Source organism: Sarcophilus harrisii, chromosome 4 (assembly GCF_902635505.1).
Source record: "Sarcophilus harrisii chromosome 4, mSarHar1.11, whole genome shotgun sequence".
In the NCBI taxonomy this organism is placed as follows: Eukaryota; Metazoa; Chordata; class Mammalia; order Dasyuromorphia; family Dasyuridae; genus Sarcophilus; species Sarcophilus harrisii.
This window is the reverse complement of record NC_045429.1, coordinates 235,292,124-235,580,481: the sequence shown is the minus strand read 5'-3', so window position 1 is coordinate 235,580,481 and position 288,358 is coordinate 235,292,124. Positions and strand designations below refer to the sequence as shown.

Sequence of the window (288,358 nt, the reverse complement as noted above, 5' to 3'; positions counted from 1 at the left end):
CAAGAAATTTTTATGCAACCCGGGGTATATAGGTAACTAAAAACATGTATACAAATCAAACATTTCCTGATAATCATAAAAAGATTTATTTTAAAACAGTTCTTTGGTATATACATAATTTTACCATTTATTAAAGATGAAAGCAAATTTGCATACTAATAAGATGTTTGTTTATTTTTACATGAAGAATTAAATCTTGAATAATTGATGCCTTTTACTGTTGTCAAATTTCTTGTGATCCTTACCATCATTATGTGACCCCATATGGAATTATGATCCACAATTTAAAAATCTTTACTCTTATAATATGTTCAAAGGAGTTTTCTTTAAGTTTTTCTTCACACTGGTACAAAAGCACAAATAAAATATTAATAGGATATTGAGTGGGAAATTCATATTGGCTTGTTTGTGCATTGTGAATATCCTCACTTCGAAAAATGATTATGTTTGAAAAGCTATAATATTTCTTATATAATATTATTCTGTTGTTGTATTGTCTTCTAGAAAAAATATGTAGTTATATGTATGTATGTGTGGGTTTGTATAAATACAAATGTGAAATTTGTTGGCTTGGCTAGTTATGTTTAAAAAATTAATTGAGCAATTAATTATTAATGAAGTTGCTATGGACAAGACCATCTTATTTCCTCAGGATACACACACACACACATACACATATACAAACATATATGTACATATATGTATAGATACACAAATACAATATATGTGTGCATGTATATATACATCTATTTAATATTTAAATATTTTACAATGAAACTATTAAATCATATTGTTCTTTTTAAAAATACTATTTGAAATTTTATATATAATTATTGTAATAACAGTACTTAAGTAAAAGTAAAAATTTTGTATCGTTAATAACTAAAATAAAATATTTAAATTATCTTTTTATTTCATCTTTATCTCTTTTAAAATTCATATTCTTCTATAGATGTGGTAATATACTTTTCAAATTGATAAGAGGAAACAATCAATCAATCAACATTTATTAAATGCCTACTATGTGCCAAACATTGTGCTGAAGACTGAACTTGAAGCAGGTTGTGGTGCCTTTAAGAAACTGTATTTACTTTTGATCTATGATCCCTTTTAGATTCTCAGCTCCTCTTGGGGAAGGCATATCCTCACTAGAGAAGTTATCTTTCCAGGATGCCAGGGCCTTTGATTCAATTAGAAATCCTAGTCAAAAAGCACCCCTTCGAAGTGTTATTAATTCCAATAGGAGATCTGGGCTGTCCCAGCCCCCTACCTGGTCTGACCCTAGTCAGCATGATCTTCTTGAGCTGTCCCAGCCCTCCACCAAGATACCCAATATAACACCTTCCATCAACTAAGGTCTTTGCAGATAGACCTAGGTAGCTCACTCAGCTGTCAGAACCTTTTGTCCACTGAGAAAGCATTCTCACTGCAAAACTCCATTTTCCAATAGATCTGCCATTATAGAAGTCAGTGTCTTGGTAAACTGATTTCTATCCAAACAATAAACTTTCATTTTGCAACTAATAATTCTGGAATGAGGAATTTGTTCACTCATAAAACCTGTGGCCCATTTATTTTTTTATTTTTTTAAATTTTTATTTAATAGCCTTTTATTTACAGGTTATATGTATGGGTAACTTTACAGCATTAACAATTGCCAAATCTCTTGTTCCAATTTTTCACCTCTTACCCCCCACCCCCTCCCCCAGATGGCAGGATGACCAGTAGATGTTAAATATATTAAAATATAAATTAGATACACAATAAGTATACATGACCAAACTGTTATTTTGCTACAAAAAGAATCAGACTCTGAAATATTGTACAATTAGCTTGTGAAGGAAATCAAAAATGCAGGTGGGCATAAATGTAGGGATTGGGAATTCAATGTAATGGTTTTTAGTCATCACCCAGAGTTCTTTCTCTGGGCATAGCTGGTTCAGTTCATTAATGCTCCATTGGAAATTATTTGGTTGATCTCATTGCTGAGGATGGCCAGGTCCATCAGAACTGGTCATCATATAGTATTGTTGTTGAAGTATATAATGATCTCCTGGTCCTGCTCATTTCACTCAGCATCAGTTCGTGTAAGTCTCTCCAGGCCTTTCTGAAATCATCCTGTTGGTCATTTCTTACAGAACAAGAATATTCCATAATATTCATATACCACAATTTATTCAGCCATTCTCCAACTGATGGGCATCCACTCAGTTTCCAGTTTCTAGCCACTACAAAGAGGGCTGACCTGTGGCCCATTTAAAGGGCATTCTTAACAACTCTCTTATTGCCATTAACCTTATTGCCAAGACCACCAGGAACTGAGACCACTCAGACCACATCAAATTCTCTTTATGAATTCTTCCTCATAGTTTAAAGATTTTTTTTCTTTTTTGTTTGTGCAGGATTTTTATGATTTGTGATTCTCTTTAAAGGTGTTATTAGTAATCTGAAAATTTGTATTTTTGTTTTATGTTTTTGTCCAATTTGATTCCCTCTCCCTCTTCCTTGGTTTCTGTTCTTTCTTTCTCTCTTTCCTTTCCTTTTTCTTTTTTTCCCTCCTCTTCTTCCTCCTTTTCTTTCTTTTCCCCATTGTATTTCCCATAACACTGAACTTCTCTTCTTGGAAATGTTTGTATATGTGTGTGTATCCTTTCAAATGGAGGAATTCGGTGAAGAAGGGGCAGAAAATTGCTTTTACATAAAGAAAAGAATAAAAACCAAAGGATAAAGACTGTGAGTTATTAACTTTTTATTGGGTGAACAAACACTTTGGTTCTTAAGACTAGTTGAAAAACAACTTTTTCTTTTCAGTAAAAATTAATGAATTACTTCTGCCCTGCTGTTCTTCCCTCTGATTGGAGGAGACTTCCTCCTTATACTTTGATTAAAGGAGGGCATCCAGATCAGCCACTTCTTCATTTCATTTTCTGCATCCTTTTGCATACTTTCTTCTACATTTGAATGTAAGCTCCTTGGGGGCAGGGACTATCTTTTTGCTTGTATTTGTATCCAGTTAAGCACAGTGCCAGGGACATAATAAATGCTTAATTGACTAGTAGACTGACTAGAAACTGAGTGAAGAAACACAAATTTTAGATTAAGCTGTGAGTAGTTTGAATTGCAAAGACAAAAAAGATCTGTATCATCAGCAGAAAGGTTTAACTTATCTCTAGTAAAGGATTGAGGCTAATGTCTCTTTTGTATATGACTAGTTTGGTTTTAGGCTCAGAGGGATTTTATAAATTATTATTATAGCCTTTTATTTACAAGATATATGCATGAGTAATTTTTCAGCATTGACCCTTGCAAAACCTTCTGTTCCAACTTTTCCCCTTCTTCCCCCCACCCCCTCCCCTAGATGGCAGGTAGACCAATACATGTTAAATATGTTAAAGTACATGTTAAATACAATATATGTATATATATCCATACAGTTATTTTGCTGCACAAGAAAAATTGGACCTAGAAATAAGGTAAAAATAATCTGAGAAGAAAATAAAAAATTCAAGTGGACAAAAACAGAGGGAGTGGAAATGCCTTGTTGTGGTTCACACTCATTTCCCAGAGTTCTTTCACTGGGTGTAGCTGGTTCTCTTCATTATTGAACAAATGGGACTGATGTGGTTCATCTCATTGTTGAAAAGAACAATGTCCATCAGAATTGATCATCATAGAGTATTGTTGTTGAAGTATATGATCTCCTGGTCCTGCTCATTTCACTCAGCATCAGTTCATGTAAGTCTCTCCAGGCCTTTCTGAAATCATCCTGCTGGTCATTTCTTACAGAGCAATAATATTCCATAACATTCATATACCACAACTTATTCAGCCATTCTCCAATTGTTGGGCATCCATTCAATTTCCAGTTTCTAGCCACTACAAAAAGGGCTACCACAAACATTTTTGCACATGCAGGTCCCTTTCCCTTTTTAAATATCTCTTTGGGATTTAAGCTCAATAGTAACACTGCTGGATCAAAGGGTATGTATGTACAATTTGATAACTTTTTTGAGCATAGTTCCAAATTGCTCTCCAGAATGGTTGGATGCATTCACAATTCCACCAACAATGTATCAGTGTCCTAGTTTTCCCACATCCTCTCCAACATTCAGCATTATCTTTTCCTGTCATCCTAGCCAATCTGAGAGGTGTGTAGTGGTATCTCAGAGTTATCTTAATTTGTATTTCCCTGATTAATAATTATTTGAAGCATCTTTTCATATGGCTGGAAATAGTTTCAATTTCTTTGTCTGAAAACTGTTCATATCCTTTGACCATTTATCAACTGGAGAATGGCTTGATTTCTTATAAATTAGAGTCAATTCTCTATATATTTTGGAAACGAGGCCTTTATCAGAAGCTTTGACTGTAAAAATGCTTTCCCAGTTTATTGCTTCCCTTCTAATCTTGTCTGTCTAATCTAATCTAAAACTTGTCTTAAGTTTTGTTTGTACAAAAGTTTTTTAATTTGATATAATCAAAATTTTCTATTTTGTGATTAATAATGATCTCTAGTTCTTCGTTGATCACAAATTCCTTCCTCCTCTATAGGTCTGAGAGGTAAACTATCCTAAGTTCTTCTAATTTATTTATAATTATTAGGTTGAATTTTGTTTATTACTATTATGGTTGTTTTGGAAGTTGTTTGAGGTCTATAATTATATGCCTAGATCATGAAATCATTTTGACTTTATCGTGGTGTACGTGTAAGTGTGGGTCAATGCTTAGTTTCTACCATACTAATTCCCAATTTTCCCAGCAGTTTTTGTCAAACACTGAATTCTTAGCCAAAAAGCTGGGGTCTTTGGGTTTTTCAAACACTAGATTATTAAAGATGACTATATTATCCTGTGAACCCAACCTATTACCAATGATTAACTAGTCTATTTCTTAGCCAATACCAAGTGTTTTTGGTGACTGCTTTATAGTTTTAGATCTGGTACAGCTAGGCCACATTCATCTGAATTTTTTTTTTTCATTAGTTCCCTTGAAAGTCTTGACCTTTTGTTCTTCCAGATGAATTTTACTGTTAATTTTTCTAGTTCATTAAAATAGTATTTTGGGAGTCTGATTGGTATAGCACTAAATATATAGATTAGTTTAGGTAGTATTGTCATCTTTATTATATTCGCTTGACCTATCCAAGAGCACTTAAAATTTTTCCAGTTGGTTAGATCTGACTTAATTTGTATGAAAAGTGTTTTGTAGTTTTGTTCATATAGTTCCTGACTTTCCCTTGGCAGATAGATTCCCCAGTATTTTATACTATCGGGAGTTACTTTAAATGGAATTTCTTTTTATATCTCTAACTGTTGGATTTTGTTAGTGATATATGATTGCTGATGATTTGTGTGGGTTTATTTTGTATCCTGCAACTTTGCTAAAGTTGTGGATTATTTCTAATAGGTTTTTAGTAGAATCTCTGGGGTTCTCTAAGTATACCATTGTATCATCTGCAAAGAGTGATAATTTGATTTTCTCATTACCTACTCTAATTCCTTTAATCTCTTTCTCAACTCTTATTGACAAAGCTAGCATTTCCAAAACAATATTGAATAGTAATGGTGAAAGTAGGCAACCTTGTTTTACTCCTGATCTTATTTGGAATGGGTTCCAGTTTATCCCCATTACATATGATGCACACTGATGGTTTTAAATAGATGCTACTAACTATTTTAAGGAAAAGTCCATTTATTCCTATACTCTCAAGTGTTTTATTAGGAATGGATGTTGGATTTTATCAAATGTTTTTTTTTTTCATCTATTGAGACGATCATATAATTTTTGTTAATTTTGTTATTAATATAGTCAATTATGCTAATAATTTTCCTAATATTTAACCAGCCCTGCATTCCTAGTATAAATCCTACTTGGTCATGGTGTATTATCCTGAGGATGATTTTCTGTAATCTTTTTGCTAATATTTTATTTAAGATTTTTGCATCAATATTCATCAGGGAGACTGGTCTATAATTTTCTTTCTCTGTTTTCAACCTACCTGGTTTAGGTATCAGTACCATGTCTGTGTCATAAAAGGAATTTGGTAGGAGTCCTTCATTCCCTATTTTTTCAAATAGTTTAATATAACATTGGAGTTAATTGTTCTTTAAATGTTTGGTAGAATTCACATACTAAATCCATCTGGTCCTAGGGATTTTTTCTTAGGGAGTTGATTAATAGCTTGTTCTATTTCTTTTTCTAAAATGGGGCTATTTAAGCAATTTACTTCCTCCTCTGTTAATATAGGCAGCCTATATTTTTGAAGGGAGTCATCTATTTCACTTAGGTTATCAAAAGTTGGGCAAAGTAAGTCCTAATTATTGCTCTAATTTCCTCTTCAGTGGTGGAAATTTCTCCTTTTTCATTTTTAAGATTAACAATTTGATTTTCCTCTTTCTTTTTTCTAATCAAATTTACCAAAGTTTTATCTATTTTGTTGGTTTTTTCATAAAACCAACTATTAGTTTTATTTATTAGTTCAGTAGTTTTTTTTAACTTTCAATTTTATTAATTTCTCTTTTTAATTTTAGAATTTCAAGTTTAGTGTTTGATGGGGGCGGTTCTAATTTGCTCTTTTTTCTAGATTTTTAATTTGCAAGCCCAATTCATTCATCTTCTCTTTCTCTATTTTGTTCAAGAAAGCCTCTAGAGATATAAAATTTCTTCTTATTACCGCTTTGGCTGCATCCCACAAATTTTGGTATGATGTCTTGTTGTCATTCTCTTGGGTGAAATTATTAATTGTGTCTATGATTTGCTGTTTCACCCATTCATTCTTTAGGATGAGATTATTTAATTTCCAATTACTTTTTGGTCTATCTACCCCTAGCTTTTTGTTGAATGTAGTTTTTATTGCATTGTGATCTGAAAAGAATGCATTTACTATTTCTTCCTTACTGCATTTGAGTTTGAAGTTTTTATGTCCTAATATATGGTCAATTTTTGTATAGGTTCCATAAACTGCTGAGAAGAAAGTGTACTTCTTTCTATCTCCATTCATTTTTCTCCAAAGATCTATCATACCTAACTTTTCTAATATTCTATTTACCTCTTTAACTTCTTTCTTATTTGTTTTGTGGTTTGATTTATCTAATTATGAGAGTGCAAGGTTGAGATCTCCCACTATTATAGTTTTGCTGTCTATTTCTTCTTGCAACTCTATTAACTTATCCTTTAGGAAGTTAGATGCTATACCACTTGGTGCATATATGTTTAGTATTGATATTGCTTCGTTGTCTATGCTACCCTTTAGCAAGATATAGTGCCGTTCCTTATCTTTTTTAATTAGATCACTTTTTGCTTTTGTTTGATCTGAAATAAGGATGGCTACCTCGGTCTTTTTTTATTTCACCTGAAGCATAATAGATTCTGCTCCATCATTTTACTTTTACTCTGTATGTATCACCCTGCTTTAAAAGTGTTTCCTGTAAACAACATTGTAGGATTCTGGCTTTTGATCCAGTCTGCTATCTACCTCTGCTTTGTGGGAGAGTTCATCCCATTCACATTTACAGTTAAAACTACTAATTCTGTATTTCCTGCCATCTTATTATCCCCAGATTATATTTTTCTTTTTCTTTCTCCCCTTATCCCTCTCTCCAGTATTGAACTTATGGGCACAACTTGCCTCACATAGCTCTCCCTCTTTAGAATCCCTCCCATCCCACTTTGAGTTCCTTCCCCTTTCTTATACTTTTCCCTTATTTTTCTGTATTTCCTTCTATTTAGCCTACTCTTTTCCTCTCCCATTTTTTAATGAGGTGAGAGAAGTTTCTCTGTAAACCAAATATGTCTAATATGTTCTCTTTGAGCCAAATCTGATGAGAGTAAGATTTACACATTGTTTCTCCCCCTCCCTTAATTCCTTCAGATATAGTAGGTTTCCTTTGCCTCTTTGTGGCATATAATTTCCCTCTTTTTCTCTCCCCCTTTCTCTTTTTCTGATACAATCCCCTTTCCACTTCTACTTCCCCCTTTTTAAAATATTATAACAGTAAAATCAAATTATACATATGCTCTTTATGTATGCCCATAACAGAAACACAGTTCTCAAGAGTTCTTTTTATCTTTTATGCTTCTTTTGAGTCCAATATTTGGAGGTCAAATTTTTTTGGTTAGCTCTGGCTTTTTCATTAGGAATAAATGGAATTCACCTGTTTCATTGAATATCCATTTTCTTTCCTGGAAGAAAATGCTCAGCTTAGCTGGATAGTTTATTCTTGGTTGCATTCCAAGTTCTTTTGCCTTTTGGAATATCAGATTCCAGGTCCTTTGATCCTTTAATGTGGAAGCTGCTAGATCCTGAGTGATCCTTATTTTGGTTTCTCGTTATTTGAATTGTTTTTTTCTGGCTGCTTGTAATATTTTTTTTCTTAGTCTGATAGTTCTGAAATTTAGCCACAATATTCCTTGGAGTTTTTATTTTGGGGTCTCTTTCAAAAGGTGTTCTATGAATGCCTATTTTACCTTCTGATTCTGTTACTTCTGGGGAGTTCTCTTTATTTCCTGTAAAATAGTGTCTAGGCTCTTTTTTTCCATCATAATTTTCAGGAAGTCCAATAATCCTCAGATTTTCTCTCCTAGATCTATTTTCCAGGTCCTGTTGTTTTTCCAAGTAGATATTTAACATTTTTTTCTATTTTTTCCATTTTTGGGGGTTTTGCAATGATTGATTCTTGATGTCTCAACAAATCATTCATTTTTGTTTGTTCAGTTCTGATCTTTAATGACTTATTTTCTTCATTAACTTTTTAAAACTTCTTTTTGAATATGCCCAATTGAGTTTTTAAATGAGTTGTTTTGCTCTATGGAATTTTTTTTTTCCATTTCACTATTTTTAAAAATGTTATTTTCTTTTTCCAATTCACAAATCCTATGTTCCTGGGAGTTCTTTATCTTTTCCTGTTCACACATTCTGTTTCCCTGGGAGTTCTTTGCCTTTTCCAATTCACATTTCAGGAAGTTGTTTTCTTTTTCCACTTTATCTAATCTTTCTTTTAATGAGTTATATGCCTTTTCCATACTTTCTTGCAGAACTCTTTCCTTTCCCCATTTTTCTTCTAGCTCTCTTTTAATATCTTTTATAATTTCTTCTAGGAAAGCCTTGAGTGATGGGGACTAGATTATATTCCCCTTTTGGATTTTGTCTGTAGACTGTCTACTATTAGTGTCCTCAGGGTTGGAAATCTGCTCTTTTTTTGTATAGAAGTTATCTATAATTAGACCTCTCTTTGCCTTTTTACTTATTTTTTAAAAAGCCCTTGGAGTTTGCCTTCAGGGCAAAGAGGTTCTCAGCTTCCTCTACAGAACAGGGACAGATGGATTGTAGTTGTCCTGTGAACTGTGTGGCACGAAGTTCCACACTGTGGAAGTGTGACTGCTTTGGGCAGAGCCCTGCTGTGTGGAACAGGAACAGCAGCTGCTCTGGGACAGTGGCCAAGCCTGCCTTGGGAAGAGTGGTTGAGCAGTGGAAGTGTGACTGCCCTGGGTACTCCTCCCACCCATTGTGGAATGCCAGCTTCGTAGCTACACTGTAATTATGCTGAGTCATTCCCAGGGCTGGGTGGGTGTGGCCAGGTCCTGTTAAACTCTGGCATTTTGGGGTACACTCTGTCTTTCACCTTTTTGTAACTTCTCTGCTAATCTACTGTTTTGCAACCAAAGCAGAGCATCCCACCCGTGGTAGAGTCCTTTCTGCAAGATCTCCACCTGTGGAGACTGCCCCCGCCTCAGGTCCACTCAGTGTGTTAGCCTCTGCCTTCTACCTCCCTGCCTATGCTGGCCTGTTCCTACTGATCAGGACAAATTTTTTCTGATGATCTTCCAGATTATCTTCCACTGGTAATTTGTTGTACTCCCAATATTTGTGGATTCTGCCAGTCAAGCACTATTTCAGAGGCTAAATTTGATAATTAGTAGTTAGGGTAGAAGGGAACTCAGAATGAAGCGTGTGTCTTCTCTGCCATCTTGGTTCTGCTCCCACTCAGAGGGATTTTTAAAGGAATTAGTTAAAAGCTGAAACTATCATAATAAAAAGAAACAAGCTGAGGCACAGATTTAATGTGGATGTTGTTAAGATTGAAATGATTATTGAATTTATGGGGCATTGTAATCTCTCAGTTTATTTTCTGGATTAAAAGGAGAAAATATATTATAAAATATTGTTGATTTTATAGGGGAGATTTGGTGAGTCACTGATTGTCAGGAGGCTCTGATTTAAGTGGCTATAGAAGAACTTTACAAGCGAAGATGGAAGAAACAACTCTAGAAGGTGGAAGAAACAACTCTTGGTAAAATGGCCATGTCTATTGGAGGTGAGTGAAGAAAACAGGATACTTAACAGACAAAAGCCTTAAGATGTAAGATTCCTAATTGGACAGACTCAATTTCATTGGTCAAGGAACTCCCTGTCAATTATCCTTCAGTACCACTCATGGTTCAAGAAAGATAAAGCATCTTCAGCAATCCAAAATCCTTTCTGTAGCCATATTCTTAGAGAGGGAAAAACAAGGGATATACAGGCATTGTTGTTTTTTTCCTGAGAGTTCTTGTTTGCTACAATATGATGAACTAAAATACTATCTTGCTAAGTGAAGAACTGGGTAGGCTTGTTTGCTTTGCCCAGAGAGTCAATGTGCTATTTTGCTGAGAGCTCTGTTTGCTACAATCTGACTGCTCAATCTGAGTTTGGCTCCATTGCCTAGAGAGAAAAGCTTTTCTTGTTGAATTTTGTAGTTCTCAACTTCAGAAATGTGTAGGTAAATTTAGAACATAAAATTTTCTTAATGTCTTTTAAAGAATAATTATAACTTGAAAAGTCTTTTTAGATGCTTCAAAAGAAGAGTGGATGTTTTTTTCCTGTTGGATCATGGTGAGATTCAAAAGGAAAGTAGTTATCAGAGTACTTTTTAAATTTGTTGTTCTTCCTAAATGGACCAATGTGAATTAACCTAAAAAAATATGGGTTTTCTTTACTTATGTTTTCTTTCAGGTTTCTAAGTGTGTGCCTATTCCACATCATAGATACTGAGTTGGAAGATTAGTATGAATCAAATTTATGTAGGATTTGTTTTAATATATAAGTATTTGTGATTTTAGGATTTTTCACCTTGTCAAACAAATGGTTATATTAAAGATATAATATATCATCATTGTGGGTTGCTGGATTTATGTAAATAGAAGCACACTTGGAGTTGACTTGAGAGTTTGGTGAACTTGGAGAATAATAAGATTCTAAGAGAATTGAATATAGCCTCATGGTAGTGATTCTGCAGATTGTAGTGAGAGAACAGGTCAAAGAGAGAGTACATGTTTATATGTCCCTGTGAAAGGTATGCAGCATTATGATAGTGAATAGTCATACTACCCATGCATTAAATAGGGAAGCAAGTTAGGCAACTTGTTTAGAACAGGGAGTGCATAAATGGAAGTCATAAAATTTATATTCACTATAGAAGCAAAAAAAAAGTTCATGTCAATTTTATGATAGGAATTTTGAATTGTAAAAGATTAAAAATGGTTATTAATTTTGATGCTTCAAATGTAGACTTTTAAAAACAAGTGTATTTTTATGCTAAAATATGTTTTTAAAAAGTTAAAATTACAGAATGTTTGAGCTAACAATTTAAAAAGCCTCTAACCCTCTCATTTTATAGTTAAGAAAACAAAAGTATTGAGTTATTAAATAACTTGCTCAGTCACATGGTCAATTAGTGATGACGGTGTCAGGACTAAGATCATTTGTTGTGATCTGGATTTGAATACAAGTTTGGACATTTATTATGTATGTGATCATGGGCAAATCTCTTAATAAGGCATAATGGAAAGAGTCATAGCTCTAAAGTCAGAAGATATGGGATAAACTCTTGCCTCTAACACATCAATTTCTGTGGTTTCTGTTATCACCTCTATGCAGATGATTCTCATTAATCCAGTCCTATTCTATCTCTTGACCTCTAGTCTCATATTACCAATTGCCTAATGGACATCTCATATTGGATGTTCCATGTATATTTTAAGCTCAACATGTCCAACATTATCTTTCTCCTTAAACCCTTCTCTCTTCCAAAATTCCCCATTACTATTGAAGGATTCAATATTACCCCTTCCAAACAAGTTCACAACCTTGCTGTCATCCTTTCCTCCTCATTTACATGTACCCAATTTATCCCTAAATTTAAAATATCTACCATATATGTCTCTTTTCCCCCACAATATATGTATCACTTTGGTGACACCCTGATGGATCCTCCAATCCAATTCAATTCAATAAATTACAAAAGCATCCTGGTTGCTATTGTAACCTCCGTCCCTCATATTTCTTCCTAATTCCAGTTTATTCTCTACTCAGCTGTCAGAGTGATTTTTCGAAAGAAAAGGTCTGATTGTCATTCCCTTTTCAATAAATTCCAGTGACTCTCTATTACCTCAATACCATTTGGAATTTCAAACCCTTCACTACCCTTCATAACTTTCTGGTATTGTTACACTTTATTTCTGCTCTGTATACTTCATGATTGTCATTGGACCTTCTTGCTAAACCCTGGCACAAAAAACTACATCTCTCATCTCTGTACCAGGGCACTATCTCCCATGACTAGAATGTTTTCCTTCCTTACCTCCATCTTTGAGTTTCCTTGGATCCTTTTAAGACTTAGCTCAAATCTTATCTTCTTCAAGTGATCTTTGAATAGCAGGTCAGGAAAGCAAGGGGCTCATTGTGAGAGGTAGTACATGAAACAACAATTTCTTTTGCTTACTTCCAGTGAAAGCAAAGAACCAAGCAAAACAAGACAAAAAACAACACCTCCCCAACAAAAAACCAAAAACTAAACACAACTCACTATGGAAAATGTCAGTGTAAGATGGCAAGAAGCTTATAGACAGAATCTTAGAATCATAGATCTAAAAGAAATAGGACTCTCAAAGACCATCTAGTTAGACACTCAGATGATTAAATTGAACTTGGAATCACAGAAGGAATCACCCTTCAAATCCAAGGACCAAAGAATATGAATAAGTCTTCAAACCGTCACTGATCTCTGTATCCTACATGGCACTTCATTTTTCATCTTCATACTCTTGTGTTAACTGTCCACTATGGTTGAATGTATTATTTCTTATCTTCTCTTCTTCCTTTCTCACTTCCTTTATGACATTGATCAAGTACCACCTTTTCTATGAAATTTTTCCTGATCCTGAGAACTGTTCATATCTTCCCCCCTCGACTACACTGTGTTTATTTTTTTTGTGTGTATATATATAAATATATATATGTGTGTGTGTGTGTGTGCGTGTGTGTGTGTGTGTGTGTGTTTTCTCCCTCAATGGAAAGAAATGTCTTGACAAAATTATTTCATGTATTTGTCTTTGAAGTCTCACTGCTCAGCACAGTATCTGACACACAATAAGCATTTAAAATGCTTATGGAATGCAAGATATTTCATTAATCTAAATCAGTTGCCATAATAAGTTGATCTGGAGTCTGAAAAATGTCACATCAGCAAACACTTGACTTACTTGCCAAATGGAGAGATAAGGCAATACCTATTTGGAATAGTCACTTAATAGTAAAATCTTATTGAGAAAGGTGATAGATTATGAGCAAAATCACTTTTTTTATTAAAACATTTTATTTTCAAAACATATGCATATAATTCAGGGGTCCTCAAACTTTTTAAATAGGGGCCAGTTCACTGTCCCTCAGTCTGTTGGAGAGCCGGCCTATAGTGAAAACAAAAACTTTGTTTTGTGGGTCTTTAAATAAAGAAACTTCATAACCTTGGGTGAGAAGGATAATCATCCTCAGCTGCTGCATCTGGCCCGCGGGCCGTAATTTGAGGTCCCCTGGATAGATAATTTTTTGTGTTTCAGATTTTCTCCTCCTTCCCACCACCTGTTTCCCAGATGACAAGCAATCCAATATATGTTATGCATGTTAAAATACACATTAAATCCAATATATGTAAACATTTATATAATTGCTGCACAAGAAAAATTAGTTCAAAAAGGAGAGAAAATGAGTAAAAAAACAAAATGCAAGTGAATGGCAACAAAAAAGAGTGAGAATGTTATGTTGTGATCCACATTTGGTTCCCACAATCCTCTCTCTGGGTGTAGATGGCTCTCTTCATCAAAAGATCATTGGAACTGGCATCAATCATCTCATTGTTGAAAAGAGTCACATTCATCAGAATTGATTGTCGTATAATATTGATGTTGCCATGTACAATAATCTCCTGGTTCTGCTCATTTCACTTCTCATCAGTTCATGTGTCTCTCTAGGCCTCTCTTAAATCATCCTCCTGATTGTCAAAATCACTTCTTAAGTAAATGAAGTAATGGAGGGAAAAATCAGTTTAAACAAACCATGACAAAAAACTCAATAAGAAAGTCATTCCAAGGGAATTTAAGGATGAAAGAAAACTGATAAGAAATAGGAAAGATCTATAGATTTTTCTAACAAATTCTTTTCACCATCAAGGATAATGGAACCAATACATTTGGACTCTGCATCAAAGTTCTGGATAAAACCATATCTAGCATAGACCAACTATATACAAAGACTATGTTGGAGGCAACAAAAATTCGAGTCTCTTAAGTATTGATTTCCAAAATATCTGACAGACCAAAAGCTATCTATTATTAGTTTTGTTGGGTAAATAATTTCTGAGATTTTCCTTTATTTCTTCTCAATTGTTTTGAATTTTTATTTATTTACATACAAATTACTTAGCTTTTCCCTTTTTTTTTTAAAACACAAATTAGCTTTTGTTAATGCTAAAACTAATTTTATTCATCAATTTTTTTCTTTTAAAAAAAACCTCTGATTATCAGAATTTCTAATATGTTGTGCAGTTGAAGCTTTTAATTTGTTGCTTTTGAAGTTTCATTTGAATTCATTAACCTATTATCTCTCCCCTTTTTTGGATGAAATCTACATCCTTCTTCCCACCCTCAGGACTTTTTAAAAGCTATTTGCTATATTATCTTATTGTCATTTCTTTGATTTAATTTTCTATTGCTTCCAGATTTTTTTATTGGACTCATCAGTTTTTTCTTTCTTTCTTTTTTTTTTTTTTGATTGTTATTTAGTCTTCTACTAAGTGGTATTGTAAAAAGTAAGGATGTTTTTAGGCTTTCTGCTTTTGATTACAGGACAACAACTAGTGAGCAGAAGTTATAAGCAGGCATTTATTGTACAGAAATAGAAAGGGTAGTCTCATGCAATATTGAATGCCCTATCTCTGAAAGTGCTCAAGGCTGACTGTTCCACTATCAAAAATATCATGGAGAGTTTTCCTGCCTGGAATAGATACCCTCTGTAATTCCTTCCAATTTTACAATCTAATATTTTTAGAATTATTGTATGTAGCAAACTTCGCTAATGCATTTAAAATAGAATCAAATTGATCAAAGTATTGATTTATATACAAAGTTTCAGGAACATATCTATCATATAAATTAAAGTGCCCTTTTCCTGGGGTTAAGTATAAGAATGAATTTTATATTAAAGAATTTTTAAAATGTTAGAGACATGTAGCAAATAGAACATCCTCTTTGTGCTTTTAAATAAAGGCATCTTACCCTTTTCTTCCAATCTTTTTGTTTTTACTACTGTTTTGTTTTTATACAAAGCAAAATATCTGTCCACTTTCCACAGACATTGTTATATCTTGGATATGTGATTTCTGGAACAGCTATCAAATGCTGATTGCCTTCTACATTGTAAACTTGAGGGCAGGAATACTTGTTTTTTCCACTTTGTATAGTTGACTTCTAGCACATTAAACTCTCAAATGTTTGTTGAATTGAATTGTTCTCCTTTGATTTATCATTGGAAGGTGTTTAAAAACTTGTGGCATTTAAAATTTTAGAGAGGCATAATTTCTGGTTAATTAAATCATTTTTATTAAAAAAAAACAGCAATGTTTAGTAATAAAAGGATAGAGGTTTGAGTGTTTCACTTAGACTGAAGACCCCTCACTGTGGTAGACTCAGAGTTTATATGCCATTAGAAGAGCATGTTCCTGAGGTGGGTTAACAATTAAAATCCTTAATCCTTAAATCCTTAAATTAATCATCTGTAACATGATTGGTTTATGTATTTGGATAATTAATAATAATATCCATAATATATATATAGCACTTTGCAACTATTTTCTCATTTTATATTCATAACATCCTTGGGTGTGTATATGTGTCTGTGATTATTTTTCAGATGAGGAAAATGAGATATATAGAGATTGAACAACTTGCTTGGAGCTCTGAGACTGCATTTGAAATCAATTCCAATTTTCTACTTTTGGTGTCATCCAACTGCTTCTAATTATTATGGTGATAAGGAAAGAAACATAATAGAAGATGCCCCAAAAGCTACGACAGGTCAGAAAAATGCATGAAATGCAGTAGATTATCTTAGAAACCGAAAATGTACATGTTGACCTGATTGTGAAATTCTGGAAACTTTGTCAGACTTTTCACTCACCTGCCATACCAGACATTCCATGAGCACTCAAAGAATCATCATCTGGATTTTCCTCCAGGCTTGGAACATTTGGAGGCATATTTGGTGACTTTAAAGGACAAATTTTTCTCTCTATTTGAAATGAGCATATTTAGCAATGTAGAATATTAAATATTCCTGCAGACAGAAGCCAATAATAGCTTAGAAATTGTTTGGTCTGCCTTTTAAAGATTTGCTTGGTTCGGTGGGAATGACATATGTAAATAAGTAGGTAGACACAAATGTATGTGTGTGTGTGTATATATATATATATATATATATATATATACATCTACATATACACATGCATATATATATGCATGTGTATATGTAGATGTGTAAAGATGTGTAAAATCCTTAATTAAACAATCCAACTTTAAAATAAGATAAGAAAGATAGCTAGTATACTGGAAGAGAGTTTCCTAAAAGATTTTGTCAGACTTGAATGTTGGGTCAAATTTATTATGATAAAATTTATTAGGAATAAATGTAAAATTTTACACTGGGGTTTAAAATATTGTCTTTACAAATACAAGATGGATGAGTTGTGTCTAGACAGCACTTTATCTGAGAAAGAGCAGCTTTTTTGGCAACTAGATGGTACAGAGAATAGAGTTCTAGAATAAGAATCAGGAAGATTTGAGTTCAAAACAATACTTTGATACACATTAGCTATGTGATCTTGGAAAAGTCATGTAACTTCTCTCAGCCTCAATTTCCTCTTCTGTAGGATGGGAGAATGATAACATCAACTATCCAAGATTGTAGTGAAGATAAAATGAGATAATACTTGTAAAATGCTTTATACATTTAAATATTTTAAATTTAAAGTTTAATTAAATTAATTAAGATTTGATTAATTAAAGATAAAATAAATTTAATTGTAATGTTGCTTCATTCATATATTACTCCTTTTGATCGTATTTGGAATTTTCTTGGCAAGAATACTGGAGGGGTTTGCTATTTCATCCTCTAGCTCATTTTACAAATGAAGAATTTTGAGGCAAACAGGGTTAAGTAAGTTGCCCAGAGTCATACTGTTAGTATCTGAGACTGGATTTGAAGATGTCTTTCTGACTTCAGACTCAGCACTCTAACCATGTGCCATTTTTGCTATAAAATGCTATATAAATACTACGATTGTTTTGATGACTAGTAAGCACAATATGAATCAACAGTGTGATATGGTAGTCAAAGAACCTAATGCAATCTTAGGCAGCATTATTCAGGTATAGTGAGGGCCCAGACATTAAGGAAGAAAAATTCCAAGGAGAAGAAAGAATTTTCTTAGTAGCTTAGTCTTAATAGACTTCTAATTTTATTTCATGGCTCTTAATGCTACATTATCAGTCTCTGAAGAAGGAAAAATGAGGATCACCCAAAACACAACGAAGAGGCATGTTATGGGCATGAGAAAGTTGTCATTCATTAAGAATGAAGAATTGTATTGCACATATAAATGATGTCATCAGTGTAATGGTTGACTGGAAAAAAATAGACTAATCAGTTAGTGAGTAGGAGTAATAATAGTTGGGCAGCCTATGTGAGTCTTGGTATTTATATTTATGCCATGAAATTCAGAATATGGCTATGAGCATGTTGATTGTATCTCTTGAGGTGGATATTTTGATCTAACAGGCCATAATTGGATAGCAGGTGTAGACATGGATAGACTACAATATGCAAGATTGGATGGAGTACTTGGATTGATGAGACCACCAATTCATCAAAGGATTTTCAGTACTAAGGAAGTGATAATACTTTCTATTCTAGTCTGTTCAGATTACATCTGAAAAATTATTGTTTTCATAATTGAGTGCCACATTTTATTTATTTTTAGTTGACATTCTTCTTTTCCTTTCTCTTCAACTGAGAAAACAAGAAAGGCAAAACCATTACAAACATGTATAGTCAAACAAAATAAATTCTCATATTGTTTGTTCCACTTCCTCCCCAAATCCTCAATCTGCATTCTGAATCCATTGTCTTTATTGTTATGAGCCAGAACATGAGACAAGGTGATAACTCAATGGAGTTGATAGAAACAATGCTTAAGTTAATACCTTTGAGAGTTCACACATTAGCTCACACATTAGTTCACACATTTGGGAGATTTCAGGGTTCAGTATGAGATATCCAAAGTCACACCTTTCACAATCCCACTCCCAGAGGAGGAGTCAACCTTTGAGTTTACACCTCTAAAAGAGCATAAAAACAGCTGAGCTCAGTCAGGAGAGTTCAGTTGAAAAGATTGAGAGGGGAAAGTCAGTTGGAGATTGAGAAGCCGCGAATCGGAGTTGAGCTAGAGGCAGAAGCTGAAAGAGCTAAAAGACAAGCTGCAAGAGCTCTTGAAACCAAGGAGGGAGATAGGCTTCTAAGAAAACTAACCGGGCTATTTTGCAAGAGATAATAAAAGACTGTACCTTAATCCCTGGCTGTATTTGAGGTGATTATTACACGGAACTGAAACTAAAGCTGCCTCCAGAGAATCTCCCCAAGAAACCTGCTCACAGAGAACCATCATATATTTTAGAAAAAGAAGAGAACACCACACTTTATCTTTAAGTGGGTATCATGTTTCACCATGAGACTTTTCAAATTGTATTTGGCCATTGTAACACCTCATTTTAAGGAAGAATAGTTAAAAGTGGGATCTTCCAAGAAGGGGAACTGTGATGGTAAAAGGGAAAGAAAACAAGATGGGTGCAGTAGGCTTGACTGAGAATCTTGTCCTTTATCACCTTCTTTCAAAAATCAGAATTCACCCTGGTCTAATTTACATGAAAATAACTGGTAGGTTCTCCCCTTCCAAATTATCATTCTATTTCCTTTCCTTACAACTCCCTTATTTTCTCCTTCTGTCTCAATATACCAAAATTCATACTTTATATAATTCATAAAATAAGCAATGTTTTAATAAATTTGCATCTAACTATATTTTCTTTCATATTTATCATGTTGTAAAGTCATGTTGTAAAAGAAAACAGACTAAAACAAAAGAAAAAAGAAAAAAAAATAAGATGAAAAATAATATGCTTTACTCTGCTTTTAGATTCCATCACTTCTTTCTCTGGAGGTGGATAGCATTTTTCACCATAAGTCCTTTGGAATTTTCTTGGATCACTGTATTGCTGAGAACCTAGGAGTTCTTCAGAATTGATTATCAAACAATGTTTCTGTTATGGTATACAGGGTTCTTCTGGTTCTGCTCACTTCACTTTGTATCAGTTTGTATAAGTCCAGATTTCTGAAATCATCTTGCTCATCATTTCTTATGGCACAATAGTATTTCATCACAATCACATAGCTATTCCTCAATTGATAGTCATCTCCTTCAATTTCCAATTTTGTCACACAAAAAGAGCTACTATAAATAATTGAATTTTATTTTTACATAAGATGCATATTTAAGTCTTTAAAAATTAAATTTAACATTGATGTTAAAATGTCTGGCAAAGAAACATACCTTTGAACTGTAGAACTCTAAATAATATGGGTAATAATGCTAATTACTAAAGTTTTCAAAGTACTTTACATATATCATTTCATTTTGTCCTTATAATAATCCTGTAAGTTAATGGTGTAGATATTAACTTTCCCACCCTCCTTTTTTTTTTTTTAAATAGGAAAGCTAAGAATAGAAAAGAATAAGCCCAGCAAGTGAATGTCTTCAGTGTGATTTAATTTCAAGGTCTATCCAACTTTGCTATTTTTTGAAGCCAAAGGATGAGTTAAAACTCACATGCTTCTTTATCCTCTGTGCATGATCAAATTTGCAAGAAAACTGGGGTACTTCCCTGGGAGTTTCAAACATTGGAGTTTAATAAATCTTCTGGTTTTGCCCAGATCCGTTGTTGAAACAACATCTAATTGGAGAAATTGTTAAGAAAATTTGCTTTCTTGAAACAGCAAGCTATAGACAGATCATGGAAATATTTTTACTCATACTTTCAATAGTTGAAATATGAAAAATAAATTTAGACCAGCTTTATATAAAATGCAACTGGCCTAAATTTAGATTAATGTTTTAATGTTCCCTTTGTAGGGTGGGGAGAGTGAGGGTGAGGGTTCTCAGTGTTGACTTCAGAGTGCTTATGTTCTGTACTTCAGTTTCATATTATCTCTGAAACACATAACTACAGGAAGGCTCCCATCTGTTGCATAAAAATGCCGAGAAATTTAATGACTAGTCATAAAAATCTGAAGATACAGAGATGTTGCTCTTTAATTTTTTTTTAAACAACTGTGGAGTTTTCAATTTAGATTCCTTCCTTACCCCCTATTCTTAATGTGTTTTTTTTTCCAAGAATGTCTAGGCTACATTCTTGTTTGCAGTAAGAGATTGCCATATAGGTTGTCTTGATTACTTCCATGCACATATAAAAGGATGAAAATGTAAAAAATGTTCTTGGCTTGACAACAAATCACATTTATTTACACATCCAGGAAATCAGGCCTCATCTTGAATTCTTTCATTTGTTCTTCCTCTTTCTGAAAATGTTTTATGGTTTTTTTGGGAGGCACTGTGGCAGAGTAGATAAAGGGTGGGGTCTTGGAGTCAGAAAGAACTGGAATCAAATCTTGCCTATGACACATGTGGACTATGTGTTCAAAAGCAAAGCATTTAATCTCTTGGGGTCCCTGGGGAACTCTCTGAGATTGTAAACCAGAATGGAGATAGATTGATTGACATTCATTGATAAAAGTAGTTTCCACACAGGAAGCTTCTTACACGATAAAATCATAGATCTGCTACAACTTTCTTCCTTATCAAAAATGAGATCTTGAAAAACTACCTTTAGCTTTCTTATCTTTACTTAAGTGATCATAAGGCTTTACCTAGTGATCTGCTTTACATCTTTCCCTTGTAAATCAGGTTACCTTTGAAATTTCAAAAAATAAGCACCAAAACAATTTATTGGAAAACATATGAGTCTGATAGAAGAGTCAATTGGGCTGAAATAAAGGGCATCTTAAAAGTATTGGGGTAGATTATTACACTAAGACTCTTGGGGCACTATTAATTTCATTTGTGAAACAGAAAATTAGTATATGAAAATAGTAGAATGGCAGATGAGTTTATGAATTTGGAAGTAGACTTAGGTTATATGTATACTTCATTCACTAAGAATTTCTGTGAATATCTTTAAGTTTAGGACTTATGAAATAGCAATGATCATTTTTGCCATGGGAATAGTAGTAATAATTGAGAGAACAGTCAGTTCTTTATGAAGTGTGCATGTGTATTTATATAATTTCACCTATATCTGCTTTAAGTTCCTAGTACCCCACTTTTTTTCTCTTGATGACCAGTATTCCTAGGGTCATAGAATTGTAAGGCACTGTCCCTTTCTTATGTGGATATTTTAATTTACTGAAAAGGGAAAAAAGAGACATTTGTATAATATCTTTAGAGAATATGAACCCTCAAAAAAACTTCTAGAAGAGATCAGATTGAGAAGACTTGAATGAAAGTTGCTCAGGGGCAAAAGTATTGAGTCATAGATTAGAGATGGTTTGAGTAAATTGTTTGCTAGCAGCTAATTTAAATATATTTGTATTTTGGACTTTGGAATTTATTGCTAGAAAACTTTGGAATCAAGGAACTGATTGGGAACTATGGAAAATTATATATAAACTATTTGTGTCATATATATTAAAAATGTGGGTTCTGATTTACTCATCTTAAGGTAGAGGTGAATCACCACACATGAAGAGGCTCTGATGTTAGGCAGAAGAATTGTATCAGGAGAATAAGAAGGCATAGCTTGAGAAACCAATGGAGAAAGTTGTTTCTAGAAAGAACACAAAACGTGATGAAACTGGAAAGGCTGAGAAACCAACAGCTGAACACAGTTGACAGGAAGGTCCTAAAGATGATTTGACTGGAGGAAAACTATGATTTGGGGAACCAATTGAAGAAAGCAGCATTTTTGCTGTGTGAAGGATTGACTGAGGAGAGGTGAATTTTCTCTTTAAATTCATGTAAAGAGATAAGAAAGCCTTTTATTGCATTACTTTTAGTGGCTTAAAACCCTAGAAGGGCTTTTCTTATTTTGGAATTATAAGAAACTGATTTTGCCAAAAGAATTTCACTTAAGTTACTGTCTGACCATGAGCAAATCACCTAATCTCTTGATAGGGAAACTAGTTAGTTATTCTAAGAAGCTCTCTGAGAATTGAGCAGTTTGTGGACCTGGGACATTAGAGCATATGAGGGAAACTTGTAATCAACTCCTTAGGTAAAAGCAATTAAGGTAGACAGGGAAGCCTCTTGGTGTTCTAGAAAGCTTGATAAAACTATAAATTGAAGATTGGAATCAAAGGCAATTTTCCTGATCTACAGTTTGAAGAATACATTGTCTTATTTTTTTCTTTACATATATGTATATGTAATATTTTCCCTCTAAGTACATGTCAAAACAATTAAATTTTTTTTAAAGGTTTCGGTTTTAAAATACTGGGTAAACATTTACTATATCTCATATAATTCTCCATAATTTTTTCCAAAGATCACTGAAAAATGGCTAAGGAGTCACAGTTACTAATCTTTCAGTAATTTAGGAGTTCTTTGGAGTCTGGTGATATGAACAAATTAAAGGCAGCCAGGTGCTCACACTCTCCTAATTCTCTCCTTGATTTCAAAATTTTCTTTTTTATTTAAAATTCACAGCAAAAACCTTCATTTCAGTATATTAAGATGACCAAGAAAACTGTATAAGAAAACTTGAGCTTCTGTCACATCAAATTTTGTATTCTCTTAGCATCTTTCCTGAGAAATATGAGATTTCTGGGGAATCTCATATTCCCTGTTTGTTTTATTTTTCAAAGTCATCACATTTTCTTTAGTGATGTTACCACCATATGCTGCTTTCTGACAAGGTTTGGAAGTTTAAGGTAGAAAAGCAAAGCAAAAGGCTTGCATTTGTCCTTTTCCCTGCCATTTACTTTAGGAGTGTAGATAGGTAATTCTTTCCAGATTACACTATTGGTCTATGTCTCTGTCTCCTCTCACTTTGGACTATAGGGACCTTACTGAGATGCCTCACACTTTATCCCATCAGAATTTTGATCACTCATAATTTCATAGAGTTAAGGTTCTTCAATCACAGGTTTGTTTTTCTCTACTATTTAGAAGCTTTTAAGCTTTAATGGGGACAACTAGTTGGTTTAGTGGATAGAGTGCCAGGCTGAAGACCTGAGTGCAAATTTGAACTCAGATACTGTGTGACGATAGTCATACCACTTTAACCTCTATCTGTCTTTAACAGTAAAATGAGAATAATAATAGCACCTATCTTCTAGGGTTGTTGTATAGATCAAATGAGATTATATTTGTAAAGTGCTTAGCACAGTGTTTGGCACATAATAAGTATTATTATTAGCTGGTATTATTTAGTGTTAAGATCAAAATTTTTCTCATCAGGTTTAGTTACTAGTTAGGGGAATCTTAACATTTTGGAATGAATCCCTTCAGTGAACTATTTCTGTACATGCTTAATTAAACAGACATGAGTCTTGGAATTTTATATAAGACAAAACCAGGAATTAGAAACTACTGAAAGAAATAGATAAACTAAGAACATGCCAGCTTATCATAGACACAGGGGCAAGATAAAGTCAATTTTTTTTGGCTGATCTCAGGAGTGATAGCACCTAATAGCTTTAGTCTCTTTTAGCCCTCACCACTTTCAAGTTTAAATAGTCTGAGCATAGAGCAGGAGAGAGAGCTTGAGGTATAGCCATATTCTTTTTTCCATCTTGCCACTTCTGTTAGTTTCCATTCACAAAAGAAGTATTTACTGTGCCCCCCTGTAATTTTGAACCTATTTCATCTTTACCTGGTACTCTGTTGCCTCTGTATTTGTCTCCAGAAACCATTTTTAGTGTGATGGATTTTCTGTTTCAAAATTTCTAGAGAAGTTTGTGCGTCCAACTCACCCGCCCATAGCAGAGTCCAGTTCACAACTTGCTACCCTTTCATTCCAAAGAAAAGGAGCTCTCTTTGCCTACAAATCCTATAATTACATGCAGTCATGTTCTGGAGCCTTGCTAAAAAAGAGAACAGAAAAACAGGAAGACCTGAATAGTTCTATCTTCCCTCCACCATAATTTAAAATCCCACCCACCTTAAGCAGATATACTATCTTTTTTCCCCCTGCATGTCCTTAACTTTACAAACAAAATCTCACTGAAAAGATATAAAAAATTTTCTATTGTCCTAATTCCTCCAGCCTTAGTTATTTCTTCAGATAATAATATTGGATACTATTTTGAGAGGCATTTTTCTATTGAGTTCAGGTCTTTTTGTAACAAAATCCTGAAAGTATAAAAATTCCTTGGATGTCCATTTTCTTTCATGACTCAATCCTATTTCTTTTGTTCTTTGATATATATTGCGTTCCAAGATCTGCTGTTTTTAAATGTAATTTCTGCTAGAGCTTATGTGGTTCTAATTGTGACTCCATTGTATTTGGATTGCTTTTTTCTTGTTGCTTATAATATTTTCTCCTTGACCTGGGGTTTTCAGAATTTAGTTATGGTATTCCTGTAGGATTTTCTCATAAGATCTCTTTCAGTTGGTGATTGGTGGATTTTTTTTTTTTCTATTTTTACTTTATGCTCTAGTTCTAACACTCTGGAATAATTTTCTGTAATTATTTTTATATTAATATATTGAGATTACTTTCTTTTTTTTTTTGGTCATAGCTTTCAAGTAGTACAACTATTCTTTTTTTTTTTTTAAATGTGTTCTCCAGATCTGTTGTTTTCCTTATGAGATGTATCACATTATCTTATATTTTTTCATTCCTTATATTTCAGTTTATTATTTCTTGTTCTCTTAATAAATTCACTTGCATTCCCTGACCCAATTCTAGTTTTCAGGGAGTCATTTTCTTCCTTAATATTCTGCATCGCTTTCTAGTTGATTGATAGCATTAAACTTAAAAGGATTATTGTTTGATATACAATCATAGATCGAGGTCTGGAAGGAACCTCACAAGCTATCTAGTTTAATTCCTTGATTTTACAGATAAGAAAACTGAAGCTCAGGAGGGGAGAAGACAATCCTTAATCTTGTTTTTCTTGGATTGTTCTTTTATTTTTATTTTTCCTTTGATCTCTCTCATTTCATTTAAAAATCTTTTAAAAGTTCTTCTATGAACTCTTTTGGGCAGGTGACCATTTGATGTTATTTGCTGTGGATAAGAGAGGCTTTAAAAAAAAAGTTAGTATCCTCCTATGAAGATGAATCCTGGTGTTCTATATTCCCATAGTAATTTTCTATGGTTGAACTTGTTCTCCTTTTGTTTGCTCTTTTTTGTTAGTGTAATCACTTCTAGTCTTCAAATATGGGAGATGCTACTTCTGACCTTGGGTTTTCCTTCCCTTCTCTTTGGTCTGGAACCCCAAACCAAGAATTCCACCTTCTTGTAAATGCCTATAGTGTTCCTGCCCCAGTGTTCTGGTCTGGTTCTCTCTCACCCAGCGCTACATCTCAGCAGAACAGCTAAGCCTAGCCTTTCTTAACAGCAGAAATTCCCTCAATCTTCCTGGACTCAGATGCCTGACTCTCCACAATGTCTGGGAAGTGACAATTCCTGTGTCTGGGGACAAGTTTATCTTTCAACTAAAAGCAACCTGTCTGTTGTTTCGGAGGAACTAGCCTAGGATGATTTCACTTGGGCCAAACCTAGGTCTTAGTATCTTTCTTCTGATTTTCTTTTATTATTAATATTATTATTATGATCTTCTTACTCTCTTATTACTTCTTTTATATTGGAGAACCATTTCCCCCCCCCCCCACTGTTTTACATTCATTCTGAGGAGAAATTTTGTCTTGTTTGTGAGGAAAATCTGGAGAGCTTGGAATTTTCTGGCCTACTCTTTCATCTCCCCAGAATCCTCTCTTTACAGTCATTATCTATAAGTAGGGATGGCAGTCTTAGGTAGTTAGCATAAACCTATTTAATATCCTGCATTTCTTAGGGATAATTCTGATACTAAGAAAAAGATAGCCACCAGACCAAGGTTATAATGCTTGCTTTGTTAATAACCTGTGATTTGCTATATCCCTTCCCTGGGTCTCAGTTTTCTTATATAAAATCAAGGAATTGGACTAAATGACTTCTGAGATCCCTTCCAGCCCTAAATCTATAGTTGTGTATCAAACAACATCCCATTTAGCTTTAATGTTTTCAAACAAGTACTAAGATAAATATGGCATGATATATGCTAGGATTTGGCAGGTACACATGAAGAATATAAAATATGATTAATTTACTTTATGTTTTATTGAAAGATTAAGTCAGGGATTAAAAAATTGGGTGGGCCATTCCGTTTAAGGATTTAGGGCAGGTAAAGGGCAGCATGAAATCATCGTGTACTTAGTAGGTGGCAGGGCAGAAGTAGTAAGATTTTGGAGTCATGGATTTAGAACTGCAAAAGACTTTAGGTTCAGGGAGTCTAATAACCTCATTTAATAGGTGAAGAAATGGAGAAATAGATAGGTTTAGTGACTTGCCGAGAGTTACAGAAGAAATTCCTGAGTCTGGATTTAAATTTTACATCTTGACTTCAGATCTAATAATGTCTCCACTACATTATGGCAAGATATGAGAGAGCACATGAAAGGAAAAGCAGGAAAGAATTGTAGATATAATGCAGAACACGTTTGCACAATATTGAAGCAAGTTGTGGTATATCTCTATGGAGGGGTAGTTCTATTCAACTCTACTCTTAGTTATACTCAACTTAGTATTCATTATTTTTTCTCTTTTCCCCATGTAAACCATAGCCAACATTAAATAAACCTCAACTAGTTGATCTTCTCTTATGTTTATAGGATTTAAGTAAGGTATATTTTATGTCAGTTCACAAAGAACTTTCTGTAGCTTTAGGAGCTTCTAATAAACTGTATAAATATTGCTTGTTCTATCAAAATATAAGAATTTGCTTATTGTTTAGCTACCATATCTTTAGGCTTGATCCTCTTGGCCTTTCTAAGACTTAAAGGTTTTTTAAAAAAGAAATAATTATATCAACCAATGGTTTTGCTGTTGTTCAGTTATTTTCGGTTACTCTTTGTGACTTTGTGATTTGTATTTTCTTGGCAAAGATTCTGGAATGATTTATTATTTCCTTCTTCAGCTCATTTTTTAGATGAAGAAACTGAAGCACACAGTGAAGTAAGTTGCCCAAGGTCATACAGCTAGTAAATGTTTGAGGTTAGATTTGAACTCAGGTAGATGAGTCTTCCTGATTTCAACCTGGCACTCTATTCACTCTACCAACTAGCGGCCCATCCAATGGTGATCTAGCATAAATTGCCTACCAGTTGAATTCGCATGATAGTTGGGTGAGTGGGAGACATTAATTCTTACGTTCATATTTACATGTTCTACAAAGTAAACTAGATTTTTACTTACCTAGGCTATTTTGACTAAAGTTTAGGTTGTAAGTATGGATTTCTACGGAATCTGTAGTTGAGCTTCTGAGCCTAAACCACAAAACTTCTAGTCATGTGGCAGCTCAGTACTTGGAGTTAAACTTTTCTTAACTATGTGATCTTGGGGAAATCAATTTATCTTTGTCGGCTTCAGTTTCCTGCTCTACAAACTGGGGATAATGGGCAATATTAATAATTAATTACTATAAAATAATTAATAACCATCATATTATATAATTATAAATTATATTAAACATAGTTATAAATTATATATGAATATAGTTATAAATTATACATATAAAATATTTAAATTATATAATTACAAAATAATTAATAATAGACAATAGTCTATTTCATATAGTTATGAGACTCAAATGAGAAAAGCCATGTAATGCTCCTCGCAGATGTTAAAGTGTAATGAATGTTGGATATGATTATTATTGTTGCTATTAAAGTTAAACATTTTATAAGTCAGACATTTTGTTGGGAATACAAGTAAAAATCTTTCCCTAAGAAGGGAATAAACTTAAGGAGAAGGGATACTTTCGATAAAGGGAATTCAGAAGTTGAGCAACTACTGATGCAAGGATAAACTGGGAAATGGTGAGAAAATATGTAGTAAAATTCATGTCATAATTACTAGAAGTGGTGGGTCCATCTGTATCTCAGAAAGTCTTTGCAAAAGGAAAATGTGATTTTCATTATATGTGTGTTCTGAGCAATAAGGATGTTACAGGAAATAAGCCTACTCTTAGTGGAAAATTGGCCTGGTTGACCTAAAGACTGTTTCCATATCTATTTTTTTCTGATTAAGTCAAGGTTCAGTAATAGCAGAGGAATGTGAAGAGAGGAAAAAGCTAAACAAGAAAAGTTTTAGAAATAGAGGGGCCCTTGGAGATCATCTAGTTCAACAGATTTAAAATTTTAAATATGGGGAAACAGATCTAGAAAGTAGTGGGGTGGTGATTTGAAACTAATGGCACTGAATCCTGATCCCATCTCCCTGCCCAGTAAACCACACTGCTTCTGGAAGAAAGATGAAAACACTGATCAAAATATTTTCTTTTAGTGTCTATTTACTAAGACTCATATTTATGCAAAAGCTCTCTAGCCCTCACTGACTAGAAGGCTAGGTAGGTTGGATTTCACTCTTTCCTCAGGGATTTCTAATAACCTTAAGAGGGTTGGGAATATCTAGGCTGAGAGAAAAACTCTTCCAATGATGCCTTCAATGCATGAAGCCATTCATAGGATGCTGCCTTCAAAGTATCCCTTTCTATACAAGGTATGCTAAAATTCTCTAGGAGTCTGCCAACATTGGACACACAGCTAAAAAGTGTCTGAGGTCAGGTTCAAATTCAGGAAGATGGATCTTCCTGATTTCATGTCCAGCACTTTACCCATTGTGCCATCTATCTGCTGAAATATATTATTGATATTGATAGTTTATTTTTGTCTAAGTTAATATGCCATTGTCAGGGATCCAGTTTCTGTATGAATTTAACATTACTGCCTTTACAGAATTAGGGATTTCGGCATTTCTACTTCCTGTCTTTGTCCTTCCTGCTGTCTTCCTCTCCCTCAATGCCTTCTTGCCATATCTTTATTTATCCAGGATTGACTCCCTCAAGATCTACTTCGTTTCTCATTTTTCCCCATAAACTTGTCATGATCTTTCCCTTCTCTGAGCTCCTATCTATTTTGGTACTCACCACAAAATTTATGTATGGTATTATGTTGTTGTTACCTTTCTCATTCATGTAGGTTTTGACTAAAAGCTCTTTTAGAAAAGGATTATATCTGAAATTTCATCTATATTCCTCTATGGTGCCCATCATGATACTAGCACATAGAATGTGCTCGGTATATAATTGTTGTATTAGAAAAAGTATAGGATGGAGTCATAACTTATTTGCAGGTTGACTTTCCTCTTTGGAAAACAAGGTTGATAATATTTGTACTGAGACCCCCTTGATGAGGTCATAAAGATTGATGTTTTATATCAGTGAAGGGAATTAAAGCACTAAAAATTCTTAAATTGATGAAAATACACATCTAGAACAAATGTATGCATACTCATATTTACACTATATACTTCATAGAGTAATTGAGTCAAATGATATAATGTAGATGAAACACTGAACTTTGAAATCAGAGTACTGTATGGAAAAGAAAGGAACCAAGAATTTATTAAGTACCTTAATATGCCAAGCACTGGGCTAAGTGCTTTTTAATTTTTATAAAAACACTAATTAAATACTGTATCGAATAAATTCAATACTAAACAAAATGCATTCAAATGCTTTTATAAAAAAAAATAGTCCATTTGAAAAATCTTTCCTATTCAGTCTACTGACTAACTCAATAAAGGTAGATATGCTAGTTTAACATAATTGGCTGATTTTATATACTACTTATATCTTTAGGTCCACAAGTATATTATTAAATGATAGAGAACATCTAATACATCCATTTTTATAGAACTAGGAAATACATTTCTAATAAAAGAAGATTTTACAGACACCATATCTTTTACACCTAACCTCAGTAGTCTTAATTTTAAAGGAGAAATCCAGTAGCTCTTTCCCCATAAGAGCTCACAACTAAAGTCCCTTTTCTATTAAAAAATCTGAAATTCTGACCAGTTTTGAGTATTAAGACAAAATTCAGTATTCCCGAAGAAAGAAGCACAATGCATGTTGTGAATAGCCTATTCAGTAACAATGAGTACTGCATTCAAAACTGTCTCATTCCAGAGATTAAATAAAATCATCCACATTCATTGGCATCTCAACTGTAATATTGTAGAAAGTCTCAATGTCACAAAGAATCCTCTTGTTTTCTTCAGTCCCAAAGTTTATAAGGGCTAAGTGCTTTTAGAAATATTATTTCACACGACTCTCATGATAGCTCTAGAAGGTAGATGCTGTTACTATTTTCTTTTTATAGTTGAGGAACATGAGAAAAACAAAAGGGAAGAAACTTAGTAGGATCACACAGCTAGCTAATGTCTGAGGTTGGTTTTAAATTCAAGTTTTTATTTGACTCCAGGTCTGATGCTCTGTCCACTGTCCTACATATCTGCCCTTAAGCAGACCCTTTAAATTCTTATTATGTCTGTAATAATACTGATAAAATAATAACAATAGCTAATATTTATATAGTGTTAACTACATCCCAAGCACAGTGATAGTGTTGTAAATCTCATTCCATTTTTACAACAACCCTGGGAAGTGAATGCTTTTATCATCCCCATTTTACAGATGAGGAAACTGAGGCACATAGGAGTTAAGTGAGGGTCCAGAATTACATAGTTTATAAATGTCTAAGGGTGGATTTGAAATTAAGTTTTCTTGACTCTAGGTCTGATCCTCTATGCATTGCACCATCTAGATACTTCTATATATTTTTATTTTATATGTTATATATGTACATATGTATGAACAAATATACTATATGCATGCATATACACACAAGCACAAACAAACACATATGTATTCTGTGTATATAAACAATAAAAATGTATACACATATATACATATATATATATATATAATATTGGTATATATGTATATTTATCAATGTGTGTGTATGAATGTATATATTTCAGAGCTGTGATTTTGTAAGCATAGGAACTCCTGGTATGGAAACTCCTTTCCATGATCTGAACCAGAAATTGTTCATAGTTTATAATCCCACAGCACCATCCTAAGCACTGAGAGATCACATGTGCCTATGGTCTGAGAAAGGACTTGATTTAGTGCAAGATAGCATGCAAATACTGAAATGGAACTGTGATTTCATGGTAGACACAGTGGATAGAGTGGTCTTGTAGTCAGGAATTCCTAGTTCATATCTGACTCCATGATACCAGTCCCTTTAGGAGAGAAAAGTTGGCATTAGTTCTTTATTATCAATGAGTTCACTTGTCCTTGTGCAAGATACTTATTAGCTATTTGATCTTAGGCAAGTCATAAAGTGTTTCCTTACCTGTAAAAAGGGGGATAATCTCTTAGGGTTGTTGTGAGGATTAAATAAAATAATATTTGTAAAGTGCTTAGCACATACCTGGTTCATGGTAAGTACTTAATAAATATTAGCTATTATCTTAGGAATATTGATTTAGAGTTAAAATGGACTTTTAAAGTTATGAAGTTTAATATTTTATAAATGAGGAAACTGAGACCAGAAGAGGTTAATTCACTTGCCTAGAGTCATACAGTTAGTTTCTGAGTTGGGATTTGAACTCAGGTCTTCTTGACTCCAATACCAGTTCCCTATTCATTATACTGGATTACAGCTCAACCATGATTGCCCATTATGTTACTTTTGCTTATGTCCATTCATAAAAGCCCTTCCTTGCTTTCTTTGAATCTCGGGGATGCAAACAAGAAATTTCCTAGAGTAAAAGAAGTTATGAAATTAATATATGAACAAAAAAGGTAGACTAGACATATGACATGTAAATATGCCATAGAAAGTAAGCTCTCTTTTCAGACAATCTTCCTGCTTATAATTTTGAATAAAACTAGGAAAGTGATTTTGTTCCTAAGTCTAAACTTATGAAATTGCTACTTTCTAAAACTACTTATGCCAAGGTATGGTTAAAAATAAAGCCCTTTGTATCATTTTACATTTTATTATTAAATAAAACATGTGTAGTTTAATGGAATGTTTTTCTTGTTATTAATTAATGAGAAAAATTGATTAAAAAATTGCAGTTTTCAGGTGGCAATCATTTCCCCACAAACATATGACCACCAGGTGGCAGTCAATGCTATGGAAAAAATAAAAAGAACCTGAATTATCATTAGGGAGGTTTTCAGGATTGGTATATTTCCATTGCACTGTCTTCAGTCACAGACATTGCCAATAACTCCTTAATTTCTATAAAATTCCTAAGCTTCAGTTTTCCAGAGGTTTTAAAAGCAATTGCAACACATTCCATGAAATATACTGGCCAGATATTTTTCCACTACCACATCTAACCCTAGACTGACCTTTTATTTTTTCCCCCTCCCCCCATCCAATTATCATAAACTATAAACCATACTCTGATCTAAAAGGGAAAGGAAATAAATTCAATTAATAAAAACACATTGTTCAGAGAAAGAGGGAGGTAACATAAATTCTTATTTATAGGAAGCACATGTAGTTTAATTTTAAATTTGTTCAAGAATTATTTAAAAAAACTATTAGAGCAAAATCCAATTCTTCCTAGGAGTATTTGAAGGGCTCCATGACACCAGTCCTTCTGGGAGAGAAAAGTTGGCACTAGTTCTTTTTTGTCAATGAATTCACTTGACCTGTACTATGGAAGTTACCTAATTACCTAAGTCCATTGTAGAAAACCCTCACCTCCAAGATCTATGAGAAACATGTTAAAATTGATTATCCCATTTTGTCAGATGATACTGTGGCTTCTTAATTTGCCAATTATTTCTTCTTCTTTTTCTTCTTTTTTTCTTTCTTTCTTTTTTCTTCTTCTTCTTCTTCTTGTTCTTCTTGTTCTTGTTCTTGTTTTTCTTGTTCTTTTTCTTCCTCCTCCTCCTTCTCCTTTTCCTTCTCCCCTCCCTTCTATTCTTGTTTTTGTTCTTCTTCTTGTTCTTCTTGCTCTTGTTCTTGTACCTCTCATTCTTCTTCTTTTTTGTCCTCCTCTATAAGTATGACATTTTCCCATATATGATCTATTTGTTGGTGATCCTTTTGCAATTTAGAGGAAAAAAAATTCTGCTGATATAACTCCCAATTAAGCAAAATGAGTAAAATCAAATGAAGTATGCTAGAGTTTAGTCTACTGATGATCATAGTTACACATTAACATCATGGGTATAAACAACAGCAGGAAGAAAAAGCTGAAAGAATCAAATTTTGCCCCTTTAAAGGATGGTGAGTTGCATGTATTTAGACCTTGAGTACCTTAGAATTTACTTGTAGTTGTGAAAATTTTTTTCTAGTTTCTTATTAAGGAATTACAGACTTTATTAGGCATTATCTGTTAATATCAGTTTCCATCAGTAGTGGTTTAGTTAAAATGGAATGTGTATCTCACAATAGGAATACATTATGTCCTTTAGAAAGGGTTTCCATTTGAGAAATGACTAAGAAAATTAGGCTCTTTGGGTTGAAGAATTAGAAAGAAACATGGGAGATAATTAATTTTATACTTTCAGTTTACAGATAAAGAAACTGTGAAGACCGAGTTAGCAACCTGGATGCCTTAGAATCAGCCAGAGTCAGGATAAGCAAAAGTCCTTGGTCTTTATTCTTGGTCTTTAGGGGTAGAAGTGAACAGGACAGACACAGGATCTCCACAACCTTCCTTCTCTTTGTCTACTGCCAAAATGACTCTGGTTTGTCTTACTCTACTCCACCCTCTAATCCTTCCCACAATTCTCAAGATTGAACCAGCACAAAATAGTGGGAAAGGCCATTTTCCAAGCTTATGTTAATAGAGTATTGTCCAATCAATAGTTAGCCTTAAGTGCTCCATTGTCCAACCTCAGTGCATCAACTCAGAGTTTCAGCCTTTTACAAGAACCAAGTCAGGAAAAGATAAAGTGTTTCTTCTCCAGGGTCACTGTGTAACAAGGAACTAAGTCAGGAATTGGATCTAGGTATTGATGCAGTATAAGACACACTGGATTTGGAGTTATTTCAAATTTCAGTTTTATTGTTAATTATTTCTATAGTTAAGATAAGATTCCAATAAGAGGTTCTGATTCAGTGACTTTTGAAGTCCCTTCTCACTGTAAATCTATGGTTTTAAGTGCAAATCCAGTGCTCTTAGTACTATTCCTTATTATCTCAATCTTTTCTCTCCAGACAATAAAGTAATGAGGAAAAAAAAACCTGATAGCTTTTCAGGAGACTCAGACTCAAGTCTAGAATTTGTTCTTAATTAGCCTTCTTACACTGTCATCTAATTTTTATTTGTTTTAATTTCTTCTTCTGTAAAAATAGTGGATTGGAGTGTAGACTAATGATTCTTAGCCTGTGGTGCATGAAATTGTTTAAACTTTTTTTGATAACTCTACTTTAGTATGATTGATTTTCTTTGTAATCTTATGTATTTCATTAAAAATGGTTCTAAGAAGGCATTTGTAGGTTTCACCAGAAGGTCAAAGAAACAAATAATATTAATAAATCCTGGACAAGAGATCTTCAAGGTTTCTTCTATTTGGGATATTTTGGACCAGATATATTCCAAATTTAATGGGGAAAGAAATAATATACACATGCTTCTCAAACTTTTCTCTTTTAAGATAACTTCTTGACAGAACCTGGAACAATAACTGAGATGTGAAATGTCTGTTAAAAGTTGGTGTTTGCCAAAGGACAGCACCTAAATCTTATGGGAACAAACCACCAAGCATTTTTAATGAGTTTAAAAGAATAGGAAAGAAAAAAAGATTGAATTGAAGGTATCTGGTATTTTCTTAAAAAAAAACCCAAACTCTGGGTATTAGTTGAAAACATTTTATAAAATGTAAATATTAATTTATATAATTTCAGTATTATGTTGGTAAGCACTCAATAAATGTCCATTGGATGGAATGGATTAAAATTGGGAAAAAAATCAGACTTTGATATATGAAATGAGTTAGTACTACTCTAATTGCATTTGTATTCAAGTTCATGGAAGACTGAAAAAAGATAAAAGTCAAAAGTGGAATTGCAGAAGATAATTCTAACAAGAACAGATGGTTATCAGTGACCCTAACTAAAGAAGAGGGGAAGAAAAAATGAACAAAATGAGAGTAGCATATTAATTAAAAGAGCATCATTGGAAGAAATAAAATACTGTGAAGTCTGGTGGCCCCTGTCTGTAGTCCATATTAGTGGGAAGACTTGAGGCTGATGGACTGCTTGTGTTTGTGAGCTCTAAACAGCAATGAGGTTACTATACTATCTGATTGCAAGGAATTAGGAACACAAGAATCCTAAGTTGGAGTGGAATCAGGTTTGTATTTATATATAACCTGAACTTTCAGTGTGGATGAAATAGGGGAATTCAGAAAAAAAAAAGAAAATAAGGAAGAAAAAAAAGAAGGAAGAAGGAAAGAGAATAGAAGAATAAGTATAACCCTTAGACATTTTTTAATAACAAATCTTTGTCCATCTCGTTTTATTTAATCAGAGATAAACTTTACTTTCAGTAAAGATTTTTTTTTCCAAAATGACTACCACTACTGTAAATCACTTCTATACAACCATTTAGAGGAATTTATTAAGCACCTACTATGGTCTAGGCAACATGCTTAATTCTGCTTAGTGATCTTCCTTACTCTAAATATGAAACAGGATATTAGTCACCAAAATGAGTTTTTTTTCTTTTAAATATTCGCTTATTTGCCTCATTATTTTGAATTTAACTGATATTTTGGTTTCTTCCTTAAGATTTTGAATCTCTTTTTCCATTTTGTTCATTTCATTTTTATAATTTTCTTGGATTGCTTTGATTTTTTTTTCAACTTTTCTTCAATCTTTTTATTTGATTTTCCTATTCCTCAGGTTATATTCCTCTTTCAAATTTCACTATCTTCCTCTGAATATAAAGCCTAAATCTTTAATACCAAAGTAGCTATCAATGATGGCATTCTTTTTTCTTTATTTATTCTATTTTTAGTGGCTTTTATTAATCAATTTTTAATTCTGAATTGTGGATAATGTTGAACTAAACTTCAAGTCCTCCTTTACTGTTATTTTCTGAATTCTATTTGGAGGCTCAACCTTCAAGGACTCTTTTCTAATTCACATTTAGGGCCTCATCCAAGCTGTCCAGAAAATGTTCTTACTTCCTATGGTATTGCATTCACCAGGTGTGTGCTCACTCCTGCTTGCCTATAGCCACAATCCAGGGTCATGTCTGGTCAGCACCAGTAGACCTGGAATCCAGAAACAGTAGAGGATCTTTTATTCTTCTCCTATTAGCCATCTGCTGTTCCTTAGATAAAAGTTTGTTAAGTAAAAGTTCCTAAGGTGAAATTTCTTGAGACTTAGTCTGCTTCCTGACAAAGCTGGTTCAGGATCTACTGTTTGTAGATTCAGGCCTGGAGGTATCTATACTTCACATAAGCCAAACCTTAGACTCTGGATGTCTTGTCTTTTCTAAGATACTTTCAAGTGATCTTAGGAGGATAACAGCTTTATCTCTTTATTTTTGCTGCTTTATGTTAAAACATTTGGTAGCCATTTTTTGCCCCTTTATTGAGGAAATCTAGAGAGTCTGAGAATTTCTGACCTATTCCACCATCTTCCCCAAATTCCTCCTTTTGGCTCTAAAAACAGGATTCTTTTCAAAGAATATTTTATTATTATTTTTGAATGAGAAATTATGTGGTGTGATGGATAGAGTGTTGTGCTTAAAGTTGGGAAGAACTAAGTTCAGATTCTGCCTATGACACTCACTAGCTAGCTATATGACTTTGGACAAGTTACCTTACCTGTATATGCTTTAGGCAACTTCTTAGAATTTATGTACTCAAATTCTAGATATGTTGTGAGCTGCTTTGATGGAAACTGCACTGATGTAATCACTAATTCTTCTTAAACTCATATTTAATCACTTTAACAATTACTTTTTAACTTGACTGATAGCTCGATTGGAGAAAGACCTACATTTCCTTTGGCTTAACACTTTAAGTAACTTTCAACTTGACTTTGAATTTAATAACAAAGTTTAATGGGAAGAATGGTCAAGAATGGACCAGTTTCTTAAAGCTTGCTGAGATGTGCTTTTCCTGGTGGGTCATATAGAACATAGACAATAGTCCTTGCCTTTTATAATCCAACTCCTTGAGGCTTGGTAAGCCTATTTTCAATCACAAATTACGGAGGGATTGGTACTCTGGCATGCTGAAGAATCTTCTAATTGATTGTGGAGCTCAAAGCACTGATGATTTAAGAGGTGATGGACTGGAATTGAATTCATGTACAAAAAAGATACTTGCTAATCCCTTTGCACTTCTTCTCTTTTTAAAAATTTTCTTTTATGAAATTAAGGGAGGTAGAATTACTGTGAGCTGGCAAGCTAGATTTTTCTACCGAACCATTCTATGTTATGGCATATATTGCCCGTTTTCTTTTGAATTTCTCTTAGCTTTGTCTTGATAGTGGTGGGAAGACAATTCCCTAAAGAAGGCATCTTCTTCAGAGATTATAACCTCTCGTGACAGAGAGAGATGCTTGTATGGGCAAAACCCAGCAGACAGTTATATCTGAGGGGAACTTCAGAAGAACTTTATGAAGGGGAAAAATCTTCTGGGGCCAGGAGTTCAGAGATATCTTTTCACCACACATATTCTCTAAATGTGCCTAATTTGCTTTATGCTTTAAATTTGAGTTTACTCTCTACAGGGACCTTTTCTGTATGAGGAGAAAGATCCCCCTAGGGGGATTGTATTTGTAACAATGCTCTTTTCTAAAAGTTAATGGAGTTCCACTGGTTGATTGATATAAGGGGACATACCAAGTAGGAGCTTATTATCACTACCATTACTATATTAAATACTACTAAAATTTTTACTCTCTCAGGGTTACCCTTAGAATCTGAAAAGAGTTGTAATTAGCTATATTCTGGGAACTTGCCCTACTGCTATGAATGGGAATTGGGAGAGTGAACCCAGAAGGATGCTATATTAATTTTAGGAAGAAACTGCTAATTCTCTTTTGGCAAAGAGAAATATTATGAGAGAATATTACTTTATTGAGTAAAACTATCCATGAAGGGAATGAGGAATATGCATTCAGAATTTGGATACTTCAGAATTTTTCTGCATGAAAAGGAAGATAGAGAATTCTTTTTTTTTTTTTTTTTTTTTTTTTACTGGAGGAAGCTAGATAGCAAAGTAGATAGTGTCCTGGGGCTGGAGTCAGGAAGACCAAGTTTAAATTTGTCTTTAGATACTTAACTAGTTATATGAACCTGAGCAAGTAATTTAACCTCTATTTTCCTCAGTTTTCTCATCTGTAAAATTCCTCACAGGGAATTTTCTATACTGATGAAATCATAGGTCTAGCACTATTTATTTTACTATCTTAAATTTTTTTTACTGTTTAGAAAAAGAGAGTAATGAAATAGTACTTGAATAGTAAAGTGAGAAACATTTAGGATTTAAAGGTGGTTTTGACTTTTATCTCTGTTGATTATACTAATTCTAATTACCTGTGAGACCCTGGACAATTAGTTAATATTGTTAGCCAGTTTCTTCATTTGTGAAATTATGTGGTTGGACTAGATTTAAAATGGACTTAACTGTAAAATAATTGTCTTCTGAATTCTTTTCCAGCTCTAAAGATTTTTTTAAAGAAAATGAGGGATGTGGACCAAATGACCTCTAAAAATCCTATCAGCTCTAAATCTTTATCCCCTTTGACTATGTGGTAGGTCATTTTGTAGAAGTGATTGCTATTCATGTACTGGCAGGGTTAAATAACCCCCAGATTCTTTTCAACTCTGGGTCTCTGTGATAATTCAATTATTCATCTGTTGTAGGTTAGATATCTTAGTTTTTTTTAATATGGATTCTTTGGCATGGAATAAAAATAAAAAACTGAGATACAGGGAACAGTTGCTCATTTTCAATTACTGAGCACTTTGATAAGAGGAAATGCATTAAAATAATAAGCAGTGGAACCCCACCTTCCCCAGCAAGTTTCCATGTGCCCATTATAGCAACATTTCTACTGCCAGGAGATTTGGCAGAAAAGAAGGAGTGAAGTGTAAAGAGACAGATTACAATCTCTGAACTAGAGAATAAATTAGAATTCTTCTATCCTTCCTGTAGTAGACTGCCAGGAAAAAAACCCCACCATTCCCCTCCTCCCCCCCCAAAAAACTTAAACACTCATACACTCACTCACTCATACAGAAAACCTCTTAGCAGAATTCCAAGTGGGTTCCATCCAGCACAATGCTCTTTAAAGATGGAGCATAAAAACAGCACAGTTAATGAGAAAGTACTTATTCAACATGTGTTGTAACTTGTGAGCACTGATTCCAGCCACATTTGCCTTTCATTTATAAGGCATCCTTTGGTCTGTGGGTCTGCCTCACAGGTGTCCAGGGTTCCAGAGAACAGACATCAAAAGGAATTGTGTGAAGTTGCCAATGGAGAATTGACAAATGCTCAGCACCAGTTAAGAACTGTACCTCCAGTTTGGTTTGGCTATTTATAGAGGAAGGGGAACCTTCTTAAAGGAAGATGGTCTCTTTAGACAAATACTTCATTTTAAGGGCTTCAAACTAGATTTACTTTTAAATAATTTATGCTCTTCAGATGCTTCTCTTTCATAATTGCTTCAGAGTATATGGTTTATAATAAACCCAGGGAAGATTCAGTGTTTCTCTTTGACAAGAACATGAAATTGGCTTCTGCTGCATATGTGTGTGTATATACATGTATATTTATAAATATATAAAAATATATGCACTCATACATACATATATATGTAAAGTCTGTATATGCACACATGCACATACACACATATAAACACACACACACATAAAATTTTATAGGGCTTTAACAGGATTCAGCTTTAGACAAATTTCAGCAGTCAGTACAGAATCAACTAGACCAAGCATAAGTACCTACCCAGGGTATATATATATAAGGGTGGATGCAGTAATCTTGAAGGGGAAGGAGAAACAGGAATCTTATAGACCCTATTTATGGGATCTTGCAACATAAAGTCTGGGACATATAGAATTTTTGGCTTCTAAAGTAGTTATTACATCTGGAAACCAAGTTGTCCTTCATCCAACCACTAATGTTGGGCTTCGTGTGAGAAGTCATCTGGGATCTTACTTTCTTGACATGAATACTCTAGGTTCATACCAAAGCCAAACATGTGTTGCTAACATTTGAATCATTTTTAAAGGCTTGGCATTACACTTGGGAATTACGAAAACTTTAGCATGTTCTAAAAATACTTTATTATTACTATATGAAAATTTGTCTGGATGATATTGCTCAGATGGTACACTTCAGCCACCAGACATACTGTCAATATGCCACTGGCAATATGTCATCTCTGACACATCTGTGTTGCTTAAAGCCTTTAATACCAACTGCATGTAATTTCCCTGATTCTGGACTTCTGAAGTCTTCTTGCAGAGTATTTTCTATCCACTTTCTCTACATTTTGTTAACTACTTAGCTGTGTATATTGTCTCTTTCATTAGAATGGCAGCTCTTGAGGGCAAGAACTGTCTTTAGCCTTTATCTCTCTAGCACTTACTACAGTGTCCAACACACAGTAAATGCTTAATAAATGCTTATTGACTTGCCAAGTTCCAGACTCTGGTGGCCAGTACCCGGATAGAACACCACAATGTAGTCTCTTTGCATTTCTTCTCAGATTTATTGCCATTTTGTAATTTTAGCTTCACAAGAGTCTTTGATGCTTATTATCCAAATCATTTTGGGAAAGTCCCTTAAACCTCCCCAAGCTTTAGTTTCCCCAACTGTGAAAAAAAGGGTGGAATCATATTCTTAATCTTATCTCTTCCTGCTTCCTCAAGATTTTAGTATTGTATCTCTTTTTTATGCTGCATATCTCTTTTCATACTTACTGAATTTCTTTATTAGGACCTTATCCTCAACTTATAAACATGATCAATCTTGCCTTATCCTAAACAAGGCAAACAACAACAAAAACTTTCTTAGATTTGGCTCTACCTAGAAAGCTAGCCTACTCTGTCTCCTAATTCCATTTTTCAATCCAACCATCTCTCTTTTCATTTCTTATGGTAAAATGATATTCTATCACATTTATATGCCATAATTGATCCAACTTTTCCAACTGCTGGAAATGCTCTTCATCTCTTATTTTTTACACCACAAAATAGAGCTGATGTACATATTTTTATAACATGTCTTTATCCTCTTTCTGTTATTTTTGGGAGTATAAAACCAATTCCAAATTCAATTGTTTTTCCACCACAGTGCCCTATTTTATCTAGAGGGATTTTCCTGAAGCAGTGATTTCCTGGGGTAAGAAGGTATCAAAGCTAGAAAGAATTGAAGGGATCCTAACCTTTGACAGATGAGAAAATTGAAAGCCAGAATATATAATGGGTTAGTGGCAAAATCAGAGCTAAGACTCAGGTCTCTGGACCCCTACCCCAAGCCTTGGGTCACTTTCCCTTGAGCCATGACTGCAGAATCAGTCTTGTTTTGTGATTGAATGGAAATACAAAATGGCTTGTTAATGATGACAACGACTACCAAGATTTGACTTTATCATTCCTTTATGGGTTCCTAGTTATAATATAGAGCTAAAAAGATATGCAAACAGTATTTTCAATCAACACCCTTTTAAATTTGCTTGTATTTTTATTATTTGTGTATTTAACAATGCATTTAGTTATTTTTATGAATAATCAGTAATTAGATGAGGGAGATTCCTTTAGATTTAGAAATTTTGTATTTTTCTTTTTGGTAAGTTACTAAGCTAAAGACAAGATATTTTGTTTTGTTTATTTTATTTTTCAGTTTAGGACCTGAGATTTTATTGGAATAAGGAATTTTAAATATGAAAACTCCTTCACTAATGCAACTCAGTAGTTAATCTCTGTATTAGTTTTAGAGATTCTTTTGGCTTTTTTTCTTTTCTGTCTTTGGTACCTAGAAGTTTTAAGCATATAGCTGGCATTTGATAAATGATTATTGAATGAATGAACTGCAGTCATTGAAATAAAGGTTAAGAGATGTATTCTAACCTCACAGCTAGACTGTTTCAGTCAAAGACTTGAATTTGGGTCTTCCTGATTCCAAAGCTTTCATGTATGCATGAATGAATGAAGTATTTATTAAGCATTAACTATGTACAAAATACTGTGCTAAACTGGGGTACAAATAGAAAAGTAATATAATATAGTCCCTGATCTCCAAGAGTTCATATTCTAATAGAAGGGACAACACGTATGGAAGGTTTCAGCTCTCAGATGGAAAGGTGTGATAGTACTTAGAGTAGAGCAGCAAATTTTAAATGCTTCTTTAAAGTTATTTCCACTAATAAAATGATATCAGTTCTGATAACAAGTCATTTGAAAGTTCCAAGGACTTTGGTAGCAAGATCTTTTCTTTCTGGATCCTCAGTAACTATGACTGTACCCCTGTCGGAGCAGTTGCTGGACTAGATCTCGGAAGAGATTGCTTCCCAAAGTGATGGCTGAAGGAACTGGACTGGAAGCATTGCTATTTGAAAGACTCTTGAGTCTAGTGTGCTGGGCTTTCTCCATCAGGGTCTAAGTGGATTTGGATGGTGGTCAAGATGGTAATGATACTTTGATTTACCTGGCACATACTGCATCCAGTTTTTTCCTCAGGGTGTCTTGCTGCTTCAGCTAGGCTGGCTTGCCTGCTCTGTGTGTGGCAGTTGGTTGGTAACTGGCATCCTATGCAATGATGCCTCTCTGGAGGCATCATAAATGTGTTTTAATGGCTTGGACAAATTTTCCTCGTGGTGAAGGAAAATGTTCTCACATGCTAAGAAAATGTTCCTTTTCTGTTTTTGTCTTGTTAATGTGTGCCTTTAATTATGCTTTGTATAGTCCTCCAAGAGATGGACTCTGGCTGAGTCAAAGCCATTTAGGAAGTGACTGTGAACCATTCCTTTGTGTCTCATGGAGAGTTAGAGACACAGGTATGAAGTAATTTTAAAGGAGAGAAGAAATAGGCACAAGGCCATTGTATAACAATATTAACTTAAATGGCAACTATTTCTCTCTTCTAATGGCTAAATAGAAGACACATCTATTCTTTTTTCCATGTGGTACATTTAGATGACGACTTTAGTTTTGGATCTATTTTCTTTCGTACTCTTTGAATCTTTTATTTTCAATTCTTCCCTGTCCCTCACTCCTTATAGGCCATCAGTTATCCAGAGTAGCTGACTGCCTCCCTAGCTTTTCTCATATTCCATCCCCTTCTCTCCATTCACAATGCAACTACTATTTTCTGCTTCCCCCTTTTTACATTCCTCCCCTCATGCAGCTACATAAATAATCTTCCTCAAGCAAAGATTTCACTTCTCTGTTCAAAATTTTTCAGTAATTTCCTATGATGTCTAGTATGAAGTACAAACTCCTCAATTTAGCATGTAAGACCCTTTATAATAAGGCTCTTGTTTACATCTTCCTGTTTATTTTCACAATATTCCCTTTCACATCTTATTTTCTAAACAAGTTATCCTATTTGCTCTTCTTTGAACTTTGCAGTCCTCCTCCCATCTACATACCTTTGAATAAAGTGTCCCTCATGCATAGAATATTTGTTTGGTTCTTTTGATTAGTATTTTATTTTTTCCAATTGCATGTAAAGATAATTTTTAACATTCAGTTTTTGATAAAATTTTGGGTTCCAAATGTTTTTCTTCCTTTCTTTTTCCCTTTCTCCTCAAGACAGTAAGCAATTTGATGTAGGTTGTACATATACAATGATGTAAAACATATGTCTATATTAGTTATTTGTGAAAGAAGAAACAGAACAAAAAAGAAAAAAATGAAAAAAAAAGAATGAAAATAGTATGCTTTGATCTGCATTCAGACTCCATAAATTCTTTTTCTGAATGTAAACAGAATTTTCTATCATGAGTCTTTTGGAATTGATTTAGATCATTGCTAAGTCAATTATAGCTGATCATAGTATAATGTTGTTATTACTGTATACAATGTTCTTTGCATCAGTTCATGTAATTCTTTCCAGGTTTTTCTGAAATTGACCTGCTTGTTATTTCTGATAGGACAATAGTATTCCATTGCATTCATAACACAACTTATTCAGCTGTTCTTCAGCATTTTGCCACTTAAAAAGAACTGCTATAAATATTTTTGTATATGTAAGTCCTTTTCCCTATTTTATGATCTCTGGGATGCAGACCTAGTAGTGGTATTGCTAAATCAATGGGTAATGACTGAATGCAATATTTGTAAAAACACTTAGCACTGTGCCAAGCACACAGCAAGTGCTACATAAATGTTAGTTATTGTTGCTATTATTATTGAAGCTTCTTGATTCTAGACCCTAACTTCCTTATATTATTATTATCACCTACAGCCCTTCAGAAGCATAAAAACTGAGCTTAACACTTAAAAATTATCAATTTTTTTTTGCTGGTTATACATGTATATTAATTTTTAAAACACTCATTTCTTTATGAATTATATTGGGAGAGAAAAATCAGAACAAAAAGGGAAAAACCATGACAGAGAAAAAAACAAAGAAAAAAGAAGTGAACAGAACATGTGTTGATTTACAGTCAATCTCCATAGTTCTCTTGCTGAATGCAGAGAGCACTTTTTATCCAAAGTTTATTGAGATTGTGTTGGATCACTAAACTACAGAGAAAAACCAAGTCTTTCATAGTTGATCATCACACATTATTGCTGTTACTACATACAATGCATTCCTGGTTCTTCTAATTTTGCTTGGCATCAGTTCATATAAATCCTCCCAGGCCTTTCTAACATCAGCTTTTTCATCATTTTTTAAAGAACAATAATAATCCATTATCTTCATATACTACAACTTATTCAGCCATCTCCCAATTAATGGAATCTACTCATCTTCTAATTTTTTGGCTACCACAAAAAAGCTGCTACAAACGTTTTTGCACATGTGGGTCCTTTTTCCTCCTTTATGATTCCTTTGGGATATAGACCACCAGTATTGGCACAGCTGAGTTAAAAGTTATGCACAATTTTATACATCTTTGGGCATAGTTCCAAATTTGAGCTTAAAACCTTTTAGCAAGATTAGTTTAAAAATGAGTTAGCAGATTCTCTGACTGCTCCCCAATTCCAAAGACCAGGTAAATTCAGAACAGTTTCATTCCCCATTTTCTACCCCTATAGCTTTGTGATCTCCATAGAACATTGTCTTTCCTCAAAAGAATTTAACTTGAAAATTTTATTTGACTTTTGTGATTGGAGTATTATTTCCTAAGATCCATGCCACATATGCTAAGATTCCTTCCCCTCTCCCCTCTCCCCAAAGGCAATGAAATTATCTTTTGGAATTTTTTGAACTAAGGAACTGAGGCTCAAACTGGTGATATGACGTTCTTGGTCACTCTTAAAGAAGCTCAGACCACAAAGACTTAGGGACACCTCAAGTTTGGCATGTGTTTCTGGTCAAGGGTAGCATTGTGACAAATATAGAAGCAGGAAATTCTATCCAACTCTATCATATTGTATCCTTTTTGAAAATCTTTTTCATGCTATTGTTAATTAAACTTCTTTTTTGTTCAATGTTAATTGGTCTCAATTCATATTCAAATAATTCAAAAAATTCAAACCAAGATATCAGGAATCTTCACAGAGGAGAGATTATTTCTTCCTTTTAAAATTTGCATATAGCATGTAGAAGATATCTGGGACACTCCTGGATTGCTTCAGTCTGTTAGAGATATTACAGGATTTAATTGGACTCAAGGAGTGGATGTGGGGGTCTTTCAATCTCAGTGCAAAATTTCTAGCAAAATGATTCTATGGCACAGTGATAATTTCCATTTATAGTGTGACTTAATAAGTAACACTTAACAAACATTATTTCCTTACAACAAGTCATAGAAATATTTGTTTTGCCTCAGTTTCCTCAATTGTAAAATTGATATAACAATTACTATAAAATAGGGCTGTTGTAAAAGAAAATAGGATAATATTTGTAAAGTTCTTAGCACACCGCCTGGCACATAGTAGGCACCATATAAATCCTAACTACAATGCTGCTGCTATTGCTGCACACTTTGTACATTTTAACTGGCTATCCTCCATGCCTCAAATTCTTTATGATTTCCTCATATCTACCTCCAAGCTTCCCTGATTTTGTTTGTCTCAATTAAAATCCCACTCTTGTAAGAAATCTTTCCCAGTCTTCCTAAATTAATATTCTCTGAGAATATTTCCAATTTATCTTGTATATATTTTGTTTATACATGGTCATTTCAATATTGTCTCCTTCTTTAGAATGTGGGCTCCTAGCAGTGGGCCCAATACATAGGAGGTGTTTAATAAATACTTCTTGACTTTATGAAACATTTTATCTTGATATAGTCATCAATTCAACAAATTTACTTTTGATTTTAAGGTACATTATTTTCAGTAACTTTTTCTTTTAAACAATTTCCTAAGAGAATCAAAAATAAAAGATTTATAAAATATTTTTATAGACATTAAAAAAGAAATAGGTATGGTAATCCCAAGAAATTTTCTGTCAGAAGACCAGACATTCAAAGTATATATCGTCATCTTCATTCTTTAACCCACTGAATTTTATTTAGGAAAATGGGGCAGGTGGCTCTAAAGTCTATAAGCTCTAGCTTCACTTTTTTTTCTTTTTGTATGTTTTTATATGGGTTGAGCTAAAGTGGTTTTACATTTTTAAATAAAGTTTTATTTTTTTAAAAACATTACTTTATTTTTCCAAATATATGCAAAGATAGTTTTCAACATTGTTTCAATGTTGCAAAGCCCTGTGTTCCAATTTTTTTCTTCCTCTCTTTCCCCACCACATCCCTTCCCAAGACAGCATGCAATTTGATATAGGTTAAACATGTGCAATTTTTCTAAACATATTTCTATATTTGTCATCCTGGATGAGAAAAATCAGATCAAAAGGGAAAAAAAACACAAGAAGGAAAAAAAACTAAGCAAGCAAACAACAACAATGGTGAAAATACTATGCTTTAATCCATATTCAATTTCCACAGTTTTCTCTCTGGAAGTGCATGGCATTTCTATGATAAGTGTATTGGAATTGCCTTGAATCACTTTAATGTTGAAAAGAGCCAAGTTCATCACAGTTGATTATTACATAAGCTTATTGTTATATACTCTATTCTCTTGATTCTGCTAACTTCTTTTTAACATCAGTTCATGTTAAGTCTTTCCAGGCTTTTCTGAAATCCGACTGCTCATCATTTCTTACAGAACAATAATATTCCATTACATTCATCTACCATAACTTAGTCAACCATTCTCCAAGTGATGGGCCAATCGGATTTTTCAATCCAATTGAAGAAAATGGATTCAATTTCCAGTTTCTTGTCTGGAAGAAAAAAAGGCTCTATAAACACATTTTTTTTTTGCATATGTAGGTCCTTTTATCTTTTTAATGATCTTTTTGGGATATAGACCCAGCAGAGACAACTGGATCAGAGAGTATGCACAATTTAATAGCCCTTTGGACATAGTTCCAAATTGCTTTCCACAGACATTTTATAATTCCACTAACAATGCATTAGTATTCTAGTTTTCCCACATTTCCTCCAACATTTATTCTTATTTTTTCTTGTCATTTTAGCCAATCTGAGAGGTGTGATGTGGTAACTTGGAGCTGTCTTAATTTGCATTTCTCTAATTAATAGCGATTTGGAATATTTTTTCATATGACTAGAAATGGTTTTAATTTCTTCATCTCAAAATTGTCTGTTCTTATCTCTTCACCATTTATCAATTAGGGAATGGCTTGTATTCTTATAAATTTGAGCCAGTTCTCTCTATAGTTTGAAAATCAGGCCTTTATCAGAAACACAGACTATAAAAGTTAAGGTTTTATTTTTATTAAAAAAATTTCTTAGCTGTGTTATGAACTCAGTCAGATACGAACTCAGGAATTTATGACCCCAGAGCCAAGCACTCTATCCATTGTATCATCTTGCTGCCCATGTTAGCCTACCATACATTCTAGAATCTTTATTCAAATGAAGGGGGAACTCATATTTAGCAAATTGAAAGCTCAACAGAAGTCAACAAAGTGCTAAGGCAGTAAAGATTGCCAATGCAATCTTATTATTACATGCACTGGCCAGATTATATCTGGTTCAGTTCTGGTGCCACATTTTAAAGATGTCATAATAAGCTAGACAGCAACCAATGTATTCCAAAAAGTGAGCTAATATAATCTGATTATCTTCAATGAGGATGACAATAGGCATTAAATTTAGATAATATAAGGATCCATAGCTACCTTGGAAGTTACCCAGATCTACTTCTTTAAACTCCAGATATTCTATGTATGATTTATTAGGATTGTTGAGTCAAACTGGCCAGTGCAGTTAGTAATAAGATTTCATTGACTGCCTTTACTGCCTTCCCACAATGTTGACTTTTGTTGAGATTGGAAATCTAATTTAAGAGGGTAAAAGAAGGTTAAACTTTTCAAATCATTGGATTATTTTACAAACATAGCATCTAATTTATTATGCTATTGTCTCCTTTCCTACTAGTGGCAGCTAGCCGGGGCAATGGTTGGAGCATAGGCCTTCAAATCAGAAGGACTTGAATTCTTTTGTGGTCACAGATAATTTCTAGCTATATAATTCTGGACAAGTTGTTTTTCCTCAGTTTGACTCAGTTTTCCCAACCTAAAATGGGGATAATGATAACACCTCTCTAAAAGTAGCTTTATGGGGATAAAAATGAAATAATATTTATTAAAAAAACATTTAGCAAAGTGCTTGGGACATGATAGATGCAATATAAATGCTTATTCCTCTTGCTCACTTTAATTTTATAGCATAAAATCAGCTTTTGAGGACTGAATTTTTAGCTGTCATATTTTTTTCTTAATCCTGCATTGTTCAACTTGCTGAAAAGAATTATCTGATTCATTTTTTTAGGTCTGCCAATTCAATTTTTCCTACTTCTTAGTCATCTGTTTTGATCAGTAGTTGGTCAGCTAAGTGGAATGGTGGATAGAATATTGGGTCTGGGATCAGGAAGACTCATCTTTGTGAGTTAAAATCTGGCCTCAGATACTTAATGGTATAAGAGCTTGGGTAAATCATTTAACCTTGTTTGCCTCAGTTTTCTCATTTGTAAAATGAGCTGGGGAAGGAAAATGGCAAACTACTCTAATTATCTTTGCCATGAAGACCTCAAACAAAATCCTGAAAAATCAGGCACAACAGAAAAAAGGCCTGAGCAACCAATAGTTAACATGTAAGCCCAAGCTGACATTTGGAATAAAGAATTGCTATTTGGAAATTTTTTGTCCTTTCTAATTAGTCACAGCTCAAGAGTGGACTTGAACCCCATTGAGAGATAATTTGCCAGGAACATTAAAATGAATGACAAAGTGGATCTGTTTGTGCTTGACTTCACAAACGTAGGGACTTTTTTGACTTTTGCTTTTAAAGACATGACTCATTCTATCTTCCAGCCAACTAATCTACTTATCATTCCTCACATACAACATTGCATTTCTTACTTCTGGTTCTTTGTAAAAACTGCCTTGTATAGCTAGAAAGCCCTCTTTGCTCATCTCTGTATCTTTGAATCACTATTTTCTTTACAAACTCAGCCCATACATCACATATGTCTCTCCTTAATGTCTCCTATCAAATAACTTATATTAATTTTATAGTTTGTATTTACTGATACATACACATGTTGATAGCATTTAAGCTCATTGAGGTAAGGGACTTTTTCATTTTTGTCTTTGTATTCCTCAGTTCCCAGTGCTATGTCCATCACATAATAGACATTTAATAAATTTAATTGATTGATTGAGTGATTCACTCTACCAGTTCCATTATATTATTTCTATTCATTTGGAGACTTTAATGGAAAATTCAAAAAATTCAAGGTATAGGTACATTGGAGGAGAAAAACAAAAGCAATATAGTTTTCCTAAGCTCTCAAGAAGTTGGTTGGGGGGAAAAGAGAGAAAGGTAAAAAATCTATTAGGCTTCTAGTCTTTTTTAAATTTATTTTTATTTTTTTATTTTTTTTAATTATTTTTTTAAAATAACTTTTTATTGACAGAACCCATGCCAGGGTAATTTTTTACATTATCCCTTGCACTCACTTCTGTTCCGATTTTTCCCCTCCCTCCCAACCACCCCCCTCCCCCAGATGGCAAGCAGTTCTATACATGTTAAATCGATTACAGTAGATCTTGGATACAATGTATGTGTGCAGAATGGAACAGTTTTCTTGTTGCTCAGGGAGAATTGGATTTAGAAGGTATAAATAACCTGGGAAGAGGGCTTCTAGTCTTGTAGGTTTCAGGACCCCAACTGTGTTAGGAGAAGAAATGTTGGTGGTCCAGTGGCTGTCAGTTGTGGTCACTTTTGTTGCATTTTTTGCTTTTATCATAGCTGACTTTAATGTGGTCCTTTACAATTTACAAAGAGCTTTAACATATATCATCACCTGTTTAATTAATGAAATGCAGGTCCATTTGAAAAAAAAAAACAGTCATAGTGTTGCTAAATCTTGAGTGGGAAGATATCTCAGGGGCCATTTAGTTCTACCATACTTGATCAAGAATCCCTTCTGTAACATACTTGACCAGTGGTCATTCAGAATATACTTAAAGACCTCTAAATGAACAGGAATTCTGCCAAGTAACCATTTTGACTAACAGTTAATTGTTTGACTTAAAACTTCTGTAATGGTTGAATAAATTATAAATGTAGGCAGAGCTACAGACATAAAATGTTTAATCTGACTGAGAAAAAGTACAGAAATTGTGTAAGAAGATTTTATCACAGTAAACCTGCTTGAAGATATAGAAAGTGGAAGACATTTTCTAGGCTTGTCAGTATTCTCAGATAAAATTATAATTCTATGGGAAAAAGTGATCCTTATCAAGTTAGCCTTATTACAGTAACTTTCTCATTATTCTCTGTACCTATATCTCTCTCTGTCCAAATCATCTCATGTTCTATTGTAAGATTAATCTTTTGCAAAAACCTTTAATGAATTCTGATTGCAAAATAAAAATCCAACTCCTAAACATTTCATCCAAAGTCACCATCAATATATTCCCAATCTATTATTCTAGTGTGGTACTTTCTCCTACTTCATCATGGAATCCTTTGATTTAGTTAAAATGATATACTTGCTATCCTCAAATGGATTTTGTACATTTAAAAATAAAACAAAACAAAACACCTTTCTCTTTGTTGAGAGCTTTTCAGTTCTGAGTGTAACATTTTAGAAAGGATCTTGATAAGGCAAAGTACATCTCAAGAAGAGTGACTGTGATGGTGAAGATATTAGAAATGAAGACAAGATTTGTTTGAAGAAGATTCTATTCTATAGGAGAAATCCATTTAGGAGAGATATGATAACAATCAAAATTTTTAAAAGGCTTTAATGTAGAAGAGTTATGCTTGTCTTGCTTGGTTTCAGGACTAGAATGAAGAACAAAGGATATAAGTCATAGAGAGAAAGAAATTGACTTCCTAACAGAGCAGTTAAAAAATTGAAAGGTTGGCATTCAGGAGAGAATTAATTTCTTTACCAGAGGTTTTCCTTTGGGATCTGAAAGATCAATTTCTATTGGGATATTGAATGAGGGAAGCTTTTTAGGATCAGATTTGCTGCAGCTTCCTTCCAATTCTGACATTCTTTGAATCTCATTTTGATTTACTTCTCCTAAAGTTCAGCTCAGGTCCTATCAAAGGCCTTTTCCTCCCACCCCCATCTCCTTCCTGAAACAGTCCTGAGTTAGAAGTGTTTTCCTTTTCCTTACTACTTTACTACCCACTGGAAATAAAATGACAAAAGTGAAATAGTCCTTTACTTTTAAATAGTTTATATTATAATGAGGAAGACATGATTAGCATATAGATATGTGCAGAATAAATGCACAAATGAATACAAGGTAATTTTAGAAGAAAGTGCTTTGACTGATAGATACTGGGATCAGGAAAACTTTTAAGCAGAAAATAGTTCTTAAATTGAGTTTTGAAAGAAATAACACACCAAGAATGCTGAAAAAAAGAAAGAAAGATGGAGACCATTTAAGGACAAGGGAAAGGCAAATGAAAAGATAGGGAGATGAGAAATGGATTGTTATATGTTCAGAATAATAAATCCATTCAAAGGTCTCAATTTATCTTAATATAATATATTAGTGAACACATAGTAAATTATTGAATACATTTTGGTTTCTCATATGGATATGACATTAAATACTGCATCTACATGAAAAAATTGGTTTAATAGAAGGAAAATATTATCTGTCACATTTGTATTCTTTCATTTTGGTTATCAACTACTTGTTCTAGAGATAATGACTATTCACCAGAATTCAACTCTAATGTTTCTTCCCCTAATCAGTTTATATAGGTGTAGTCATAAAATTCTGACATCTTCAGAAAATGATACATATACATCATGGGTCAGGAAAATAGTTGCAAAGACAGTTACATCATTATCTGAATATTTGTTTGGTTAGATCTGTAATTTCATCAGTGTAGATATATATTTTTTAAGACTACAACCCCTTTAAGCCTTTCTAAATTGTGACACTATCATCTTTTATTCCCTTAGCTCTGCCACTAACTTGTTTATGGGACCCCCCAAAAATTCCTCTTTTTTGGGCCTTAGTTTCTTGATCTGGGAAGTGAGAAGTTTGAATGAAATGATTTCAGTGGTTCCTTCCAATCAATCAATAATTTAAAGGTTTTTCTCTATAAGCTTCTTATGAAACTATTTACTTTGAAATAAATAAGGATGAATATATAAAATAATATACATTTTTTCATTAACATTTTTTGAGTCTCCATAAGAATTTTTGCCCATTCATTCCTGTTATTATCAGTTTTAATGTAGAAGAGGACTGGTCAATGAGCATAGTCCTTATGAATATACATGAAATGCTCAACTGATACTATTCCCACATGAATCTTGGAGTAGTCCCAGACATTTTAAAAATACATTTTATTGTGTGTTTTGTTTATAAAGTGCAATCATTTCTGGATATATTGTATTCTCTTCCCCATTCCTAGTCTCTTAGTAAAGTGGAACCCTAGTTTTTTAAGTAAAATAATTTATATAATTATTCTTCCTGAAAATCCATTTGATATTCTGCTAGAATAGATCTCATCTCTCTGTTCAGGCAGAGGAGCTATGCTTTACCAGCCATTTTTTAAGACCATTATTTTTTATTCAGTTACAATGAATTTTCCTTTAATTTGCATCACTGTAATTACTGTGCTCATTTGTTTTTTCTTCTTATACAATTAGAAGTTTACATCTAGATTGTACAGTTAGATGGACTTTGTGTGCTAGATTCTACTTCACTAGAATTATTTTATTAAGTTCTTCACTAAGTTTGTCATAAGGAGTGATCTGCTAACATTCCAATCTTTACCTGTTATTGTGCCATTAGCATGAGTCTCTCTTTCCTTGAATGTCATAAGTAGAAATAGAAAAAAATAGAAAAAGAAATAGAAAAATGATAGGGAAGTAAAAAGTCTAGTTATACAACTTGGATTTGTAGGATCTGAGAGTATTCACTTTGTTATTCTCTAAAGTCTGGAAAAGCTTATGTCCCAGCCTTCTTCCCTTCCCTTTACTCTGTACCCACTATTAAGTCAAGTCAAGAAGCGTTTTTCGTTGTTTTTGTTATTGTTATTCAGTCTTGTCTGACTCTTTGTGACCTCATTTGGAGTTTTCTTGGCAAAGATACTAGTGTTTTATTATTTCTTTCTCTACTTCATTTTATAGATGGGAAACAAAAACTTAAGTGACTTATATAGGGTCAAAGCCAGTAAGTATTTAAAGCTGGATTTGTCTTCCTGATTTCAGTTCTCTCTATGCATTGCATCAAAAAGCATTTAGTAAGTGCTTACTGGGAATATGTTGTTTGCTTTGTTGTTGTTGCTTTTTGCTTTTTGTTCTGGAAGAGGAGCATGACATTGGGAAGGTGATGTCCTGACTTATGAGTGAATTGAATTTAAGTGAAGCTGGGCTGTGCAAAGTCACCAGCCTCAATATAGATCAGAACAATTGGAGATGGCCCTGGATGCATTGGGAGAACTTGGTCTTTTTAAGCTAAAGTCTTTTCCTGATTTCTTTTGTCTAAGGCAATATCCATTCAGTAATTAAAACTGAGTAAGAAATGAGGCAAATAATGGCTTCTTTTACCTAGCTAAAAAATTAATCTGGGAGGGAAAGACCCTTAGGGTTTTAGGCCCAAACAGAAACAATTGATATTTACACTAACTTTTATATCAGTCAATGGTTGGCCAATCAATAAAAGCTAGAGTAATTTGTGTTTAAAGACATGGTGCTCAAAAAAGAAATCTAGTCTGTGAATCTCTCTTTTTTTTATTTAATAGCCTTTTATTTACAGGTTATATGTATGGGTAACTTTACAGCATTGACAATTGCCAAACCTCTTGTTCCAATTTTTTCCCCTCCTTACCCCCATTCCCTCCCCCAGATGGCAGGATGACCAGTAGATGTTAAATATATTAAAATATAAATTAGATACACAATAAGTATACATGACCAAACCGTTATTTTGCTGTACAAAAAGAATCGGATTCTGAAATATTGTACAATTAGCCTGTGAAGGAAATCCAAAATGCAGGTGGGCAAAAATATAGGGATTGGGAATTCAATGTAATGTTTTTTGGTCATCTCCCAGAATTCTTTCATTGGGCGTAGCTGGTTCAGTTCATTACTGCTCCATTGGAATTGATTTGGTTCATCTCATTGCTGAGTATGGCTATCAGAATTGGTCATCATATAGTATTGTTGTTGAATCATATAATGATCTCTTGGCCCTGCTCGTTTCACTCAGCATCAGTTCATGTAAGTCTCTCCAGGCCTTTCTGAAATCATTCTGTTGGTCATTTCTTACAGAACAATAATATTCCATAATATTCATATACCACAATTTATTCAGCCATTCTCCAATTGATGGGCATCCATTCAGTTTCCAGTTTCTGGCCACTACAAAGAGGGCTGCCACAAATATTTGTGCATATACAGGTCCCTTTCCCTTTTTTATGATCTCTTTGGGATATAAGCCCAGTAGTAACACTGCTGGATCAAAGGGTATGCATAGTTTGATAACTTTTTGAACATAGTTCCAAATTGTTCTCCAGAATGGTTGGTAGTCTGTGAATCTCAAGAAATATTGCAAAATTTCAGTCATCCAAATTTATATTTCTTTGGGCAAAACAGGCAAGAGTAGGATTTCCTGGTAGAACAGTAAATATATATTTACTTATTTATATTTATTATATTACATATTTAATATTTTTATGAAATTTATTCTACTTTTATTATAATTTATTATATATTTAATATGATTCATTATTAAATTACATATTTATACATTATGATATATATATAATTTATATATATAAGAATCTTTTGTGGCAGAGTAGAAAAAGTCTATCATTCTTTAAACAAATCTCTATTCTTTGACAAATGACTTAACTCTTCAAATCAAATCAATTAAGTCCAATAGCTAATTATGTGCTTATCTGACACTGTGCTACACAGTAGGAGTTGGAAGTCGAGGAGTAGAATAAAGTTTGTATGTTCTTCCCTCATGAAACTTCTAGTCTAGACAGAGAATATGGTACAGACATATACAGTGGTAATAAAGGATTTATGATGACTGTCAAGTGAGTTCAAAAGAAGGAAATGCTATGACATCCTAGGGACGTCAGAGAAATCTCCAAAATAAGATTGAGGTAGTGATACCTTGTTCAAAATAAACCTGTGGCAAATTCACACTAATCATTTTTTTTTTGGCAAAAGGTAGATTTAAAGGGGAAGAGGCTATAGACAGATGAAGAGATACAATAGACACCAGTAATGGTAAATATAAAATAGTCTATGGAAGAGTATAGACTAATCAAAAATTAGCCAGAGTAAAGAGAAAGATGCCATTAGAGGGAAGGTGTTATAAGGAGGGAGAAAAATAACCTCATAGTAGGTTTAGTCCTGAAAAGGACTTAGCAAATCTTCATCATAAGCAGATCCTTTGTAGAGGAAATAAAGTCTTTGGGTTTCCCAGGTGCAAAGGTGTTAAATGCACCTGGCAGACAAGGTCTCAGACCTGACTGAGGATATGCAAATCAATATAGTTTGGGAACACTAACTTATGATAATAAGACAGTATGGTAAAGTTAAGTTCCCTTCAAAGTTATCTCAAAGATTGTTGTGAAAGTCTTAAAAGTTGCTAACTAGATTGGAGACAGGATGATGAATTAACAATAGACTATACATTATTCTATATGCACAGTATTTGGGCTTCTTCCTAATGAAAGAGAGTAAGTCACATTATCAACACAAGCTGTACTTGAGGTAAGTCTCATAGGATGTGTAGACTTAATAAAAATGTGAAAGGAAGGACATTCTCTGAATGGGGAGAAAAATGTAATCAAAAGCATAAAAGTAGAAGTTTTATATATTTTTTTTGATAGGGAATGATGAGTACACACTCTAGTTGGCTTGGAGAATAAAGAACATGGAGAGTATGAGAAGGCTTTGCAGAAGAACAAACAAAAATACAAACATCCTCAGATTCTTCAAATCCCCATTGAATATTAATCTTTTCACTTGCCCACCTCTTTTAGCAGCAAGATAATTGGGCTTGGAATCAGGAAAACCTGAGTTCAAATGTAACTTCAGACATTAACTATGTGACATCTGGTGAAGTGCTCAATCTCTGTTTGCCTCAGTTTTTTCATCTCAAAAATGGGGATAATAGTAACACCTATCTTGGATAGGTTTTTGGGGAGATCAAATGAGATAATATTTGAAAAATATTTAGTGTAGCACCTGGTAAAAAAAATAGATATTATATAAAAGTTAATAATTATTAGGATCATCTTTCTCTTTCTCCCTAGTTCTTGCTCTTTAAAACTCTTTTCCCCGTGTGTTCAGATGAGTGCATTTTTACCCTCCATAGCACAGATCCCTAAACCTTGCTCTTTGCATATTTTCCTTTAACACAGGCTGAATGTTTTTATTTGACACTATAAACCATTCTCTGTGAGAGGTTAACTAGGGTCACAGGGACAGGATTTCAAGTTTCTACACAAGTGTAAGTTAACACTTTGTGAAGCTGAAGTCAGCCCAGCTCAGTCATGATTGTATTTGTTCTGAGACCTCTCTGGGGGCAACTTCTGTGGTCTGGCTTTATTTTTTCCTGCCAAAAGGAGGTAATTAAGTAGGAATGTTTGGTGTAAAAGGAATTGAAGGCAAAACAATTAAAAGTCATTCTGACTTTAGCCTTTGAACACCATGCCTTGGAAACTACTTATTCCTCCAAAGATATTGGGAAGGAAATATTTAAATTCTGAATACAATAAAGTTATTGTAGAAATGTGAATTATTATTATCATTTAGCCTGATCTAAACTCAAGCTGATGATAATATCATACTGAATTTATCCTTCTGCTGTTGACCACTGTTATAAAATCTTTGTGGTATATGAGGCAGTAATGCTGATCATATAGATAATATGTCCACTGGAATTCAGCAGATCAGATTTGAAAGCCCAGCTTTGCCACTAATTCGACATATGATCTCAAGCAAGTTACTTTCTTCAGCTTTGGAAGAAGAGCCAGCTCTAGCACTGTGTGATTCAATTAAACAATGAGGAAAGTGGGGAAGAAATGATGATTGAAATCAATAAATGTGTTGTGGGGAAATGAATACCTGATCTGTACTCATGAGTGGCAGGTCATCCACAATATAGACATAGGGAGTGCATACCATTTATTCATCCACTGCTTACACTTATATTTTGCTTTTAAGCTATGTAATTAGTTCTGTGGCCCAGTGTTTAAGGTATAGATGTATGTATTTGTAGATGGATGGCATTCACATAATTTTTGTATATGTTTTACACAAGAGAGATAATTTGTTGTTCTTCAGTAGTTTCTAACTCTACTGACCCCATTTGGGATTTTCTTGGCAAAGGTACTAGAATAGTTGTTTGCTATTTCTTTCTCCAGCTCATGCACCCTAGACTGTTGCTAGTTGTTCTGACTTTTGTCATGACACTGGACTTTGATGACTCAGGAAGAGAGAAGAAGGTTGGATACTTCATGCAACTCTCTCACTTAAATTCAATTCATGCACAAGTCAAGATGTCACCTGTAATGTCATTGACCCTTTTCAAAAATGAAGAACAAACAACTGATCAGGAAACAGAAAAACAAATCTAAGTGACTTGGCTAGGGTCACACATTTAGTGTCTGAGGCTAATTTGAATTTAGGAAGATAAGACTTCCTGAATCCAGACCCACACTGTGCTATCTAGCTGCCTGAGAGAGCCATGATAGTGTAGTAAATACAATGTGAGATTGGGAATAAAAAAAATCTGTGCATCCCTTTAAAAACATTTACTAGCATAGCTTGTTTGCTCCTCTATAAAAGGAGATGATATTTTGTATCTTACCTCCTATGAGGATCAAATGACTTACTGTATGTGAAATAGGTCTTACAGAGCTTAAAATTGGCCAGGGTCTTTTGAGGTATTCCTTTAATCTAACGACTAGGGAAGTTGATGCCTGTGGATATTTTGAGTTAAGAAGTCTTGAACTGTACTAGGGAAGGCAAATTAAATATAAGTCTGAAACCTACTGACAAATTGGGGAATGTCATTACTTATAAAAAAAACAAACTCTCACATCAACCAGAATACATTGATTCACTGGTGAAGTGGGGGTTGTGAGGTCTAATTCATGATATTTTAGACCTGTTTCTCCATTATTTCTTCCATTTATTTATATTCTGCTTTCATCTTTATCCCCCTTTAGAAAGGAATCTCTTAATGAAAGACATTTAATGATCTCTTTATGGACTACCTCCTATGAAAAGCTTTTGGAAAAAGCTTTTTCCAATTTCCTTAGTTGCTAATGATCTCTCTTTCTCTCTGGAGAGAAAGTTTCTTCATCTGGATTAAATGATCTCTAAGGTGTTTATTTATGCTAAATCATCTCTGAAGTCTTCTCCAGTTTTCAGTCTATGATTTTATGTTTTTTTATTTGATATGGTAGACCTAATAAATGGTAATGGTAACACATAATCTAAAAATAATATTTGTCTAGTTTTGGAATGCCTTACTTCAAGAAACAAAATGCAAGGCTATGTCTTACATACTAAAAGGTGGCTAGATTTCCTGAATATACACTATAATAATAATAATAGTTCCTTTCCAGGTCATCTTCTACCTTCCTACTTAACTGATATTCCTAAAATATAAGCTTGACCAAGTCTTCTTCTGTTTAAAAAAATTCCAATATTTCCTTGTTGCCATCAGGATAAAATATAAAATCTGTTTTGCTTTCAAAGTCTCTCATAGTTTGGCTTCAGCCTGTCTTTCCAGATTTATTATGTGTTTTTCCTTTTCATGCACTCTGTGTTCTATTCAAACTGTCCTATTGGCTATTCTTCACAAGACAATTCATTTTCCCTTTCCATGCTTGGAATACACTCCCTCTTCTCTTGTCTGTTAGAATTTCTAGCTTTCTCCAGCATTCTGTTCAATTGCACTTCTTACATGCAACATTTCCTGTTCTCCCTTTTAATGCCTATCTCCAATTACTTTATCTTTAATTTGCAGATTTTTTTCATTTACTTAAATATTAAGTCATATGTTAGTAAAAATAGAAGTCAGCTTCTTGAGGAGAGAATGACTTTGTTTTAATCTTTGCATCTCTGGTGCTTAGCATAGTGTGTAATACATACATTCTAGTGCAATCATTTTTCAGTTGTTTATGACTCTCATGACCTCATTTGGGGTTTTCTTGGTAAACATACTGGATTGATTTGCCATTTCCTTCTCCACCTCATTTTATGGATGGGCAGACAGGGTTTAGTGACTTGTCCAGGATCACACAGTTAGTAAGAGTCTGAGACCAGGTTTGAACTCAGAAAGAGGAATACATAGTGAGCACTGAAATGCAATTTTGAATGGATTTGATTGGCATCTAGTACTTTAAGATTATGAGGCACCATTATCAGATTTGATCTTTGAAACAATGATGTTAAATAAATTAATCAATGAAGTCTGACCAGCTGGAGTCCTCTGAGAGTTTTCATTTGACTTCATTTCAGAAAAAAATTTAAATAAATAAAGCAAATGTTAAATTTGGAGAGAAACATTTATAACAGTATAATTTGTGTTTAAGGTTCTTGGGTCTGAACAATCTGCTTGTTTTCACAGTGGGTAAGGGAGGGAAGAGAAGGATTTGGTTACAACTTGAAATTAAAAAGATGAATGTCAAAGAAAGAGGCCAAATACATGGAAGGTGTTATTACTTTTATCAAAAACAAACATGCACGTTAATCAGAATACATTGATTCACTTATGAAAAGGGCGTTGTGAGGTTTAATTCATGATATTTCCAACTTGTTTCTCCATTATCAATTCTTCTATTTCTTTCTATTCTGCTTTCATCTTTCTCTCCCTTTAGAAAGGAATCTCATAATGGAAGACATTTAACAATCTCTTTATTCACTACTTCCTATAGAAAGTTTTTCCCAGTTTCTCTAGTTGCTAATGATCTCTCTGACAATTATTTTATATTTACTTATCTAGTTCCATATTGTATCATTCAGTAGAATGTGAACTCTTTGAGAATAAAGGATTTCTTTTTAAAATCTTTTTACCCTTAGTAATACTATATCTTTCTCCTCTCTCCCAATTATACATATCTGCTTCTCTCTCATAATTTTCATTGGTAGCATGTTAATTGAAATTTACTTTGTGCCTTTCCATTGCCCTTTGAGTGATAGTCCATTTTTATTCTCCAGATACTGTGGTTTTACAAGACTCATAGCTAAACAGAATCATCAGAGCAAAGGGAATTTTGTTTTAAGGGAAAGTGTGGAATCATTAAAAGCTCTGTGCAGTTTCTCAAAGAAGATGAAGTTCTGTGTCCAGCACAGTGCCTATACATGACACCTCCTCAAGATATATTTATTGTTGGATCAGTTTTATGCTCTGTAATCTATTTACATATTAGCCTGGAGAGTAACCATATTTATCTCCTTTGTCTCACTATTATTATATTGGAACCTCTAATAATCCTACATTGAGAGGTACAAATCTCCAGTTCCTAGCCACAGATACATATTCAAATAGACAAAATATCTAAATAATCCTTTATATCTGAAGAACCATACTTCTCTTAGAAACAATTAGATGACACAGTGGATTGAGTACTGGGCTTAGATTCAGGAACATCTGAATTCCATTGAGCCTCAAACATATATTAATCATTTGACCCTAAGCAAGTAATTTTTCCTGTCTGTCTTAGTGTCTGCCATTGCAATATAAGGGTATTAATAGCCTGTCCCTTCCAGAGTTGTTGGAATATCAAATGAGATAATATTTATAAAGCATTTTGCATAGTGCCTAGCATATAATTGCTTTTTCCTTCCTTTTTTCCTTGAAAATTTACATGACATTTGCCAGAAAGTGGTTCTTAGTTCATTTAGCTTATTTTTACTTAGTACCCCCATGGCCAAAAGCTGCACATGAGCTTTAAGTCATATAAGGTGAGAGAATGAGAGTGTATGTGAGTTTACTTTTATGCTAGTTTGGAGCAGTGGTGCTTCTATACCCTTTCTTGGGAATGGAAAATTAATAGATAACTTTACAAGAATTATGTCCTGAAATGCCATTTTTATGAAGATAGTGGAAAGAAATGAAATTCATATACAGTTTTGGAACATTCACTTAAAAAATATCTTCAAGTCACTTTCATGTCACTCATTGTGTGAGTATGGATTAGAAATGGGAGAATCTTAACAACCTTGTTTGGCTGAGCCCTACTTAAAAATAAAGATGAAACAGCAAATTTGAGGAACTGGATTGCAAGAAGAATGTCAAACATAATCTCCTGAGATTTTATAAATATATTTTATGTTAAAAGATTGTTGATGTATGGGAGAAGAGATACAATTGGAAAATTTCAAATCATGACAAAACAAAAAAATACAAATTAATATCAGTGATATTAACCAGGAGAAAGCTTCTCAATTTCTCTGGCCCTCAATTTTATCATCTGTAAAATAGGGGTAATGATAAAAGTAATATAAAGTTGTTCTGAGTATCAAGTGAGATAATTAATTTATGTTCAGTACATTTTAATTCTCACCATGTTGGTTATTATTTACTTGAATTTTAAATATATTTTCAATTTAATTTAATCATTCTTGATGTAGTTTCATTATGTAGTTACTCTGTTGATGACTCTTCCCATTTAATTCCTTAATTATTTATTTTACCACTATTTAACTGGTGATCTATTTGAAAGAGAATTCGATTTTGAGAGCATTGCAAGAAATTTTTTGAAGCAGTATAATTATGAATTCTGGGCCCAAAATTATGGAAACATCATTCATTATTTATTAAGACCAATGAATTCAAGGCAAAATTTATAATTTGAAGGAAAGTTTAGTCTTTTTCTGCTTGACCTCAGAAGATAATTTAGGAGAAATGTATGGAAGATGAAAAGCGGTAAGTTCAGGCTCAAGGTAAGGCAGAGGTTCTTAACCTAAGGACCATAAAAATGTTTTGATAACTTTATTTCAATTTAAGTGATTTCTTTGTAACCATATATTTTTGAAATTTTATTTTTTGTAACCATATATTTTATTTTAAACTTTTAAAAACATTGTTCTGAGAAGGAGTATATAGATTTCACCTCAAAACTGGATGATGATTTATTGGGTGTATAAAGGGGATTCTTGTTTAGGTATGGGTTGGACAAGATGGCTTTTTGTGGCATCTATTAACTTGGAGATTTAACTACCAACTACTACTTGGTAGTAAGTAAGTAAGTAGTAAGTAAGACCAACTACTTGGTCTAAGGAAGCTCATTTCTTTAGTAAATTAGACTGGCAAAAGTTGTTTTGTTTTCTGATCCTTACAGGCTTTGTCTACGTTGTATGTCTCAGCAGATGCACTAAACCAGGCTGGGGCAACCAATAAGCCTTAAGCCCAAAAGTGGGTTAGGGAGAAATCTACTCTAAATATGTGAAGGTTTACCTTGGAGAAAAAGGCAGATGAAAACAATTTTTTTCAGTAGCCATGAAGGTGGCTGAAATAGGTATTGTGGAGTCCTCAGAGGTATCTCAGATATTGAAGATATCATTCACTGCATCCTAGACCATTGCCACTAGAACTCTGATGCTTCTAGAAGAGAGAGTAAAGTTGATGACTTTGTGCAACTCTGCCTCATTTAAAACCAATATACACACAAGTCAAGACATCACCCTGATTTTGGTCCTCTTCATAAACAAAGAAAGAATAGCAGCCAATATCTAAGGAAAAGGGAAAATTAATTAATTTGGACAAATGGTCTACAAAGCATCATACTTCTAAAAATGTCTTTGTGGTTTTTATAAAAAAATCTCACTTTGAGAGCCAGGAGATCTGGGCTGGGTTCTAGTCCTCATGAACCCTTTATGCATTAATTATGGGGTCTTATAGAATGTAGTGAAAAAGACTTTGGTGGGACATGAGTTTAAATCCTGCCTCTGCTGTTTAAGGATCCTGGTAATTTTAGGTATTCACTTACATTCTTTGAGCCACAATCTCCTTATCTATAAAACCAGAGGTTTGAAATAGGTGATTTAAAAAAAATTCCTTCTATTTCTAAGATAATAAAATTCTACATTTACTTGTATAGTTGATTTAAAAAGTTTTCATCTGTGGCTTAGAAAAATGGTATGTGCATATGTATACACATTTCTCCCTTTAAATTATAGCTAAAATAAAAGAAACAAGATTAGGAAAAAAGCCAGTTTCCAAATTTTTTATTTCCTTGGCAGTGATATGTCATATATAAAATCAAATTTCATGTACAGGAATCTTGACTGCATAATGTTTTTGGAATATTATCAGAAACCTTTGAAAATTAATGGATTATTTAATGGAAAATACATTGGGAATTTATAGGAAGTAGTTGCTGAAAGGAAGCCACTATTTAATACTGAAGTAGCACTTTGGAGTGAATTTATGCTTGGCGATTACAGAATTTATTGAGTTATTATAAATGGATACTTCTTACTACTTAGAACGGGAGGGGTAAAATCTTGGCTCCGTGCAACACTTGGTTTTAGCCAAATAGAATAGAGCTTGGAAAAGGGAGTACCAATGGTCATCTTAATAGATTGAAGCTAAAAAATAGATTTAGAGCTAGAATGAACCTTAAAAGTATCTCATTTTACATATGAGGAAACAGAATAGTTAAATGACTTGCCTAGGGTTATACAGATAAAAATGTTTAAAACTGGATATGAATTTAAATCTTTCTGACTCAAAACCCAGGCTTCTATTCACTTCGCTACCTAACTAACCAGCTAGGTAGTCAGGAACTTTATATTCTTAATAGGGAAAGATTTTGTGGCGAGCATCCCAACCCCCAAATATCCACTAAACCTAGAGTGAAGAGGTACTATTTCCCTCTAACTTTAAAATTGGAAACTAGGAGCAGTCTAGAAAGTCTAGCAAGAAAGAAAATCATTTTACCTGATCTGACCAGAAAGGAAACAATGAGAAAGACATCTATAAGCATTTAAGGATTTTTTTTTTCTCTCTGCCCTCCACCACTTTACTCTCTTCTCTGGTAGTGGTATTATCAGGGTTGTGGGAGAACAAGCATTTATTAAGCTCCTACTATGTGCCGAGCACTGTCCTAAGAACTTTGTAAATATTTCTATTTTGTTCCTCTTCCCTAGTGGAAAAAGCAGCAAGCCACAGGTTTCTTTGCCTTCTCTTTATTTGTTGCTTCCTTTGAAGTGGTAGAGCCTAAATGAGCTCATGCTGATGTCCTACTGTCCCATCTGGGTTTTCAAAAGGTATTTGGTTGTAATCTAATACCATTTTGTTGCAGGATTGTGTCTTTGTCTCTGTATTTAGGGATTATTGTGAAGAAATACGTTTTCAAGTTGTTGAAATAATTTTTAATCAATGTGCACGTTTGTGCTGACCTAGACAATTTCCTGAAATGTACTTGTTATTCCTCACTGAATATCAAATTCTCACTCTATAAAAGTTGAATGTTTTTGTTGATGGAGGTTCAACCTATCACAGGTTCACAAAAAATGCATTATGTGCCTGCCTTCCTGTGATAGCTATTTTAAGGGGCAGCGAGGTGATTCAGTGGATAGAATGCTGAGTTTGGAGCCAAAAAGAAACATAGCCATACTAAGTTCAAATCTGGCTTCAGACACTTACTAGTTGTGTAACTCTGGGAAAACATTTGCCTCAGTTTCCTTATCTGTAATATGAAGTGGACCTCAAATGGGTCCACAAAGAATTAGACAGGGTTGAAAAATGATGGAGCAACAGCTGTTTTAAAGTGTTTGAAAGGCTGCCTTGTGGAAGAGAGATTAAATCTGTTTTGCTTGATCACAGAAGGAAGAATTTATACCAATGGGTAGAAATTGTAGGGAGACAAATTTTACCTTAATACAAAAGAAACATTTTCTAATGACCAGAACTACCTGAAAGATGAGGTACTTCTCTTTTAAAATATAAATGGGCTTAAGGCCTGCCATGGAAATGACAATGGAGATGAAAGTCAGATTGATGATCCTAGCTATTTCCAGTTTTCAATTATGATGAGAGAAGAGACAAGAAGAAAATAGTCTCTCATGGATAATCCACCAAATGCATGCTCTAGAGCTGGCTGCAAATTAAAATATACAAAGTTTTCTGTTGCTGGGAGTGGGAACTGGGTAACCATAACCCTTGTAGAAGGGTTATGCTTCAGGTAGGTAGGTATCTTATTGTCCCTTCTGACACTGAGATTCATTGATTTTTTTGATATTTATTTAAATGAAATGCCCACACACAGCAAGAAACAGTCATATAGTTGAAAGTTATTTCTTAAATCCAATCATGAGACTATTATTTTCCCCAGATCTCTATTTGTTTGGCTTTAGTAAACTCATATAGGTGTAGTTGCTGTTTATTTTTTTCCTTCATTTTTCATGTTTTTATTTTTTTTAACATTCATGAAAATTTTTTTTAGTTCTAAATTTTCTCCCTCCCACACATTGAGAAAGCAAGATATCAATTATACCCATGAAGTCATGTAAAATATATTTCTATATTAATCATGTTATAAAAAGAAAAATGAAATAAATGAAAAACATTGTGTTTAAATTTGCCCTCAGAGTTTATCAATTCTCTCTCTATCAATTCTTTCACCATGAGCATTTATTGTGTCAGTGGAACATTTCAAGAAGCCTCCTTAAAATATTTATTTATTTATTTATTTTTGCTGAGGCAATTGGGGTTAATTGACTTATCCAAGTTACACAGCTAAGAAGTATTAAGTGTCTGAGGCTGGATTTGAACTCAGGTCCTTCTGATTTCAGGGCCGATACTCTGTCCATTGCACGATCTAGCTGCCCTGACCCCTTACCCTAAAAGTTTCAAATGGCAATTCCACATGATTAGTGAAGCATCCTTTCTAGAACTGCTTTCTCACGTGGGCAGGATAAGTCAGTTGATCAGTCCCTGTTTCTGATCCCCTTTCCCTCAGAGTTGTCTTAGGATAGTATTCTTTCTGGGTAAGTCACTAGTAACTTTGTGGATGATGAGTTCTTTCCAATGGACAATGCTATTTATGTAGTCTTCTGGCCTACTTTCATCTGAGTATATTTATTAAAAAAAAAGTAGGGAATCATTTAGTTAAATATATCAGGGAGATGGACAAAGATCTAATCTGGTTCTCTGCAGATATTTACCTAAAACCATGCTTTATGCACTCTTATGACTACTGCCATTTTCATGACTTCAGTGTGATTTGTCCAGAAACTTTTGGAATGCTTGTTTCTTTTACACAGATTGAAATGGAATTTCCCCCTTGCCCTCTCAATCAATAACAATTTATCTTGATTTAATTTGCAGCCAACTCTGAAGCATGCATTTGGTGGATTTTTCATCAACAGAGACTATCTTATGTTTTTACTTATCATAACTGAAGACTGGACACATAATGAAGATCATCAATCTGGCTTTCCTCATCATTGTAATTTCCATGGTAGGGCTAAGCCCATTACCTTTGTATTTTTTGGGATTGTTTCTCATTTTGTATATTCTTTGGAGTACTTTTTTGTTTGCATAATGAATAATTGACTCCATTTGGGCAGAGTTAATTCATTTATTTTATTTTAAAAAATAATAACAGCTTTTTACTTTTCAAAATACATGCAAAGATAGTTTTCAGCATTCATCCTTGAAAAACTTTGTGTTCCGAATTTTTCTCCTCTTCGCCTCTATTTATCCCTTCCTCTGGACCACAAATATCCAATATAGGTTAAACATGTATAATTCTTCTAAACATATTTTCACCTTTATAATGATGAGCAAGAAAAATCAGATCAAAAGGGTAAAAAATAAAAAAAAATCCAAGTCAAGAAAAGTGAAAATATTGTGCTGTGATCCATATTCAATCTCCATAGTCTTCTTTCTGGATGTGGATGGCTCTTTCCTTTACAAGTCTTTTGTAATTGTTTTTTATCATTTCATTGTTGAAAAGAGCCAAATTCATCACAGTTGATTATCACTTAATTTTGTTGTTGTTGTGGACAATGTTCTCTTTGTTCCACTCACCTCACTTAGCATCAATTCATGTAAGTCTTTATAGGCTTTTGTGAAATTAGCCTGCTCATCATTTCTTATAGAACAATAATATTACATTACTTTCATAGCCCAGCTTATTCAGCCATTCCCCAATTGATGGACATCCACTCATTTTTCAGTTCTTTGCTACTACACAAAAGGCTGTTCAAACATTTTTTGTACATGTGGTTTCTTTTCCCTTTTTTATGATCTCTTTGGGACATAGACTCAGTAGAGACAGTGCTGGAGGAAAGGGTATTTTTATACTCCTTTGAGCATAGGTCCAAATTGCTCTCCAGAATGGTTGGATCAGTTCACAAATCAATCAACAATATATTAGTGTCCCAGTCTTTCCACATCCCCTCCAACATTTATCATTGTCTTTTCCTGTCATCTTAGTCAGTCTGAGAGGTGTTAAGTGATGCTTCAGAGTTGTCTTAATTTGAATTTCTCTAATCAATAGTGATTTAGAATCTTTTTTTCATATGACTAGAAATGATAGCTTTATTTTTTTTTTCATTTGAAAATTGTTCATATTCTTTGACCATTTATCTTTGGGGGAATGGCTTGTGTTCTTATAAATTTCGAGTCAATTCTCTCTATATTTTAAGAAGGAGGCCTTTATCAGAAACATTGGATGAAAAATTTCCCCCAGTTTTCTGCTTCCCTTCTAATCTTGGTTGTATTGGTTTGTACAAAACCTTTATAATTTAATATAATAAAAATTATTCACTTTGCATTTCATAATGTTCTCTAGTTCTTCTTTGGTCATAACTTCCTTCCTTCTCCACAGATCTGAGAGGTAGACTATCTCTTGTTCTAATTTGCTTATAGTATCATCCTTTATGCCTGAATCATGAACCCATTTTTGACTTCATCTTGTTATAAGGTATTAGGTGTTGGTCAATGCCTAGTTTCTGCCATGCTATTTTCCAGTTTTCCCAGCAATTTTTGTCAAATAATGGGTACTTATCCCAGCTTGGGTCTTTGGGTTTATTAAACACTAGATCACTATGGACATTTACTATTGTGTCTTGGGAACTTAACCTATTCCACTGATTCACTACTCTATTTTTTAATCAGTACCAGATGGTTTTGATAACTGCTGTTTTATAATATAGTTTTAGGTCTAGTACAGCTAGGTCACCTTCATTTGCATTTTTTGAAATTTTTGAACTTTTGTTCTTCAAGATAAATTTTATTATTTTTTCTGTCTATAAAGTAATTTCTTGGCAGTTTGATTGACATAGCACTGAATAATTAGATTAATTTAGATAGAATTATCATTTTTATTATAGAGTTGATTCATTTATTATTTAAAGCAGCAGAACATTTCTTTCTTTTTCTGTCTATCTGTCTCTTTCTTTCTTTCTTTTTCTGTCTCTCATCTTATCAAGATTTGAAAGGGGCTTTGCCTTACACTCTTAACACATGTAAAACTGGGTAAAAAGTACTCAAGAAGATCTGTTTTTCAGCCCTGACTTTGATACTGGCTCTGTGATCTTCAGAAGGTATTCAGAGAAAGAAATATTAAATAAAAGTTTATATAGAATAATTTTACATATACATACATACCTATTTGTGTCTAATTGTAGCTATCTCTACCATGAGGAGGGAAGGAAGAACAAGATGGAAAAAAGAAATGTACACTATAAATTTAATTTGTATTCAAAAGGAATAACAAATTGTACATAATAAATTTGTGATTTCATGTGAAATCTTTTTTTTAATTATATATATTATGGAAATGCTTGTTTTATCCCATACATTAAAAATAAGATAATTTTTAAAAATAAAGTTGCTTAAATTTCTTAATGCCCTATATAGTTCTCTAAGAATATAAATTAGAGAGAAGGTGATGATCAGTGTTGGTAACATTTTTTCTTATCTTAGAGTTCCATATGCCATTGAGACAGATTTTGTTTGTTCTTTCTACTTTTTATTTCTTGTCTTCACTTGTGATAGGAATAATGTCTACCAGTTTTTCTGTACAACATGGGTCAGCTCCACTACTTTTACTTCCTGCATTAGGGATTAATTCTCTCTAAAAAGAGATAAAGTCCTCTGGCTTGATTGGCCCTTGTTTTCCTGATCCACTTCCTGCTTATAATTAAAAGACCCTTTCATATGCAGTTGAGACCCCTTTGACTTGGTGGTCCTCTGAAGACCATGTGAATTACTATATTTTTTACTATATCCTACCATGTTGATCAATCATGCTTCCATAGGGAAATGAAAATGACTCTTTGTAGAGAAACAAAATACTCTGTTGTAGTTCTGTTGTATCTAACGTTTAATGATCTTATTTGGAGTTTTCTTGGCAAAGATACCAGAGTGGTTTAGTATTTTCTTCTCCAGATCATTTTACAGATGAGGAAACTGAGGCAAACAAGGTTCAGTGCCTTGGCCAGGATCATACAGCTAAAAATTGTGAGATGCTGGATTTGAACTAGTTTCTTACTGACTCCAGGTTGAACACTTTATTCACTGTATCATCTAGCTGCTCCTTCATTTACTTCATGTTAATTCTATAGTACCAGAAAGATGTTGGGGAGAGGAGGGAAAGAGGAAAGTTCTTTCTGACACAAAAAGAAATCAATATGTATAGACAGCCAAAAAAAAAAAAAAAGCATTGTCTTTCAAAAGAACATTAAAACTCCCAAGTTACAAGTAAAGAATGGGAGAGTTGAATAAAACACACACACACACACACACACACACACACACACACGCACACATGCACACACACACCCACACCCACAAATAGAATTACAGAATGGAAAACTCAGCTCTGCTGGTCTGAGACTGTGGGGGCGTATGGATTTTAAAGATAGCATCTCTGAATGATTCTGGCTGCTGGTTCAAGTATGTGCTCTTTATTAGAAGAATGAACCTTTCAAAACTCTGCCAGAATGATGGACTTTGGTCTCATTTTTGAACTCAATTTTATTTATTTTTTGTGGGTGTTTTTCTAGCTACGGGTTGGAAACTGTGTGTGAGAAAAAATGCTTGAAATCATGTAGTTTTATTGAGATCCTCTTTAGAATACTATTTGATATAATGATGCTTTTTATCTATAGGCTTGTTTTCATTTATATTTCTGCCAGACTAAAACAATCTGACTGCTTCTAGGAGCATGTAGCCAAATTATATTCATATTAAAATGAAAGATAAGACATTTAAGTAAGTCATTACTTACTTAAACACATTAGTGGTTATTGAAAAAAAAAAACACTAAAGAAATGGCTTCACCAAGTCAGATAAATAGTGACTCTGTAAATCAGAAGAGTTACTTCTTGTTTAATGGAAATGCATTTAAAACTACAGGAATAATGCAATTTATCATTGGATTTTTGTGCTTTCTTGAATAAAACACTCTTATGCCCTGGCTTTGGGCATTTTCACTAGCTATCCATTGTGGCTGGAACATATTTCCTCCTCAACTCTGACTTATAGCTTTCTTGATTTTATTAAAGTTCCATGTGAAATCTACATTTACAAGAAGGCTTTCCAGTCTTTGAATTCTAGTCCCTTTCCTCTATGGATTATATAGCCTATTGATCTTGAATATAGCTTGTCGGTGTTGTTCTCTCCTTGTCTTTTTTCCCTTTATATCCCTAATACTTAACCCAGTGACTGGAGTGTAGCAAGTACTTAATAAATGTTTATTGACTGACTGATACCCCCATTTTATGGAGTAGCTCTCTAGGAAGGCATAGAATAAATCTCATTCCTACTTTTAGGAAAAATCACTTTCAAGGATTGATTTTTTTGAACACATATTTGAATACCTACTTTGAATACCTATTTGGAATGGTTTAAAGGACTTGAAATATTGAGTGTTCATATTTATATATTGATGTGGGAAAGATTCCTATCTTTGATTCCCAACCTCCCCCCTTCCCCCCAAGTTAATGTAATTACCCGTTGACTCACAAATTCTGGTCCCTTTGAATTCCAGTCGAACATCCGACCAGTCCCAGCCCCACCCAGATCTGAGCCAACTTTGGGGCTACACCCAAAAGCCCCTCGAGCTAAATCTCCCATTATAAAAGGGAGACGCTGGGACCCCCTCTTTGCAGAGATCCCAAACATGCTAGCCATGTGAGGACTCTCTGTCCATTGGACCCTTTGTCCAGTGCCCTCCTTATCTCTACCTTCACCTATCTCCTTACTTTCAAACCCAATAATAAACCTCTTTTATCAATCTAGCTCTTGGGCCAATAAATGCTTTTATTGGGGACTTGCGCCGCTACTACATCTCATTTACCACCATATCCTTGTGCCGAATCCTAGCCACTAGACCATAACTAAACACTAATTTCATTTAGGTACCCCAAATCTAGACCTCAACAATATGAAATGATCAAGAATACAGTCTTAACAATTTGCTAAGATATTCAACTGCCCTTTTGCTCTATCTCCCATTACCTATGTACCTTTTCTCCATCAAAGCCTGAAGGGATTTTGACTTAAAGATATAGGCAAATAGCCCCATTCAGAATAGGAGTTGATTTTCAAACAATTAGACATCTAAGAACTTCAGGATATAAAGAAGATTGTACTACTTTTTAGAAAATTGAACAAAGAAATTAGTGTCCTATGTTTTCTAGAGAAAGGATTTTCTTCTGCTTGTGTATGTTTGGGCCAAATATATTTTCTTCATGTATATTTCTCTATTTGTGATTTTTTTGCATCCATTCTGCCTGCTGATTTTGGGGTATATATATATGGGATTGCAAGCCAGATCAATGGAGGTGATAGTGTGTTACTATTTTTCTTATTATGCCATTTTAGCAAATGCCTTTGATTTGAGCTAAATCTGTCTTCTGATTGGTACTGAAATGTAAACACATTGATGGAGATTTAGAGCTATAGTTTTGATAGTGAGGATTCACAAAATATCTCAAACTTATAATAATCATCCTTGGTTTTTTCAGATAATGATTACATACTTTTTATTTTTATATTAAACTGATTGCTTTGACATAATTTTTGCATGGTTAAATGCTTAATTACTGATATTGGTTGGATTTCTGTATTCACCATGAGCAATATTGATGAGATTTGTATCCCCTCAAGTTCCAGTGGTGATGAGGTTAGTGGAAATAAGAGAGTTGTTAAAAATTCCCCTTTTTGTTGGCTGTAGGTTTAAAGTGAAAGATGTTCACTTATTCCCGAATTATTAATTGCAAAATGAAAGTTTATTGTTGGGTAGAAACCAGTTTGCCAAGAGACTGACTTCTATAGTGGCAGAGCCCTATTAGGGAAATGGAAACTTATGCCGAGAATGAATGCTCAGTGGGCAGGGTCCTAGCAAATTGCTTAGTTTTCTGCAAGGAATTGAGTTGAAGGAAGCTTATTGTATGGGTATCTTGGTGGGGGACTGAGATAGCCTGAGCTGGTCAGACCAGGATTTCTCAATTGAATGAGACTTTAGAATTTCAAAAAGATCAATGGGAGTTGATCTGCTCTTGAATATTGTTGTTTCTCTCATCCTGGGAAGATGGGCCCTGTCCCTAGACTCCTTGGAGCTTGGGAGATCCTAATCTCTCCGATCAAAAAGAGGACACAATTTAATTTTAAAGGGAACACAGTTTAGTGATAATCTTAAAGGGAAGCACAGCTTCAGTAAAGGGAACAGTTTTCCTCCCCCTTCAATATGGGTGCTGCACACCAAAAACAGTGGTAACTAGCAATATACCTGGAGACATACAGAGAACCGTTGGTTAAAGGAATGCTGTAACTGGACAGTTACTGATTCCAGACATGAGATGAGATGAGAAATCCATTGATGCTTCATCATGCATTTTGCTCAATAACCATGAAAGCATTGTGCAATGACTTTGAACATTTAGGTCAACATTTAGAGAACTCTTAAATTAATGAAAAACAGTTTCCTGTTTCTTGTGGTAGGGAATATCTAGAAGAAAGAGGCAACTTTTGCTATATATTCCCAAAGGAAAGCACTATAATTTTGTCCTGTGTATATCTGGAAAGTACCAGCAAAATTTTGAAATTCTTGTATATTGATTTTTTTTTGTCTCTAGAGGACCTGAGCCATATCTTAGTGGTTTCTAGCTTGTCCAATATATACAAGCATGCACAATGGGGAACTAAAGAAGTTTTATTTATATTTACCAAAATGCTATGAGAAAAATATTTTCTTGTAGATGGATTTCCTGCTAAAATATTATCTGACCAAGGTAAAGACTTTGAAAGAAAACTATTTAATAGTTTTAGTCTCAGTAACCATAAAGAAAGATGTAAATATTCAAAGTCCCTTTACCTTGTACCAGATGCAAATGAGATATGCCTTGATCTAAAAAGAGCAAAAACTGAAAGGAGTTTTATATTATATCCTTGCATCTATGTATATATACATACATAAATACACTATAAATAAATAATACTACATATAAATACACTATATATGTATATTTGCATGTATACAAATATATATGTACACACACATATGAGACAGAGACAGAGAGATAGAGAAATACAGTGAGACATAAAAAGACAGAGAGACAGACAGAGTCTCATTCTGCCCTTTGAGTCCTTCACCTTTATTAGATGCCAAATAACATGTTTTGCTATCAGTCTTCTGAAACCATGGTTGGTTATTATGCCTACAAGAGCCCTCATTCTTTTCTTTATCATGTTTATCATTGTATAAATTATTTCCCTGATTTTGTTCATTTCACTGTTCTTCAATTTTTTTCTAGTAAATTTATTTTATTTTAATACACATTGCTTTATAAATTATGTTGGGGAGAGAAATTTTCTTAAGAGGAGAGAAAATTTCTTAAGATTATCAACTCTATATAGTCACTTTCAGGTTGTGTCTAAGTAGAGTTACTTTACCATCTTGGATAATGATGGAATTTAGAGGGGACATGTATCGTCTCATCATATTTGAAGTAAACAGTATATTCATCATATTCATCAATTATAATTATTGTCTACTTTTTTATGTTTTCTTAACTTCTGTATTGGACTTAAATGTTTCTAGTCACCCCCAGTCTTCCCATCAAGAAGGCTTAAAAGTCCTCTGTTTCATCAAATATTTATTATTTAACATTGTAGATTATATTCAATTTTATTAGATAAATTATTCTTGACTGTAAGCCTATTTTTTTTGGCTTTCCAGAATAACGTTTCAACTTTTTTGTTCTTATAGAATGGTGGCTGCTCAATTGTGTACAGTTTCTACTGTCCTCATTTGAAAGCAGAACACATTAGGGTGGTATTGAACATAGGTCCATTAAATGGTTTTTGTACTCTGGTTAAGAACTTAGAGACTTCAATTTTCAAACTTACATATATATATATGTTTTTAAGACTAAGAGCTGGTTGGCACCAATAAGAGACTATTTTGTTATTTAGAAAGGAAAATAATAATATAGTCAGGACTAAGGAAATGAGCATATTCTTTAAATTGTTCAAAAAGGAATGAAGAATGAGGGACAGGGATTCAAGGAATTTAACTTTAGTAGTTCTATAACAGACTTGGAGCTAGATTAATGCAGGATCTTTGGGTTTATTTGCCATGGTATATATATATTTTAGGGCCTGGACTTTTTTCAGTCAAAATGATTTCCACTGGTTTGCAAAGTGTTTTCCAAATGTTAAAGTTCTATATAAATGGTTGATATTATTACAACTTCTTTTTCCTTTGATGACTAAGTTATTATATTTATGATGACGCACATATGGATTTGAGGATGTCAAGAATAAGAAGACAGAATTGGGCTTTGAAACCAACTTATGTATGTTATGGGCCAGAACTCTGTACTTAAAACAAGAATTCTTACAAGGTGTTAAGTCGGTGGAATTAATGAGTCAATGGTTATCTAGTTTAGCATGGTGATTAATAGTTCTCTACTTCAGTACATGTACTTAGTACTTAATAAAGTGCCACAAGATTCACACCTACGATGATGTAATTATAATAGAGTATATAACAGCCAGCAGGACCTGAGAGACAGATTCATTCAATCGTCCACTTTTGTGGTGGCTGGAGGTTGAAGCACAAGCCCTGGGACTCAGAGACAAATTCATTCACTTCATCTCACACTAGTGCTGGCTGGCCTCCTGCACTTCCCTCACTGAGACCAGGGCTGGTCTGAAAGGCTCTCCAGAAAGCAGCCCAGCCCCAGGCAAGGAAAGTAGATCATGAAGGAGCTAATAAAGGATTTGGACTTTAATACCTGGCTATTCTCTTGCTGATTATTCTGCTGAAATGAAGGCTGTTCTAAGACCTTCAGAAAACCAACAAGAACACTACATGTATATTTGTAATTTACCATTAAAAGCAATGAGCCCTGAGATTTCTCATACTGTAACGTCTGTGTTTTTCAAATGGTTGTCTGAGATATGGATCTGGCCAGAACAGTTTTCCTCACTTGAGTTTCTTTTTCACCATTTGTAGTCTTTTTCTGACTAGTAAAGTAAAGGCTGATAGTAGAGGTATTCATGAGAATGAAAAGACAAGACTGAGAAACTAAAGTCAGTGTAAAAAAGAAGATATACTACCTGACTTAGATGGTGGTAGCTGTTAAAAGCAGTGGTGAGAATCTTTTTGTTTGGGAATATACCTGAAGGTTTCATAACAAATATAATGGAATGAGTCCAAATTTTTCCTTTAGCTTTTAAGAATTTATGAAGTTACTAAATAAATAAATCATCAGCTCTCAAACTCCTGGTTTAAATAAACAGTTAAGAGATATCATTGTCAAACAAGCTTCTAACATAAAGATTTATACCCTGATAGATGAACATGGTGGCATCAACTTTTAGTTCAAAATTTTGGTGTTTGAAAAGACAATACTTGGGATTTAGGGAAGCAATAAGCAACTAAAAAAGACTAATGACCAAATAGGATGAATCTATTTTTAGTTTCAGTACAATATTTGTATTTTTGTGGATAATTTAAAAAATATGGTTTAAAAGATAATAGATTAAACATTTCCTCTGTGTAATTAAAAAAATTGATGAAGCATGATTTTTACTGTATTCTGAGTTCAAAATTTTGGGAACATAGCTCAAGTTCTGTCTTGAAATTACATTTGGCCAAAAATAACAAAAATTCCAGACTGACCCAATTTCCCATTTATAAGGAAAATATGATTCTGTTAAGAGAAATTTACCCTAGAGCCAACTTTTCAGGAAGGTTTTTTTTCTTCTTCAGGAAGTAAGGTATATTTGTGTTAATGCTGCCTAAACTACATACAATTATAATAACTAAAAGAATTTCTACATAAACTTAAAAAAAGCTAGGATAGGCTTTGGAATAGAGAAATGACTAAATCATATTTTATTCTGGATGAATTTATTATATGAGAAAACAAAGTCATGAGGGAAAAAAGTGTGATTCATGGTGATGTTGGAATAGAAAGAAAATCAAGAAGTTTAGTAAATGAAATAACTTTTTAGGCAAGAAAATCAGGAGATTAGCTAAATGTATTTGCCTAATTCAGAACTGAAAATACCTATAGTGATTTAAAATATTTATTGATACAAAGTTTGATACTAGTCCCTTATTAATAAAAAAATTCTGAAAAGTTAAGCAAAAGTGAGTCTAATAATAGTATATTTAATTTTCCTTTTTTATGGTTTACTTTTTGTTAATCAAAGAAGCATAGATATGCAAGTTGGTTCTATCCATATAACAAAAGAATTTCTATTATAACTTACCATATAAGTAATTACCCATTCTCTGTTTGAAGATCTTCAAGAAGGGGAAAGACAGTACCTCTAAAGGCAACCCATTCAACTTTTGGGTCTGATTGTAAAGAAGTTTTTCCTGTCATCAAATTTAAAGTTCTTTCTTTGTAATTTCAAATTCAATTACGACTCTGGAGTCAAACAGAACAAGTCTAATCTCCCCTCTACATGATAGGGCTAAAAATTTGAAAATAGCCATCACGTTGTCCTCATGTTCTTAGGCATTTTGCCTTTTTAAAAAATTTTTTCATGTTTGATGAAATATTGTATGCTTTTGAATACTTTCTTTATTATATAAGGGACTTTCTTTTGGTTCTTATGATACTTCTTGCTTAATGTTGAGGTTCTGAAACTTGGTAATTGTATTGGGTGGGTTGAATTTGAGTTTCCTCTCAGTTGGCACCCAGTGGATTTTTATAATACTGCATTAAATATTTTTTCTCTTATTCTGGAAATTGTTTGATTATCATTTCCGGAGCTCTAATTGTTGTTTCAGCATTTTCTCTCTCTCTTTCTCTCTCTCTCTCTCTCTCTCTCTCTCTATCTCTCTCTCTCATGACTTTAACTATCTAATCTTTTGCTGATTTTTTCTATGAAATTTTCCATGTGATACATTTCTTCCTTTCCATTATCAAAATATTGTTCTTCTATTTTTGAATATTTATGGTTATTGTGAAGTAATGAAGAACTGAGTTTTCACATAATTGATTGAGTCATGTGACCATCTTGATAGAAGGATCACATTTTAAGTTTTCATGGTAATTTGTAATTGTTAATTAGGTAGGTATCTGTATTAGCTGTTTTAGTCTATAGTTATTTTCAGAAACAAAGAAAGTAAAGAACTATTCTGAGTTTAATTGTTATGTACTGGTCTGTAATGATCTAATACATAACTATAGGAAAACTCATTTTTTTTTCTCATGTACACCTTTCATTTTACTTTTCTTTAGAAAAATACAAGAAATATTTAATTATTAAATTGTCAAACCAGAATTAAGGAAAGGAATCCAGAAAGCATTAAGTTCCTTTTGACTTCTGCCACTTCCCCTCCCCCCCATTTTGGATAGACTATTTCATTTTAAAGGCATAATTGTCCAGAAAATATAATTGTCTTAGAAAAAGAGAAATAACGAACAGGATCTTAACAAAATAGCTTTTCACATGAATGAACTTTTAAAGGAAAGATCTGTAACTTTAATACGAATGACTACATTCTGCCTATTATGAAGAATATGATAAATGGTCATTTTTAATTTTAATGAATTTCTATTTATTTAAAATATAAACAATTAGAAAGGTTAAATAACTGCATTTATTGACAGTACTACTTTTGAAACCTCATTCCATATCAAAGGGGAACTAGCTTTTTAAATAATCTGCCAATGTCATACAAATTTTGATAGGTCTCATTAAAATGGAAAGACTGAGTATAGATCCTGTCTTGGAAGCTATGTGTTGTCATATGAGGACTAGCTTGAGGTGTGTGGGATGTTCTTTTTGTTATCTTTGGTTTTTTTTTTTTTTTTTTTTTTTGGATAAAAAAGATTTTTCTTTTTTTTCCCTTTTTTTTATTATAGCTTTTTTATATACAAAACATATGCATGGGTAATTTTTCAACACCGGCACTTACAAAAACTTCTGTTTCAACTTTTCCCTTCCTTCCTTCCACCCCCTCCCCTAGATGGCAGGTAGTTTCATACATGTTAAATATGTTAAAATATATGTTAAATACAATATTTGTATACATATTTATGTAGTTATCTTGTTGCACAAAAAAGATTGGATTTAGAAAGAAGGTAAAAATAACCAGAGAAGAAAAAACAAAAATACAAGCAAACAATAACAGAAAGAGTAGAAATGTTATGTTATGGTTCATACTCATTTCCCAGTGCTCTTTCTCTGGGTATAGCTGGGTCTATTCATTACAGATCAATTGGAACTGAATTGAATCCTCTCATTGTTGAAGAGAGCCACGTGCATCAGAATTGATTCTTATATAGTATTGTTGTTGAAGTGTATAATTATCTCCTAGTTCTGCTCATTTCACTTAGCATCAGTTCATGTAAGTCTCTCCAAGCCTCTCTGTATTCATCCTGCTGGTCATTTCTTATAGACCAATAATATTCCATAACATTCATATACCACAATTTATTCAGCCAATTTCCAATTGGTGGGCATCCCTTCAATTTCCAGTTTCTAGCCACTACAAAAGGGCTGCTGGTGTGTGGGATGTTCAAAGAAGTGAAGTACCTTTGGTGTGAGGGCTGCTTATCTACCTTTAATGTCCAGCCTTCTATTCTCACCTGTGGCAACAAAAAGTTGCAGCATTACAGTGGTCATATCATGGTAAACTATCTTGGCAGATAAACTAACAGAAATTGAGCATAACTGGTAGACTCCAAATCCATTGGCTAGTTAGCCGGTTGTCCGCCATAAGCCTGTGAAGACTTTCTTCAGTGGAATAGGTGGATGAAAGCAATTTATTCCAATAGGCCATGAAAGCAGCTGAAGAAGGCATTGTTTCTCCCTCAGTAGAAGGTAACCTCCTTGAGGGCAGGGACTGTGTTTTTTCTTCTCTTTGTATCCATACACCCAGGACCTGGTAAGTGCTTAAAAATACTCCATCACTTATTTATTGATTTATTGATATTAAAATATCAATTTATTTATTGATTTTTTCCCTTCAAAATTCTTTTAATAACATGAGGTTCTAAAAGGACCTCTCCTAAAAATACCTCATCCATATCTTTGTCATGAATTTCTCATGCTAATTATTCCTTTATTGTCAGCCATTATCACCCACTAAGACATTAGCAGGATTAGCTAATAAGATCCTAGATAATTACTAAGGTAAACTATCTTCAAATATTTGGTAGCTCTGACATATTGAGGAGGGGTTTTACTTGGTCTCTTTGACTCCAGAGGACAGAACCAAGAACAATAATTGAACACTTGTGCTGCACTATGAGAGGCTACTTCAAAAACGATCTCCTCTACTCTGGCCTCATCGAATTCATCTGAAGTTCAAGTTCAACTGGATGCTCAATTTAAGAACTGGATTTTAATCTTGCAGAGAAAAGGATTATCAATATGCATCTTTGAAAACAGTTTATTAATATGATAGTCTAATAGATTTTAAAGATGAAAAGTTTATTCTTTCTGGTTGTTGAGTTAATCAAAAAAGGTTTTGTCAAATGTGATGGGAAAAATTGATGAAGGTCTAGATAGCCTCTGTGGTTCCTTCTTGCTATGAGACTGTGATTTTTATAGATTTATTTTATATATAATTATATTGAAAAATACTATATGAGAAAATAAAGATAACAAGTATATAAAATATAAAGTTCTATATGTCATTTATTATCATCAATAATAATTTTAGAACCTATTAAAACAAAGCCAACTCTTTTAATAAAGCATGAGAAATGGCATCATTTAGTGTAGGCCTTCTTAAGCTTTTTCTACTCAAACCCCTTTTTAACCTAAGAAATTTTTATGTCACCCTGGGTATATAATGATTTAAACTAGGTATATAAATCAAACATTTACTGATAATATAGCAAAAAAATTAATTTAACAATTCTTTTACGGTAATTTTACTATTTATAAAAGATCTATACTAATTTGTAAACTAATGAGATGGATGTGCTTGTTTATTCTGCACAAAGAATTAAATCTTGGAGAAATAGTTGATATCTTTTACTGTTGCCAAATTTTTCATAACTTCATATCCAGTTATGTGACCCCATATCACTAGCCACTGTTTAAGAAGCTTTGATTTAGTGGATAGAGAGTTAGCCTTGAAAGCCAGGAAACCCTGGATTCAAGGCCTATCTCTGAGTTAAAAATGTTATTTTACCTGGATGCTAATCCAACACAATCAGAAACCATCTAGCACAATGTGAATTTAGGTCGATAATCACTTCTAGGTCTGATTAGAAAAATTATTTTTTTCTGGAACCCGATTTCTTGTCTTATTTTCATGTGTGGGCCTCATGTTGCTTTTAGGTTTCCACTAACTGTCTGTGTGAGTTTTGTCTTGGTTGTTGAATGAGAAAAACACTTTATTGTAGTTACTTCTTTATATTTCCTTTGAAAGCTTCTTCTAACCATACCTCCCCTCCCCCCCCTTTTTTCCCCTCTGGCCTTTTAAATTAGCTTTAAGCATATTTCCTGACTTGATAAAGACTCTACTCTTGGGTGAGATACTGTCATGACGATTGTTTCTTTATTCATCCAAACATTTATTGAGCATTAATTAAACTCAGAGGACAATTCATTTTCTCTACCAACCATAGGATCTTGACATAAAGGGAGACTTTCAACACATCTCTCAGAAATAGACTTCCTTTTTCTTTTTCTCCTGAATTCAATTGAACAAATATTTATTAAATATCTTTCATTGTACTAAGTGTTGTGGATTCAAAGGGGGAAAAAAACCCCTCCAACCCTTGCTTACATTCTACTAGGGAAATTCAAATATATAAAAACAAGCATAATGTAACAAAAATGAGAGAGAGAAAAGAGTACTAACATCTAGGATAATCAGGGAAAGTGGCACTGAATTAAATACTGAAGGAAGGGTTCTTGAAAGATTTTGTCTTTTTGTTCAAACAGCTTTTTCCTTTTTTCTTTTTGGCCATCCAATAGATTTCTCTTTTTTCCACCTGAGGGAGCTCTTACATCATGAGCCTTTCCGAGATGCTGGAACTGAATAAAGCCCTCTATTTTTCTATGATTCTGATACTCAGTTATTGTTAAAGAATTGGGTGGGTTTTCCCCCTTCCCTAATTTCCTTAATTTTATGCAATAAGCAACTTGGCTTCTTGCCTCCATTATCCACACACCTGGAGTCACTTAACCCAGCCTATAGGCTTAATCCTGCTCTGGTCTTTGGCAAACTTTTAGGCTCATAAGAGAAAAAGAAAGGCTCTTGGAGAAAAGTCTGTTAAGTGACTCAGTTCAGCAACCTTATTGGTCATCCTACAATGGATGTGTAAATTTACTTTCCTATTGACCCATTTACCATACCTATAATTTTTTGGATCAAATTGCCCCTTCCTGGTTGCTATTTAAAGGCAGGGACTGTCTTTACTTTTGTATTTGTACTCTCTGTGCACAATAAATCCTTTTTCATTAATTGATCCACTCTGATTTGGTAGCTTTATTCTGTAACCTGATCTGTGCCTTCCTCTTTGTGACCATTCCCTTATACTGTATTTTATTTTCTATTCTTGTCATTTATTCTCCATTCCTGAGACTATAACCTATTAGATTGCTTAAGCAGTCTTGTCTCTTAGAGACTCTGGCTTGAAAAACACTCATCAGATGTCCCAGGCACAAGAATCTCTCTCTGAATCTTCTCTCCTGTGATGCCATATTCAATCCTGCTGAATTTTGATAAAATAATAATTGGCTATATCTTGATTAGATTTCTATTGACTGGCTGCTACCAGATTCTGTTACAGTGCCTTTCCCTGTGAGGCCTTCTCCTATGAAAAATTCTTTAGATTAGACTTCTGATCTCTGGTCTGCTGCTGGACTTCTCTGCTGGAGACACTTATTGTAAGGATGTCAGGGACTCCTGTTCCCATAAAAATAAATGTTTCGTGGACAGAGTGGAATCTTTTTTGCTCAACTCATCCAGTGTTCATAGATTATTTGAAGAAATTTTGAATGTGAGAACAAGAATATTATACCCTTCATCTCCTAATCCTGTATAATGGGCTGTATAATGGTAACTTGTCTACTCCCAAGCTCCAATTATCATCTCTATTTATATAATATCCTATCCATATTAAAAAAAAAAAACCTCTGCCTAGCATATTTTAAGCTTATTAAAAAATAAATCTCTGCCTTCATTATCTTGCATGTTATCTTTTTGAAAATGAAAACATACTTATTTTCTCATTGTCTAGATTTTTTTCACATTGGGAGATGCTCATAAATCTTGAATATTAACAGTACAGGTGGAGGGGTTCTAGGAACTTTAGGAGGAAAATGAAATGTTTCTCTGGTACTGAGGTGCTTAATGGGATATTTCTATCTTTACCTTTTCTGGTAGAGTGAATTTGTAGATTGAATAAAATCCGTAGGAAGGCACCCATATATGAAAATGGCTTAGCCCTAAATGAAGGGCAAGCTTCTGAGCTTCTGCTAATGGAATGAACTGTGGGGAATTCCCTTTTCTTTGCAGTTCCTCGATGCTCCCAGCAGGTGTCACAAGAGGCAATCTTTCCTTCTGGCTTGTCATCACTTTGTTTACCCCACTAAAAGATCCATCATTCCCAGGCTGTCTTTTTTCCCCCCCTCTGTCGGTCTGTCTCTTTTTCCTCTGTCCGTCCATCCGTCCATCTATCCGTCCGTCCGTCTGTCTTTTTTCCTATATCTCTCTTTTCTCCATCCGTCCATCTGCCTGTCTGTCCATACGTCCTTCTGTCTCTCTTTTTTTCTCTGTCAGTTCGTCTGTTCATCTGTCTATCTCTCTCATGGTTATTTTAGAGGTTAGACAAATCTAGAAAATGCCCTCTGGCTAGAAAAAAAACTTCACCGCTATTGGATAAGGTCTTTGTCACTAAGGGAAATTGTAGGGAGGCTAATCGTGAACTCTCTCTGTCTCAATTTTTCCTGCAGTATAGCCATCATAATATTTGTTATGTAATAACAGACAGGAATTTATTTCCTTTTGTTAAAGCTATTGTTTCCTATCATGGGTCATTATTTGTCTTCTTTACTTTTGTCTTCCCAATGGACTTTGATTATTTTGGAGGTTGATGATTTTGTGCAGAATTCAATTAACAATCAAGTCAGAGCATCACCTGTGATGTCCTTTTTGAGAACAATATTCTTTAGCTCCTGTAATGTTCTTTTTTGGTTTTTATTTATTTACTGGTATAAATATTATATTATTTATGCTCCATTGCTTTATGAATCATATTGGGAGAGAAAAATCAGAACAAAATGGAAAAAAAATGGGAGAGGAAAAAACCCATAAAAAAAGTGAAAATAGCATGTGTTTATTTTCTATAATTTAGTTTCTATAATTCTTTTTCTGGATGTAGATGGCATTTTCTATCCAAAGTCTATTGAATTGCCTTGGATCACTGAACCACTGAGAATCAAATCTTTCATAGTGGATTATCACACATTCTTGCTGTTATTATTTACAATGTATTCCTGGGTTCTTTTTGTTTGCTCAGGATTAGTTCATGTAAATCTTTCCAGACCTTTCTAAAATCACCTTGTTCATAATTTTTTATGGAACAATAATATTCCATCACCTTCATATAACACAACTTATTCATCCATTCACCAATTCATGGGCATCTACTCATTTTCTTATTCTTGGCTACCATAAAAAAATCTTCTACAAACAATTTGCATATGTGGGTTCTTTCCCCTCCTTTATGATTTCCTTGGGATATAGAGCCAATAGTGGCACTTGTGGGTCAATGGATATATACAGTTTTATAGCCCTTTGGGCATCTTTCCATATAGCTCTCCAGAATGGTTGGATTATTTCACAACCCTACTTGTATTCTTATAAATTTGACACAATTCTTTATATATTTTAGAAATGAAATCTTTATCAGAAACACTGATAGTGAAATTTTTTCTCAATTTTGTAGTTCCTTTTAATTTTGTTTCTGTTGGTTTTGTTTGTGCAACTCCTTTTTAATTTAATATAATCAAAGCTGTCAATTTTGCATTTCTCAATGGTCTCTAGTTCTTCTTTGGTCATAATGTCCATCCTTCTCCAAAGATCTGATAAGTAAATTATTGCTTGCTCTTTTAATTTGCTTATGGAATCACCCTTTATGCCAAAATTAGGTACCCATTTTGACCTTATTTTGGTATGGGATGTGAGATTTTGGTCTACACCAAGATTCTGAAATGTTATTTTCCAGTTTTCCTAGCAATTTTTGTCAAATAATGAATTTTTCCCCAAATGCTAGAGTTTGGGGGTTTATAAAATACTAGATTACAATAGGCATTGATTATTGTGTCATATGTATCTAGCTTATTTCACTGATCTACCATTCTATTTATAACTAGTACCAAATAGTTTTGATAACTGTTGCTTTATAATATAGTTTTAGGTCTGGTAACAATAAGCCACCATTCTTTGTATTTTTTCCATTAATTCCCTTGATATTTTTGACCTTTTGTTCTTCCAGATGAATTTTATTATTATATTTTCTAGTTCTATGAAATAATGTTTTGGCAGTTTGATTGGTATGACACTGAATAAGTAATTATTATATTAACTCAACTTACCCATGAGTGATTTATATTTTTCCAATTATTTAGATAAAACTTTATTCTCCCTTTCCTCCCTGTCCTTTGTACTTTTTTTTTTTTTTTACTTACCTCACCCACTACCTTATCTGCTATCACCTCTCCTCCCCTTCTCTTGCTAGTGGTTTTTTTAACCCAGGCTTCCCACTACCTTATTTTTTATTACCCTTTCCCATTTTCTTACCGTTTTTCCCTAGTGTTTCTGCTCTCCCTTCTATCTTGCCTCTCCATTTTCTTCCCACTTTCTCCTCCTTTTTTATAGGGTTAGATGAATTTCTATATCCAACTGAATAATTAAATTATTCCCTCTCAAAGCCAAAACTGTTGAGCTCAAGCTTCAGAAAATGTTAATCTCCTTCCTTTCTTTCCTTCTGCTTTAATAAGTCTTTTGCTTCTCTTCATGTGAATTAATTGTCCCATTATATCTCCTCTTTCTTCCATTTCCACCCCTTACTGTCTTTTTCTTTGATACCATCATATAAGAGTCCATTTACAACCACACCCTTGGTCCATGTTATGCCTCTCTCTGCCTGTTCCAGTTACAGATACAGTCCTGAAGAGTTACAGATATAGTTTTTTTCATCTAGGTATGTAAAGTTAAATCTTTAAATAATATATATTTTCTCTTGTTTACCTTTCTATGCTTCTCTTGAGTCCTGTATTTGTAGATTAAATTTTCTGTTTTAGTTGTTTTTTTTCCAATAGAAATGATTAAAAGTCTCTTACTTCATTGAAGATCCATCGCCTCCTCTGAAAGATGATGCTAAGTCTCTCTAGATGGTTAATTCTTTGTTGTAATCCTAGGTCCTTTACCTTTTGGAATATGGTATTCCAGGCCTATAATCCTTTATTGTGGAAGCCACCAGATACTGGGTAATGCTGATTGTTGCTCCTTGATATTTAAATTGTTTTTGTCTGGCAGCTTGCAGCATTTCCCTTGAGTTGTAGTTCTGGAGTTTTGCCACAACATCCCTCAGAGGTTTCCTTGTGTGATGTCTTTCTGAAGGTTATTGATGGATTCTTTCAATGATAATTTCCCCCTCTGTTTTTAGAACTTTGGGACCTTAATAATCTCTTGAAGAATGCTATTCAGGCTCTTTTTTTTTTTTTTTTGGTCATGGCCTTCAGGTGGATCTAATAATTTTTAAGTTGTCTCTTCTGGATCTATTTTCCAAGTTGGCTATTTTTCCAATGAGGTATTTTACATTTTTTCCCTTTTTACATTCTTTTTAGTTTGTTTGTTTGATTCTTGATGTCTCATAATCATTAGCTTTCATTTGCCCTGTCCTAGTTTTAACTATGTGATTTTCTTCAGTTAACTTTTGTATATGTTTTTCTATTTGGTTAATTCTACTTTTGAAGATATTGTTTTCTTTGGTGAATTTTTTTTTTGTATTTGGCCAATTGTATTTTTAAGGAATTGCCTTCTTTTTTTCAAGCTGTTGACTCTTTCTTGCCTACCTTTCATTTCTTTTCTCATTTCTTCTTCTTCTTTTTCTTCTTCTTCTTCGTCTTCTTCTTTCTTTTTCTTCTACTCTTTTTTGCTTTTTAAAGCCTTTTATGAGTACTTCCAAGAACCCTCTGTGGACTTGGGACCAATTCACATAACTCTTTGAAATTTCTTCTGCAGACATTTTGTCTTTGTCTGATTGTCTGAGTTGGTGTTTTCCTCTTCTCTGTCATTATAGTAGTTTCCTATGGTCAAGGTTCTTTGCTATTTCTTGCTCATTTTCTGTCATTTTTTGTTAGGATTTCTTTTTTTCTTTTCTTTTCTTTTCTTTTTTTTTTTTTACTTTTATGGTTGAGTTCTGTTCCTGGGATAAAGGGGGCATTGTCCCAAGCTTCCTGTGTAGCTCTGAACTCTGGCCTTGAACACAAGGGCACCTTCTGTTTGCAAAGGGTAGCTTTGCTTGCTTTTTCCAGGAAACAGTCTGTGTTCCCACAAATTTTCCTTCTGAGAGCTAGAACTGGTTGCTTCTCCACTGGTCTGCTTCTCTACTGAGCCAAGACCAAGGGTCTCAGTTGCTGATTTGCTGTGATTAAGACTTTCTCATTAGCTTTCCCAGAGTCTATCTGATATGGGTTGAATAACCTTTCCACCCCAGTAAGGCTGATGTTTCTTGAAATCCTTCTAATCTATCTTGAACTGGAGAGCTTCAACTGGCTTGTTTTCATGTGGTTTTCCAGTTAAACTGGGAGAGATTGAGCAGCATCCTGACTTCACTCTGCCATCTTTACCCTCCAGTTACAGTAATGTTCACATTTAACATTCAAATTACACATTTAAATTAAAATGCTCATCCTAAAATATTGATATTCTTTCTTTCAATGACACCTGGGAGACTCCTCTTCCAACAGAGGGAGCATTTTCATTTATTCAGGAATTTATAATATAGGTGTAGATGAGATGATTCAAATCATTTCAGACATATTTTTTGAGGTAGGTGTCTCTGTCTTTAGCAGTCTTAAGGATATCTTTTTTCTACTGCCCATATTCTTCCTGGGAGACTTCAAATTAGGAAAGATCCCAGCACTCTATACATAGAATAATAGATTACAAGGACTCTATCTTTGAGGGAATCTCTTTTTACATCTTTCACATTTGACTCCTTCTTTGTGCTTATACATCCTATACCCTAAATTTAGATCCTTACTACATCTTATCTAGATTGTTGCTAAAAAGTTTTAATTTATTTCCCTGCATTAAATGTATCAACATGCCAGTCTGTTTTACCTTTCCCCCCTGCCCCTGTCTTCATGACCCTATTTGGGATTTTTTTTTTGGCAAAGATACTGGAATGTTTTCCCATTTCCTTCTCCAATTCATTTTATGGATGTAGAAATGGAGGCAAACAGGATTAAGTGACTTGCCCATGATTACACAGCTAGTAATTATCTGAGGCCAGATTTGAACTAAGAAAGAGGGGTCTTCCTGTTTCCAGATTCAGCACCATGTAACTTAGCTGCAAAGTCCTATGTACTATGGTCAAAGTAATTTCTTATATGTGTATACACACCCACACACCCACCCACACATACAAACCTATGTTCGATTGCTTGCCATCTTGGGAAGAGTGAAAAGGAAGAGGGGGGAGAAAAAAAATGGGTCTCAGAATCCTATAAAAATTAGTGTTGAAAATTATCTTTACATGTAATTGGAATAAATACTATTAAAAAATCCAGTAATTTTCCTTAAATGCAAGATGTGACCCTATAACTCCTCAATCAGATCTTGTGGCTTCCTATTGCCTCTAGGATAAGATATAAACTCCTTTGTCTTTTAAAGTCCTTCACAGTCTCATTTTATATTACTTCCTTTCCTACACTCTGTACAATCTCACCAAATTGGCCCTCCCTCTATTCCTCACACACTATTCTCCATCTACTTCTTAGTGCTTTCACATCAGCCCTCCCACATTCCTTTAATGTACTTTCTTCTTACTCTCATAGAATTTCTGTCTTATTTTCAGATATAACAACAGCACCTTCTTCTGCATGAAGTTTTTCCTAATCTCCCTTTCCCAGCTTTTAGTGCCGTTCTTTCTGAATTAGCTTCTATGAATTACCTCATATAAATTTGTATTTATTTACTTTATGTTTTACATATATATATATATATATATATATATATATATATATATATATATACTTAACACATTACCCCAGCCCCTGTTTGCAAGGAGGAGTTATTTGATCCTTTCTATTTGTATCTTCAGTTCCTAGTCCTAGAGTGAATATATCCACTCTAATTTGTTAATCAAATTATTGCCTTTGGCTGTACATCACATGACCTAAACCATTTTGGTTAAATAGAAGCTTATTCTATTATTCTATTTTCTATAAGGTTTAAATCAATGACATGATTTTGTTGATTTGATTTTACTATTGATATCTTGTTTAATTTGCTGACTGGGTAGAAGAACTAAGACTATAATATAATTTAATTTTTTTTTCTTCAGGATAGATATTGGAACTGAATGTGAAATTCCTGGATGAGGAAAGTCCCTCTGTTAATGCAGGTTGGTATCTCTTGTATTAACCTTTTTGTTGTTCAGTTCTTCAGTCATGTCTGTTTCTTTGTGATCCTGTGGACCACATCAAGTCGATACTGTCCATAGCATTTTTTTTTGGAAAAGACATGAGTGGTTTGCAATATTTTTCTTCATTGGATTGAGGCAAACAGGTATTAAGTTAGTTGGCCAGAGTCACATATTGTGATACAAGTCTCTGAGGCTGGATTTAAATTCATTTCCTCACTCCATGCCCAAAAATCTATTCACTAAGCCACCTACCTGCCTTCTATTCTTTATAGGTGCTTTAAAAATCTTAGTTTGGTTTTAGTTATGAAAACTTAAAACTACACTAAAAATTTTAGCATATTTTTATATTGTTATCCAAAAACATATTTTCATCTACCCATCTATCAATGTATTTATTACCTATCTATCTGTATATTTTTATGTTTATTTTATTTTAGCTTGGAATAAGCCTAATTATCTTGAAGAACATATTTCACTTCCTAGTAAAGTGTGACCAGTTGGAAAATTCAGCTATGACTATAGCTAAGTGACCTTCCAGACTTCTTTCAACACAGTTGGAAACTCTTTTGAGCCAATTGTCCCAAGAGAAGAGAGAAATCATCCCCTGTGTTTGTGTAATAGGCAGCATGCTGCAGCTGGATAGAGCTCTGGGGTTTTGGACCTCTCTTAAGGTAACCATAATGGGAGCTTTGGGTTTGTGGAGGGCTGACTTAAGTGTGGATTTTTATTGCTTCATTGTGTCCCACTTGAAAGACTTTGCATGAGGTCTCCGCAAATTAAAGGAAAGTATGGTTGCATGCCTTTGAGCAGAGGCCACATCTAGTTCTCTGATCCATATAACGTCTGGTTCAATACTAGACAATACCAAGCATATTGTTGGCACTCATCAAATGTAAATAACTGCACTTCATTTGGCAAATAATCTTATCTTCGTATACATGATGGATTAAATATAGTACATTCTGTGCTTCAGAAACTCCCATAATTCCCCAGTGGTATAGAAAAGCACTCTAGATATTTCTTTACCTTGAAATGCTCAAATCGGCTTCAACATCTGGCTTTGGGATTATGTTTCTCCTGTTCTCAGTGATTACATCATTTGCCCATTTTGAATGAGAGATTCATCTTTTTTTCTTATTGGGAAAATATATCTTACTTAGAATACTCTGAGTCTAATTCCAGGGAAGAAAAGTCATGGCAATCCCAGATCCATGTGAGGTTAGTTTTACCATGTGGATCATTATAGTATTTATTGTCTTCAATCCCATCATAATGATAGACAATGACAGGGCCATATTTGGGGCATAGGTCTTCTGACATCTCAAACCAATTTTCCTTCTGCCATATATTGTGCTTTTCATGGAAGGACTTTGGAAAAGTATGCAGTAACATACAAAGGTAAGGCTTTGTTGAACTTCCCATATAATAATATGTTAGAAAATTCTTCCAGGATTTTGTTGGGCAAACATGAAAGGGAGCCTGGCTACTTATAATACATGGATTGTGTGAGTTGTTTTGTACAGTATAGAGTGCTTGCAAACAATTTCCCCAGATTTTCCCAGCTTTGTTCTTGGATGAGGCACTTGGCAGGCTGCCTCTGCTTAGCTCATGCTAAGTAGGTGTGTGGAGAGGTTTCAGGGCCTGGGGGAAGGGGGTTCCTGTTTGGAAGCAGAAGAGGCTTTCTGGGCCAAAGGTATTCTGAAGAGGGGAGTGGATAATGCTCCTCAAATGCACAGGGGATGGGAGATGCAGAGAGATGGGAATAAAAAGGAAAGAGGAAAATGAAGAAAGGAAAAATGCTCAATTTTTCTGCTTTCTTCTGCCTTGATGTGAAATGTTTTTTTCTAATGGTGAAATCAGAGACTAGAGCTAGAACAGAAGTAATTGCATTTACTTCAACATTCCTTCCCATGTCCAGCAGAGGATTTCCACTATGGGAGAGAGCTAGGGTGGGATTTTGCACAGGGACATAAAGAAATATTGGGATAGCTCCTGCATTGTGCCAATACTAAATAAGACACAATACATACTTGTTGGGGATAATAAAACCTATTCTTTAAAACTTACAGAGTCACTGTGAGCACCAAATGAGATTATAATATAATGATAATATAGTATAATACAATACAACATAACATATAATCTAATATTGGGATAGGGACTAAGCCTATGATTTCACTAACTCTGAGTGAGGTGAACTTTGAGAAGAGGAAACTCCTTCTGTTAATCCAAGTCAGCATCTTCCCTGACATTTATAGTCAGAGAGATGTCTAGAGCTAAGAGGTTACATGATTTGCTCAGTTACACAGAGAGTATGTGTTACCATGATTCATTCTGGCTCCAAGACCAGCTTTCTATTCACATCCATCAACCACGTTGCTATTTATATAATTCATATAAATATATATATAGCATCATTATCCTTCTTTGTCATCTTCATCATGATCATCATCATACTTTTTCATCATCTCATTATCAAAGTCATTTTGATGGAATTTGTGATTTCATTACACAAAGAATTCCCAATGTGGACTGGCACCTTTTCATTTATTTACTTATTTTTGCTGAGGCATTTGGGGTTAAGTGATTTACCCGGGGTCACAGAGCTAGGAAGCATTAAGCAAGCTTGCTTTAAGATTTAATGAATACGGGTGGCTCAAATGTATGGTATGGTGGAGGGCAACTGTTGAGTCAATCGATATTAGTGGTAGTTAATTCTATGGAAGAAACTTTGTTTTGATGCGAAAGCTTCTCAGATAATGAAGATCATTAAGATAACGGCTGTAAGAGAGATAAATGAGCCAACTGAAGACAGTACGTTTCATGCTGTGTCTAAGTTCAGATTTGAACTCAGGTCCTCCTGACTTCAGGGCTGGTGCTCTCTCCACTGCACCATCTAGCTGCCCCTTTTTTCTCATTTCTTTTTTTTTTAAATTTATTTTTGGGCACCTTTTCTACAATTATTGTTTTAGGACTTGCTGGGGAAGGCATTATGAAATTAAGGAACTCTCCATTAAACAGCAGAATTCTAGATTCTAAGGCTCACTCTCCACCCACTATACCATACTGCTTCTTCATTATATTTTATAATTGGAGAAAGGTATAGAGGGAACTGAGAAATTAGGGGAGAGATTCAGGCTGGTTGATGAGAACCACCTCTGACCCAGGATTTATTTAAGCCAAGGTTGTTCCATGGAGGATTTGAATAGTTTAAGAGAAAGGGAACAAGCATTTATTAAGAATTGATCAGCTCCTGTGTTAACTATTTTATAAAAGTACTTCATTTGATCCTTATAACAAACCTGTGAGGTAGATGTTATTATTCCCATTTGACATCTGAGGATATGGAGGCAGAGTTTGTGTTTTATCCAGAGTCATATAGCTTAAATATCTGAGGAGTTCTTTCAACTCAAGTTTTCCTAACTTCAAGCCTGATGTTCTATCTACCATGCTGCGGAGCTACTGTAATGTAGTCAATTCTCAGTTATGCATAGGAGTAGATGGGAGGAATGAAGAATAAATACTAAATGCCAAAATATGAAAAGCTATGAATAAAAATAATTCTACTTAGGACAGTAAAGTGACAGTGAATAGACAGTGAAGTGACATAGTGAATAGACACTGGTTTTAGAATCAAGTCTAGGTTTAAATTTGGCATCCACAACTGGTTGTAAGACCTTGGGAAAGTTTTCCCTTAGTTTCAGTTTTCTCATCTGTAAAATGAAGATACATCACTGTTGTTATTAACATAAAATGAGATAATATTTACAAAGTGCTTTTTTTCAAATTTCTTTTATTTAAAGAAACAGAATAAGAAAAAAAGAAAAACAGTAAAGGAATACAAAACAAAAGAGAACATTGTCATGTGCCCAGAAGAACACAAGGGAGGATTCAAAATATATAATAACTAATACCAGTTCAAGAAAGTATATATATTAGTAGAAGAAATTATATTCATGACTGTACATTTTTTCTTTACTTCCATGTAAATTGTTCTTTTGTTCTCTGCTGTGCACCTTTTTTACTTTATTCCTTTTTCCCCATTTCCTCAACCCCATCCATCCCCAAGCAGGCTATAATTAAGAAAGGACATATTTACATAAACATATATATATATATATATATATAAATATTTACATATATATACATTCATACACACATATACCCGCACATGTAGACACACATATCTTTCCTATCCCAGCTGACCCTTTGCTTTAATTCTGCTCCCTTAACTTCCCTTACTACTACTTAACCTCCCCCCACCCATGAATCCCTCCCTTGTCTTCTTCCCTTACCCTTTGTTTCTCTGCCCACTCATCCCTCCTCCCTTATTTCTTTATAGATTTTGGAGGGTGCTATAACCTTCATAGTATATATGTTGTGTTGCCTATTTAACCCATTCCCAATGTGAGTAGGTTTTCAGAATTATGAGCCTTCCTCTCCATCTCTAATGCCTTTGTGTCTATTTCTCTGTACCTCATTTGTATGACATAATTGCTACTTTTACTTTAACTCTGCCCGTCTTTCTTTTAAGATGTCCTATGGTTGATGTCAATCTTAAACATATGTTACATATTTCCCATGTAAAAAATTAACAAAAAATAATTTGTCCATGTTGAGTTTCTTGAAATTGATTTTTGATATTGATTATGTTAAATTTTCTATTAAGTTTGCAGTTATTTGATAGAAAGTCCTGAAAAATTTCAAATTTATTGAATGTCCATTTTTTTTTTCTCATTCAATATTATAGATAATTTTGCTAGATATTTTGGCCACAAGTCTGGTTCAGGACCTGCAGTCTTTTATTGTGGCTGTGTACAGTACTGTACTGTGCTGTACACAATCCTGTACAATTCTAACTGTAGCTCTAGCATATATGAATAGTTGTCTTCTTGTTTCTTACAAAATTTTCTCTTTGATCTGGGTTTTTTTCAAAATTTGGCAATAATGTTCCTGAATGTTTTCCACAAAGGAACACATTGAGGTGCTAATTTGTGATTTTTTTTTCTATTTCTATTTCCCCCTCATATTCTATCATGACAAGACAATTTTCTAGAATCATTTCTTGCATTATTGTGGCAAGATTTTTTTTTTGGTCATAACTTTCAGGCAATTCAATTATTCTTATATTTTCTCTTCTTGATCTGCTCTCTAGATCTGTTTCACATTCTGTTCTATTTTTTTTTCATTTCTATTTTTTCATTCTTTATAATCTGTTTTGTTATTTCTTGGCTTCTTTCATAGCTTCACTGGCTTCACAGACCCAGACCCCAACTCCACAAACAGTCCAGGAGACAAAAGTTTCCGTGGCCCTTACTGAGGCTTCAGCCACATTCAGCTAGCTCTAGGATTCCCCATTTTATGTTTCTATAGAGCAGAGATGTTTGCAGTTCACACTGGTTAGTCCCATCCCCTGGACTTTCTTCCAATATTTTTGGGTTATATCAGGAGGATCCCTGTTCTTCAAGTCTTTTTGATTTTCACCACACCATGTTTGCTCTGAGCTTCAAATTTGTTCTATTTGTGGGGGATATTGGTAGAGCCTGAAATTTACCAAGCTACTCAGCCATCTTCCCAAAATCCTCCCCTTACAAAGTGTTTTGTAAATCTTAAATATCTACATAAATGCTAGCTATATATAGATTTTGGAGATGTGGCGGTGTATTTAGATATATTTAGACTACATTTTCCCACAGTATTTGAGAGAGGAAGAGAGACTTTGGATTTTCTTTAGACAACATTTCCCAGTAAATCTGTATGAGTCCTTTAATAGAATAGTTGAGAATTTCTTGACAATCTTTATTAGTTAGTAGCTCTAGAGAGATCAGATCAATTCTACTATTTTTTAGACAAATATGTACCCCATAGAATTGCATTATAGGTTAGGGAAAGATTTGGCTTTATAATCCTTACAGAAAGGACACTAAATTTGATCTTGACTACAATCCACCAACATTTTACTATAACCCCAAAATTACTTCCTCTTTATAATAAGAAAATTAGACTACAATCATAGGGAGCTAACCTGGTATATGTAAATTTAAAAAACTATTTTGATAGTTATATTTTACAATTATTAGTTTCTTCAGTAATCCTATATATTCAGTTTTATGCATTTAAAAACATTATTGAGAGGAAAATTCTGGGAAATTAGCAGAGTAGGTCAGCAAATTTCAAGTTCTCCAGATTTCCCTCATAAACAGAACAAATTCACACCTTGGGGCGAAGCCAGATTGTGGAAAAATCAAGAAGACCTGGGGTCAGAGGTCCTTCTCTCACAAACCAAGAAGATCTGAAGAAAGACCCCAGTTCTTGGATTAACATTGTGCAAATAGCTCTGGGGTATGTCCACAGAAACAGTAAGTGGGGAGCCCTGATGCTATCTAGGTTTGCCTCAGCAGGAACCACAGATACTTTCACCTCTGGGGCAGTATGCAGAATAGGGGTCTGAGTTCTGGGAGACTGAGGAAAGATCTCTTGATTAGGAAATCCCTAACAGCACATAGCCCAGCTGTGCTGCAGAGGCATAGCTCTGATTGAGAAGACTAGCACACCAGATAAGTGCAGAAGCAGTGGGGCTGGGATGCTGGGGGAGTTCTTGGTTTGGGGTTCCTGATCAGAAGGGAAAGCTGAAGTGAAGCTAGAGGCACCATCCTTCCCCACCCTCCCCCACAATTAGAGGTCTTTACACTAATACTTCTCATAAAAAAATTTAAAAAAGAACAATGAATCAGCAAAGAAAAAAGAACACAACCATAGAAATTTACTATGTGAGTAGGGAAGACTAGGATTCATTTTCAAAGGAGAATAGTAAAATAAAATATTATTTTGAGAATGGATCCATAGCCATTGCCAAACTATAAAAGGAATCCATGCAAAAAATGTTAAAATCCTCTAGAATAGCGGCAGCTAGGTAGTGTAGTGGATAGAGGACTAGCCCTGAAGTCAGGAGGACCTAAGTTCCAGTCTGGTCTCAGACATTTAACACTTCCTGGCTGTGTGACTCTGGGCAAATCACTTAACCACAATTGTCTCAGTGACAAGAAAAAAAGATCTTCTGGCCTAGAGAATCTCCAAAGTCTTTATCAGGTTAAGCTGCATATCAGCTTCATGAGGTTGTTTCAGTAAGAAAGGCTTTGTACTATTCACCTCATCTGGATTCTAAGAACCTGTAGACATGCTTCCTATTTCAATTGACCCTGGAACCAAATTACTGAACTTTCTCCAAGTTACAAAACTACCCATCAGCATTTCTGGATCATTTGCCCATCACCTTTAGAGACCCAAGTGTCTACAAAAACTATTGTTCATTATCTTCCTGGCTAAGGCAAATATTGTTATTTAATGGGAGAAGAGCCCTGATTGCATTCTAATTGTAGAACTGTTCTTGTGACTCACTTTAAATGTCTGGGGAAATTAAAGTTAATCCAATGAGGGGTTGATCCTATCTCAAAATATTATAAATATGTAATTAAAAAAATTGACCTGTGAATAACTTATTACATAAGGAAACCCTTGGCCTAAAACAAAGGGTTTCTTTGTCTCCAGGGACAATAGGGCATTTACAAATGGGCACTTATGGTAACCTTCTGTTGTTGTTGTTGCAGTTTTCCAGGAAGGGAGAAGGAAAATCTAAGTCTATCCTGGCCATTCTTCCTGGTGCCCATGGTCATATCTATTTGTCTAGACTCTGAAGTTTAGCTAATTCTCCTAATACAAGCCAGGACCTGAGAAGCCTGTCTTACCACTGCCTCCCAAATGAGTACAACAGGCTGGCCACAACCCAATACAATATTTACTACATAGGTACTCTTGTAGCTACCCTTTCTTACCAAGTCTCACATTAGTTATCCTAGACAAAAACATTCTGTGTTCATATCCACCCTAAACTATGGCACAAGAACTCTCATTTAAGGCATTTAAATTTGGTCTTGAGTCAGAAGACATGAAAAATTAAAACCAAGGCATATAATGAAATAACTTAGCAAAAAACTAGCAATAAAATATTATAATAAATAAAATGAAATGTTTCACATAAACCTGGGGTGTATTCTTAGAAATTCATATAACACCTTTGGGATGAATGGACACAGGTAAGGCACAGGTAAGGCACAACATGGAATTTTGCATTTGGGGTTAGGAGGATATGGAAAACTGCCTCTGACACTAAATTGTGTAAATCTAAGTATGGCTCAGTTAATTTCTTAGGATTTGCCCTAAGGCAATTTATAGAAGGGTTGTGATCTTCATTGCTGAAGGGAGCTTCCCACACTGATTAATCTACTAATTCTCAACATACGCCTGTGTTGTCAGTGACATGTTGGTTAGTGTTGAATTGGAGTCAGGAAGTTTTGGCTTCATTTATATCACACCTCTAAGGCTTATAAGTTGCAGGACCATGGCTAAATCACCAAAACTCCCCAAGTTTTAATTTCTTTAACTGAAAAATGGATATAATAATTATTTTTACCTCATTCACAATGTTGTTGAGAAACTCAAATGAAATAATATATGTAAAGGAAGCACTTTTACTATTTTAAAGTTTAACGTAAATGGCAGTTGCTATATTATTCTACCACAGGGCACTGCTATATTATGAACTGACATTTTTCAAGTGTTGATAGTTCCATGCTCATTCTAACAGTTTTGTGCTAGTTAATATGACTATTTTAATAGTCAACATCAAGGGTTCTTGGTAGTAAGCACCAGATTCTCTAACACTTCCAGAAAGAAGGCTGCTTCTATTCCCTAATGCTATTTATTTGGAAGTCAAGGTGTTCATTTTGCTAATCTAGCATCATGATATGTATTAATTCATAAATTAACTCTTGGATCAATCATTACTCTTTAGGAAAGTTTCTCCCCCTGGCTCTTGTGATGCATTTAAATGAACCCCAATAATATGACAGTATTCAGTGAACCACATAAATATGGCTTTATTATATGTAGTTATAGTTCCTTATCCAAAAGAAGGAAGTTGGGAAGTGTAACCTTTCCTGCCTAAAAGAAAATACTAAAGGATTGTGAAGGATAAGGAAGGCAGAACCCAGGAAATTTTGTTCCTCAATGCAGATTTGGACTAGAGCAGGGACTATCAGATTGCAAGGGAAGGGTAAGTCTCTGAATATAATTCATGATCTCTTGGGAGTTTGTACAATTCACTGACCCACTTAAGAAGTGATCATTAAAATTTGTTGCTAAATTGTGATGTGGTGAGTTTATTCTTTTTCTGCTTCTTAAATCAGCCAGGTAGCATAATAAATAAACTACTAGATTTGGAGTCAAGAAGATTTGAATTCAAATCTAGCCTCAGACACTTATTGAGTCCCTGATCAAGTCATTTAACCTCTGCCTTCCTCAGTTTTCTCATTTGAATATAAAAATAGTACTTGCCTCCCAGACTAAGATTAATCTAGGTTTGGAATTTGCATCCAACAGGCATAGTTTTACAATGAGTCAGCACAAGTTTATTACTGCTCAGAACCTTAATTTAAATAAGATGTAGGAAGAGGAAACTCAAAACATAAAAAACAATTAATGAACATATTGGCTGCCACCACAGTAAAGACACTATAACAAACAAACAAACAACATACAACATACATCATCACCACTCTAAGGAAGCACCAACATCTGAATTCCTTGACTGGGAGGATCCATGGTTACAATTATTCAGAGTTTCAAATGGGAGGCTAGGCAACCTGTACAGTATTTCCTAGCTGAATCCTTAAAGTCCTTCTTCTCTAAGGCATTTTTATAGACTGAGAACAAAGAAGGCATCATGCTGTTGTTCTCATTGGATATATGACTCTTGAGACAAAACAGCTCTCTCAGGTATAGGATGCTTCATCACAAAAGACCCACCAAGGAGAATATTTGTTCATTCCTTTAGGAGGATTATATATACTTCAGGGACTGGCCAGGTTTCCAGGATAAACACAGGCAGGCAATAAAGGATACTCATTAATTAAGTCACCAGAAGGGTGGCCAACCCTTCTTGTGTGCTTCCTGAGATTCTATCAGATAACTGTGAGCACATTCCAATGTTCTCAGCAAACAAATTTACACAAAGGCATGACTGAGACTCACTGGGATTCCTTACTAGAATTCCTTACACAGATTCATTGTGAAGATAAAATGTGATAAATTTGCAACTCTTGAAATGCCATATAAATTACATTTAGTATTAAATTTTCCATTTCCTATATTTTACAATTGCATGGCTAATTGATATTGTTTTTCTTAGAAGTTTTCTTCTTATTTGAAATTTGAAATTCTGGCTTTACTCTCTCAAAACTAGGCAAAATGCATCTTCCCCTTGGAGAACTTGAAATGCCATGAGCTTGTGTCATCTGCTGAAACTTCTATCAGCTTTGTTCCCCTCATTATTAGGTGCCATAGATGAATCCCCAGATTCTATTTAATCACATAATATTAATTAGTTATTTACAAAAGTTGTTGCAAAAATTATTTCAACAAAAGTTGTTGAAGATATTGCAATAATTAAAAAAGACATTACCCCCCATAATGCCCCAGAGGCATTCTTGCTTAATTCATCTCAGTCTCTAGGAAGAGTAGGCTCACTCTTAGCAAGTTTTCACATAATATTAGTCCCATCAACTTCCTATACAGATGTAGCATTATTATCTAAGGACTCCTCATCTCAGCTTTTACTGATTTGGGTCTTAAATATCATTCTTTTCTCCTTGGGACATCAATGCTGAGGTGGCTATAAATAGACAATGGGATGTCAGAGGGTTTAGTCTCCTGGTCTTTAAAAACTCTCTGATCTGTTCACTTAGTGGGTAAAAATAACAAAAATAGAATAGAGAGATTAATAGAATCAATTATCCTGATACTGAAGTAAATGAAAAGAAAAAGATACAAAGACTGACCAGAGATGGTTAACAAAAAGGACAAAAGGATATCAGAGCATAAAAAGACATAAAAGGTAAAGCTGTAAGTAGAATTAACATAGAAGTGAAGATGATGATGAAAGGGTAGAACTAAAGCACCGTAAACTAGCCTTCACCTATCTATTCCTCCTACCTCCCTAGAGGTCAATCAGTTCATTTTGTGGTATGGAAATGTAGATGGTGAAGATGCATAAATGCTGAGAGAATGAAGTGGTCAGGTTGGTAGGTGTCAGAATAACACACTCCTGACAAGTCAATAAGTGAATAGTAGAAGGGTGATCATACCTATCATCTCTTGGCAAGAAGAAGGGATGCAGGACAAAAAACGGTATGGTAGAAGGGAGGGAATGAAAGTAGGAAAATGATAGGAGTCTTTCCCAACTTTCTCAGAGGTAACATTGAATTTCCCCAGAAGGAAGGAAATATGTGCCTATGATTCTGTGGGCAGATTTCATGATAGGTTTAATCTCCAGGAATATGGATGTAGTTTGTCAATAGGGAGAATAGCTTTTCTGAGAGAGTGTTTTGCCATTTGGGGGCACATCTTAACCCAGAAAGAAGAATGTGAGAATTTTAGGTATCATCTGATAGTCAGAATGTTGAGGGTTGGGACCAAAGAGGAGAGAATAGAGAATAAATTCAGCGGTGAGATGGCATGATTATCAAGAATGATAATTGAGAATGCAAGGGTTAATTTAAGACTGGAGAACTCAGCACCCTTGAAATGTCTTATATCTCTAGCTACTTATTTTACAATGAACTCAATGTCTCATAGACATTTTAAATTCATACACCTAAAATTGAACTCATTACCTGACTCCTCAAATCCTCCTCTCTTCCTAACTTCCTTATCACTGTTGAGAGTACTTCAAACATATCTCACCTGCTATTATCCAATTATTACTTAAGTTCTGCCTGTCAAATTCTACCTTTATAACATCTGACACTGTCATCAGCCTGGCACAGATTCTCATTATTTCATGTCTGGACTATCCCAATAACCTTATGATTGATTTCTTTGCCTTAGGGTCACTTGGTACAATGGACTATCTTCTACTCAGCAGTCAAATTCATCTTTCTAACCCATGTCATCTTTGTCTCTCCCTTCTGAATAAACTTCAGTTGCTCCCATTATCTCCAGGATTTTCTCTTCTTTCTTCTTTCTTCTTCTTCTTCTTCTTCTTCTTCTTCTTCTTCTTCTTCTTCTTCTTCTTCTTCTTCTTCTTCTTCTTCTTCTTGTTCTTCTTGTTCTTGTTCTTGTTCTTCTTCTTCTTCTTCTTCTTCTTCTTCTTCTTCTTGTTCTTGTTCTTCTTCTTGTTCTTCTTCTTCTTCTTCTTCTTGTTCTTCTTCTTCTTCTTGTTCTTCTTCTTCCCCAGTGTCAACATAGCTAGGAAGTATTAAGTGTCTGAGGCCTGATTTGAAGTCAGGTCTTCCCGATTCCAGGGCTGGTGCTCTGTCCAATGTGCTACCTAGCTGCCTCTTTCTTTTTTTATTTTTAAACATAGTGAGATCCCTTCCTCCCTTTCTAGACTTTTTACTTCAAGTCTCAGCTCAAGTCCTACCTTCTTCAAAAAGCTTTTTTCAGTCTTCCTTAATCTTATTACCTTCATTGATTATGATTATGATTACCCCCATTTATCCTATATCTATCTCTATATTTCTCTATATGCTTATCTATATCCATATATATGTAATATCGATCTATATTTATCTATCCCTCCATCTATCTATCTATATCTATCTATCTATCTATCTACTTATCTATCTTTGTCATTGTTTGCATGTTGTCTCCTTCATTAGATTGTAAGCTTTTTGAGTGCAGGGACTATTTTTGGCCTTTTTTTTGGGGGGGAGGGGAGTCATTCCTTATAACACAGCATATCTTTTTGTTGTTGTTAAGTCATTTCAATACTGTCTGACTCTTTGTGATTTCATTTGGGTTTTTTTGGTAAAAGATATGGTAGCAGTTTGTCATTTCTTTCTCTAGTTCATTTTACAAATGAGGCAAATAGGGTTAAATCACTTGCCACGATTCACATAGCTAGGAAGTGTCTGAGAATGGATTGTAACTCATGAAGACAAATCTTTCTAATTTTAGAGCCAGCACTCTATCCACTGCACCACTTAGGTAGCCAGGCATTGTGCCTAGCACATGCTAGTTGACATCAGAATACCAATACACATAAACAAATATATTCTATTCTTTATACTTAAAGATATCACGCACACATATACACCATAATAAACACAGGTATGTTTAATGGCCTAGAATGTAAATTAACAAAGAAAAAGTAACTAATCCCCCAAAAGATGTATATAATAGTATAGTCATACTGAAGGTTTTAATGTTTCCTTCAGAGAGCTGGACAATTCTATAAAATATATAAGCAAAGCATGGAATTGAATAAAATATTGATGAATTCAGAGATGAAATATTTATGTCATTTAAAAAAATGGTAACAATGAAGAATATATATATATATATATATATATATATATGTTTCTCAGCACAAGTGGAATCTAAAAAAGCCCAATGTTCTAGAGTACAAAATAAGTGTAAAAAATGCTAATAACGTGTTTTATAGACCACAATACAGCAAAAGCAATAATCATTATGGGGGCAAAAAAAGAATCAGAATTCTTAATTGAGATTTAATAATGATATCCTGAACAAGTGAGCCAAACAGAAAATTATAGAAACAATTAGTAACTGTATGAAATGTGATGATAATATTTTTGCTATACCTAATTTTTGGAATGTTATTTTATGTTTATTTATTCATGCTATAGTATAGTGTGCAGTATACTATACTCTATAGTGTAGTGTACAGTATGCTATACTATACAATATATAGTATATAGTATATATATATAGTAACCAAAATTATTAATTAATGATTAATAAATTGAATAAGCAATTAAAAACTACAAAATAAAAATAAACCTGAAAGAAGTATACATTGATTATTAGAGGAGGAATCAATTTCAAAAAAGATTATTGAAGTTATGCAACTAACAATTCTTTGAAAAGATTAATAAAATTGATAAACTGGTCAATTTGATGAAAAGGAAAGAAAGAAAAATAAGATTAACACTCATCAAGAGCTCCTCATAGTAAAGGAAAATCAGAGAAACGGAAGAAGTAAAAAGAATGATCAGATTCCATCATAGACAATTATTTGCCAGCAAAATTGAGAATTCAAAAAACAAAATACAGGATTACCTTCAAAAATTCAAAGTATTCATTTGAGCAGAACACCAGAGAAAGAAATCTTGTCAATTTTAAGAAAGGAAATTGAATTAACTGTTAAGAAATGGCTACCCCCCAAAAAAACAAAACAAAACAAAAACAGAAACAGCATCCCCCAAATAATCTGGTCTTGATGGTTTTACAGGAAACCTTAAAATATCAATTAGCACCTATACTATACAAATTATTTTGAAAGACTGAGAAAGAAAACACTTTCCTAAATGTAATTTATTTTTATTAATAATAGAAAAAGTTGGAAAAGAACACTGCTGTACATATTCTTTGATAGTTGTCAAAGAAAAAAACCAAAAGTTTAAAAATAAAAAATACCTATTTGCCTTCTTATTGTTATTTTGTGCTAGCTTTAAGATTCTAAACCAAAAATGAAATAATGCCGTGAAGGTGAAAAAGCAATTTAATTTAGAACATGATGTTATTGATGAACACTAAGGGAAACTATTTATTAAGTAAGACCTTCTTGGCATTTGCCAAACATTGGAAATTATTTTTTAATGTTTGGCATTTAAGAAAATCCAAAATGCATTCTGTTCTCTATTTTCCCACTCTCGATTTTTAAAACCATATGTATCTCTTTTTTTTAAAAGGGAAATCCAATGCATATGTTTTGGATTTGTTTAACTATGTCATTGAAACCTTGTTTTGTAAGATCATTCTCATTCCAAGCAGTCTTTTAGAATACTTAAAGATATGTATATTTTTTCTTATACCCTTCCTTTCTTGAATAGGCTTAAATTTTACCCAGGGTTGATTAATTAAAAAAAAATATATGTTTTAATTTGGTTCATAATTCTAGACATGTACAATTTTGATTCAAACCTGAGCTTAGTAGGAGTAACTTATTTTTATGGTTGTAAGGTATAGCTTGCTATGAATATACTGAATGCAGGATAAGTATCTTGAAATCATAAAAGCTACAGACTGGACATGTTAATTGCAACTACTGTGTGTAAAATTTCACAGATACATTTTTAGATCATGTTGAATTTCAAACTAGGACTGAGAAGTATATAATGTACTCTTCCACAATAGCTTAAAGTATTATAGCATAAAGAAATGTTGAATGACACTAATGTTTTCCTTTGACTAAATTAATCTAAATTTATACATGCTCTGAATGTTATAATAATCACCATAGTATGACTATAGAAAATTGTGTTTTATGCTATCATTTATTTTAAATTAAGGACCTAGTTATCTGTATATCTCAGTACACACAAAAACAAATATCATGAGGAGATTTTCTTTCATAAAACATTTTTTATTTAAGAAATAGATTTTAAATTCCTACCACAAGAGAAAAGAATTCAATTTCTTTCAAATAAACTTGGCATGTGAATACAATTAATACAAGGAATTACCTCAACACATTCTTTTTTTTTTTTTTTTGTCAGTTAATGGAAATGTACATTAAGTATCTTAATAGATTTTACTAACAAGCCCATTTCAATTCAATTCTCTTTTAAAAAAACCCACATTGCCAAAATCATAGAAATGTAGTATTTAATTAAGTTTTATTGACATAAATGAACATTTACAGCTAAGGTGGTATTATTTGCTGTTTTCACTGTCCCAATCTACCATGGGACCTCTCCTATTAATGTTGTGGATTTTATTCCTTGTTGTTGGGCATGAACAGATCTTTAAGATTAAGCTAAGATGGTATTCTATAAAACCTTCTATGATCATTTGTCCTTCCTCCTTATTCTTAGTACCAGTTGAGTGTCAAATTATCCTGTACCATGTATTTTTTTCCATTGCCAAAACATGATGCCATATAGCATACATTTAGTAAATGAAGCAGCAAAGTAGCACAGTGTAGGTATGGGCAAAGACAGCATATATACTGTACATACACACATAGACACAAACCTATATATATATATTATATATATATATATATAAAATATACATATATATACACACATAGTTATTTATGTATATACATACATACACATAAATATATATGTACACATACATATTCTTTCTATATTTATATTTATCAAATTTTTTTCCTGGATGCATATAACATCTTTCTTCATGTTCTTTATAGATAATGTAGGTATTTATAATCAAAATAACTTATTGACTAAAAGTCACTTTTTTTTTCACATGAACTGTTTTCTAACAACTCCTTTCTCATATTACAATATAGAAGTTGATTTTTTTTGGTACCCAGATGAAAAGAATTTCATCCTAAGTGATTCAGTTTATCTTCCTAAGCTGTCAAGATCAAGTTGTACTATTGTTTTCTTCCTTTCTAAATTCCTACTAGGATTGAATTATTTTTGCAGCTTCCTATTGGGAGGTGAACAACTGTTCTAGGAAGTATTAAGCAAACTTGAAAGTCAGTGGAATTTTGTTGAAAACCCATGGGATTTGTGCTTAGAAGATCTCCAGTTGAAGTTTCCTCATTGTAAAAAGAGGAATTTGAAGTAAATTATCTCTAATATCTCTTCCAGTTCTCATATTTGGCGATTTAAAAAAGTTAAATCAAAGAGAGGAAAAAAGGAATAAGACTTTAATTCAATATCCTTTTAAATTAAATACAAAGTGTTATTAGAGGCAACACAAAATCAGTATTTTTCCCTTTGAATTGGAATAGCTGTACTAAAGATATTTGGTTCAAAAGAAAACATTTATTTTTAATTTACATACTTTAAAAATAAGTTATCTAGGTAGCACAATGGACAAAGCACTGCACTTAGAATCTGGAAAACTTGAGTTCAAATCCTGCCTCAGACATTTAGTAGCTATATGTCAACCTCTGTGTATCTCAGTTTTCTCATCTGTAAATGGAAATATTAATAACATCTATTTTACAGATTTGTTATGCATATAAAATATGAAAATATAAAATGCCTTGTAAATCTTAAAGCACTATATGTGCTATTATTCTTATTAATTATTAGATTTTTTGATTTTTATATCAACAGAATTTTTCCCACTATTCTGCCTTCTTTCTCCCCAAAAGCAATCCCATATAACAAACTATTTTTTACATTATCTTATACATAGCAAATAATTTTTAACATTCAAAAATGATTGTTATATCTTTAAAAAAATATATGCTTTCCCTTTATGGAAGTATAGCTCAAAGATGATAATGTGGAATAGTATGATAATGTGGATAAAGTGATAATATGGAATAATTTCATGTGGAAGAATTGAGCTAGCACATTTTATTTTCAGGACATGATCTTATAATAGAGATGATATAACAGAAAAAAAAATCCCTGTTTAATTTGATGAGTCCCCTCACACTATTGGATGATATTACAGGACATTGACCTTTGTCATAAATGAGGTGGCTTTCATAGAATTAGATACATGCATTAATTCCTTGTAAAGATGGCATAGGGAATCCCTGATAGACCTGAGGATGTCTAACTTAGAGATAATTGGCAAGCAAGAATTAAGAAGACAGTGACTCTAGTTTGAGTAACTTTCCTTCTGTGTGTTCTATAAGAGCAAGCTAGAGCCCTTTTGCAGTGAAGAGAATGGAGAACATTTCCTTTTCTTCATATTTTCCTCTAAACAGCAATGACAATATACTGCAGAAGCACATGATAGTGAATAACATGTGCTTGCTTAAATGAGGCTGAAGTTTCTCATACTTTAAATTCCTGTCTGCCATGTTCTTTCTTTTTCTTTCCTCTCCTGAGCATAGGTCAATGATTAGTGAACTTTAGAAAAGGGCATTTCCAGCCTAGGGGTTACTTCATGTGTAAGCCTAACCCAAGAGCTTCTGATTGGAAATTTAGGCATTAGTTGCCCAGAGGGAGATTTCAATGACTGCATGCTTTTCAGATAATTAGGATACCATTAGTAAGATCTTATAGGTAAGGATTAAAGCTGTGTCATGATCAGTCAGAAGGTCTGGATGTTGATAATGTTTCATGATAATTTTTGTAATTTGCTTAGACATTACACATTCAAGAATGGGAGAAGATAATCTAGTCAGGAGTTTTAGAAAGGGTCATTCCTTCCTAGGGGACTGTTACCATGACCTATTATAATGTTCTGTATTTCCTGTTTTTTTTTTTTTTTTTTTTTGTTGTTGTTGTTGTTGTTGTTGTTGTTTATTTGGGGATGTGAGTTTTTGCATCTTATGCAGTTCTTGTGGTAGAAATAAAAAAAAAAAAACTGTCCCATTTCTAATGACAGTATTATGCTTGGGGTACTTTTGTGTGACTGAAGCCTTTTACTTAGTTTTGTGGAAACCCTAGTTATGTGACATGATTAGCTTGTTTTCAGTCAAGGCAGGACTAGAATCATAAAGAACCTGATCAAATCTGGTTGACTTATTTTTTCCTTTTCTTTGTTTCCTGGGTAATCATAGGTGGACTCATTTATCACCTCATTACCTTCTTATTATGGATGAGCTTCCCCTTGCCTCAGATAAGCTGCTTTGCATATTAGTAAACAATCTTGTCCCATGACTATACTCAACATATGTCTTGAGAACTTACTGTTATCTCCAGGCCATGAGAAGTTGGAGAATTTTTGTGGAGGAAAATCAGTAGTACTGGAGCTTAAATTCATTGATTCATAGATCTTAGACCTGAATAAGCCTTAGAATTTATTTAGATAAACTCTTTCAAATGAAGATGAAGAAACTGAAACCTGAAGAAGTGGTTTACCAAAGCTCATATGGGTAATAACGATCAGAACTATTATTTGTGCCTAGGATCCCTCCATACATATCCCTATCTTCCAAATTCAATATACCACATTGGGCAGACTTCATGAAAATTCCTCATCCTATACTAAATAATTTGCTATAATAGCAAATTAGAATTGGAAGGGATATTAACTGCCACTGAATCCAACCTTTCACTTAACATAAAAAGAAACGAAGGCACAGGGAGATTATGTGAGGTAGCAAGGTGGAGCTGGGAGTAAGATGGTGAGATTAGAGCCATGAATTCTTAAATTCAAATCATGAAAATTGTAAAATTATTAGCAAAGTTCCTGGCAAGTAGTAGATACTTTAAAAATGGTTGTTTCTTTTGTCCTACCTTCCTACCCCTCTTAGTTGATCAATCCAGGACCTTTTGATTCACAAATCCTGGTCCCTTTGAATTCCAATAGAAGATCCAGGCCTGAGGGATTGGGAATCAGAAAGAAAGGAATAATCAGTTCTTAAAGGGACCACACCTGCATTTCCTTCCTCCTTCCTTCCTTCCTTCCTTCCTTCTTTCCTTCCTTCCTTCCTTCATTCCTTCCTTCCTTCCTCACTTAGATCCAATTCTTTTGCATGTAATGACATCATCTTCCTGATGCCATGATCTTCTTTGTGAATGAAGAGTAAAAAGCAACCTCTGTGAGTAGAGCACTTCCACTGAAGATCCAATTGGAATTGGTCAGTTCGGCAACATAGCTTTTCCTCCTTCCTTCCTTCCTTCCATCCTTACTTCCTTCCCTGTAGAGAGTTGAAACTCTTGAGTTGGTTTAAGCACTTAGGGCTAATTACTGATTGGACAATACTCTATGGGCATATGCTTGGAAAATGGTCCTTCCCACTATCCTGTGCTGGCTCAATGATTGGTGTATACAGAGGATTGTTGGAGGGACTAGGGGGTTGAGTAAGACTAGCCAGGGTCTCTTTGGCGGTAGATGAGGAAGAAGGCGGGGGTGGGGTGGGGGTGGGGGTGGGGGGTTGGGGGGGGGGGGGGGTGGGGTGATTCTCCTTCCATCCTGTTCAATCCTGTGTCTAAAGACCAAGAATAAAGACTAAGGACTTTTGCTTATTCTGACTCCGGCTGATTCTGGGGTGTCTGGGGTGCTAACACAGTCATTACACTTACCTCGTTCCCTTTTTCCTTCCTTCCCTCATTCTCTCCATCCCTCCTACTTCCCTTCCTTCCTTCCTTCCTTCCTTTTTTCCTTCCTTCCTTCCTTCCTTCCTTCCTTCCTTCCTTCCTTCCTTCCTTCCTTCCTTCCTTTCTTCCTTCCTTCCTTCCTTTCTTCCTGCCTTCCTTCCTTTCTTCCTTCCTTCCCCTCCTTCCCTTCTTCCTTCCTTCTCTCCTTCCTTCCTCCTCCTCCCTTCCTCCTTCCTTCCTTCCTTCCCTCCTTTCTTCCTTCCATCCTTCCATCCTTCCTCAGACTCATTCAGTTAGTAAGTGTCCAAACTAAATTTGAATCCAAGTCTTCCTGACTCTGAGACCAACTCTTTATTCACTAAACCAAAGTGTCAAGCATGGAGCCAGCAACATTTAATCTAGTTGCTTGAACTAGATTAAAAAGTAATTGGAAAATATTTAACAAAATAAATATAAATACAAAAATACAGATCATCTAAATATGTGGTTTTGAAAAATCAATATACAGTCTCAGAGATACTTTTGTCCCCTTTTCCCCATTTGAGTTTGATACCACTTCTCTGTGCCATGTAGATTCTCCTAAAATAAAATTTACTTTCCCACTTAAATAATAAATTATTCTAAAATACAACATATTTCTGAGATCTGTTTTTACAAGTACAAATATGATGAAAATCTGTGAAGCAATGAATTGAAATGAATACATTTAGGAAAGTAGGAAAATTCTTCAATAAATCATGATTAAAAGGAGATGAATAATCAGGTTCTGATATCACCATTAAACCTCTTCTGGGGGATTTGTTGTTGTTTTTAATGTAATCATTGTTTTGTTTTGCAGCAGCTTTATTATACTAGGAAAACTATTAAGGTCTTCCTAAGAGCTTTAGGCATAATTTATGCAAATTTGTGCCAGAAAGAAAACTACAAATAACAAAATATGAAAGCACTTCTTAAAACTGTACAATTTCATTAACTACTTTTCATGAGAAATTAACTTTGACAACCTGTGACTGGAGGTTTTATTCACTAGCATTGTTTGTTTATTGCTCTATGGAAACAAGACCTCACACCAATTTAATCATGAGAATATTTGGTAACTGTTTACTTAGGAGAATCAATCTGAAAATAATTGTTCTAGAATAACTTTTTGGTCATTTATTCATTTAGATTTTTGGACAGACTATAAAAGATTCATAGTAGATGTAGAAATACTAAACAAAATTGAATTTAGAGATAGTATTGTCTAATGGGGAAAAACAAACACCAGTAGATCTTAAGTTAGAAAGATGTCGGTTTGGGAACCATCTCTCCCGTTTATGTGTGTAAGTCATGTAAAAAAACAAATTACTGGACCCTGTTTTCCCCATCTGTAAGATTGTATATTTTGTCAGAATTTTTTTGAGGCTCCTGTGTGAAATTCTAAATAAATATTCTATAGAGGTGTAATTTAAAAAATCTGACAGTGTTCATCACATTTTATTATTCTCAGTTTGAGAAAGTTGAGAGCTTTAGTTTTATGAGATTTCTAGCTACTTTTATAATATCCCACATGGTACAAATGGATTCACCTTTTTTTTTTTTTTTTTTCTTCTTTTAGACATTTTTTGGCCTGTTGTTCCTTGAAACAAAATCTCACTTTACAGTAAATTTCTTGCTTGGGGAATAGCAATCTAATCATTACTGCTTTACTTCCAAAAAAGGCTTGATAATTAACTGCCATATGACTTTGTTCTCCATTCTCAGGCTCCTTCAAACAAAACTCCCTTCTTTGACTCTAAACTCCCCTTTATGTATTATCTCTATTATTATTATATCTATCTCTGTGGGTGAGAACCTTGTGACTTTTTATATTTATCCTAAGTATAGTACCTGGGACATATTAGGTATTTAAATAAATACTTTCCCACTCATCCATTCATTCATTCATTAATTTATTCACATATGGTTTAGAGTAGGTGGTCTCTGAGAACTTTTTCAACTTTAAAGTTCTGTGATTTTTTTGAGAGAGAATTTTGAAGGCACAAGCACCTGAAATAGTATTTTATTTTTCTAAATACATGTAAAGATAGTTTTCAACATTCATTTTTGTAAAACCTTGAGTTCTAATTTTTTTTCTATCCCTTCCTCAGCAGACAATTTGATATAGGTTAAATACATGCAATCTTTGAAAGATATTTCCATATTTTTCATGTTGATGAGCACCTATCTTGAAGTGAACAAAAGCATAGTTGCCAAGGAGAGAAGTGTATTTGATGTGGGACAGACTGCTAACTTAATAATATTGCCTAAGGCCCACCTCACAACTTGTAGAAAGAATAAGAGCATCAATCCCATGCAATAAATGTTTCTGAAGCACCTATTATGTGCGATATTGTCCTTCAAGGACGGGGCTTCATGTATTCATTTCTGCTTTGCTTTTACCCATTCTTTACTTAATTTGCAAAGGTTCTTAATGCTAGATCAAGCAATAGAATGTAAGCTCCTTAAGGATAGGAAATGTTTGTATCTTCAGTGTCCATTATATTGCATATTACATGATAGGGGCTTGATATTTGCTCATTGACTTGAATTAATCATTAGATTCTTATATGATTAAAATTCCTCATACTTAAGGAAAGAATATCTGCAGCATATAATATAAGAATATTAAGACTAAACTTCTCAGGTGATATCTGATGTTAATATTTAGTTGTTTATATTCTCAAGTTTTTACTTGATACCATAGCTTGGTTATTTTTATAACCTCTCTAGTCATTTCTGAAATCATGTAAATGTCTCAGTAAGTGGAATGTCAAGGAAAACTTGCATTTAGGATGAGGAGGTCTAGTTCAATGAACATTTTGTCTCTATTCAATCACTGATTTTGAACTGGGTGGGATATTAGGAGCTGTTGAGTCAAAGCCCTTTATTTAAAAAATTAGTAAACAGGCCCAGTAAGGTTAACTGATTTGCTAGATCACATGGCTAGCAAGTCAGTACTTGAGATGAGATTTGACTTCAGGTTTCCCTTACTTTAAATCTACTATAGGTGGCACATTGGTTAAGAGCATTAGGGTTGGTGTCAGGAAGATCTGAGTTCAAATTCCACCTGAGATATATAATACCTATATAATCTTGGGCAAGCCATATTTCATCTCTTGACCTCAGTTTTCTCAAATGTAAAATGAGGATAATTATAGCCTCATGAAGATCAGATGAGATAACATAGGTATAGTACTGCAAAAACCTTGAAGCAGTATCCACATGCTAGCTAATCATCATTTAGAAACCACCTTGTTTACCTAGAATCCCAGATCTGCTTCAAAATAGCTCTGCCTCATAGCTATTCTACATCCTCAGGTAAAGTCACTTAATTTCTCTGAAACACAGCTTCCTTCTCTGAAAATGGGGATAATTATATCCATCCTTCTACAGAAGTATCATGGAGTTCAAATTAGATATTGGATGTGAAAGCACTTTCTAGGTACAAAACACTTACCATATGGAAGCTATTATTATTATTATCATTATCATTATAGTAACATTCTATTGCCCAGTGCTGCGTTTGATTTTGAAAAGGCTTTACTTTCCCTTGGGAATATTTCTGAGATTTTCTGGTTCTGAAAGAAAGATCTTGATTGTTTTTGAAACTCTTTTCCATGGCCATGAACTATCTCTACCACTTACCCTGAGATTTTTTAAACATAACTTAATGTTTTCTGACTCAACCAACCAAATATTTAATGTGTTTTTTCTAATATGTTATTGTTTTGACTTTTGTAGTAATCTGCACGACATCAAAACTGTTCCCATGCCAATGCTTTAACTTTCACTGACATGTAACAGCTGCATAGAGATTGTCAGTCATTGTTTGCTGGAATGGTTGGTTCTGCTACCTGAAAAGGGTGTTTTAGATAATTTGAAGATGGCTTTATTCCTATGTATGCAGAGAGAGCCTTGCAAAATGTAGGGGGAAAAAGCACTTGGCAAAGTGGAAGGACAAGGATGCGATGGGGGGGGGGGGAGAAGAAGAAGATTCCAGTCTGTCATTGTTTATCTTCGGACTCTCCTATCCTTTAATGATAGGGTCATTTTAAAGCAATGATTATTTAAAACAGTTAATTTGTTTTAAAACTGCTTTTCACCTTCTTGATATTCTGTTCTCATGGACCCCTAGTTATAAAGTGTCCCCTTCAACACTTTTCATTATGTAGAATTAAATACAGTAGAAACAGATGGTGACTACAACTATTTTCTGTCTTTATCTTTGAATCTCTACCTGTGTCTATATTCACATTTTTGTGATCCATCAGTTTCTGTTCATTATTTATGTCTGTCTGCATTCACCTTCTAAATCTGTTTTTTGGACTTTTGGACTTGATTCATTGGTTGGGAAATTTCAGTGTAAAAACTTGCTTTTCCTAATGTAAATGTACAGTTTATTTGTAATGTAGGGGCTTAGGAAGCTGCCTACGCACATTAGAGGATTATATTACTTGTTCATGGTCATGCAACTAATTGTTAGAGAAACTAATTATTTCTCCCTGTCTCCAATAGTGTTCCTTTATCTACTCTGCGTGCTGCCTCTTATCTACTTTCTACAATCTATAATTATATCTCTATCCACATTAATTGTATCTCTCTGCCTTTCATTTATCTTTATATAATCTTGATCTACATTATGTTACTATTATTGTGTACAATGTTCTCTTGGTTTTGCTCAATTCACTCTTCATTATGCCATGCAATTTTTTACATGTTTTCCTCAAATTAACCTGATTATCATTTCTTTCTTCTTCTTTTTTTTTAAATTAAAGCTTTTTATTTACAAAACATATGCATGGGTAATTTTTCCAACATTGACCCTTGCAAAATCCTTTGTTCCAAATTTTCCTTCTCCTCCACCCCTTCCCTAGCTGGCAGGTTGTCCAATACATATTAAATGTATTAAAATACATGTTAAATCAAATATATGTATACATATTTATGCAGTTATCTTGCTGCACAAGAAAAATCAGATCAATAAGGAAGTAAAAGAAAAACTGAGAAAGAAAACAAAATGCAAGCAAATAACAACAGAGAGAGTCAGAATGCAATGTTGTGTTTCACTCTGTTCCCATGGTTCTCTCTCTGGGTATAGATGGCTCTCTTCATCAAATGGAACTTGTTTGAATCATCTCATTGTTGAAGAGAGCCATGTCCATCAGAATTGATCTTCGTGTAGTCTTGTTGTTGCTGTGTATAGTGATGTCCTGGATCTGCTCATTTCACTTAGCATCAGTTCATGTAAGTCTCTCCAGGCCTCTCTGAAATCATCCAGCTGGTCGTTTCTTACAGAACAATAGTATTCCATAGCATTCATATACTATAATTTATTCAGCCATTCTCCAGTTGATGGGCATCCACTCAGTTTCCAGTTTCTTGCCACTACAAAGAGGGCTGCCACAAACATTTTTGCACATGTAGGTCCCTTTCCCTTCTTTAGTATCTCTTTGGGATACAAGCCCAGTAGTAACACTGCTGGAACAAAGAGTATGCACAGTTTTATAACTTTTGAGCATAGTTCCAAACTGCTCTCCAGAATGGCTGGATCCATTCACAGGTTGACCAACAATGTATCAGTGTCCCAGTTTTCCCACATCCCCTTCAAATTGGTCATTATCATTTCCTGTCATCTTAGCCAATCTGACAGGTGTGTAGTGGTCTCTCAGAGTTGTCTTAATTTGCATTTCTCTAATCAATAATGATTTGGAGCACCTTTTCATGTGACTACAAATAGTTTCAATTTCTTCATTTGAAAATTGTCTGTTCATATTCTTTGACCATTTATCATTGGAGAAGCATTTCTTTTTTTTTTTTTTTAAAGTAGAAATTTATTTTTCCAAATACATGCAAAGATAGTTTTCATTCTTTCACCTTTGCAAAAATCTTGTGTTCCAAATTTTTCTTTTTCTCTTCCTCCCTTATACCTGCCCAAGACAGCACTGATTATCATTTCTTATAGCACAGAATATTCCATCATAATAAAAAACCATAGCATATTCAATCATTCCTCAGTTGATGGACATCCTTTTAACTACCAGTACTTTGGTAATACAAAGAAAGCTGCTATGAATATTTTAGATCACCTATGGGTTCTTTCCCTTTTTCCCTAATCATCTTGGAAAACAATTTTTATAACTCTTTGGGTAATTCCAGATTGTTCTTTAACATGGTTAGATCAATTCATAGTTCCACTTGTATTAGTTTAGCTTTTCCATATCTTTCCCAACATTTGTCACTTTCCTCTTCTATCACTTTTTCTAATCTAATCAGTATGAGATGGTATCTCAAAGTTGTTTTACCTTGCTTTTCTCTGATAAATTATGATTTAGAGCATTTTTCATGATTTTATATATATATAGTTTTAATTTCTTCTTCGAAAAACTATTCATAGCCTTTGACCATTTATTTACTGGGTAGTAATTCATATTCTTACAAAGTTCATTCATATTCTTGACAAAGTTCTTTACATATTTAAAATATGAGGCCTTTATCCAAGAAACAACCTATAAATATTTCTCCCAATTTTCTGTTTTCATTTTATTCTTTTTTGCTCAATACCCTTTTATTTTTCCAAATATATGTAGATAGTTTTCAATATTCACTTATATAAGATTTTGTGTTCCAAACTTTTTCTCCCTCTCTCCCCCTCCCCAAGTCAGCAAGCAATCTGATATATTTCCTTTTTATTCTTGACTATATTGTTGGATGGATAACTTATTGAGCTGATGCATAAGAAGATACATATTAGATGGACAAAGAAGATGGACAATGAGCTTTCTTCAAATTTGAATAAGAGAAAAAAATTGTTTTGGACTGAATTTTAGAAACTGTAAAATTTTGAACAATCCCAAGCTTTACTTTGTAACAAAGTCCCATTTTATTAAAACTAGTATTATTCAAATGAATATGGGCACTAATCATAGTACTTGATAGTGTTTGAAGAATTAAAATTTTGGTTCACTCAAAGAGCAGTGGAGAGGCAAAGAGTGTGAACAAGTAGGCTGCTGCATATTGCCAATGACAAATTATACCTATCTTTATTTCTGTTCTATCATTCTGTCATTCATATCTTTTTCATGTTGTTTCCTCATTCTGCCTTCTATTCTTCATACTTCCCCTTTAGCTTCTTTATCTGTATAATGAGACATTTTAAGAGCTCCTACTTCACAGTCCCAACTGAGGTAAAATGCATTTAAATGCTTTGTACACTTAAAGTTCTATGTACATATTAGCTATTATTATTCATATTGTTTTTATTATAATATGCTTATTCAAGACTAAATTGTTTCCTATACTTTTTATTTATTATATGCTAAGCATACAACACATAGATGATTCCACTTCTCTGGAGAATAACCAGGCCAATGAGGTTGAATTCCACATGTGGGATGAAATGAATATTTTTCTATTATAAGGACAAACTCTTCAGTTCAAAAGATTTAATAGAATGCTTCTGCAAAGGGAAAACAAAAGGATTCTAACTAGTCACAATATGAGGAACTGAAGCAAAATCTAAACCAAAGATATTTCTTGGCCTTGGCTCAATAACATTTCCATTTGAGTATTACTGAGTATTTCCCCCATCATTTAAAACTCATAGCTTAGTATATTTTCCTTCCAGTAATAAGCGTGTGTCAATAACCATATTGGCTCAGTCAATGCTATTCTCTCTTGCTTGAATGAATGTTTTTGTCTGAATTGTTTCCAAATAAAAATGACTTCTTATCGGCTGGCACATTTTTAGAAAATGAATGTGCAAAAAATGTTGACATTTCTAAGATTGTTTTTTCCTCTTCACTCATTAATTCCTTTCTTTCTTTCTTTGAAGTTCCATCTTTCTTTTATTATTGTAATTTTTATTTTATTTAATGAAATAAAATAGACATTTTCATAACATAATAGAATAAAAAGGATGATTGAACATGAACCTACACATCTATTATGTGTAACTTGCTATTTAATAAATTTATATTTAAATAAGTAGTAATTATGTAAATTTCCTTTTTTTCCTTCCTCTATCAGATGGCTGCCATTAGACACAAATATGCATACACATGTGAAAAACTATTCTATCGTACTCTACTTACCAGTTCTTTCTCTTGATACAGCTTCATCTCTTGATGATTTAGTCAGTTTTTTTTTTCAGATGTGAAAGTTGATTTTTTAAAAAAGTCCTCTCCTATTGATGAGGTGCAAAGGATGAGGTCAGTGGTAGTTTTGATGAGGTATGAGAATTGGGGTGGGGAATCCCCTCTACTCCGTTCAGGTCCAATGTGAAAGAATTCACAAACCTGAAATCTGTGTGGCAAAAGGGATTTATTGGCACTGAGAAGACAATATCTTCAACAGTGGACAAAAATCCTGGCAGGGCATAATCCTGTTTCAGATTTCTGCAAAGATTTGGGGTTCAGAGTTGTCTTTTATTAGCTTATTTATTAAAATATTTATTAATATTTTATTATTATTGAGGGTTGGGCTTCAAAATTGAATGAGGGTTGGGCTTCAATTCAAAATTGAATGAGATTCCCTCAATTGTTGACAATATCCGGGTCCTAGATCTCTAATTGAAAAAGCTTTTGAGAATGGTTCAGGACTAATCTTCATCTCAACCACTTATCTTGATTCCCTGAGGGTGGCCAATCTCAGAGGGGAGTTTTTCAGGGTTCACCCCCATCATCCCCCCCAAAAGTCAAAGGGGACACAATTTGCATCACTATCATATGTTGACAGCAAGAATTTTTTAAATCATCTAATCACATTTTATAATCAAATTTGATATAACCCAGGACATCTACCAATAATATCCATACTATGTAAAACTTCACAAAGTTTATTTAAAACTACTTCTGGTTTCAGATAATTAAAAAAAAATGAAGGTAGCAATCATAATATACACACATTTCTTTGAAAGATATATTTAAATTTATCACTGCATTAACTGTGGAAATATAATTTAACAAAATACGAGTCACATATACAATACAATGCTCTGTGACTTTTTAAAGCAACAAATGAAAGAACAATGTTATTGATCAAAGACTTTAAAAAAGCACGTAGGTTTTCTCTAAAAATGTTAGAATTAATTTCTTCCTTCTACTAAATGGCCAAGTCTGAAAAGTTCCTGGAATTCTTTTTTTTTTTTTTTTTTTTTTTTTTTTTTTATAGCCTTTTATTTACAGGATTTATACATGGGTAACTTTACAGCATTAACAATTGCCAAACCTCTTGTTCCAATTTTCACCTCTTACCCCCCACCTCCCTAGATGGCAGGATGACCAGTAGATGTTAAATATATTAAAATATAACTTAGATACACAATAAGTATACATGACCAAAACATTATTTTGCTGTACAAAAAGAATCAGACTCTGAATTATTGTACAATTAGCTTGTGAAGGAGATCAAAAATGCATGTTGCATAAATATAGGGATTGAGGAATTTAATGTAATGGTTTAGTCATCTCCCAGAGTTATTTTTCTGGGCATAGCTAGCTCAGTTCATTACTGCTCCATTAGAAATGATTTGGTTGATCTCGTTGCTGAGGGATGGCCTGATCCATCAGAACTGGTCATCATCTAGTATTGTTGTAGAGTATATATGATCTCCTGGTCCTGCTCATTTCACTCAGCATCAGTTAGTGTAAGTCTCTCCAGGCCTTTCTGAAATCATCCTGTTGGTCATTTCTTACAGAACAGTAATATTCCATAATTTTCATATACCACAATTTATTCAGCCATTCTCCAACTGATGGACATCCATTCAGTTTCCAGTTTCTAGCCACTACAAAAGGGCTGCCACAAACATTCGTGCACATACAGGTCCCTTTCCCTTCTTTATAATCTCTTTGGGATATAATCCCAGTAGTAACACTGCTGGATCAAAGGGTATGCACAGTTTGACAACTTTTTGAGCATAGTTCCAAACTACTCTCCAAAATGGTTGGACTCGTTCACAACTCCACCAACAATGCATCAATGTCCCAGTTTTCCGCATCCCCTCCAACAATCATATTATTTTCCTGTCATCTTAGCCAATCTGACAGGTGTGTAGTGTATCTTAGAGTTGTCTTAATTTGCATTTCTCTGATTAATAATGACTTGGAGCATCTTTTCATATGACTAGAAATAGTTTCAATTTCTTCATCTGAGAATTGTCTGTTCATATCCTTTGACCATTTTCAATTGGAGAATGGCTTGATTTTTATAAATTAGAGTTAATTCTCTATATATTTTGGAAATGAGGCCTTTATCAGAACCTTTGACTGTAAAAATATTTTCCCAGTTTATTGCTTCCTTCTAATCTTGTCTGCATTAGTTTTGTTTGTACAAAAACTTTTCAGTTTGGTATAATCGAAATTTTCTATTTTGTGATCAGTAATGATCTCTAGTTCTGCTTTGGTCATAAAGACCTTCCCTTCCACAGGTCTGAAGGTAAACTATCCTGTGTTCCTCTAATTTATTAATAATTTCATTCTTTATGCCTAGGTCATGAACCCATTTTGACCTTATCTTGGTGTCTGACGTTAGAGTATGGATCAATGCCTAGTTTCTGCCATATTAGTTTCAATTTTCCCAGCAATTTTTATCAAACAGTAAGTTCTTATCCCAAAGCTGGGATCTTTGGGTTTGTCAAAGACTAGGTTGCTATATTTGTTGACTGTTTTGTCCCTTGAACCCAATCTATTCCACTGATCAACTAATCTATTCCTTAGCCAATGACCAAATGTTTTGGTAACTGCTGCTCTATAATATAATTTTAGATCTGGTACAGCTACCACCATCATTTGATTTTTTTTCATTAATTCCTTGAAATTCTTGACCTTTTGTTTTCCATATGAACTTTGTTGTTATTTTTCTAGGTCATTAAAATAGTTTTTGGGAGTCTGATTGGTATAGCGCTAAATAAATAGATTAGTTTAGGTAATATTGTCATCTTTATTATATTTGCTCGCCCTATCCAAGAGCATTTAATATTTTCAATTGGTTAGATCAGACTTAATTTGTGTGAAAAGTGGTCTGTAATTTTGCTCATAAAGTTTCTGATTTTCCCTTGGCAGATAGATTCCTAAATATTTTATATTATCAGTAGTTACTTTAAATGATTTCTCTTTAACTCTGACTGTTGGATTTTGTTAGTGATATATAAGAATGCTGATGACTTATGTGGGTTTATTTTATAACCAGCAACTTTGCTAAAGTTGTGGATTATTTCTAATAACTTTTAGCAGAATCTCTGGGGTTCTCTAAGTATACCATCATGTCATCGGCAAAGGTGATAATTTGGCTTCCTCATTGCCTATTCTTATTCCTTTAATCTCTTTCTCAGCTCTTATTGCTATAGCTAGCGTTTCTAATACAATATTAAATAGTAACGGTGATAGTAGGCAACCTTGTTTCCTCCAGATCTTATTGGGAATGGTTGCAGTTTGTCTCCATTACATATGATGCTTATGATGGTTTTAAATAGATGCTGCTGATTATTTAAGGAAAAGTCCATTTATTCCTATACTCTCAAGTGTTTTAATAGGAATGGATGTTGGATTTTATCAAATGCTTTTCTGCATCTATTGAGATGATCATATGGTTTTGTTAATTTGGTTATTAACATGGCCAATTATATTGATAGTTTTCTAATATTGAACCAGCCCTGCATTCCTGGTATAAATCCTACTTGATCATAGTGTATTATCTTGGAGATGATTTTCTGTAGTCTTTTTGCTAATATCTTATTTAAGATTTTAGCATCAATATTCATTAGGGAGATTGGTCTATAATTTTCTTTCTCTGTTTCAGCCTACCTGGTTTAGGTATCAGTACCATGTCTGTGTCATAGAAGGAATTTGGTAGGACTCCTTCATTCCCTATTTTATCAAATAATTTATATAGCATTGGGGCCAATTGTTCTTTAAATGTTTGGTAAAATTCACATGTAAATCCATCTGGTCCTGGGGATTTTTTCTTAGGGAGTTGTTTAATTGCCTGTTCTATTTCTTTTTCTGAAATGGGACTATTCAAACAATTTACTTCCTCCTCTGTTAATCTGGAAGTCTATATTTTTGGAGGTAGTCATCCATTTCACTTAGGTTATCAAATTTATTGGCATAAAGTTGAGCAAAATAACTCCTTATTATTTCTCATTTCCTCTTCCTTGGTGGAAAGTTCTCCTTTTCATTTTAAGACTACTAATTTCATTTTCCTCCCTCCTTTTTTAATCAGATTTACCAAAGGCTTATCTATTTTATTGGCTTTTTCATAGAACCAACTCTTAGTTTTATTAATTAGTTCAATAGATTTTTTACTTTCAATATTTTAATTTCTCCTTTTAATTTTAAATTTCCAATTTAGTATTTGATTAGGGTTTTAATTTGGTCTTTTAGTTTTTTTAGTTGCAAGCCCAATTCATTAATCTTTTCTTTCTCTGTTTTATTCAAGTAAGCCTCTAAGTATTAAAATTCCCTCTTATTACCGCTTTGGCTGCATCCCACAAATTTTGGTATGATGTCTCATCATTGTCATTATCTTGAGTGAAATTATTAATTGTATCTATAATTTGCTGCTTCACCCAATCATTCTTTAAGATGAGATTGTTTAGTTTCCAATTACTTTTTGGTCTATTTCCCTCTAATTTTTTGTTGAATGTAGTTTTTATTGCATCATGATCTGAAAAGAAAGCATTTACTATTTCTGCTTTCTTGCATTTAATAAGGTCTTTATGTCCTAATATATGGTCAATTTTGAATAGGTTCCATGAACTGCTGAGAGAAAGTATATTCCTTCTATCTCCATTCAATTTTCTCCAAAGATCCAACATACCTAATTTTCTAATATTCTGTTTACTTCTTTAATTTCTTTCTTATTTGTTTTGTGGTTTGATTTGTCTAATTCTGAGAGTGCAAGGTTGAGATCTCCTACTATTACAGTTTTGTTGTCTATTTCTTCTTGCAACTCTCTTAACTTCTCCTTTAGGAAGCTGAGTGCCATACCATGTGCATATATGTTTAATATTGATATTGCTTCGTTGTTTATGTACCCTTTAGCAGGATGTAGTTTCCTTCATATCTCTTTAATTAGATCAATTTTTACTTTTGCTTGATCTAGGATAAGGATGGCTCCTTTTTGACTTCACCTGAAGCATAATAGATTTTGCTCCAGCCTTTTACCTTTACTCTATATGTATCCCCTGCTTTAAATGTGTTTCTTGTAAACAACATATTGTAGGGTTCTGACTTTGATCCAGTCTGCTATCTGCCTCCTCTTTATGGAGTTCATCCCATTCACATTTCAGTTAGAATTACTAAATCTGTATTTCCTGCCATCCTAATAACCCCAGATAGTGCTTTACTTATTCTTGCCTCCCCCAACCCTCTTTCCCCTTTTAAACTTATGTACCCCTCTTGTATCACGATACTTATCCTCTTTATAATCCCTCCCTCCCCCTTTGAGTCTTTCCCCTTCCTTCCTTATTACTCTTTTCTTTTCCCTTTTCCTCTCCCGTTTTAATGAGAGAATTTTCTCTAAAACAAATGTCAATTATTTTTCCTTTGAGCCAACTCTGATGAGTAAGATTCACACAATGTTCCTCCCTCTCTAAATTCCCTCAGATATGATAAGTTTCCTTAGCCTCTTTGTGGGATGTGGTTTCCCTCTTTTATCCTCCTTCCCACCTTATTCTGCCATCATCCCTTTTCCATATCTACTTCCCTTTTTATGTTATATCAGTACTATCAAATTTTACATGTATTTTTTTTTTGTATATCCACAACAGAAATACAATTCTCAAGGATTATTTTACCTTTTCTGTATCTCTTGAGTTCTATTCTTGGAGATCAAATTTTTGTTTAGTTCTGGTTTTTCTTCAGAAACAAATGGAATTCATTTATTTCATTAAATGTCCATCTTCTTCCCTGGAAGAAAATGCTCAGCTTAGCTGGGTAGTTTATTCTTGGCTGCATCCAAGTTCTTGCGCCTTTGAGATATCATATTCCAGGCCCTTCTTTCCTTTAATGTAGAGGCAGCCAGATCTTGGGTGATCCTTATTGTGGCACCTCGGTATTTAAATGGTTTTGGCTGCTTGTAAAATTTTTTCCTTAATCTGATAGTTCTGAAATTTTGCCACAATATTCCTTGGGGTTTTTATTTTGGGTTTTCTTTCAGAAGGTGTTCGATGAATTCTTTCAATGCCTATTTTACCTTCTGATTCTATTACATCTGGGCAGTTCTCTTTGATGATTTCTTGTAAAATAGTATCTAGGCTCTTTTTTTTCATCATAGTTTTGGAAAGTCAATAATCCTCAGATTATCTCTCCTAGATCTATTTTCCAAGTCTGTCATTTTAGCAAGTAGATAATTCATGGTTTTTCAGTTTGTCATTTTTTGGTTTCTTGACTGATTCTTGCTGTCTCAATGCATCATTAGTTTCAATTTGTTCAGTTCTAATTTTAAAGAATTATTTTCTTCATTAGCTTTTTTACTTCTTTTGTATATGTCCAATTGAGTTTTTGAATGTATTGTTTTGGTCTGTGGAATTTTTTCCATTTCACTAATTTTTTTTTTAGTGAATTATTTTTTTCAATTCACAGATCCTACTTTCTAGTGAATTCTTTATTTTTCCAATTCACAATTCTTACTTTCCTGAGATTTTTTACTTTTTCCAATTCAGTATTTCAGGAAGTTGTTGCTCTCTTGTAAGGCTTCTCTTTCCTTTCCCATTTATCTTCTAACTCTCTTTTGGAGACTTTTAATGGCCTCTTCTTAAGAGCATTATGTAAAGAGGACAGTCTGATGCATGTTTGTGTTTGAGGTCTCTTCAGGTTTGCTGACCTGCTCTTTTCTGCATAGAAGCTGTCGATCGTTCTTTTCATCTTTTTTATTCATGTTTTAAAGCCTTTAGGGTGGTCTCCTAGAGCAAGGGGTTACAGCTTCCTCTGCAGAGCAGGGAAAGATTAGCGATTTCGGCTCCGAGGTATGGGAGTGCTCCAGTGAGAGTTTTCCTTCCCCAACAGGAAGTGGATTCAGCACTGGCCGAGCTATCAAAGCGGCTTAGTAGGGCTGAGTGGATTATCGATTGCCCTGGGCTAGAGACTAAAGTGGTGAAGTGTCACTGCCCCAGGCGGAGCCTCTTGTGGGACTGTGAGTATTAAGCTGAGGGCAGACCACGGACCGCCCAGAACTCTGCCCCAGTGTCTCTGCCCAATGCAAATCGGCCCTGGAAAAGCTCTATGGCCCAAGCCGAGCTCCCACTGTGCAGATTGGAGGCTAACCGGGCTGCGTCCTCCTGCCGTGCAGGATCACAACTGCCCAAGGAAAGCCCTTACTGCGGGTTGGGGCTGGCGCTTGTGCTGAGATCTGTGCTTTCACCCTCGGTTTGAGACTCTCCTCGGAACCTAATTTCTCTCCCAGTCTCGCTTGATCTCCCCTGGCCCCGGAACCAACCTTTTTGGCGAGACTGCAGATTTTCTTGACGTTGAGTTGTTCTACTTCTTATCTTTACGATTGTAGCAGTCAAGACTATTTTTGAGGCTGATATAATATTGATAAAGAGGGTAAGAGAAGAGCTTAGAAAGTCGCGTGTGTCTTCTCCGCCATCTTGGCTCCGCCCCCGTTCCTGGAATTCTTAGGAAAGGAAGAATTAACCTTCAGTGACATTAATGGAGACTGTATCGTGGGCAAATCAAACATCATTGTTGGCAAGCTGAAGATGAGATTGCTTTTGGGAAGTAAAGTTTATTGCATTTGGAGCAATACAGCATACACTTTAAAAGTTTATCCAAATACACTTGAATTCTTGTAAATCTGTCTTGGAAATTGCAACCTCACAAGTTTAGTTCAAACATCATAAGGAAAGAAGAGATAGGGCAATGCTCCACAACGGGAAACTGTATGAAGTGACTGTGCCCATCCCAGATCTCACTTGCTCAGATGGACATAGGAAGAAAGAGTCAAATGACCCCAAATACTTCTCTGGGAACCCAGGTACAAAATCTACTATGCTATAAAACAGACCTTGTTTAACCAGGTTTTAAGATGATACAACTTGTATTGAAGATGGCTTATGAGGTTTTTACAATTTGAATCAATGAGAAGCAAGATGAATGAAATTTTACTATATTTGCTGAAAACTTCCTAAAAAACAACAAATGCATAAGAATTCAGAAAAGCAAATCATCCGATTCTTTCTATATGCTTACAGTTTGCTTTACTTAGAGAAACATCAATCCAGAAATCAATTCAAGCACCTGGGTAAAGAACAAATTAAAATTAAGGCATAAAAAATGTGACATGCAGACCCTGGCAGCACTGGACAGATAAAACTTTTAAATGCCATTGACTACTTTTTGTCATCAATTATACCAAGTCATGCAAGAAGAGGTGAGCCATATACCCCAAAGAGATACTAAAGAAGGGAAAGGGACCTATATGGGCCAAAATGTTTGTGGCAGCCCTGTTTGTAGAGGCTAGAAACTGGAAAATGAATGGATGCCCATCAAGTGGAGAATGGTTGGGTAAATTGTGGTATATGAATATTATGGATTATTATTGTTCTGTAAGAAATGACCAAAGGATGAATACAGAGAGGCTTGGAGAGACTTACATGAACTGATGCTAAGTGAAATGAGCAGAACCAGGAGATCATTATATACCTGAACAATTCTACTATATGACAATGTATTCTGATGGAAGTGGATTTCTTCGACAAAGAGATCTAATTCAGTTTCAGTTGATCAAGGATGGACAGAAGCAGCTACACCCAAAGAAAGAACACTGGGAAATGAACTGTTTGCATTTTTGCTTTTCTTCCCGGGTTATTTTTTACCTTCTGAATCCAATTCTTCCTGTGCAACAAGAGAACTGTTCAGTTCTGCACACATATAGGATATACGGTGACATATTCAACATGTATAGGACTGCTTGCCATCTGGGCGAGGGGGTGGAGGGAGGGAGGGGAAAGGTCAGAACAGAAGTGAGTGCAAGGGATAATGTTGTAAAAAAAATTACCCAGGCATGGGTTCTGTCAATAAAAAGTTATAATTAAAAAAAATTAATAGAAAAAAAAAGAAGAGATGAGCCACTGACAACAGTTTTAGCTTTGAATGATCCTGGTTTAGAGCCATGACTTCAGATTATTGAAAAAGGGGAGGGGAAGAGAGGATGTGAGAGAAGGCAGCAGGGAATGAATTAAACTGCACTGAGTGTGTACAAAAGAAAGGATTCTGGGGCTTCTAGGTGGTGCAGTGGATAGAGCATCAGCCCTGAAGTCAGGAGGACCTGAGTTCAAATCTGATCTCAGATACTTAATATTTCCTAGCTGTGCAACGCTGGGTAAATCACTTAATCACAAATGCCACAGCCAAAAAAAAAAAAAAAAAAAGAAGAAGAAAGGATTCTATATCACTATAATGCTAATGTGGCTGCCCTTATTTTCCTCCACTAACTCTCTCAGACTCCTTCCTCTATGGAAAGTTCTTTCAAGCCAGATAGTCAAACATATCAAGATGAAAATAAGCTTACCCAGATTAAAATGCACTCAGTTCTTCAAAATGAACATGCAATGCATTACCCAAAAAGATCTTTTAAATCATTGCTAGTTGAGGTGCTACTAGATATATTTGCTGGCTGTGCAAAATTCTGAGGAAATGAATCAAACTGTGTTGGGTGTGTACAAAATAAAGAATTCTACATCATTATAATGTTGATGTGGATGTTCTTATTTTCCTCCACCAAATCTCTCAGACTTTGCCTCTATGAAAAGTTTTTTCAAGCCAAATATTCAATCAAACATATCAAGATGAAAATAAGCTTATCCCTAATTAAAATACACTCAATTCTTCAAAATGAATATGAAATGCATTACCCCCAAAGATCTTTTAAATTGTTGCTAGGTGAGGTGCTACTTTACTAGTCATATTGACTGGCTATGTAGAATTCTGTGGGTTAAAGAAAGGATTGCTCTGAAAACCAAAGGCTGGCTATCCTACCATGTTTAGCTGTCTTCTGAATTGTCCATCCCTGGAGACCCTTGAGGAAGTATAAACTGATTAAGCTATTGGTTTAGTTTCTGTTGAGATAATCGGTTCAAGCTAAGTTTATGTTTCTGAGGCCCAAATAGACTATACAGAGAAGACATATTAGTGGGTCTGTGTGGGGTCTGCTGTGACATTCAATCTGAAGTCCTTGGAGTGTATAGGTATTTCTAGAGTCTTTTGTGTCACTGGGCCACTGAATCGCTGCTGATTTGGATTGACTGGCAAGCTGAATACTGACATCTGCTAAGCTTTGATTGGTACTTAGGCCATTTGTCAAGTTTCTCTTTATATTATCAACTGATGTGGAAAAACCCATGCCCATCCCCATGGACAGGACTGAAAAAATAGTTAGTAGAGGCGGAAATTTTTTGACAGAAAGGCTGGTTGTGAATTCTATGAATTGGGCACTGGTCTCACAATTGTAATCAAGTTGAGTGTGGATCCTTGAACAATTGGAGTATAAGAGTATAAGCAAAAACGTGTCAAAGCTTCTGTTGAGACTTTGGTCTACTTGATAGGTACACAGAGGTGGGACAGCTGACAACTTTTCTGTTCCTTTGTTAGCTTTTGCTTCTCTTCAAGTGTCATGATGCCTTTCTGTGTATTATGTATCTCATTCTCTTTACTGTTTGATCCACCACTAGTTAGGAGGTCTCCTTCAATACTGTTAAAGACAACCAGCAACAGGAATTTTTGTTTCTTCAGATGCATTCATTTGATAAATGACATTCAAAAATTTCTGCTATTTTTGCATTATGTGGAATTCTTCCAGTTTGTTTTTCCCCCCTCACTTTTAATCTATGAAGCATTTATGATGACTTAAATAAAAGAATTGAACTGCTTAAAATTATTTTCAATGTTCAGCGAAATTAGATGCAGCAAGACTTTCCTATCAAGCTCCTTGGTGGTGACTCCTATTTTCTTATAAGCAAAAGAACATTTATCAATACTTTAAATTTCCATGAAGATATTCCTTGGCTGGAATTTGTTTTTAAAAGGATAGAATGCCATTGATACAAACCACTTATCCATGCATTACAAAATCTTTCTTAAGCACACTAGTGAATTTATATGATGAACATTAAGGGAAGATATTTGTAAACATTCATTTTTAATTCTTAGTGTCACAAATTTTTCATAGATGGATAATCTATGAAATTTGAAAAGGTTGGAATGATATTCAAGGCAAATTTCGAATGGAAGGGACTTCTAAGGCTTTATAAACCAGGGATTCTTAAACTGTTTTCTACTTGCGATCCCCTTTTGCCCAAGAAAATTTTAGCTACAGGTATATTGATATATAAAAATAGGCATGCAGATGAAATATATACTGATATAAATCATAAATAAATTTAAAATAATTCTTTGGTACACATATAATTTTGCCATTTATTAAATATAAAGCTAATTTGTAAACACATATGGGGTCATGAACCATAGTTTAAGAAGCTTTGTTACAAACCATTGGTAGAATACTGTTTCTTATTTCATCCATGATGTTTTGGTTAGCAGTAAACCCATTTTTTTTTTGGTAGGAAAAGTAACAAAATCTGGATAGTTTTTTTCTGCTTAAGATGAGACTGAGTTCTGGCAGAATTAACTTGACATATTCTTCTTTGGTATACATCTCAGCAATTAGTAGAACATTGGTCAAAATGAAAAGTACCATATCAGAGTTTACACATCCAGAAGTTAAGCAAGACAAAAGTTTCTGTACTATTATATGCGTGGGTAGTTTGAGAAGAGCTTTTCAGAATGCTTTGAAAAATTGATATCTGAAGATTATCTCTTTGGAATAAGAAATCAAAATATTGTAGCATGGCCTCACTGATATCACCAAAGAAAGAGATCTTTGTCATATGATCTGAGTCTTGCCTGATGCAGTTACATTTAAAAGTAAATTCATATATTCCTAGACTTCCTCAGGCATGTTTTGAACAGAACTGGATCCTAGAATGTGAAGACCACGTATTTTAAAATCAGCCGGAGTGAGGAATTCAGGTTAGGGGAAAATCGTCAATCTTTATTCTCAGTGAAGAAAGATCGGAGGTGGAAGAGAATGGGCGATAGCAATGTGTGCAGCTGAGTCAAGAAGCTAGTTAGACCAGCAGCCACACGACCAGTAGTTATGAACATAGAACTCAGGCTCAATCTCCCCCAGACTCTCTTCCTGTCTCTGCCTCCACCCACCAAAATCGTCATTTCCTATACAACACATCAGGACTTGCACAGAGAGTGTGCGGGGGCCATTCTTTATCCAACCATGTATATTAATAGAGTATAGTCCAATTACTATTTAGCCTCACGTGCTTGGGACCTCAGTGTATCAACTCAAACCTCAGCCCATTACATCAGAAAACTAAGCTGATGTACCTGCCTACAAAGCTTTTATATATGTCTTGCTTGTTAAATTCAAAGATAGGTTTTTATTTATTAAATACAGGTGCAAACAAGAGCTCCTGAAGACTACATATTACTTGCAATCTCACAGCTAACAGAAAATATGTATAAGAGAGTCAAATATTCAGGATTTGATAGGCATATGGAAGATAAATTTGGATCCCAGTCTTTGCAAGGAAACTTAGGTTTTTATTCAGTAGGATTCATTGATGATATACAAAATTAAAGTCCATTATTTTTCAGGCTGTTGTTTATTCATTGTTTTGTTTTCTGGAGCAACATTTCCATGAACCATTTTCATTCTGCTGTATAAAAATGGCAATCCTTCAGAAACCTAAAACAACCCATATTTTGTTTCTACATCATAAAGTTTATAATTCTTAATGTCAGGGAACCTGTGGAAGGCAGATTTTTTCCCCCAATTTCCAAGAACATTTGCTACACTTGAACATACTGGCTGTGTACAAAATGTCAGGCAGTCTCTGGATTCTTCTAAAGGATGCTGGAGGGTAAGAAGTTAAGGGTATAGAAGCCAGATTAACAATTGGAACCTTTCTTTTAGAGAATCATAGATCTGATCCTTTTCAAATTTTTGATATTTATCAACCAGCTTTTTAATCAATGACGAAACATCTATTTCCTGTTTAGTTTTTTTTGTGCCAGTAAAAATCTTCCAAACCAGCCAATTGCCACCACTGGGAACATATTGACCAGCATCAAATTTTCTGGGGGCAGGATTTCTCATTACCACATTATTGACATCAGCTGTTTCTTTTGTAACAGTACTCTTTAACTAATTCAGCAGGACATCCATGGTTGCCATGCTATACCATTCTGTTTACCTGATCTAGCTGACAGGCAATAGTGCAAAGGTTCCTTCACCTTCAGCCACAACTGTTCCACCTACTCCAGCACCACAGCTTCAATGTGGTGCTTCAATGGCTGCTGCTGCTGCCAGAGCTCCAGGAGCTGGGATGGAGGTGGACCAAAGTTATTCTTAAAAACAATTGCTGTTACCATATACAATGTCCTTTTGGTTCTGCCCACAAAAAATAAGCAGAGAAAGATAATCCTTGGGTATTAAGCACTCTATTTTCTTTGTCGAAAAATAAAGATTTTGTTTTGGAAAGACTTTTCCTTCCTCACCCCCATGTCACCCTAAGCAATACTCTCTGTCTGTCACAGAAGTTGTTCAACCAAATCAGGTGGTACAGTTGAAAATTTTAAAGGACTTATTGCACCTTAGTATTTTTCTGGGTGAGACAGCCATTTTATTAACCAAAGCTTTTGTTATCTGGGGCACCATATGTCACTTGTTACTTATGTCTGAAGGGAAACTTTCCTGTGGAATCATCCTCACAGGTGAAGCAAAGGGTGTGAGTCACACTCCTGGGTGCATAAATTCTATAGTTACCACTATCTTCAGTGAAAAAGAGGCAGAGAGAGACTCTGAGAAGTGATTGCATCATTAACCAGATGTCTCAGATGCTCTTGAGTATTCTTATTTCTGTTTGAAGGAAATGAGCAACATGGCACAAAGCCATTTTCTGCAGCTTTGGCAGATACCAGTGACTCTACTTAGTGATAATGGTAATAAACTTGTTATTCCAGATTTCAGAAATGTTCTGAAAACCTACTTTTTCCTCTAAAGATTGTCATAAGGCAGCTTAGTAGATCAAGTACTGGTCCTGGAGTCAGGAAGATACTAGTTCAGATCTGCTTCAGACATTTTACACTTACTAGCTGTGTGACTCTGTGCAAAGTCAATCCCTTTTGCTGTGCCAAAAAAAAAAGCTTAGCATGAAAAAGATTGTAATGATAAAAAGTTTATTATGACAAATGTTTATGATTACATTTTGATTTGAATAACTTTAAGAATTATAGAATAGTAGGTGCTAAAAGCTAGAAGGGACCTAAGAGATAGTTCAGTGACAGAATTATAAAACTAGAGCTGGCTGAGATGTCAGAGGTCATCTAATATAATCTTTTCACTTGACTGATGAGGAAATAGAAACATAAACTAGTAAGGTGACTTTCCCATAGACATAACAGGGAGTAAAAGGCAGACTTGGTCTTTGACTCATATCAATTCAAGTTCAATGTTCTTTCTACCCCACAATATGTAAATGAAAAAACTAAAGCTAAATTAGTAGCAGAGCTGATTAATATTTCTCTGTTGAACTCTTTTATTATTAGGAGGTTTTATTTTCTGCCTCTCTCCTTATAAGTCTAAGAGTTGGGTTCTCTATCTTGGTTTAAAGCCAGAACATATAGGTCATGATGCAAGTAAATAAAGTTTCATTTTTTTGGGGAGCAATCTCCACAGCTCACAAATCTGCTTGCAGTTACCTCCATCCTAATTCATATTCTTCTCTTCTTTGTCTCCTTGCTAACCATGTAAAACATAGTATGAATGTACTTTAAAGTCCAAGCTCAGCTTAGGTTAGGAAAGTACACATTGCTCTAAGTGGGTAATGGCAAGTTACTGTTACTCATTGCCACTGTTGCTCACTGATATTTTACTAGGGAAACCAACTTTAGCCTTGCTGAGGGCTATCCTCTGTTGGACTCTCTCTTAACTAGGAAATTGGATAATGATGTAACATCTAGCCTCAGAGCATGACTTTATACCATGCCCAATGAATTCTTGGTTTTCCTTCAGGATTTAAAGGATGACCTAATGTCTTGTGGTTTGAGGTTTATTCTATATATTTACAATATAAATTTGTTTATCCTGTTCTGTCTAGTTTTCTTCAAATATATTACTACTCAGATTTTTTCTTTCTTATTTTTGGAAACTGAGCAAGATAAATTCTTTACTGCTACATTATACTCTCAGTTACATTGAACTATTTAAATTTATTTTTTAATTTTTGGAATAAAGCAAGCATTTCTATAACAATATAATTTAAAAGATGATTTTAAAATTTCATTTAAATTTTCATTAAAATTTCATGATCGCACATGAAACAGCAAATCTCTTATGTATAACTTGCTATTCCTTTAAAATACATAACAAAGTTGTCATACAATTTTTTTTCTCCTTTCCTCCTCTCAATTATGGAATTCTATACACTTCTTTCTTTAAGTCTCATAGTATTATAGTATTTCAGAAGTTCATGATGAAAGAATCTAATTGTATAATTCCTATTACTCTGTAATCAAACCAGCCCATGTTTGTTTGAGGAGCAGGTAAGTGGCACAGTGGATACAGTACTGAGCTGAAGCCAGGAAGAATGGAGTTCAAATCTAACAGGAGACATTTACTAATTGTATGATGCTGGACAACCCTAAAGGAGATATGACTAAAATGACTGAATAACAAGAGCACGTTCATTTGAATTCTTAAGATAAAACCTGTATATCAATCTTTAGTTCAATGGGGGGTGCTTGTTAATTAAAATTCAGTACCTTTTTAAACTTCTTTTGGGGAATGTATTTTTGGTCTGAACTTAATAAGGGGTCAAATGTCAACCTTTCCCTCATTTAAATATTTTAAGGTGTCTTTTGCTTATATGCCACTTTAAGATTAATTAAATACTTTCCTATCAACAATCCTGTGAGATTTTTATTGTTGTTCACTCATTTCAGTTGTATTCACCAGACCCCATTTGAGGTTCATTTATTTATTTGTTTATTTACTTATCCATCCATCCATCCATTCATCCATTTATTTATTTGGTTGTTTATTTGTTTATTTATTTATTTTGGTGAAGATACTGAAATAGTTTATTATTATCTTCTCCAACAAGGTTAAGTGACTTGCTCAGGGTCATAAGCTAGTAAGTTTCTGAGACTGAATTTGAGCTCAGGAAGATGAAACTTCCTGACCCCAGGTCTGGTACTCTATGTGCTCTGGCATCTACCTGCTCTTTCCTATGAAACAGGTAATATATTATAATTCCCATTTTGTAATGAGGAAATGACTGATCAGAGAAATAAAGGTACTTGATGATGGTGACACAGCTAGTAAGGGATTATTTAGGATTTTAATCCAGTTACTACATCATCTGGACAACTGGTATTCCTCTTTTGCATTCAGAAGGAAGAGGTTTAATAAAACTGCAATATATCTCTGTCAGGCAGCAACTAAGTTAATGGAGGATTTATGTTCCAAAAGTATGTTTGTAGGTTAATTACTGGAACTTAGACTGCATTATTTCATGTGAAAATGCTATATATGATGATTAAGATTGTATTCCAGTTCATATGGGTCTATTTGCTTATTATTTAATTAGTTGAAATCATCTTTATAGTAACTCATCAATTTAAATTCTCCTGAATCATTCTGAATAAGATAAGAGCCCGAGCCCCTAACTTGAAAAATTCCCTGACAATTAGAACCGCCCCAAAGTGAAATAGATTGCTTGAGAGGTGATGGGTTCCCCTTCCTTGGATGTATTCAAGTAGAAGATGGATGTTTACTTACTGAGTGTGTTGTAGAGAGGGTTTTCATTCAGTTATTTGATGATACATTCTGACAATGAGATTGCATGGCCATGACTCAGTGACCCATTAAGGCCTGAAACTTGGCTTCTCTGAGCCTGGAGAAAGGATGGGACTGGGGATAGAGATAAGGAAAGTGGATTGATGGCCTTGACTATAGCAGGGAAAATTCTATGGGCAAAGGTGGACTATAGCACGGGGGAGTTCTGGTCATAGAGGTTGCAAAAGCAGACATTAGGACAGGGATGGCAGCAGTTATCTGTATGTAAATGTCATTTAGAAAGGCATTTGTAATGGACATAGGGTCCTTGGAATCAGGATGACTGGATTGGAATCTTACTGTGACATATATTAGAAAGTCAGTTAATTCCTCAGTGCACCAGGACACTTTATAAGACTATAAATTGTAGAACAATGGAAGATTCTTCATTATCATAGAAAGTTTCCTCATGATTTGGTAAAATCATAGATCTTGATTCTCTTAACATCTCAAAATATGATATTCATAAAGCTAGAGATTACTGCAGCTAAGTATTAATACTAAATAAGTGCTTCAATCATTCATTTCTTATTTGATTTCTTGAATCTATGGTCAAGGAAGGGTTACTTCCTAAAAACACTCTTTTTTTACTATCATTTTCAATATCCTGAAAGAGAAAACTCCCATGTCATTAGAACTTTCCAGATGTATAGTATATGTCTTCCACTGAAGATCTGGGGGGATTATTTTCGCCCCAGATGTATTGATTCTTCTTGGTTACATGAATCTCTCCAAATTCCTTAGCTGTGTTGAAAAGCCAACTAGAAGAACTAAAGGAAGCAATGGCTCATCTATGTAGCAGCTGTAGTCTTTAGCTAGAGTTGAATGCATAGTCAATTACCCATTAGTCTTTTTGCTTATATCCTCTTTCAGAGAATATCATTTATGAATCCAAAAGATACACTTTATGTGTATATGTATGTATGTATGTATGTATATACATATATGCCAATTTGGGGTCTTCAGAGAAGACTAGCACTTCCAGTATAAGGACTTTCTGGACCCATTTTAGTGTTGCTCATTCACTTTTAGTGTCCATCTTCACCCAACTGTCACCTGTGGCTCTGAGACTCCATCTTCAATTGTCTTGATTTCTATCTTGACACTGTACCAGATGGCTCTGGAGGAGATCATCTTTCTGATGTCATGATTTTTTTTTTTTTTTTTTTTGTGAATGAAGGGCAAAAAGCAACCTCTGTCAGTAGAGCACTTCTACTGAGGATCCAATTGAAATTGGTCAGTCCAGCAACACAGGCTTTTCTTCCTTCCTTCCTTCCTTCTTTCCCTCCCTCCTTCCTTCCTTCCCTCCTTCCCTCCCTCCTTTCCTTCTTCCCACCTCCCTCCCCTTCCTTTTTCCCTTCCTTTCTTCTTTCCTTCCTACCTTCCTTCCTTCCTTTCTTCCTCCCACCCTTCTTCCTTCCTCCCTCCTCCCTTCATTCCTCCCTCTCTCCCTCCTCACTTTCTCTCTTCCTTCCTCCCTCCTCCCTTCATTCCTCCCTTTCTCCCTCCTCCCTTCCTCCCTCCGTCCCTCTCTCCCTCTTTCCCTTCCTCCCTTCTTCCTTCCTTCCTTCCCTCCCTCCTTCCCTTCCTTCCTTCTTTTCTTCCTTTCTCCTTTCTTTCCTTCCTTCCTCCTTTCCTTTCTTCCTTCCTTCCTTCCTTCCCTCCCTCCCTCCTTCCCTTATTTCCTTCTTTCCTTCCTTTCTCCCTTCTTTCCTTCCTTCCTTCCTTCCTTTGTTTCTTCTTCCCTCCCTCCCTCCCTCCCTCCCTTCCTTCCTTCCTTCCTTCTTTCCTTTCTTCCTTCTTTCCTTCCTTCCTTCCTTCCTCCCTTCTTTCCTCCCTCCCTCCCTTCCTTCCTCCCTCTCTTCCTCCCTCCCTCCCTCCATCATTTCCTTCCTTCCTTCCTTCCTTCCTTCCTTCCTTCCTTCCTTCCTTCCTTCCTTCCTTCCTTCTTTCCTTCCTCTCAAGATTTCTTGGGATTCAGAGCCTAGATTTTTTTTTTCTTAAGGACTATGCCTAAAACTCACATCATTCTGGCTCTCACTGGTTGGCTAACAAAAAAATCCCAAATTAACCCCCACTTCGTCTTTGTTTAGACCCTGATTGCCTCATTCTTTTCCTCATTTTTTTTTTTTTACCTAGCCTTCATCACTGAATGAGCTTTGCCTCAGTCAAACTGAGACCTGTTAGAGACTCCTGTACCATTTGCAGTCATCCTAGTATATATCTGGCCCAGATGGCTCTGGAGGGGAAAGTGAGGCTGGTGAGCTTATATAGCCCTCCCTCACTTAAATCCAATTCCCCTGCCTATCATGGGTATACCTTCCCTGCTGTCATGATTTTCTTTGAGGACAAAGGACAAACAAGAAAAACCATATGTGTCTCCAAGAAATTATAGCATGTGCCATGGGCACACCTGGTTAAAACTCTCAACAGACAGCTTGACTCATGGTGAGGGTAACTGACAGATCTCAAACTTGTTGGTGAGTTGGGGAAGGTGACTGCTCAAAGCCTGTGAAGACTTCCTCTAGTGGAATGGATGAATAAGAACAGTTTGTTCCAATGACCATGAAAGAACCTGAAGCAGCACTACAGAGTGCTTGGAGCTTGGTTGGACATCAAAGACACCACGGTCATCCACTCACTGCAGTCTAGTTATCTGGACTTGCCCCCGGACTTTGATAACTTTGGAAGAAAGAGAGAGGCTGATGATTGTTCAACTCTGTCTTACTTAAATTCAATTCACAGAGAAGTCAAGATGTCACCCCATGATGTCATTGGTCTTAAAAAAGGAAGGACAGACAAGGGGCAGCTAGTTAGTACAGTGGATAGAACACCAGCCCTGAAGTCAGGATGAATCCAAATCTGGCCTTAGACACTTAACACTTCCTAGCTGTGTGATCCTGGGCAAGTCAGTTAACCCCCCAATTTCTTAGCAAAAAAAAAAAATGAAGGACAGACAACAATATACTAATTCACATACTTTTTGATGTTAAGGAAAGAAAATTAGTAATTACAAACATATATCATACTTTAAGGTTGGTAAATAATTTCTCACACAACAGCTCTGTGGGTTAGGTAATGCAGATATCTAGATAACCATTTTCCTTATGAAGAAACTAAGAGATTAAGTTGTTACTTCTCTGTGGTTACATAGTATCTAAAGCAGAAATCAAACCTGTTTCCTGATTTCAACTACTGTGCTTTTCCTTACTGTAGCACTCTGCCTCTCAAAGAAAGTATAATCAATGACTGTTTCTAAATAATCCCAAACATTTGGATGGAATAAAAGTAAATAAACACCAATTTAAAAGAAATGTATCAAATGTGTAATATCTATCATCCCTCACAGCACTAGGACTGGTAAGGTATGGATTCTATAATTAAGTGTTGAGGCAATGTCAGAGGAATTTGGCCTGAATCCTTTCTCTGACATTTTGTATGACTGAAAAAATCTCCCTTCATTTTCGTAAATTTCACTTTTCTCATCTTCAAAATGACAGGGCTAAATTGATGTTTTCTGAGGGCCATTTCATCTCTATATTATGGTCCATTATCACCATGGAACTGTGGTGGATTGATGGATGAGGAAAGGAGGATGAATCTTGAACTGAACTTGAAATTAAGATTGTGGATTGGCAGAGGGAATGAGGAGATCATTCAAGAAAAAGGAATGGGAGGAACAAGCTGGCTATTCACTTGGAGTGCCAGAATGAAGGGAAGGTATATTGTTCCAGATGAACCTTTGATGCCCAAGTCTGATAAATAAAGGGTAATTGCCCTGGACAGAGTAGAGGAGCTATTCTATTGGAGGAGAATGTAGTAAGGCATGAAGTTGGGGAAGGGTGAGGCTCATTGACAGATGGTCTTAAGTGCCAGAATAAGATGTTTTTAAGTAGTCAGATGTTTGGCATCTCATAAATACCATCCAGTTCTCTAAATTAAAAATTTAAGTTTCTTAGTGATGTTTATCCAGCAGAAGCATGGTAGACAAGAGATTTTACAATGAAACCGTCCTTCATGTTATGTGAAACATAGCCTCACCTGGTATTTTCTGTGTTTTAATTCAGACAAGAATAAGTTCTTGTCCTAGGATAATGGAATGATCAAAGATATAGAACTATGAGGGAACTTGGAAGTCATCTACTCCAACTATTCTCCTTGTTTAGAGGAAAAGACTGAGGACCCAAGAAGTAAAATGATTTGCTCAAGATCACACCCAGATAATAGTTGTCCATTTCATACTTCCTGAAACACAGTGTGTCACTGGTACTTACAATTATCCTTTATTTATTATCAGATTTGGGTGAATCCAAGGAGCATCAAAGGTTCATCAAACATCTGGAACAATTTTTCCAGAAATATTGGAATTACTAAAAAACAAATGTGTCCTGCCAAGCACCCCTTCCCCCTTCCCCTCACCACTTACCAGTCCACTTCAGTTAAAAAAATATATATTTTAGAGAACATTAAATCCATATGTTTTTATTCACTTTAGTGCATAGCTTCAACATATTTCAAAGAGTTATTTGGCATTCACAAAGCCTTTGGGGGGGGGGGAAGAAATCTCTAGCAACTTGTTTCTTAAAATGCGGATGTCACACAAAAAATACTAGAACAGCAAAGAAAGTATTGGTTAAGAGACTGAATGGAATTTAAATTTGGCAAAATGGTTTCTCCATTCTGATGTCTGATCCTACACCCAATTTTCAGCCCCCCATTTTGTATTGAAAGACTGTAAAATTCTGCATCAAATAGTCTACCTAAATATATCCAGGCCAGAGGAGGCCTGGATAAGAAATCAGACTCTGTATCTGAATGAAATGCTTTGTTTCTTCAAATAGAAAATTACCATTTACTTCTTTTCATATTTTCTAGGATCATTATGAGTGCCCCTCTCTGCAAATTCAACCCATGAACCTTCTACAACTTAGTAGACCATCTTTGGGTAGTGTGGTTGAAAAATTTGGGGTCATGACATGTCATAGCTTACCAGGTTAGGCCAAACGAAGGGCTAGGCTGTTTCTTGTTTGATGGACAGAAAATCCATTACTATGCTCTTATTTGAGATTTTTCTAGCTCAGAGGAGCCTGATAGAGTTTATTCTTTGCTAGCAGTCTTCCAAGACCAATAATCTTCTTCCTGCCACAGAGTTAATCAGTCACAAACATTTATTAACTGCCTATTATGTTCTAAGCAGGGTGCTGAATATCCTATATCTAACAGAAGAATGACTGGTCCCTTATTTCACAGAAATGCATATTTAAAGACTTTCATGGTAACCTGTTACATTACATTATTTCTTCTTTTTTAAAGAGAATCTAAAGGATAAGGTAAGAAAAATCAATAAGAAGAAATAAAATAATAATAACTAGCATTTATATTGTGCTTTAAGGTTTGTCTATCTATATATTATCTCATGTGATTCTGACAAAAAACCATGCCAGGTAGATACTATTATGATCCCATTTTACGGATGAGGAAACTGAAACTGAGAGGTTAAGTGACTTGCCTAAAATGACACAGCTAGTGTCTTAAGCTGAATTCAAACTCAGATCTCATTGACCCCAAGTATGATAGTTTTTCTTTCTGTATCACTTAGCTGCCTAATAAAAAGGTGAAAATAGAAGAGGAATCTGTAAAAGAAATCATACCAATTTCATAGATTTAAAGATAGAATAGTATTTAGAGGCCATCTAGTTTAATCCTCTTAATTTTAAAGCTGATGAAACAGAGGCCCAGATAAGTGATTCACCTAAAATCATAGAGGAAGTAACAGAGGCAACTATTCAAACTCAGGTTCTCTGATTCCAAAGGCCTTATTGCTTCCCCTATGTCACAGGTTAGTTTTGTCTGGAACACAGGATATATGATGGAACTGGCCTACAGACTTGAGCCGTGAAATGGGAACAAGATACATGTAATGCAGTAGAATAGTCCATCAAAGAAGATTTAAACCATCCAATTTTCAGATGAAGAAAAAAACCATTTCTAGCATATGAAAAGGTGCTCTAAATCATTATTGATCAGAAAAATGCAAATTAAGACAACTCTGAGGTACCACTACACACCTTTCAGATTGGCTAAAATGACAGGAAAAGATAATGATGAAATTTGGAAGGGATGTGGGAAAACTGGGACACTAATATATAGTTGGTGGAGTTGGGAAATGATTCAATCATTCTGAAGAGCAATTTGGAACTATGCCTAAAGGGCTATCAAACTGTGCATACCCTTTGATCCAGCAACGTTTCTTCTGGGCTTGTATCCTAAAAAGAGATCATAAAAGAAGGAAAGAGATCCACATGTGCAAAAATGTTTGTGGCAGCTCTTTTTGTAGTGTCAAGAAACTGGAAATTGAGTGGATGCCCAATAGTTGGAAAATGGCTGAATGAGTTGTGTGTGAATGTTATGAAATATTATTTTTCTATAAGAAATGATTATTTCAGAGAAGCCTGGAGAGACATACATGAACTAATGCTGAGTGAAATGCAGGAGATCATTATACATAGAAAAAGCAAGATTATACAATGATCAATTCTTATGGATATGGCTCTTGTCACCACTAAGGTGATTCAGACCAGTTCCAATGATCTTGTGATGAAGAAAGCCATCTGCACCCAGAGAAAGGACAGTGGGAACTGAATGTGGACCACAACATAGTATTTTCACTGTTTTTGTTGTTGTTTTTGGTTTTTTTTTATTTTTTCCCCTTTTTGATGTGATTTTTCTCGTGCAGCATATTTTTTATTATATCTTTTTTATTTAAAAGATATATGCATGGGTAATTTTTCAGCATTGATAATTGCAAAACCTTTTGTTCCAATTTTTCCCCTCCTTCCCCCCCCCCACTCCCCCAGATGGCAGGTAGACCAATACATGTTAAATATGTTAAAGTATATGTTAAATACAATATATGTATACATATCCATACAGTTATTTTGCTTTGTGCAGCATATTTGTAGAAATATGTAGAGAGAAATTGCACTTATTTAACATACATTGGATTGAGGGAGGAGATAGGGAGAAGGAAGGGAAAAAATTAGAACACAGGGTTTTGTAGAAATGAATGTCAAAAATTATCCATGTATATATTTTGAAAATAAAAAGCTTTAATTAAAAAAAAAGAATTAAAGCAAAGAGTCAGAAGGCATAGGAAAGACATGTATATGTGTATGTGGGGATGAGGTGTATGTGAGTATGTGTTTGTGTATGCATATATCTACATATGTATGCATAAATATATCCTTTCTTAACTAGCCTGCTTTGGGGGAAAAAGGGAGGAAAAATAAAATAAAAATGGTGCAAAACAGAGAACAAAATGACAATCTACAAGGAAGTAAAGAAAAGATGGACACTCATGACAATATTATATATATGTATATATATATATATTTATACACACACACACACACACACACTTTCTTGAGCTGGTAATTTGTTGTTATATATTTTGAATCTTCTATGATGTTCTGCTATGCATATGACAATATTCTTTTTTGTTTGTTTGTTTGTTTTTTCTATTTTGTATTCCTTTATCTTTTTTCTTTTTTTCTTATTGTATTTTTTAAAATAAAATTTAAAAAAGAGAAAAACATAAAAAAAGACAAGCCATCCTGGATAAGTTTGAGACATGTAATGATGCTGTTGTTGAAGCTAGCCAAAGTCATATAGCACTTTTAAGATTTACAAAACACTTACTTGATTCTCACAATGAGCTTGTATGGTAAGGAACATAAGAATTGTTCGGACAATTATCTGACAATTTCTGATCCCTTTTGGGATTTTCTTGGCAAAGATACTAAAATGGTTTCCCATTTCTTTCTCTGGCTCATTTTACATATGAGGAAACTGAGGCAAAAGAGCTAAGTGACTTGTCCAGGATCACACAGCTAGTAGGTATCTGAGATCAGAGATGACTCAAATCTTCCTTACTTGAGGTCTGATGTTCTCTGTACTATGCTACCAACTGTTTTAGCATAAGAATTATCATTCCCAATTTGAATGGTTAGGAAACAGGACTTACCCAAGTAGTAAATGAAGTGGCTTATCCAAGGTTATTAATAGATCTAGGACTACACTTTGGGTCTTCTGATTATTACTACAGTGATTTTCTACTAATTTAGACTCCATTCCCTGCACATAAAGATAATAAATACACATATATGTAGTATAAATATATATGTATGCAAACATACAAAATTAGATACATTCAGTCATCTATATATATATATTTCCTCATATGTAACTTCATATTTGATAAAATATATCTTATAAATATGTATACACATAGAATATGTCTATATACATACACAAAGATAATTAATGTGTTTATGTACGTACACATGAAATTACACTTAGTCATATAATATCTTCTAAACAAAATAAGTAGTCTCATTGTGATATATGCTACAAAATGTGTGTATATATATATTTATATATATATATATATATATATAAATATATCATGTTCCCTTGGCTCATAATTATTCATATTCATGGATTGTATATCCATATCCATTTAGATTATTAATTCCTTAAAATTAGACACTGGATCATACCCATTTTTGTATTCTTGACATTTAGCTTAATAATGACCAGTGGAGTGCACTATGTTAGGTAGCCCTTGTTATTGTTATTTGTCCTTCAAATTCAAAGAGGACCATGTCATCCAGGAGATGATGTCATGACATGAAAATGAATTGGATTTAAGTGAGGATGAGCTGTGAAAAATCAACAACTTCACTTTCTTTCCTAGCATTAACCATTGAAAGAATCTATAGAAGTCCAAACAGAAGTCCAAGCAAGAACCAAAAAAAAAAAAAAAAAAAAAGCAAATATTTATATAACACTTTAAAGTGTGTGAAGAACTTTACATATCAATCACCCAGTATTTATTGAATACCTACTATGTGCCAGTAATTGACACATCAACAATGAATTTCTTCCTACTCCTAGAGAACTTATATCAGGGGAAATGATGTGTATAGATATAAGCTAATAGAAAATACATGCAAAATAAATTCAAAGTAATATAGATGAGAGGGGCTACTAACAGCTAGGGGAAAATTAGAATAGGTCTCACATTAGATACTTACAACAATCCTGTGAGGTAGATATTATTATTATTCCAATTAACCCCACATCCCACAGCCAACAAGTGTTTGAGGCAGGATTGTGAGTGATATCTTCCTGACTCCAAGTCTTGAAACTATGAGTACTCATTATACAAAGTAGAAATGGAAGCCCTTTTTAAATAAGTATATCTTGACACTGGACCCAGATGACTCTGGAGCAGAGAGTGAAGCTGGTGATTTTTCACGGACCATTCTCACTTAAAAACATCTGCATGTTATGGCATCATCTCCCTGATGTCACGGTGCTCTTTGAGAATGAAGAATCAATAGCAACAAAAAACAATTCTTTTCTAATAATTCATTCCTTTTGATGTAGTCAGTCACTAGGCCATCTTCTCCTGCCTTGTATCATTCCTCATTTTCATATGACCAAAATTGTCCTACCAAAGTTAAGAGAAGCAGCACAGTTTAGTACAAAGAGTGCCAGTCTTGGAGTAAACAAAGGCTTAATTTGTGTATTGCTTCAGATACTTGCTAATTTTACAAGCATAAATAAATCCCTCTACCTCTTTGAGCCTCAGTTTCCCTATTTGTCAAATGGAGATAACAATGCTATAACACTCACTTTAAAACATTGTTGGGAAGATCAAGTGAGATAATGCATGTTAAGTGCTTTATACACCTTAATGAGCTAAATGAATATCAGCTATTATTCATCTGGGGAAAACCCTCCCACATCACACATATTAAAATTTGAGGTTACTGTTTTTGTGGTTAGCCCTTCTAGATTCCAGTTTCCATTTATCTCTTGGCAATATCTATAATTCTTGATAATGTCTTCCTCCCATTTCTTTTTCTTTTCCTTAGGCCGGCTCATTCTTGCCCCAAATAATCAGTCGCCAAACCCTGGAATTCTGACTCATTTTCTACCAAGCCAGGTTTGGGTGAGGAATAGGACAAGATTTCTTACAAGCTTGTCTGAAGCTACCAGGTGCGTTATCAGTCATTCCATCCATGGACTTAAACCAATTCTGATTCAGGCCTAAATCCAGAAATGTAAAAACAAAAGACTTGAGATTTTTTTTTAAAGCTGAGTTGCTTGCTATTTTACAAAATCAACAAAATACTCTTTTTATTGATTTGTATTCTTTTGGGATTGCATTATTAATATGAGATTGCATAATTAATACAGTAGGAAATTAATTAGTTTATGATTATAATGAAAAAATGTTGAACAAGTTGAACACTGCCTATGGAGCCAGAAAATCTGGATTCATATCTCACCTTGGATATTTCTTGGGGTACACTTACACCTTTGCAGCCCTCAAATTCCTATTCAAAACTAGATGATTCTTTGAATCTAGTGACTAGATTTTCCAAATATAGATCTGTGATTTTATGGCTCTGCGTTTTAAAGTTCTTTTGGACAACACACAAATCTCTCCCATTAGAATGTGAATTATTGGATTATGTTTTTACTTTCTATCTTAGCACAATCCCTTGTTTTTTAGTCATGTCATGGGGTTTTCTTGGCTGAAATCCTGGAATGGTTTTCCATTCCCTTGTCCATTTCATTTTACAGATAAGGAAACTGAGGCAGGTTAAGTGAGTTACAATTACAGTGAATAATTGTCTGACAACAGAGTTGAACTCAGAAAAATGAATCTTTCTGATTTCAGGCCTTGAAACTCTATCTACTGTGTCACTTACTTGACTAAAACAGTACGTAGGAATAAGTAAAAGCCTGATTAATATTTATTGATTGACTCACCTAAAACATCTTGCCCTAATGAAGTATGAAAGGGTAGGAGACCTTTTTCAATTCACAAATTGTAGAAGTCATAAAGATTAAATGATTAAGAAAAAGTAAGAAATTTCAACTGATATTTGGAGAAGAAAATGATTATGGATAGAGAAAATAGCTATGTTTTCTAATGGAAAAATATTGTCTTTTAATTGTAGCTAAATTTTCTTTTTGCAAAAATGAAAATGAAATTCAACTGACAGTTAAAATGGAATAATTCACTTTTTTTCTTCACTAGTGGATAAAATGTAATCTGGTTTAAGGAAATTTAAAATATAACAATAATTATGCCATGTGATTATGAAATTCTTCCTTGTTTTGTAAAACAAATAAGTAGCAAGCAATGTGATTCATTAGAAAGAGCAATGTCTCCAGAGCAAAATACTTGGGTTCATTTTATAGGTCTGTGACTACCCCCCAAGACAACTTCTAAGAACCTTTAAATACAATTTAGAATTGGAAAGCAGGGATCTGATAAGTCATTAGGTTCAATCTTTCATTTTAGGGATGAGGAGACAAAATTCTATCCAGAGAGGTGATTTCCTCATAAAAGACAGTCCATACATTTTTTCATATGACTATAGATAACTTTGATTTCTTTGTTTGAAAACTATGTGTATATATTCTTTGACTATTTATCAATCAGGGAATGACTTGTATTTTTATAAATTTCACTCAATTGAAAAAAAATGCTGTAAATAATTTTTGATAAGAGAAATGCAAATTAAAATAACTGAGGCACCACTTCATGCCTATCAGATTGACTAATATAACAAAAAAGGAAAAGTATAATTATTAGAGGGGATGTGGGCAATGGGAATTAATGCATGAGTTATGAACTGATCTAACCATTCTGGAGAGAAATTTCGAGCTATGTCCAAAGGGCTAACATACCTTTTAATCTAATAATACCACTACTAGGTCTATATCCCCAAAAAAGATTTTAAAAAGAGAGAAAATGAATTGAATTTAGGAAGACGAGTCTTCTTGACTCCAGGACCAGCACTCTATCCATGATTTTGGGGATATTCTACATATTTAAAGTAGTCACAGAGGCAAAGTGTGGTAATAAGGTGCCTTGGAGTCAGGAAGATTTGGATTCAAATGTCTTCGTCTCTGTGAATCAGTGACAGCTCAGTTTCTAGAGAAGTATGGTATAATGGAAAGTACTGAAAAGTAAAAAGTCTTGCATTCAAATCCAGTTTCTTATGCTTATTCCCTGTAAGACCACTGAAAAATCACTTAACTTTGCTGACTCTCAGTACTCTTTTATTTAAAATGAGTGTGTTGGAATAGATAGCCTCTGAGGTCTCATGGCTGGAGACTCGATGATTCTACAATCCTAAATCGTCTGTAATGGTAGAGTTTCCTAGTACCGATGAAAGTGCAGGTGTGGACCACACAGCAAAAACAGGCCTACATACAGTGGACCAAAAAATTTTCCATTGGGGAAAAATATATACATTCTGATAATTTTTCAGGAAGTGTTAATGTTGCCTTAAGAGTAAGAGCCCAGAATTGTGGTCCATGACTGTAATCACTGCTACTGGGGAGGCTGAAACTTGTCTTTCTTCACAGCTCAGGAGTTCTGAGCTTCAGTAGACTAACAGTTCAGCACCAATATGGTGGTGAGTCACTCCATGTTCAGACTGGGCAAAGGAAAGGAACTGCCCCCTTCTTCCCCCCAAAAACGTTGAGAGTTGTGAAGAAGAAAAACAGATGTCCAGACAGTTTAAGCTTCAAATTCTTTTTCTCTGTCTTTGTCTCTTTATCTGTCTGTATGCTGTTTCTCTGTCACTGTCTGCCTCTCTTTCTTTTTTTCTTCTCTCTATCTCTCGATCTTTGTATCTCTCTCTCTTATCTGTCTTTTTCTCTGTCTTTCTCTATGTCTCTCTTTCTTTATTTTTGTCTGCCTGCTTGTCTCTGTCTTTGTGTCTGTCTGCCTCTGTCTCTTTCTCTCCTGTCTGTCTGTCTCTTGATCTCTGTATCTGTCTCTCATTCTCCTTTATCTGCATATCTCTGTTTCTTTTTCTGTCTCTCTTTTTCTATTTTTGTCTGTCTTCTTGTCTTTGTCTCTGTATCAGTCTGTCTCTTTCCATTCAAGTTTTCTAGCTAATTAATTGTCTCAATTCTTCAGCTTATTAATGCAGATTTTGCCATCACTCCTGGTTAGATCTTTCAAGGCCAAGGCAAGTTAAAGTAATTAAAGGAAAAATGCATGTAGATAAGGAGGTTGTAGGGATTAGAACTGTAATCAATCTTTGAGTCTCTTCTAATTCATATCTCTTGATTTATAGGTGAATAAATGAAGGCCCAGAGCAGTGAATCTCTTGTTGAAGTCACTTTGCTTGGAAATTATATAGCAAAATTTAAAATCCAGTTTCTCTGATTTTTAGATTGAATGTTCTTTTCATTATACCCTATTATTCACTACTGAAGACAGCTAGGGGGTACAGTAGACAGAGTGCTGGACCTGAAATCAAGAAGACTCATTTTTTTCTGGATTCAAATTTGACCTCAGACACTTGCTATTTGTGTGATCCTGGACAAGTCACTTAACTTTCTTGGCTTTGTTTCTTTGTCTGTAAAGTGAGCTGGAGAAGGCAATGGCCAACCATTTCAATATCTTTGCCAAGAAAACCTCAAATGGGATCACAAGGAATCTGAAATAATTAAACATATAACATTCATTATTGTGAGAATTGTCCACAAAACTAAGAGTATCAAAATCCACTGGAAAACTTATGGGCATTTCTGAAGAATCCTGAAACAGAATTATAAAATCTGGGTAATTGAATGAATAATTGAGTATAAGCAACCAAAATTCAGAAGTATTTTTCTTTTTTCTTTTTGTCCTGCTAGTTGGGGGCTTTGCTTTCTATGTGTTACATCTGCTCTGTTTCCGTGAGGACTTTAGAGTCTGTGTGGAGTAGGGGCCAAACAAATTTGGCCCTAATGCTTTACTTGTGTCAAAACTATTATTTTGTCTACTCTGAGCCTAACCAGCCTCTGCAAATTAAATCTTTTACTTAAAAAGAAAAAGTCAGTGATATAATTATGTTGAAAAAAATTATGAAAAAGAAATGGGATTTATAAAGTTGAGGGGGAGCATGCATGTAAAGTATTCAAGAATCCTGGCTAATCCACCTTTGCAGGTTTCTGGAGAAAAAACAAAGCTTAGCCTTACACAGTTCTTCCATTCACTCATGAAGCTTATATGTGCAGGCCACCCGTGTGTCCTGAATTGAGTTTATAGCATTGGCTTGCATCAGGGAGGTGTGATAGATGAATGGGAGAGATCACCCGTGGTGAGTGAGTACCCTGGCTTTGTTTTGGAATGAAGTCAGATGGGAAGAAGAGCAATAAATTTGTAAACCGTTTGAGAGAAGATGAGATTTCTTTTTAATCTTCTTGTTCTTACATTAGAATATCCCAAGGAAAGAATAAGGACTACACTTTGGATGAAGAAGTAATCACTGCTATTAATCAAAACTGGAAGTTCAAATCTATGCGTCTGGGAAAGTACAGAGGAGAAGTCTATAGTTTTATTTTGCCATTTGGGAAATTTAGTGGGGGCCTTAAGATTTTGTTCTTCTGTAGCTGGAAAGGGAGAGAAGATGAGGAATTTAAAAAGTCTAATCTTTTGAGTATGACCAATGGAAATAATATTGGAATCAAATTGAGGAGAGGTCAAACAGAAATGAGAGGCATCTAGGCTATCTGTAGGCAAATGTGATTAATAATACCAGAGTAGCTAATGAGAAAATTTAAAATAAACAAACCCATCCTGTTTCCCAGACAGACTGTGCCAAGATCTCTCAGTAGTAGCCAACTATTAGTAAAGCAGAAATTAGAGAGTATGTTTCCAGAGCTGATCACGGACACTTCTTGTGTTGGAGGTCAAGCTTCCCATTTTTGTTTTCTTTAGGATCATCAAGCTAGAACTGGAGGGGATCTAAGATACCATCTAGTTCAACCTTCTCATTTTATATATGAGGTAACTTGCCCCCAAAGTAGTGAGTATTAGAGGAAGGACTTAAATCCAAGTCCTTCAATTCCAGAAATAATGTTCTGTAGACTGTATTACAATGGATGCTGGACTTGGAATCCATAGTTCTGGGTGGCAGTTCCAAGTTTGACACTTACTATGTAACTTTAGGCAGATTCTTCAAAACCTCTGTATTCATTCTTTCAGCATAAAATGGGGATGATAATATGCTACTTATTTCATATGGTTATTATGAGTCCCCTCCCCTCCTCTCCTCTCTCCTCCTCCTCCTCTCCTCCTCTCCTCCTCTCCTCCTCTCCTCCTCTCCTCTTCTCTTCTCTTCTCTTCTCTTCTCTTCTCTTCTCTTCTCTTCTCTTCTCTTCTCTTCTCTTCTCTTCTCTTCTCTTCTCTTCTCTTCTCTTCTCTTCTCTTTTCTTTCTTTCTTTCTTTCTTTCTTTCTTTCTTTCTTTCTTTCTTTCTTTCTTTCTTTCTTTCTTTCTTTCTTCCTTCCTTCCTTCCTTCCTTCCTTCCTTCCTTCCTTCCTTCCTTCCTTCCTTCTTTTCTTCCTTCCTTTCTTCCAGTTTTCCTTTGTGGCTTTTCTTAGAGATATTTTTAAATGATTTTCTTCTTGTGGGTTTGTACTTTATGCATTTCAATCATCATAATGGTACTTTATGATGGGATTATTTCTTGTTTGTTTGCTCACTCTTTCTTCTACTTTTTGATTTTGAACTTAACTAGGACTAAGTTATACATACTTTTGGGGAGAATATTTGGGAAGAATTTTGTCTTCTTGAATCTTTCTGCTACTCCAAGGTCTCATCAAAGGCACAGGCTAAAAAACTGTATGCTTTTAGTGTTGCCAAAATGAACTGATACAGAATAAAATATAATCTTTTTGTTTGAACTCTGAAAATTTCTGACCCAAGTTTAAGTCTGAGCAACACATCTATCTGCTTGTTCCTAGTTAAGAGTTCCAGTAGACTACCTCTAGACTTAACTACTTTCATATAGTTCTGCTCTGTTGATTTGGAGTGCATAAAAATTGTACTCTTCACTTTGTTCTAGAATACTTCCTTTGATCATTCAATTGCAATTTTTAGACTGTATTGGGTGAACTGAGAACTCTGCTTAGCTTTTGAAATGAGAGCCATAGATCTTCTGCTTGCTCTTGAACTTTCTCATTCCTCGGTATACTGACAAGGACTTTTTACAACTTCAAGTTATGGAATGTCATCATAGGCACAGATTTCTTCCTTAGCCAGTCTTGGATCTAGAACTTAGAAGTAGTTAATGAACTCCTGGTTGGCACCTATTTCTGTATCCTCAGTAAGTTCAGTCCCCTCCTGTTATACTGGTCCATGACCTCTCCCTGCAATGGAATTTAATGTAAATCAATTTCTGGCCATATCTTATCTTTATGATCTGCAAACTTCTTAGTCTGACTCCCTATGCTGTATGCTGACCTGAACTTGAAAAATGAGTGACTGTGATTTTTATTTTGACTTCCCCAATCAGGATTAAGACCAGTGTATTTTATTTTAGATATTTGTGGAGGAATTATATACACACATACTCTTATGCCAGCTTGTCACCATTCTTCATTCTTCTACCTTTTGAAGAATTCAATTATCATTAAAATTAAGTCAAGCCAATTTGTGAAACAACTAGTCTGCTTTTGACAAAGAGAACCCCAGAAGATTTTTGGATAATTGCACTCTCTAGACATTAATATAGAATGCTTCTGTACTAGGTTTGTTACATATTCCCATATTCTTCACTTATTTCCTCTTTATTTTGGTTCTGGTAATATATAATGTACTCTAATAACAAAATCACTTTTTTTTCCTTCCCATTGATGCTTACTCAAATGTTTCTTGTTATGCTTTTATGCTCTGGTTCCTGGATCTCATTATTTGACTATAACCTCTTAATATGTAGTTATTTAATCTCTTTTTGACCTATCTTATTTCTTTTGAATAAAATACAGTATGTTTATCCTGAGCCTAACTATGAACCTAACTTACAAGTAGATAAACAGAGATGCATGGATTCAAAAGGAAGAAAGAATATGAATTTTTAAAAAGTCCAAAGAACATTGACAAATACTATTTACTATGAATGATTTCTGATACAAAAGAAAATTCTTAAGATATGCCAGAAATTATGGAATAACCAAAATGAGATCCATAATGGTTTGAAAGAGAAATAAAACTATAAAAAAGATTTTAGGAAGGAAATTAGGTTGGAAATTATTTTTAATACATAATTTAGAAACACAAATAGAAGGAAACTAAACTTAGAAGCCATGATGGATAGTTTTTTCCAAAGAAGTAGAAGTTCTGTGAATGGAAATAACAGACTTGGAACATTAAACATGGAAATAAAAGAAATTTTGGCAGAAGAGCAGCTAACAACAAGAGAATGTATGAATTCTATATATGCCAAAGTAACTGGCCTTGAAGACAGGATGTGTAGAGGTAATCTATGGAGTATAGAGTTCCCAGAAAAACATGACAAATCAAGTACTTGAGCACTTTGCTATAGGAAATAATACAAGAAAATCACTCCAAATTTTTGAATACTGACAACAAAGTATTTATCAATAAAATCCACAGATTGCTTCTGCGGAAAACCACAGCTGTGATGAGTATATCTGTAGATGTAAATCCCTGACTAGAGATAGGGTCTCTATAAAAAGCTTATTTGGAAGTAACTGGCATATTAGAGGACCAACTTCTCTAAAAATGGATTGTACCTCCAGAATTTTACCTATTCCAGAAGAAAGGGAATGAGTTCCCAAGAGCAACTAGTGCCCAGGGTAGTGGTTAGTGATGGTAGTGGTGGAGACAAGGGTGACAAAGAGCCAAAGATAGAATAACTTGACCTTAGGAATGGCAGATAATCATTGGGAAATCAAAAGCAAAGACTATATAACTTGATACAACGAGGGACTCTTATTACATTACCATACTGTCATTTGATATTTTTTCCTTCATTACAATATGAACTTTTAAAAGACAAGGACTGTTTTTGTTATTTTTGGGAACATAGTAGGCACATAATAATTATCTTTCTATGGCTAACTTTTAGCATAGTGTCTGGCACATGATATCTGGGACAGACAATACAGATGGACAATGAGCTGGGACAAGACTTGAAAAGGAGAATAAGTAGCATATTTTTGGGAAATCACTAAGCACTTTTTTTTTGTCCATGCAACAATATCTATCTATGTACTGTGTATCTATTTGCCTTAAGATATGAGCATTTTATTATTTCACTTGGTTGTCATAATAATCTTGTGAAAAAGATGTTATTATTACTATTCTCATTTGATAGATGAATAAATTGAGTATGAGAGAAATCTAATAACATAATGGGGTCACATTGTTAAAAAGTGTCTCAGAAAAGATTTACCTTTAAATTCTTTTTACTTCAAGGTCATTAATAAAGCCATAAAACCACATTGCCTTTCATTCTCGGGATAAGAGCACATTTATTGATTCTCATAGATTGCCTTTCTTAAATAAAGTCCTAATCAATTTATTAATAATAAATGCATTGATTTATGTACCTATCTGGATGATGTTGGTGAGACCCACTGCATATCTCTGAGCACAGAAAATTGTTGCTTGGATTGAATTTGCTGAAAAGGGCTGCCCCTGAAGGTTTTAAAGGAATGGGCTGCATAGCTGAAGATTTCTACTTAATGCTATATGTTTTTCAGTAAATATTGCAAGCCTAGTAAATCTCTAATTTTAAACCCTTTATAATTTAATTACAATCAGTGACTGACTAGTTTGTTAGGTTAATATATTCAATATTTCTTTTCTGAGTTATTAGGATCTTTTTGCTGCTGGTGGTTGGGGTGTCTGAAGCATTAATATGTAATGATATAATAATCCTAACTTTATTCACCTCTAGTGTATTTCTGACATTCAGGTTATATAAGAACATCAGATGAAAATTTGACCATGCCCCAGGAGTCATTTGTAAATTACTCAGCAATTTGAGGAGATATTCCAAAAAAAAAGGACAATTATGGAGGTCTATCCATAACAAGAAACAACAAGTTATTTTTGTTTGCTTCTCCTCTGATGGACAGTATTCCTCTGTTTTTTTGACTATTCTGCTGTCTCAACCTTCTCCCACATTGGGGAATTTATTTATTTGTGGGACAATCCTTGTCCCATTGAGGATACAAGACTGGCTTGACTTAGGTGCCAGTCCTCTTTCATTCAGCCCCAGTAAATCCATATGGTGGCACCCTGCCCAGTTCCCTCTGTTTTTAGTTCTTTTGACTGGGCTGAATTGTCATCTACCACTATTCATAAATTTAGGACAGGATAAAATGAGTGTTTTTGGTAGCTTCTACTGCCTTTGAGTCCCTAATCTAGGGCTTCCCCCAGATAAAGACAAGTGTGGTCTGGTGTTGTCATTTGGGTACCTTGCCTAGTCATGGGGTAAATAGGGAAAGAAGAGGAAGGGCAAAATGAAGTCATCAGCAGAAAAATGGAGAAATTGGGGAATGAATAATATATATAGTGGATAATCTATTCATAGATGAGTGATGGGCCACATCTCTAGCCTTCAGCTGAGGGACCTTTCATGATTCCCCATTGTTAGTGCTTTCCCCACCCTCAAATTATCTATTCACATGTTGACTCATAAATTGTATCCTCTCAAGAGAGTGGAAATTCTTAGAATGCAAAAATCCCTTCATAAATTCTTGAGTAATTTTGTTAAAGATTAATGTATGCTGTTAATCCAAAGCACTCTTACTTTTTTAAAAAAAATAACAGCTTTTTACTTTTCAAAATAGAAGCCAAGATAGTTTTCAACATTCACCCTTGCAAAACCTTACGTCGAAAATTTTTCTCCCTCCTTAGACAGCAAGTAATCCAATAAAGGTTAACCATGTATAGCACTCTTGTTGATTTGCTGTTTTCTTATCCTCTAGAAATTGCTATAATCATCTGTCCTTTTTCACAGAATTCCTCTTTAGTGTTTTTTTTTTGTTTTTTTGTTTTTTTTTTTTTTTTTGTTAGAGGGGAAATAGAGAAAAATTTTAGTTCTCTACGTTGCCAGAAATTTACTGTACTTTTCTAATACTGATATCAAGTTATAGCCTGGACAAAAAAGCACAAATATTAATTGTGCTTAGAATTAATATTACTTGTGATTCTTTTTAGTAAAAAAAAAAGTCAAATAGATTAAAAAAGATTGTTTAAAATAATGACAATTATAATAGTTCAATTCAATTAAACATACACTGAGTGACTAATATGTGCTATACACTGGGAATTCAAAGACACAAAAGAAAGTTTTTGCCTTGAGGAACTTTGATTCTCTTGGAATGATACAACATATAAATCAACAGATAAATAGATAATTTGAAGAAAAGTAACAATGGGGTATCAGCAAAGGCCCCTCAAGTGGACCTTAAACACTATAGACACAGCCTATCATTCACTTAGGAATAGATTATCCATTATATTTGTTATTCATACTGCTGATTTTCCCATTTCTCTGTTTTTGATGATTTTGCCAATTTCATTATTTTAAGACCTTAACTTCAGTAGAATATTTAGGAAGAATTTCTAGGAAGGGAAATGAAAGTAACCTCACATCAATCATCAGTGCTGCACTATGGATACTACTTATATTAAATCAAAATAATTAAGAGCTACTTTTTTTTAATGTTTTGGTTATATCCATCTATATCCTATAGAGAAGGTAGTTTACTTAATGTCATCTTTTCCACTCTAGATCTATTTAATGAGTGTTTTACTTGAAAACATACAAAAAGAGGATGGGCTTTAATATTTATTGCTGAAAATTATCTAGTTCTCTAATAAGTTAAGAGATGTTCATTCAGAATCATTGCCTTTTGGATAGGGACTGCTGTAGAATCATAGACATTCAAGTTGTAAGTCACTTCAGAAGTTGGCTAGTGCAGCCAATATGTGAAACATAAATACTCTTCATAATATTCCCAACAAATACCTATCCAACTTGCTTGGAGATTTTCAGTGATGAGAACTTAGTACTTCCCTTCTCTCGTCCCATCTTGGGATGGTTCTGATGGTTATGTTATTTCCTTATATTAAGCCAAAATCTTTCTTTCTTTAGCTTTTGTCCATTGATTCTGGTTTTGCCCTAAGGTCCAAATAAAATTGATGTAATTTCTTTACCATATGACAGTCCTTCAACTGTTTCAAAGAGTTCTCATATTCTTGTTAAAAATTTTCTTCTCTAAAAAAATATCCTGAATTCTTTTAATTTATTCTCCAATGACATGCCTTTATGTTCCTTCACAATCTTATTGCCTTCCTCTGGACATGCTCCATCTACTCAATGCACTTTCAGTACTTTAAAAGTAGTCTAACTAGGGCAGATTACAATAGAACTAATCCTGTGAAATATTTGCCTATTATTTCTATTTTACAGATAAAAAAAAGAATTTGAAAGAATTATAAATCACTTTTCCAGGGTCACAAGTAGTTTGAGACAGGTTTCAAGTTCAAGTTTTCCTGCTTTTATGTCCAGTGTTTTCTCTATTATACTACTTAGTTAGAAAGTAGAGAGTTCAAGATTTGAATCTGAAATCTCTGATTCAATAATATAGGTTGCTAAAGTAATGGATTAAAGATAGGTTTACCCCTAACTGTTGCTTTCTCCTTGCTGCAATCAGAATATTGAAAGTTCTTTAGAATGAAGAAGACTTTGGAAAAGAAAACTGTATGCAGCTGGTCTGAAAATTTATTCTCTTGGGAATACTGATTCCAGGCTTTTGCTAGACCAGAAGCTGTCTTGGAATTCTGGGCCTTTCCCCACTTCCCACCATGGGCTGATTGTTTAGTGTTTGAAAATACATTCTCAGACTTGTACTTGGTGGGTTAGTCAAAAAAACATTAGCTTACAGTATAGTCCGAATAATAAATCATGACTGTAGAGTTTTTCTTTAATCCAATTCAAAGCATAAAAATAGATTAGGCTTCTACATGTGTTATTTAATCAATTAAGTAAATTAATTCAAATTGGCATTCTTTGTTCTGGGGAATAAATTTCTATTTATATGGTCCTGAGAGGAACGGCTCAGTGGATATAGAGCTGACTTTGGAGTCTGAAAATCTGGGCAAAAGTCTTATCACTAGTACACATTAGTTGTATGACTATGGATGGGCAAATCACTAAATATCTCAATGCCTATAGGAAAATCTACAAGGCTCTTAGCTACAGAGCAAGTTCTGATATGCATTACTTTCTCAATAGAAGTTCCCTAATACTGATAAAATCACAAGTATAATAATAAAAAAAAATAGGTGAATTTTACAATATCTATTTTGGATGCCATGCTATACTTTTTATTTTTACTGAACTTCTAGTTTCCTAAATTCTGAGATTCTTTCTAATCAATCAAAAATTTAGTCATTCTTACCTATCAAGTACTTACACAATTGTTTTTGAATGTAAGTAAATACTTGTCACTTTTAAGTTCAATCTTTTAATTTTTAGAATACGTTCATTGATTCAACATTTAGATATTCTTCCTAGTCTTACTGATGACCTTCAGAAATTTAATAAGCATATCATCTTTACTCTCTATTCAACTATGATAAAAAATAATTGTAACTGAACTGGTCCAAGGACAGAACCATGTGACATGCCTATTTGTATCATGTAGAGAGGTAGAGTTTTCTGATGCTCTTTTCTCCTCCTGAAATGTTTTCATCTTTTTCTATGGTTGCACTTCCTTCTTTCCTACTCAAGCTTTATTAGAATACAGATATAATATATTTATAAAATTACCTCCCTTTCCTGAAATTACCTAGTATTTATTTTATATGTACTTTTAATATACATGTTATCTCCTCTCATGAGATAAAAACTCTTGGAAGGCAGGGACAATTTCATTTTTGTTTTGACATCCCATTGCCTAGCACAATATTTGACTCATAATAGGTATTTAGTGTTTACTGACTAATTGATTTCTTTGTACTTCTGTGTCAGGCTTATTATCTTTTTCCTGAACTTATCTTTTTTCTCCTTTTATCCAAGCCATACTCCCATTAAGTGTATTGCTTCTGTTTCTCTTTCCACTAATCTTCCCCAGGATTCTCTTCATAGTGATTAACATATAATGAGATTCCAAATCCTTTTATTATTCCATTTGTTTGGAAAAAGGTATGCCCTTGTACAGCTATATTCTGCTTATGAATCCAATTTTATTAGATATCATTGCCAGTTGTAAAATTAAATTTGGCTGGGTCTCTACTTTGCCTTGTTTATCTGAGATGAATAGATTAATTAAGAAATGAAAAAGTAAGCACCTACTTATGTGCAAAAAACAAGGTGATAAGCCTGGGGATTGAAATGGAAAAGTAAGGCAACTCATGTAATGCCAAAGAAACTGAGGCAAGATAGAGATTAGAGAATTTTTAATATTCATTTGATTTCTGAGAGGGAGAGATTGTGCTGAAGGCATGATACCTCCAGGGTTGATGTCCAAAGCATCCAGCAATGAATGTGAGTTCTCAATGACATATATATATATATATATATATATATATATATATATATATATATATCCTTGGCTCCAAGCTCTAAGACAAAGTGGGGTGGAGTCCAAACTCTGGTGAGTGGGAATCCCCAGGAAGGGACCATCAATACAGTTCTGACAGGTTGGTATATTCTTGATGACTTAGGAGGAGTTAGGAACCAGGAAGTCTGAACTCCCCCTTATCTTGAATTTACACATTTACAATTTATAACCTTAGAGTAACTAGCCCTGAGTTATATCAGTCCTAATGAACCTGAGGGGGAGGGAGTTTCAACTGAGGGGATTGAGGTAGAACAATTAAGGGAAACTGAAGCAGAGCAATCTACTGAGGCAGAACTGTTTAGGGAAACTGAGTCTGGACCATAAAAGGGAACTGTAGCACAACACTCACACTGTAATGCAGAGAGAATGCTAGAAAACTGGAAGGTTTCAGTTAAAAGTTGAGTAGAAAAGTCATTATGATCCTTGGGCATGGTGACAAAACAGATGGTAATGCTTCTTTTTTATTGTAATTTTCACTGATAAATAATATTAGTTTGTGATTATAAGCCATTTGAAAGTGCCAAGAATTTTTTAGGTTTTTAATAGCTATGACTAACCACTGCAGAGGTTGTTACCAGGCTGCCGACCACAGAAATTGTTTCACAGGAGATACGCTGGAAACTCTGCTCTTAAGAAAGCTCTTGGGTTCAGGGTTCTCATCTGTCTTCATCAAGACTAGAGAGGAGATGGTGCTCAAAGTTGTAATGATAATTTGACTTGCCTGTTGATAATTCTCTTCTGGCATACTTATGATTATCTGGGTGGTAATGTGTATCTGAATACAAAGACTTTTATTGAGCACTTGCTATATGTTAATGACTGGGAATATTCAGACAAAACCAAAGTTATATCCTGATCCTACAAAGACTCAATTCTTTCCCCCCTCTTTTGATAATTTTTTTTCTTACATTTTTATTTAGTATTTTAGTTTCCCCAAATTACATGTAAAAACAATTCTTAACATCCATTTTTAAAACTTTGAAATACAAATTCTCTCCCTTCCTCCCTCCCTATTCCTTCACTGAAAAGGCAAGCAATTCAATAATAACTTTTATATGTATATATATATATATATACATATATATAATACACACTATATATATATAACATATTCACGATGTAAAACATATTTCCATATTCATTATGTTGTGAAATAAAACAGATAAAAAAGACAAAAAAAGTAAAAAAAAATTATATTCCAATCTATATTCAGATAACATCAGACAATATCATTTCTCTGGGGATGGAAAGAATTTTTCATCATCTGTCCTTCAGAGCTGTTTTGGATCATTATACTGCTGAGAATAGCTAAATCATTTGTACCTGAGCATCTTATACTATTTGTTTCTTTATAAATAGTACATGTCACTTTGCATCAGCATCTGTATATTTCGAGGTTTTTCTTTTTCTTTTTTTAATTATAGCTTTTTATTTAGAAGATATATGCATGGATAATTTTACAGCATTGACAATTGCCAAACCTTTTGTTCCAGTTTTTCTCCTCCTTCCCCTCTCCCCTCCCCCAGATAACAAGTTGGCCAATACATGTTAAATATGTTAAAGTATAAATTAAATACAAAATAAGTATACTTGTCCAGTTATTTTGCTGTACAAAAAGAATCAGACTCTGAAATAGTGTACAATTAGCCTCTGAAGGAAATCAAAACTGTAGGCGGATATTTCCAGGTTTTTCATATAACATAATAATATTCCATCACAATCACACAGCACAATTTGTTCAGCCATTCCCCAATTGATGGGCATCCCCTCAGTTTCCAATTCTTTGTCCCCAGAAAAAAAGCTACTACAAGTATTTTTGTACATTTAAGAGCTTTTCTTTTTCCATTAAAAAAAAATATCTTTTGGAATGCAGATTTAGTAGTGGTTGGGCATAGTTCCCATTTACTCTACAGAATAGTTAAATTAGGCCACATCATACAAATTTTCTATTCAGCTCTGATTTTTTCATCAGGAATACCTGAAAATCCTCTATTTCATTGATTATTTATTTCTTCCTTTCTTCTCTCCATGCCCTCCCTCCCCCAGAAGAGTTATTCTTATTCTGGCTGTGGTTCCGTGATGCTTGAGTTGTTTCTTTCTGACTGTTTGCAATACTTGCTTCTTGACCTGGGAGTACTGGAATTTGGTTACAATATTCTTTGGAATTTTCATTTTGGGATCTCTTTGAGGAGATGATTATTAGTGGATTCTTTCAATTTATTTTTATTGTTTTTTATACTCTGATTCCAGAATACCAGGACAGTTTTCCTCAATAATTTCTTGAAGATATTTCTAAGCTCCCCCCCCCCCCCCCCCGATGATGGCTTTTAATTTTTATGGATAATAATTTTTAAATTATCTCTCCTGAACTTATTTTCCAGGTCAGTTATGTTTCTAAAGAGATATTTCACATTGTCTTCTATTTTTTCATTCTTTAGATTTTGTTTTACTGTTTTTTGATTTCTCCTAAAGTTACTAGATTCCATTGCTCAATACTATTTTTTAAGGAATTATTTTCTTCAGTAAACTTTTGTATTTCCTTTTCTATTTGACCAATTCTACTTTATAAGGTTTTTTTCCAGTAAATTTTTGTGCGTTTCCCCCCTCCCCATTCAATCAATTCTTTTTTTTAGGGCATTCTTTTTCTCATTTTTTTTTTTTTTTTGATATGTCTTTTACCATTTGGTCTAGTTTAACATTAAGATGTTCCCTGATTCAACCATCCTATAGAGTAATCCACTGCTGCAACTGATTTAGTGGCTCCCTAATCTGCTCTTGATTTGCTAGGATCAGGGCTATGCTGACTTGGCTTGCACTGGACTGTGCTTCATCCAGGCACAACATACCACTCCTGCCAATCTTCTAAGTTGTCTTTGACTGGAAAATTATTTTTCCCTATGGTTTTGTGATTTCTGCAAATTTAGGGATTGAATACATTATTTAAAGGTATTTGAAGAGATTTTGCCATCTTCCTTCTACCTCTTTCTTGTCAGAAGGTTCAATTCTTATAGAGGGAGACATCAAACAAAGGGGATCAGATGCCATTATGGTTTATAAAGTTACAGACATGGTGGATGAGATGGTGTAGGAGACTACCATACATGATCCTCCTTGACATACTCCTTCCAGTAAAAATGGCCAAATTGATTTGATCATATTTTCAAACTGGAGAAAGGAGCAGAGTAGAAGGAAGTAGCAAGGTGACTGTCAAAGCTATCTAATTAGGTGAATAGAAAGGAAGTGAGGCATTATAAGTGGAGCTTGATTGAAATAGTGGGTCAGTTGAAGCAGCAACTAATCAGGCAAAGAGACTCAAGGTGGAAGTTATAGATACAAAAGGATAAAAGTCTTCAGACTATGATCTCTGATTCTGGTGGCAAGGCATCTATCAAGATTGAGAAGATAACTAGGGAATAGTCATCTATTAGTTCATCAGTCAATCACCAAGCATTCATTAAATCCCTATTATGTTCCAGCACTGGGCTAGGTGCTGGAGATATAAAAATAAAAATGAGACAGTCTTTATTTTTAAAGATGCATGTCCTTTTGAGGAAGACTATATGTACATTTATAGACCATCCTTGTCTAGAGCACCAGTGGGTAGGAGATCTGGGGAAAAAGAACTTACTTGTTAAGTAGACAGTTATTTAGATGCCTAGGTTCTACTTTTGACCTTGACATAAGAATGGAACCAGTAGAAAGAAGTAGGATGTTTTCACAGGCAGGACTACCTGAGAACATCTGTCAGGAATAACTTCTAAAAGATTAGCCATGAAATCATGATGTAAGTTATTCCAATGGCTGTTATACCATATTCCAATGTAAGTTATACCATGGCTGGTAGGAGAAAGAATCCTGATGATAGAAATGGAACTCATCCTGCATTGTCCCCAGGTATTAAAAGAAGAGCAGAATCAGATATCTATAGCCCTTGAGGGTGAGAAATTAGATTGGATTAATGGCATGTGACTATTTCCAAATTTCTATTCTGTATCTCCAATTCATCTCTCCTCCTGCTCCTCCCCCTTCATGGTTTACAATCTACATCATTTGAAGGATTTTTTCATATTTATGAAATCATGAGTCCGTTGGAATATCAGAAATATTATTCATGAATTTGAACATATTTTCATGTAGTTACTAAAATTTTGCATTTTCTTTATAAAAAATGTCCATGACTTTAGGATCATAGATTGAGAACTGAAAAGGCTTTCAATTGCATATGACAGCTAAATTGTATATGACAGAAGTGGAATTTTTCTATTGTAAAATGGAAGCTTTCAAATAACCTAACAAACAAATAAGTGATGCACCAGAAAATAACAGCCACCTCCTACTTTTCTCCCTACCCTCTCATAAAAAGTTCTATTAACAAGTGAAATTAGTTTTCCAGTGTCATGGTGAGAGTCCTGTTCTCTCCAGAAGTTGAGACAGGGCTGGACAAAGCTTTGGAAGCCCATGGCAGGATAGAATCCTGGGCCAAGAAAACTTGGAGATGAATAAGCAAGATGTCTTTTCCATCTGCTTTTATGCTGATGCTTTGCTACTCATATTTCCTGTGAATCTATGGAAAGCCATTCAGACCACTGGATGTCTCTGTTTCTCTACCACAATGACAGAAAGTAGATTATGTCATTATTTGTAAACCATTTTTTTTTTTTTTTATTTCCTTAAAACAACAAAAAAACCTGTTACTGGTTAATGGTTTATAGTTCTCCTTTGAGTATATAAGAAAACAACAATGTGGCTCCCAAAGATGTTTGACATCTCTGGGGGTGAGAACAGATTTATTGCTGTAATTCTAGTCCATACATGGAGGAGGAGTTAAGTGTGCATGTGTGTGTGCATGCGTGTGTGCTGACCAGTCATAGAGTATTAATGGTGAAGTGACTTCTCCCTCCCTCCTCCTACATTGGAGGAAATGTCTGGAAATTTGTCTGGAAAAACTGATAGGGGAAACTGAGAGAAAAGATGAGAGGGAACTTCTCCCTCAGCCCTCTTCCCAAGCTTTGAACAAAGGAAGAAGATAATTCTGTATTGATTGGTTTACCAGCTAGCTTTCCCCAAAACTACCGTGGTTAAAACTTCTAAATATAACTTTAAAAAGGTAAATCCTGCTGTTTCTGGAAGCTATAGCCCCAGACAACAAGTTAGCAGGGGATATTAAAAGGAAATATAAGAGACATTAGCTTATTTCAATGACGTCAGGCAAGAATATTCTCGGGGCTTAGAGCATGGTTGTTCAGAATTTAGGCTGGATGCCAAACTGAGCATGGGAGACGTAGCTGAGAACATGGAGCTCCTGGTCATAGCAAAATCTTCTACTTTATAGTTTTCATAGCATTTTCACTTGCATTATCTCATTTGCTCCTCACTATAACCCGGCCATGTATATTGGAAGGGAAATTTTATTACTATTTTTATAGATGAACACCAGTCAACAATTATTTATTAAGTACCTGCTATGTGACAAACACAGTGCTAAGTAGTAGCATTAGATTTGGAGTTATAGATTGATATTGATAGAGAATTTATGCAGTACTTACTTTGGAAGCTGTGATAAGCCTAGGGCTATAAAGACAAATAAACAAGTTAGTGCTTGCCCTCAAAGAGTTTATATTCTAATGAGAAGAAGGCAACACCAGAAGCTCTTAAGGGAGAGGGTAGCTCAAGACAGGGTATGGTATGAAGGTAACCCTAAGTCCCAGAGTCAGGTAATTCTGGAATAAGATTCCAAGGTTATGATCGCAGGAGATGAGTGTGATGACTCTATGTGGGCCACAAGGTAAAGAGATGAGTGTACTTCATAATGAAAATGATCACTCTGCTAACAATATTTAGGGAAGAAGATAGAGACAATTATAGTCTGGTGTTCCCTCTCGGAAGAGAAAAGCCAAATGGCTAATTCTAGGTTCTTAATCTCCTGCTCTTCTCCCTTAAGATAAGAGTCAAGATAACATCTTTTAACAATTGGATTTGAATGCTGAGTTTGTTGTTATCTGTCCAGATGACAGCCTTAGAAAGTAGCTCCCTCTTTCTAGTTGCAGTTTCCTCATCTACAAAATGAGAGGGCTGTGCTTTTGTAAGACCAACTTTCCCTTTGTAATCCAGGGTTCAAACTGTTGCATTTGTATAAGATTTCCCACTTTGGTGAAAAAAATGATTACTTGATGTTGTGTATCTGCATGGAAGGTAAAGTTACTTCAATTCTGAGAGAAGAGAAATCTTTCTGCTTCCAGCTTTAAGAAAGGATATATATGTTTTCAGACTCTTTTCAAAGAGAAATATCTGGAGAAAGGAAATAAAACTTTTGCAAAGAGGCACACTTTTAAGGGAACTGGTGCCTCAATGTGTCTCTAACTTCCAGTTTTTTAATTTAAAGATCTCAAGAAACTTATCCCTGAATAAAATTGGGATTCTTTTTCAATTGAGCTATCTTGTTTCTAGAGAGAGAGAGAGCTCATTCATTGGGTATTTTGTCTGATGTATTCTAAATTGTATAATTTGTATAATTTCTGTTTGCTTTCTGCTTGGATAAGTGGTTTATTTGCAATTCACTTTGTGATATGCTTAGATGTAACTAAGTTTTGATGAGAAAGGAGTTAAACTTTTCAAAAGAAGCTTGAGATACTCTAGTGTCCTTTAAAGGTTAGCAACCATGAAAGTGTTCTGAACCTAAGAATTAAAAACATTTTTGCTACCCTAATACTTCATTCAGGTAGAAGACAGGATTGTAATCTGGTATCCCTCCATTTAGAAGAGCAGAGTGACCAACCTCATGGTCTGAATCTCTTACTCTTTTCTAGACCAGAATCAGTTTCCCTTTCAGCTTTGGGAAAAATTCTAGAGATATCTATTTAGACATTCCTGCAAGCTGCATGTAGGTAACCCATGTGGACATACATAGCTTCTGTAGGCAACACACATATAGGATGATCATTTCAGGAAAGTTAAATAACTTCACCAAAATCATGTGACACATAATATTTGAAATTATAACTTGTTAGAAATAGAAAAAAAATTAAGAAGTAATCTACTTCAAAATCTCTATTATGTGTAAAATGTCATTATAGAGTATACAGGGGATATGTGTCTCACTGGGTATGGAATATTTAGTGAGAAAATTCCTTCTACTATTCTGAAACATAAAGTCTTACAGAGTTGATCTGAGCACACTAAAAAGTTGTCACTTTTCCAGAGTCACAGTCAATATGGGAATTAAGTTCAAAAGCTTCCTGATTTAGAGACCAGCCTTCCATCTATCATATCACGCTGCATTTTTGTCAACCACAAGCCCTCACCCTAAATTTCCTTGCCTACCCCCCCTTACCTCCCCACTCCTTCAAAGTGTTTCATTTGTCAGTAATAGCAGGATTGAGTCTCTGGATGCTATATCTGGATATCCACCAGGTGTCTCTCTAAGCTTGAGTCACCATTTTAAACACATACATAAATGCCCTTAGCAGTCCCTCGCTTTCCCAATCTCTTTGTTTTTTTCCTTGATTTCTGTCTAAGTTTAGTAATAAGAAGAATTCAACAATAGCCTAATAGCCTATAACTTGGTTGGCTCTTTGTACCTCCATTCCTACTATAGTCTTTGACCTTTCTTCAATCTTACCCAAAGGAGGCATTCTATCAGTAATTAAATACAATTCCATTTTTAAAAAAGTATCATGGCATAGTACTCATTGCAAAGCTAGAAAGACCTGGATTCAAATTCTACCTTGACACAAATTGGTTATGTGACTGGGGAGAATCGAGTAAACTCTCAGTGCTCTAGGCAATTCTCCAAGACTATATATATATATATATATATATATATATATATATATAGTAGAGAAGTTATCAACCTTCATTTCCTCATCTGGCCACTCTATAATATCATTGAAAGCATAGATGCAGTACTTATCCCCTATTCCTTCAAAAGAAATCTAAAGAAAAAGGACAGTTTCAATCTTCAATAATGCTGGAAATAACCATAGCCAAAACCCTCTCAGCCCACTTTTGTAATATGCCTTATTACTCTCATAGGAAAACATAAGGTTGTCATGGATGAAGACCTTGATAGAGAAGTGCTTACAAGCATTCATCATATTAAATTCCTGTGGAGTTGGGGAGAAGGAAATTATCCAACCATCTCAACTTGGATATGAAGTGAATACCTCTTGGGAAAAACCTCTGTTCAATGCTTTTACAGCCTTCCTCAGTTTCATTCTCTTTATCTTCCTCTAGAGTCCAAGTCAGGAAGAATATAGGCAGAAAGGATATTCACTTCAAATTGGAACCTTAGATTGAGAGGAGTCCCCAGAGAATGAATAGGTAGAAAAGAAGAACTGGGAAAGGATAAAAATTGTGACTTGACCTGTGATTTTGTTAGTATAGGATACTCCCCCAATAATTGTTGTTCTTTGTCTTTGAAGAGGTCCAAAATGGTATCACTATGTCGGAGTAAAGATATACTGTGTTCTACTGTGGCTAATCAGACATATATAAGCTCAGAAGGCTCTAGCATAGGTCAGGCACAAATAGTCCAAGTGAACATTTGGAGTGGAGCTGCTGCAATTCTGCTTCACTCATAGAACACAACACTTTGACATGGGTATGCCATGTTGGGTGGTTGTATAATTAATTTCAAAATTCTTCAGAAAGACAATGAGAATGTCCTTTTATTACTTCTTCTGAGTATGTGAGCACTTGTCTTGTGTAAGTTCTCTGTAAAAGAATTTTTTAGGAAACATATTTAAAACCGGATAAGGAAATACCTACCAATACAAGTTGGCATTTTATCTAAAATTTAGTGTTATAAAATTAATTAGAACATCAAAAAGTTAAATGATTTGCCTGTAGTCAGTTATAGCAAAGGCAGAATCTGAACTAAGGTCTTCCTGGCACTAATAGAACTTTTATTTATTACTATGCCATACCATCTCTGTTTTGATAAATTCTACTCTGATGGCCAAATGTTTTCCTCACTATTAGTTATCCTTTAGATTATCTCAGTACTTCCATGTCCTCTTTCATTCTTAAAGATATTAAAATGACAGGGGCAAAACAACAGTTCAAGTAGGATATGTTTTAAGTCAAATCATCAAGCATTTATTAAGCACTTACGATGTGCCAGGCACTCTGCTAAGGTTTGGGATATAAAGAAAAGAAAAAAACAATCCTTGCCTTTAGGGAGGTCATAGTTTAATTGGAAAGATGGGAACAGAAGGAAGGCATTAATGTTAAGATGAAAGGGTGATCATGAAAGGCTTCTTATAAAACAATAGGATTTTGGTTGAGATATCAAAGAAGCCTGAAAATTCAGGAAACAGACAGGAAGGAGAGTATTCTGGGTCTGGGGAAAAGTCAGTGAAAATGCAGGGAGTATTTTGTGGAGAAACAAAAAAGAGAGCAGTCACTGCATTACAGAGTACCTTGGTGGAGGTAGAGAGGTAGAACTCAGATGAAAGAATACAGGAAAGTGAAGGTGTCTCTTGTCTTTCTGGTATATATAACCAAGACATAAAAGAGAATTCCCTAAGACTTATCAAATGGGTGACACAACTTCCTACTCCTAGGGATTCATATGTTACTTCCAGAAAGATTCTGAAAAGTTTTGACAATAACAATGAAGTCTTGGAAAAGAAACTAAAAGGTCAAGGGCCTACCGAAGTCAAAAGATATAGGAGAGAAAAAAATAATTAATTGGTAAGCAAGCTAGCTAAGAAGGTAGTATCTGAGTATTAGATTCAAGTTTCTGGATAACTGCTTTACAGTATTGAGTCAAAAGATTCCTGCACAGAGGAAAACATCAAAGAGTGATAAAAATATGTTTGCCAGCTTTCTAGCAAAAATTATCTAAAAGTTTTAAATTGTATGCATATATTTATCCCCTAAGTTAGATACTATAGAGAACAGCTATAAAGAAAGAATAGTAACTGAAAAACTCAGAAATTCACAAAAGACAAAGATCCAAGAAGCAAGCCAGAAGAAAGATCCACAACTTTAAGAATGTCTATACAAGTGCTCAAAGTTTAGATAACAAACAATAATAACTAGAGGTACCGATGAAATGAGAGAAATTTGACCTCAGAGGGATCACTGAGACTTTGTAGCATAAAACATGACTGGACGATGGCTGGGTGTAGCTTATTCACCATCATCGACAAGCATTTATGTTATATGTTATATATATTTCTCATATAGTACTATGTGCCAGGCATTGGGCATAGTACTTCTAAAGAAATAAGATAGGTAAAAGGAGTGTGAGAAGGATTTGTAGTTCAATCATTTTCATTCATGTCTTCTTGATCTCATTTGGGGTTTTTGTGGCAAACATACTAGAATGGTTTGCCATGTCCTTTTCCAGTTCATTTACAGATGAGGAAACTGAAGCAAACAGGTTCATACACAGTTAGTAAGTATGTCTGAGGATAGATTTAAATTCAGGAAGATGAATCTTCCTGACTCCAGGCTTGGCATTCTATCCATGGTACTACCTAGCTGCCCCATGGAAAAGGTAACATTTTATGTTAAAAAGGTATAGTCATAAGAAAAAAAATTAGGAAACAAAGGGGGCAAGCCTAGTAGATAATATCTGAGTGAAGATCAAAGGATGGAAAAATAAAATTAATTTTGATATTGGAATATGCTATTGACCACATGGACAAAAAATGGTAATACACATAAATTTGGATCAATTCATGAGCCAGGTACAATGCTCTTTCTCTTTTTGTCTCTATCTCTCTGTCTCTCTCTGTCTTTGTCTTTCTATTTATCTCTCTGTTTCTGTCTCTATCTCTTTATCTCTGTCTCTTCATATCTTTTTGACCTAACTTTATTAACAATTTTATACCTCAAAAGAACAATTTTATTCTGGAACTGATCAAGGAAGGTCCTAATAGGAAGGAACTAATTGCTGGATGTATATCATAGGAGGCCTAAGGAAAGTGACTACTGTATCTTAGAATTTGTAATAGATGCGTGGAAATCTGGGCATAATCTGACAATCAGTCTAGGGTTTGGGAAAACAAATTTAATAGAATCTTTGGAAAAGCTTGGTATGATAATTATAGACTAAAATACTTCAAGAAAAATTAGCCCAACATGGATGGGAATGAAATTCTGAAGACACAAGGAGAAAAAAAAAGTGTAATAAGAAGACAAAATTGGAATATGCCTGAAAGGACTGATTCAAATGCATAGGGAACTTATCAAATAATGTAGATTAAGAAAAGAAAGAAAGAAATCTAGAGAATATAGAAACAAGACCAGTGGTTGTAAAGATATAGCAGATGACCATCTGTCAAAAGTAATGTCAGAAATGCTGCATCTGATCAAGGAAGGTCCTAATAGAAAGGAACTAATTGCTAGGGTGTATATCATAGGAGGCCTAAGGGAAGTGACTACTGTATCTTAGAATTTGTAATAGATGCATGGAAATCTGGACATTATCTGACAATCAGTCTAGGGTTTGGGAAAACAAATTTAATAGAATCTTTAGAAAAGCTTGGTATGATAATTATAGACTAAAATACTTCAAGAAAAGTTAGCCCAATATGAATGGGAATGAAATTCTGAAGACAAAAGGAGAAAAAAAAAAGTTTAATAAAAAGGGAATATGCCTGAAAAGACTGATTCAAATGCATAGGGAACTCATCAAATAATGTAGATTAAAAAAAGAAAGAAAGAAATCTAGAGAATATAGAAACAAGACCAGTGGTGGTAAAGATGTAACAGATGACCATCTGTCAAAAATAATTTCAGAAATGCTGAAGGGCAGAATAAGCTGGAAAGAGAAACTAAAAACAAAAAAAAACAAAAAAAAAAGTTCAGTTTCCCCCTGAACTTTCAAAGTCATATTGGGAGAAAATGGTGGAACAAAGAAAGGCTAGGACTCACCTTTTCTTATCATGGATAGCTTTATGATAACAGACAACAGAGAGAACTCAGTTACTTACTTTTTTTTTTTTTTTTTTTTTGCTGTGGCAGTTAGGGTTAAGTGACTTGCCCAGGGTCACACAGACAGGAAGTGTTAAATGTCTGAGGTCAGATTTGAACTCAGGTCTTCCTGGCTGTTCTCTATCCACTATATCAACTAGCTGCCCCAGGCTACTTACTTTTTTATTTTATTTTTTCTACAAAGGTAACTAAGGATATAGTAAAAGGGAATTTAGCTTCTATGGATGTATGTAAATCACTCAATGCTGAAAGAGCTGGCATAAGTGACTGATCCATCAGCCATAGTATTGGAAAAGTCATGGAAAACAGGAGAGGCACTGTGAGATTATTTAAGGGAAAATTTTCAAAAAGGGAAGATAAGACAGTGTGTGAACAAAAGACCTAGCAGGCTTGACTTTGATTTTTGGGAAACTTCTAGAACTGATAATTAAAGAGATCATTATTGAGCATCTGTAATGATAAGGAGTGATTACAAAGAGCCAACAAGAAGACATCATGCTAGACTAACTTCATTTCTGTAGTTGACAGAATAACTAAACTAGTAGCTGAATGGAATCTTGTGGATATAGTTCTACAATAGATTTTAGCAAAGCTTTTCTTATAGCATATCATTTTATTCTCAAGGAGAATAGGTAAGTGCTGTCAAACTTCAATAGGAATTGGGAATTGACTTAGCAAACAACATATTAATATTATATGTGTTTTATTGTATTTTTATTATTTTGTTAAGTATTTCTCTATTGCATTTTAATCTGATTTGGGCTCATTCAGAATAGTTGTGATGAGGTGTGAGAATTGAAGGTAAGAGATCCCCTATGGTTGATGTCACAGATTCTTGGTGAAAGAATTTGAAAGAATTTGCAAACCTGAAGTTTGTGGCAAAAGAGAATTTATTTACACTGAGAAGACAGCTTTCTTAGTGGACAAAGAATCCTATTAGGATGTTTTTGCAAAGATGGGTTTACACTGACAAGAAAATATCTTCATCAGTGGCAAAATTCTGTTAGGACTTCTGCAAATGTTTACACTGAGAAAGACGCAAGGGGCTAAGTCTAGAAAGGCATTTAGCAAAGACTGGGGTCAGAATCATCTTTTATTAGCTTTTTCTGAGGTTTGAAACTGAGGAGATTAAGGGCTAATTTTTTGATTCAATAGAGGGCGGTGATTATGCCCCTGGCTAAGATCTCCAATAGTATGAGATAACTTATCATGAATGGGTGTAGTTCCTCTTGAGGCCAGGAGGGTTTGAGAGATGGGAGCACACTTACGCCAAAGATTCCTTTATGACCCTTCCTTCCTAAGATCAAAGGGAACACCATTTACATAAATTTATCCCCTCAAGTAGTCCCCCCAAATTCATTTGGGGCAAATGGAGGTGTCATTTTCTGTAGCTGCTTCAAGCTGACAAGTGTCATAGAGTTGTTCCTATGTTCAATGTGGGTTCAGGCCAGGAGGGGAAGTGGGAGATCTGAATAGGGGACACCTTTTATATCAGTTGTAGGCTGCATGTAGCCATGTGCTTAGAGTAACTCACAATGTTAGATTGCATCCTTCACTGTAAGTAGTCCATTCTTCTGAATGTTTCTACATCTGTGCTCTGCGAAATTGCTTCTCTTCTCATTGACTTATTGTTGATCCTTAGTATTCTCCTGCGAGGTAAATTCCCTTCTCCCTTCTATTCTACATAGCCTTCACAGATTTTCAGTTGACCATTTCCTTTAAAGGGACATTAGCACTTAATGTCAATAACAATTCTCATTAAGTTAAACTGCTGTGTTCATTAAACTGGTTATCTCAGGTTATAGAGACCAAATCAGCCAGTACTGTGCCATCCAATCAAAATGAACCCCTTAGCAATGGTGTCCCTTCCCAGAACATCAAAGCAGCTGCAGATCCTGCATTTCCTTCCCAAGTTACAGATGGTAGGAAAGAACAAGATCTTCTTCACCTTTATCCAACTCTATGTAGCACAGAAAAGCAATGTTAGTCCTTGGAACTCTTGGCTAATGGATTCCTTTCTTTCTCTGATAATTTAGGATTCTCTCAACTAAAGCCTTCTATTAACTAATTGCTTCTAATTTCTAGCTTCTAACTTTCCTAAAGTAGATTTTTCCAGTTAGATCCCTACTCTATGTTATCGGTTTTTTTCTCTAGTGTCCTCTTCCTCTCCTGTTAATAATGCTTTTACTTTGATAACTTAAATGTGAGACTTCTGACTTTAGAAAACTAATCTCTTATTTTAAAAAAAAACCCAGCTCATTTCCCCTTTTCAAATTTAGTCCTCTTAAAAATCACACCAAAGTCTTCAAATATTTATATTATTTCACTTAATTTTTTTTTTTACTTCATAGTCTTCATAGTCTTAACAGGTATAGCTAGGCCTTGAATAAAATGAATGGTGGATCCTATGAAGTAGTCTTATATTTTTGAATTTGTATTCTTTGACATTACAATAATGTATGGCAATTGTTTCATTTCAAGGGAAATATGCAGTGCAAATTCAAATAATGTTATTACTTCACATGATTCGTTATTGCACTAGTTAGGACCTAGATGTGAATATAAATTAGTAGAGGTATATATCATGCTTTGCAGATTATTCATTTCTTTGGTGATCTTGAAATTATATTTATTTTCTAGTTTCTAACAAATAAAAGATCTTTTTCTATTTCTTTATAACACAAAATATTTTCTACATATGTGAAGTATCACTCCACTTCATTGTAAAAGATTGAATATCTCATATATATATACCTCAGAACATTTTCTCTCCCAAACTTTCCAAATCTTGTTTTTCATACCCACATATAAGGAATGTATTTTAGTACAAAGTTTTTTTCTATTTTTTTCATATCAAAATGTTCATCTTTCATGGTGGTAATATTTCTCACCATTTGAAAAGCAATACAAATTTCTGGGTTTCAAGAAGGAACAATTTTCAGGGAAATTGATAGTTTCACTGTACTCTATCTGCAGTCAGACCTCATTTGAAGTGTTGTGTTCAATTCTAGACACCACAGTTTAAGCAAGACCTTGATAAGTTAGAAAGTATCTAGAAAAGAGCAAACATGATAGTGAAGGACCTTGGGTCTCTGATATATGAGGACAAGTTGATAGAACAGGTCATTTTTAGTTTGAAAAAAAGAAAATTCTGTGGGAGATATTATAGGTATCTCCAAATATTTAAAGGACTGTCACTCTCAGGAAGGATTAGACTGTTTGACCCCAGAGATATGTAGCCAGAAAACCGACAGAACCAATTGGTGAAAGTTTCTAGAAGCCAATTAAACTTAATAACAGGATAATTTTCCTAAATGAAATGAACTTCCTTGAGAAGTGATGAATATCCTCTTCTGAGAGTTTCAATCCCAATCTTTCATTTCTGTTTCTTCCTGTCTACTGACTCATTTTCTATTGCCTGCAAGCATGCCGAGATCCTCCCACTCTTCAAAAAAATTCTTATTTTACCCACTGAGTCTGATTTTTTTTTTTTTTTGCTAAACCCATCGAGAAGATTATTTAAAATAGGTAATTCTACTTTTCTTTTCACTCTTTTAAAAATTCTCTTGCAGTCTGGCTTCTGACTTCATTTAATTGAAATTGCTCTTTCAGTTTTGATTACATCAAATTAAAAAGTCTTTGTACAAAGAAAACTAATGCAAACAAGATTAGAAGGGAAGCAACAAACTGGGAAAACATCTTCACAGTTAAAGGGTCTGATAAAGGCCTCATTTCCAAAATATGTAGAGAATTGACTCTAATTTATAAGAAATCAAGCCATTCTCCAATTGATAAATGGTCAAAGGATATGAACAGACAATTTTTGGATGATGAAATTGAAACTATTTCCACTCATATAAAAGAGTGTTCCAAATCACTATTGATCAGAGAAATGCAAATTAAGACAACTCTGAGATACCACTACACACCTGTCAGATTGGCTAAGATGACAGGAAAAAATAATGATGAATGTTGGAGGGGATGTGGGAAAACTGGGACACTGATGCATTGTTGGTGGAGTTGTGAATGAATCCAACCATTCTGGAAAGCAATCTGGAATTATGCTCCAAAAGTTATCAAACTGTGCATACCCTTTGATCCAGCAGTGCTACTACTGGGTTTATACCCCAAAGAAATACTAAAGAAGGGAAAGAGACCTGTATATGCCAAAATGTTTGTGGCAGTCTTGTTTGTAGTGACTAGAAACTGGAAAATGAATGTTTGCCCATCAATTGGAGAATGGTTGGGTAAATTGTGGTATATGAATGTTATGGAATATTATTGTTCTGTAAGAAATGACCAGCAGGATGAATACAGAGAGGCTTGGAGAGACTTACATGAACCGATGCTAAGTGAAATGAGCAGAACCAGGAGATCATTATATACTTCAACAACAATACTGTATGAAGATGTATTCTGATGGAAGTGGATTTCTTTGACAAAGAGATCTAACTCAGTTTCAATTGATCAATGATGGACAGAAGCAGCTACCCAAAGAAAGAACACTGGGAAATGAATGTAAATTGTTTGCATTTTTGTTTTTCTTCCAGAGTTATTTCTACCTTCTGAATCCAATTCTCCCTGTGCAACAAGAGAACTGTTCGGTTCTGCACACATATATTGTATCTAGGATATACTGTGACATATTTAACATGTATAGGACAGCTTGGCTTCTGGGGGAGGGGGTGGAGGAAGGGAGGGGAAAAATCGGAACAGAAATGAGTGCAAGGGATAATGTTGTAAAAAATTACCCTGCCATGGGTTCTATCAATAAAAAGTTATTAAATTAAAACAAAAAAGAAATTGCTCTTTTAAAAGTTCCTGATCTCTTACTTGCCAGTCTTTTGGCATTTTATCAGTCTCATCATTTTTGATCTCTTTAGAATTTGACACTATTTATCAACCTCTTCCCCTTGAGGAGGAAGGTGATCACTATAGGTTTTCATGATTCTGTGTTGATTTTTTGCTGGATCTTTATCCAGGTCACTCCACATAATAGCAAGAATGGCATAGAGCTCTGTCTTTGACTCTTTTCTCTTTTTTTGCCCTATATTATTTTGCTCATGATCTATCAATTACATTCTATGGATTTAATTTTCACTTTTATACTGATGATTCACAAATCTACTTATTCAATCCTAACCTCTCTGCTGACCTTCATGCTTGCATCTCTAAATAGCTAATTAATTAGACATCTCAAATGGATTGTCTTGTAGACATTTAAAATGCATATTTAAAATTGAACTCATCTTTCTGCCTAAATGTTTTCTTTCCTCTTTGAAATTTCTCTATTATTTTTAATATGCTTCATGCTACTGCTATTCCTCTAGGCTCCATTCATCACTCTCTTCCCAACTTCCCATATCCAATTTTTTTTGAGTTTTGCCCTTGGTATATACACAATTGTCTAATTTATATTCTATGTAAATGCTCTTGAAGTATTTATCATTGATATTTAGAATAACAATTCATATGTATTTGTTAGTTTTAAGAATAATAATAATATGCTATTATATAGTACTTTACAGTTGAGGAAATACTTTCTTCAAAACAGCCCAGAAGGGAGTTAGTGTGGGAACTACTTATCCCTGATTTTTAAGGATACAACATTGGAGTTTTTAGAAGTTGAATGAATTGCTAAATGTCACATAACTAGTAATTGGTGGACCTGGATTGCTTTCTGCATAATACTATGATATGTCAAGTAAGAAAAATGTTATGTTTTCATTTCATCTTCTCCAGATTAAATGTTCCCACTTCTTTCATTCATTCTATAGATTGTATTTTTCCTATTTTATCTATGACTTTTCTATTTATATAACTCCATTAGAATCATTCCTTGTTGAACATCCCAGTAACCTTATCTGGCAACATATGCAATATTTACACACTCATAATACTCCATCTCTCTGTCATAGGAAGGAAACATATTTCGATATTCTGTGCTTTTGAATTTCCTCAGATCATCCTGATCATCTTTTATATGCACTCTAGCTTGCTAGTATCCCTCTAATAATGTGATATCCAGAATTGATCACAGTGCCTTGTGTGTTTTGAACAGGATTGAGAATTGCAGAATATTGTTCTGGACACTATTTCTATTAATGTAACCTAAGAATACATTACTCTTTCTTCTTTTTTTTTTTTTTTCTGTTAATGTTAACTAACATTCTGGTCTTTCCCTGCCCCATTTTCAACCCCAGTATAAACAACTTGTAAGTCATAAATGTAAGAGCTTGTATTTGTTCTTATTAAAATTTATATTGTTAGTTTTTCTTTTTATTGTTTCAGACTGTTAAGATCAGTTAGGTACTCATCTTTTCATTCATATATATATGTATATAATATTTCATATGTTTAGCATATGTATATAACATTTCCTTCTTTGCTTCATTGAAGTTTAGATAAGCATGCCTTTTATAACATCATCAAATTAATTAAAAATTGTTTTTTAGTATTTTTATACTAAAGTTTTATAGTATTTAATTAGAAATCCCTCACAGTATTAGCATAAACTTATTAACCAATAATCTATTATGAATCTAACTCTGTTATCATCCAGTCTACATGTCTCTGTCTTGCACATATAGAGATTCTAATTCTGTCAATTCTGTTTCTGAAAATCTAGATACATTCTGTGATATCTCATAGTCTTCCAGACTAAGAACCGTTCATAGAGAAGGAAATAAAATTGATTTCACAAGACTTGTTTTTAGTAAACCCTGGCTAGCTACTAATTATCACTATTTCCCTTTCTAAGTGATCACTATTGTCTTTTCTGGAATTTTTCTGGGAATTCCTAAAGTATGTGAAAACATTTCCCCCTATTTAAGCTTAATTGAATGTGCTTTTAAAAGTCCATATATCCCTGGGTTCCTGAAACTATCATGGAGGAATGGGTAAATTTGTAGGGAGTGTCAAATGTTGATACAAATTAAAACTTACAGAATAGTCAGTCAGTGGTTTAGGCTGCGTTTTATGCCTTCTCTCCTGGAAAGTTTTCCTTTTTTTCCTTTAAAAATTTTTTTTTTCCATTTGGACTCTGCAACCAGCTGGGATTATCACATTGTGATTTTCTTGGATTGCCTCAGGGCTCAGAACTATGGAAACTGGAACACAAGAGTGAATGCAATTTCCCATTTCTGGTATTATTGGTATACTGAGTAAGGTTTGATCTTCACCTCCAACTTTTTTTTTTTCTTTATTTATTTTTTTCCTTGTGGCCAGTGTAAAGACAAACTTCAGATAATCCATATGTGTGGCTGGCTGTTGTTTCTTGTATGGCATAATCTCAGTTGAATAGGTATCAGCTCTTATGCCAACTATCCACTTCAAGACTCTATCCTGGCCATTTGTGCTATTCTTTAATGATTTTTTACACTAAATATATCTAACATCTGTTATATTTTACATATTTGCTTCCTTCCTGTCTATCTCACTCCCTTTAAGAATGACTCTCATGAGTAAGGCTATTCACAGAACCAGAGCTGAAAAGATACCTAAAGATCTAGATCAGACTATCTGTTTTGCCCATAAGAGGACCAAAAGCTAGGCAGGGAAAGCTCATACATTTAGCTGGTGGCAGTGCCAGGACTGGTACCCAAATCTGTTAATTCTCAGTCTAGTTTAATGCAGAATTCAAAATTAGCATTATGCTTTCCTATCTGTGTTAACTGCTTGTTCAAGAAACCATAACAGAGATCAATCAATTAATCAACACTCTTTATTATACTCCTCCTACTAGGAATTAGGGATATGAAGGCAAAGGTAAAACTGTCTTTGCCCTCAAGAAGTTTACATTCTAATGGATGGCAACATGCCTATCTCTCTGCATATCATAATTGTGTATATATAAATATATGTATATATGATATATATAGATACATATTTTTTCTCTATATAAAATTATTTATATTATTATCTATTACCTATTTATATTATTTAATAATTTTTCAGTAGTCTCTGACTATGACCTTTTTAGTGTTTTCTTGGCAATGATGTTGAAATGGTTTACCATTTTCTCTTGCAGCTCATTTTATAAATTAGGAAACTAAGACAATTGGGGATGTGACTGCCTAAGGTCACAGAACTATTAAGTTTCTGAAGCTGTAATTGAACTCATGAAGAAAAGTTTTCCCTGACTCTAGGCCCAGCACTGTACCTCCTTGATGCCACAGTTTTTATATGTGTGTGTATTTCTATATGTATGCTTGGGTGTATATATGTGTATGTTGTTCCTGTTCATTTGTTCAGTTCCTTCATGATCCTTAGAGCACACAGTCTATAGGGCTTTCCTGGCAAAGGTACTAGAGTGGTTGTTTGTCATTTCCTTTTCCAGTGGAGAAGGAAATAATGGCATTATTAATATATAAATATGATAATTCAATTATTATATACGATATGATATTTAATTATATATAATATAATAAAATACATAATGGATACAACATATACAAAACAGATAAAAATAATTTTTTTGGCTGGGAAAAGGGAATAGAGTCTTAAGTCTTAACATCGGAACTTATCAGGAAAGATCTCACACTGAAGATGGTAAATGAGATGAGTTTTGAAGGCAACTTTTAATTTCAAGTGATAGTAGCAAGGAGTAAGTGTATTCTCACAATAGGGGAGAGCTAAAATAATATCATGGAAATTGGATTATCATGTGTGAAGAACAACAAGGATGTCACTTTGGAGAGTCTGTGAAAAAAAAGTTTTGTGCAATAAAGCTGCAAGTATAGTTTGGGTAGTTTGTACAGTGTTTTGCCAGATAAGTGTATATTTGATTCTAGAGAAAAGAGGAAGTCATTGGAGTTCAATAGAACAGTGATATGGTCAGACCTCTGCTGTAGGAGAATCACTTTTACAAATTTGTTGGAAATGGATTGGAATGGAGAGAGGTTTGAAACAATTAGGAAGCTATTGCATTTTCGAGGAAATAAGTAATGAGGGACCACAGTGGAGTGGTAGGTATATGAAAAGAGAAAAGGGGACATATATGAAAACTACTATGAAAGTAGAAATGTCAAGAATTTGCACTGAGTGGATGTTGCAGTGGGAGCAAGGAATCAAGAGTAATACTGAAATGGAAAACTTAAGTCACTTGAGAAAATTATAAGCTTCAGAAGAGATTTTTTGGGGGGGAGATTACAATGTTTTGGAAGGTTGAGCTTGAGAGAATCGTGGAACAAAAAGTGGACAACTAATTGATGGACAACATTTGTATATAGTACCACACCTGGAGGTAGTAAGACTCATGTTTCTGAGTTCAAATGTGGCCTCAGGTACTTATTAGTTATATGACTCTGGGAAATTCATTTAACCCTGTTTGCCTCAGTTTCCTTATCTGTCAAATGAACTGAAGAAGGAAATGACAAACCATTCCAATATCTTTGCCTTTAACACCCAAAATGGAGTCATAAAGTGATGACCGCATATTTTAAAATCAGCTGGAGTCAGGAATTCAAGTTAAAGGAAAATCCTTGATCTTTATTCTTTACAGAGGTGAAGAGGGAATGGCTATGAGAAGTGAGAGCAGTTGCTACAGGAACCCCGCCAGCAGTGCCTCTGCCTCTCTCATTCACCCACCAAATCCTCGGTAGTCATTTCCTATACAACACATCAAAACTTGCACAGAGAGTGGGCGGGGCCATTCTTTCTTCAAGCATATATTAATAGAGTATCGTCCAATTGCTATTTAGCCTCATGTGCTTGGGACCTCAGTGCAACGACTCAAGAGCTTCAGCTCATCACAATAAAGAGTTGGACTTGATTGACAATATAACATATAATAACATGGAGTTCAAATAAGTAGTGATGTGAAAGTGCAATATTGTACATATATTTGAGTTATCTACATAGAAATTATAGTTCACTTTTAGAATTGCCTTTACTAAAAGAGATTATACCAGGGGTTCTAGCCTGAGTCACAGAAACCTTCAAGGACATCCATGGATAGATTTCAGAGTCCTATAAAGTTGGATGGAAAAAAAATCTAATCTACTAAATGTAGTATGTCCTTCAATTATTTAAAAAAAATAAAAAAAATTATTTTTCTTTGAAGAGGTCCATAGGTTCCAATTTCTATCACTGTGTGTAATTGTCTAGCACATAATTTGACTTTCATGAGAATGACAAAATTAAATGACTATATCCAAATACTCTCAATCTTTCAAAGTGTAACTCAGCTGCCATCTCTTCAAGGAAACATTGGATACTGCTATGAAGTGGTTTATGTTGATCTTATTTATAAATAATAATAATTATAATGATAATTAATATTTCTGTTGATTCCAGAATATTTTCACTGCCTTTCACCAATATACCTCTACCTGCTGGATATTTTGGCTCTTATACATGTTTTTTTAAATTTTTTTTTTATTTTTTGAGACCTGAGTTTTCTTACTTCCTGCCTACTGTGCCATTATCTATATGTACTGTGCTCTAACCTCTCATCTAGCTCCCCTTATATGTTGTGTTTCCCAATTACACTGTAATCTCCTTGAAGGCATGGATTATCTTGTTTCATTATATTTGTATCATCAGGGTTTAACCTAGCAAGCACTTAATAAATGTATAACCTTAGAAAAATTAGTTTCTCATTTGTAAAATGGGATTGAACTAGATGTTCTCTAAGAACCCTTCTGACTAGAAATGCTGACATGAAATAACATCTTTGTGAGTAGATCACTAATATGTCTTCAGAATAACTGTGATTTCAAACAAGAAAATCTGTAGGAAACTTCTGTTGATTTGGAATCCAAAGATAAGAAAACTTAACTAATTGGATTTATTTTAAAGCAAATTTTTCACTATACTTAATGAGAAGCAATAAAAAATAGCTGACATTTTTATAGCATTACATGCATTATCTCATTTGGTTATTAAAGCAATTAGATGAAAGTATGGCATATTATTATGTGCACTTTACAGAGGAAACTGAGATTGAGAGAAGTTAGAAACATAGATTTAGAGTTGGATTGACTTCAGAAGTCATGTAATTTTTTTTACATTATTTAACAGATGATAAAACAGAGACCCAGAAAGATTAATTGAATTAGCTTTGTTTGTACAGCTACTTATTGTCAGAAATGGGATTTGAACTCTGGTGTCTTATGATCACACCATAGTTGTTTCTTCTTCTTCTTCTTCTTTTTTTTTTTTTTTTTTTTTTTTTTTTTTTTTGAGGTGGGGTAAACATGGATGTAGGTTGAGAGAAGCTGAAACTATGATTTTATCTTTATGGGAAGCTACTGGTATGAAAACCCTCCCCCAATGCAATTCATTATTAATTTACACTATTAAAAAGTTGTCTGGAACACAGAGAGGTTAAATGACTTACCCTAGAATCACAAGCCAATATGTATCAAAGTTAAAATTTGAACCCAGGTCTTTCTGATTACAGAGTGAGGCAGGATCCTTTCCATGATTTCTTGCTTTTTTCATAAAAGGCAAAAAAAGTTTGTTATAAGGATTTATTTAAAAAAAAAAGCTTCCAATTCATGTTAAAGAATCTGTAAAAATTGGGTTCAATTGTCTGCATCTTCTACTGTAAGCCCATTTAGTGAATGGTCATTGATATTCTGATTAATAAATATGACCTTGAAATTTTTTAATCAGATTTAGAAATACCAGGATAACTTATATTTTAAATATATTTTATTTTATTTTAATTATTTTAGAGTTGATAATTATGAATGATAAATTGTAAGTTTACCTGAGTATCTCATTAACCAGACTCATATTCTCTGATTATTATGGATAAATGAGAAATTTCTGTTTTTGTTAAAAAACATTTTGTGGTTTTCATTTGAAATGTCTTACTTTTATTGTCTGATCTTTCTTTTGTAACCTAAATATTATCCTTAAATTATTGCTTCCTTTAAAATTTCTTTTCATTTTTTCAACTATCTAGCATTTTCTCTCCTCCCCTTTACTCCCCCCATCAACTAGTAAAAAGAAGTAAAAAGGAAGAAATAAATAATTTTTATATCACAAGTATAGTCAATATATCAAATCTCCATGTTGACTACATCCAAAAAAGTATTTCTCATTCTGCATATTAGTCCATCTGTTAAGGAAGGGGCATCATTCTTCTTTATCAGTTATCTGAATAATGATTGATCCTGAAAACGAAACATATAAAGTTTTTAAAAGAAGTATGGCTTGTTATCATTGCCTTTACCATCAAAAAATCCATTCATGTAATATATCCTTTAGCTTTTTTATACAAGTACTCCCTTCCCACCACTTCTACCTCCCAATTCACAACTTTTAACTTCACTCCCTTTAAGAATTTTTTTGACTCATGTCCTTATTAAATAGTAGAGCACAAAACAAGAAGTATTCTAAATGTCTGTTGAGTCCTGCATAGTAACTAAATATTGAGTTCTAGTATTGACCATGAATCTTAAATCATTCTTTGTTTTACTAATATAGAATCAGCCATTTTTCATGCTTAATGTATGCTACTCAATATTCTGAATTAAAGAATATGGAATTTAGAAATAGGAACAGATACCCAAGTTTCTTATCATATAACTTCCTCCAATTGAAATAGTAAAGAGAAGATAAATATTTTTTCTTTTTTTTATTATAGCTTTTTATTTACAAGATATATGCATGGGTAATTTTTCAGCGTTGACCCTTGGATGTAGGATAAAATAAATCTAAAATAATTAAAATCTTCTGTTCCAACTTTTCCCCTCCTTCCCCCCACCCCTCCCCCATATGAGAGGTAGACCAATACATGTTAAATATGTTAAAGTATATGTTAAATACAATACATGCATACATATCCATACAGTTATTTTGCTGCATAAGAAGAATTGGACTTAGAAATAATGTAAAATTAACCTGAGAAGGAAATCAAAAACACAAGCAGACGAAATGCTATGTAGTGGTTCACACTCATTTCCCAGAGTTCTTTCACTGGGTGTAGCTGGTTCTCTTCATTATTGAACAAATGGAACGGATTTGGTTCATCTCATTGTTGAAGAGAGCCACATCCATCAGAACTGATCATCCTATAGTATTGTTGTTGAAGTATATAATGATGTACTGGTCCTGCTCATTTCACTCAGCATCAGTTCATGTAAGTCTCTCCCGGCCTTTCTGAAATCCTGCTGCTGGTCATTTCTTACAGAACAATAATATTCCATAACATTCATATACCACAATTTATTCAGCCATTCTCCAATTGATGGCCATCCACTCAATTTCCAGTTTCTAGCCACTACAAAGAGGACTGCCACAGACATTTTTGCACATACAGGTCCCTTTTCCTTCTTTAAGAGATGATAAATATTTTTAAAAAGCCCTACATATAACAGAAAAATAAAAATAAACTATAATTTGAAATGAGCAAATCAAAGTGGTAATGTTATTTAAAAATACAAAACAGCAACCAAATGAATAAACCACTAGAGTCAATGAAAATGGAGCTAAATATCCTGGGAACTAGATATAATATCTTTACAGCATCTTCAAATAAATAAATGATACATTCAAAAAAATGAAGCAAAATTTTGAAATATTAAGAAAATCGCTATACCAAATAGCATAAGAGATTGAAGAAAAACATTTAAAAATCAGGTTAAAAATTAAGAAAACTTAAGGAATTCTTAAAATTTTCTTCACTGAGAGTTTTCGATATCAATGAAACTGCAAGTCTAGTGTGAAATGACCATGATCATCATCATGACTATTACCAACATCACCATGATACTTGTCTATTAATCCAAATGTGAACTAGATTCTACTCCCACTCTCAACACCATCATTTAAATGTAGGTATATAAGTCCCTTCTGATTGACTTTTACTTTTCTGACTGTCCTGTCCCTTATCTCCAAAGTTAGGAGGTAAAGTTATGTATGATAGATAGAAGGTTAAATTTGAAGTTTTTTTCTCCCTGATCTCTTTTCCTCTCCATTTATTAAAAATGTAGGTTGGTCCATAAGTATCTACTTAAGTCAAGCTGTCTTTCCATTTTGCTCCATTTGGGGCAACTTTGTAGCTCATGTTTGGTCAACTAATTCATTACTTTAATTATCCAACCTGTCCAATTTTTGTAGTAAATATTCGTTTAATTTTTGTTTTTTACAGTTTTTCTACTTTTTTTCTTTCAAAGAAATTTCATTTTAGGGTAAGACATTTTGGGGACAATCTATATGGTATTTACAGAATAGGATATAGTATGGAATTTATTTGCCCGTTAGCTTTTTCCATCAAATTTATTATTTTAATTTATTTAAATGGACCCACTGTTTAAAACCACCAGGATCATGTAATTTAATCAAACAGCTGGAAAGAAGTATCACATCTCAACTCACAGTATTAAGTCCTATCAACTCCAGAATGGTTATGAGGCATTATCTCTCATGATTTTTATTCATGAATGGAATCCTTCATAATGAACTGCAGGATAATGAATGTCTTTTTGAAAATTAGAAACAAGATTAAGGGACAGATCTTTCTGCAGAAAATGTTTTCCATATGCCTCAAAGTTCCACTTGAATTTAAATTTTATGGATTCTGTGGTAAATGTAATTCTCCAAAGAAACATATGGTGAAATGCCTTTATGATACTGATGTCAATGGACAAGACTAACACCCACATCATAGGCTAGCCCCTATATTATGCTACAACATTTATCAAGTGAGATGATGTATGTGAAGTGCTTTTGTAAACTTGAAGGCACTTCATAAACGAAAGCTCTATCATTGTAATGGCAGAAACATTTATTAGTTGCCTAGTGTGTATAGAGCATTGCTGTCAATCCTCTACTAAATTGTTGATGTACTTGGTTGTTTATACTTTTTTACAAGGCACGCCTTTTATTTAGAGAGTGCAGAAGTGGGATAAAGAGAGACATTCAAAGAGCATCAGTGAACCATTTTGAAAACACCAAAGACAACAAAAAGTAGTACACAAGAAACCACAAATATAGTGATTGTTTAACTATCTTATAAAAATTTATGTGAATGTACTAAAATATGTAAAATTATACATGATTTCTATATACATATGCATAATTAAATATATACACACATGCACATGATAGATAGCTAGGTGGAATAATGAATAGAATGCCGGACTTGATGTCAGGAAAACTCATCTTCATCAAATCAAAAGCAGTCAAAAGCAATACAAAAGCTAATTAAAATAAGATTACTTAACACTCCCTCCACTGACCTAGTTCATAGCCTCACCATTCCATCCTTAGTGAATGACCTTCATGAGTCATGTGGCTCAAAAAAATCCAATGGCTGACTACTGACCTTTGGGTCAAACCTCTATAGTCTTAGTTAGTCTGGTCTGTAAATAATGGACACTCAGAGACTATCACTAAATCCTTTTTTCAATTTTCTCCAGCTTGGGAGAATTTTTTAAAAAAATTCTTTCTTATTGTATACTTAATGATCAATAAACACAATTTTAATAATCAAAGTATAACAAGAAGAGGATTGTTTAAAAGCTATTGAAGTTCCATTTTCTTCAGTATGATTTTTTTTTAAAATAAATATATCAGTCAATAATATACTTTTATTAGATGTCTACCACATATCAGATATGTGCTAAGCACTGGGCAAACCAAAAAAGGTGATAATCCCTTGCCTATGAGGAAATCATAATCCAATGAGAAGAACAAAAAACAAACAATTATATACAAACAAGTTATGTGCATGATAAATAGGAATAATCAACTGAGGGAAAGGTCTAGAATTATAGGGTATTGGGAAAGGCTTCTTGTAACAGGTGGAATTTTAAGTAGAATTTGAAGAAAGCTAGGGAAGCTAGAAGATAAAGATGAAGAGGAAGAATATGTGTGATTTTGTGGGGTGTGTGTGTATGTGTGTACATTAACACCACACATGTGTGTATATATGTCCATGTGTATATGTATATATATATATATATATATATATATATATATATATATATATATAGTTATTTAGTTATTTTCAATCATGTCTGACTCTTTATGACTCCATATGGGGTTTTCTTGGCAAAGATACTGAACTGATTTTCTATGTCCTTCTTTAGCTTATTTTACAGAGGAGGAAACTGAAGCAAACAGCGTTAAGTGACTTGCCCAGAGTCACATAGATAGCTAAGTGACTGAGGCCAGATTTGTATTCAGGAATATGAGTCTTCCTGACTCTAGGTCCAACATTCTATCCATTGTACCCCCTGCCCACCTTATACACTATGTATATGTGTTTTGTTGTTCAATTATTTTAGCTGTGTCCAACTCTTGTGACCGCATTTGTGTTTTTCTTGACAAAGATATTGACAGGATTTTTTATTTCTTGTCCAGCTCATTTTACAGAGGAGAAAATGGAAGTAAACAGGATTAAGTGACTGGCCCAGCAGGAATATTCAATGAAGAACTGTCATTTAGCACTTTTCAGCAATACGATTATCCAAGACAATATCAAAGACTCAGGATGAACTTGCTGTGCTCCTCCAGAGAAAGAACTGATACTGTCTGAATACAGACTGAAGTGTGCTATTTGTGAGTTTCTTTTTTTCATCCTTTTTTTTTTGTCATCTTGTAAAAAATGACTAATACCCACTGTTTTACATGATTGCACATGTATAACCTATATCGGATTATTTACTGTCTCAGGGAGGAATAGAATCAGATTTATGACTGACAACATACCCTTGAGGCCATTTGTTCAATCTCCTAATATTATAGATGAGAAAGTTGAGGTTTAATGTGGTAAAGTGATTTGTCAAGGTGGCAAAGTTAAGTGAAAGAGACAGGACTTAGAAAAAAAATATTCAACCATGTACCTAATTTTGTTCAAGTGGAAAATAATGTTTGGTTTGAAAAACAAAACAAAACAAAAACAAAAACAGAGACTATAATTTAGGAAGTGATAACATAATAAACTTATTGTAGGATCTTGTTCTAGCTGCTATTCCTATATCCTTGATTGAAGAATAGTAAGGACATAATATATCCCTTTTAATGAGCTTTGAAAGGGACATACTTGGAACAGTGAGGGAGTAAAAGAATATCTTTATAACCAACCAGAACAGCTGAATTGATCCTGGGAATCAATGAAATTGCAGATGCCAACAGCATCCTTACCACAGCTTCAATAAAAAATCAAAAATGATTAACCTCATAAATGATAAACTGAACACCTATGAGATGACATTTCTTTTAATCTTTATTTTTTTCCTAGGATATATGTGACTTTTTCATTAAATGAAAAGAGAAAGGACATTTTTTTATTGGCAATATTTCAGTCTGGTAATATCCATGAGAAGGAAGAAATCCCAAATTTGTGAAAATGGAAAACTGCTCTCTTTATCATTTTAAGAGTGAGGCCTCTTCAGTTCATGGAGAGATAATTCAGCATTCTGGCTGTCTGAATTTTGTTACAAATGTATAAGTGGATTTATAATGGAGACTAAATGTATAATCCAGATGCTTTTTACCAAAGAAACATAGTTTCTGAGAATAGGATAGACAAAAAAAGGTGAGATGCATAAATAATCAAAGCCTCTTGGACACAGCCTACATGTTTTGACATTTTCTTATGAGGCTTGAAAAAAATCAGAATTGTTTTTATGATTTGATACATAGATAAATAGGAGAAATTAGGGCTACATTTAATTGGTTGGTATTTTTGTTTGTGAAGAGAGCCAAAGTAACTTTGGGGCATGAATGAAGACAAGGTCTTATTGGCAGGGAGATAGATGTTAGGTTTATAGTATCAATAAGAGAGTGGCGAAAACCTAAGAAAGCCAAGAATAAATGATTGCATCATGTGCCTTTAGAATCTTGTAGAAAACTTGTTATGTCTTCACTTGTCTTTTGGATGGATGGAATGGATGGGTATGTAGATTTCCTAGGATTCTGATTAGTTAACTACTTGAAAGCAAGAAGATATATCATCACTATTTCAGTCACTTATGTTCAAAATGTTATTCTTATCTTGAACTTGCATCTCCCCTCTTCTCCTTCATTCAATTGAGACAATGTGGTTGTGAATGAGGAAGTTATAGACTCATAGATTTAGAGCTGGAAGGGATCTCAGAGACTGCCTAGAACAAACACCTCAGTTTATAAATGAGGAAAGTGAGAGAAAGTGAGGTTAAACTAGGTGTCCAAGATCATATAATATGTACCAGGGTTGGGATTTGAATTTGTGTTTAGAGCCTTGTGCTCTTTCCACTGTACCTACAAAAGATAAATTCTCTTAAGGCAACTGAATAGAAGAGGTTAGATTTGGTACATAAATCACAAAGATACAAAGTACAATGTGATAAGTGCATAAAATATATTATAACTATATAATCCATAATGTAAGCAAGTGCAGCATACACAGGTGTATATATATACACACACATAAACACATGTACATGCATATACATGTACATGAGTACACACACACACACATGCATGCATTAGCTAGGAGGTACAATTGATAGAGTATTAGTCCTAGAGTCAGGAAGACTTGAGTTCAAATCTGTCCTGTCACTTACTAGATGTGTGATTTTGTGCAAGTCACTTAATTCTGTTTGGCTCAGTTTCCTCATCTGTCAAATAAGCTGGAAAAGGAAACCATAAAATGAAGGGTTGGACTAAGTGACTTCTGAAGTCTCTTTTAACTCTGATTATATGATCCTATAATTCCTCTTACCTTCTTATGCATGCCCCTCTTTATCCCTTAAACCCTGCACTGCAAATAGCAGCAATAGCAATAACAACCCTGAATAAGAAACAAAGCTTTTAATGGTTAATCATCATCCTTAAGATAAATAAATATCCTGAAGTCAGAAGGATCTGAGTTCAAATATGATCTCAGACACTTAACATTTCTTAGCTGTGTGACCCTGGGCAAGTCACTTAATCCCAATTGCCTCAGGGGAAAAAAGATAAGTAAATGTAAAAATTATAAAACAAGAGGATTGGACTGCATGATTTATAAGATCACTTCCAGCTCCAGATTGATGATTTTTAACACTGGCTTTTCTGTCATGCTTATCCCTATCTATTGCTGCAGACATCTCTAGTCAGTTCCTTCCACAAATTCACCATATTGAGAATCAGCAAATATAGCTCTAAGAATTGAAAGGAAGCTCAGAGGTCAACAGATGAGAAAAGTCCCAAGAAATGAAATGCCTTTCACCAGATCACAAAAGTAATTAGTAACAGAGCTGGGTTTGAACAGAGATTTTTTCAACTCCAAATCTGGTGCTTTTCCATTATTCTGTATCAACCTAAAATTTATCTTCTGTAATCTTCCTCTATTGATACAAGTTCTGCCATATAGAATCCCACAATACAAATTTAACTCATCTTCCATAAGATGTCCTTTTAATTATTTCCTATAGTTTTCCTTTTCCAGACTAAATAGCCCTAGTATGATTCCTATTGCTAATTTGATCCAGTGGTAGGTTCCTTCTTCTTATCAACCCTTGCCACATCTGGTTATGCTCTAAATTATAAAGGTCTTTCCCATTTAAAATGTGGTGACCAGATGTGATCTGACCTGAATTTATATTCCATGAATCCTTTCTTATTTACATTATCCTTCAATTATTGTTTTATTTTTATTTATTTTTGCTGCATCTCTTCTTCTGTGTTACTTATTTGGTACTTAGTAATATGCAACTTTGTGTTGTTATTTATATCTTTCAATTTCTTTTCACTTTCATTAGAGTATTTAGACATGTATATAGTTTTTGTGAGTTCATTGTATGCTTTGATATTGCCAAAGCTGTGATCTCAATAATTTTTCTTGAGAAATTTTTTTTAGATTGTGTCATTTGTAAAGAGACATTTTAAATTCTTCTTTGAAGAATTTTCCTTTTCTTTCTCATGCCATATTGCATTTGCTAGCTTTTTATATAGGGAATAATAAAAATGAGTAGCCCTACTTTATACATGTTAGTGGGAATGATTCTAATATTTCCCTGTTGCATATAATTTTAGCTTTGTAGTCACAAATTTAAAATATACTTAAAATCATGCCCACATGATTTCATTTCTGTTTTCTTTTCTTTTTTTAAATGAATGTATTTTATTACAGCCTTGCAGTGAACCTAATGATATTCTTGAAGTTGTTTTTTTTTCCCCTTACTGATGTATTTTTTCATCTTGGTTGTTTTATTTGTTGTATATTGGTCTGTAATTAATTATCTGAATCTATTTTTTTATTTTTGATTTATGCATCAAAATAATATTTTTCTCAAATAAAGAAGTGGATAGCCTATTGCCATTTTCTACTTTTGGAATAATCTATGTGACTATGTCCTATGTTACATAGGAATTAATTGTTTAGAAATTGTAGAATTTGCTTATGAAGTCAGATGGCTTCTTAAAGAAGCCAGCTCTTTAATGACTCATATATTTAGTTTCTCCTTCTAATGCTGGGCTGTTTATATTATCTACTTATTTTTCTACTTTTAGTATTTTCTACTTTTTCTAAATGATCATGACTTTCTTCTTATGTTCTTAAATTTATTAAAATATGACACAATTTTTTTTACTTTACTTTTTCCTCTCATTGTGAACTTCTATTTTTCTTTTATAATTTTGGTAATATTTCATTTTTTCTTATCTTCAAATATATTAATTTCAACTATTATTTTGATTACTGAATAACAAGAACATAAGGTCAAGTATTTTTAGATCTGGAATGGAGCAAAAGGGCCTTTTGTCCAACACTTTCATTTTTCCCATGAAGAAGTTGTCCCAGAGATATAAAATGACCCCCTTTTAAAAATTTTACTGTGTTTTTGTTCCTTTTTAAAATTTTAAAAGTGCAGATCCCACTCATTCAATTTATTTTTGTATTTCTCATTGATATAGATGTCCATATTATAGATTTGTACTGCATGTGCAATATATACTCCTGGGGAAGTTATGGCTGGTGGTTCTAGAGTCAGGTATCTGACATCATGATAATAAACCTCTATGAGTAGGGGGCCACAAAACTGCCTACCTAAGGAGAGGCTAACTGGCCTACCTGAGAAAGATGGAGCAAGTTAAAAGTTTTTGCTGATCAGTGATAAAATCAGGTGAGTCAGTAAGTGAACATTACACTTCCAACTTGGGAGAGATCAGGAGTCCCAATCTTGAAACAAGTACTAAATAAAAAACCAAAATTAACAAAAGCATATTTGCCTCAGCATGCAATTTGACTATATCCTATACATTTTGTTCATATAGCATCTAAATTGTCATTGACTTTGACATAATTCCATTTTTGTTTAAATTTTATTCTTAAACTTGGACACTGTTTAATGTATTTATTTTTTAGTTTTCACATGACTTGGTACTTTTTGCTCAAATTGAAATTATTTATTTTTAAGTTTATTCAATCATCTGTCAATATAATGCATCATAATTTATTTTTGATGTTTAATAATTTCAGCTGTGTTCAACTTTTTATGACTTCATTTGGGGTTTTCTTGGCAAAGATGCCAGAATGGTTTGATATTTCCTTCTTGAGCTCATGGAGGAAACTGAGGCAAACAGGACCACATAGCTAATAAGTGTTTGAAGCCAGTTTTGAACTCAAGAAGATGAATCTTCCTGGCTTCAGAGGTGATACTCTATCACATAGCATCTATCAAATAAGTCCCCATAATAATCTGTATTTTTCTATATTTACTGAAACATTTTTGTGTACACTATATTTATATTGGATAATATGTACATTCTTTGCTTTTTCAATTGAATGAATCTTGATTATCTCTTCCAGTTAGAGAGAAAAACTTTCAAACAATAGGCCAAGGACTGAGACCCTAGTCCTGCATTAGTAAAGGTCACTATTTTTTGTTTTACTCCCAGGGCTGCCCAGGTCCTATTCTGTGAACAAAGGGACATAAGGAAACATGCATACCTAAACCTTGAGTTCCAAGTTTTTTCCTCCTCCTTCCCCAAGACAGTAAGCAATCTGATAGTTATACATATATAATCATCTTAAACATAGTTTCATATTTGTCATGTTGTGAAAAAAAAATCAGAACTAAAAGGAAAAAAACTAAGAGAAAGAAAAGGCTAGCAAAAAAAAAGTCGCAAACATTATGTTTTGATCCTCAATCAGTCTCCCCGTAGTTTTTCTCTCTGATTGCAGATGCCATTTTTCCATCCTAATACTATTGGAATTGTCTTGAATCACAGCATTGCTGAGAAGAGTTCAGTCTACTGTAGTTGACCCCCACATTTTGTCTAACAACACTCCTAAGTGTGGCTAGAAGCAGATTAAAAAAAGATTTGGAAAAGTATTTAACAAAACAAAGAAAAATGCAGTAGAACACAATAACATTAATTTATGGTTTTCTAAGTCAATATACTGTTCACAGGAAATCTTTGCTTACTGTTTATTTTCTATATGAATTTAATACCTAATACATGCCTTTTCTCCTCCTCTTATAAATCTATTTTCATTCCTTCTCCCACCAAGCTGGGCTTCATGTTGTTATAGATAAATCTATTCATATTTTTCCTTCTGCTCAAAATTATTTTCAATCATTTTTATTGCTGGCTAAATAAAGGTGAACTCTTTTGGTTAGCATTCAAAACTCTCCACAAATTGCAATTAATTTTCTTTTTTAACTGTTCATATTACTTCCAAGCACTCTGTGTTCCTCTTGAACTGCACACTGCTCTCAAACATACTATATGGCTCCCTTACCCAGTGCATTTATCTTTATTTCCCCCTATTCCTGGAAAGATCTCCCTTTTCCTTTTGACTTGTTGAATTTCTACTTGTTCCTTAAAATCAGTCTTAACTGTCACAACCCTTTATAATGGTTTTCCTGATATCTTTATCCACTAACAACTTCACCAATTATATCTCATTTGAAAATTTCAAATATTGAAAAAAGAAAAGGAAGATGATGACATTGCAAACCCGGGTCTCACCTGGGATATTCCAGTCTTAGCAAGAATCATTTTAAGAGGCAGGAAACAGGAAGAAGGGCTCAGTTCAGTTCAACTTATGAAACTGGGAGGAAGGAAGCATTGAATGTGAAAATTGCAGTCAGGCTACAGAGGAGCTCCAGGCTTACCTCACTCTCTAGCAAAATTATCTGGAGACCTATAACTGGCTCTTGGCCAAGAACCATTTACCATCTGGGTCTGGTCTACTCTACCAAAAGCTAGTACTGTGAGGCTATTGTCTCACTTCAACAAGTTTTTGGATGTCTTTGAGAAGAAACTGGCCATTCTGAGAAAAGAAAGGAGAAAGAAAGATGTTTTCTATTGAAGATGAGAAAGAGATTTGGGAGCTGCTCCCAACTCCTAGTAATTATTGAGCAACTGCCTAATGCAGTGGTAATATTGCATATTTTAATATTTCTGTTTCTGTATTATTCTTCTGCTAGACAATAAATTCCATCTCTTTCAATCCCTAGTGTAATATTCTGTACATAGAAAATACCTAGTAAATGTTGCATTAACTTAAGAATGAATGAGTTAATGAATAAATTGATTTGTAGAATATTCATTTCATAGCCTCTGTAACTGGTTATGAGAACCTAAAATTGAAAAATTTCAGCTTAAAGTTACTAATATTCTGTCTCTACAGTTAGATTGTAAATGCCTAATAAGTAGAGACTGGCTCATATCCCTCTGTATCCTCAACCCAACATAACATATTTATTAATTGGCACTTAATAATGATTGATGAATATCATTGTAGCAAAATTAAACAATTTTACATTCATTAGTAAGTCATTCTAATGTTAAAGTTAGGAAAAGGAGTACACATCTGGGTAAAAAAACAGCTAAGAAGACTAATAGATTCATAAAACATAATGACTAAACACCAAAGAAATTGGATCAATCTGGGAGTATGTTCTCTGGATTTATTCTGATTGATATATTCTGATTGGTATATAGGTGCATGGGATTTTCTTAACTTTGGATATATGCATTTGTAAAGCACACCTGGCTGAATTTCTTATTCTTGGAAATAAAGGAATGTATCCCCAGGGCTGTATTGAGGGAGGCAACAGGACTTTAATGATTAGTTTGCAGTCTTGGCAGAGCTATTCAGTCACAGATGGACCTCACAAGTACTAAGATGAATTCTTGAATCAAGATACTAGGTTGGGCCTTGGGACTGTTGAATGTCTCTACATGTTCTCAATTCATCCATTGTTTTGCTATCAATAAATCACAGATAGGTAAATTCCCTTTGATTTTGAGCTGTATTTATTTTTCTTGAATCTGAAATGAGTTGCTGCAAATTGTTTAACATATATTTAAAGTACTTTGTGGTTTAAAAATTTTTTTTTAATTCTTAGGTTGAAATTTACAAAAATTATATTTCTAATATTAAACAGAACATTACATTTAAGTACATACCTTGTGAATATATATATATTATATATATATATATATATTATATATATATATGAATGACATGCATATATTTATTTGCTTACATTTTTAGATAATAGTCCAATATTTCTCAACTTCTGATCTTTTTTTGTATCATCCTTATGTTTGGAATGCATGTGAGTCAATGTTGCTTCCATTTGAAATCATACTTATGCTTTAAGGCCTACTTGAAATGCTATATCCTTATTGTAGCTTTCTTAGAACTCACCCTACTTTGAACTCTCCTAACATCTTACTAAATTCATACACTTTTGAGGTTTATATTATGTTAATTTGTACAAATGTTCTATTGTCTCCTCCCTAGCTCCCCCTTGACTTCAAACTTCTTCAGGGCAATGGACCATGCCATAAACTACGACTTTATCATCTTTATAACTTCATCAGTGCTTTACATATAACAAGTACTCAATTTATGATTTTTGTTTAATTGAATTGAATTTTTAAATGATAAGGATATGGTTTTATATTGCTTCAGCATGAAAGAATGCTTTGAATACTTTTGAAAAAAGATTTGGTGGTTACAAAAAATGCTTTATGGAAGTCATTCAGACTGCCTTATGTTTATACACACTAAATCCCTCTCCTCTGCAGCATAAATATTTTTGCAGGATAGAAAGAATATTTTGTGCTGAGATGTTCTCTTCTTTTCTTCCTATATTATGTTGGACTCAGAAAATCATGTTCACAAGCCAATCAAAGCATGCTTTGTGATCCTGATTAATGATGATTTTTTGAATGATCTAAGCATAAATTCTTCTTCGAATTAATTAATGCTACTAGAAACTCAGCAGATTAACAATTACTGTATAATTAAATTGATATTATAAGACTTTAAAATATATTTTAGAAAATGTAAATAACCTAGTTGACAATATTAAAAACAAAAACCAATTGACATGTTCTATAGACACAACTTTTGGTAATAAAATTAAATATAATATCAGTGCTGAAATTTACAGGTTGACAATTCTCTCCTGAAAAAAGGCCTAGCTACTGTAACATTAACATGTTTGCAGGATGTTTCAGAGTGGGAAGATTGATAATCAAGCAATGGATAGATTGTCTTACATGGATTATTATTTTATAATTTTATCATATGTACATATATGTACAGTGTTATTGATACCTTAAGACCAAGGACAGTTCAGATTAGCAGTAGGAAGAGAATGAATAAATTAGTTACTCATGCTTAATTATATATTTAAGCCCAAGAGATGAATAGAACTGAACTTTAGTACCTCAAACAAAAGTCTGGACATCAGCCCAGTGGTGACTAAAAAGGCACAAAAATACTTAGGAGCTTAAAGAAGGCAGTATAGAATTAGAAGGAAACTTGGAAATTATTCAATTCAATATTGATGTTTAAGTCCCTTATCATACCAATTAAGAAAGTGAGAACCAGAGAGGTCACTAAAGTCACACAAATATCTAGCAAATGTAACTAGGCTTCAAGTCTCCAGATTCTTTTACTATAGTCTTTCTAATATAGAGCACTGTCTACATTGCACTAAAGGCTTCAAGGATATATACATATCAAACCCTTCTCTATGTAATTGTTTAAGAATAAAAGATTCTTTTTGACTATTGTTAGGGATCAAATTTATGTTTACATTAAAATATGTGTCTGAATTTCACAGTTTTGTTTTTTTACTTTAGTATTCAAGGGACTCAAGTCATTGTTGACTTCAACTTTCACATGCTGCTTCTATTAGATCTCTGTTGGCAATAGAGTTTCAATCCAACATACATTTTTTAAAATGATCAGCTGTGGTCAAGGTACTGTGTGGGCACAAGGAAAACATTGGCAAATTTCAAAACAGTCCTTGGCCTCAAGAAGTTTATATGCTTTAATAAGATACAACACATAAAAAGATTATATTTTAAGGAGAGAATGCTACTAGCAGAATCTGAGAATCATAGATTTAGAGCTAGAAAAAATACATCTCATCCAATCCTCTTATTTTAAAGATGAAGAACTGAGTACCTGAGAGTATCTGAGAGAGAGAGAGTAAACCTGAGAGGTTAAATAGCTCATCCAGGAACACAGAGGTCATACTAAGACTTGGACCTAACCCTCCAACTCCAAAAATAGTTATTTGCTCACAATTACCACAAGAGAATTAATAAAGAAAGAATTTCTATAGGATATAGAACCTTAAATGTAAAGTACTTCATAAACATTATTTTTATAAATATGAACTTTAATTATTATTACAAATGTTTAATTATCTGAGAAGTTTGGAACTGTGAAGATAAAACCAAACACTACTATTAACAACTAATCTGACTTGGGGCAAACCTAAATCTTTCTACACCTCATTTTCCTTATCTTCAAAATGAAATGGTTGCACTAGGAGACCTCTAAAGGTCATTAGCAGGTATAACTCAATAATTCTTTCATCATTTTTAGTAAAGTTTTCCTTCTTATGTTTTTATTGTGGTAACCAGAATTCTTACTCATCTGTTGTTTCCATAGATTCCCAGAACCTTATGGTCAGAATTCTTTCCAAACCATAGCTCATTACTCCCCACTGATATGTTTACTTTGATTAGTCAACTAAAGGATATTCCTAGTGTAAATAAAATATATTTGCATAATACTGAAAGTAGCAACTAAATAGTTTTTCTCCTTGCTACCATAAGCCCACAGTTCACTCTTTTACAAATACATAATCACTCAGTGGGAAGAGAAGGGTCACATGTGAGGAATGTAAATGAGGACAGCATACCTCTAATACTATAGATATATTGATATTTTATGATAATATTGTAGTGTTGCCCTCTAATGGTCCTTTTTCCTACTTGGATTTCATCTCCACTGTTCAATACTAGGTTCCTCTGCTGATGTTTGCTGGGCATCTTGTCTTTGGGACTCTGTACTGTATATATCTATAGCCCATTTGATATTTAGGTGCCCAGATATTTTTAGAGTTACATAATAATCTGTTAAACATCCTTTGAGGGAGAAAACTTCTCTTTTGAAAGGGAAGATTGCAACTCTGTCATCTACCTCTATTACCCATGGGATATTGGATCAGAGATGTTGTATTTAGTTAGCTATTTCTCAACTATCATCCAACTATCATAGTATACCATAAAACCCCAGCTTTAGCCTTCAACTGATGTGCTATTTTAAAGACCACCTCTTTCCCTAACACCATTCTTGAGATGCAGTGGTTAGAAAGCCTCTCTCTTGCAGAGGGTGCTTCGTGTCTTTTAACAAACTGCTGTGAATTTTTTATCTTCACCAGAAGATAGTAGATTCCCTATCTAAAATGGTATCTTCTCTTAAAACAATTTACTCCTCTACAGTGTTTTCTGACTCTCTCCTTTTTACTCTCAAGTGGTTTATGGTCCAAAACTCATTTTAGTTCTTAGTTTTTGTTATGCCTCCTAGATGAGTCAAATATCTTCAGTTTCTACTTCATCAACAATAAAAATTAAATAAACAATCTGAATAGAATTGAAAAAGAAAGAATAAAGTGATTACCTTCACTTTTAAAAAACTGAATTCTCCTATTCTACTGAAATCAAGGGATTGATGTAGTTAGAGAACAAGGCAGCATTATATGGGTTAGAGTAGCATGGACTTAGAATCATGAAGTACTGGGTTCAAATATTGCTTCAGGCATTTACTATATATGTGACCTCCAGTGAGTTATTTCATTTCTTTAGGCCTCAATTTCATCATTTGTTAAATTTGAGCTTGGACTAAATGACCTCTAAGCTTCCTCCCAGCTTTGTCCTAATAACTCCCTGTTCCCCTTTGATGTCCTTACCTCCCCTCTTCAAGCATCAAAGTAGAATCTCACGTCTTTAACAATAATAGAGACTTCAAAGGCAAAAGATTTATCCTTTATCTTGCCATAATCTTTGGAAGAAGTCATTTATTTTGCAAGCTGGAAGAATTAGTTTTTCCATTTCCTTTGGTCTCATAGGGATCTTACACAGTGAGATTATCTATATTTACTTTTTAGGATGCAGCTAAGCTAAGTTGCCTCTGATGACTTTCTTTGACTAAAGAATCATAGTATCATAGATTTAGAACTAGAGGAGACATTAGAAACTATCTAGTCTAAATCCTTCATTTTAGAGATGAGAAATACATGCCCACAATGGTTGAATAATTTGCCCAAAGTCAGGATTTAACCACATCTTCTAACTTCAAATTCAACACTCTTGCTATTGTCTTATGCTATCATTAAGGGCTTTCATAGCTTATTATGTCAGCAGAACCTTGCAGATATTTTGACTATTTCTCATACAATTTTCAAAATTAAATTGTTTCCTTTTCATCTAATATTACAGAATTACAAAACTGTGGTATTTTAGATTTAGAAGGTAATCTCTGTGGCCATCTAGTTCAACTTAGAAAAAGAATACCTATTGTGGCAAACTCAGGAAATAATAAGGCTATCTCAGAGACCCAATATAAAAATTTATAAATTTTTGTATCCATTATAATAGACAAAAATAGATGTAGTTCTATAACTAGGGTAGGGTGATTGGGACATTGAACAAGGTTGTCAGTGTCTAGGGGCAAACACATCCTTCTTGTGACCAACAATCTTGTGCTTGATGGTCTTCTGTCAAATAAGATATTTCAATTTTTCCATCTACTAATTTTATCCTCAAGGTTTCAGTGTTGTTGTTTTGTCCTAAGAACTATTTTCATCTTAAATCTTCAAAAACACATAGGCAAGATTCTCAGAGGTACAGGCTAACCCCTCTTCTAGAAAAACTGCATGTGAATTGAAATGTTCTTTGTGATATTATTGCTCCTTTCTTTCCATTACTTTCCCGTTGACTGCTACCATTTCCACAAAATACTTTCTTCACTGGGATGGCACAATTCTCCAACTCTCAACTCTGGCCTTCCTATTGTTTTTGCCAAAGATAAGTTATAGCTATGAATAGAAGTAGGAGTAGGTAAAGAAGGATAGCAAAGAGTACTAGTAATCTTTTCCAGGTTTGAGGCACTAATAGTTTGAAGAAAACATGTTATTTAGATGAGACACTTTACTAGGAAATGGATAACCTGGATTACAAGGGAAAATATTGATTCCAATGTGTCATAAACAGATGTAGAAATTGAAACAGGCATAAGCTGCCTCCCACATAGTACTTATTTTGAAAAGAAAAAAAAAATAGTTTTTTTTTCTTATTTTATTTTTAAAGATTTGATTTAGCCTTAAGGGTTGGCTTTTGGTCATGGAATGGCTGTCCACATGGCACACCACCCAGCTGAAGAAAGCCACATTTCCAGATGCTCCTCTCGTGCACCCAAATGTAACAGAAGGGAGTGAATTTTTATTGCCAGATCCCACAGCTCCCCAGCATTCCAGCAATGCCTCCACCCACTTGGGAGGGGGGTAGTACATAGGAATGTCTTCTTTGTCTCTGTTTCTCCATCTCTGTCTCTGTCTATTTGTTTCTCTCTCTCTGTCTGTCTCTGTCTCTGTCTCTCCTCTCTCTCTCTCTCTCTCTCTCTCTCTCTCTCTCTCTCTCTCTCTCCTCAATTCCCAGACCTCTGTTATTTGAGGTTGAGAAGAAGTGAATTCTCTAGTTTCTAATTTTTTCATATAGAGTTCTTAGTATCCCTCTTGCTTTGTCTTCTGTGGCATTTCTTCTGCTTGAAGGTGAAAGTATGTTAAAAAGAAACTCAAGTATTTGATAAATAGCAAATTAAGAAGGATGTATAATGACCTCATTTAGCTTGCAGATTGTTGTTATTGTTGCAGATGCCTGTGTACAGTATATAATTGAAAGTGAAGCTGAATAATGAATACCCAAGAACAAATTCTAACTTTAGTGAATACATATTCAAAGTTAAGGGTCAAGATTTGAGGGATGATTTTACTGGTATAGAAACTATTAGGTGAGAAAACTCTTTCTACCAAATTCGGATCATTCCCTTCTCTGCAATACTGAGATTAAATAATTTGTTTACACATAGCCAGTGTATATCACAAAGGGACTAGAATCCATGTCTTCTTAACTTTTAGGACTGGTCTCTACTATGTAATGCTGCCTCTCTTGATCTGTTTGTGAAAGTGAAGGCAAAGAAGAGAAAAAAGGATGAAATCATAAGGGAAGAAAATCTCTTGCTGAGTCTTGGTGCTTTTCTATTTTGCAATCTTAGAGTGAGGAGTTTAATTTTGAGTGGACTATATGTTTTATATGCCATGTTTTATGCTTACAACAGATCATACTGATTAATTAATATTCTTTATCTGCCATATATGTAATGATGATATATATAAATTATGTAGTTAGGTTCCTTCCTGACTTACAGGGATATACCTAAGAATCAGAAACTTCTTTCCATTTCCTAGTTGTAAGTTGAAACTAGAACTATTATTCATGGAACAGGAGCTTCGTGAACAAAAAAAAGGCATTAAGAAAGTTATCATTTTGGTATGATAGTATTAATTATTATTGTTACTATTAAATTTTCTCACAAGAGAAGTCCCCATTACAATAAAATTGCAGTTTTAGGCCCTAATGTTATTTAGTAATGCTAAAACATCTAGAATTATTTATGATCAATGGAATGAAAACTTTATCTGATGAGGAGAAAAGGATGCCTATTTTAATAAAAGTTTCTATATAAAGTATTGTCCTATGTGGTGGTTCTGACTTTGTGCATGAAAAATTCATTTTCTTAGGATTTCATCCAGTTGAAATATCTGTAAGGTTCCAGAATATTCAAGATATAGACGATTATGAACATGGAATATGTGTCAAACACACTTGTTTGGAAGGAAGATGAATCTTCTGTAGAAATTGGAAGGAAAAAAAACCTTTAGATTTTTGAGACAGGGTTTTGTTCAAGAAAGCACATTTCCTGCAAGTAAAGTAGTGTCTAAAGAAGAAAAAACTTGAACAGATAATCCATTCTGTTAATGTATATTCTATATGGTGTATGAGTCCGCATTGGCAAATGGGAATTTCTGATTTATTTCTTTATTTTTTGTAGGTAGTTGAATATAATTTTGTCATTCTATAATAACAGAAAGTGTTTGAATGGCACTACAAAATTGTACTTGGCCTATGCTGAGTGTTGCAGAGACGTGCACTGATAAATCGGCTACTGCATTTGGGAGCAATGGGTTTAAAACATGTTATAGAAGAAAACAAACTGAAACAAATGAGTGTCAAAGCAGAATTTAAAAGTGTTTCCTAACAGAGGAGATACATAATGAGCTACGAGAAAATAAATGCTGGTTTCCCAAAGGGAGCATTTCTTTCTGATGGCTGCTGGCCAAATCACATAATCTTCCTGTTCCAAATAGAAACCCTGCTGTTGATTGCAACTACCAAAGGAAGAGAAGAGGAGTGCTGTTTTAAGAAATGGAGGAGTGATTGACTTGAGGGTATTGAACAGTATTGAAGGCTATTATTTGCAGCAGAACATGGGGTTGGCTTGGAATATGGTGGTATGAAAATTATTTAACACAGGTAAATTCTGTGATGTGTTGTGCTTCAGCCATGGGGGATGTGATGGATGAATGAGAAAGTATGTATGGGGAACTCATCTGATGCATTTTTGGAGACTCAGATACCTCAATTGAATTCTAATAATGATAAGAGTTATATACACTCACTCTAGTAGTTGAGGTAAGAGGTAGCATAAGGCAATGAAAGCTGGGAAATCTATTAAATCAAAATGGCAGCTGTTTTGGCTTAAGATGAAATGACCTCTCTCAAGTATTAAGTTTACCACTTCATACAGTAATACTCAATTACTGTGATCCTTAGCTATTCATGGATTACCAAGAATATAATGGGGCTACTTTAGGGTTTTGGGTTGGGACAAGAATAGAATCAATAAAGCCACTGTCAATTGCCTGGGTTCACATTAGCTTTCAGCCCCAGGAACCCTAGAGGATTACGTTGACACTGGTGTATTTTCTTATCCCCAGCTTTGAGATTCTTAGCTACTCTAGGAGGATTCCAAGATGGTACAATCCAGAACCTTTTAGATCTCCTTAGAGGCTACTGAAAATTTTGAGGGTACAGGGGACTGATATATGTCTTTTTTTTCTTCTGATAGAGCCTTTATGTCCATTATGGAGAATTCTTCTCCAAAGATAAGAACTAAGCTCAGTCAATCAATCAACAAATATTTATTAATCATTCTCTATATGCCTATCACTATTTTAGGATGATCTGGGAATATATAAAATGAAGCAATGTTTATTCCCAAGAAGCAAGATTAGATAATACAATTCTGATTATTAAACTCTGGACTTCCTAGGACTACAGTTTCATTATTATTTATTTCTTTTATACTGCTTCTCACTTAATAAAGAATATAGAGCCAAGAATCTATAACTTTAGATAAACATGAATTTTCCTGTTAACCACCCATTCCTGGTTGTATTATGGTTGTATTGTTCCTCTCAGCTTCCATTCATCTTGTTCACTCATTCTCACCACAAACTCTGCTCACCACCATGATCAAGCTGCTAACAATACTCCCAGGTATTAATTATCTCTATTTTATAGAGAAGCAAACTGAGACTACAAGATATTATAATATGCCCAGGGTCATACAGGTAGAGAAGATCCAGATTAGAATCTGGATTACCTTGATTCCACACCTGGTGCTCTTAGCCACCTCATTTAGCTCACCTTGTAGCAAATATAAGCACATTTCTAGTGGCATCTAAAATAGGTGATTTTTCTTTTTTAAAAAATAATATTTTTCCCCAATTACAGGTAAAAATAATTTTTAACATTTAATTTTTCTTAATGTTTTGAATTATAAATTTTATTATTTCTTCCCCAAACCCTTCCCATAGATGATAAGCAATCTGATAATAAGTTTAAAATGTTCAATCACATAAAATATATTGCCAAATTTTATACAATTGGAATTAGCAGAAAGCTCAGCAAGTCTGGATACAATAATATTATAATTATGGCATTAATCCAAGGTCAATAGTGACTTGTTAGAGGAATGAAGGACAAAAATAACAAGCTTCAAATATCTGTCTCTTACTTCCATCCTTTTTCAATGTTCAACTTAAATATAGTATCCTCTTAGAAGCAGTCCTTGATTTTTCTGGTTATTAATGTTCTCTGTCTCCTCAAATTATCTATATTTTGTAATTTGTTTCTATGATGTAGAATAGTGGAATTGAAGTTTCTTGAAGGCAAGAACTATTTTTCATTTTTTCTTTTAGCCTATCTCTATTTATTCATGACAGTATATTGTTACTGTATCCTGAAGGAGCTATGGAATTCCTATTTTGTGAAGTTCTAATGGCCTCCTTCTATAGATCTATATATTTATTTAGCTGGCTACCAGTACTTTCATTCTGTCCATTTTCCAATCTGATGCCTCATGTGCCTCTCCTCCCCTGCTCACTCCTTCCATCTCTTGTTCTGAAAACTAGTTACATCAATACTATTACTGCTTCTGGAATAGTCAATTAACTTCTTTATTGTTCCCTTGTGATTTATTTGATAAAAACTTTCTTTTCAGACCACCACTTCATTATGTGTTTATCTTCCTATTGAAATGTAGGCTCCATGAGCAATTTGTAACTATGCTCAAAAAGTTATCAAACTGTACATACTCTTTGATCCAGCGGTGTTACTTTTGGGCTTATATCCCAAAGAGATCTTAGAGAAGGGAAAGGGACCTGTATGTGCAAAAATGTCTGTGGCAGTCCTCTTTGTAGTGGCTAGAAACTGGAAATTGAATGGATGCCCATCAACTGGAGAATGATTGAATAAGTTGTGGTATATGAATATTATGGAATATTATTGTTCTGTAAGAAATGACCGCAGGATGATTTCAGAAAGGCATGGAGAGACTTAACATGAACTGATACTGAGTGAAATAAGTAGACCAGGAGATCACTATATACTTCAACAACAATTCTATATGATGATCAATTCTGATGGACTTGGCTCTCTTCAACAATGAGATGAACCAAATCAGTTCCATTTGTTCAATAATGAAGAGAACCAGCTATACCTTGTGAAAAACTATGAGAAATGAGTATGAACATAGCATTTCTACTCCCTCTGTTTTTGTCTACTTGCATCTTTGATTTCCTTCTCAGGTTATTTTTATCTTATTTCTAAGTCCAATTTTTCTTATGCTCCAAAATAACTGTATGGATATGTATACATATATTGTATTTAACATATATGTTTAACATATTTAACATGTATTGGTCTACCTGCCATCTAGGGGAGAGGATGGGGGGAAGGAGGGGAAAAGTTGTAACAGAAGGTTTTGCAAGGATCAATGTTGAAAAATTATCCATGTATATGTCTTTTAAAGGTTGACTTGCTTTTTTTTTAAAAAAATATTTTCTCAGAAACTAAGCATTGTGCCAGACATACATTCATTCTATCTCCTGTTCTTATGAACAGAGTTCATTGCATATATTAGGCACTTAAATGTTTGATTTGGCACAACTGAACACTTTCTTGGGGGAGGGGAGAAGCTGTTTCAATTTACTTGAAATATTATTAATCTTTTTATTTTTTTAACTGAATTCTTCTGTATGAAGATACCAATTCTTAAAATTTGTTCAGGTTTTTATTTATGATTTTTAATTATCTGGTAATTATTCCACTACAATTAGCAATAATAATCTTAAGAAGAAAATTAAGATTAACACTGTATTTTATTGAGTATCCACAAACTGATCAATTAGGGAGCAAGCAGGAAACTAGCATCACACATTGGAACTTTTGTCTCTGAAGTCAGAAGATGTAGATTCAAATCTTGCCTCTGATATTTGATGCTTTGCTTACCTAGTTACTTAACCTAATTGGACCTTATGCATAGTATGAAAAAGTAGCTGGGTTCTTAACCTGGAATTCATGAAGCTGTTTTGAAAAATATTTTGATAATTGTATTTCAGGATAATTGTTTTCCTTTATTATTCTGTGGATTTGTTTTTCTTTATTTTAAAACATTATTGTGAGACTGTAGCTTCAACAGAATACCAAGGAAATCCATGACACAGAAAATTTGTGAATCTCAAGAGCAGATGGATTTCCAGGTTCTTTTTAAACTAGCTAGAAATTATGCTTTTCTTTGCAGTTCTAAAACACTTTTGTTGGCCAGCTAGGTGGCATAATGGTTAGATTGCCAGGACTGAAGTCAGGAAGACTCATCTTCATGAATTCCATTCTAGTCTCAGACATTTCCTCGTTCTATGATCTGGTCATTTAATCCTGTTTGCCTCAGTTTCCTCATCTTTAAAATGGTACCTTTACCAAGAAAACTCCAAATGGGGTACTGCTGAAGTTTACTGAACAACAACAGCAACAACAGGCTCTTGCCAGCAAGAATGTAACAATTTAAGTGAGAAAATAATTGTATCAATAATGTGACTGCATCTATGAGAAGTTGCATTGCAGAGGATACAAGCAGTAAGTAGGCTTTTGAAATAGTTGTATTTTGGTTCAGAACTTTATGAAAACTGATCTCATGTTTTACATTTGGAGACTGAATTGCAGTTTAATTAGAGGAATGAAAAAAATGTTTTGGGTGAATCTCTTTGGAATTTTGATTGGAAATGTCCACAAAAGAGAACTTTTTCAAAATCAGTTTTACTGTTCTGTTTAGATCATTAAAACAGAAGACACATTTTGAGATCTATCAGCCATATGAAGAATATTTCTGTTGAATCCTCTGATATCTTTTCTTGTTCAATATATCTTGTAAGTTGGGACCAAATGAAGGTGATGTAATGCATAATTTCATCTTCTTCCATCTTGTCAAAATATTAAATAAATATTAATGTAAATTGATTTATTTTAGATTATGTGAATAGTTAGTTGGTTTTTACTATCCTTTAACATATGGCCATAGAATTATGGCTATAAAATAAATTAGAGGTCATCCAGTTCAATGTTCTAATTTCACTGAGAAAACTGAGCTAAAATGATTTTCTGAAAGTTTAGATATATGTCACTTTTAAAAAAATATATCTTTATTCTTAAATGAATTATTGTAAATTTAACATTAAAAGACAATGCAATGAAAATTGCTTTATAATTATGCACATTTAAAGTCTTTTCAATGTACCAAATGTTCTTTTCATCATGGCCAAAATCATTTTTTTTTTTGTTCTTTCACATTTACTTTTCCTCTTGTATTGTTAAACTTACAGTATAATCTGTTCTGACTCCTTTTTTTTTTTTTTTGCTTTGCCTTGCAGTTTTCATTTTACTTCTAATACCTAATCAGTCTTATTTGAATGATTGAATTACATTAAGTGTAAAATTTATTTAACTATCACTCCATTGTTGAATATTTATATTATTTCCCTTTTTGGAAAATTATAAACAATATTGCTTTAAACAGTTATAAATTTTAAAATTTATGACACCATTGTCAGGTATGTTCCTAGCAATGAAATTACTGGGTCAAACAAAATGATTTTTAAAATAAGTTTTAATGCATGCTATCAGATTGCCCTTCAAGTAAAATGATCTCTTATATGCCTCCACAACTCTGTCAGGATTGGGTCACATTGTTTAAAAAAAATTTTTTTTTATTGTCAAGTTGGTGGAGGAAAAGTAGTATCAATTTCATTTTGAATTCTTTGAAGTGATTGTTAATAATCTGTTTCCCCTTTAAAAATGATTTATTCTTTGTTTATCCTTTTTTTTTTACTTGTACATTGCAGATATCAAATTTTTGCTGATTATATGTGTCAATCTTCCTAGTCTTTCTTATTCTTGTTCTATTTGTAGGGAATGAAAAAAAATTCTCTCATCCTCAAAACTAAAATAAGTACCTCATTTGAATTCTTTTCTTTCTGTAGAAAGTTATTTTCTGGAACTCATTGCAGTAGCCCTCCAATTGTTTATTTTAGTCACTATAGTTTTACATTTGTTCTAATACGGGTTATATATATTTCTAGATAGCTCAATTCCCAAATATTTAATGAATTTTATTTATACAAATGATATGTATTTGTTGTTGTATATGATTCTTCTTGATCCCATGGATCACACTCTTCATAGTTTTTTGGTTTGAATGGTTTGCAGTTGCCTTTGCTAGTGGACTTTAAAGCAAATGAAAATTAAATGACTTGTCCAGTATCACATAGATAGCAAGTGTCTGAGGTCAGATTTGAATTGAGGTCTTCCTAAATACAGTATTAGTATTTTATCCATTGTACCATCTAGCTGCCGCATTTGTATTTTATGCACACACATACCAAATATTTTATCTCTTCTACTAACAGGTAGGATTTAAGAATGCTATAAGTTTATCTGCAAAACTGCAATGTAGATGAATCCATTTATTATTTTCATTGATATTTGGTTGAAACAATTGAATTTTTAAATACATATTATAATGCTATCTGCAAAAAGTGATGTTTTGATTTCTCTATTTTCAAGTTAATCCTTTTAACCTATGCTTAACCTGTATTATTATATTTGTTAGAATTTGAAAGTCAAATAAAAGTTGATATTCTTGTTTTGTGGTTGTTTTTTATATCATGAATGATTCTTATTGATTTATGCTGGTGCTTACATTAAGATACTTAATTTTCCTAGTGTATCTAGGCAGAAAAAATACTCAAAATGTGAGTTAATTACATACAGCTATTATTACTGTTGAGTAGAGGGAATTATTAGTAAGGTATGGGCTGAATTAGATGATCTCTAAGATCTTTTTTCTATTCTCAGACACTGAGGATGCTGTCAAATAGTTCAATATCAGAAAAAGATTTGGTTTTATCAGTGAAAGTAACAGTAAAGGACCATATTAACATCTACATTTTGCTTCATCTAAAGAACATCTGATTTGTACCTGATCAGAAACTAATGACATTTATCAGAATTTGAATACTTGAATTTTTTTTCTCTTAAGAAATTATATTTCTTTCTACTTTTTTTTCCCAGTTGTATCTTTTTGAATATTTAAAAATGCAATCTCCATGGTGAAACAGCCTCTAGGAAAGATAGAATTGGTTGAGAGCTTTTTTCCTATCATGTTTGCTGTCCCTCAGTACCTGATTTTGGGCTCATAGCATAGCAGGCTCAATTTATGTGAAGGGATGAATTTTGTAATTTCTTCTTTGATATGTTTTCATATAGGGCTCACTATGTTTTGTTCTGGTGCACTGAGAGTTTATTTTCAATTATAGTCATTAGTATTAATTTCCAATAATTATTGAGTATACAAGAATGGGGAGAAATATAAAATGCTGATGCAACAGAAGTGATCTTAAGCCTTTGAGGAGTGTAGGATGATAAAGCAATATGAGTATGCTTAAATAACCCACTTATGTAGCTTAAATGCTAAATTGGCCTCCTTTTAGAAAATGGTTTTATAATCCAGTATTATAATTCTCATTCAAAGAAATGCCTGACAAATTCATTTTTCCATAGTTAATATAATTAGTACACTGGACATATTTGCCACATAACTATGGCATTTTGCAGGAAGTCTCTGGGAGGGGATGTAGAAAGAAAATTTCTTCCCTATTAGTTTATGAGTGAGTGAGTTCCCCTTCTTTGGGTGGAAAGGGAGAATTGCTCATTATTTGTTTAGTCTTTGTGGTATTTGGGAATGAGTTAATTTCACTCCCACATAATATACATCAGAGCACTATTCTGCTTTTAAAAAGTTGAATGCATAAATAGTATTCAAACACAGAAATGTGATGATATATTTTATTATGGGATGTTGAAAAAACCCACCAGTTTATTCTTAAGTGTTCTTTTGTTAAAACAGAATATAATATATTGGGAAAACCTTGAGTTGCCATGGAAACCAGAGTATTATACACCTGCATACCGGGAATGCATTTTGAATAACTGGGAATTTGCTGAATTCAGTAGATGAGGATCTTAATCTTAAGAGTGGTTCTAGAGAAGGCAGATGCACCTGAATTAGTCTGATTTGAATTTTGAGTATGCAAAGTTACAACATATGGTTGTTTAAGGAATTGAGAGTAATGGAAATAGTATCTGAGACCACATGGTCAGTTTTTATGTAGTTTCAATGTGACATAATGAAATTCCTTTCTGAATTTTCACTCGTTCTGTTTGCAATGGGAAATTGTCTTGATCCCATTGAGGATTTGAATTGTGGGAAAGTTTATTTTCTTAGAGAATGAAAAGATGTGGGACAAAATAGTCTCTTGTGATTATAGCCATGCCTCCTCTCCTAGTCCCAGTAGTCAGCCATATCCTTCACCATTATTCCAGGCACTTACTGGCAGTTGCCTCCATTCTGTTCCACTTTGTCCTTCCCATGAAAAGTGAGTGATGAAGAACAGAAAAGAAACCCTCATGATCCTAAGTGTCAAGTGTACAGAAACTTCATTGTGAACCACATGTATTCCAAGGATCTTGAAGTCTGTGTCAAGAGAACATAAGCTCTGGAAGAATCTAACATGTTCCTTTATGTCTTCATCCTCTCATAAATCCTTCACCAATGGATATATATCCAACATACCATTGACTTTCTTCTGGATCATATGAAATGATGAAGGTACCACTCACTGGAGTACATAGATTCTTTATTTGTTATCCTTCATTCTTTATACATTACAATCCTACCTTCTGTTCTCATCATACATCTTTTGGATACTATTTTGAAACCACTTTTTTTTTTTTTACATTCAGTTTTTTCTTAATAACAAATAATAGTCTTATAACCAGCTTGACTATCTTCATTTGACCTGAAGTTTTAATTCTCCAGAGACTTCCTATTTCCTTCATATTCCTAGAACATGACCAAAAGAATAATGGAGTTAAAACCATGGATTTATAGAGACATTTCAGGTCACTGAACACGGTCAATTTTCCATATGTGATCTATATTGCCCCACAGATATATTGCTTATGGGTGAGAGTTTATCATATACTCAATCCAGACCTACTACACTTCTCTCCAGGAACTTTTATACCTTTCTATCTTATTCCCCTCTTGGCCTCCAATCTGGCATTCCAATCTATTTCTTTGGGCCTTGTGTACCTGATTTGTGAGAGTTTGTCTGACTTACACCCACTGGACTGCTCACTTTCATGCCATGTGTATATTTTCTCCCGACCTTCTCAATTTCTACCATGTGTATTTGTGGGCACAAAGCATTTTTGCATTGTCATTCCTGGAAAGAATATTTAAATCAATTCCTTTATGAATTTAGTTACTATCCCTGGACTTCCCCAATCAAAATAGCTCTCCCTGTCCACCGCTCCCTTATAGATGTTTCTTTCTCCTTTTAGAAAGGAAACATATTGTAATCAGAGCTGATTTTGCTTTTGATATTTATATTTTCAACATTTATCATAGTTTCTATCATTCAGTGGACACTTAAGTATTTTTTTCTTTCACTTTGTCATTTGTCTAGTAATTCATTCTATTGTCTTTCCTGCCACGGTGCACTAGTACAAGACTGAAAGGTGATTACATGGAATCCTTCAGATAATATTTCTTGAAGTGTAATTTTACTTAATGAGGCTACTTTGATTTCTCTACTGTGATTTAGGAATAAATCCTAAAGCATTTATTGAGTATTTATCATGGACAAACCACTGTGCTAAAGCCTAGAGACAACAACAGATCAGTGTGGTCCCTGCTTTCAAACAGCTCAGAATTTTAATAGAGTGAGAAGACATCAGCTGCAAGTCAGATGGAAAGTCTTGGGAATCTTTAGGTTACTGCAGCCAAACAGTTGATAATATATCTTTTTTGTTGTCATTTCCATTATTATAACCATACTGATTTGTGATTCTGAACACTTTGACAATCCAGAATCAAGTCTGGTGATGGAGGGAGGGAAGGTCTTGCTGTTACTGAACCTGTTGGGATAGGTGGCAACTGATTGATGGTTCTGGATCAGGCCTTTCTCGGTTAAGAGTTGTTCCCTTTGATAATGGTAATAAGTAGGACCAGTAGAGTGTGTGTATGTGTGTGATGTGTGTGTGTGTATGTGGTATGTGTGGTGTGTGGTGTGTGTGTGTATGTATGTGTGTGTATGTGCATGCACACATGTGTGCGTGGAGGTGGGCCAATGGTATTTTTTGGGAGATTTTTTTTTACATAGTTAATTATGGAACTCAGGCCCATGGAAATGATAGAGTTCATAGGGAGTTTTCCGTTTAAAAATGTTTGGTTAAACAAAATACATCTTCTGTAAATAAACCCAACACAAGGTCAAGAAATGTGAGGAAGGGAAACAAAAAAAAAATTAGACTAGAATTGGTTGCCAATGGGCAATAGGCTTGGGGGATCCTTTTCCTTGTAGGTATAAGGATCTCTGTGCTTTTAGGCATCAGCATGGGTCATTGTTTCTGACCAACAGAGTTGGATATGGACAGAGAAACTAATTCTGAAATGTTTATTGTGTCTTTGCATATACCTTTGGTAGGTGAATTCCAAGGTTTATGAGGTCTCCTATTCCACTTACATAGGTCTTCCTGTGAAATGGCTTGCTGTCATGAACAGAGCTCCTTTAAGCCCACCAAAGTTGGCTGGATCTTCTGGTTATTGGTGGTGATTGGAATGTTAATCATGCAAGGCTCAAGTAGCAGAGTTAGTATGGAAAACAGTGCAGGAGACATTGCATCTAGACTCTGGAAGAGTATAAAGCAGCAACTGCTTTCTGGTCACTACATTTAATCATTAAAAAAAAAGACCTTGTTGGATTGTTAGCCTGCTCAGGCTTGTCTTATAGGTCTTGTTTTGCTATTGGAGAGAAATTTGCCCATTTTGCAAATGGGCTTTATTTACCTTTTTGACTTTATTCTGTCATTATCATCGTGAGTAATAGCCAAATAGGCTACTCCTGTATTTTTATTACTAAGGTAGTCAATTGCTCAGATGACTAATGTTGAGGGAGTCAAATTATCATTATCTTCTACTCTTTAATCTTCCAGAATTAGGGAAAAAAAAGTGACCACCCGAAAAAGGCTCTGTTGGTGGCTAAAGGTCATTTCTGAGCTAACTAGTCAAAAACCATTCCCACAGAGCTCATGCTGCCATATTTAAGGGCCCTGGCTCTGGGAACTGCCTCTACTTCCAGTCCTTCTTTGGGCTCCCAACACTTTGCTAGGTGTTCCATCCTCAACTACTAGAGTTCCTCTAAAAAAGAAAGTTTTCAACTCATTCTGGGGAGATACTTAGGGGTAAAGTTGCAGAGTTCACTTCCCTTTTTACTACAATTTTCTTCACCTAAAGCTTTGACACAATGTAGTAAAATGATGGGGACTTTATAATACAAGTCACCTAAGGCCAAGCTATACCTTCACTTAGTATATATTTAATTTCTCTACCTTGCCCCTCATGAACATGATAGAATTCTACCATGTCCAATTTAAAGAAATTTTCTTTTTGAAAAACACTCAGAGCAATTTGGAATTATGCTTAAGAGACTACAAAACTGTTCATTCCTTTTGATCCAGTAATGTTTCTACTGGGTCTATGTCCCAAAGAGATCACGAAAGTGGGGAAAGAACTTACATTTGCAAAAATGTTTGTAGCAGCTTTTTTTTTTTTTGTGTGTGTGTGTGTGTGTGTGTGTGGTAGTAAAGAATTGGAAAGGGAGCAGCTGCCCATCATTTGGGGAATGGCTGAACAAGTTGTGGTATAAGAAGATAATGGAATATTATTGTTCTTAAAAAAAAATGATGAACAAGATGATTTTAGAAAAATCTGGAAAGATTTACACAAACTGATGTTAAGCAAAAGAAACAGAATCAGGACTGCATTGTACACAATAACAGCAAGAATGTGCTATAATCAACTATGAAAGATGATTTTTCTCAGTAGTTCAGTGATCCAAGGCAGTCCCAATAGACAGTGTAGAAAATGCCATCTGCACAAAAAGGACTGCTACAAACATTTTTGCCCATGGATTTTTTTCTTTCTTTTATAATCTCTTTGGGATACAGACCCAGTAGAAACACTACAGGATCAAAAGGAACCAAGAGTTTTATAGCTCCTTGGTCATAGTTCCAAATTTCTTTGAGAAGAAAATTGCTCAAAAAGAAAATTTCTTTAAATTGAACATTGGTAGAATTCTACCATGCTCAGGAGGGGGCAAAGGAGATTTAATGTAAATCAATACATGCTATATTCACTTCTTTTTTTTTTTAAATCTCCCATGGTTTTTCCTTTTTGTTCAGACTTTTTTCTCCCAAAATAATTCATAAAACAGTGTGTATTAAAAATAAACAATCAAATAAATAAAAGAATTGATGAGCAGGCTGATTTCAGAAAAGCATAGAAAGACTGTGTAAGCTGATGCTAAATGAAGTAAGCAGAACCAAGAAGACATTGTAGATAATAACAAGACAATATGATGATCAACCATGATAGACTTGGCTCTTTTCTCCAAGGAATTCCAATAGACTTGTGATGGAAAGTGCTAACCACATCCAGAGAGAGAACTCTGGAGACTGAAGGTAGATCAAAACATAGTATTTTCACCTTTGTTGTTGTTTTTGTTTGCTTGTTTTTTTTGTCTTTCTCATATTTTTTTTTCTTTTTAATCTGATTTTTATTGCCTAGAATGACAAATACAGAAATATATTTAGAAAAACTGCACATGTTTAAGCTATATCAAATTGCTTGCTATCTTGGGGAGGGTAAAGAGGAAAGAGAGGTAGAAAAATTTGAAACAAAAAATTTTACAAAGATGAATGTTGAAAACTAACTTTGCATGTATTTGGAAAAATGAAATACTATTAAATTTTTTTTTAAAAAGAAAAACACTTAGGATGGTCTCTTTTCTTCATTCATTCATTCATTTCATGTCTATTAATTTCCAAATAGGAAAAGTTTAAAAAAATCAAATCAATCGTTATGACTATTTGACACCAACAATTATTATTAATTTTTTTTTGTTTTTTAGCTTTTAATTGATTTAGGATGTTATAGTTTCAGTCATTCGTTTCTACTTGAATCCAAAAAGTACAATTGCAGAATTAATTAAGACTGTTTATGCTCCTTCACCCTCTCATAAACTATGCTATCTATATTCATGCTTTGTTCTTCCTTCTATATCATAAATTTCTTTTTTCTCTTAAAAATATAATAGACTTATCATGTATATATTTTTTCCTTTTTTCCCCTCCCTCTTTCTCTCCCCATGGCTACCATTAGACACAAATCATTATAAAAATATAAAATTATTTTATATTTACTTCTATTTCAGTTATTTCTCTGGATGTAGTTAACATCTTTCTTCATATATCCTTTGATTAATTAAGGTATTTATAATAATCAAAATGACTTATTTGTTTACAGTTATTCTAAAAACAATATTGTTGTTACTGTATATAATGTTCTCTTGGCTCTGCTCATTTCACTCTTCATTATTTCATGCAAGTCTTTCCATATTTTTCTTTAATCATTGAACTCAGCATTTCTTATAGCACAGTAATATTCCATCATAGTCATATACAACAACTTGTTTAATCATTCCTCAATTGATGGGCATCCTTGCAATTTCCAGGTCTTTGTCCCCATAAAGAACTGCTATAAACATTTTTAGAATATGTAGTTTCTTTTCCCTTTTTCCTAATCATCTTTCCTTTAGATACATATTCTCAATTAAGGTGGGGTTGAGGTTTAGAGTCATTCAGCATGCTTTGCTAAGTAGAGTTATGGAGATAATTTTCTGAGAGGTCCCTAACTTTTTGTCCTTCCAAGCTAGTTACCTGGGTTTTATGAGTATTTTGAGGTCCTTGAGTTTGACAGAAAAAATGGAAGTAGAGGTATCATCTACCAATCAGGGATTAATATCAGCAAAGATTATATTAAGTCCCTTGTGTGACCTCTACAAGGACGGTGAAAGTCAATGTTAGGAGAATTCTTTCTGCTTTAAAGTAAAACCATTTGGGCTTGCTTTAAACTTGGACCACATTATCACTTCCTTTCTTCTCCAAAAACAAGTGACTTTCACCCTACACTGTCAAGTCTGGAAAGATATGGGATAGAGAGAGAGAGAGAGATCTTTGATGACAGAGGTCACAACACATTGATGGTTCTGGGGATGCAGGAGAGGGGGAGGAGCTTCTGTAGGAAGAAAGGAAAAAATGGCAGAACTAGATTATATATCTGCCTTCCAACTCTGGTATGACAAGCAGCAATTGACACTTATTTCCTTGGAGCTGATGTTTCAAAAATTTCCTGAGCTCACTCTCACCTCCTATTAACTCAGACACTTTGAACTTGGAGTCAAGGTTGTACTAGATGCTTCTCACATCTTAGACACAAATCCACTGCTGCCTTTTGAATGGAAGCTTTAATGGAGTCCAGCAGAGGCTAGAGCAGAGATTTATGATGAAACCCAGGATGTAAGAGAGGACACTGACATCCCTTCATTTGTCTCACAAAACTGTTTCATAGCCTTTGGTCTTAAAGGCTGCCATGATGATATTTCCATCATAATTCCCATTTCCTAGCATGTTCTTCTTATGAGATGTCACCATGGTATTTGGAAACAGTCTCTGAAATATCTCTTATTGTGTTTCCTAGATGAAGGAATTGCTGTCTTGGAAAATGTTGTTGAATGAGTAGTAAGCACACAATTCCCAGCCCTGCTAATGTGGGTGGGTATGAGTGGCTGAAGCAATTCTCATAATTTTGATTTAGTCTTATCACCTCTCCATGTCATTCAACTTATGTTTTTGCTTTCCAGAGAGAGATGGCCACTTCTTTTCTTCTGAGGTAAAATGCAAACTTCTAGGTCTGAGATTGGCAGAGTTCACCTTAGTGTCTAGAGTCCATGAGTTACCTCAGATAAATAATTGGAAATAACAGCAATAACACAATCACAAAATCTTGTTTTTGGTTAAAAAAGGCTTTATGCCTCAATTTATTTATCTTTGCTAATAAAGTATTGGATACCCTCCCCCCCAAAAGTACAAACCCCAGAACTATCATCCTTTTCTTTGCCTCCTCTTCATTTGAAAATGATCAAGGAGACTTGATCACATCTCTCTTTTTCTTTCATCTTCTTCATGGTCTCAGTGAATCAGAAAAGGAACAAAGTCAGATTAATAGATGGAGGCCCAAGCTCTCAGGTAACACACCCTTGTCTTTGGTAGCAGGATTTAATCTCTTTGCAAGCTTCAAGGTGCTGCCTAATATATATCAATGTGAATGAAGTTACCAACTACAGAGATGGCTGAGTGGAAAATACCTTTCTTGAGGCTCCTTCTGAAGCCTCATTGACTCTGTCCCAAGCCAGTGAAGTTCTTAATGTTTGGTCTCAGTCTTCTGTGTCTACTGCAAAGAGGAATATATACTCTAAGAAGAGATTTAGAAAAGATGGGTCTGTATAAAAAAGAAAAAAAAAGTTCAACTAGCATTTCATGAAACCTATTGCAAGGGTATGGGATTCTGCTAAGAGGGAGTACCAAGGTCATCTTGACCTTTGATGCACAATAAGTTTTCTGCCACATTGCTGAAACACCCTTGTGAACAAGGAGCATTGATTTGTGATCATGGAAATGAGTGTAAGCCAAGGGTCACAGCCAGTGGCTGTGTAAACAGGAATGCCTGAACAGGGCCTCTCAACTGTGAGCAAGCTGCTGAATTGCTGGATTGGTTCTCCTCCCATTGGTAGATACCATGCATATGCAAAGTCCATGAGCTGCTTCTCTGAATGGTGATTGGGACTTGTCTACTATTCACAAACTGATCACACTTGCAAAAATGTATATCAACAAGGCTGTATGGCATAATAAACTGGAGCTCTTTTCACAACCTATGAGTCTCCTGCCTCATTCATCTTGCCTCTAAGATCAAAGTGCTTATATGCCATGAGCTCTTAAAAGACAGCCACAACAACTGGTGCCCAAAGAGGGGGGCAGGAAGCTAAAGGATGCCAGAGTGACCACTTTGCAGTCAAGTACTGCTACATGATCAAGACAACCTCTACAAAGACTCCAGAGGGAGAGCCTGCCAAACTGTGCTGTTTCCGGACCAGGCAGAGTTCTGCAGAGAGTGGTACCTAGTGGGACAGAAAATAGGCACCCTACTCCCTTCAGACAGGGAAGCATATGTCAGGACTATATATAAATGTATAAAAAAGCAGGGGTGCACAGTTCAATTAGGAGACATTAGGAAATGCCTGGACATTGCTTACAAGCATTGCATTTCTCCGTGGTTACCTGAGGAGGACTATTATAATTGTGATAGATGGATTGTTTTTGGTGAACAGCTCACCACTTATGATAAGCAATGCCCAGGAGAAATACAAAAAAGTCACTTTTACTATATATAATGTCATTAAACAAAGTCTGAAAACAGAACCAGAAAAGGTCAGGAAATTTACAGTTGGAGCCTAGACAGGCCCATCTCTTAGCAGTAGATGTCCCTCTCCTGAGCCTAAGCAAGATTATAATGAATGGCCTTTCCCCCTTTTACCACCTTCCGCTCCACCTTATTTTGTGTCCAAAAAGTGTCCATTTTTGTGTACAGCCTTTCAAAGGCTCTCCTAGTGTAAAAAATGAAATAAGAACTGAGGAAAAGCAGAATCAGAAATATAAAACAAACACCTCAGAGACACTTAGCAGACAAAAAGTAAAAAGTAATTGGTTATATCCTTTATCTTCACTTCAAAAAGTTTTGCAGCTGGCTAGAGATCAAGGAAAAGACACAGAGGGGTGGGAAGAATTATATCCTGTTATAGAAGAAGATGACCCATTTAATCCAGGGTAGAGAAAATGTAGACATGAACCATTTCCCTTTCAAGTTTTAACCCAGATTAAGGACTCAGTTCATAAATATAGGCCCATAGCAGTTTTTGTTAAGTTACAACTTGAAACAATGTCACAGGCAATTTTGTCCCTCAGTGATTGGAAAGCACTTTCACAGACAGTTTTGATTTCAGGCCAGGCAGTGTTCTGCATGACAAAATTTTTGGGACAGTCTCAGTTGACTGTCACTCAGATTACTCCAGGAGCAAGCATGAAGTTATACTTTGAGCAACTTAGTGGCACTATGGCCCCGAAATCAACCTGGGGAATGACAGCTGAGGAACAGGTATGCAGCTTTACACACCAAGGGACAATCATAGTAATAAAATTCAGGAGCAATGATTATTACCACCTACCCCTTCATGCTGTTAGTGAAATGCCCATTCAACAGTATCAAAGAGGAACCAATTAAAAATCTTCCACCACCTTAATATTCATTATTTATCCCAGTCATACAAATATATGAGGAAGTGCCTGTGTCTATAACTATGATTAACACTGACAACAGTGAAACATATCTTAACAAGGGAAAATGTGTAGCTCAAGGAATAGTCATTCCATCTGGACTTACAGTTAAAACAGAAGATAATAATTGTGAATTAGCCCCACACATGGGTCCAAATTCTGAGGCCATTGTGTAAACATATTTTACAAAGGCTATCACACTCACTTGGCCAATAAAAACCCTTACTTTGAATAACAAACAGTTTGAAGTATTTATAGACACTGGAGTCGGCAGGACCTGTGGTGGGTGCTTCTCAATGACCCCTTTCATGGCCTATGACTTCAGCTATAGAGTGGCAGGGATAGGAGGGGGTAAGGAGGGTTTGATGTCTGCTGAACCAGTAAATTGGCAAAAAGATGGAAAGACAGGAACCATTTTTCCTTTAATAATAGATGGCTTAAATATTAACTTATAAAGTAGGGATATATTATATCAATTAGGGATGAAAATTACCATAGAATTTTAGGAGGGGTCATTGCTACTGTGGCTTCCACCACTCTAAAGGTGAATACTAACACACCAGTTATGAGTGGAGCAATGAATGGACTCTGTCCAAAGAGAAAACATCCACTCTACATCAATTAGTACAAGAATAATTAGAATTAGGACACATTGAGGAAACAAATAGCTCATGGAACTCCTCTGTATTTGTTATAAAGAAAAAAATCTGGTAAATGGAGAATGTTAACAGATTTGAGACAAGTAAACTCAGTACTTGTTGGAACTGTATACTGAAATTGAAAATCAGACTGTATTTGTGATCACTAGAGCTCATGTATCAATGCTTCCTGTCAAAAGAACCTTAAATCGCCATTAGAAAAAAGAAAAGTATCATTGAAAATAGGAGCGTAAGTAGAGTTATTGAAACTCCAGGATCAATTACGATGTGAATTCCAGATAAAACTGCTGAAAAAATCAAACATTGGTTTGATATTACCCTTTCATGGTGGTTAAAATTAGAATCATGAATTGCCCTGTGTGTTGTTATGTTATTACTGCTTTTCTTGTTGCCCTGTAATACTAGGATACTTTTATAGATCTTTCTCCACCATTCTTTCAGAGGTTGCAGCTCAAGAAAGGACTTTTTATTAAAAAGATAAAAAGGGGGAATTGCAAGGATATAGGATTCTGCTAAGAGGGAGTACTGAGGCCACCTTGACCTTTGATGCACAATAGGTTTTCTGCCACATTGCAGAAACATCCTTGTTGAACAAGGAACATTGATTAGTGATCGTGGAAACTAGTGTAAACCAAGGGTCACAGCCAGTGGCTATGAAAACAGGAATGTCTGAACTGGGCCTTTCACCTGTGAGTGAGCTGCTGAATTGCTGAATTGGCTCTCTTCCCATTGATAGATACCATGCATATGCAAAGCCCATGAGCTGCTTCTCTGAATGGTGATTGGGACTTGTCTACTGTTCATGCACTGATCACGCTTGCAAAAAGGTTTATCAACAAGACTGTATGGCATAATAAACTGGAGCTCTTATCACACCCTATGAGTCTCCTGCCTCATTCATCTCACCTCTGAGAACAAAGGGCTCATGTGCCATGAGTTCTTAGAAGATGGCTGTAACAATCTATCATATATAAAGATTGAATAGAACCCACCTCTAGCATAATTTATGGAACCTACCTCTTTAATATAGGTTAGAAAAAGCTTCCTCACCCAAAATGGAGCCATTTTGGTTTGAATGGATTATGCTCTTCAGGACATATATCATGATGGGTATATTCTGATCATTTCACCAAAATTCTAGTAGAAATAGATAGACTCTATATCTGGTGTTAAACTTGGATGTTTGTATCCTATCTGAGACACTTAACAGCTCTGTGTTTCCAGTCAAATTAATTCACATCTCTTGATTTCAATTTCCACATTTGTAAAATGAGAGAGTGGAACCTCTTAACAGAGAGGTGATGGACTCAAAATGAAGAATGAAAACACATTTTTGCAGATGACCAATGTGGGAATCTTTCTTCCTCCCTTCCTTCCCTTCCTTCTCTCTCTCTTTCTCTTTCTTGCCTTTCTTTTTTTAAGCTTGGCTACATTGTTTTGTTAAAAGAGTTTTTCTTTTTTTTTTTTTTTAAATAGGTGGGTGGGAGGGGCAGGAAGACCAGGGATAGGGTGAGAGAGAAAGAAAGAGAGAAGAAAGAGAAGAGAAGAGGAGAAGCGAGAGAGAGAAGGAGATCCTGGTATGGAAGAGATTGTGGGTCTCATGTTCTGATGGTTTTTACAAAGCAAAAGACTTTAACCAGTGTGCAGGAGAGCAGTTAGCATTAACTCCCAAAATATGAGTGAGTACTGCAGGTAGGTGCTATTCATCCTGCATCCTGTAATCCTAGGGAGATCGCATTGTTGACATTTCTTTCAGGCCTTGCCTTCCCAAGAGGTGCCTTGCCAAATGCTGTAAGGGTAGATGAGTCCATGAGTCAGGTTATGAAGATGCTAATGGCACTCTTCCAATTAAGCCTTCTGAGAGACATGAAGATCTTGGCAGCAAAGAATGAGAGATGGCTCATAATGTGAGAATTATGTCCTACTAATTCTCTCCACTTCAGTCTCCAATGGACTCCTGGAAGAAAGAGATATTTAAGAAAGTCTGCTAAGAATGCTGCCATCTAGGCCTTCTTCCACCATTTCTGAGGGATTGCTGAATGTCTGGGTTATCCTGAACAATTTTGCAAAAATCAATTCAACTGCTGTTCATGAGTGGCCAGTGTATCTTCTTTCCAGAAAACTTTTGAATTTAGCTCATAGTGTTGGGTGAAGGATAGGACAAATAACAGAATTGTTGATGGGCTTTTTAATCTAGGGAAGAAAAGAATTAGGAAGGATATTGTAACTATCTTCAAAATTTTAAAGACCTGACATGAGAAAGAGTAATTAGATTTATTCTATTTGACTTCAAAGAATGGAACCAGGAGTAGGGGCTGGGATAGTGCAAAGAGATAGGTGTAGAGTGGATATTAGTAAAAATTTCTGAATAATGAAGACTATTTAAAAATTGAACATAGATTTAGAGCTAGAAGGAACCTTAGAGATCATCAGGTACAACTTCTTCATTTTAGAGATGAGGAAAATGATGCTCACAGAGGTGAAAGGATTTGTCCAGGGTCAGATAGCTGATATGTATTTAAGATAAGATTTGAACTCATGGTTTCCTGACTTAGATTTCAATACAATTATCCCTCCCATAAAGTGGGGATTAGGAATGTGTCACCACTCCCAAATCTGGTAAATTCATATAAATTTTTTAGCTCTCCCTTTATAGCAGAGAAAAAGTATGAATTTTTTCATTTTTATGGGATGTTTACAGTAACTGACTGTAAAATTTGAGTTAAATATTTGGTCATAGGCCATGTGTTGTCTATTGATCTTTGTGTGTCATTTGAGACTTCCACAGAATTCCCCTCAATTCCTATTTAATTGCCTAAGCCAACCCATGAAATATAAAAACTGTGATGAAGAAAGTCACAATGCAGAAGGGATAACTATATTCTCTGCTCTGCATTTACATTATACTTAACTAAATGGATTGTGAGTTCTTCAATAGAGGTCTTTAAGCAGTGACTGACCATTAATCAGGGATGTTATTGAGGCAATTGCTACTGGGGCTGGAATAAATGACTTTTTATATCTTTTTTAGTAACTCCTTGTTATATGATTGTATAATTCTGATAAGTCAGCATAGTTAAATTTAGAAAAACACATTACTAAAATTTTAATTGTTGATGATTTGCTGCCTCCCCCTTTATCATAGCAATAATAATACCACTAAAGTAGTAGAGAAAGTGCCTGCATTGTTGACATCAAGAACTTTCTGAAGTTTTGAGATATTCTTATCTCTGTAGAAAAAGAAAGAATGGAAGGTTCTCACTGTCAAAGTAAGGTGACTAATGACTGCAATCTTAGTTTTATATTGTAGCTATTTGAACTGTGAATCTTCAACCAGAGATCTCAGTTCCCAATTGTACATAAAATTCCTAATAATACTACGTATATTTTATTTCTCATCCCTATGGATTTGACGTTTCTTTGTTGAATATACATTAGCATCATTGCCTTTTGCTTGGACTACTTTTACTGGAAAGTTACAGTGCTGCCTGAAAATGCATTAGGACCTTGTAAAAATAATTCTTTATTTGCATCAATTGTACTCAGATGACAAGATTATAGTGTATTGTTTATCCAAAAAAATAGATAAATAAGATTTTGAATGAATAATTGAGTTTCTCATTGAATAATGAATTTCTCAAAAGTAGAATTGTGAATGTTTCTCAAGGTTGGAGCACAGAATAAAACTCACTGAAGATGATTTTCTTTTGACTTTTAGCCAAAAAAAAAAATGTCCTGTGGAGCTCCAGAAAAGTTTGTTCTCCTTATAACAATAAAGAAATACATTTTGAGTCTTAGCAAGATTTCTCCTTTCTCTAATTTTTCATTTAAAGTCTTCTAGATACAGTAGAGTAACTTTTAAAGATTATATGTGATAGTGAGGAGTGCGGGAAAGAAAGATTTTTGAATCTCTAATAAGATCACAAACAGTGTACTGAATTTGTCTACAGGCTACAGCAATGGTTCATGGAACAGCCATAGAATCATCAACTCCTATGAATACCTGGAATGTGTGATTTCTTTGAGATGTCTCTTTTCCAGAAATATGTATACTGAAGAGGCTAGGAAAAAAGAAGGAAGTAGCAAGCATTTATTAAATGCTTCCCATGTTCCAGTCACTGTGTTAAAATTATAAAAAGAACATAAAGAAAATAGAGTTTAAAGAAATTATAGTTGCACAATTTTTTAAAGGATAATCATCTACTGCTATTTCAAAATACTTGGAAAAAAAGTTCCCACTAAGAAGACCAAGCATTTAGAAGTGAGTAGAAGGTCTTTAGTGAGACTGAGGTTAAAAAGTATTAGTTGGACTTGTGACTTTATTTATTTGAAGAACTCTCTACCAATACAGATTAGCAACTAGCAATTTATAGTCTGAGGCAGGTATCTAAAGCTTTAAGAAGTTATGTTATGCATGTTCAGGATCACATAGCTAGGCTGTGCTAGAAACAAGACTTAAACCCATATTTCCCTAACTTCAATGCCATTTTTATATTCATTATGTCCAAAGATATATGATGCAAACTTGAAAGAAGAAAATTTGGGATCCAAAACTCATTGATAGTAAAAATCTGAATGATATAAGAAAAGGTTTAGTTAAGTCCTGAAGAAATATATAGAATGGTACCTAACTGTATTTTGTAACCTAGTGGGGAAACAAATTAGCCCTTGGACTTGGATTCAAGAAGAACCCAAATTCACGTCCTCCACTTACACAATACTCTTTTTATTTGTAGGCAAGTCACTTAACTTCTTAGTGGCTCAATTATGTCTCTAAGAATATAAGCCATAAATTAGTTTCTAATATACATTGATAAAGGGAGTTTAAATCAGTCAGCCAATGAATATTTATTTAGTACCTTGGAAACATTAGAATGCATGTCCCCTTGGTTTTTCAAGGAAGAAGAAATAGAAGCAGATAATTGGAAACTAATGGGAAATCACCTATGTGAATATTATAATGTTAATGGTCCTGATTCAATTTCTAAGGAAACATTCTATATATACACAACATAATACAATTGGCCTTAAAGAATCCCACAAGTTCTAGAAAAAAGAAAAGTTCTAAGGAGAACAGTCAAACAAAGAAGCATGAGAAGAAAGAGGAAGAGAAGGGAGATAGTAATGAAAATATTTCTGAAAGCCATGGGGAGTTAAGTGAACTTAAAGGGAGGGGTGATTCTCACTCTCACAGCCCAACTTCACCTCCACCTACACCCAAGCAGGCTTTTGATCATCCCCCATCATCTTCACCTTCCTGGGTAGAGGGAGGAGAAGAAGTGGGAGGGACAGTGATATCACCAGCACCTCCCCCCCAAAACAACCACCTCCCCCCATGATTCAATTGCAAAAAGCACTACTTAAAGCCAAAGAGGAAAGGCAGAATACAGATGATTTGAGAAAAGAAATTTATCCTTTGATTGAACAGCTTAACTCTTCAGGTCAAGAAAGGAGAAAACACACTCCTGTTGATCTAGAAATTATCAAAGACTTGAAAAAGGCTTGCCCTCTTTACGGATCTACATCATCTTATGTTAAGATGTTATTACAGAATTTGACTTATGAAATTTTAACCTCTAGTGATTGGAAATCTTTACCAAGGACATGCTTAGAATCTGGACAAAACTTGCAGCTTTCTGAATATTGTGAACTCTGTGGGATACAAGCCCAATGATATAGGCAAACTGGAGTTAATATACAATCACCCGTGACCAACTAACAGGTGCAGGTTCTTATGTAGACAGTTCAGCACAGATTAATTACCTCATATTAGCATATGAGCAAATTGCTTCTGCTACTATCAAAGCATGGGGCTTTCTCCCAGGTAAACAAGATAGAGGAGAAGCCTTCATGAAAATAGAATGAACCTTTGGAATAGGTCCAAATGAACCTTTTGCTGATTTTGTGGGACATCTGCAGACAGCTGTCATACAAACTATTGGTAAAAATGTAGCAACAGAAATTATGATAAGGCAACTTGCTAAAGAAAATGCTAATGAGATTTGTAGAAGAATTATACTACAATTACACAAGGGTGCTGTTTTAGAGGAGATCATAAGACGCTGTGCCACAGTGGGCACAAATACCTTTTATACCCAGGCTATGATGCAGATTTCCCAAGATCTGAACATGGGAAGACAAAATCCCTTTTGGCAAGGGACTTCCAGAGACACTCATCAATGCTTTCAATGTGGTAAAGTAGGGCATTTGAAAACTCATTGTTTGCATAGAGACAGAGTAAGAAAACAGGGTGGAGGAGCAAGACCCCAAACCCCATGTCTAAAATGCAACAGAGGTTTCCATTGGACATCAGAATGTAGATTGATTCAGGGAAACGGGATGGGGGGCCCAAATAAAAAAAAGAACACTTGGGGCATGATGGCAACCGATGGTACACCCAGAGAGAGCTGAGAAGTCCAATCCCCAGACATGACCAATCAGCCAGGAAGCCATCTGATGGGAGAAAGGGATTACACAATCAATCAGCCAGGAAGCAATCTGATGGAAGAAAGGGATTACAACTGGGGAGAATAGAGTTGTATGCAGCTGGGACTACTGAGATATCCCCTGTAGAGGTGAAATACATTTCTCTCCAGCCTATGGATCAGGAACAGTAGGCTTGACCATTTCATCTCTTGAGAGTACTTACAAAACAGTGTCCATCCATACACTGACGTGGGAAATTAGGGAATGTGTAGCTAAAATCCCAGTCACTAATACAGGTAGACAATGTATGACTTATCAACCAGAAGAAGTAGTAGCATCAGGTTTACTGATACAGACTCCTAATAGGCAATCTATTGATAGTTGCCCAGATTCTAACTTTAGCAACAGAATCCAGGAATATACTGGACAGCCTCTGTGACAGCTGATCAAAATATGCTCACTATCTATATAAATGGCATACTATTAGAAGGGTTAGTAGACACAGGTGGAGACTATTCAGTCATTAGAGGTGTCAGCTGGCCCAGTCACTGGCCAAAGATTAAGACAGACACCTACATGTCTGGCATAAGGGGATCAATAGCAGCTGAAGTTAGTGCTACCCCTTTGAGATGGACATTTGAAGGCAAAACAGGAGTTTTTACTCCTTTTATAGTTGAAAAAAATCCCTATCAATCTGGGGGGAAGAGACATTTTACAACAGGTAGAATTACAAATGAGTGCTTTGGTTTTTTTAGGCAGGGTTGCTGTTGAAAGCCTGCCAACACTCTAGAACAGTGGCCCTTAGGTAGCGATAAAATTCAGGCCTTATTATATATAGTACAGGAGCAACTTGACCAAGGACACTTACAGCCTTATCTAAGTCCTTGGAATTCCCCTGTATTTGTTGTAAGAAAGGAAATCTGGAAAATTGAGAATGTTGATGGATTTAAGAAAAGTAAATGAACAGATGGAAACTATGAGAACTCTTCAGCCTGGACTTCCATTTCCTACTCAATTCCCTAGAGAATGGCCTCTTTGGGTTATAGACTTTAAGGATTGTTTCTATTCTATACCTCTGGAAAAGGAGGATATGAAAATATTCGCCTTTTCAGTGCCCAGCGCTAACTTAGTTGAGCCTAATAAAAGATATGAATGGGCAGTTTTGCCACAGGGAATTAAAAACAGCCCTACTGTGTGTCAAATGTATGTGGCTGCTGCTCTTACTCCAGTAAGAAAAGCATTTCCAAAAGTAATGTTATTACATTACATGGATGATATATTGGGATGTGAAACCTGAGGAACAAATGTCAGAAGCATGTCTTCAAAAGACCGTAGAAACACTAAGGAATTACAAATTATACATAGCGCCAGAAAAAAACCAAAGACATGCTCCTTTTCAATATTTAGGATATGAAATATACCCTAAGGTGCTTACAGTACAAAAACTGTCCTTAAGAACCGAGAAGTTAAACACCTTAAATGACTTTCAGAAATTGATAGGAGCTATGGATGTGTCTAGTGTTAGGCTTGACTACCTATCAATTGCAACCATTATATGACATTTTAAGGGAAGACCATGCTTACAAAAGACCATTAGCTTACAAAAGAAGCTGAAGAGGCTTTGAGAGAAGTTGAACTGGCTTTATCCCATGTGGTTGAAAGAGTCACATAAAAATCCTTGGAAATATCAGTTTTTGCTACACAAGAGGTACTTATAGCAGTCCTTCATCAAGGAGACAGTGTGATAGAGTGGATGAACCTCCCAGCACAACCAGAACAAAGCCTTACTCCTTACCTAGTGCTTGTGGCTAGAATTTTATTAAAGGCCATTAAGCATGAAGTACAATAATCTGGGATAAGACCTGACAGGAAATATACCTTTTATACCAATGCACAAATTAATATAAGCTGTGAAACTATCCCAAAATGGCAAATTTTATTGGCCACGGCTCCAAATTTTACACACGGGTTTCCATTAAAAATAACCCAACTACTACGTAATTTGCAATGGATTCTTGAAGAAAAGGTTTCTAAAGTTCCTCTTAAAGGACTATCTTTACAGATGCATCCTAACATAACATTTGAGCTGTATACTCTTGTGACTTAACTATAAAGAGAATAATATCAACTCCTTTTCAGTCCTCTCAGCAGAATGAATTGTATGCAATCATTCTAGCTCTTGCTTATTATCCAGGAGATATAAATATAATATCTGATTCAGCCTATTCAGTAGATGTGGTACAAAGAATTGCCACAGCCCAAATAAAATTTGTAGCTTCTAATATATATATCAGCTCTTTAAGGAAGTTCAAGAGCAAGTGAGAAAGCATCCAGGTAAGATTTATATCTTGCATGTCCACTCTCATAGTGCACTTCCAGGTCCTATTTTTGATGGTAATTCAAAGGCAGATAGCCTTCCAAACATGTTGGGTAATACTCCTTTATTTTAGGCAACCCAAGAATCTCATTCTAAATATTATTAGGCTGCTCGAGCATTACGTTTGCAATTTGGGATAACAAAAGAGGAAGCTAGGAGCATAGTAAAAGCCTGTCCAGCTTGCCTTCCTTTCCAGCTCCTATGCCACTCCAGGGAACTCTAGTGGGGTGAGACCCAACGAAATTTGGCAAATGGATGCAACCCAGTATAAATCTTTTGGTCATCTGTCTTTTATCCATGTTGTAGTAGATAACTTTTCAGGGTTCACTTTTGCAATACCAGCAGCAAAAGAGACAGCCCAAGCAGTCACTGAATTCCTTATATAAGCATTTGCAATTATAGGTGTGCCACAAGCAATAAAAACAGATAATGGACCTGCATATACTTCTAAACATTTTGCACACTTTTGTACACAGTATGAGATTTTACACACCACTGTGTGTGTAAAATCTGGTATACCTTTAAATCCTCAAGGACAGGAAATAGTAGAGAGGAGAAACAGAGACATCAAGACACTCCTCCAAAAACAAAAGAAAGGGGGAGCCACAGATAACTGTAGAGAACTTCTAAATTTAGCTCTTTATACAATTAACTTCTTGATTTTTGATAAAAATGTACTGGCTCCAGCAAACAGGTTTTATAACCTGCTGGAAGGGAAGCTGTCCAGTGTGAGCAGCTCCACTATCTTTAGATAATTGCCCTGTGATATGATGAGATACAGCAAGTGGTGAATTGAAAGGACCAGATAGGTTAACTGCTTGGGGCAGAGGGTTTGATTGTATATCTACAAATGGAGAAAGAATCAGATGGGTGCCAATGAGTTATATTTGCCTTGTCCATCAAAGAGGGATGGAGAAGATCCTTGAAATGAAGGAGAAGACCCAAGAAACATTGGGTGGTTGCATCACTGATTGTGCCCACCACTGAAACAGCATGGCAATTATAGTAATTGACTCATGGACATCAAAAATTGTTAATGAGACTCATGCAGGATTCCAGAACCCTCAGGAATCATTGGAATCCCTGAGACATGTTAAGATTCTTATAGGACTTGAAAACCCTCAGAAATCATTGGGTTCCCTGAGACATGATAAGACTGTTGCAGGACTTCAAAATTTACAGGAATCATTGGATTCTCTAACACATAATAAGACTGTTGCAAGACTTCAAAAACTTGCAGGGATCATTGGATTCCCTGACACAAAGTAATGGACAATAGATTGGTTTTGGAGTATTTCTTGGCTGCTGAAGGAAGCGTATGTGTGATTGTTATTTATATACCCTCCTTCTAAGACTTCTGAAAATCTCTTACAATACCATGTTGATTCATATTGTTTGTTATATCACTACTTGCATGTACAATTCATACACCACATTGAGCCTGCACTGGCCGTGGGGATAGTCATCTCTATTAGCCTATGCTTTATTGCTATGTGCTTGTGTAATACCTCCCATGCTGATGGATTTGTGTATACCTGTTTCTAGAAAGCCCCTTCAGCCCAGAAACCTGCTAACACTATCTGGCTTGACACCCCACTTCCCTTTGGTGTTTCTCATCTCTCTTCCTGAGAAGTCAGGGAGTGCATGATCATCTCCTTTTTAGTGCTTTTACCTCCCTTCCTGAGAAGTTGGGGGGGGATGTGATTACCTCCTTTTTGGGATTCTCACCTCCCTGAGAAGTCAGGTAGGGCATGACCACCTGTGTTCTAAAACAAAAGAAAGTGGGAGATGTAGAGAGCTGAAACTTCAAAAAGTATGCTTAATCAGACAACTGAGCACTTAAGGCTAATTACCTATTTGATATTGAGATAATATTCTATGTACATATTTAGATGATATGGTGATGTGATAGCTCTCTTCACTTGCTTGCTGAATGTTTGGTGTTGAGATAATTGTAGGCAAGGATTGGAGGGCTGGAGGAGAGAAGTCAGAGTCACTTGGTGGCAGGACAAGGAGGAGAGAGACTGGAGATTCTGGGCTCCAGAATCCAGGATACATCTTTGGCAAGCTGCCACACAGCTTAAAGGTATGGAGTTTCATGCAAGGAACATCAAGGAGTCCAGTGTAATAGATAACAGATCTTATGTTAAATGTAAAAAAAAAAAAAAACAAACTTGGAAAGGGAGGGCAGTTTATGGAGATTTTTGAATGCCAAAGATGATTTTATATCTGATCTTGGAGACAACAGGAAGACATTGGAGTTTGTTGAATGTGGGGGTGCGGTGAGGTAGCCTGGTCAGACCACTTTGACAGCTAAGTAGAGGAAGGACTGGAGTGGTGAAGAGTTGTTCCATTATGCATTCTTGAAGAAGATGAACAACATCACAAGGATGATGTCTTAAATTGTACATGAGGATTTAAGGAAGGCAGACTGTACAAAGTCATTAGCCTTTCTCTCTTCTCTACTGATTAGAGTCCAATGGCAAGACAAGAATCAAGATAACTAGTGATGGCCCAGGATGTAAGGGTGACCTTGGTCTATTAAAATTAGGGTCTTCCCCAGGTCTCAGTTTGTCTAAGGTAATGTCCATCAATAACTAAGGACTAGGTAAAAATTGAGACAACAAATGGTCTCGTTTACCAGGTAGAGAAAGAGACCACAATGGTGAGTAATGAAGGAGAATGAAAAGGAGGAGGAAGGAGAAGAGAAGGAGGAAGAGGAACAGGAGCAGGATGAGGATGACAATGATGAAGATGATGACAACAACAACAATTGTGAGAGACTTGAAACATGGAGATTAAACATGGAAATTAACCAACAGGCTATTAGAGTATTCCAGATATGAAGTGATGAGGATCTATACCAGGATAATTTCAGCGTCAGAGGAGAGAAGGGGAAATGTATGAGATATAATGCAGAGATAAAATGTACAGGTCTTGGAAACTGCTGGAATATGTGGGGTGAGAAGGAATAAGGAGTTGAAGAGTCTGGATTATTGGGAGAATGGTAGTGCCCTTGAAAGAAGTATTTTGGGGGAAAGATAATGTATTCAGTTTTTGACATGTTGAGTTTAAGATGTTGATGGGACATCAAGTTTGAGATGTCTTATAGACAGTTAGAGATCCAAGACTGGAAGTCAGGAGAAGTTTAGATAGGTAGATTTTTTTTCCTCAGTATATTTTATTTTATTAAAGCTGTTTATTTACAAAGCATATGGATAATTTTTCCAACATTGACTCTTGCAAAATCTTTTGTTCTAAATTTTCCCCTCCTTCCCTCCCAGCCCTCTCCTATTTAACATGTTAATATATTGAAGTACATGTTAAATCCACTATATGTATACATATTTGTACAATTATCTTGCTGAACACACACAAAAATCAGATCCAGAAGGAAGAAAAAGAAAAACTGAGAAAGAAAACAAAAGCAAATAATAACAGAGTGAGAAAGCTATGTTGTGCTCCACACTCTGTTCCCATGGTTCCCTCTCCGAGTGTAAATGGCTCTCCATCACTGAACAAGTGAACAAACCATCACTGGTTTGAATCATCTCAATGTTGAAGAGAGCCATATCCACCAGAATTGATCATTTTATAGACTTACTGTTGCCAGGTATAATGATCTCCTGGTTCTGCTCATTTCACTTAGCATCAGTTCATGTAGGTCTCTCCAAGCCTCTCTGAAATCATGCTGCTGGTTGTTTTTTACAGAACAATAATATTCCATAGCATTCATATACCATAATTTATTCAGCCATTCTCCAGTTGATGAACATCCACTCAGTTTCCAGTTTCTTCCCACTACAAAGAGGGCTGCCACAACCATTTTTGCACATGTGGATGGATCCCTTTCCCTCCTTTGAGATATAATCCCAGTGGAAACACTTTCTGATCAAAGGGTATGGACAGTTTGATAACTTTTTGAGCATAGTTCTAAACTGCTCTCTAGAATGGTTGGATTCGTTCACAGTTCCATCAACAATGTATCAGTGTCCCAGTTTTTCCACATCCCCTCCAACATTCATCATTATCTTTTCCTGTCACTAAATAGGTAGATTTGAGAATTATTGTCATATAGATAAAATTGAATCTATGGGAGCTGATGATTTCATTATGTAAAATAATATAGAGGGTAAAGAGAGAAAACTCTAGGACATAACCCTGAGGGATGATGCAAAGATCAAGAGAATGACCATTTCTGCATGTAGCTGAGGTAAAGTAAAAAAGTAGATAATGAAAAATGAGTAAACAGAGCATCTTAGAGGTAAAAGTATTTAAAAATTTAACAATATATATATATATATATATATATATATATATATATATATATATAGTAAAAATATATGGGGTGACATTTAACAATTGAGATATCAGGGTTAAATAACAGGCAGATGTTAGGGGTCTAAATAGGAACATAAGTAGCTTAAGTCACTGTGGTAACAGGTGAGGTTTCACACTGTAGAATATATATATATATATATATATATATATATATATATATATATATATTGAATTTCTCCAGTATGAGGTAAGGAATTGTGGGGGGAAAATTATGACATAGGCTCTGAACTCATTGATGAAAGAAGATGGAAAGTTAGTAGATAACAGAATTTTGATTAGATAGCAGATGAGGATTAAAAGAATATCAGAAGAGAAGAAATTATTGAGTTATGGTGGTAGAGATTGAACTTGGAAATGACATTGAGAGGTGAGGAGTATTCCAATTTCCCCACTCCAACCAGTGAGGTAGGAAAAGAGTTTTCAGCAACCAGTGGTAGAAAGAGTGGCAAGAGTGATTCTGTTATAAGGAGAGAGTCAGAGCTCAATGAGAACTAGAAGATGGAAATAGTGAGAAAGGAAAAGTTTTAAGATGAAAACAAATTTGTTGTATATGAATCAAGTATTCAGAGAGCACAGTGAAAGGAATAGGTATGTTTAGAGTGGGGCATTTGGGGGATTTGTATTGAGAGGGATCACAATAAGGATGGGAGATGCAAAGTCAAAAGGCAGCGGGAGATGTAAAATGGAGTTTGAATATTGACAGCTGGATATTCAGAGGCATTGGGATAGAGAATATGACAAAGTAGGAGTTTATTATTCATTGACAAATGTATTCAAATGCATTATCAACAAAACTAGGAATAGAGTCTTAGGACCTTAGCTAAGTTGAGCTCTGACGTGATAGCCTTTTACCTTGACATTTTTGTATATTAATGAAATTAGAGAGCCAGACCAAAAATAAGTTAGAAGAAAAAAAAATAGCAATTAGCTCAATATATTTTTGGAAACCGGAAAGCTGATATCCAGGACAGAGGAAAAGTATTTTATTGTCTCATAGAAAGGACAGAGAACACGAGGCATTCTTTTATCCTTTCTTTGCCAAATGGAAAATTCAAATTTTCAATGTTTCTTGCTATGCCAATTTCCAAAATTGAACAGGCATTATACCCCCAAATAAATGTTCATTTTCTTGATCCAAGTCATGAAGTTTTCAGGGTATAGTTTCAATCACAGAGATATACATATAAAGCAGTGGAAAAAAGTCCATCAGGTATTCTTTGAAAGAAAGGTAAGTAATATGTTCCAGATGTTTTCTTGTATATTAACTATAGCACTCAAATGTACCTGAAGACAGAGGTATATCATTTGTCATTCAATGGAAAGAATGTTGAAATTGGAGTGAGAGGATGTAAGGCTTCAATTCTGGTTCTCTTGCTTACTACCTGTGTGTCCTTGGACTAGTTACTTAATCTCTCTCAGCTTGTTTGTTAATGTATAAATTAGGGATACTTTATAAGATTCTTTCTAATTGTGATCCTAAGATATGAAAGCAATTTTCTTAATTATTTCAGTAGAAGAAATACTTACTAATATACTGCATAAAAAATTCAAAGAAAGCATTTAGGATCATAAAGTTAAAGAATTATAGATTTAGAGCTAAAAGGGATTTTAAAGATCCTTTAGTCCAACAACCTCATTTTATAGTTAAGGAAACTGAAACCTATTGGTCACAAAATTAATAAGTGGCAGAGCCAGATTTTAAAGTCTACCAACTTTAAGTCCAGCATAATTTACTTTCTTATTCCCAATATGAAAAAAAAATCAATATAATTCCAATTTATTCCCAGGTTCTTCAAAGCATAGTTATTTTTTGCTTAAATTTATGAACAAAACCCAGAGTTTAATCACTGGTTGGGTCATAATAAAATTTTAAGCTAAAAATTCTGCTTTTAAAAGTAGAAGCTTCTCAGGATTTTAAATCTAATATCGTCTTTGAGGTCATTACCAGATACTCCAGATCATGTGACATCACCTCTCACCAATAACTTTGTGCATTAAACTTTGTACATTAAAAATTGCTTCCTGTTTTCTGAGTCTCTCTGCCATTTTGGTCTCCTTATTACCAGTCCCAAAAGTTTTGGGCACTTTTTCTGAATATCTTGTTTCTTTTCTTTTCTTTTTTAAAAATTTTAAAAAATTTCTGTCAGTTCCCTTGAATTTCCTTCTCTGGGTTTCTTGCTGCTGGATTTCCCATTATCATTTAAAATGTGTATTCCCATTCCCTGGGCTACAGTTTGGTTCCAGCTTTTCAGTTTTTTTTTGCCCCACATCCTCTGCCTTCCCCTTTTCTCCCCTCCCAACGTATGTGTGTGAGTGTGTACACATGTATGCATGTATGTGTATATTTTCTGATTCCTGAAATCTCTCTCTCTTTCTCTGTTTCTCTGTCTCTGTCTCTGTCTTTCTCCCTTTCTTTTTCCTCTTCCTTTCCCTCTCCCTACTCTCTCTTCTGAAATTACTTTATATTTACTTATTTGATTGTATTTTGCTTTTCTAGAATGGAAGTAGAATGGAAGATCCTTGAAGACAGGGATTATTTCATTTTTCTAGTTCTATTCCTTGGTACTAAAAACAGCACCTAATACAAAGAAGTGTCAAATATATGTTAGTTGAATTACAGGAATAATTTGTTCTATTGGGATTCACTCTATTGTACTTTGCAGATGTGTATTTTTACAAAACTAAGGTTTGTGAAAACCCTATGCTGAGCAAATCTATTACTGTCATTTTTCTCACAGCATGTGCCCTTTTCATTTCTGTGTAACATTTTATTAATTCTCACAATATTTCAATTTTTTCATTATTTTTATATCTGTTATGGTGCTTTGTGATCAATGATCTTTGATGTTACTATTGTCATTATTTTGGGGCACCATGAACCATGCTCACATAAAACTGTGAATGAACTTAATTGATAAATGTAATATGTGCTTTGATGGCTCCATTAATCAATTATGTCCTCAAGGCTCTCCCTAGACCCTGAGCAACTACAATGTTGAAATTAGTCCAGTTAATAAACTTAAATGACCTCTAAATGTTTGAGTGAAAGGAAGAATCAATTTATTGGACAAACTTCATTCTTGCCATGTTTTAAGAAATTACCAGTCAAATCAACTTTCTGCAGACATCACCCCAATTAATCAGTAGTCATCAATACTGAGGCAAAACCCTCCACCAACAAAAGATTATGACTGGCTGAAGCCTTAGATGATGGCTAGCATCTTTTTTTTCTTTTTCCTTTTTGGCAATAAAATATTTTAAATTAATGTGTGCACATTTTTTGCAGACATGATGCTATCACACACTTAATAGACCATATATAATACAAATCTCACTACAATTTATAAGCACTACGAAACCAAGAAATTTATGTGACTTGCCTTATTGTGATATTCCCATCATCACATTATTCTGGAATCAAAGCTGCATTGTCTCTGAGTATGCCTAAAAATCTTCTTTGAGATGGCAGACCCGTGATAGGAGTTATCTACACTATTTCAGTCACTGAAATCAAGCAGGAGTTTAGGATCATAGATTTAGAGCTGGCCAAGTTTTGTCATTTCTACTTCCATTATATCTGTCATCCATCTCTTCTCCACTCACATAGCTATTATCCTAATTAAGTCCCCCATCGTTTCTCTCTTGGACTATTGCAAAAGACTCCTAATTGATTTTCCTGCTTCTAGCCTTTTACTCTTATCCATCCTCCCCATAGCTACCAAAACAAAGTTCCTTAAATATAAATATAACTATGTCTTTCCTCTGCTCAAGGAACCTCAGTTATTCCTTATTACCTGTAAGGAAAAAGCTCCTATTTGAAGCTCCTTGGTTTCAATATATCTTTTTAGACAGATTTTAACAAATTTCTCTTTCATGTGCCAAACTAGCCTGTTTACTGTTTTCTATACATAGCATTTCTTCTCTTCCTTTACACAACCTGGCAATATGTTTGAATGCTTTCCTTCTTTATTTCTGCCTCTCAGCAGTAGGAATTTTAAATTTTTTTCAAGGTTTGCCCAATATCTCTTCTACTCTATGAGGCTGCCATGTTTTTAATGTATTCCTTCTTTCAAACTTAAAAATGTTGAATTTATGTCTTCAAATTGAAGTTTAGGTTCTTCCTTTAGAGAGGTAGCTCAGCTAGTCAACAGACCCTTAATACTTAATGAAGCACTTACTATGTGTTAGGCACTGTGCTAATTACTGGGTTTACAAAGAAAGGAAACAACATAGTCATGACATTAAGAAACTCATTCTATAACTATGAATATTCATGTATATATAAATATATACACATAAATATAAAACACACACATATGTGTGTATGCTCACATACAAACATATATACATATATGTAATGAATGAAGACTTCTGAAAGGTGGATTCCAATCTATTAATTAGACTAGCCTGTAATCAATAAATTTATGGTCAGTTGTTTCTCTTGATAAACAAAGATTCCACAGGAGACTCAAAAGTGCCTTAAATCCAGTGTGCCTTCCGAAAGGCAACTCCCTTGATGTGTGAAATTCAACGACAATTGGTGGATATTTAAAGAAGAGGTGGGCTAAAAGTCTTCAACTAGTAAATAAGGATTGATCATGAGACTCAGCAATCTAAAGGCATTTGGGCAGCAAAAGCCATTTCTTTCCCGAACACTTTGGCAAGTTTTCTACTTCTTGAGCTGGATTGTCCCATAGTCTAATGGAGGGGATCAAGGACCTGGGATTCCTCCCCCAACCAAAGGCTCTGCCCAGACTGGTTTCTGTTTATACTCTTAATAGAAATTAGATTACCCAGTTGGGTAGGATTACACCTGACCTAGTTAATAAACATGTGCCTTAGGGGCCAGAAGTAATTTCCTCACTCAGCCATGCCCTTCAAAGATTGACATTTTAAGGAATTGGATATTAACAGAAATTGGAGGAAAAGGATGGATCACAAATTAAGAATTAGTTATTAGTATATCAATTTCTTTCAATGAATATGAATAGAAACTAATCTCAAAGTGAAGGCACTGGTATTGGGAAGGGTTTGGTAGAAATAAATAAGGAAAGGTCTCCTGAATTGGTGGGATTTGAGCTTACATTTGAAGGAAACCAGAGAGTTGGAAGTAGACTTAAAGAAGAGTATTCCATGTATAGAGGTGGGGACACTCATAAGAGTCACAACATGGAATGTGTGCAAGGAATAGCAAATAGGTCAGTATCTCTGGATTATAGAGTATATGGAGGAAAGTAAAATGTAAGATTGGAAAGTGGGAAGAGACCACATTAAAAAGGGCTTTAAAGGCCAAAGAGAAGATATTAGATTTGACCTTGGAAGTAATAGGGAACAATTGGAATTTATTTGAGGTGGATGTAATTAGGCTAGTAGGTGGCACAATGGAGTACCTGGCCTGGAGTCAGGAAAACTCCTCACTGAATTTAAATCTGTCTTCAAACAGTTATTAGGTATGTGACTGGGCAAGCCATTTAATCATGTTTACTTCATTTTCTTCCTCTGTAAAATAAGCTGGAGAAGAAAATGACCAACTACTACAGTATCTTTGCCAGAAAACCCTGAATGGGATCATGAAGAGTTAGACACAAATGAACAAGAGAAAATTACTTTGAAAATTGATTGAAGGTTGCATCAATGTGGAGCAATATAGAAAGAACTCTGATCTTGAAGTCAGATGAATTGGGTCTGAATCTCAGCTTTGACACTTGTTATTTGTACACTTTTACTCTTGTCCTGCATATCTCAATGTATTACTGCATGGAGAAAGCAAGATAATTTATGTAAAACAGCATCCTACCTATGTAAAATATGATTGTTATTATTATTTTCTTCCTAGTGCAAAAGTCTATGTGATTTTTCTCAACCAGAGACAGTATTGCTCATAATGATTATTCCACACATAAACAGAATATTGTTCTATCAAAATGGGGGAAAAATCTAACATAAAGCAGATTGAGAAAGGGAGAGGGTGGTCTCTCTCTCTCTGTCTCTGTCTCTCTCTCTATAGTCCTTTCTTGCCTACCTATCCTTTCCACAACAAATTTAAGAAAATGTTGTGTAGCATATGAATTTCTATAACCTTGGAAAGGACCTGTTTTATGCCTAAGATTAAATATCAACATCTCTAAATAGAGTCCCCCATGTTATTGGGATTTTGCTATGGACTTTGAGAAAGTAGCTCTGAGATTATAAAGAAGGGAAAGGGACCTGTATGTGCACGAATGTTTGTGGCAGCCCTTTTTGTAGTGGCTAGAAACTGGAAACTGAATGGATGTCCATCAGTTGGAGAATGGCTGAATAAATTGTGGTATGTGAAAATTATGGAATATTACTGTTCTGTAAGAAATGACCAACAGGATGATTTCAGAAAGGCCTGGAGAGACTTACACGAACTGATGCTGAGTGAAATGAGCAGGACCAGGAGATCATTATATACTTCAACAACAATACTAGATGATGACCAGTTCTGATGGATCAGGCCATCCTCAGCAACGAGATCAACCAAATCATTTCTAATGGAGCAGTAATGAATTGAACTAGCTATACCCAGAAAAAGAACTCTGGGAGATGACTAAAAACCATTACATTGAATTCCCAATCCCTATATTTATGCACACCTGCATTTTTGATTTCCTTCACAAGCTAATTGTACAATAATTCAGAGTCTGATTCTTTTTGTACAGCAAAATAATGTTTTGGTCATGTATACTTATTGTGTATCTAAGTTATATTTTAATATATTTAACATCTACTGGTCATCCTGCCATCTAGGGGAGGGGGTGGGGGGGTAAGAGGTGAAAAATTGGAACAAGAGGTTTGGCAAGTTAATGCTGTAAAGTTACCCATGTATATATCCTGTAAATAAAAGGCTATTAAATAAAAAAAAAAAAAGAGAAAGTAGCTCTGAGATTCTGTAGTATATATATATATATATATATATATATATATATAAGGTGATGCCATCAGATTAATTTATTGTACAACTCTATGAAAGTAATCCTTTGCATTTAGAAGGCATGATCACTTTAGTTAATGATTCTACAGGATTTGGGGATCTTTAGATGAAAAGATTTGTTAAATTTGGAAAAAAAAAGTCTTGGGAAGTGGAATGTCATTACCTCATTCCCTATTATTTATCCACATGTAACATTCAATTTCAAAGTTCCAGCCAAGAGTCTATAAATCAGTTTTTGTTTCATCCAATATCTCCCCTGGTAGTGTTTTCTCCTTCAGTTCTCTGAAAAAATATACAATAAGGGTTCATTGTATGATGAACATTATAGACAGTTTGTTTTTGCTACGTGGGTAAAACTTTCTATATATCATTTATTTTGAAATTTTCAGTCAGTTCCCACATTTTTTCCTCTGGGTGAATATTACTTTGCAATGACAATGAAAGTCGATGGTAAAATAGGTAATGTTTAGATAGAATTCTAGGAAACTAGATTGAGGCACTTATCTTTAGTTTCAGTTTCTTTGATACACACACACACACACACACACGCACACACACACATATTTGTATATGTTATGATTTATGATTTCTGGCATTAAGGGAGCTGTTTCTATTTGATGTCTTTCCCTGATGCAAAATTTAGTGGAATTTCCCTCTCTTCTAACGTCATTTCAGCTAAATCTCAAAAATTAAAATCTAATTTTTCTAGTTTGTTGAAATTTTTATATTTGTGTTCTCACATCTCTGTGTAACAACTAGAAAAGTGATCACAGAAATACATACAAATGGAACATATCTCCCATCAACTATTCTTTGACTCTGACAACATGAAAGCACACAACTTAAAAATATATTTTTAAAAAGGAGAACAAAATAGAAAATTATTTGATCTGATGATTTTGAATTCACTAGGAATGTTTTCTTTGAAAATATAGATTTTCAGAAATTTATGAGCAAAACTACAAAACACTTTTCACACAAATTAAGTCTGATCTAACCAATTGGAAAAATATTAAATGCTCTTGGATAGGGCGAGCAAATATAATAAAGATGACAATACTACCTAAACTAAAAACTATTTGTTTAGCGCTCTACCAATCAGACTCCCAAAAAATTATTTTAATGACTTAGAAAAAATAACAACAAAAATCATATGGAAAAACAAAAGATCAAGAATTTCAAGGGAATTAATGAAAAAAAAATCAAATGAAGGTGGCTTAGCTGGACCAGATCTAAAATTATATTATAGAGCAGCAGTTACTAAAACCATTTAGTATTGGCTAAGAAATAGATTAGTTGATCAGTGGAATAGGTTAGGTTCAAAGGACTAAACAGTCAATAGCTATAACAACCTAGTGTTTGACAAACCCCAAAATCCCAGCTTTTGGGATAAGAACTTACTGTTTGACAAAAATTGCTGGGAAAATTGGAAATTAGTATGGCAGAAACTAGGCATCGACCCACACTTAACACTATACATCAAAATAAGGTCAAAATGGGTTCATGACCTAGGCATAAAGAATGAGATTATAAATAAATTAGAGGAACACAGGATAGTTTACCTCTCAGACCTGTGGAAGAGAAAGGAATTTATGTCCAAAGAAGAACTAGAGATCATTACTGATCACAAAATAGAAAATTTTGATTATACCAAACTGAAAAGTTTTTGTACAAACAAAACTAATGCAGACAAGATTAGAAGGGAAGCGATAAACTGGGAAAGCATTTTTACAGTCAAAGGTTCTGATAAAGGCCTCTAATTTATAAGAAATCAAGCCATTTTCCAATTCATAAATGGTAAAAGGATATGAACAGACAATTTTCAGATGAAGAAATTGAAACTATTTCTAGCCAAATGAAAAGATGCTCCAACTCATTATTAATCAGAGAAATGCAAATTAAGACAGCTCTGAGATACCACTACACACCTGTCAGATTGGCTAGAATGACAGGGAAAGATAAAGTGGAATGTTGGAGAGGATGTGGGAAAACAGGGACACTAATACATTGTTGGTGGAATTGTGAATACATCCAACCATTCTTGTTGGAATCTTTTACAAAGTGTGAAGACATTGGAGTTGATTTGATCTGATTTTGGGCCAGAACTTGAAACAAGGTATTAGGTGGAACTGATTGAACAATGCTTGTGTTCACACCTTTAGAGAGCTCAAGTATCTAAGTACTCAATGGAGTTCACAAGAGAATTCAGGGCTGGCTTAGTCTGAATTCACATCTCCCTCAGGACCAGAGAGCACTCTGGGAGATAACCTATAATCCCTGACTCGAGAAGGCGGAGTTAACCTTTGGGAGATCACATAAATGAAGGAAGCTCTTGGAGCTAGGGGAATTTCTCTGGAACATCAACAGGGCTCTGAGAAAGAACACTCTGGAAGAAAAGACTACTCGCCACAGACTGGAGATTGAGAAGCCATGAGACGGAGTTGAGCTGGAGGCTGAAGAAAGCAGAGGCAGAGGCCAAGGACAAAGCTGCAAGATCTCTTGGAGCCAAGCAGAGAGATAGGCCTCAACTAACCAGGTGAATTTGTAAGGAGAAATAAACGTTTGCAAATTTTACCAGCTGGCTGAGATTTCGAAGTAATTATTTATTTCAACTAAGAGTAAGGCTGGCCCCCAAGAAAAACCACCAACACATTCTGGAGAGCAATTCGGAATTATGCTCAAAAAGTTATCAAACTGTGCATACCCTTTGATCCAGCAGTGTTACTACTGGGATTATATCCCAAAGAGATCATAAAGAAGAGAAAGGGACCTGTATGTGCACGACTGTTTGTGGCAGCTGTCTTTGTAGTGGTCAGAAACTGGAAACTGAGTGGATGCCCATCAATTGGAGAATGGCTGAATAAATTGTGGTATATGAATGTTATGGAATATTATTGTTCTGTAAGAAATGACCAGCATGATGATTTCAGAAAGGCCTGGAGAGACTTACACGAACTTATGCTGAGTGAAACAAGCAGGGTCAGGAGATCATTATATACTTCAACAACAATACTATATGATGACCAGTTCTGATGGACCTGGCCATCCTCAGCAACGAGATCAACCAAATCAGTTCCAATGGAGCAGTAATGAACTGAACCCAGCTACACCCAGTGAAAGAACTCTGGGAGATGACTAAGAACCATTACTTTGAATTCCCAATCCCTATATTTTTGCCCACCTGCATTTTTGATTTCCTTCACAGGCTAATTGTACAATATTTCAGAGTCTGATTCTTTTTGTACAGCAAAATAACGGTTTCTATACTTATTGTGTATCTAATTTATACTTTAATATATTTAACATCTATTGGTCATCCTGCCATCTGGGGAAGGAGGTGAGGGGAAGGAGGGGAAAAATTGGAACAAGAGGTTTGGCAATTGTCAATGCTGTAAAGTTACCCATACATATAACCTGTAAAAAAAGGCTATTAAAATTAAAAAAAAAAGGAAAATATAGATTTTGATTTGACCTATCTATTTGATTAATCAGTTTAGAGAAAATGACTCTTACTTGCAGGAGAAATCATACCAACCACTAGTAGTATCATCACAGAGATGAGATCCATTCTGATAAGGAAAAGATTTGTAGATTTATTCTTCAGGGTCTGCCTAGTGAATAGGGTGACTAGTTAAGAGAGATGTATCAGGATAGGTTTGAAGCTCTTCTATGCTGCTGGCTTTTGGGGAAAATAGGCATTTAGATTTTATACCCGCTGCAGGCTTCCCCAAATATATCTGGTCACTCAGAAAATTTTCTTCAGTGTTTGGAAGGAAAACGTGAACTGTGGAAATATAGCAGCTTCCCCAATTTGCTTAACAGAGAAGCTTATAAATTCCTGAAACACATTGTCAGAATAGGATCTGCAGTAGCTGCCAAAGTCCCCTTTTCCAATGGGGGAATTTTAATACCATCTAGCTGCCATCCCTTCAGACATTTTCCCCATTATTAGTCAGGACCAGTCCCTTACCTTGACATATACCTCAGATATAATCTCCTACTTCCTATCCTCAATAACTGGTCCATTTCACTTATGTTAAGGTCTCCACTCCATTTAAGACCTCAGCAGAATGCCTTGTCTTCATTCTCCCTGACTACTCCTTCATTTTTTTGAGTATTTCTATTTAATAAAATTCATTTGATTTCCAATAAAGCCAAGATTATTTCACTTTATTCCCATTGTCTGTTTTGTACCATGTTTGCTTAAGTGATTTGGCAAGTTCCCTGTCTCCGGGCATGGGAGTTGCAGAGAGAAAGAATTAAGTCTGATGTAAGGAAAACTTCCTAATATTAACTACCATTCAAAATGAGGGACTCATTTTCAAATCTGCTGTCTCAGTGAAGTTGGAACATTGATTTTTTAGAGCAAAGTTCAAAATCAACAGTGAATTAAAAGAGGTAATAAATATGAGAAAATGATATGGAATGGAATTGCCACTTTTGTTTGAAAAGCTACTGGTGCTGAAAAATGAGAACTGGAACAACAACAACAAAAAAAGACATTGGGGGATCAATATTTCCTATGGAACTTTTAAGTATCATAAGGTAATAACCACAATAAGGAGGCCAAAAAAAGCTAAGAAATTGCCTCAGCCAGCAAATACTTGATATCCTAGTGAATGAGAGAGATGTGGTAGCCAAAGGCAACACCAAATTAGAATGAAAATTTATTTGCAAAATGTTATATATAGGAGGGTAGAAGAAGATTGAGTGGCATCATTTAATAAAAAAAAGTCTGAGTGTGTGTGTGTGTGTGTGTGTGTGTGTGTGTGTGTGTGTGAGAGAGAGAGAGAGAGAGAGAGACAATGATTGAGTTTGCAAAAGATTTGGCATAACACCCAATTAAATTAGATCATCCCCAAAGCATTTTAAAGCAAACAAAAAAAAATAACTAAGGGACACACAACAGATGAAAAATGGAACAAATCTGGCAACACTTTTATAATAAACTATTTTCTCCATTAATGAAGTAGAACCAGAATATTTGGTCATTAACATCTCAATCTTGATGTGAATAAAAGGAAAAGTCATGAAAAAATACACTGTGAGGAAGTATGGCTGGACTAGCATAGGTATGCATAGAAAAAGTATATGTTGGTATTGAAAAAGTATGTGTTGGTTGTAACATGCTTTTGAAAAAAAAATTAAAGAATCAATTGTCAAGATATTTGAAAGAATGATACATAAAGCATGATTGAGAGGAAAATGGTATTACACCTGAAAAACTTGTTTAAAATGAATCTTGAAACTGATGACATATCTAAATATTGACATAAATACATGATAGAATAAATAGAAATAAATAGAAACCTTTCCATTCTTCCCTGAATTCTTCATTTTCAGTATTCATCACAGTGAATTAATATTCCATCATATTTATGTAGCATAATTTGTTTAATTCTCCAATCTCAGATTCTTCTTTCTAGTTCTGAGCTAGCTTTTCCTTTTTAAATATAAATTCCTCTTTGTGAAACTAAGTCTTTCATGCAAAGGCTTTGATGATTCAAGTTGGCATATAAGATCTGCTTAGATTTGGTTCTGAATGATAGATTTAATTAACAAAAATTTTTATCTAATGAAGCTAATTCAGTTTTAAGTGAGATTGAATATTTTAGATACTTTAGTTGAGACTTTTCTCTCTAGAGTAGGGGTTTTGATTTGGGGTCTGTGAACTTGTTTTTAATGTACAAGAAATATACATATATATATATATGTTAAATACATATATGCATGATAATATATAATTATATTTCAATAAGTCTTCTTTGTAATTGTAAATATATTAGTTTATATGTTTGCATTCTGAAAAAAAAAAAGATTCAATAGGTTTCACTAGACTGACAAAGGAATCTATGATTAGAAAAAGGAATTTAAATCCCCTGCTCTAGCCAAAGTAGTAAAAGGTACTTGATTTTATATTCTAATATTTTTAATGTTGTGATCTTTTATACTCATTTAATTTTCTTTACTAATGGGATTTTTTTTTAAGTTTGATTTGAGAGCTTTGATTTCCTATCTAAATTCATTCTTAATTTCTCCTTTTTAATCTTTTTATTTCTCTTTTAGCCAATCTGGATTATTTATCTCTCCTTGTTATTTCTATATATGGGGAGTCTCCAGGATTTTGTTTCTTGTTAGGTAAGATTGGTTCATTTTATTTCTTCTTATAATACTTTCCCCCCCAATATCCTTTGGTTTCTTTTTGAGATTTTACTCATAATTTGTTTTGTGATGTTTTCTGTTGGTGTTTCTCCTTATGAATTAGTTTTTTTTTAAAAAGCATTTCCTAAAGTTTTAGTCTTTCAGCTTTTTTCTTGTATTCCTCTCAAATTTCATTTAGAATTCTCCTTCAATATTTGACCTCTCTCTCTTTCACTACTACACAGATTACCTCATCTTAGATTCTTTGTATTAGGGAGTAAGGGTTTTGGCCATATTGAGGGCCAGTCCCTCCCCTGAGTAATCTCTGTAATTACTTGTTCCAATTTGTTGAACTTTTATCCTTTGACTCTGAATACTGTTTGTCTTCCATAACACATGAGTCTTCAATGCTGCCCCCATTCTCTACCTCTTCTATTCACTTTGCTTATCTGTTCATGTGGAAAGAAGGAAACAAAAATTTATTAAGTACTTACTATGTGCCATGCACTGCATTAAAAGCTTTACAAATATCTCATTTGATCCTCACAATAATCCTGGGAGGTATGTTTTATTATTATTATTATTTTATTTTAAAGATGAAGAAATTGAGGTAGACAGAAATTAAGTGATTTTCCCAGGATCACACAGTAAGAAAGTATAAGAGATGGAATTTGAAGTTGATAAAGAATACCTTTTGTGGAGACTCAAATAAGTCTGCCATCAGTGCATGTATCTTCAACAGAAACTGTAGATCAAGAATGTTATGGGCCCCAAATTGACTAAGAAGGAGAAGTAGATCAGATTGTACTTTGGTATTTTTAACAGAGTTTAAAAAACATTATAGCTTTTTATTTTCAAAATATATGCAAAGACAGTTTTCAACATTCATCCTCACAAAACCTTGTACTCCAAATTTTTCTCCCTCTTTTCCTCCCCTAGACAGCAAGTAATCTAAAATATATTAAACATGTGTAATTCTTCCATACATATTTTCACATTTATAATGTTGCATGAGAAAAATCATATTAAAAAGGAAAAAAATAAGAAAAAAAGCAAGCAAACAATAATAACAAAAGTGAAAATACTGAGTTGTGATACACATTCAATCCCACAGGCCTCTCTCTGGGTATACATGGCTCTCTCCATCACAACCTGAAATTGGCCTGAACCATCTCATTGTTGTAAAGAGTTAAATCCATCAGAGTTGTCATCATATAATCTTTTTGTTACTGTGTGCAGTGCTGTTTTGGTTCTGCTCACTTCACTTAGCATCAGTTCATGTAAATCTCTCCAGGCCTTTATGAAATCATCCTGCTGATTATTTCTTATAGAACAATAATATTCCATAACATTCTTATACTATAACTTATTCAGCTATTCTCCAACTGATGGGCATCCACTCAGTTTCCAGTTCCTTGCTATTACAAAAAGAGCTGCTACAAACATTTTGTACATGTGGCCCTTTCCTTTTTTTATAATCTCTTTTGGGTATAGGCCCAGTAGAAACACTAATGGATCAAATAGTATGCACAGTTAAATTCCAAATTGCTCTTACTTACTTTTTTGATTCCCTCAAACAAAATATTTTCTTTTTTTTTTAAACCAACAACCAGTCTTGTTACATGGCCTCAAGTTATAGGACACAATCTATGAAGAATCAAAATGTTTAAAATTCTAAAGGGCAATTGAAAGACACATGCAGTTGGCATGTTTACCTTGTATCAGATTGACAGAGGTATGATAAGACATTTATGATTAGAAAATGTCATTGCATACCAAGAGTAAGAAATAATAAATGGTTAGTTCAAGAGCTAGACTAATTCACAAAGTCTATAGGGATGGTCTCAGAAAATTGGGCATGGCTAACACTCTATTAAATATATGTGTGAAGATGTAGATTAAAATCATACATGATAAGATGGTGTGATTGGATTATGAGGAAATGTAGAAGGCCAGGAGATAAGAACCCATTCCAAGTCTTGAATCTTACAGTAATTTGGCTCACCAAAACTCTTATTGAAATAGCAAAGACTGCTTGTAAATATAATAAATTAATCATCTAGCTACTGAATCAAAATGCAAACACTGCTCTTTGGATTAAAAGCAAACCTTTGAATTTAGGATAGAAAAAAGAGCCCACAATAGAGACTAAAGGCATTTGGGAGAAAGATACTTGAGATAATGGTATGATAAACTTTACCCTGAGGTGTATCTCAACTATTTGCATCTCTGTCTAATTAAGGAAGATCCTGGGCTTAATTATTTACATTTCTGTAGATCTTGTTTGTTAGAGAAAACTATAACAACTTCAAAGAGTGTATTTTGTATCAAGTATATGAGCATTTGAGGTATATATATTTATCTCTTTGATCAATAAACTTTGAAGAGTACATAATCAGGACTTCTCCCCCTGGCCCTGTAGGTTTCCACACCCTTTATCTCACTACAATCCTCATCAGTGAGATCACAGAGATACCAATATATTGGAACAAATAAAGATATACTTGTATGTATATGTGTATGTATACCGTCATATTATTTGCATGTGAATATCTATGAATATATAGATTATTTATTGCTCTGTCTAGATAAACTGGTGTGACTGGGTACCTATAGATTATCTATATATTTATATATGTCTCATATATAAATATGTTGATTTGTAATTAGTTTGGTCTAAGTTTGATGTAAATTAATTTAGTTTTTTTTTAAATTAATTTTGTGTAAATTAATTTAGGTTGTGTAGCATAAATTACTGAACTTAATAATTTATGAAATTGCTTCAAAGTAAATTAATTTAGGTTGTGTAGCATATCCTCTGAGGCTATTATTCAAATCCTTACTAGCACTGACAGGTTGACTTACCAGCAGATGACTGCTACACCTTCTTTTTCTACTTTCTTGTTTCTATTATTAATATTCTAAAAGTATGTGGGGGAGATAGCATCTTTGCCCTACCGCTATTTTTTATATAAAACTTCTATTGGTTTCTTATTGCAAAATAGCTTATTTTGCATGCAAATAAGTATATAATTATATTAATATCTCTTTTATCTATGAATTTTAGTTTTTTAGCATAAAACGATTACATTTTGTTAAAGGCTTTTTTTTTTTCTGTATTTACTGTTAAGTACATGTAATTTAAGGGATTTTGTTTATGTTTAATAAAGTTTATTACCTTAAATGTTTTTCTAACTTTGAGTCATCCTTGAATCCCTTGTATTGATTCAACTATGCCTTGTTGAAATATTTTAAGGTTTCATTCTGTTGTTTTAGGAAGGGTTTTCTTTAAAATTTTGCACTAATAATCATTAATTATTTTGGTTTATAGCTCCCTCTCTTTATTACTTCCCAGTTTAGGTATTAGCAGAATATTTAACTCTGGGCTCTTCCTATTGACATAAAAGTTGTTTTAAAAAATCTATTTGATTTTGTAACATAAAAAATTCTAGTCTTGGTTCCACAAATCCTGTGTGTTGGAACCTATTCTTTCCACTAACTACATCATGGATCTGAATTCATGATTCATGATTCTTTTATTTAGTACCTGGTCTTGGAAATCTCTTAGCCTATTACATTTGTAGGATCAACCCTGCTTTATTCTTTTATTTTATTCTTCATTTTGAAGTAGCAGGACTCCTGCATACAAAAGTTAGTTATTTAGTATCATATCAGTCTTGTTCCTGGTTCTTCTATGATATATAACTGGACTCTTTTCTTATTCCTGGATAATGTTTCAACCTTAGATCAGACATTGGATCTTGATTTTTGCCCCTCTATGTTTGAATCCCTGCCTTGGTTCTGTTCCTCCTTATTCACTTCCTTTAGGTTTGGACCTTTTTTTTTTTTTTTCTCCCTCAAGGTAGACAGGAAATTGTTCTATTGTGTGCTTACTGACTCCTTTCCAGCATTTCCCTACTGCTGGCTATTTTTCTGTTTTTAAAAAAATCTATAGCAGAAACTTGTCCAGATTAGTTTCCCTCTCCCCTGTAGGTTTCTTTAGTATCCATTTCCCAATCACACATTACATGTAACATGATATTGGCCAGCTCTAGTTCTTTCTCTCTCTCTCTCTCTCTCTCTCTCTCTCTCTCTCTCTCTCTCTCTCTCTCGATGTCTCTCAAATTTTAAGGCTATTTTTTATTGAAACTTTTTGTTTTCAAAAATATATGCAAGGATAATTTTTCACCATTGACTCCCTTGCAAAACATTGTGTTCCAATTTCCCCCTTTCCTTTACCCCCTCTCCTAGATAGCAAGTAATGCAATATATGCTAAACATGGTAAAATATATGTAAATCCAATATTGGCATACGTATTTTGCTGCACAAGAAGAATCAGATCAAAAAGGAAAAAAATGAGAAAGAAAATAAAATTCAAATAAACAACAACAAAAGAAGTGAAAATGCTATGTTTATGATCCACACTCAGTTCCCACAGTCCTCTTTCTGGATATAGATGGCTCTCATCATCACAAGATTATTAGAACTGGCCTGGATCATCTCATTATTGAAAAGAGCCACATCCCTCAGAATTGGTCATCATATAATTTTGTCATTGCTGTGAACAATGAAATCCTTTTTTCTGCTCATTTAACTTAGCATCAGTTCATGTAAGTTTCTTTAGTCCTCTCTAAAATCATTCTGCTGATCGTTTCTTATAGAACAATAATATTCCATAACATTCAAATACTTTAACTTATTCAGTTGTTCTCCAACTGATGGGCATCCACTCAGTTTCCAGTTTCTTACAAAAAGGGCTGCCACAAACATTTTTGTACATGTGGGTCCCTTTCTTTCCTTTAAAATCTTTTTGGGATATAAGCCCAATAGAAACACTGGTCAGCCCTAGTTCTAACAGCTAAGTCATGACAACAATAATAGTAGCAATAACAATAATATTTTAACCACACACACACACACACACACGCACACACACACACACACATATATATATATATATATATAGTCCATTGAGTTTTATAAAGACTTTATCTAGATAGAGTGTGACAATATTGAAAATAGCTATGTTTGGAAATTTTATTATAACCCTAATTTTTTAGAAAGGGAAATTGAGGTCGTGACTTGCACAGCATATCACATAGTAATTAAGTATATGAAACAGGTTTTAAACTAGATGATGCAGGTTGTGGTCCTAAGAAACTAATCCTTTCAGATTGATTTATTCCTTTCTGATTCCCAACTCCTCCTAGCTGATGCATTATCAATTCAAGAAGCTAGGATCTTTGATTCACAAATCCTGGTCAAAAGTACCCCTTTGAATTCCAATAGGAGATCCAGGTTCTCCCAGGCCTCATTGGATCTGAGCCAATTTGGGCTGTCCCAGCCCCCATTCTAATGATCTGCTCAGGTTTCCCAACCCCCACCAAGCAAACAAACTCCACCCACAGGACCCTTTAGCTAAATCTCTCATTATAAAAGAGCCAAGCTGGAGTTCTCTCTTTGCAGAGGATCGAAACATGCCAGCACCATGCCTGGCATCAAGGACTCTCTGCTCACTGGAATCCTGTTTCTGGTGCCCTCTTGTCTCTACCTTCACCTATTTCCTTAATTAGACTTTAACCTTACTTCCAAACCCCATAATAAACCTCTTTTATAAATCTAGATTTTTGGGTCCGTAAATTCCTTTACAGGGGGGACTCTTGTGCGGCTACTAGACCTCATTTAATTCCCTGTCTTTGGGCTGAATCCAAAGGGGTTGCAGGGGAGCTCTATTTGACTCCCTGTACCCCAAACCTGCCACTAGACCTCATTTTCATTTGGGTACCCCAAAGCTGGACCCCAAATCTAGAAATCATTATAGAGTCTTCCTAACCCCAAATCTAGTATGTTACCCACTATGTCACTGTCTCTGAAAGGAGATGAATTCACTATTTCTATCACTAGATTATTATTTGGATTACTTTTATGAAAATAAGTTATTTTTTATTTTTGAATAATCTCTGGCTTTTAAATTTTTTTATTTATGAACATTAAATTTGACAACACTGTTTGGTATTCTGGCTGAGAAAAGAGAAAGCCATGTTTATTTTGGGATCCTTGTTCAATTCCCAAACTGTCAAAATGTCTCTTTGTCAAGATGATGTTTTAAAATCTCATTAGAATGTCTTTAAGCCCTTGAGCTGTAAGAAATAAGCAGGATGATTTTAGAAAAAATATGGAAGGATTTGTGTGAAATAATGAAAAATCAAATAAAAGGAGAACCAAGAGAAAACTGGATACAACAACAATATTGTTCAAAGAATAATTGTGAACAACTAAGCTATTCTGAATATTATATATATTTAGATCAACTATAGAAGATATAAGAAGGAAGATGCTTTTTACCTCCAGAGAAAGAACTTACATATGCATATATCTGCTATATATGTGTGTGTATATATATACATATATATACACACACAGCATGTATGTATATATATGTATATGTATATAAATATATATGCATGCACACATATACACACACATAGATGTGTAACATATATGTTTATATACATAGATGAGTACATATACACATCCATATATACATGTCTCTATATACACATACATATATGTAGGTATGTATATATACCTACATATATAAATATACACAGATTTGTATCAAATAATGTTTTTTTCTAGTGTGGAAGAGGAGGGAGGGAATCAGACAGTTTGAAACTTAAAATGTATCAAGAAATTAAATTAAATTTAAAATAATCCCTTTAAGCCCTTTCAGGCAGGTTTTCCTAACTCATTATAATGTCATATTATATATCATAATATAGTTATGATACTTCATTCTTAATAATTTTCACTCAGTTTTGGTATTGTTCATTGTCCATTAAGACATTAATTTAACATTGGAATTCAACTTAGAAACCACTTAGTTCATTTATATCATTTTATAAATGAGGGAACTGAGGTACAAAGTGGATAAGTGATTTCCCTTATGATTATGTAGTAAATAAATGAAAAAAAAACTGGGATTCAAACTTAATTCTTTTAATTTTAAATATGTCATTCTTTCTGCCATACCATGCTATCACATGCTTTCATTCTTTATTCTCTCATTGTAGTTGTTCAGTCCTATCTGACTCTTTGACGCCATTTGGGATTTTCTTGAAAAAAAATACTGGAATTGTTTGCCATTCCCTTTTCCATCTTATTTTACAGATGAAAAAAACTGAGGCAAATAGGGTTAAGTGAATGACCTAGGGATATGGAACTAGTGTCTGGATTTGATTAGGAAGATGAGTCTTCCTAACTCCAGGCCCAGTGCTCTATCATTGCACTACCAAGCTGCCCCATATTACATTATAGCATACATGCAATAGAATCCCAGCAATTAGAAACAACGAATTTCATTTTATCTGTCTCTCTTGGGGACAGAACTTATTTTAAACACCAGCAAAAGGAGAAATCAATTTCTTGTTTTTCACATCTTATATAAAAATTTACAACTGAGTGTCTTCTCATTGAATTTTGTAAAGTGAGCTGCTCCTGTACCTTATAGGCATGAAATGTTTCTACAAAGAGTTTAAATATTTCTAAGTTGCATTTCCTTTTATGCTGGCCAGAACCTAGGAAAAAATGTTTTCCAGGAAAGCCACATTTCATATCATTAAAAAACCCAGATCTTTACTCAAATTTATCATATGATTTAGTGTGATACAACGTGGCATAATTAAATGTAATTCAATTTATTATGATTTATTCTGTCATGTTACAAGTATGTCATTCTTAAAAGATTTTTCTTGGAAGTAAAAACCAGTTTCTAAGTTGTTTGGGTTACACACCAGTGATCATCATGTTACTTCTTTTCCTCTCAGTGGAAAAATTTTGAATCACTTCTTATACATTTACATTTCAGGGAAAGATTATTTCATTCAATTAATTTCAGTGAGCATCTAATAGTGCACTAATTGTAAACAAGACACTGGATAAGGGATTGTGCAGGTAAAGTCCAGAATGAGTTAGGTCATTGAACTTAACATATATTCTACTAAAGGGAAATGAAATATGCCAAAAAAAAGAAAGTGTATACAATACTGGGCAAAATAGCTTCTTTTTTCCCCCTCCTGGAGGTAGGATTTTTTTTTTTAAATTAAAGCTTTTTAATTTTCAAAAGATATGCATGGATAATTTTTCAACATTAACCCCTGAAAAACCCTGTGTTCCAATTTCCCCCCACCTTCTCCTCAACCCCTACCTTCTCCTCACCTCTTCCCCTAGATAGCAAGTAATCTAATATATGTCAAACATGGTAAAAAAATAAATAAAATCAAAATGGAAAAAAATGAGAATGAAAATGAAATGCAAATAAACAACAAAAATAGTGAGAATCCTATGTTGTGATTCACATTCAGTTCCCACAAGCCTCTCTCTAGATATAGATGGCTCTCTTTAAAACAAGGTCATTGAAACTGATCTGAATCAGCTCATTGTTGAAAAGAGCCACATCCATCGGAATTGATCAACTGTATAATCTTGCTGTTGCTCTGTACCATGATTTCCTAGTTCTGCTCATTTCATCATCAGTTCATGTGAGTATCTCCAGGCCTTTCTGAAATCATCCTGCTGATTGTTTCTTAAAGAACAGTAATATTCCATAACAGTAATATATTATAACTTATTCAGCCATTCTACAACTGATGGGTAGCCACTCAGTTTCCAGTTTCTTGTCACTAAAAAAAGGGCTACCACCACAAACATTTTTCCTTTCCCCCTTTAAGATCTCCTTGGGATATAAGCCTAGTAGAAACATTGCTGGATCGATGTGTATGCACATTTTGATAGCCCTTTGGGCATAGTTCCAAATTGCTCTTCTGAATGGTTGGATCAGTTCACAACTCTACCAACAATGTATTAGTGTCCCAGTTTTCCCACATGCTCTCCAACATTCCTTATTGTCCTTTCCTATAATTTTATTCAATCTGAGAGGTATGTAGTGGTATCTCAGAGTTGTCTTAATTTGCATTTCTCTGATCAGTAATGATTTAGAGAACCTTTCCACATGACTAGAAATGGTTTTAATTTTTTTAACTCAAAATTGTTCATATCCTTGGACAAAATAGTTTTAAGAGAAGGAAAGCACTAACTAGTAAGAAGAATAGGTTGTATGTAGGAGGCAGCACTTTAGCTAATGGAATTCAAAGATTTTAGGAAGCAAGAAAGAAGAAGGGATGAATTCTTGACATGAAGGGGCCCTCCATGCAAAGGTATGAAGGCAAGAGATAAAATATTATATATAAGGAAATGGAAGGAGTCTTGTTTGACTGAAATGGAATATGTAAAAGGCAATCATGTGAAATAAAATGAGACAAGTATGTTTGTATGTAGGCATGTAATTTATGCCAGACAACACTTTTATAACCATTGCAGAGATAGGTATGACATAATGGGCAACATCAGATGTCAAAATGACTTTTCTAATGTGCAGGTCTATGTCATTCCCCTATAAAATAAAATGTAGTGGCTCTCTATCACCTCCAGGATCAAGCATAAACAAATTGTTTGTCTTCACATTGTACTATGAGCCCTTTGAAAGCATTGTCTATTTTTTACATTTCTTTGTGTTTAGGACAGTCTTTGGCACATATTAGTTTCCTAAAAAATGTTTATTGATTGATTGAAATAAATATAAAAGCAGGGAGGTAATGAATATAGTGTTATTGACTTTGCACTGGGAATCAGAAAATCTGGGTGTCTATCTTTGCCACTCACTACCTGTAAAATCATGGGCGAGTAATAATTTTAATAATAATAATTCCTATTTATTTCACAATGTTATTCTAAAGATTAGATGAGATGATGTATATGAAAACACTTTGTAAGCTATATGAATGACTGGACTTAATAGTACTTATCTCTAGTCCCTTCTGCTGAAGAGGTTGCAGCTGGTGCAATTCTTGAGCTCAGGAATTTTGAGGTAAAGTAGGGGTAAGGGCTGATTGAATATTGTCCTAAGTTCAGCCTTAATATGGTAAGCATTTGGTTTGTAGGGAAGCAGTTTGGCAAATCAAGCTGTATTAAGTGGTACAGGTCAGAATGAAATAGGACAACATTTCCATGCTAATCAGCAATGGGATTAGATTCATGTGTAACTACTAGATGTTCAGTCTAGGTGAGATAGGGTGACTCAGTTTTAAAGTTAACAAACAAATACATAAAAATAAACAAACTACAGAAATGCAAAAGAATAATTCAGGGGAAAGAGTCAATATTCTGGAGTCATTAGACCTAGGTTTAAATACAATCTCTGATATTTATTACCTATCTAACTTTAGGAAAGTCATTTAGCTATTAAGTTTTCTTATGTATAAAATGAGAGTATTCAACTAGGTGACTTTCAAGATCCCTCCCAGAGAGTTTATCTAACTTGAATCTACATTGCTTCAATAAGAAATAACCCAATGTTCTCATATTTTAAAGTATAAATTTAGTCTTTATCATAACTTGTTTTAAATTCTATGAACAAAGAATAAGAATGCTCAATGCCTGTTAGCCAATCAGTCTACTTTTTAATACATTTATTAAGTACTATGTATCAGGTATAGTGCTAAGTTTGGGGGATACAAATGCAAGCAAAACAAATAAGTTCTTTTTCATTAGAAACTTTCATCCTAATGGGAAAAGATAATATATAAAAGGAACCATAAAGTTCTGATGGTTGGAAGAGATTGGGATGGTTGGAAAAGAATACCAGAAGTACCAGTGTGAGAGCTTGATTGAGAAATCCAAAGGAGTACAGTCTTACAGAAAATGAATGTGAGAAGAGTCTCCTAAAAAGTTCTACATTAATGAATCAAGTTTTCGTAAATTGTATTCACTAATAAGCTTTGCGAGTTGATCAAATATGAGGTAGAAACAGCAGAATGTTGGAAATGAAAGTGTTGTGTCTTCTTTGCTACATTTTCTATGAAAATTAAACACTGTTTTGTGCAGTATAATAAATGTGGAAATTTGTATAGAAGAATTGCATACAATGTTTAACATACATTGGATTACTTGCCACCTGGGGAAGGAGGTAGGGCAAGGGAGGGAAAAATTTGGAAAGCAAGGCTGAATGCTGAAAATTATCTCTGCATATGTTTTGAAAATAAAAAGCTTTAATTAAAAAAAATTAAACACTGTTCTCTGTTCATTTGTTCTATATAGAGACAAAAAGCATCTTGGCCTTTACTGCTCAAATTCATTTCAATTTATCTGCATTCCTCTAACTGTGTTTATAAAAGCTGGATCTATTTAGACAGTGACTATTGAGAATGATTATCAAAATGTTACTGACTTCTGTTTATTAAATAAGCATAGACTCATAATATCAAAGAATTGGAAGGAACGATAGAGATTATTTAATGCAATCCCTTACTGAACGTATGAATCTTTCCTCTGACATTTCTAGCAAATTATCATTCCAGGCTTAGGTTGAAAACTCCTAAGTAACAGGAAATTCATGATTTCACAAGGCAACCATTCCAATTCAAGACAGTTCTTAGTGTGAGGAATTTTCCTTTTTATTGAGGTGATATTCTAATGGTTAACCTTTACTCATCAGTTATACTTCTATTATCAGAAGGAGTTCATAAAATTTGTATGAAATAAAATTAAAAAGTCATATCTCTGTAGGCTCAAAATATTATTCAGTTTTTAATAACTCATAGAGAATATCAAAGAAACCTTTAAAATATGAAATTTCCCTACCAAATTTTTACTTTAATTTTAAATCAGTTTGCATTAGTTGGGATATTTTTAAATGTTCACAACATTCTTTTTTTAAATTAAAGCTTTTTATTTTCAAAACCTATGCATGGATAATCTTTCAGCATTGTTGAATGCTGAATTTTATGTTCCAAATTTTCTCCCTTCTCCCCCACTCCTCTCCTAGATGGTAATACAATATATGTTAAATATATGCAATTTTTCTGTACATATTTCTGCAATGATTATGCTGCAGAAGAAAAATCAGATCAAAAGGGAAAGAAAAAATGAGAAAGGAAACAAAATGCAAGCAAACAACAACAAAAAGAATGAAAATACGATGTTGGATTCACACTCAATTCCCACAATCCTCTCTCTGGGTGTAGATGGCTTTCTTCATCACAAGACCATTGGAACTGTCCTGAATCATCTCATTCTCGAAAAGAGCCACATCCGTCAGAATTGATCATTGTATAATCTTACTGCTATCAATGATCTCCTGGTTCTGCTCACTTCACTTAGCGTCAGTTCATGTAAGTGTCTCCAAGTCTTTCTTAAATCATCCTGCTGATCATTTCTTATAGAACAATAATATTCCATAACATTCATATACTATAATTTATTTAGTCATTCTACAACTTATGGACATCTACTCAGTTTCCAATTCCTTGCCCTTACAAAAAAAAGGACTGCTACAGGCATTTTTGCATGTGTAGGTCTCTTTCCCTCCTTTATTATCTCTTTGGGATACAAACCTAGTAGAAACACTGCTGGATCAAAAGGTATGCATATTTTAATAGCCCTTTGGGTATAATTCCAAATTGCTCTCCAGAATGGTTGAGTCAATTCACAACTCCACCAACAAAACATTAGTGTCTCAGGTTTCCCACATCCCCTCCAACATCATTATCTTTTCCTTTCATTTTAGCCAATCTAAGAAGTGTGTAGTGATATCTCAGAGTTGTCTTAATTTTCATATCTCTGATCAATAGTGATTTAGAGCAACTTTTCATATGACTAGAAATGTTTTCAAATTCTTCATCTGAGAACTGTCTGTTCATATCCTTTGACCATTTATCAACCAGAGAAAGGCTTGAATTCTTATAAATTCAGTCAATTCTCTATGTATTTTAGAAATAAAGCCTTTATCAGAATTCTTGAATGTAAATTTTTTCCCAAGTTTATTGTTTCCCTATATCATGTCTGCATTGTTTTGTTTTGTTTTGTTTTTTTTTTTTTGGTACAAAACCTTTTTAACTTAATATAATAAAAATTATCTATTTTGTATTCAGTAATATACTCTAGTTCTTCTTTGACCACAAATTCCTTCCTTCTCCACAGATTTGAGAGGTAAACTATTCTTTGCTCTTATTATTTGCTTTTAATATCACTTTTTATATCTAAATCATGAACCCATTTCGACCTTATCTTGTTATACAGTGTTAGGTATGGGTCAATGCCTAGTTTCTGTCATATTCATTTCCAATTTTTCCAACAGTTTTTGTCAAGTAGTGAGTTCTTATAAACAACATTTTTAGTAAACATAGTTAAAACCAACTGAATATCAAAATTTGGTAATTTCAACAAATACTTGATTAAGATTCTTACTTTTTTTGATCCTACACTTGTAATTTTCTAGATAATTGACAGATTAGGTCTAATATGTGATGACTAGATATAAATTCACAGGAACTAAATTCCCATGCAGGATTAATTAGTGATATACATGAAATCTTAGGAGATGGTAGAGACTGAAGAAGAGAAAAAGAAAAAAGAAGATTTAAAGGGCAAGGCTTCTTGCAGTTGACCAGAAGGGATAAAATCAAAGCAATAATTAGCGCTCTTGTCTTGTCTAGGAGAAGGTCCACCTCATAATATGAGATTTGAGCTAAAGAAGAGAGAATGGGAGGGACAAAATTTGACACATGAAGTAAGAGAGAAGAGGGAATCATGGTGGATAATTTCAACTTTCGAGAGGAAGAGAAGATGGCATGGGGAAGTACAAAGAGAAAATTTGGAACAGCTGCCATGGGAAAAATGATAGAGTAAATCTAGAAAGAATAAGAAAAAAATGCCATGAACCATTGAGGACTCAGATGATCTTGGATTATGTAAATTTAAACTTAACTCAGTTCAAATAACTGCTTTTCTTTTTCCAACAGTATAAGCAATTTTCACATAACATTGGAAAATGTAGATGGGGAGATGGGTAAACAAGAGGTGGGATTTGACCAGTGTGGACATGGATAGGACAAAGGAATGAAGAATTTATTGGGGGAGATAATATTCTAAAGATCAGGACTGAGGAGACAGGGAAACCAGAGATGGGTTGGCAAAATGGAAGAAAAAGTAGGGTTGAAAGAATTTGTTGATACAGTGAAAAACATATTTTAAGAGGAATGAAACATAGAGTGAAATAGAAGACTATAACTTCAGAGGTAAAAATTATGAAGATAAGGTAGTTTTGGGTAGTGACAAAATCTAAGTTGTGACTCTGTGTAAGTAAGTGAAGAAAAGGTACATGAGATTTGAGGCTGATAAATAGAAAACTGGTAGATTAGATGAAAAATCCATAGCCATATTGAAGTTGCCAAATCCTCAAGTAGAAGTGTTGGAATTGAGAGCAAGAAAACATACCATGAATTCCTACCTCTGATTTCCAGATGCCTCATGATTTTCCAATTATATTAAGAAGAAAAATTCCCCACAAATGCTTGTATACATAATTTTGCAAACACATTTACGTTACATACAGTTATAGATATTACATGTTTATATTATATTATTGTATATCACATATTATATATGTATATATGTATACATATAATCACACATGCAACACTAGTCATTTGATGAATAGCTTCATGTATTTTTCCAATTAGAGGTAGTAAATGGCACAGTTGCCCTTTGGAAACAATAAATTTGAAGTCAGAGGTCTTGGGCTCAAAATCTGATTTAACCACACATTATTTGAGTGACCTAAAAAATGGTCTCAGACTGGTTCTCTTAAATTTTCAGCTCTAAATCTATACTCATTGTGTTAGGACACCAAACTTCTCTGTACTTTATGAACTATCTGTTACTATTTCCTTGAAATTTATACTATGAGAGTAATTGGAACAAGTCTTTCTATGGTTGCCATGTTCCACTATATGTTGTTAGAAGGGATTCAGAACCAATCTCTGGAATTGGTTCTTATTACCAGCACTGTCATGCCAACCCATGAATTTTAGCTATTACTGTTTCCTCCCACCCTCTCACTATTGATTAAGGTTCTTCAACAGAAATAGATCTAGGCTTTCTTTATCTTCCTCTTATGGGAAGCAAAATGTATTTTATTTTATTTATTTTTTTTATTATAACTTTTTATTGACAGAACCCATGCCTGGGTAATTTTTTTTTACAACATTATCCCTTGTACTCACTTCTGTTCTGACTTTTCCCCTCCCTCTCTTTATCCACTCCTCCAGATGGCAAGCAGTCCTATACATGTTGAATATGTCACAGTATATCCTAGATAAAATATATGTGTGCAGAACCAAATAGTTCTCTTGTTGCACAGGAAGAATTGGATTCAGAAGGTAAAAAATAACCTGGGAAGAAAAACAAAAATGCAAACAGTTTACATTCATTTCCCAGTGTTCTTTCTTTGGGTGTAGCTGCTTCTGTCCATCCTTGATCAATTGAAACTGAGTTAGATCTCTTTGTCGAAGAAATCCACTTCCATCAGAATATGAGGTATATAATGATCTCCTGGTTCTGCTCATTTCACTTAGTATTAGTTCATGTAAGTCTCTCCAAGCCTCTCTGTATTCATCCTGCTGGTCATTTCTTACAGAACAATAATATTCCATAACATTTATATACCATAATTTATCCAACCATTCTCCAATTGATGGGCATCCATTCATTTTCCAGTTTCTAGCCACTACAAACAGGGCTGCCACAAACATTTTGGCACATATAGATCCCTTTCTCTTCTTTAGTATCTCTTTGGGGTGTAAGCCCAGTAGAAATACTGCTAGATCAAAGGGTATGCACAGTTTGATAACTTTTTGAGCATAGTTCCAAATTGCTTTCCAGAATGGTTGTATGTATTTACAATTCCACTAACAATATATTAGTCTCCCTGTTTTCCCACATCCCCGCCAACATTCCGCATTACCTTTCCCTGTCATTCTAGCCAATATAACAGGTGTGTAGTGGTATCTCAGAGTTGTCTTAATTTGCATTTTTCTGATTAATAATGAGTTGGAGCATATTTTCATATGGCTAGAAATAATTTCAATTTCTTTGTCTGAGAATTGTCTGTCCATTTCCTTTTACCATTTATCAATTGGATAATGGCTTGATTTCTTATAAATTAGAGTCAATTCTCTATATATTTTGGAAATGAGGCCTTTATCAGAACCTTTGACTGTAAAAATGTTTTCCCAGTTTAATGTTTCCCTTCTAATCTTGTCTGCATTAGTTTTGTTTGTACAAAAACTTTGTACAATTTGATATAATCAAAATTTTCTATTTTGTAATCAATAATGATCTCTAGTTCTTCTTTGGTCATAAATTCCTTCCTCTTCCACGGGTCTGAGAGGTAAACTATCCTATGCTCTTCCAATTTATTTATAATCTCATTCTTTATGGCTAGGCCATGAACCTATTTTGACCTTATCTTGTTGTCCAGTGTTAAGTGTGGGTCAATGCCTAATTTCTGCCATACTAATTTCCAATTTTCCCTGCAATTTTTGTTAAATAATGAGTTCTTATCCCCAAAACTGGGGTCTTTGGGTTTGTCAAACACTAGATTATTAAAGTTATTGGCTGTTTTGTCCTTTGAACCTAACCTATTCCATTGATCAACTAGTCTATTTCTTAGCCAATACCAGATGGTTTTGGTAACTGCTGCTTTATAATATAATTTTAGATCTGGTACAGCTAAGCCACCTTCATTTGATTTTTTTTATTAATTCCCTTGAAATTCTTGACCTTTTGTTTTTCCATATGACCTTTGTTGTGATTTTTTCTAGGTCATTAAAATAGTCCAAAATGTATTTTAAAAAATATGTCTTATTCTTTTTCAAAACTTCACATTACTTATTGTAATGATTTTTTCTAAATCCCAGAAAGGAAAGTTAAACAAACAGGCTAACTGAAAAACAATCTAATCCACACATAGTTGAGTCTCAACCTTGTGATTCAGAACATATTTTTTTATTATTATAAGGTACTAACTGCTTTAAGTGGATTTATTGTTTTTTTTTTTTTAAATGGTCTGTGTTGCCTAACTTATAATTTGGGAGAAAGATTGCTGGTCACGCATTGGACTTTTCAGTCATAATGTTGCCAGAAATGGTATCTTTGATTAGAAAGGGACACCCCCACCCTCCCCATCTCTTAAATATACACGTAATTAGAAATATGTGCTTATAACTTTGGGAGGATTTACTGTAAGCTGTTATTCCAAACTGGTCCTTCCTTTTTAAGTATTTGGAGAATTATAACAAGTATTTTTGGTCAAAGTAAGAAATGTAATAAGGAAAGGAATAGAAGAAAGAATGGGGTGAGAAAAAAGCAATAGACATAATGGGAAAGCTTGTGGAAAGGGGCATGAAAAATGAGAAGAAAGATTTATTATAAAGTAAGATTAGTTTTATTGATTTTCCTTTGATTAGCCATGAACTCATAAGCAAATATTATATTAAATCCTTAAAAAAAATAGTACCTTCATTGAGACCTGGTTCCCAAAGAATTGAAATGACTTTAAGTAAACACCTTTTTATATCAGAAAAATAATCTTTCAGATAGGATCTCATGTAATTATTTCCCATGAGGAAGTTATATTCTCAAAATTGAGAGGCAATACAGTGCAGTGAAAAAAGAGGTAGATTTGGAGTCAGTAGGTACTGGGTTTGAATCTCTTCTTAGACCTTTTCCAGTTTTGTGGATCTGTATAATTCATTTAAATCTTCTGTACCTCAGTTTCTTCAATTGTGAGATGATGGGATTGGACTCAGTAACTGAGACTTCTCCCAGCTCTAAATCTATGATTTCTTGCTCCCAGTAGGTTAAAAGATAGACTCAATTATGTAATGATTTAAATGAATCAGATGGACTCATAGATTCAGTGTGCATAGCTTAAAACAGAAGATGACGCTCCCTAAATTTAATAGTTAACTGTTGGCACTGGTCTGAAATGATCAGCCCATATTTCTAATGTGAAATATACAGGAAGACCATGTAGATAAAAACAAACAAACCCAATTCATTCTCTGAAAGGAAAGGCATGACAGTTCCCTTGACCCAATTCTAAGTGGGGGTGAGTATGGATAAGCAAGAATTACAGAGAATGTGCACATAGAGTCTCAACAGTTTCTGGTGCCCATGGACCTCTGGACAGGAAAGTAAAAACTGAAGTCCATAAGTATGTGTCTCAATTTTCCACCTCTTAAGCAAAGTCTGTTGAATAAATGTTTTTTTTCCTTAATCTGGCATTCCACAAGAAGGACATCATTGCAGGCCTGATTTATAGGTTCATTTGCTGTTGGATTTATAAAATCTTTTTCTTCCAAAGTGCTCTAAACTTCTGGAAATCCCTCCTCTTGTCCCCTCTTAAACCTCAAACTTTTCTTAAAACTGCCTTTCAAGCTTGAGCAGCAAAGATGTAAGATAATTTTTGTTTCACAAAAAAAATCATAATCCTTTAAATACATGGCATTCTAATTTTTTTTCTGTAAGGAATTGCAAATGTATAGGTGTATGTTAACTAAACTACTTATATATGTAGTTTGCTAGATAAATAGTTTGATTGAAATAAACACATATGATCTGTCTGTCTATCTACTGGCTAGCTGGCTGAATAGATTACTGGACCTAGAGTTAGGAAAACTTATCTTTCTGAGTTCATATCTGGCCTCAGATTCTTACGAGGTGTGTGACCCTGGGCAAGTCACCTAATCTTGTTTGTCTCAATTTTCCCTTCTGTAAAAAGAACGAGCTAGAAAACGAAATAGCAAACCATTCCAATATCTGTCAAGAAAACTCCAAATGGAGTCATGAAGTCACATATGACTGAAAAATGACTGAATAATGTCTCTCTCTCTCTCTCTCTCTCTTCCTCTCTTTTTCTCTCTTACATATATATACACACATATATACATATATATATCATATACTATGCAAAATCATTATTTGATTTCTAAGAACTGGTTTAATGGAAGCTCCTAGAAGATAGCAACTGTTACTTTTTGCCTTTAAATCCCTCAAGCTTTGCATGGTGACTGACATAGCATTCTCTATAATAATAATAATAATAATAGCAGCAAACTCTTATATAGTACTTACTATGTGACAGGAACTGTGCTAAGGTATCTACAATTTTTTATCTCATATGATCATCATAACAATCCTGTGAGGCAGGTGCTATTATTACCCATATTTTATAGATGATAACACTGAGGCAAAAAGGGTTAAGTGACTTGCCCAGGTCATACAGTTGGTGTCCGAGGCCAGATTTAAACTAAGGCCTTTCTAACTCTAGGCTCAGGGCTGAGCCACTTAATTGCCCAACTAATTAAAAAGAATGGTTAGATTAAATTGTATTAACTTCTGGTGCCATGAGGATAGCTGATTCTGTTATGGTTCAATGCACAGAACATTTTAGCATAGGACAGAAGATCACAAGTGTGAGTACTTCAGAAGAAAAAGACTTTTCCAGGCAGGGAAAAACCCTTATTTTTACTAATTTTATAGATAATGGGAACTTGTTTGAACTCTTTAGTCCCATTCATAATGGTTGAGCAGTTCAACCATTTGTTTGCTCACCGATTCAACAAGCATTTCTGCAGAACTCAACTTCTGGTGGATAAAAAGAGTGGGACTGGTGGATGCTAATAATTATATAATTACAATTATATGAGGAGATCAAACAATAACAAAAGGGTACCTTTTAGAAGAAAGGGAAATAGGATTTGACAAGGTAGGACAGGATAGAGCAAGACCCAAGCAGATTAGCTACAACAAGTGAGGTTGAGGAATACCATTTTCTGTGTGACTTGAGAAAGAAATTATTCTCATTGCAGCTTGATGGAGCCATCGAGAATCCAAAAAAACAAAAACAGCCAACAACAAAAAACCACCTGAATTTTGGTTGGTGTCTGTTAAGAACTGGAACAACTAATGTGTTTCCTAGGCAACTAAAATGTAATCTGGGGGGAAGACATGCTAAAGTCTGTTCACACTGTCCTGAGGGAGAGCTGATTGTTAATTTTCAGTGTGAGCATTTATAACTTATGCTATAAATCAAGGACTGATTTTGTTGTTGTTGATTATGTAAACATAAGAAAGTGATTATGCCTTTCCTCTCAGAAAGACAATTGTTAAACATTTATCAGCATGCTCTTAAGCAGGGGAATTCCCCGACACTGAGAGGTCACTCTCTGTTAAAGCCAGTGAAAAGTGGCCAGGCCTAGAATAAATAGGTTATATCCATGATAAGAAAAAAAAATCTCTTGGAGCTTCCTATTTTAACTATTGCTTCTTGCTTTATTAAGTACAGTGTTCCTATGTCACTAAGAAATATTTCAAGTGCTGTTAATCTACACTGGTTGACCCACCAGTTAGTTCTATAATATGGATATGATAAAACTTCTAATCTCCAAGATATGATAGAGAATAGTTACAAGGGGAATGAGATTCTGAAGCTAAGACTATAAATTGGTTATACTATGTTATTATTTTTTGAGACGCTGGAAGATATTTCCTTCTATTCCAAGAAAAATGAAATTAAACTTCAGTTAAATAATTCATAACTTTGTTGAATACTTGGCAATCTCATACAGTGCCTTTCATTTTTATGTGGATTTTTTTATGGATTACTTCAATCTTTTGGGTTGTCAATTATAATCTATATGAATTTCCAATTCATTGAAGAGTGGTAGAAGAAAAAAAATAAATCTAATAGAAAATTTTTTTTTTTTTGCTGAATTTGGCTTTGTTAAAAAGTGATGACATTATAAATTCAATAAGAATTCAAATTTCTTTTTCCTTCATAAAGTTTTGTTCGACATGATTTGGGATTGCAAAATTGTCAGTGTTCTGTTGTTCATATTGAAGTCTGAATATCAGTGTTGTCAGGCAGCACTGAACAGTATCAACTTCTCATATTCTTTCCATTTCACATGAAGTTTATAGGGGAAAAAAGTGATGGTATTGTATTTTTCTCTCAAAGAATTCTGCCATGACAAAGATTCCAAACTGCAGAATTGGAAATTTTACAATACCTCTAAAGATGGCACATATTATGAAAGCATTTTAAAATTTGCTTCAGTGTGAAAGGAATCTCCTATCCTTCACATACTAAATATATATCCTCTGTGGTATTTTCTAAACCAGGAGGGCAAATGTTTCAACTTCCATCTGGCCCTAATTCTGAGATATGTCACTGACAACACAGTCCAGACTTTGATGCAGATGGGATTATAAAAAAGAAGGTCTATAATCACACACATGAGAAGTCTTACACAATAGGAGACACATAATCCAATATAACCTTATGTAATATGCCCCATGTGTCTAACTGAGAGGGGGATGATACAGAGATCAAAAGATTCACCTGCTTATCATAGTATAAACTTTCTCTGTTATGTTTTTCTGGGTAGCTTGACTTTTTTTTTTTTTAACAATATTGAAATTTTGATTTCCCAAGAAGTGCTTATTCAAGTAGAATATACTGTACTTTGGAGCATACTTTGGCTGTTTCTAAACCATACAATTTTCTCTGGAGCTATCTTCCTTATTCTCTGCCAAATGGAACTTAGACTTTGCCCCTGACTCCCTGGGTTCCAATGGATGATATTTTGATTAGAAACAGGAGACTCCCAGACATTTTCAAAACATTCCACTATCAATATCCTGCTTCTTTTCAGCACCCTATGATGTATGTTGTTTTCTCTCGTTAGACTGGAAGATCTTTGAAGGTAGAAAGTATTTCATTTATATTTGCATCTCCGATGTTCAGTCTGGTGGCTGACATCATAGACTTAATAATACTTTTTCATTCATTCAATCTTGTTGATGTTCAGTCATTTCAGATTCTTTGTGACCACTTTATGACTTTTGGGATTTTCTTGGTAAAGATACTAGAGTGGTTTGACATTGTGTAGTCCATCTTATTTTGCAGATGAGAAAACTGAGGCAAACAGGGTTAAGTGACTTGCCCAGGGTTACAAACTAGTGTCTGAGATCAGGTTTGAACTCAGAAAGATGAGTCTTCCTGACTCCAGGTCCAGCATCAACTAACTACCTCTTTCAATCTAGGGAGACTCATAGACATGGAGTTAAAAGTGGAAGGGATCTTAGAGATTACTAGATCCAATTTATGGAAGAGTTATCAATTTATAGAAGATGAAACTCACAGTGGTGTACTGAGTTGTTCAGAATTATACAGTTAGTAGAGTTCAAAGTCAGATTTGTCTTTCTGACTTCAAATATGGCATTCTATCTTTATTTCTATTTTTAATATCATAAAATAGTGCATCCCTGTCACTTCATATATTCAGTTGGAGACTTATAGAAGCTTATAATAGTGTTGCCATGATGTTATTAATATGGACTCTTCCTCCATGACAGAAATAATCTATTTATGTCTGCCCAGCTTATGTGACTCTCCTTTTTGTCCTCCCATCAATTTACCACATGGGGTTCCCCTACCCTTGTGAAAAGCTTAATGTCATCATAATCCTTGGTGTCTGTAAATTATTCCTGTATGTGTAGAGTTCTTTATAAAAATTCTAGGAAGCCCTACAAGTGAAGTTGAAAGGCAGGAGAAATCCCAATTTCAATTAGTGGACTTCATTAATAACCATTAGACTTAATTCATTTTAAGGGTATCAAAACTAGTCACATGTGCTGATTTTACACTTTTTTTTTCCTTACCCCTTTGTGACAAGAAGCATGATTGGTTGAAGAATAAGGAACTTCCCCTCCCTTCTTAGTGAAGCTTTGTGTACAATGTTTTGGGTTTACCTGACTCTTTAAAGTTGTATGTATTACTGACCCTTCTTTGTTGACTCCAGAGATTGTAATAGGGAAAAAATCCCAATAAGATCAGACTCTCAAACTTTATTGGTTCATCTTATATAACTTAAGTTCAAGTGACTTTTCATTCATTAATGTAATCTAGGCTTGGATTGTGTGTGTGTGTGTGTGTGTGTGTGTGTGTGTGTGTGTGTGTGTTTTATAATCATTAAAAAAAGATCCAATTGTTTTTTTAATTAGAGAGGCATTATGGCAAAGTGGATAGAGGTCCAACCTTGAAGTCAAGATGACCTGGGTTTATGTCTTCTCCCTGATACATGCTAGCTCTGTGAACATGGCATGTCTTTTAACTTTTCAGCCCTGCCAGAAAACTCTCAAAATCAATTAATTAGAGATGAGTTGACAATTTGGAGGCAGGAAGGAAGTTTCCACACTGAGAGTTCTCTACACTAATAAAATTGCCAGATCAGATTCCCTACTTTCCCTCCCACCAAAAAAAATTATTAATATATTCTATTCTCCAAGTTCATTATATTTATCAATATTACTGAAAAAATACTGAAAAGGATAGTTCCTCTTGATATAGATAACAATTGTTCGAATTCATAAAATGTGATTTAGTTCTATGAAAGAAAGCAGCACTAGTATATGTACAACTCACACCCTGAATTCTAAATCCTGATTAAATCCAAAAATCATTTTAATGCTTATCGTATGGAAGGCTCTGGACTACATGCTGGGAGTAGATACAGTTTTTCATTTCATGCAGCTTATAATAATCCAATAGCTTTCTAGCTTGACCCCTCAGACAATACAGGCCAATTACTTGAAATTATGAGTTTTGTCATTTTTGCTATTTAAGTTGAGTATAATATATATGTGAATATATCAAGTTCCCCATGGAACTTTCATGGAGAAAGAAAAGAAAAAAAATAATTCACTATGAAGATAACAACAACATTTTCTTTATTGGTATTGTCTAAATTAGAATGAAGTACTATTGATGAATAAACATTTTTAGGCATTGAGGAATTGCAAGTTAACTTCATAAGAAGCCTTTGAGGTTGTAAAAAACTCAATATTTGTCTGATCCTTCAGCATTTTCTCATTATTAAAATGTCTATACTTCAATAATGGGAGGCATATGGTGTAGTGGAAAGAATGCCAAGCTTGGCATCAGGAGACCTATTCTAGTTACATCTGTTGTTTCTCTATCTGGAAAAAAGTGGGGAGAATAATATCTTTTCTGTGTATCCTTCATATATGTTAGGGGACTTTGAAAAGTTAAAGTTGCTGTATAAATGCAAGAAGATGATCCACACATAGTTGTTATGGCATCAGAACAACCAAAGTCTGCTGCCTTTTAGTTTGAATGTGACTGAAACCCAGGGAATTCCCATCCAGTGTGGAGAATTAAATTCTTTAGTTAATCAGGATGACTGATCCCCTTCTCTTCTCCTCACCATTGAATTGTCCAGTTGTTTAACTGAATCAGTTCCATATGTTGTTGGCAGAAGAGGCATGGCTTCAAGCTATAGTGAGAAATGGTAACTTGAGGCTTCCGAGATGGAGGGAATAAAGGGACCTGAATAGAAAGAGAAAACCAAGTGGAGGAAAAAATCAGGCATATGGTCAGATGACTATCTGTAATTTATCTTTTTTTCACTGAATTTATTCTTTATAGCTTTTGAAGGCAGAAATGGAACCAATGAATGGAAGTTAAAGGGATGCAAACTCCTATTCATTATGAGAATTTCCTAACAATTGCAGTTATTGAAAAATGAAATTGGTTTCTTTCTGCTAATAGGGAGTTTCTTATTATTGACCGTATTTAAAGAATGGCTAAATGGCTACTATGTTGAGAAGTTTTATGTATTCGGTAGGGATTGGATTGAAGGACTTAAAATATTTCTTTCAATTATACTGTTCGATAATAACCTTCTTTTCATTCCTACTGCTTCCTCCTTTAGCAACTAGATAGCGTGCTGGACCTGGAGTCAGGAATACTCATCTTTCCGAGTTCAAATGTGACCTCAGATATCTATTAGCTATGTGTCCAGGGCAAGTCATTTAATCCTGTTTGTCTCAGTCTTCTCATCTGTCAAGTGAGTTGGAAATGGCAAACCATTCCAATAAGTTTCCCAGGAAACCCCCAAATGAGGTCATGTAGAGACATATATATCTGACATGACTGAATGATCACAAAACCTCTTCCCTAGTTCAGACTCTATCATTTTTTTACTTGGACTGTTATAATAGCCTCTCTATTTCCACAATCCAACTCATAATGGTGTGAAATAGTAGATAAAAATTTGGCTTTGAAGCTAGGAAAGCCTGAGTTCAAGCCACCCCTTGGACACATGTTGGTTATATGACCAAGAACTCCAAGAGACTTGCTTTAGATGATAAGTTGCAGAAAAGATGTTACACTGAATTGTCAGGGGGAATTTCCTAATCTAAGAGTTCTCTATATCTACGGTCTAGTCCGAATCCTATCTTTCTCACCATCTATCCTACTTTAAACTGCCAAATTAATTTTGCTAATGTTCACTTCTAAACATATCAATTATTTTCCTAATTAAAATTCTGCATTCACTTCTTGAATAAATCCCAAATTCTTTTACGTGGTGTTAATGACTCTTTAAAAAATTATAGACATTATAGTGGCTATTACATGGAAAGGTGCAAAGAATAGACATGATGCTTGTGGACAAATATTTATGGACATTTTCTAGAATACTATTAGGACTACTTAGGTATGTTAATATTTATGACTCACTTTATTTCACTAAAAAAAGTGTAGGTGTGAAAAAATATAGTTACTATAAACACAATTTGAGATTAAAGACAGATGGGAGTTGCAAAATCTCAGGATAATTTAATGTCCCAACATAAAAATGCCTGTGAAAATTTACAACTTCGATGTTCTGTGACATGTTCTTGGAAGTAAATGTCTAGCATGACACATGCTTCTGATTAAGATTTGGTAAGGAACATTCCTAAGCATACTTTTCCAAGTTGGTTCTGCCTATATCTATAGGCTAAAGTTACCAGTATGTAAACCAATTGGACATGAAATGATATCATTGTCATAAGGTTTCTGCTATCTTATTATAAATGATGTATTTTAATTTATGATCTTATAAGCCTGTTGGCGACAACAAGTTATAGATTCTTTAAATTTTATCCTGGCACAGAATCTAGAACTGAGATGTATGTATTTTAAATACTGTATGTATTTGTTGAGTGAATGAAAGTTCCCTTTGTCCCCCTAAATAAATCCTTTAAACCATGTCAATTAGTCTCACCAAAAAAAAAAAAATGAAAAGACACCAGCTATTGTTTGAATATTTTACCAGAACATTATGTTCCTTCAGCCATTTGGAGGGGTTATTCTCACCTTAAGAATTCTTCTTAATATGTCTAGAATCACAATCAGTTACAACATTGACTAAATACCTCAAAAATCAAGCAACCTTGAAAAGAATCTTATAAATAGTAGTTTCTTCTTACATTAAAATTTCATACAATATTTAAAGGATCTGTGATTTCAGCAGTGTGGAGAAGTTCTAGCTTAGCATGGGAAATTTCTCTACCATAAAGGTTACGACCATGACTTAGTAAACTAACAAAAAAAAAATCTAATTGCTTATTATGGCTGAGTTTGAGACAGATAGAGGTTCTACGTCTTTCTAGAGTTATAAAATTTGTAAGGAATCACTTCTACAACATACCCAAAAAAGGGGACCTATCCTTATCCTGAAGACCCTTGGCAAGGGAAAATTTAGTACTGCCTGAAGTAACAGTTTTAACTTTTGAATAATTCTAATCAGAAAATTTCTCTATATACAATCCTTAATTTGTCTTTCTGAAATTTCCAATCATCACTTCTTGTTTTGCCAAGCAAAATGAGTCAAAAAGTCCATGAGACTTTTTTGATATTGAGATGCCAAAGTGATTTTCCTAAAGTTCAGGTCTGACTGTCACTCACTTAATATAGCACAGTGGCATTATGATATGTTCAGGATCAAGTATAAAATCTCACTAGATTTAAAGTTCTTATAATCTGATTCCTTTCTATCATTCTGGTTTCCTTACACTTTATTTCCCTCCACACAATCTACGCTTGTTATTTCTTAAACATAGTACTTCATCTTCCAATTCTATGCCTTTTCATTGGCTTTTGTGGCTTCCCTGAGATTCAGATCCAGTCCTAACCTTTTCCAGGTTTCCTGTGATCACTAATTCCTTCCTTTTGAGATTACCACAAATTCTATAGATCAAAACTTCCTATATACATTATGTATGTACATAATTATTTCCTTGTATCCTCCATTAGAGGGTGAGCTCTTTGGAAGTACAAACAACATGTGTCTTTTTTTGTTCCTCCCTTACATAGAACAATATGTTGTACATTGTGAATGTTTAATCAATGTTTGCTGACTTGGCTTGACTTGAAAACAAGTGTAATGTTTTCTAATTCTTTCTCTTCTCTAATCATCCATAGTTGTTTTGGCTGACCCTGCACACATACTGCTATAAACATAGTTCCATTCATATATAATACTGACCAACACTTTTGCAAATGTAAAATCGTGTATTTTATTATTTCAAGCCTCTACCTTGAACACAGGGAAAATTTCATTTTTTCTTCGTATCTCTACTACATAGCATAATACTTGGCACATAGTAGGTACTAAATAGATATTTGCTAAGTTTAGTTGAATGAGTCATAAAATTTTTTCAAATCTGTTATTTTTCACTTCTTGAGGCTTTCAGTTCATTTTAGTATATGTATTTTTATTGTGGTGTCAATCGAGTTGATTCATTCCATTACTATTTGCATTTTGGGAACTTCTAGGACTTCCAAGTAACTATTAGGACAATGTGCATGAATATTTGAAATTATGGCTATCAACAACAACAAACAATCTAGGATACATAGTAAAAAAAAAAAAAAAACATGACATGGATTCATTTTCTCCTTCAAACACAAAATGTCAATTATTTAAAAAAAAAAAAGATTTGGCAGTTTTAATAGAATCCAGAGTCATTGTAAGCCAATATGATAATACATAGTCAAAAAAAGGCTATATGATCTTGAACTGCATTAAGAAAGGTATGGCAGAGATTAGGGATGTGGTACCCCATAATCTAGTAACTTGGTGTAAAATTTTGTTTAACTTCCCTTCCCAACCAGAGAAGTCTGAATTGTTATTGTATTAAAAAGAAAAAAAATGATGTTATATAATACTATACATATAATTTATATATTTCAGAGGTTTTAAACCTTTTCTGTGTCTTCTGCTGGCCTTAGATTGTTATCTATGGCTTCTGCAAAACTCTCCAAAAATTCCTATTTAATTGTTGATGCTTACCAGTGATTTAGCATAAATGTGATGAGGAAAATTATGATGTGGAAGGGATAATTATATAATATCCAGGTTTATGGTCTTGCTATATTCTGCCCTGAAGAATTTTTCTCAGTTCTTGGTATCACATTTTAGGAAATAATAAACTTCCTAGATAAACTAGAGAACATACATAGGAAACGAAATACAAATTCGAGGAGATTTTACAGTGTTACATAGAGAGCCAAATATGCTAGATATGACAGTGGAAAGATCCCAGGCTCTGGGATATCTTATCTCTCACAGTTTCTAAATGTGACCTTGCAGATGTCACTTAAACTACCTCATTTTCTCATCTGTGCATTGATGAAGCTGGACTATATGTTCTCTGATGTCCCTTTTAATTCTTTATCTCTGATCCTATGAAAATAATATACCATTCACTATACTACTGCTACTCTCTGAACTATTTATACCACTCTTGGTGTATTGTTCTAGGTGCCACATTTTAGTATTGGAGTATATCAAAAACTCCAAGAGGATGAAGGAACTGGAAACAAAAATTAGTTGAATTAACTGAGTATGTTTCACTTTAGTTTTCAAATATATGAAGAATAGCCATGTAAAAGAGGGCTTGTTTAGCCACAGAGAAAAAAATAGAATCAGTGAGTGGAAGTTATGAGTCATTTAGATTTCAACTAGGCACATGGAAAAATGACCCTTGAGGTAGTTACTTTTGGATAGTAATAATTGAAATTATTATACATGAATGTCAGCCAAAACAACTATAGATATTTAGCCTAGAGAACAGAAGGCTTAAGAAAAACATTACAGTTATCCTCAAGCCAATAAGCATTGATTATGCACTCATTATGTACAAAATATTGTACTTAGTGATGGGAATACAAAAGGCTGTGCTTCTGCACTTCAAGTGTTTTTCTACTAACTAGACACCACTCTTTCAAGAACATAAAATAAAATTCTTTTCCTGGATTCATCAGTGAACCAGTGGAGTTCTTGGTAAGGTCTTTGATTCTTACATGTACTTTGGGGGCTCTTCAAGTGGGAGCTCCCCTTTAGGACTCTCTTCTCTATATGTACATACTTAGCTTCCAGCTTTGAGAGAGAAGATGAAAAAGGCTCACCCCACTTCAGATTGTTGAATGAAAAGACTCTAGAAGGTATGAAAAAAGCCAACATATACTGATGGTGATGCAGAAGTGCTGAATTACAAAATATATTAGGGTCCATCAAATATTAGGGAGGGGGATCAGGGCCCCAAAATATAAATTGGAGCTTTGGGTTGATGTTATGAGGTATCTCAAAATAATTTGTAGTCTCCAAATCAAAAGACAATGGTTTTATTATTGTGCTGAACAGCAGGCAAATTTCTAAAAAGGAGTTTTAGCAATTAACAAAGGGAAAGACTGGGGGCTCAGCTTCCTATCAGAACTCTAAATTAACCAGGAGAAGATGCCATTAAAGCATGGCAGGGTCTTAATGAACTCTCAATATTTTATTGGCTAAATTCTTAAAAAAGGAATTTAGTGGGAATTGTGCCATTGATTGGAGGGCTAATGATTTGGTTGGAGATTAAGTACCAGTAGATATTTTATAGGGGAAAAATTCTGATTGGATATAGTAACTAAGGTTTTTCAAGATAAGAGATGGACAAGAGACAAAAGGCTGACTTAAGAACAAAAAGTCTAACCAAAATCAAAAGGTTCACTTAAAGCTATTATTGTATCAGTGTTCCTTTCCACTTCCCTCAGGCAGTAGTTTGGCTTCCAGAGTGTTTCCACTAATTCATGGTCTCTCTGTCATCACTCACCTAGCTACCAAGGACCAAGGACCCATTATAGAATTCAGTAACTTTCCCAGTTCTTTTGATGCTAGTGCCTTTCCCCTCTCAATATTTTGTCTCCCTCATTAAAATGTAGCCTCCTTGAAAGCACAGTTTATTTTTGTCTTTCTAGCCTGGTAGTTAGGAAGCATTTAACAAATGGTGGTATTTAGTTAGCATTTTATAAATGCTTATTTATGAACTGACTGCTAACAAGGTATTATAATAGTTTGTGATCCAATGGACCTAAGATTGGTAATATTCCAAATTTGTTGACACAATTCAAAACCTATCCATGTCTTCTAATTCATCATTTTATATAGCTCCATAGAGGATACACCCTGTCTTCTATAAACTATTCTTTAGATATGTTCTTCTATAGTAAGCTGTAGAGCTCTGGGACAGTCCTATTGTAATGCTGGAAAAACTGAAGCAAGACAGAGATAAGAGGTTTTTAATATTTTAATAGTGGAGAAGTTGGACTGGTGAAGCCATAGTCAGCTGGCTTTGATGGGACTCTTGTCTCAAAGCATCCAACAATGAGCAAGTAATTCCTGAGACTTTTATAGGGCTCCCGTGATCAGGGAGATAAAGGCAAGGGGTGGGGCAGAGCACTGGTTGAGTGGAAATTTCAGGAAGAACTATAATTCAGATAAGAAGGTGCAGGAATCAAGAAGTCTGGGCCAGAAGATGCGCAGGCATTTGAGATAAGTCATCTGAAATTTTATGACTCTTTGGAATGTGGAGTGTCCAGAATTCTGAGGCCCCAATTCTCTTGGTTCTAATGGTCATGAAAAGGCGGGGATGGACCTATCATACTAACTCAGGAAAACTGAGGTATTACAATTTAGGGAAACTGAGGAATTTTACTATCATAACCTCACTTTTACCATGTGACCACTTTACCTCCTTTTCAGATCTTCCATTTCCTTATTGATAGTCTTATGTCATTTGTTGAATACAAATTATCGCTGAAAATAGGTCATGCCTATTTTCATCCACTAAACATCTTTCTATTTCCTTTTCCTCTCCTATCACTTGGATTCTTGCAGATTTTAGGGTTCAAAGATTCACAACCACACAAAGTTACAAGGATAGCATCTGTATTGAAAGATAGTCTTTTGCACCAGGAAGCAACACATAGCTTCATATATTGACCAGTTTTTTTTCAAGATGTCATGATGTAAAGGTGTAGAAAGTGAGCTTCCAAAAAAGTTAGGGCACCTCCTTGACGTGATTTTTCAGCTGGTACTAAGGAGAGACACTTCCCAGGAATCATATCTAGGTTCAGAACCTGTCTTCTTACATTGACTGCCTATATGGTATTGGGCAAGTCACTTAGCCTTCCTATCCATCAGTTTCCCAATCAGTATAATGAAAGGGTTGTGCTCAATAGCTTCTGAACACAGTTCTGGTTCTTGATTTAAATCATGCATCTATTCTCAAAACTCCACTATAATTTAATCAGAATCTTTCCTTGAATTTACTAACAAAATATAACTCTTAGCTGGAATTGAAGACATTCATATAAAAAGGACAAATTAAATAAGAAGGCACAACCCTGAAACTGCAAAAATGATAAATTACAATCAGGCTATTTGTGTTCTAATTTTCGGGAACAATTTCTTTTAATGGTGTAATGGAAATAGCACTGAATTTAGGAGTCAGATCTAGCTTTGAATTATGGTTTTGGCATTTACTAGCTTTGTGGCTTTAAGAAAAATCACTTTAACTTTTCAGAGCTCCAATTTTCCCCCCTAGAAAATGGGGTAATAATATATGTTACTATCTTAAGGAGTTATTATGAGAAAATGCTTTTTTTAATGTATAAAAAATTAAATTTAATATATTTTTGATAATCATCAGTCAAGTGATTATTAAGCATCTGTTATATGCCAATCACTGTGCTGGGTGTTGAAGCTATGAAATTTAAAAATGAGATAGTGCCTACTCTCAAGGCGTTTTTTGTTCTAAAGGGGGAAACCACACACACACACACACATATACATTATATATTTATGGAATTTACATATATAGATATGCAGAAATGAATATAAATATTTTTTAAGAGAAGAACACTAGTAGCTGGGCAGATCAGAAAGAATTTTATATAGGTGTCAAACTGAGCCTTGAAGGGAACCAAGAAACAGAGGAGAGGAAAATGTATGCATCCCTTATATCCAGTGTAAAGGCATGAAGATGGGAGAATATGTCATGTAGATGGCATATGATTAGACTGCAGGTTGTGAGAAGTCAAAAAATAAATAAGAAGATGAGAAATGTTGTAAGGGATCAGTTTGTGAGGATATATACATGTTAAACAGGAATAGTCCTAGAAGTAATAAGTAGCTAATGGATTTTTTTTTTAGCTGAGGTGCCATGAACAGACCTTTATTTTAGCAAAATATGGAGTGGGGAGAGACTTCAGACTGGTAGAGCAAATTAGAGACTAGAAATAGTTCAAGGAAGAGGCATTGAGGGCCTGATTTAGGGTGGCATCTGTGTCAATGAAGAAAAAAAGATGTGAGAAATGTAGAGATTAGAACAAGAAGACTTGGAAACTGATTGAATATATGGGGTAAGTAAGAGTAAGGTATCAAGGATATAAATTGGGATGACTAGGAAAATGGTGATAACTTAAGTGAAACAGATTTTGGTGGAAGCAAGTCTATGGGTTCTGTTGTTAGCATTGGAGATGTCAGTGAGATACCCAGTTGTAAATATCCAACAGGCAGTAACTGACATAGGATTGGAGGTGATTATCATCATCATTGTCATTGTTGCCATCATTGTCATTTTGATTATAGTCATAGAGGTATGATGGTGGGGGGAAGGGGTCAGGATTATAAATATAAATGAACTCAGCAGTGTTGAATTTTGTCTCTCATTTTAAAGCCTTCTAATAAATAAGAGGCACCACAGCATAGTGCATAGAATATAGTTTATAAAAAATTCTAGATTCAACAATTGTTTATGAGCCATATTGTCAATAAACATGAGCAAATCATTTATCGGTACTCTAAGTCAATGATATCAAACTCAAATAGAAACTAGGGTCATTAAGCCATATATTGTGATACCCATGGGACCACATATTAACTTAGAAAAACACATTTATTCCTCTATCTATCTGTCTACCTGTCTACCTATCTATTTATTTATCTACCTATTATCTATTTATTCATATATCAACACATCAAAATTAGATAGTTTGTAATTCATACAGCAGTATTGTGAGGGGTATGCAGGTGTTTAACACAATTTTGACAACTTTCTAGGCAATTCTCTCAAGAAAGTACCAACCTATATTGATAGAGGAAGTTTCCTCCTCTTGGTGTTTGTTGTGCTCAGAAAAGACTAATACCTCTGGTAGGTGAGGACTAGAGCTTTTTAAGGTTTGCTGCTTGTCAACCAGCTCTCACTTATCCCTTCATGAAACTGTAGAATGTATAACAACTATACCTTAGTAAAACCATCTTGGCATATGGCTACACCACACTGAAGGTAATTTACTGGCCTCCAAACTTCTATTGATTTAGGGGGATGTCTATTCCAAGCATGAGAAGACCTCTGCCTAAATAGATTGATGTGAGCATTTTGTTTCAACAGGTAATGAAGGTGGAAGAAGTACTGTAAAGCAGTGATAACTTTGTCAGGCACCAAAAATGCATCCTAGGCTATCATCAGTTATTTTATGTCTTGTCACTGGATTCCAGTGATTCTGAAGAGAGAGTGAGACCGACAATTTCATGCAATTCTGATTCGCTTAAAAAATATCTTAAATCCAATTTATGCACCTCAAAATTATTACCCATACCATTTTGTCATTTTATTACTCAATAATGTTACAATAATTGTAATCATTGTGTAATTTATTTGCTATTGAAATAGCAAATAAAATATTATTTATTGTTTCACTGTTACTGTTTTACTTACCTTGATTTCCTGTGACATCTAACTAGTGCCAAAGTTGTAGGTGTAGATAAACTGGAAGCTATAGTCACAATCCTGCACATAGATGGTCCCAGACATAGAGTTGTCTTCTCATTGAGCTGAAGCAACAGTCAGATTTGGCAACCCCTTGAGTAACTGACAGCCTTTTTAAAGTGCCACACTGATCACCTCCTAGTGTAAGGAAGGGGCTAGAAAATGTGTCCCCCAAATTTCTGTTTTATCTAATCCTGGTCTGCTTACCACAACAGGCAAGGATCACCATCTTTGCACATAAAAATGTAAAAAAAAATTTGCAGTGATAATTCTACTCATTATAGGTACATGGAATGTGTGCACATTTATGGACAAGAAATCCAGTAGATCCAAAAGACAAATAGCTCAAGTTGTAAGAGAACTCAGCAGGGGGGCAGAGCCAAGATAGCAGAGAGGACACATGCATTTTTCTGAGTTCTCCTCTACCCTAAAACTATTTTACAAACTCAGCTTTTGAATTAGTACTTGACTGTCAGAACCCACAAATATTGGGAGTATAACACATTGCCAACAGAAGATAATCTTGAAACTGGCCAGAAAAAGTCTGTTTTAACTCACATGTGGGAATGTAATGGGACTAGGCCAGGCACAAACACACAGGTAGATAGGCAGTGAGAGCATGGAGAATAGCTCACACTGAGCAGACCAGAGGAGGGTGGGGTGTGGTCTCCATGGAAAATCTGTAGGGAGAACTTTACTACAGTCTTGGCTACTCTGTCCTGGCAACAAGCCAGTAGATCAGCAGAGAAGCTATAAACACAGTGGTTAAAGACTATTACCCCAAAATGCTAGAGTCTCTTGGGACCTGACTATATCCACCCAGCACTGGGAGGGACTCAGCATCACCTCAGCACACAACCATTAATTATAGCACAGCCATTGCTGTCCTACTGCCATTTCACTGCTACTTCCTGTTGTCTCTAGAGGTAGCTTGGAAATACTCTACTATCCCATAAGGAGACTATAGTGTTATTTTTGTTGTTGTTGTTGTTGTTTGTTAGTTTTTCTTAATGAGTAAAAAGGCAAAGTGGGTTCTAACTATAGATAGATTCTACAATGAAAGAGAACAGACTTCAAACCCTGAGGAGACTAAAAACGGTGTTTCTCTAGATGAAAACCCAAAGGTGGGTATAATCTGGTCCCCACCACAGAAGGCTCTCATAGAAGAAATTAAAAAAGATCTTAAAAGAGAGCTAGAAGAAAAATGGGGAAAGAAAAGGGAAACTTTACAAGAGGTACTGGATAAGGCATATAACTCATTAAAAGATAGATTCGAAAAAGAAAACAACTCCTGAAAAACAGAATTTGTGAATTAGAAAAAGAAAGTAACTCCTTGAAAAACAAAATTGGAAAAATGGAAAAAAATTCCATAGAACAAAACATCTCATTTAAAAACTCAATTGAACAATTACAAAAAGAAATTTAAAAAGTAAATGAAGAAAATAATTCATTAAAAATCAGAATTGAACAACTGAAAATGAATGACTTGAGGAGACACCAAGAATCAGTCAAGCAAAACCAAAAAAAAAAAAAAAATAGAAAAAAAGTTAAATACCTATTTGGGAAAACAACAGATCTGGAAAATAGATCTAGGAGAGATAATCTAAGGATTATTGGATTCCCTAAAAATCATGATGAAAAAAAAAAGATCCTAGACACTATTTTTCAGGAAATCATCAAAGAGAACTGCTCAGATGTTGTAGAGGGCTGAACTTCTGAAAAGGTATACTTGAATCTGAGACCACAGAGCTCTTAAGGCTTATTACCTATTTGATGTGAGATAATAACTCTATAAGCATATATATTCAGATATGGTAATGTGATGGCTCTCCTCATGATTGGGGCTTGCTGAATGTGTGGTAGTGAGATAATCGTAGGCAAGGATTGGAAGTCTGGGGGAAAGAGTCAGAGTCACTTGGCTGCAGGATGAGGAGAGATTGGAGACTCTGGACTCCAGAATCCAGAATATGTCTTTGGCAAGCCTTGTGGAAGCTGACCTGCCTCCTTCACTTCTCCCCCTAAAGACCAAGAACTTTGATTTATCCTGACTCTGATTGATCCTGAGGCCCTGCAGGGAGCTAGTCTGGACATTATAAGATGTCATAGAATCAGAAGGTAAAATAGACATTGAAAGACTCCATCGATCACCTACTGAAAGAGATCCCAAAATTAAAACTCCAAGAAATATTGTGGCTAAATTTCACAACTATCAGACCAAGGGAAAGATATTGTAAGCAACTGGAAAAAAAACAATTCAAATACTGAGGAGTCATGATAAGAATTACTCAGGATCTAGCAGCTTCCACATTAAAGGATCGAAGGGCCTGGAATCTGATATTCTGAAGGGCAAAAGAACTTGATAGGCAGCCAAGAATAACTTACCCAGCTAAACTGAGCATTTTTTTCCAGGTAAGAAGATGGACATTCAATGAAATAGGTGAATTCCATTTTTTTTTGATGAAAAAGCCAGAGCTAAACAAAAAAAATTGACCTCCAAACATAGGACTCAAGAGAAGCATAAAAAGGTAAAAAGAACTCTTGAGATTTATATTTCTGCTATGATACATAAAGAGTACATGTATAATTTGATTTTACTATTATAACATAAAAAAGGATCTAGAGGTAAAAAAAATTGTACCAGAAAAAGGGAAAAATGGAGATACTATATATCATAAAGTGGCAAAGGAAACTTATTATATGTGAGGGAAAGAAGGTAGGGAGATGAACATAGTATGAATTTTATTCTCATCATAATTGGCTCAAAGAGAAAATAATAGACGTTCATTTTACAGAGAAACTTCTCCCACCACACCGAAAAGTGGGGGGAGAAAAGCAAAAAGGGAAGGGGTAGGCTAAATAGAAAGGAATACAGAAATTGTAAGGGAAAGTTTTAAGAAAAGAGCAGGGACTCTAAGGCAGAGGGAGGACTTCTAAAGGGGGTGCTGCATGAGGCAAGTGGTGCTCATAAGTTTGATACTGGAGAGGGAGTTAAGGGGGAAAGGAAAGAGAAAAGCATAATCTGGGGATAACAAAATGGCAGGAAATACAGAATTAGTAGTTTTAACCACAAATGTGAATGGGGCAAACTCCCCCATAAAGTAGAGACAGATAACAGACTGGACTACAAGCCAGAATCCTACAATATGTTGTTTACAAAAAACACACTTGAAGCAGGGCAATGCATACAGAGTAAACGTAAAAGACTGGAGCAGAATCTATTATGCTTCAGGTGAAGTTAAAAAAGCAGGGGTAACCATGCTGATCTCAGATCAAGCAAAATCAAAAATTGATCTAATTAAAAGAGATAAAGAAGGGCACTATATCTTGCTAAAGGGTAGCAAAGATAATGAAGCAATATCAATACTAAACATATATATGCATCAAATGGTATAGCATCTAAATTCCTAAAGGAGAAGTTAAGAGAGCTGCAAGAAGAAATAGAAAGCAAAACTATAATAGTAGGAGATGTCAACCTTGCAATCTCAGAACTAGATAAAGCAAACCACAAAATAAATAAGAAAGAAGTTAAAGGGGTAAATAGAAGACTAGAAAAGTTAGATATGATAGATCTCTGGAGAAAACTAAATGGAGACAGAAAGGAGTACACTTTCTTCTCAGCAGTTCATGGAACCTATACAAAAATTGACCATATATTAGGACATAAAGACCTCAAATTCAAATGCAGAAAGACAGAAATAGTAACTGCATCCTTTTCAGATCATGATATAATAAAAATTACATTCAATAAAAAGTCAGGGGAAAATAGACCAAAAAGGAATTGGAAACTAAATAATCTCATCCTAAAGAATGAATAGGTGAAACAGCAAATCATAGACACAATTAAAAATTTCACCCAAGAGAATGACAATAATGAGATGACATACCAAAATTTGTGGGATGCAGCCAAAGCGGTAATAAAGGGAAATTTTATATCTGTAAAGGCCTACTTGCATAACACAAAGAAAGAGAAAATCAATGAATTAGGCTTGCAACTAAAAAAGCTAGAAAAAGAGCAAATTAAACCCCTCCCAATCAAACACTAAAATTTCAATTCTAAAAATAAAATGAGACATTAACAAAATTGAAAGTTAAAAAAACTATTGAATTAATAAATAAAATTAAGAGGTGGTTCTATGAAAAAACCAACAAAATAGATAAACCCCTGCTAACTTTAATTAGAAAAAAGGAAAGAGGAAAATCAAATTGTTAGTCTTAAAAATGAAAAGGGTAATGAAGCAATTAGTGCAATAATTAGGAGTTACTTTGCCCAACTTTATGCCAATAAATTTGATTACTTAAATAAAATGGATGAATGCCTTCAAAAATATAGGTTGCCCAAATTAACAGAGGAAGTAAATTGGTTAAATAGTCCCATTTTTGAAAAAAGAAATAGAACAAGCTATTAACCAACTCCCTAAGAAAAAATCCCCAAGACTAGATGGATTTACATGTGAATTCTACCAAACATTTAAAGAACAATTAACTCCAGTACTATATAAACTATTTGAAAAAATAGGGATTGAAGGAGTTCTACCAAAATCCTTTTATGACACAGACATGGTAGTGATACCTAAAAAAGGTAGGATGAAAACAGAGAAGAAAATTATAGACCAATCTCCCTAATGAACATTGATGCTAAAATCTTAAATAAAATATTAGCACAAAGATTACAGAAAATCATCTCCAGGATAATACTCTATGACCAAGTAGGATTTATACCAGGAATGCCAGGCTGGCTCAATATTAGAAAAACTATTAACATAATTGACCATATCAATAACCACATTAACAAAAACCATATGATCATCTCAATAGATGCAGAAAAAGCATTTGATAAAAGCAAATACCCATTCCTACTAATAACATTTGAAAGTATAAGAATAAATGGACTTTTCCTTAAAATAGTCAAGAGTTATCTATTTAAAATCATCAGTAAGCATTGTATGTAATGGTGATAAACTGGAACCATTCCCAACAAAATCAGGAGTGAAACAAGGTAGCCCACTATCACCATTACTATTCAATATTGTATTAGAAATGCTAGCTTCGGCAATAAGAAATGAAAAAGAGATTAAAGGAATTAGAGTAGGCAATGAGGAAACCAAATTATCATTATTTGAAGATGATATGATGGTGTACTTAGAGAACCCCAGAGATTCTACTACAAAGTTATAGAAATAAGCCACAACTTTAGCAAAGTTGCAGGATACAAAAAAAATCCACATAAATACTCAGCATTTTTATACATCACTAAAAAAAATCAACAGCAAGAGATATAAAGAGAAATTACATTTAAAATCACTGTCGATAGTATAAAATATTTGGGAATTTATTTGCCAAGGGAAAGTCAGGACTATATGAGCAAAACTACAAAACACTTTCCACAAAAATAAAGTCAGATCTAAAAAATTGGAAAAATTAATACTTGGTTAGGTCAAGTGAATATAATAAAGATGACAATACTACTTAAACTAATCTATTTATTTAGTGCTACACCAATCAGACTCTCAGGAAATTATTTTAATGACTTAGAAAAATTAACAATAAAATTCATCTGGAAGAACAAAAGGTCAAGACTTTCAAGGGAACTAATGAAAAAAAAAATGAAGGTGGCCTATATGTTACAGATCTAAAACTATATTATAAAGCAGCAGTCACCAAAACCATTTGGTATTGGCTAAGAAATAGACTAGATCAGTGGATTAGGTTAGTTTCACAAGACAAAATAGTCAATAACTGTAATAATCTCGTGTTTGACAAACCCAAAGACCTCAGGTTTTTGGATAAGAATTCACGGTTTGAGAAAAACTACTGGGAAAATTGGAAATTATTATGCCAGAAACTAGGCATTGGAATCAATTGTGAGATATGGGAAACACTGGCCTAGGCCAATTCAGCATGGTATGTCCCTTATTAAAGAAGGTACTGTAGTACTACTCGAATAGAATTCCAGTAGATCAAAATGAATGTGCGATGCATAAATTCAGAGACATCTCCATGTTAGATATTCTTATGTACTATTTTTTCCTGTTGGTACAATTTTCAGAACTTATATTGATATTAGTCACATAGCCAGACACATTATACAATGACTGCAAAATTGTAATGTTATTTTTGTCCTTTTTGACAATGAAGGATAACAACTCATGGTAGCCATTCTACATGACAAGGAGAGGTCTGTGGGTTCTTAAACACTAAGCTAGTAGAGTATAAACCAAATCCTTGGAGTTTTGGCTCAGAAACAAACTAGTTTCTGCTATCCAAAGATTACACTAGCTAGTGTAAAAAAGGGCTCATGGCCAAAGAGTTGGCTACTGGGTGATGAAAATTTTGTTCACAGAAAGTTAAAAAGATACTATATTAACACATAGTCTGTATGAGAGACTTATGCTGATGAAATCATTGATCTTTGATATATCTGTCCTCCCTCAAGTTTCATGGGCCACTTGAACACTAGTCACTTCTGATTAAATATGAATTTATGCCCTTTATTTCTTACTTCTTGCTAGAAAATATTTCCTGGTTTTACGGTCCTAGATAATTAATCAGCCACTGCCTGTTGGACTTAGTTAATCAGCTTTAGCTGGTTTATTGAATACCACTAAGTGCCTCCATCTGTTTTTTTCTCATTAGAAAGGATGGCTTCTTGTGACACTTCCCTGTAAAACTTAAAATCAATAAAGTGTCTCAGCTTTAAGAGCCAAGAAATGTCTTTGGCTTTGAAAAATTGGGCAAAGTGACAGCTGAAGAACCTTTTGGTTCTTCTAGGATGGGCAGACATGTCTCATATTTTTCATCATTTCTTTTGTGGAGGCTTTTTATTCTATATGAAGAAGAAAGAGGAGGAAAATAGAAATCAGAGAAGCCACATTTATGCCCTTAAAAGCTTGTCTGATTTTAATAAAAGTGTATGTAAAGCTCATAATAATAGCTCATATTTGTAAAGCACTTTAAGATTTACAAATTATTATATATTTATCATCTTTTTTAATCCTCACAACAGCTTTATGAAGAAGCTGTATTATAATATGTGTTTGTTTTACAGATTTAAAAACAGGTCCAGAGAAGCTAAGTCATTTGCTGAGTGTCACAAAGCTATTAAATATCAGGAGAATTTGAACTCAGGTTTTCCTACTACACATCTATTATATATCGTAACTAAAAAATCTTCTAGCTCTAATGCTTGACAATCATAGAAAATCAAAACAGAAAGCAAACTGATTGGCCCTTCATCTATATCTGAGAAAGAATGCCCTGTAAGGCAAGTGGTCAGCCAGTCTCTGTTCAAAGAACTCCATTAAGGAGGAACCTAACATCTTCAGAGGCCCTTAATGCCTCTTTTGGTTTGCTCTAATCATTAGAAAGTTTTTTCTTACATTAAACAAACAATGAATAAAGCTCTTCATCCTGGAGTCAGGAAGATATGAATTGAAATAGTGACTCAGATACTAGGTATGAGACCTTGGGCAACTTATTTGATGTCTATCTGCCTCAGTTTCTTCCACTGTAAAATGGGGATAATAATAGCACCCATCTTGCAAGATTGTTATGAGGATCAAATGAGGTAATATCTGTAATAAATACCTAATAGCAAAGTATGCAGCATATATATGCTTATTCCCTTTCCTCTCCCATGGGTTCAAGTGTACATCTGGTGAGGATTCTCCTACCTTTACCTAGAACTGAGAAGGACAATCAAAACAAAACAAAACAAAATCCTCATCCCATTTCTTGGGACTCTAAGACCTATAAAGAAAAGAGGATAAAGAGGTTTTTATTCTCACTTAACTCACCTTAGAACCTATCTTCAGATAAATAGCATTTTTTCAGAAGGTATGTAGCTGCTTTAATTTTGTATTTTCAGAAGTGAACCATAGTGGCTACAATAGCTGCATATAACTGTATGTAATCCTTCAAATCATGGATGGCCATTTTTGTAAAGGCCTGAAACTCTTGAGTTCATGCACTGAGGTTCAGACAAGCAAGCACTTAAGGCTAATTACCAATTGTACAATATTCTATTAGCATTTGCTTGGAAAATGGCCTGCCCCACCATTCTGTACTGGCTCGATAAGTTGGTGTAGAGGGAGATTGGGAGGAGGGATAAGAGGAATGGAGTAGGACAAGCAAAGTGACTCCAGGCAATAGAAGGAAGAGGAGATTCCTGTGTTCACTCTCTCTCTTCTCCCTTCAACAAATAAAGAATAAGGACTTTTGCTTATCCTGATCATATTTGGTG

General features: G+C 34.2%; 2 pseudogenes; both read right to left on the bottom strand.

Moving 5' to 3' along the window:
• Positions 1-127,976: 127,976 nt before the first annotated feature.
• On the bottom strand, positions 127,977-131,660 carry LOC100921167 (annotated as a pseudogene).
• An 89-nt stretch (positions 131,661-131,749) lies between these two features.
• On the bottom strand, positions 131,750-219,482 carry LOC111720644 (annotated as a pseudogene).
• Between the last annotated feature and the right edge of the window lie 68,876 nt (positions 219,483-288,358).